At 42.5% G+C, this 237,257-nt stretch overlaps 1 protein-coding gene across 4 annotated transcripts; it reads left to right on the top strand.

The window, feature by feature from the left end:
* The first annotated feature begins 16,075 nt into the window (after positions 1 to 16,075).
* Positions 16,076 to 202,431, top strand: LOC126253067 (para-nitrobenzyl esterase-like). 4 transcript variants are annotated; one of them, XM_049954155.1, is made up of 11 exons: positions 16,076 to 16,213; positions 45,439 to 45,573; positions 47,631 to 47,904; positions 52,841 to 53,026; positions 59,660 to 59,859; positions 176,645 to 176,673; positions 176,900 to 177,021; positions 177,121 to 177,302; positions 191,877 to 192,006; positions 198,297 to 198,429; positions 202,082 to 202,429. In XM_049954155.1, exons 1-11 carry the CDS (start codon positions 16,151 to 16,153, stop codon positions 202,248 to 202,250), a joined length of 1,623 nt encoding a protein of 540 aa, XP_049810112.1. In that variant the 5' UTR covers positions 16,076 to 16,150; the 3' UTR covers positions 202,251 to 202,429. The 4 variants fall into 4 exon arrangements, with proteins under 4 accessions (XP_049810112.1, XP_049810111.1, XP_049810110.1 ...); XM_049954157.1 differs by lacking the exons at positions 16,076 to 16,213; positions 45,439 to 45,573; positions 47,631 to 47,904; positions 52,841 to 53,026; positions 59,660 to 59,859 and adding exons at positions 140,178 to 140,300; positions 145,951 to 146,085; positions 151,708 to 151,981; positions 156,171 to 156,356; positions 160,428 to 160,627 and having other exon boundaries at positions 202,082 to 202,431; XM_049954154.1 differs by lacking the exons at positions 176,645 to 176,673; positions 176,900 to 177,021; positions 177,121 to 177,302; positions 191,877 to 192,006; positions 198,297 to 198,429 and adding exons at positions 86,644 to 86,794; positions 86,905 to 87,086; positions 94,599 to 94,728; positions 101,968 to 102,100 and having other exon boundaries at positions 202,082 to 202,415.
* The last annotated feature ends 34,826 nt before the right edge of the window (positions 202,432 to 237,257 follow it).

Here is a 237,257-nt window from a genome sequence, read left to right on the forward strand (position 1 = left end):
CACAAGCCCCCAACTTATAATCTTTAAGCTGAATTTGTGATTCACGACCAAATGATGATAACCCCTTGTGCAAAGCAAACCCATTCGACGTGACTACAGAACCTTCTTCCACATATTCTTCTATTAAAGATGTCAAGACTTCCTTTGGCCGGTTTGGTAGAACCCTAAATACAACATCAGCACAATCTACTCCAGAAACTACTACTCCAAAAACACAGTCCAACAACCTCGTGCCGCCTAATGATTGCAAAAATTTTATAGTTAATTTACGGATACTCATTTTCTGAAGCGAAATTTTCGCAGTAAGAACAACTGACTCATCCATAACGAACAGCGTGAGATATCAGGACCTTATAAATCACGACTACTTATAAATCGCGAGTACTTTCATTAACAAAAGATGCCTAAAACAAATTACGAGATGAAAACAAAACAATCTACATCGAATTTTTAATACACGCGCGTAACGAGGAAATCCTGAGAAATTATTTAACGTTCATCGACAGCAATCTGCGGCACAAACAAAATAACATCACACATTACGTCATTAGTCAAAGCCGACGGGTGGTATCGGACACTAGAACTGACCCCTCTTATGTGTTTCAGTGTTGATGAGTTGACATCATGTTTCAGTTGCACTTGTCTCATTAGGTAAGCAACGTTGTTCAATTGAAACCTTAATTTGTAAATAAGAATCTAAAATACAAACATTCTTGAAATGAAATGTTATTACAAACACCTCACTACAGACCCATTATCTCTACATACTCGTATAAAAAGCATCATAGCTCATTCCAAACCGCTAAGTATAGAAACTTGAAATTTGGAGAATCTGTGGTCCTTATACTGTAGGCGTACTTTAAGAAGGCATTTTCCGAAATTCCAACCTGGGATGAAAAAGGAGATGAGACTTTTTATGAAACTTTTTTTTATTACGAAAGCATTTTTAAAACTAAAGCTATGAAAATCTGTATTTGGCTTCTCTGTTACAAGTAAAAATATGTATGTCACTGTTTCTGTAAATTCAACCCCTAAGGAGGTGAAAAAGGGTGTGAATCGTTTTAGGAAAATATTTAATTGTGGAAGCATTTTTAAAGCTAAATCTTTGAAAATTAGTGTTTGGCTCCTCGGTTAGAGATGAAAAAATACGCTTTTAACAGTTTTTAGGAAATTTTGCTCCTAAGAAGGTGAAACAGGATCAGCCTGATTCAATAACTCATCATTGCTCAGCCCAAACCGCTGAGGATAAGAACTTGAAGATTGGACATTGTGTGGATCTTACAACTTAGGCATCGTTTAAGAATGGATTGGCCGAAATTCCACTCCTAAGGGGGTGTAATGGGGATGAAAGGTGTTTTGAAAGTGTATTGCTGCCAAGGGAGTTTTGAAACTACAACTGTGAAAACTGTTATTTGATTTCTCAGTCAGACAGTAAAACGTAGGTGTTAGTGCATTTTTGAAAATTCACCCACTAAGGGGTAAAGCAGAGGGTGAAAGTTTTTTTGATAATAGATAATTACTAAAGACCTACCAAGGGATTCTTAAGGCTACATGTATGACCACTGGCCTTTGACTTCTCCATTAGAAATAAAAAGAAATGCTTGAGTGTTTCTGTAAATTCAATCGCTAAGGGAATGCAATAGGGGATGAAATTTTTAAGAAAATGTTTCATTACGTGAAAAAATTTTAACGATAAACTTATGAAAACTGGTATATCTGTTATTTCACGTCTCAGTTACATACAAAGAAATATTTGTTAAGGGATGAAAGTTGCTCTGGAAATATCTACACAGGAATGCAGAAGGCATGAGTAAAGAAAACTTTGGACTGCAGCTAGCAGAATGGCTTATGGCTTTAATGGGCTTCATTAGCTTATATAGCTTAGATGATGTTGCAATTTGGGAATAACATAAAAATTCGATTTAAAAAAAAAAAAGAAAAAAAGAAGAAGAAGCTATGCAGGCTATACAGTCTACACGAGCGAAGCAGCGTATGCTAAGATAGTCGTTCTATAATATTGCATAAGTAATATGTTAATCATAAAATGACTTTCGATGTCATGTACAGTGAGGGTTGTTTCAGGACTGAACTAGATAAAACCGCCACGTATGTCATCTTTTTCATTTACATTGATTACTGGTACATACGACTAGAACGCAAATAATGTGGGGATACATCGTGATATATGGGACCACATCTTGTGAGTAGCAAACCAAAGCTGGTAAACCGTGAGATGCCATCTAAAGTTCAGTTACACGGTCGTCATTGAAAATAGGCACCCATATTGGAGTATGTGTTCCATAAAGATACAGCCACTGTTTTTGCATCAGTTCGAGAATTTTCATACATAACATTTAGTTAAAGCTATCTTTACTTGAATAAAGTAACATTATTAGTCAAAGAAACGTAACGTATTTGAGACTCCGAAAAGTCATTATCCCTCCTGAATAAACATATTACTGAATTAGTGAACATTAAGATCAGATAGAAGCGCTTTCTGATTCCCACACAGCCAGTGTTGGCTGTTGAGTAAGACCACACGAGCACTTGAACATGCTATCATTCGACACCTTGCCGATTTATTGGTTATTTTTCCTTGTATGCTGTTAAACGTAACATTGATGATGCAATCTGAAAGATACAGCACTTTAATCTGTCATGCTACTGCTGCTGTACACCCCATGAATTTTGGCAACAGAGTGGTGAGCACACCCCCAGTTGTGCACATTTTAAGGAGCTTTTGTGCATGCACAACTCACGTGCTGTAATTGCCTTATGGACCAAATGTAAACAGATTTGATAAACGATGTGCACAGTTCATAACGTGCACTGCTAGCCCTTGCCACTCAACTAGAAGTTTCCATCAGTGCCACCAGGTGGTAGCACAGTACAGCAGACTTTTATCCCTATTCGCTCAGCACAAATCCTGCTAGACTATAGCACGCTCCCCAGATATGTTAATTCACTCACTACATGCTGTGGTAAAAACAGATCGAACGCCAGTATATGTTAAAGTTGTTTTGACAGTAAACCTATTTTGTGAGTTTCTGAATGAGTTATAGAATATTATATTATGAATTTTATCATATAGTAATCCATCAGAGGCGCTGAGAATCATAAGCGAATAAAGAACAAAATTGTCGATTGTGAAACTGTAGCATTTATTCATGGTTTTGAAATATGTTGATCTTATGGTGAGTCAGGTTTATGTGTGCTGTAGGCCCACACTGCATATATGAAAATTAACGAACAGCTGTATCACTGGCTCTTCTGATATTCACTTCAATGTGGAATCGACGGCACTGTGCTTTAGACCCTTATGAATATCGCAGCCTCATTTGTGTTCTAGTCAAGGAACTACGTTGGTAGACATTACTACTAGAGTTTAATCATTTTCACAAACGGCACTTTGTGTTTGGTGTTTGTTGTTCCCTGTGCGGGACGTGGCTTTCGTGTGAAGTGTAAACATGAACTGTCTGTTTTAAATGCTAACAGAAAAGTAAAGCTGTGAAGATGGGTCGTAAGTTGTGTTTAGGTAGTTCAGTTGGTAGAGCGCATGCTCATGAAAGACCAAGGTCCCGCGTTCGAGGCTTGGTCCGACACGCAGCTATAACCTGCCACGAAGTTTCATATCAGTGCACACTCTGCTGAAGACTATAAATCTTATTTTGGGGACTGGGGCCTCCGAGAACAGATCCTTAGATTCAGAGAGTGACAATGTGAAATAAGCCTGAATATAAGTGTACACTTAGCAAGGAAGTGTACAGTTAGCACACGCACATTGAGCGTAAGAATATCTGATTTTCATCCAGAAGTAAATTTGTGAACTAATACATGTATTAAATATCTTGTACATTTGTCCGAAAAAATTAAAATGCTCGAAAACTCCTACTTACAGCAAAATGCGATCTGGAGAGTTACGAAAGCTTACACATTATTTCGTTATTGCCATACACCGAATTATGTGCAAAACAACAAAACTCCTCGAAAACTATTCCTTCATTTGTCAGATAAGTCAGGCATATTATTATTATTATTATTAATGTTGTTACATTATTGGGAGTGACTGTAGTTCTATAAAGTTGTTGTTAAGCGTTACTGTTGTTCAGCAGATGCTATTAGTTCTACGCTCTCAAATTTATCTGAATCAAACCGTTTGTGGCACACACAATGTATACTCACGAACCGCCACTGCAACCACCGTCAGTCTGAAAAGTGCGAGGCTGATTTAATTAGTGAGATTTACGCGATATCAGCACAGTAATTAAGGCGGCAGCTTGAACAAACAGCTGTAAACAACATATGTGCAGGCACTATTAAATACTGGATGTATGGCAGAAGTGTGTCAGTGTTGTTGTGTCACAAATTACAATGGAGCAACTTCTTTAAATCAGTGCTTAAGACATCTCAAAAAGATTTGAAGAAGATGAATGTGTGGGCAAAACTCCCAATCAAAAACAGTGACGTTTTCTCGACTTGATTGAAACAGAAAACATGGACAATTACTTTTTGGGAAAGAAACCACGGGCGACAAAAATTGATGATTTGAATAAGAACCTACCACAGAACGGTACAGGGCATAAATAACATAAAGGCTCAATGCTTCGATGATATAGAAGGCATTCATTGTAGTACGACTAATGATTGAAATAACATCCAAGAGAAGCACGTTCGTGACAGCTTCACAAGGTCGTATGAATGTTCTTTACGTTTTAATCAAGTGTGGGGAGAAAGGGGCGTAGCTATGTAGTTCGTAATTTTTAGGATAAATTTTTAGGGTGAATCTGAAACACCATGAAACCACAGAGATGGAGAAGATAAATATAAAGGAGTGTATGATAGCGTCATTGTCCTGTAAAGCTAACATGAAAAAAGTAGGAGTAAAAGCTGGACAATAGTCAAAAATATTGAAACAAATAGTTTTTGTGTATGTCACAATCTAGAAGCATGTGCTTGTCAGAGCTGTTACTACAGATTACGTCTCTGGTACCTTTCAGCCATTTTTGAGAAATGTATATACATTCTTATACTGCCTGTCAGACAAGAATAAATAGCATGTTTTGGAGCTTTCAGTGTAGATTTCTTAAGGTATATGGACCGGTAAAATGGAATCATTATTTGCGTCTTTTAGTATAATTTCAGTAGTCAAATTTTCAGCTCATGTGCAGAAATGGACAGTGCTCTGGTTGAAGAAAACTGACGTGAACCCAGTTTTTAAAGGATGTCTGATTATGCCACATAATTAATGGTGGTGGTATAGCATCTTCCAGGCCCATAAACATCTTAAGAGTACAGTAAAAGAGGTGGTAGGTACAGAAAGAGATCTTAAAGCTAAATTCAGAATATTCGATGGTACATTTGTGTCAGTATTTTGAGTTACTTTCCTAGAATGTTATCTAGGGATTTTATTAAAGAACAAGTGAAGTATAGGTACATATGGAAATTAAAATCTCATTTTAGAGGAGGTGGGAAATTTTTATAAAAGCCAGGACAAGTAAAAGTCAGATATCACTCACATACAATAGAAATACTTCAATATTGTAAGGAATATCATTACAAGTAAAGAAGAAATTAAGTCCTGACAAAAATTAATAGTGCACATAATATGATTTAAACTATATCGGATAATATCAAATGGGAGACAGCACAGCTAGTCAGTGTACAAGTTACCATATTAATTTAAGTAAATGACGATTTTGTGGGTGATAACTTACGAGTGGTGAGTACTTATAAGAGTCACTTCCTACATGTAGCAGCAAAAATAGGATTAAATAGTTCAGTTGAAGAAGCAAGAGAATACATTTAAAAACGGAATCCCACAAAAGTAAAGCAAATAGGAGCAGCAACTACAACTTTATGGAAAATCTTAGAATTTGGATAATTCTAAAAGCATCAGCTAATGTGGTGTTAATGCAATTTCAGATGGAATAGTGAAAAATTGTTTTAAATTAATAAGTAATGTCCTTAGTAACATATGTAACATATCATTGATACAAGAAGGTTTTTTCAGACAGGTTAAAATATACAATGTCTTCATATTAAAGGTGATACAAAACGCTTAAACAGTCGCCATATAGTTTCATTTTCCCAAAGTATTCAAAACGTAACATCCCCAAGAGTAGCCTCACACTTAAGTGCAGACAGTTTACTTAGAATATCACAGTTCGGATTCCAGAAAGGTTGCAGGACTTATATTGCTATTTATATAATCGCTCACCAAGTATTACAAATCTTAAGTAATAAAACATCAACAACTCTATTTCTGTGATTTTTCCAAGATAGTTTTGATCATGTTATACTCTTAGGAAACTCAAATTTTAATAAACTGATGGCTTCAAACCACACTGTACGGAATAATGCTTAACAAACACAATACAAAAAGCTGCTCAGAATCATTCAGTGTTGAAAAGTTAGAAAACTGTAGTGACGAGAAAAACACAAAGAAAGTTCCACAGGGTTCAATAATGGGACCATTCATATTCCTTATGTACATCATTGACTTCCCACTTCACTATCAACAATCAGAATTGGTACTTTTGTAAGTAGAACCAAGATTTTTGTGAGGTAAGTGATTTGTGAAAAGTACAGGTTAATGTTAGTCAGGGCCATTCTCTTGTAGAGATTATTTAAAGTCAGATTGCGTTGCGCTAAAAATATTGTGTGTCAGTTAAAGCACAGTCCTGTATAATTCTTCAAAGGGGACATTTCATACGTCGACCCCTAGCCTAGGATACCTCACTGGAATCTTCTGATTTTTTTCTTGTAGTTTGTGTAATTAGTGTAGATTTTGTTTATTGCTAGCGCGTAATTGTAGAGAGAATCTCCTTTGTAGTTGCAGTCTTTCATTGTTGTACAGTAAAACAGGTGTGGCACGCATGTAGATTTGCACCAAGTATTTCGCAGCTGCAATTAACTAGATATTATTTTCAGTGCTATGTTAATGTGTTCCCCTATTTTTGCTCTTCAAATTGTGTTTTTCTGTGTTGTCGTGTGAAATATTGTGACAATAATGGCCTGTGAAAAACGTAACACTAGGCTCCAAAGTAAATTGAGAAATGACAGCGAAGACGAAAGCAGTGTGTTAGCGCCACCGTGTAATGAATTAACTAATATTCAAAGTAGTAATTTGGTAACTGTGCATAGGGAAATGGAGCGGGTGGCAAACAATGGCGTGGACAGTGAAACAATTAGTGAAGAGGGAAGCATTATCGATCGATCGGTCGGCAACAGCTCGCCCCAGGAATCGGGAATGACAGGACACAATTTTGCAAATACTGTAGATTCAGGTTTTGGGTCCTCACCGTTTTCTCAAATAAGTCAAGACACAATTTCTGCTGGTCAAAATGTGAATGTTGCCGGTGCAAATGCACTGCCGAAAAGCATAGAGGAACAGATTCCAGACACTAATACATTATTATTGCAATTAATGCAACAAATGAAACAAAATCAGAGACAAACACAGCAACAGTTAGACACAATGGAACAAAATCAGAGACAAACACTGCAAAAGCTTCAAAAGTTAGACACAGTGGAACAAAACCAGAGACAAACACAGCAACAGTTAGACGCAATGGAACAAAACCTTCAAAAGTTAGACTTATTGGAGCAAACTCTTGAACAAACACGTGAGGATTTAACTACTAAGTTACATCACATTGAATCGAAATGTCAAAAAGTCTGTAATGACGTAAAAACACACATTTGTGAGCATTTCCAACCCATTTTTTCGCGTCATGAAAATGCACTACAGAATCACGAAGCAGCCCTAAAAGAACTGCAAACTACTGTTCATAAAAATCATGAGACCTTGCAAGCTAAATTTGACTCAGTTGCATCTACCGATTCGGTTACGCAACTTGCAAAAACTCAGGAAAACTTAAAGGACACAGTAGATACTCTGAAACTTGGTTCAGAAAAACACACTGAGGAAATAAGTACACTATCGGATAAAGTAGCCGAACTTTCAGATCAGTTCACTAACTTATCTATAAAGGTAGATGATAATCTGAATGACACAAAACCGTTAGTCTTTAATGACACAGAAGAGTGCGAACAAATTAGGAAATTCAAACAAAATCAGAATCAAATTAATACGCAACACCAAAGAGAAATCCGGGATGTACAAGATCAGCTGACTCAGGTAATACAACAATTACATATTTCAGAGGCCACTCGCGCTCCAATACGGGAAGAGGGACATAGAAATACGGAACAGACACAAAATAACAACACAGGGCACTTCGGAAATTATGAAAGAAATTGGCAAGGTACACCGAATTTTGAGATGGAACCGCCGAAACGACGTAACAATGACCGACATGCGACTTGCCGACATGATGATTTTGACTATAAGCTGTTCATTACTACACGTAAATTCAAAACATTTAAGAATTCTGGCAACGACATTCATCCACAAGCATGGCTCCATCAATTCTCTCATTGTTTTCCTCCAAACTGGTCGTTAGAACACAGATTAGAATTTATGTGTGGCTACTTAGAGAATGAACCAGCTGTAAGAATGCGATCGGTCATTCACGATTGCCACAGTGAAGGAGAATTTTACCATGCCTTCCTCTCAGCATATTGGTCTCAAGCCACACAAGACCGAGTAAAACATGGCATCATAATGATGAGACATTTCGAACAATCTGAATTCTCCAGTCTTGTGAAATATTTTGAAGACATGTTGCACAAGAATCAGTACCTGTCAAACCCATACAGCCCCTCAGAACTCATCCGCATTTGCTTAATCAAATTACCTGAACATTTACGACATATTATTTTAGCAGGACGTTGCAATGAAGACATTGAGGCTTTTCAGGGACTGTTACAAGAACTGGAAATTGACACTGACAAAAGGGGAACGCGGGAACAGGAGCACAACAATTACAGGTCATATCTGTCACAACTCCGCTATGACAGAAATAATACACGACAAGGCTATTCTTATAACGTAAATCGTGACCAAAACAGACACCACCCGTATGACAACCGTTGGCAGAGTAGTAATAATTACAGGGAAAGATCACCTCTCCGCGGTAATGTCCATTACAGAGACAATCAGAGAAACAGACAATATGGGAACCAAAATAATTATTATTACGGGAGACAGAATAACTTTAGACGCAACGGTCCAGCGTGCAGTTACGATTCAGGGAGAAATTCTCCACCACTTAACCGACAAGAAAGACACTACAGGAACTACCAACATGACGACAGACGATGTGATCGTAACGACAGACCTGAATTGCATCAGAACTCACGGGATTTAAACAGGGCAGGGCCCTCTCGTCACGGTGAATTTGTAGAAGTTAGGTCTCCTAATCCCAATAACGACGCGCGCCAACAAAGAGACAGACAATGACTCGCACCGCATGGAGCCGCATGCGCCGGCTGGCTCAGAGAAAAATAACATAGACGCTAACGTTGAGAAAAATTTCAGTATTCTTTACCGACGTATACCGAATGACAATTGCATTCAAGTTCAAACTCTGAGTACTAAGAAGAGCAAAGGTTTACACCACATTTTACACGTAAAACCGTTTATTGAGAGATAATGTGCTTTTTTAACATGAGATTTTAATGCAACGTTTTGGTTTACTTGCAAATACATTATGGATTCAAGGTGCTTTCTGAGAGATACCAGGTGACACAGTGGTTAGTTTATGTGACAGCTACATGATTTTATCACGACGTTACTAATGAGTGACAATTTACAATGTTGCTTTTGCGGTGTATCTGTTTTATATCTGCACAGTTTTCTGAAATCTTCAGGAAAGAAAAACATGTTTTAGTAGTAACTCTTGTGGTATAGCAGCAATGAGACAGCCTTTTTCGTGGCACAACAATACGTTACTGTACAGTACTTTCTTCATCACGCCAATAAGCATAATAACTACGATATCTGTACGCAAAGCATTTCACTTTTGTTTATCATGAGGTAACTACATTGACTTCTGCAGAACTTAGCTTTCGGAGGACGATAACTACGAGACTTCCACAGAGATTATCTTACAACATGACGCACAGTTTAGCGCTACAGTACACGTATTTGAGTGATTAATTTCGCACTTAAAACATTTATTTTTTTAAGATATTTGAAGTGCAATGATACAAGGGTTTTCCGTGATACATTTCATTCCATTGCTGTAATCTGTAACACCTGAGGGTATAATTACATTAATCCTCAGGGGGGTACACGCCTACTTTGTGTACCATGTGTTTGGCAAGCACAAGGAGCCCTAGCTAATATGGTATTTGCTTATACAATTTTACACATCGGTACCATATTTCTCTAACACACAAATTACACAGCTATCTGATCATGTAACTGAGAGATAAACATTTTTTTTACTACATTAGTGACAGATGTTTACGTAATTACACAGTTGAATAACTTCACACGTATGAAATTGCATTTTGTCTGTACTATGTGAACTGTTCATATTTTTTCGGAACCATTGTGATACTATGAGAGCTTTGAATGATGTATTTGGTAAGGGAGCATGATTTTAAAGTACATTTGAGGTAGATGACACTTTTGACATGAGCAGAGAATTTTTTTAGGTTTAGAAACTATTGGAGGAAGCTACGACGATTTTGAGAGTTGACTGAGGTGTTATGATGTTATTTTTACGACGACAATGTGTATTATGCTGTTGAGGTATGTTTATGATCAATAAGCTGATGCTATATAAGGAATGTGATTACGTGTTTATATGTATGTGAATAATGAATAGAAGTTAGGGACTATGGTTTGTGAAAAAGGTTGTTGGAAACCAAGAGTCGTACTTTAAGAGTTATGAAATGTGTGTATATGCGTGAATGTATCACAATGCCGGCGAAAAATGTTTGGACACTGTTATATTTATAGGATTTTGTTTCTACACATTTGTAACACAAATTTTCGACCTGTGAATTTTTTATATGAGACTGTCACTGTAGCGAAAACTGCTGTCGTAAATATTTCGGCATGAAAGGTAAGTGACCGTGACGTAATTCGTTGTGAGCGGCCAGGTGTGCCAGCCGCCAAGAGAAAAAGCCATTAGGTGGTAGAAAAAAAAAGGGAGGCCATTATACTCGCTATTGACATTCCTTTGTAGAAAGCATCGTAAATACGACACGCTAATAATAACTTGGAAACATTCTTACAACTGCACACCTGATTAGGACAAGTGTCTTTCTACGAGAGTTGAGAGAATTTCTACTAACTTATGAAATGTCACATGACTATTGAATGATATTTTTATGCTTTGGTTTGCGTAATTGCTTATTTCATTTAATATCTAGTTTCTAGCTGCACTGCAGCATTGGTTAAAATAAAATTTAATAGATGTACTAATATAAATATTTTATGCCTACAGATCCAGTAAATAATTTTATGATCTATTCAAAAAAACGAAGGAGCATAAAAAGATATTTCCCTTCACAGGAATTGCATATGGAATTTTCTTTTCAACTACTGGGTAAATTTTTGGTAGAATAACTTCTTGTGGTGCACCACTTTAATTACATAGACATTAAGATGTGAATATACATTTCCCTTGTCTGCATTGTTATCTTTAGTGTACTATTTTTTCTGCTTGAGCTATGTCATGTTTAGGTATTTCATTTTCTGCTGCTGTTTGCCAGGCATAGTGTTGTTGAATTTGAATTTGTGTTACTCTGCTAAGCCAGATTTTTTTTTCTTGTTTGCTGCGCATTGCCTCATATTAGTTGTAATGTGGATTGCTTCGTAATTTAGATTTACTGTAGCTTGCTTTGCCAGCTTGAAATTTTTGTCATTGATGTTTGTGTTACTTGATTTGTGCTGCTGCATTGCCTCGTTCCTTAGTTTAGTATCTGAGCTCAGTAGATTTAAGTTAGCTTAAGAGGGGGTAGACTATATAAGAGACTCCGTTGTGATGAATTGGAAGAAATGCATTGAGAAGTCATACGAAAAAAGTACAGAAAGCAGGTATAGGTAGGATTTTCTTGGAAATAAATAATGAGGTAAGAAATATGTGAAATAAATACAGAAAGCATGCTTGGATAGGATTTTTTTGGTGGAAGCAAAGGTTGAAATAAGACGAAAGATCTATGGAATGAAGTTTTGGGTTGGACTGCAGTACCAAAAGTTACACTGAAAACGAACCCTGTCCTTTCCATTGTGTTATCCCGCTATGTGTTTGTGAAACCTTGTGTATTTGTTTTCTTCCTGTCTCTGTGTAGTTTCATAGAATTTTTTTTCTAATACTATTCACTATGATGAGGAATACTGTTATCCTCAAATATAATTGGTATTAATAATATGTTATTTAACTTGTAAATATGCTTAGACATTATTTATTCTGTTTTGTTTTAATGCTCATGTGTGAAGTTGATGTTTCAAAATTTATTCTGATCTTTTATGTATGTACTCATGTCATAATTCCTGTAACACTGACGTATAATTTATTTTGATTCTTTTGTAAAGCCTGTACTACAAATGTTATCTGTATTGTTATGTTCTTTAATGATGTATTTTGTACCTTTGTAATTGTATTCTTATGTTATAAAATTGTAATTGACACCAGGTCATCAAATTAAGTAACTTGTAAGTTCCATTTCACTGCACACATTTCTGTTGGTCATAGTATATGGACAATATGTGAGAAGTAGGGACTGTTAGTGTTTGCACGTGTGTTAATAATTCAGCAAGGGACTGGATAACAGCATTGCTGGTTCTAAGGACAATTCCAAAAACTCTGTGAGTGCACAAGTGGTGGTTATGGACTTGCTATATTATCCGCAAGACTCTTCAATGGTGATTGTGCACCTGCACAGTCACAACAGATGGCTGCTGGCCATCTCTACAAGGACTACAGTGGGTCTGCATCTTTGATGACCCACCAGTACCATTATCTCTACAAGGACTACAGTGAGTCTGCATCTTTGATGATCCATCAATACCATTATTTCTACAAGGACTGCAGTGGGTCTGCACCTCTGGTGGCCCACCAATACCGTAATCTCTACCAGGACTACAGTGGGTCTGCTCTGCGATGACCTACCCACCAATACTCTTCAAAACTTCGACTGACTCCGCTGCGGGTTTGCTCTGTTGTGGCCCATTACCTGTCAGCATGTCAAGAGTCAGCACTGTCTTTCCGTTGGAAGGACAACGCTACTTTTTCAACACTGCATGGAAATCCACTACTCCGTGTGCATTTTCTTTTACTGCTCAGACTTTGAGAAAAACACTGCACTGTGATAAACGATCAGGACTGTCTTTATGGACTGTGAGAAAATTTTAGCTTTTGACCAACATTGTATCAATAAGTGTGTGCATTTGATATCTTTGTTATTGTAATTATGAAAAATTTCTTCAAATCTGTATTGGCCACTGTCCAACACAATTTGTAAAATTTTTTGTGGGGAGCATGGGGGCTATGTAAGTAGGCTGTTTAGGTTTTTTTATTGGTAACGCCACCTCTGTATGAAAATCACTGGCTGTGCTGTGTGCAGTCTGTGGCTGCTTTTCATTGTTGTAATACTCGCCATTGTAGTGTTAGGCAGCTGGCTGAGAATAGCGCGTAGTGTTGGGCAGTTGGAGGTGAGCCGCCAGCAGTGGTGGATGTGGGGAGAGAGATGGCGGAGTTTTGAAATTTGTCATGAACTGCTATATATATTATGACTATTGAGGTAAATACATTGGTTGTTCTCTATTAATATCTTTCATTTGCTAACTATCCCTATCAGTAGTTAGTGCCTTCCATAGTTTGAATCTTTTATTTAGCTGGCAGTTGTGGCGCTAGCTTTATTGCAGTAGTGGGAGTAACCAAGATTTTTGTGAGGTAAGTGATTTGTGAAAAGTACAGGTTAATGTTAGTCAGGGCCATTCTCTTGTAGAGATTATTTAAAGTCAGATTGCGTTGCGCTAAAAATATTGTGCGTCAGTTTAAGCACAGTAGTGTACTATTATTGAAAGGGGACGTTTCACTTTTTCCAGACAATCTCACTAGCAAGAAAGAAACAGAAGACATGGTTAACGATGTTTTATCAAAGAACTATTACGTGGTTCTGTGAAAGTTGTGGGGGAACACACTACATTAACTCCCATAGAACAAATAGTCATGCTGACAACTGTTGCAGGGCATGAACAAGATTAAGTAAGTAGGGCAGAATGCTCCATATTTTTTAGTGTACATATTGATAAAAACTTGAACTATAAGAAACATATTTCCTGCTCTTTTATAACTGCTAGAACTAATCGATATCCAGACATATTTTGCATATGTTCAGTCAGTAATGTCGTATGGAACAGCTCTTTGGTGTAACTCACCACTTAGAAAGAAGGTATGGATTGCACAAAACTGAGTGATAAGAAGAATATGTGCTGTTCAATCATAGTCGTCGTGCAGGTACCTCTTCAAGAAATTAGGCATTCCAAATATACTGTGACAGTGCATGTGTTTCCTAATGAAATTCATCATAAATAATCCATCACTATTTGAGAAGAACTGTGATGTCCATACCTACATCAGTAGAGTGACTAATTACCTCAACTCATTTTAAAGCCCTTGGTTGTTCAGGCATGACTTCAATACGCAATAAGTAAAATTCTTGATAATTTGACATAAAATGCCTGACAAGTTTTAAATCAAACATAAAATCATTCTTCCCGACCACCACCTTCTATTCTGTTTACGAATTTCTATTTAAAATCTGGTAGATTTTATAAAAGAATAGAAATCCCTTGTTTTTAAGTGTAGTTGCATGAATAGGACTAAAAAATAATGTGGTCATTAATGTTAACATTAATCTTGTGTATGTATCCTGTAAACTGACTCTTTCCGCATCTTTCCAATGAAACAATCTTTCAAAGGATCTTGGCAACATGTAACTAACTAACTATATATATCTACTTACTAAATTAAGGTTTCCTACAAACTAAAAGTGTTGAAAATCTTTATACACTATATTACCAATAAAATTTAATAGAATTAGTGAGTTTGTTATGTAGATATTTAGTAAGTAATCAACTCCTACTCTCAGAGCTCCTTACCTTCCTACGAGCGGCCGCAGTATTTAGGAAGGGATTGGGTGACACGTTACTAATCTGAGGTGCAAGTAGTAAAAATTAAGAACAACCTATGAGAATCTGTCTGCACCCCAAGGTCTCGCGGTAGCATTCTCGCTTCCTGAGCATGGGCTCCCAGGTTCGATTCCCGGCGCGGTAAGGAATTTCACCTGCCCCGAGATGAGAGGGTGTTATTGTGTAGTCTTCATCATCATCATTCATCCCCATTACAGTCGTAGGAAGGCAACGGCAAACCACCTCCATTAGGTCCTTGCCTTGTACTTCGGTGTGGGTCTCCCACATCGTTCTCCTATGCTCTGTCAAGAAGCATGGGACTCAGTTTCTTATTCCTATATGAGAATATGCCTTTAAAAGAATATGTATTAACTGTACACATTCGTATAGATTCTTGACATCTGAGTAGTGTTTTGGAGTAGTTGTAATTCTGTAGCTACGTTGTTGTGGTGAAATTAATACTGGAGCACCAATCTGTACTTTATAAGTTGAATACTTTAGAATGTTCTATAAGCAAATCCAGATTACTTTAATACTTAGCTAAGTTTATTGCATAATTTATTGCAACAGTACAAAAACTAAATATCTATTCATGGAGACATGATTACCATGTCTTTGTCTTAAGAAGTTTCTCACCAGTAAAGGTAGGCGCTGAGCTCAAATGAGTCAACAGATCGCATAGCTGTGGACGAACTGAGCGTGTGAAGCATATCAGGGGGAAGATCTGAAGTTGACAAATTCCGTTTCTAACTGAAAAAAATTGTTGACGGGAGAAGGCTAATCATGAGACATTTAAGAAACGCATTGACGGGGTTGAAGTATTTGAAATGAAAAGATTATTAGAGGCGATCTTATAGATTAAAATCTATATCTGTCGTTCCTTTTTTCTGTCGTAATTGCCCTCTTGAACTGTTATCTATACGCTAGGGCTGCTGAGTTAATACATGACACTCAAAATAATCTAATCAAGAGACACCTTTGACCAACATCCTCACAGCATTAGTTGCGCTACGGAGGTTTAGAGGTGTCGCTCCCGCACTGTAGGTAGTTAGTTACAAGCAGAACTGTCTGTCCGTCGTAGCAAACGCAGCCACCATGATATTTCCCAGCTTATCTGTGGGGTCGTTACTACTTCTCATCTTTGCAGTGTTGGCTAAGGTAAAGGCCGCCTTTCCTCCACATCTTCCATAATTAATGCAAATATTTAAAACAGTATATGTCCTATTTAGATGTTAAACCTAGGTTTTATTGAGCAGATTGATAAATTCACTCCATCTACTTGAAATGTTTGATCAAATTTTAAGTATGTGTTTCTGTTCGTGATGTACACTGTTTTCAACGAAATATTAAAAATCGCGATTTGTACTCTCCTAAACTCATGACCTGTTCAGGAAAAATGATTTGTCAATCTATAACGGTCTACTGTAAGGTATATTTTTCTGAATAGTTCGACGTATTACAGTCATGATGCGGAGAATTCTTAACATGAAAGGACCAATAGTCACAAAAATGAAATTAGCCACAAAGTGCATTATTTAATTACTATTATATGGATATTGTAGTATTTGTTTCAGTATTGTGGTCCCGCTTCGTGGTAAGACGTTTGTACTTTCGCTTCATTTGTTGTAGATAAATGTAGTCATGATGTAACTGATTGAAAATAATGATTGTCACATATATGTAAACAATAGTAGTACTATCCTTAACAAGTTTCGGTACTGAAAACGTCTTTCATCTAACCAATCAACGAAACTTTCTGGCAATGTGAGAGTACGACGTCAGCCTCAGGATAAGAATCGTTTACAATATTACTTCCTGGTCAATACCGATAATTCGATTTTCGGCTAGATCTGTCGAACATTGTAAGTGTTTCATGACGATCACCGATACCTTAGGCACTGTCAACAATCCTTACTCTATAACCATACCAAGTTCCCAGTAGTTTACTCTTCCGAGGAATATATCAATAATGACGATCTGTACATTGCCTTTGTCATCTGTCTTGTTAGGGAAGAGACCGAGTGCAGAGATAAGCGCGCTGGACTCGTCTTCGGGAGGACGACGGTACAAACCCACGTTCTGCCATTCAGATTTTAGTTTTTCGTGATTTCCCTAAATCGTTCCAGGCAAACGCCCGGTTACTTTCTTTGACACAATCCGAGCTTGTGTTCGGTCTCCAATGACCTCCATGTCGATGGGAGGGTTAATCGAACATTACTTCCTTTTTGTTAATGAATATTTATTTTAACGAGTTAATGTGACCTAGAAAGTGATGGTTTCAGCTGTCAGATCTTCTCGAGAGGAGCAGAAGTATTGCTTTCTGAGAAATACGAAGTTCGGATTCTGGACCCACTAACGTCCTTGTTTCCACCGCCAGAAGAGACTTTGAACGCTTTATAGACCACCAGATGGTTGAAAAAAAAATACCTAAATGAGAGTGACACAAATTATAATTCTGACAATCCAGTGGTAATGTGTGTGCGAATCTCCAAATCTATCAGATCAAACTGAAACAATAAAAAGACAATTTGTAAGTATTTACGTTGTTCGTTGGCGCCAAGTCAAAGTAAAACTGTCTTGCTCTACAATCTTTTGTCACGAGCACTTGATATTTAAGTTGACAGGACCGTCGAGTTTACTCTTGCGAATGAATCATGCAAGTTTTTTAATGAAAATATTTCGCAAAACTTAACGTAACCTGTATTACCCGTACTTTATCCCGTTACACGAGTCCAGATGCAGGGCAACTGTCTAACGTCTTCTTGGAAAACAAAATTGTTTTCAATATTTCACGTTATTTTTGACAGGGTTCCAGAAATTAGAGAGTTGCCATAATTTACCCTTTATGAGATATAATTTTACGCGAAAAGCTTAACACAATAACACAATAGCACTACAGATGTCGACGTTAGAGATGGGCAAAACTGTTCTTTTCAGAGATCGGATCAGAACTGTTCATTCCCTGAAATGAACTAGCTCTTTTTCATAACTCACCACTCATTCACAATAGAAAATAAATGGGAGGCACATTGACCTTTAAACTTGGTTTATTCCAGCACTATACCTGTATTTTGATGTTATTTGATCCTATTTTGAAGTAACACAGATAATGAGTAATAATTTTGTATTGTTTAGTGAAATTTCCTCAATATGACAAAGTTTTTGATTATTGATTTATTTTGTACTATCGTGGTTTTGGCTTTGTAGCCATTATCATTGTCAAAGGTGAAATAGTCATAAAATATCTGTCAAGTCTGAATGATTGTAATATTGTGACAACAATCATTCACACATGTCAGATATGTAATAAATATTTCACCTTTGCACATGACAATGGCTACAAAGCTAAAGTAGCATGCTGATAACGACACTTTTGAGTTCCCTGCAAAACAAACCTCCACATCTAAATAAGTGATAGTGTGAAATGAAATAATATTGAAACTTAATCAAATGGTTGCATTTTCATTCATAAAGTACAGTACGACTGCAGTCCGCAATGAAGGAAAAATCACTAATAGGTTTATATTACATCCTGAGTCACTTTGAGATAGAAAAGTTATACATTTCATCTGGTGGAAAAAAGAAAAATATTACAATAAAATTCTAAGTATTTTTATCAGGTAGGGAAAGTTTGAAAATAAGACTGATTCATATTATCTAAACAAAATGTAATTTCATAAAAAGTAACATACAAAAACTGTAATATATTTTAGTATGCACAGTCAACACACACAATGAGTATATGTTATAGGAAAAACTAATCAATGTTGTGGTTTATAAATAAAATTTGTTCAATTTTACTCGAAGTGAGTCTGTTCCTTCTGTCGTTGCATATTTGTCCTGCTTTTGAGAAGATACGCTCACAGGGAACTGATGTACCTGGGATGCATAACATTTGCAGGACTAGTTCATACAGTGTTGGGTACAGCAACCTTCTAGTGCCCCACCAGTTTAATGGATCGCTGTTTCTACGCAAATATGCCTCAGACTAATATTTGTCGAGTTCGACAATTGCCGCACATCACTGGTCATGACTTCCTTGGAGCTGATTTATTGTTTTATCGAAGTCCTCCCAAATTGAAGAACTCTCACCTTTTACGGTGGTAACTGGTTCAGATCGTTGATGTGTTTCTTTTTGTTGAGCTAGCAGTGATTTCATTTTTGCTATGACACTCGTGTTGCAGTCATGGAATGTCGACTCATCAGCAAATCCTTGTTTTTTGAACCGGGAGCCCAATATAGTTGCTTGTGCAACCACTTCATTGCTGGAGATGACCCCAAATTGCTCTGACAAGCCTTTCAGCAAATTATTTATTAATGCATGTGTTTCTTCAGGATATTTTTCATTTTTGTCTTTCAAAGACTGTAGTTGCCATGCCATTAATCTTGGAAAGATCATTTTTGACAGTGAGACTGTTTTCTCTGAGGACATCTCTTTGGTTACCTCATCGAAAACTTTCAAAATTCTTATACATTGTTGAATTATGTCCCAGTCAGTGTCTTTCAAGTTTAAAGTAATCAACTTTCCACCCAAATTAGATGGGCAAGAAATGATGGGATCTTTATTCAATAGAAATCTTTCTAACATGTCGTAAGTAGAATTCCATCTCATGGCATGTCTTCTTTCAGTTACAATTTATCTTTTTTCAAATTTTTTTGCACTTCAGCAAATTTGTTTAATGCAAAAGAACTCTTCTTGAAGTACATTACTGTCTTTTTCACAAATTTAACAATTTTCTTTATTAACTTGTGTATCGCATGTTGCACAATGAGATTTAATGTATGTGCAAAACATGGGATATGCGGGAGTTTCAGAAGCATGAAAGCTGCTTTCATGTTTGATGCATTGTCTGTGATCACTTAAGTGGCTTTAAAATTTATATTATATTTTGCAATAACAGCCTTTACCCAATTCGAAATATTTTCTGCGGTGTGTCTTTCTTCGAACTGTGAGCACTCTAGAAGGTATGACTTCAGCTGACTGTTCACATCTATGAAATGTGCTGTGACTGCATAGAAACTTCTGTTATTTATACTTGTCCATCCGTCAGATGTAAGGCAAACTGCCTTTGCAGCGGCCAAATCATTTTTAATTTTTTTAAATAACTCGTGATACAATCTGGGCATTAAAGAGTTTGATAATGTTTTTCGATTAGGTGAATTATAATTTGGGAAAAGCATAGAGATAAATTTTTTAAACTCTGCATCTTCAACTACAGAGAAAGGATGGTACTCTTTGCAAATCATTTTCAAAAGTTGTGTACCTAATGCCATACTTTTGTATAATGTGATTGGCTTCATAATATTAACAAATCTAGTTAAGGGTTGTTGCAAATGATAAACAGTTGGAGTTGAGGGGGTCACAAAAGAAGATTAATCAGGACTTGGTCCAGAACCAGATGACACTGATGGGCTGGATACAGCTTGAGAGTCAGTTTGGCTTTCTGGGAGAATACCTTCATTTTAGGTGGAAGTAGATTCGCAAGAAATCATTTCTTGAATTTCTGCATCCATTGATGGCGATCTTGATCGACTTCTTGACCCACACCGTTCCGCAGGTATTGTTGGATGCTTCGATTTTAGATGTCTCTTCAGGTTTGAATTGGAGCCAGAGGAAATGGAAATTATCTGTTGGCAGTAACGGCATTTTCCTTTTTTCCCATTTTGGTAAAATGGTACCATATGTCGCTCCAAATTCTTCTAGGCGAAGGCGATGTAGCTGACATACTGTCCTCCAGTACTGAAAAGTACATTGGAAATTAAAGTATTTACTCTTCAGATAGACCTCTTCAATAGTAAAAACGTAAAATGACAACAAATGCACATGCATTAATAATTGTAAGCGAAAATTATGGTGGGGCTGGGAAGTTTTAAGGAATTTCAGGGCTCTCTGCGATTTTGGGCCCACCCCTATTTTTTTGTATAATGTAATTTCGACTACACTTTCTATGACTTTAGTGATTATACAGTTTTGATCAAAACGATGGCATGAGGTTTTTGTGAATCTATTTACAGACAGGCCAACAGTATATTAAGTAGTGGCATACCTGCTACTTTGCATGGGCTTAGGGATTGGTAAAAAAACACATTTTAATTCAATGATTTCTTTGTATGGAGTGTAAAGTGTGAAGACCCAGTTGTAAGAATACAACTTGGACTAGATTTAATAAAATCTCAATAAATCTTTTTTTATGTCAACACGATGGTGGTTTTGCCCCAGCTAGATCACAAGTTGGCCTTGCCATGTTAAATGTGCGCATTTATAGTTAAAATAAGGACAAAAATACCTAAAAAATACACTTAAACAAGGAAAATATGCATTTAAAATGGATGAACCTGTATCTAAAACCAGTACAAAATAGAACTGAAAAACAGGAATCTAACAATGTATTAGGTGCGACTTAAAATTACAGTAATATTAAACTAAATCTGATTTGGTTTTAATTGACCCCATTATAAAAAAATTACCATCTATTTTTCCACATCTTTCAGAAAGGCCTTTCTTACGTATGCCAAAGTAGATTTCACAGTAGGAAAAGTGCCCTCTGCGTCATATTACTGATACTGAAAACATTAGGGCTATTTATGCAAACCTGCCCAAGATGAACAGTGTAAATTCCCAACTGTATGTTAATGTGAAGGGTTGAGGGCTGTCACCACGGACTATCTGTGGATCTCCGCCTACGCAGGGCACTTTGTATAGTATTATAGGCAAAAGGCATACCCCTCCGGTGGGAGACATCAAACGTTTCTGGTGCCGGTATTACGGCACAAGCAGCGGCAGCCTGCGAGAGATGGAAATCTGCATTGTTGTCGGTTGACGTGGAGAAGGATTGCACCGGTGTTCATCAAAGCTGTGTGGTTGAAGGGAAAGTAGAGCTATCGGTGAAGGTGCTCTCGACAGCGCTAGTGTGAATGCAGTCATTCTATTAATATTCTAAATCTGAAGACTTTTTTTTCATTTAGCAGGAAACCTGACTTCATTACGTAAGGCCAAATTTTCACAGGGATCATGGTTGGGCCCCTCAAACTGTATCCTCTACAAACCTCTGAATGCAGAGTGTTTCGAAACTGTCCTTTCAACATTAGAATTGGCGTCAGAGCATACAATTAATGATGGTGACGCTAACATAATTTTTCAGTATCTCCACTGTGAAATTCAAGCATAAGCTTTCTCTTCAAATACGATGCCTCTTGCCTACTTCTACTTGGACCTATCCATAATGCAGCAAACAGTTACAGTTTAATACATATATTTGAAACGAAATCTCCAAACAGCGTAATTTATACCTCTCAAACATTAAAATTTGGAGTTCTGCTCCTGACAATTTTGGAGATGTTGGCCCTACTCGCTAAAATATCCAAGAAAGAAACTGCAATTCACTGCAGAGACTTTAAGTGCATCATTGTATCTGGTCTTGCTGCAGGGGCACAAGAGAGAGTTTAGGAGACTACTTCCATTCTGTTACCGGACATAAAATACAAACTTGGATTTACTAAGAAAGTAACTCGACTATAAGATAAATATGGGCTACTGGAGATGGAAACCTTAAGGGAAAACCTATGCCTTGGCTAACGGATGAATTGTAACAGCAGATGAATCTCACGCTACAAATCGAACTTACAAATAGATTACAAGCAAAAAGGACAAGAGTCAATCAACCTGAGAGAAAAGACAACTCAGGCAAGCTAATACATGAATCTACAAGACAAACGTTGACTAAGTGAAGGCAAAGTAAAAGCTACAGCTGATCCCATTGTCCTAAACGAAAATTTCGCAGAGGTAAATAACATTAGTTGTGAAAAATTCTTTCTTAAGCTGGAAACACTATCGATAAAACCGTCATTTGTATCGGGATGGCATCACAGTCCAAATGATCAAGTTTATTATTGACACAATACTACGCTACAACTACTGCTCGTTACTTCCTTAGACCTAAAGGCTTTTGCCTGGACAACGCAGCAGATATACTCGTTTCCATTAGAGTATGATCCTTTCTAATAAAAGTGGCATAAGATAATAATGCCTAGTACATCCATAAAGAAGACATACGTTATAATATATTTGTTAAGTAGCTGTGATGTACTAAGTTTTATGGTTCCCTGACCTGGCCAATCTACTATCCGATTTTTTATTATGGACACATGAGTTTACGCTTTCATTACGAACGAAACAATGAATGTATTGCAAAATGTGTACACCGATATTTTCCTTGTTTTATACTGCGTAAGGCTGTATGCAGCAGTTTGGTCTTAAAGTCAAATTTATGTACTTTTTTCATATTGTAATACGGATTTTGCGATTTTAGGCGTCTTCAGAAGGAAACTTTCCCTTTAGAAATATACAGCTTGCGATGTATTTGTTCCAGGTTAATGAAATTTTAATATGATATAGCCAAATATTGTAAATTGAAATCTCAAGTTTCAACGTTTTCCAATCACCCAAAAGAAGTTCTTTATTTTCGTAAACTAAATTTTTCTCATCACAGGATAAATATATAACTGCAAGCGTGGGTTTGTTTTGAAGGTCTCTTTCATGGTTGTAAGAAGCTGCAACCACTGTGACCATACAGTGGGATACGGATTTTATACAGAGTGATATTGGATAATGATTGTGAGCGTGTTTGTTCGTGAGTTTAATAGTGTGTGCGGTAGGGAAATCAGTTGCTACGTTGCCGCGTTCAGGCGTAACATTGGCAGCACGGAAGGTATTAACGCCTGTGAGCTTGCTTTGTCTGTGGCTGTTTTTCCCAGCCGCCGGGGGTAGGAAACGGTACGTGACAACGCTGCGCGCCGCTGGACACAGCTAACTGCACGGTCAAACACGCACACAACCACTATCAAATATCACTCTGTATAAAGTCCATGCCCCATGCAATGGTTACAGCTTCTTACAACCACGAAAGAGACCTTCAAAACGAACCCACGATTTCTGTTATATATTCATCCTGTGATAAGAAAAAGTTGTTGTTGTTGTGGTCTTCAGTCCTGAGACTGGTTTGATGCAGCTCTCCATGCTACTCTATCCTGTGTAAGCTTCTTCATCTCCCAGTACCTACTGCAACCTACATCCTTCTGAATCTGCTTAGTGTATTCATCTCTTGGTCTCCCTCTACGATTTTTACCCTCCACGCTGCCCTCCAATACTAAATTGGTGATCCCTTGATGCCTCAGAACATGTCCTACCAACCGATCCCTTCTTCTGGTCAAGTTGTGCCACAAACTTCTCTTCTCCCCAATCCTATTCAATACTTCCTCATTAGTTATGTGATCTACCCATCTAATCTTCAGCATTCTTCTGTAGCACCACATTTCGAAAGCTTCTATTCTCTTCTTGTCCAAACTATTTATCGTCCATGTTTCACTTCCATACATGACTACACTCCATACAAATACTTTCAGAAATGACTTCCTGACACTTAAATCTATACTCGATGTTAACAAATCTCTCTTCTTCAGAAACACTTTCCTTGCCATTGTCAGTCTACATTTTATATCCTCTCTACTTCGACCATCATCAGTTACTTTGCCCCCCAAATAGCAAAACTCCTTTACTGCTTTATGTGTCTCATTTCCTACTCTAATTCCCTCAGCATCACCTGACTTAATTCTACTACATTCCATTATCCTCGTTTTGCTTTTGTTGATGTTCATCTTATATCCTCCTTTCAACACACTGTCCATTCCGTTCAACTGCTCTTCCAAGTCCTTTGCTGTCTCTGACAGAATTACAATGTCATCGGCGAACCTCAAAGTTTTTATTTCTTCTCCATGGATTTTAATACCTACTCCGAATTTTTCTTTTGTTTCCTTTACTGCTTGCTCAATATACAGATTGAACAACATCGGGGAGAGGCTACAACCCTGTCTTACTCCCTTCCCAACCACTGCTTCCCTTTACTTTACGAAAATAATAACAACTTTTTTTGGTGATCGGAAAATGTTGTAACTTGAGATTTACATTAACAATATATTTGGCTAGAATGTATTAAAATTTCATTAACCTCGTACAAATACATCGCAAGGCATATATTTTTAAAGTGAACGTTTCCTTCCAAAGACGCCTAAAATCGCAAAATCCGTACTACAATAAGAAAAAAATATATAAATTTGACTGTAAGACCAAAGTGCTGCATATAGCCTTACGCAGAATAAAACATGGAAAATATTGGTGCATCACATTTTGCGATACGTTTATCGGTTTGCTCGAAATTAAAGCGTAAATTCGGGTGTCCATAACAAAAAATCCTATAGTAAGAGGAGTTGTCAGGAACCTAATCTGATCAATTTAAACAAATAAAAATAAAATAAAAACAAATGTAATATACATACCAGTATTACTACGAAGAACAATATCCAGTAGAGAAGAATTCCGATGCAGAGGCGCTGAGTCAAGCAGGTCGAGCCGCGAGCTGCATTACTGTGTGAGTTAAGACTGCAGAGACCAGAGTGACACCTGAGTTGCTTTGCTCAACGCTCTGGCTAGAGTCGAGAATGGTGGGGTGAGCGTTGAGCGGGCGAGTTCCGTGGGTGGGGGGGGAGCGGTGAACGGCCACCAGTCACCCACTCCGAGACAAATCGTCTGTTCTCTTGCGAGCAGGTTGTTGCAAGTAGTTCTTATGTTCTCCGCTAGGAGGCTCTCTGTCCTGTTGCTCGCATCAACTGCCCAGAGTGCAGGGCGTGCGACTGAAAGATCGCCGACGGAGTGTGATGCTAAGTTAAGGTGCGCCAGACACTGCACGCGGCAGAGGAAGCACAGAGACGGCAAGGCAGAAGCAGGGCAGGGCAGAAGCCGGCGCTGGCTGTGTTGTATGGCGTGCAGTGCGCTCTGACCAGCAGAGGCCCCGCTGATCGGCACCGACACTCTCTCTCTCTCTCACTCTCTCTCTCTCTCTGCTGTGGGAAACGTTTGGAGCTACCGTTCTTTTTTCTGAATCACTGATTGTTCACTCCTTTGAAAGATTCAACTCTATGAATCAGTCCAGTAGTGAATCCCCCATCTCTAGTCGACGTTGGTCTTTGTATAATAATGACCCTCTCACTGAGTTATTCACAGCAGTTCACTCTTTGCCTCATGTCTGTATTCATAATGAGTCCTCACCTGTTATACCATTTTCTGCTGCCGTTGATATTATCCCATATTCGTCTGACAGCAAATCCTTAGTTTCGTCCTATTTCAGCTCATTGATCCCCACCACACCTACATTGAGCCTACCCATATATCTTTCCAGGTATTTTTACTTTGTTAATATTTTGTAACTTGTGATATTCCATGCTCTGTCTAGTAAACTGTTATCCCGGCGTCGGTTAGTCCATCTTTTTCTCATGGTCACCTCCCCATTGGCAGTTCCCTTCCAGAGATCCTAAATATTCGTCTAATCCGGAATCTTTTGCCAATGGAGAGATCATCAAGACAATTTTTTTCAGTTACATACCGCATGTCCCGTGGGTACACGCTATGTGCCTTCAGTGCATTGCTTTCCATTATAATCTGCATTCTCATGCCGATGATCATTGTTCATTCTTCAGCCTTTTAATGGTAGTGTCCCACCCTAAAGGCAAGAGAGTGCCTTGAAGCTCTATCCTCTTCTCCGACCTCATTGAAAAGACGACTGGCAGAACAAGGTTGACTTCTGACGCCGGAATTCTTCGACCGGCATTGCCGGTGATTTTTACTGAAAACTTGAGCAGTGTGTGGGTTAGAACCCGAGACGCAAAACGTGCCCATTACTAGTCAAAGACGCCATGCATAGACCACGGGTGTTATGGCAAAGAAGTACTGTCAACCTCGGATCTCGGAGGGATGACTGCCTCAATTTGAACTTATATATAAAATATGTTGGAAGCTGCTAAGTACAGTCACTCTCAAATGCTGTATTGATATATTCCAGTTATTTGCGTGCTGTCTGAAAGAATCAGCATGGGAGAAAGTCAAATACAGAAGTACTAAGGAATGACGACACATGTTTGAAGTTCGCTTCAGTTAAGTTTCTGCTTTTTACAGCAGCTGGTGAGCATCTTCGGCAGATTTTAGGTGATCTTATGTATCTTCCGGGTGAGTTTGTAGGTAATCGCGAAGTTCTGCGTTTGCAAGATCTTTTCCTGTCTGGTGAGCAACGACCTTAACGAAAGGCAGGAAAACATTCGATTTTGCTGGCGCTTCAGCATCGCTACGATTTCTGCGCAGTTGTCTTAACGCTTTTCTTACCTCAGCGAAAGAATAACCATGCTTGAGCAATTCACTTGTGAGACGTTTTAATTTTGAGTCAAGCACCTGTGATTCCCAGTTTTTCCTAACGTCCACTATGGTTCCACTCAATGAAGTATTACAACAGCGGAACCGGATTTTGCCTCGCGATATTGCAAACTGTTTAACTTTTGCCTCACAATTATGTATTTCAAATGGAACGATGAGTTCTGTGAACAGACCGATGATGTCGCTATGGGTAGCTCCTTATTCACACTTATCGAGAAATTCTTTACGACAAAATTCGAGGAGCAGGCATTTGAAACTGCGAAAAAGGAATCGAATATCTGGTTCCGGTATGTGACTGCATGACAGGGAGGAACTGTGGCGTTTTCAAAAACATCTCAACATTATCAATGCGAAGACTCATTTTACCATGGAGAAAGAGGCAGGTGGAAGATTAAATTTCCTTGATGTGCTTGTTTTCACGAAATAAGTTGGTAGCTTGGGTCACACGATTTACCGAAAACAAAAGCACAGAGCGTTACCTGTCGATACACCACCACGAGAAAAGCGAAGCCTCATAAAAACATTTGGCGGATAGAGCAAGGAAAATCTGCAAACTAGATCTGCTTGACGCAGGATTAAAACATCTCACAATTACATCGCTCAAGAATGGTTATTCGTTCTCTGAGGCAAATAGAGTGTTATGACCATCTTGTAGAAATCATAGTTATACTCAAGCAACGGTGAAATCGAAAGTTTTCCTGCCTTTTATTAAGGGCGTTACTAACAGCATAGGAAAAATCTTTTAGAACCGGAACATAGTGCTAATCTACAAACCTACTCGGAAGATATAAGATCACCTAAAATGTGTGAAGGCTGCTCGCCAACCACTGGAAAAAGTGGGAATTTACATGATTTCGTGTAGCTGTGGTGAGGTGTACTTGGGTACTACAAAAAGAATGGTCAAAAAGCGACTAGAAGAGCTCAAGGGCAGTAGTAGAAGAGGTGAGATTTACAGATCACCTGTTGATGGAAAGGAAGAGGGGGATGGAAAGAGGAGGGGGTGAAACTGAATGACATCTTAATTCCAGTGCTGAAGAATATGTGTACCAGTCTTCCACTTTGGGGTGATAGCTATAGCGGACGACGGCAGTGACAAAGGCCAATTGCGCTCTGGTATTCAAAACAAGTGACGTCATGCCACTGCGCGGAACCACGCGGAAGCGGAATTTAGCTACAGTCAGTAGCGAGCCACAGTGTGAATCAGACATTCAAAGAAGCTGTGGTCTCTCCTGGAAAGCTCCTCCACAGTTGGAGACGGAACGCTTGGCTTTAAAGTGAAATCCATTCGATCATATCATAGCGTGGAACATTTATTAACTGTGAGAATTCCGCCCATGAAAGTTTACGTCTTCAATTAGGTCAACTCCACCTTCCATTATTATTGTGAAGAATTTTCCAAAAAATTCTCCAAAATAATATTAAAAAACACTTAAACATTTTGAAAACAAGCGAATGTTCTCCAAGACCACATTAGCTGCAAACAGGTTCCTTTATTAGGCAACATAACCGGCTTCACGTCATTATAAGGGCGTCTCCAGGTGAAAGACTTTTCACTTGATGAAGCTAGAGAGAATGTACGATGTCTCAACGTTCAATATGTAAACCGATTAATTGCGTAAGTTCTTAGAGGTTAATCATCGATTGTGAAAAATCGGAATTTATTGCTGTAAGGTCTTCAGAGGTTAAAACTTAGGTGAAAAAAAAGAGAACAGCAAGAAAAGGTGTGAGGGATCCCTGTAAAACATCACCAATATTTAATGGCTCTGAGAACTATGGAACTTAAGGTCATCAGTCCCCTAGAACTTAGAACTACTTAAACCTAACTAACCTAAGGACATCACACACATCCATGCCCGAGGCAGGATTCGAACCTGCGACCGTAGCGGTCGTGCGGTTCCAGACTGTAGAGACTAGAACCGCTCGGCCACCCCGGCCGGCACCAATATTTATTCAATAACAAAATTTGGCTCTGTGTGCAGGAAAGAAAGCAGTACAGAAACACGTGATAAAGAGATAAAGGAAAGCTTCGAATTAGGCTCGTAACGACTGAACTGTGTTTTCATTTTTCTTGAGAGTGTACTTTCTTCATGATACAACACACTGCCATCATTTGGACTCCATAAAGTAGGATAAGACCTTGTAAGAGGTTCACCACCCTGCTGGAGCTAACGCAATTTCGATGTATTGCTCACAAGCTACCTGCGACAGAAAATATATTTGCTGCAATAGAGTCGCAGGTCAGAGCAGTCTCGGCGGGAGTTGCAGTCGCTCACTGCAACAGTGCAGCTGTATTCTGACGCTGGTGCAGCGCAGTCCGTAGCCATGTATTGTAAGGCAAATTTTATTATTTTTATTGGCATTTTACTTAAATTTAAATAAATTACAGGATCGGGCCTGGTAATGACGTAAGGCAAAATTATTCCTTTTTTTGTTGGCTGGTAAAAATTATATTTTGAATATCATTTACATTATTGATACAGATCTACAATCCATTATATGAAAAATTGAATATTACAAATCTGGGTCAACTGGTGCTGATGAATCACAAAACGGCTGGCACAAATTCATATTAACATCTCAGACAAGTGACTTAACTACGCACATGCCAATAAAAATAATAAAATTTATTATACAATACAAGGCCTTGAACTGCGCCGCACCAGCGACAGCCTACGACTGCACTGTAGCAGCGAGCGACTGCAACAAGTGAAGAGACTGCTCTGACCTGCGGCAATATTTCAGCAAAGATATTTTCTGTCGCAGGCAGCGCGTGAGCAATGCAACGAAATTACATTTGCTAGGGGTTCACCACCCCGCTGGAGCAAATGTAATTTAGATGTATTGCTCACGCGCTGCGGCGACAGAAAATATTTGCTGCAATACAGTTGCAGGTCAGAGAAGTGAGCAATACATCGAAATTACATTTCCTCCAACAGGGTGGTGAACCCCTTACGACCTTTAAACTGCTTCGACATAGGCCACAGCCTCAGAATCGCTGATGTGCAATAAAGCATAGCCTTGAGATCACTCGTTTAAGGTGCCAAGGCTGTGTTATGATAGATTCAGGGTCTAACAACTTGACTATTTATAAACGTAGTCCTAAAATGCAGACCATATTGAAAGAGGAGCACATTTACCACATACAAGATCTCTGTGAGGTGGTTAAAACCATAACTAATGTAGGTCGCCTATAAACTGTCAATTTCCTCTTCTACAGTGCTCCTGTCACAACAGTCCTCTGTAATGAATACCACACAATATGGACTTTCAGTAGCCTGATTCAGGACTCTATCACTGCATGACAGATTAAAAATTTCATTGTACTTCACCACGGTCTCGTAGTAGTTTCGGTGATGTACATGAACTACGGTTTTATTGACCTTGTGGAGATGTTGTTTGTGCCAATTCTACTCCTGTTCTAAATGTGGACTACATTTTACGACTACATTTAGTAGGGAGTTAATTTTTAGACCTTCAGTTTATTATAACACAGCTTTGGTACTTCAGCGGAGCATGAATTCTGACACTTTTAGCTTTCACCTTAAGGCGTATAAACTGCAATTACAGCTATTCGGTGATAAACCATTTAAGAAGTTACGCAGTTATTCGATTTACGACTTGAACGTTGGGACAGCATACAACCTCTTTAACCTAATGAAGTGAAAAGTTATCATCACCTGAAAATCAGTTTATAATGGTGTGAAAACCCTTGTGTTCCCTAATCAAGATACCATATTCTATAGCTAATGCGGCACTGAAGAATTTTCATTCATTACAAAATAATACACTCCTGGAAATGGAAAAAAGAACACATTGACACCGGTGTGTCAGACCCACCATACTTGCTCCGGACACTGCGAGAGGGCTGTACAAGCAATGATCACACGCACGGCACAGCGGACACACCAGGAACCGCGGTGTTGGCCGTCAAATGGCGCTAGCTGCGCAGCATTTGTGCACCGCCGCCGTCAGTGTCAGCCAGTTTGCCGTGGCATACGGAGCTCCATCGCCGTCTTTAACACTGGTAGCATGCCGCGACAGCGTGGACGTGAACCGTATGTGCAGTTGACGGACTTTGAGCGAGGGCGTATAGTGGGCATGCGGGAGGCCGGGTGGACGTACCGCCGAATTGCTCAACACGTGGGACGTGAGGTCTCCACAGTACATCGATGTTGTCGCCAGTGGTCGGCGGAAGGTGCACGTGCCCGTCGACCTGGGACCGGACCGCAGCGACGCACGGATGCACGCCAAGACTGTAGGATCCTACGCAGTGCCGTAGGGGACCACACCGCCACTTCCCAGCAAATTAGGGACACTGTTGCTCCTGGGGTATCGGCGAGGACCATTCGCAACCGTCTCCATGAAGCTGGGCTACGGTCCCGCACACCGTTAGGCCGTCTTCCGCTCACGCCCCAACATCGTGCAGCCCGCCTGCAGTGATGTCGCGACAGGCGTGAATGGAGGGACGAATGGAGACGTGTCGTCTTCAGCGATGAGAGTCGCTTCTGCCTTGGTGCCAATGATGGTCGTATGCGTGTTTGGCGCCGTGCAGGTGAGCGCCACAATCAGGACTGCATACGACCGAGGCACACAGGGCCAACACCCGGCATCATGGTGTGGGGAGCGATCTCCTACACTGGCTGTACACCACTGGTGATCGTCGAGGGGACACTGAATAGTGCACGGTACATCCAAACCGTCATCGAACCCATCATTCTACCATTCCTAGACCGGCAAGGGAACTTGCTGTTCCAACAGGACAATGCACGTCCGCATGTATCCCGTGCACCCAACGTGCTCTAGAAGGTGTAAGTCAACTACCCTGGCCAGCAAGATCTCCGGATCTGTCCCCCATTGAGCATGTTTGGGACTGGATGAAGCGTAGTCTCACGCGGTCTGCACGTGCAGCACGAACGCTGGTCCAACTGAGGCGCCAGGTGGAAATGGCATGGCAAGCCGTTCCACAGGACTACATCCAGCATCTCTACGATCGTCTCCATGGGAGAATAGCAGCCTGCATTGCTGCGAAAGGTGGATATACACTGTACTAGTGCCGACATTGTGCATGCTCTGTTGCCTGTGTCTATGTGCCTGTGGTTCTGTCAGTGTGATCATGTGATGTATCTGACCACAGGAATGTGTCAATAAAGTTTCCCCTTCCTGGGACAATGAATTCACGGTGTTTTAATTTCAATTTCCAGGAGTGTAATATTAAGATTAATTTGGAGAATGATCGGTAATTTCTTTACCATAACATCTACGTCTACATCTACATCTACATGACTACTCTGCAATTCACATTTAAGTACTTGCCAGAGGGTTCGTCGAACCACAATCATACTATCTCTCTACCATTCCACTCCCGAATAGCGCGCCGGAAAAACGAACACCTAAACCTTTCTGTTCGAGCTCTGATTTCTCTGATTTTATTTTGATGATCATTCCTACCTATGTAGGTTGGGCTCAACAAAATATTTTCGCATTCGGAAGAGAAAGTTGGTGACTGAAATTTCGTAAATACACTCCTGGAAATGGAAAAAAGAACACATTGACACCGGTGTGTCAGACCCACCATACTTGCTCCGGACACTGCGAGAGGGCTGTACAAGCAATGATCACACGCACGGCACAGCGGACACACCAGGAACCGCGGTGTTGGCCGTCGAATGGCGCTATCTGCGCAACATTTGTGCACCGCCGCCGTCAGTGTCAGCCAGTTTGCCGTGGCATACGGAGCTCCATCGCAGTCTTTAACACTGGTAGCATGCCGCGACAGCGTGGACGTGAACCGTATGTGCAGTTGACGGACTTTGAGCGAGGGCGTATAGTGGGCATGCGGGAGGCCGGGTGGACGTACCGCCGAATTGCTCAACACGTGGGGCGTGAGGTCTCCACAGTACATCGATGTTGTCGCCAGTGGTCGGCGGAAGGTGCACGTGCCCGTCGACCTGGGACCGGACCGCAGCGACGCACGGATGCACGCCAAGACTGTAGGATCCTACGCAGTGCCGTAGGGGACCACACCGCCACTTCCCAGCAAATTAGGGACACTGTTGCTCCTGGGGTATCGGCGAGGACCATTCGCAACCGTCTCCATGAAGCTGGGCTACGGTCCCGCACACCGTTAGGCCGTCTTCCGCTCACGCCCCAACATCGTGCAGCCCGCCTCCAGTGGTGTCGCGACAGGCGTGAATGGAGGGACGAATGGAGACGTGTCGTCTTCAGCGATGAGAGCCGCTTCTGCCTTGGTACCAATGATGGTCGTATGCGTGTTTGGCGCCGTGCAGGTGAGCGCCACAATCAGGACTGCATACGACCGAGGCACACAGGGCCAACACCCGGCATCATGGTGTGGGGAGCGATCTCCTACACTGGCTGTACACCACTGGTGATCGTCGAGGGGACACTGAATAGTGCACGGTACATCCAAACCGTCATCGAACCCATCATTCTACCATTCCTAGACCGGCAAGGGAACTTGCTGTTCCAACAGGACAATGCACGTCCGCATGTATCCCGTGCACCCAACGTGCTCTAGAAGGTGTAAGTCAACTACCCTGGCCAGCAAGATCTCCGGATCTGTCCCCCATTGAGCATGTTTGGGACTGGATGAAGCGTAGTCTCACGCGGTCTGCACGTGCAGCACGAACGCTGGTCCAACTGAGGCGCCAGGTGGAAATGGCATGGCAAGCCGTTCCACAGGACTACATCCAGCATCTCTACGATCGTCTCCATGGGAGAATAGCAGCCTGCATTGCTGCGAAAGGTGGATATACACTGTACTAGTGCCGACATTGTGCATGCTCTGTTGCCTGTGTCTATGTGCCTGTGGTTCTGTCAGTGTGATCATGTGATGTATCTGACCACAGGAATGTGTCAATAAAGTTTCCCCTTCCTGGGACAATGAATTCACGGTGTTTTAATTTCAATTTCCAGGAGTGTAATATTAAGATTAATTTGGAGAATGATCGGTAATTTCTTTACCATAACATCTACGTCTACATCTACATCTACATGACTACTCTGCAATTCACATTTAAGTACTTGCCAGAGGGTTCGTCGAACCACAATCATACTATCTCTCTACCATTCCACTCCCGAATAGCGCGCCGGAAAAACGAACACCTAAACCTTTCTGTTCGAGCTCTGATTTCTCTGATTTTATTTTGATGATCATTCCTACCTATGTAGGTTGGGCTCAACAAAATATTTTCGCATTCGGAAGAGAAAGTTGGTGACTGAAATTTCGTAAATACACTCCTGGAAATGGAAAAAAGAACACATTGACACCGGTGTGTCAGACCCACCATACTTGCTCCGGACACTGCGAGAGGGCTGTACAAGCAATGATCACACGCACGGCACAGCGGACACACCAGGAACCGCGGTGTTGGCCGTCGAATGGCGCTATCTGCGCAACATTTGTGCACCGCCGCCGTCAGTGTCAGCCAGTTTGCCGTGGCATACGGAGCTCCATCGCAGTCTTTAACACTGGTAGCATGCCGCGACAGCGTGGACGTGAACCGTATGTGCAGTTGACGGACTTTGAGCGAGGGCGTATAGTGGGCATGCGGGAGGCCGGGTGGACGTACCGCCGAATTGCTCAACACGTGGGGCGTGAGGTCTCCACAGTACATCGATGTTGTCGCCAGTGGTCGGCGGAAGGTGCACGTGCCCGTCGACCTGGGACCGGACCGCAGCGACGCACGGATGCACGCCAAGACTGTAGGATCCTACGCAGTGCCGTAGGGGACCACACCGCCACTTCCCAGCAAATTAGGGACACTGTTGCTCCTGGGGTATCGGCGAGGACCATTCGCAACCGTCTCCATGAAGCTGGGCTACGGTCCCGCACACCGTTAGGCCGTCTTCCGCTCACGCCCCAACATCGTGCAGCCCGCCTCCAGTGGTGTCGCGACAGGCGTGAATGGAGGGACGAATGGAGACGTGTCGTCTTCAGCGATGAGAGTCGCTTCTGCCTTGGTACCAATGATGGTCGTATGCGTGTTTGGCGCCGTGCAGGTGAGCGCCACAATCAGGACTGCATACGACCGAGGCACACAGGGCCAACACCCGGCATCATGGTGTGGGGAGCGATCTCCTACACTGGCTGTACACCACTGGTGATCGTCGAGGGGACACTGAATAGTGCACGGTACATCCAAACCGTCATCGAACCCATCATTCTACCATTCCTAGACCGGCAAGGGAACTTGCTGTTCCAACAGGACAATGCACGTCCGCATGTATCCCGTGCACCCAACGTGCTCTAGAAGGTGTAAGTCAACTACCCTGGCCAGCAAGATCTCCGGATCTGTCCCCCATTGAGCATGTTTGGGACTGGATGAAGCGTAGTCTCACGCGGTCTGCACGTGCAGCACGAACGCTGATCCAACTGAGGCGCCAGGTGGAAATGGCATGGCAAGCCGTTCCACAGGACTACATCCAGCATCTCTACGATCGTCTCCATGGGAGAATAGCAGCCTGCATTGCTGCGAAAGGTGGATATACACTGTACTAGTGCCGACATTGTGCATGCTCTGTTGCCTGTGTCTATGTGCCTGTGGTTCTGTCAGTGTGATCATGTGATGTATCTGACCACAGGAATGTGTCAATAAAGTTTCCCCTTCCTGGGACAATGAATTCACGGTGTTTTAATTTCAATTTCCAGGAGTGTAATATTAAGATTAATTTGGAGAATGATCGGTAATTTCTTTACCATAACATCTACGTCTACATCTACATCTACATGACTACTCTGCAATTCACATTTAAGTACTTGCCAGAGGGTTCGTCGAACCACAATCATACTATCTCTCTACCATTCCACTCCCGAATAGCGCGCCGGAAAAACGAACACCTAAACCTTTCTGTTCGAGCTCTGATTTCTCTGATTTTATTTTGATGATCATTCCTACCTATGTAGGTTGGGCTCAACAAAATATTTTCGCATTCGGAAGAGAAAGTTGGTGACTGAAATTTCGTAAATACACTCCTGGAAATGGAAAAAAGAACACATTGACACCGGTGTGTCAGACCCACCATACTTGCTCCGGACACTGCGAGAGGGCTGTACAAGCAATGATCACACGCACGGCACAGCGGACACACCAGGAACCGCGGTGTTGGCCGTCGAATGGCGCTATCTGCGCAACATTTGTGCACCGCCGCCGTCAGTGTCAGCCAGTTTGCCGTGGCATACGGAGCTCCATCGCAGTCTTTAACACTGGTAGCATGCCGCGACAGCGTGGACGTGAACCGTATGTGCAGTTGACGGACTTTGAGCGAGGGCGTATAGTGGGCATGCGGGAGGCCGGGTGGACGTACCGCCGAATTGCTCAACACGTGGGGCGTGAGGTCTCCACAGTACATCGATGTTGTCGCCAGTGGTCGGCGGAAGGTGCACGTGCCCGTCGACCTGGGACCGGACCGCAGCGACGCACGGATGCACGCCAAGACTGTAGGATCCTACGCAGTGCCGTAGGGGACCACACCGCCACTTCCCAGCAAATTAGGGACACTGTTGCTCCTGGGGTATCGGCGAGGACCATTCGCAACCGTCTCCATGAAGCTGGGCTACGGTCCCGCACACCGTTAGGCCGTCTTCCGCTCACGCCCCAACATCGTGCAGCCCGCCTCCAGTGGTGTCGCGACAGGCGTGAATGGAGGGACGAATGGAGACGTGTCGTCTTCAGCGATGAGAGTCGCTTCTGCCTTGGTACCAATGATGGTCGTATGCGTGTTTGGCGCCGTGCAGGTGAGCGCCACAATCAGGACTGCATACGACCGAGGCACACAGGGCCAACACCCGGCATCATGGTGTGGGGAGCGATCTCCTACACTGGCTGTACACCACTGGTGATCGTCGAGGGGACACTGAATAGTGCACGGTACATCCAAACCGTCATCGAACCCATCATTCTACCATTCCTAGACCGGCAAGGGAACTTGCTGTTCCAACAGGACAATGCACGTCCGCATGTATCCCGTGCACCCAACGTGCTCTAGAAGGTGTAAGTCAACTACCCTGGCCAGCAAGATCTCCGGATCTGTCCCCCATTGAGCATGTTTGGGACTGGATGAAGCGTAGTCTCACGCGGTCTGCACGTGCAGCACGAACGCTGATCCAACTGAGGCGCCAGGTGGAAATGGCATGGCAAGCCGTTCCACAGGACTACATCCAGCATCTCTACGATCGTCTCCATGGGAGAATAGCAGCCTGCATTGCTGCGAAAGGTGGATATACACTGTACTAGTGCCGACATTGTGCATGCTCTGTTGCCTGTGTCTATGTGCCTGTGGTTCTGTCAGTGTGATCATGTGATGTATCTGACCACAGGAATGTGTCAATAAAGTTTCCCCTTCCTGGGACAATGAATTCACGGTGTTTTAATTTCAATTTCCAGGAGTGTAATATTAAGATTAATTTGGAGAATGATCGGTAATTTCTTTACCATAACATCTACGTCTACATCTACATCTACATGACTACTCTGCAATTCACATTTAAGTACTTGCCAGAGGGTTCGTCGAACCACAATCATACTATCCCTCTACCATTCCACTCCCGAATAGCGCGCCGGAAAAACGAACACCTAAACCTTTCTGTTCGAGCTCTGATTTCTCTGATTTTATTTTGATGATCATTCCTACCTATGTAGGTTGGGCTCAACAAAATATTTTCGCATTCGGAAGAGAAAGTTGGTGACTGAAATTTCGTAAATACACTCCTGGAAATGGAAAAAAGAACACATTGACACCGGTGTGTCAGACCCACCATATTTGCTCCGGACACTGCGAGAGGGCTGTACAAGCAATGATCACACGCACGGCACAGCGGACACACCAGGAACCGCGGTATTGGCCGTCGAATGGCGCTATCTGCGCAGCATTTGTGCACCGCCGCCGTCAGTGTCAGCCAGTTTGCCGTGGCATACGGAGCTCCATCGCAGTCTTTAACACTGGTAGCATGCCGCGACAGCGTGGACGTGAACCGTATGTGCAGTTGACGGACTTTGAGCGAGGGCGTATAGTGGGCATGCGGGAGGCCGGGTGGACGTACCGCCGAATTGCTCAACACGTGGGGCGTGAGGTCTCCACAGTACATCGATGTTGTCGCCAGTGGTCGGCGGAAGGTGCACGTGCCCGTCGACCTGGGACCGTACCGCAGCGACGCACGGATGCACGCCAAGACCGTAGGATCCTACGCAGTGCCGTAGGGGACCGCACCGCCACTTCCCAGCAAATTAGGGACACTGTTGCTCCTGGGGTATCGGCGAGGACCATTCGCAACCGTCTCCATGAAGCTGGGCTATGGTCCCGCACACCGTTAGGCCGTCTTCCGCTCACGCCCCAACATCGTGCAGCCCGCCTCCAGTGGTGTCGCGACAGGCGTGAATGGAGGGACGAATGGAGACGTGTCGTCTTCAGCGATGAGAGTCGCTTCTGCCTTGGTGCCAATGATGGTCGTATGCGTGTTTGGCGCCGTGCAGGTGAGTGCCACAATCAGGACTGCATACGACCGAGGCACACAGGGCCAACACCCGGCATCATGGTGTGGGGAGCGATCTCCTACACTGGCCGTACACCACTGGTGATCGTCGAGGGGACACTGAATAGTGCACGGTACATCCAAACCGTCATCGAACCCATCGTTCTACCATTCCTAGACCGGCAAGGGAACTTGCTGTTCCAACAGGACAATGCACGTCCGCATGTATCCCGTGCCACCCAACGTGCTCTACAAGGTGTAAGTCAACTACCCTGGCCAGCAAGATCTGTCCCCCATTGAGCATGTTTGGGACTGGATGAAGCGTCGTCTCACGCGGTCTGCACGTGCAGCACGAACACTGGTCCAACTGAGGCGCCAGGTGGAAATGGCATGGCAAGCCGTTCCACAGGACTACATCCAGCATCTCTACGATCGTCTCCATGGGAGAATAGCAGCCTGCATTGCTGCGAAAAGTGGATATACACTGTACTAGTGCCGACATTGTGCATGCTCTGTTGCCTGTGTCTATGTGCCTGTGGTTCTGTCAGTGTGATCATGTGATGTATCTGACCCCAGGAATGTGTCAATAAAGTTTCCCCTTCCTGGGACAATGAATTCACGGTGTTCTTATTTCAATTTCCAGGAGTGTAGATCTCGCCGCGACGAAAAACGTCTTTGCTGTAATGACTTCCATCCCAATTCGCGTATCATATCTGCCACACTCTCTCCCCTACTACGTGATAATACAAATCGAGCTGCCCTTTTGCACCCTTTCGATGTCCTCCGTCAATCCCACCTGGTAAGGATCCCACACCGCGCAGCAATATTCTAACAGAGGACGAACGAGTGTAGTGTAAGCTGTCTCTTTAGTGGACTTGTTGCATATTCTAAGCGTCCTGCCAATGAAACGCAACCTTTGGCTCGCCTTCTCCACAATATTATCTATGTGGCCTTTCCAACTGAAGTTGTTCGTAATTTTAACACCCAGGTACTTAGTCGAATTGACAGCCTTGAGAATTGTACTATTTATCGAGTAATCGAATTCCAACGAATTTCTTTTGGAACTCATGTGGATCACCTCACACTTTTCATTATTTAGCGCCAACTGCCACCTGCCACACCATACAGCAATCTTTTCTAAATCGCTTTGCAACTGATACTGGTCTTCGGATGACCTTACTAGACGGTAAATTACAGCATCATCTGCGAACAACCTAAGAGAACTGCTCAGATTGCCACCCAGGTCATTTATATAGATCAGGAATAGCAGAGGTCCCAGGACGCTTCCCTGGGGAACACCTGATATCACTTCAGTTTTACTCGATGATTTGCCGTCTATTACTACGAACTGCGACCTTCCTGACAGGAAATCACGAATCCAGTCGCACAACAGAGACGATACCCCATAGGCCCGCAGCTTGATTAGAAGTCGCTTGTGAAGAACGATGTCAAAAGCTGTCCGGAAATCTAGAAATACGGAATCAACTTGAGATCCACTGTCGATAGCGGCCATTACTTCGTGCGAATAAAGAGCTAGTTGCGTTGCACAAGAACGATGTTTATTGAAACCATGCTGATTACGTATCAATAGACCGTTCCCTTCGAGGTGATTCATAATGTTTGAATACAGGTCAATGATATAGGTCTGTAGTTAGGTGGATTACTCCTACTACCCTTCTTAAACACTGGTGCGACCTGCGCAATTTTCCAATCTGTAGGTACAGATCTATCGGTGAGCGAGCGGTTGTATATGAGTGCAAAGTAGGGAGATATTGTATCAGCGTAATCTGAAAGGAACCTAATCGGTATACAATCTGGACCTAAAGACTTGCCCGTATCAAGCGATTTAAGTTGCTTAGCAACCCCTGAGGTATCTACTTCTAAGAAACTCATGCTAGCAGTTGTTCGTGTTTCAAATTCTGGAATATTCCATTCATCTTCCCTCGTGAAGGAATTTCGGAAAAATGCGTTCAATAACTCCGCTTTAGCGGCACAGTCGTCGGTAACAGTACCATCGGCACTGCGCAGCGAAGGTATTGACTGCGTCTTGCCGCTTGTGTACTTTACATACGACCAGAATTTTTTCGGATTTTCTACCAAATTTCGAGACAATGTTTCGTTGTGGAACCTATTAAAGGCATCTCGCATTTAAGTCCGTGCCAAATTTCGCGCGTCAGTAAATTTTAGCCAATCTTCGGGATTTCGCGTTCTTCTGAATTTCGCATGCTTTTTCCGTTGCCTCTGCAACAGAGTTCGGACCTGTTTGTGTACCATGGAGGATCAGTTCCATCTCTTACCAATTTATGAGGTATGAATCTCTCAATTGCTGTTGCTACTATATCTTTGAATTTGAGCCACATCTCGTCTACATTTGCACAGTCAGTTCGGAAGGAATGGAGATTGTCTCTTAGGAAGGCTTCTAGTGACACTTTATCCGCTTTCTTAAATAAAATTATTTTGCGTTTGTTTCTGGTGGATTTGGAAGAAACGTTATTGAGCCTAGCTACAACGACCTTGTAATCACTAATCCCTGTATCAGTCATGATGCTCTCTATCAGCTCTGGATTGTTTGTGGCTAAGAGGTCAAATGTGTTTTCGCAACCATTTAGAATTCGCGTGGGTTCGTGGACTAACTGCTCGAAATAATTTTCGGAGAAAGCATTTAGGACAATCTCGGAAGATGTTTTCTGTCTACCGCCGGTTTTGAACAAGTATTTTTGCCAACATATCGAGGGAAGGTTGAAGTCCCCACCAACTATAACCGTATCAGTGGGGTATTTATTTGTTACGAGACTCAAATTCTCTCTGAACTGTTCGGCAACTATATCATCGGAGTCTGGGGGGCGGTAGAAGGAGCCAATTATTAACTTAGTTCGGCTGTTAAGTATAACCTCCACCCATACCAATTCGCACGGAGTATCTACTTCGACTTCACTACAAGATAAACCCCTACAGACAGACACAAACACTCGACCACCAATTCTGCCTAATCTATCTTTCCTGAACACCGTCTGAGACTTCGTAAAAATTTCTGCAGAACTTATTTCAGGCTTTAGCCAGCTTTCTGTGCCTATAACGATTTCAGCTTCTGTGCTTTCTATTAGCGCTTGAAGCTCAGGGACTTTCCCAGCACAACTACAACAATTTACAACTACAATTCCGACTGTTCCTTGATCCAAGCACGTCCTGTATTTGCCATGCACCCTTTGAGATTGCAGCCCACCCCGTACTTTCCCGAGGCCTTCTAACCTAAAAAACCGCCCAGTCCACGCCACAAAGCCTCCGCTACCCGTGTAGCCGCCAGCTGAGTGTAGTGAACTCCTGACCTATTCAGCGGAACCAAAAACCCCACCACCCTATGGCGCAAGTCAAGGAATCTGCAGCCAACACGGTCGCCAAACCGTCTGAGCTTCTGATTCAGATCCTCCACCCGGCTTTGCACCAAAGGTCCGCAGTCGGTTCCGTCAACGATGCTACCTTCATCTCATAAGCAAGACCGGCAGCCTTCACCAAATCAGATATCCGCTGGTATCCAGAGAGAATTTCCTCAGATCCAAATCAGCACACGTCATTAGTGCCGACATGTGCCACCACTTGCAGCTGGTTGCACCCTGTGCTCTTCATGGCATCCGTAAGGACCCTTTCCACATCAGGAATGGCTCCACCCGGAATGCACACGGAGTGCACACTGGATTTCTTCCCCTCCTTAGCTGCCATATCCATAAGGGGCCCCATTACGCGCCTAACATTGGAGCTCCCAACTGCCAATAAGCTGATCCTCTGTGATTTCCCAGAGAATCATCCTCTGAAACAGGGCAGGCAGCTTCATCTGGCTCAGCCAGAGACAGTGCCTGAAACCTATTTGTCAGACGCACCGGGGAGGCTTTCTGATCAGCCTCCGGGGACGTCTTTCGCTGCCTGCCACGCCTTGGAACGACCTCCCAATCAACCACAGGCGAGGGCTCAACCCCACTGCGGACAGCAACCGGGGCAACCACAGCGGCAGACCGATCTGGGGACAGACGGGACGAGGTTGACATCCCCGTGATATCCAAGTCTGGCTCCCCACAGTGGTGCCCATTGGCAACAGCCTGAAGCTGCGCGACCGAAGTCAGCGCCGTTTGCAGCTGTGAGCGAAGGGATGCCAACTCAGCCCTCATCCGAACACAGCAATCACAGTCCATGTCCATTCTAATCGATGTTGAACAACAGTTACTGAAACACGAGTCAGTGCCTAGATAACGCAAGGGAAACACGCAAAGAATGTATTAACTAACCTGTACAAATGCCTTACGACTGCGCTACAATCTGCCTGAATTTACGATTACAGTAACTAAAACTCGAAATTACACCTCCTATACGAAACTCACACGCAATTTAAGTAAGAATCTACGAAGTAAACACTAAAGCACGATGCTACAACTCTCAAATACTATAATACGATAAAAACTTATGAATTAAACAACGCAAGTTCCCAAAAACACGCAAAGAAATTACGAATTAAACTATGGAACAAATAAGTAAGCTAGGGGTAAACGACTTGCTGCTGCAGCTGCTTATCCAACGGCGGCAGGGAGCAACAATGTATAATCTAAACTGTTATTGCCTTACTAAAAAAATCGTACGTTCCTTGCACTGTATCCAGGGAGATATCTGGTGGCTGCACTAGTACATCAAGTCAGTTTGTACGCAAACGTTTAACTTTAGATTATATTAGTGTTAAACAGGTTGTCTGCCTGAGCATTTACGAAAATGTTACACATAAGACTTCATCGATTAATAATTTCAGTGGATCCAAACAGTAAAAAATATTTCGTAAATGGAATATATCCAATGGTATTCAGAGGTTGAGAGTAAAGTGGAGAAAGGAGAACAGGAAGAAAAGAAGTGAGGACTCCCTGTAAAGGGTCACCAACATTTAACCACTACCAAAACTGTGCTCTGTGTATAGTATGGAAAGCATTACAGTAGCACACGTGATAACTGGATAAAGGAAACCATCGAATTAGGCTCATTATGACTCAATCGTTTTTTCACTTTTGTTGATAGCGTAGTCCCTTTGTGATACTTAAAGCGCAATGCCACACAGGCGTCATTTAAGCCCTGTTAAATACGACAATGCTTTTAAACCGCTTCAACACAAATAACCGTCTCAGAATCCTTGATGTACAATAAAGCATAGCCCGAAAGCGTCGGGAAACATTCCGAGGAAATGCAGCTCATCATCTTTGGCCAGTACAACGTCGACCAAACCTAAGGTACAACACGACCGATACCTGAGCTTAATTTTATGACGAAACCCATCAGTATGTGTAAAGTTTGGCTGCCAGCAACTGTGTATCGGAGACTGAAAAGCAATTGACCGCTCATATGTTTTGGTGTTCAGGGGAAGTATCGTCGTTCAGAGATATCGAGATGAAGCACAAGAAACAAATGTGCAACCCTTTCAGATGCATTTGGACCAATCATCTTCATGGACTATAATGTTAATTCGCATCGAGCTGCTGTGATGGATGAATTCACCGTGGGTGAAGATATCCACCACAGTGGTTAGGGAGGTTGAATTTAAGCGTTACACGGCAAATCAGAGATGCAGTCGCAACATATTCACCTGCAACGATGACCTCTTTTTGGGACCTGTTCGAAATTCAAAATGGTTCAAATGGCTCTGAGCACTATGGGACTTAACATCTATGGTCATCAGTCCCCTAGAACGTAGAACTACTTAAACCTAACTAACCTAAGGACAGCACACAACACCCAGTCATCACGAGGCAGAGGAAATCCCTGACCCCGCCGCGAATCGAACACGGGAACTCGGGCGCGGGAAGCGAGAACGCTACCGCACGACCACGAGCTGCGGACAGTACGAAATTGTTTTACAGGGATGAGATCGACAGTCGACAAAGCTCTTGAATCGTCTCAAATGGCTCTGAGCCCTATGGGACTTAACATTTACGGTCGTCAGTCCCCTAGAACTTAGAACTACTTAAACCTAACTAACCTAAGAACAGCACACAACACCCAGTCATCACGAGGCAGAGGAAATCCCTGACCCCGCCGGGAATGGAACCAGGAACCCGGGCGTGGGAAGCGAGAACGCTACCGCACGACCACGAGCTGCGGACTTGAATCGTCTCATAAAGAGGATATACGTTTGGAAAATAGCGTTACATTTTTGTGAAATACGATTACTAAGTTTCAGAAGACCATATTAAATTAAGTCTTGATGTCGCTCTCGTAGGCGAGATGCTTTACCAACAGTCATTTTCTTCTTCTACAACCACATGTACAACCGATTCTGTAAGTGTACTCTACTTTCCTGATCATGCATAAAACTTGTGCACTAGTGTACATAGAGGACAACCAGGCACAGAAAGGTGCGTTTATAGTTCATAAAGAAATGCTAATGACCGCTAGGGAAACAAATCTGGGAAATGTACTGCCATTTGCTGCGTAAATTTAGGGATGGGTAAACCTTGCCAATACAAAGAGCAGAAATTTGCAGAAATGATTATATAGGAAGAATGTTTAGGAGGTGGAAGGCACTCAGATATTGTTAATGAAATTATAAGACTCATATTAATTGACGTTTTGTGTTGAACTAAATAATAATGAATTTTCTAATTTCTTTAGGGAGAAGAAATCTTGGTGACCGTAGAGCAAGGTACACTGCTTGGACAAACAGCCACAAGCCTCTACAACACAACATACACAGCTTTCTTGGGAATACCGTATGCTGAGCCCCCTCTTGGGGTACTGCGATTCCAGGTGAGCTCTGAATTATGAATAGCAGTATTACTCGATGCCAGTGATAATCTGGCATATCAGCGGCACAAACGAGAATATCACTGAAACAGCAGAAAGGTAAGTCAATGATGCGTACAAAATTTTTTGAAACACTAATGAAAGTAACTAATAGAAACACAGGTTTTTCCATTAATTAGTTTGTGATAAAGTTTAACTTTAGAATTCCAGTTCGACTATATTCAGCAGCATACTGACGTATCACTTACAAACCACTTTGTACATGTAGTGCAAACTGAAATTAACCACTTTAAAAGTACTGTCAAAGAAGAACTTGTCTTGCTAAAGAACAATTTCGTACTAGAAATACATAGCACATAATTCATGTCCATGGTCCTATTTCTACAGTGACGTTCATCAAGCTCTTGGTGTTTTAGCACTATTAAAAAACCACTAAATTAGTGTACAGCATGTTGAGAGCTAAAATAATAACAATAATTCATTTACTAAGTTGCATTCCGTGAGAGACGAATATGTAAATGTTGTTTCACTACAATGCAGAACAGGTAAACAATTAATATATGGTAGTATGTCTCTGTTGACGGTAGTCAGCTCCCTGTTATTATTGGAAATAAATACGCTCAATGCAAATAATTTGGCTTCGCTTTTGTTAGGTACAAACGTACTACCTATTGGTGACATACGATAATTTGTGCCGGACCCGGATTCCAACTTGGATTTCCCGCATATCGTGAGTTATTCGCATTCGGCGTATTTATATCGAAGTAAAATAATCAATACAAGCTAATTGCGGTTTGCGAAAGCTCTCTGGTGCAAACTGTACTTTGCTTTAAGACTCTTCCATGAATCTCGTAGAAATAGCACAAACACTGGCCAAATACAATACTGAAACTGGAAATAAATCTTTCTGTCTCAAATTTTATTAAACATCGGGGCAAATGCGGTAACTATGACACAAAGACTCCAATGTAAAAGCTTTGCACAAACAGTAATATGCAACACTGGCAACATATGAGCGGGCCTATAAGTTTCGACTAAGTTGTAAAAGTTTAGTAGTGCAGCCCTTACACATCTTCCGTACAGTACCGATCTCTCCCATGTTTTTGGAGCCGAGAAGAAAGACATTCGTTTAGCCGTCGATTGCTTCGGACGAAGAGCTGCAATCCTGGGTACAATCATGGTTCCACAGACCACCACTAACATATATTTATCCATGAAGGCTTCGACTGTGTTGACTCACTGTGGGAAAAATGTATTAAAATTTATGGTGAGTACTTTTGAAACAATAAACGGTTTTCAGAATGAAATTTTCACTCTGCAGCGGAGTGTGCGCTAACATGAAGCATTCGGTCCGGCACACATTCTTAATCTGCCAGGAAGTTTCAATAAACGGTTTACTCAGTTTTTTCCACCTGTCTCGTTTTAATTTGACTGCCACTTATAAGAAATGTGTATTAGGGAAGTGCCCACGGATTTCAGCTTCTTTCATACAGTATGAACATAAAGAGTGTGAACAACAGTATCTGTCGTAGAGACATACGTACAGTAATTCCTGCGAATGTTCGTCTGTAAAAAGAACATGAAATCTTTATACGTTACAGAAGTGCTGTTCCTTGTTCAAGTGTACTGCTGAGTGTAGGCCTAGTTGCAGGAAGAGTGTAGCATAAAGTTTTCACACTATGAAATAACATGTTTGATGGAATTTGTAAAGAGGGCAACATTATGAAATAGGGTAAGCCGAACGAGGCTGCCCTGTTTTAAGCAGACTGGTCTGCTATTCGGATGTATGGAGGCTCCAGTCTTCCTACGACAGTCCCGACTTCCCTCGTAGTACTGCAGACCAATGTCGGGATGGTTCCTACTATAAAGTCACTACTCTGTCCAGATCTTGTCAGAATATATGTGAATACCTCTCCGTAATATTTAGTTTTTTTTTTTTTTTGACGAGGAAGGGGAGATTGTATTACCATGTCATGACCAGTGTCATAGTATACGTCATGAAAAGATATATGAAAGTACTGCTGTGGTTAATATGACTCAGACTGGCACTGTTGTTCCAGGCTCCAGAGCCTCCACCTAGTTGGGAGGGTATTCGGAATGCCACCCAGTACGGCAGCGACTGTGTGCAGTCTAGCGGCGGCTCGGAGGACTGCCTCTACCTGAACGTGTACGTGCCGGGCGTGCCGCAAGAGGGCGCAGGGCTGCCCGTGCTCTTCTGGGTGCACGGCGGAGGGTTCTTCGCCGGCAGCGGCTCTGACCAGGAGCACGGACCTGACTTTCTCGTCTCCTACGGCGTCATCCTGGTCACCATCAACTACCGACTAGGCCCACTCGGTAATACGACCATTCTCCCCACTGAACAGGCGACGTAATGAAACGTACACCCTTCTGCACCTAACACGCTGTTTTTTTCTTTTCTTTCTCTTTTTTGAGTCATCAGTCTTCTGACTGGTTACATGGAGCCTGCCTCGAATTCCTCTCCTGTGCCGGCGTCCCCATCCGTGAGTAGCACATCCTCAATTATTTGCTGGATGTAATCCAATCTCGGTCTTCCTCTATAGTTTGGCCTTCTACAAAATGGTTCAAATGCCTCTGAGCACTATGGGACTCAACATCTTAGGTCATCAGTCCCCTAGACGTAGAACTACTTAAACCTAAGGACATCACCCACATCCATGCCCGAGGCAGGATACGAACCTGCGACCGTAGCAGCAGCGCGGTTCCGGACTGCAGCGCCTAGAACCGCTTAGCCACCCCGGCCGGCTTGCCTTCTACAGCTCCCTCTAGTACCATGGACGTCATTCACTGATGTCTTAAGAGATGTCTTATCATCCTGCCCCTTCTCCTTGTCAGTGTTTTCCACGTATTCCTTTCCTCTCCGATTCTGTGCAGAACCTCCTCATTGTTTACCTTATCAGACCACCCAATTTTCGACATTCGTCTCTAGCGCCACATCTTAAATGCTTCGATTCTCCTCTGTACGGATTTTCCCAAAGTCCATGTTTCACTACCATACAATTCTGTGCTCCAAACGTACAGTCTCAGAAATTTCTTCCTTAAATGTATTTGATTGTGGTAGACTTCTCGTGACCAGGAATGCCCTTTTTGCAAGTGCTAGTCTGCTTTCTATGTCTTCATTGCTACGTTCATCGGTGGTTATTTTGCTTCCTAGATAACGGAATTCCTTAACATTTTCTGCTCCACAACCATCAGCCCAGATGTTAAGTTTCTCGCAGTTCTTATTTCTGCTACTTCTCATTACTTGCGTCTTTCTTCGATTTACTCTCAGTCCATTTTCCGTATTCATTAGACTGTTCATTCCATTCAGCAAATCCTGTAATTCTTCCTCACTTTCACTAAGGATAGCAATGAAATTAGCGAATCGTATTATTGGTATCCTTTGCCTCGAATTTTATTTCCCTTCTGAACCTTTCTTTTATTTCCATCACTGCTTCTTTGATGTACAGATTGAACAGTAGGGGCGAAAGATTAATTCCTGTCTTACAACCTTTTTAATCCGAGCACTTCGTTCTTGGTCGTTCACTCTTATTATTCCCTCTCGGCTCTTGTAAATGTTGTATGTTGCCCGTCTCTCCCTATTTTTCTCAGAATTTCGAACATCTTGGACCATTCTGCGTCGTCGAACGCTTTTCCAGGAGGACAAATTCTATGAACGTGTCTTGATTTTTCTTTAATTTAGCTTCTATTATCATCCGCAACGTCAGAACTACCTCAATCATGCCTTTACCTTTCCTAAAGCCAGATTGGTCATCATCTAACACATCTTCAGTTTTATTTTCCATTCTTCTATATATTTTTCTTGTAAGTAACTTATATAAATGAGCTGTTAAGCTAATTCTATAATAAGTCTCGCACTTGTCGGCTCTGGCAGTCTTCCGAATTGTGTGGATGATATTTTTCCTCCGGCCGCGGTGGTTTAGCGGTACTAGGCGCTCAGTCCGGAACCGCGCGACTGCTACGGTCGCACGTTCGAATTCTGCCTCGGGCATGGATGTGTGTGATGTCCTTAGGTTAGTTAGATTTAAGTAGTTCTAAGTTCTAGGGGACTGATGACCAGAGATGTTAAGTCCCATAGTGCTCAGGCCATTGAACCATTTGATATTTTTCCGAAATTCAGATGGCATGTCGCCACTCTCACATTCTACACATCAACGTGAATAGTCGTTTTGTTGCTAGTTCCTCCTATAATTTTAGAAATTCTGATGGTATGTTATCTATCCCGCCTTATTTAATTTTAAGTCCTCCATAGCTCTCTTAAATTTTGATTCTAATACTGGATCCCCTGATCCCCTATCTGTTTTATATCGATTCCTGTTTCTTCTCCTGCCACATCTGACAATTCTTTCCTCTCATACAAGCCTTCATGTACTCTTCCCACCTATCCGCCCTCACCTGTGCATTTAACTGGGGAATTCCTTTGGCACTCTCGATGTTACCACTCTCGCTATATCTTGAGTCAGGCCTTCCGATAACCAATTCTTCCTCGATTTCTTTACATTTTTCATGCAGCCATTCCGTCCAGCCCCAGCAACTCCTATTTATTTCATTCTTTAGCGACTGGTATTTGTGTATTCCAGAATTTCTCTGAACACTGTTGTACTTTCTTCTTTTGATTGCGCAACTGAAGTATTTCTCTGTTATCCACAGCTTCATAGTCGACACCTTTTTATTGCAGACTTCCGTAATTATCCTTCCTAGTGATGTCCATTAATCTTAAACTGCAGTGCCTATTAGGATATTCTTTATTGATCTATAGTGTCAGAGTACTTTAGGTATACCTCGTCATTCCTTAGTACCTCCGCATCCCGCTTCTTTGCGCATTGATTCTTCCTGACTAATCTCTTAAACTTTAGCCTACTCTTCATCATTACTACATTGTGGTTTGAGTCCATATACGCTTCGGACTTCGCTTTAAAATCCATTATCTGATTCATGAATCTCTGTATGACCGGCCTCCTCTTGTGATTCTTGAACAGAGCATTCGCTATTATTAGCTGAAATTTATTTCAGAACTCAGTTAGTCTTTTTTCCTCTCTCATTCCTTGTGCCAAGCCTATGTTCTCTTGTAACCTTTTCCTCTACTCCTTCGCCTACAATTGCAATCCAGTGCCCCTTTAAGTACTGTATTATGTAGTCAACTTACTCTATGTAACTGTCGTTACAATAGATTGACTGGTGTACTGTAGCGTCTTCTGTAATTTATAGTTAACCAGCATCGGCATTTCAGCTACACTTCTTGAAAGTTTGACAGTGACCTGCTTCTTTATTTTTAAATTTTCCGAAACTTCTGAATGTGGACAGGTAAACCACAGCTGAATCTACAGCCATACATGAAGAGGAAAGAAGGCACCATTAGGGCATAACGTTCTGTCCATGGCGAAGTCAGCAGAGCCGTGTCTCAAGTTGAAATTGGAGACCTCCGGGAGGGAAATTGGGGATGCGTCTTTTTCGAAGGTGTCTTCCTGGTTTTTAACTTAAGCAATTAAAAGAAATCGCGGAAAGTTTAAATCTGGATTTTTAGAGGGACTGAACCGCAGTTCTCTCGAATGCGAGTCCAGTGTCTTACAATCTAAGGTGTATGAGAGGTCAGGTTTCCTGTACAGAAATTGGCTCATCGATATCATCTGGCGGAAACTCTATGATCAATGCTCCCAGGGTTGCAAAATATGATGCTAGTCATATGTTTGCTTGGGCATACATCTACCAGTTTAATAAACAGTGTTATAATTGTATAAGATTCATTTGCACACACACACACACACACACACACACACACACAAGATTAGAAGTACTAAAATCATTTTTGTATAAGTTATAAAAGTTTGGGAGAAAGGGAAGTCCAGTAGTTAAGCTCTAAAGTACTGGAGAAATTAATGTGGGTGATTGATCGTTGAACTGAAAACTTCTAACATGAAAGGTTAAGCAAGAGATTTCATAAAGTTTTAAAAGCTTTATTGCACTTCTCTCACAGTTAGCTAACACGACGGATCTCCACCTGAATCAGCGTTTTCATTCTCGTGATAATGTGAAATGAACTCGGTTAAAATGTGGCGTACAGTGATTTGCACGCCAAGGCAGTGACAAACTGAGAGAACTTCTCGCCGGAGTATGATTTCACTTTTCAGTGGGCACTGTCCTATTCGGAGGAGGACCACAGTGACCGACAAGGAGTCCCCTGCAGCTGGGTGGTGTGCTTCGCCGACTGCGTCTTGTTATTCCTCACTGCCAGCTACTCCTCCTTGCACCTTCGCAAGGTTCACTGATTCAGGAGTGAGACATGCAGGGGAATGGTGGACTGCGTCACGTTCTGGTGGTTGCAGATCCCTATGGCAGTTTGGTCTGCCTCTTCGGCTCCACATACTGCCGTGTGACATGGTAACTAGTAGAATAACGCATTCTCAACAAGAAGAATCGTCCCCCTTATCTTTTGCATTTTCTTCGCTGCATACATTTGGTGCTATGCTAATAGGGCGCCCACTATTTTGAAGAATTGTCATCAGTCTGCAGCTCGTGGCCTAGTGGCTAGCGTTGCTGCTTTCGTATACGGCGTCCAGGGTTCGATTCCCGGCCAGGTTGGGCATTTTCTCTGCCCGGGGCTGGCTGTTTGTGTTATCCACTTCATTTCATTATCATTATCATCATTCGTGAACTTGGCTATATTGAAATGTGTAAAAATGTCTTTGTGCGAGCGCTGATGACCACGCAGTTGAGCGCCCCACAAGCCAAACATCATCATCATCATCATTATACATTGTTATCAGGATCGAAGATACTTCTGCACTAAATATCTGTATTCCTCTGGAAGGCAAACCCTGAAGTTATTTCCTGGAACATTACCGACAGCCAAGGAAGCTCTCCTTACTTCAAACCACCAATGTGCTATATAAAAATCGAGATGCCTTTTCGAAACCGCTGTAAAATAAAGGCTTCAGAATCAATACTTAAGTACACTCCCTCTTCAGATTTACCACATCTGCTATGTCGGAATCTTTCAGGGAGCGTCGTGTTTAACAGAATCTAAACGATCTGCATTTACATGAACTGGCACCATGTTCAAAAGTATCCAAACGACAATAATTTTGTGGCATGTTCAGATATATCCAGTGATCTGAAATTTGGGTAAATTAATTCCAAGCATTAAATTCACGAATATATTAGTTAGAACGGCGAATTTTGGATGCAATTGCGAAGCATTCGCCAGCTGTCCAACAAAAGCGTCAAGGACTTGTGTATCTTGTCTGTCGTGCAGGTTTTCTGAGCACTGAGGACTCCGTGGTGCCTGGCAATGCTGGGCTCAAGGACCAGCGGCAGGCCCTGCTGTGGGTGCAGCAGAACATCGCCAGGTTCGGCGGGGACCCGCAGTTGGTAACACTGCAGGGGCAGAGCGCTGGCGGCGTCGCCGTGTCCTACCACCTCGTGGCGAACGCGTCGGCGGGTGAGGGACCGCGACTGTAGCTCGCAGACAGCCTGATAAGATTAAGAAATGGATTTGTGTACAAGTTCAAGGCGAGATATCTGTACTCGATATCAGTAAATTTATGTTTGTTACTTACTGTTCACTGTTTGCAGCTGTGCAATTTTAGGTCTGTTAACTACTGAATCGGAAAAATTTTCAATAGGGCACTCATGCACCGGTAGTCTAATGTGTGAATTTAGCTGTTGAGATCCAAACTTTAGTAATCAATTACGAACGTTTCACAAATTCTCCACTACGTTACTATCGTCCTTTCAGTGCTGCTGATGAGATAAGATTATTGATACATGGAAGAACCCTGGAGATACTAACAGGTATCAGATAGATTATATAATGGTAAGACAGAGATTTAGGAACCAGGTTTTAAATTGTAAGACATTTCGAGGGGCAGATGTGGACTCTGACCACAATCTATTAAAACTGAAGAAACTGGAAGAAGGTAGGAATTTAAGGAGATGGGACCTGGATAAACTGAAAGAATCAGAGGTTGGACAGAGTTTCAGGGAGAGCATAAGGGAACAATTGACAGAAATGGGGGAAAGAAATACAGTAGAAGAAGAATGGGTAGCTTTGAGGGATGAAATAGTGAAGGCAGCAGAGGATCAAATAGGTAAAAAGACGAGGGCTAGTAGAAACCCTTGGGTAATAGAAGAAATATTGAATTTAATTGATGAAAGGAGAAAATATAAAAATGCAGTAAATGAAGCAGGCAAAAAGGAATACAAACGTCTCAAAAATGAGATCGACAGGAAGTGCAAAATGGCTAAGAACGGATGGCTAGAGGACAAATGTAAGGATGTAGAGGCCTATCTCACGAGGGGTAAGATAGATACTCTCTACAGGAGAATTAAAGAGACCATTGGAGAAAGGAGAACCACTTGCATGAATATCAAGAGCTTTGATGGAAACTCAGTTCTAAGCAAAGAAGGGAAAGCAGAAAGGTGGAAGGGGTATATAGAAGGTCTATACAAGGACGATGTACTTGAAGACAATATTATGCGAATGGAAGATAATGTAGATGAAATGGGAGATATGATATTGCGTGAAGAGTTTGACAGATCACTGAAAGACCTGAGTCGAAACAAGGCCCCGGGAGTGGACAACATTCCATTAGAACTACTGATGGCCTTGGGAGAGTCAGTCCTGACAAAACTCTACCATCTGGTGAGCAAGATGTATGAGACAGGCGATATACCCGCAGACGTCAAGAAGAATATAATAATTCCAATCCCAAAGAAAGCAGGTGTAGACAGATGTGAAAATAACCGAACTATCAGTTTAATAACTCACAGCTACAAAATATTAACGCGAATTCTTTACAGACGAATGGAAAAACTGGTAGAAGCCGACCTCGGGGAAGATCAGTTAGGATTCCGTAGAAATGTTAGAACACGTGAGGCAATACTGACCCTACGACGTATCTTAGAAACGAGATTAAGGAAAGGCAAACCTACGTTTCTAGCATTTGTAGGCTTAGAGAAAGCTTTTGACAATGTTGACTGGAATACTCTCTTTCAAATTCTGAAAGCGGCAGGAGTAAAATACAGAGAACGAAAGGCGATTTACAATCTGTACAGAAGGCAGATGGCAGTTATAAGAGTCAACGGGTATGAAAGTGAAGCAGTGGTTGGGAAGGGAGTGAGACAGTGTTGTGGCCTATCCCCGATGTTATTCAATCTGTATATTGAGCAAGCAATAAAGGAAACAAAAGAAAAGTTCGGAGTAGGTACTAAAATCCATGGAGAAGAAATAAAAACTTTTGAGGTTCGCTGAGACAGCAAAGGACTTGGAAGAGCAGTTGAACGGAATGGACGGTGTCTTGATAGGAAGGTATAAGATGAACATCAACAAAAGCAAAACGAAGATAATGCAATGTAGTCGAATTAAGTCGGGTGATGGTGAGGGAATTAGAATAGGAAATGAGACACGTAAAGTAGTAAAGAAGTTTTGCTACTTGGGGAGCAAAATAACTGATGATGGTCGAAGTGGAGAGGATATAAAATATAGACTGCCAGTGGCAAGGAAAGCGTTTGTGAAGAAGAAAAATTTGTTAACATCGAGTATATATTTAAGTGTCAGGAAGTCGTTTCTGAAAGTATTTGTATGGAGTGTAGCCATGTATGGAAGTGAAACGTGGACGATAAATAGCTTAGACAAGAAGAGAATAGAAGCTTTCGAAATGTGGTGCTACAGAAGAATGCTGAAGATTAGATGGGTAGATCACATAACTAATGAGGAGGTATTGAATAGTTATGGGGAGAAGAGGAGGTTGTGGCACAACTTGACTAGAAGACAGGATCGGTTGCTAGCACATGTTCTGAGACATCGAGGGATCACCAATTTAGTATTGGAGGTATGCGTGGAGGGTAAAAATCGTAGAGGGAGACCAAGAGATGAATACACTAAGCAGATTCAGAAGGATGTAGGCAGCAGTAGGTACTGGGAAATGAAGAAGCTTGCATAGGATAGAGTGGCATGGAGAGCTGCATCAAACCAGTCTCAGGACTGAAGACCACAACAACAACAACAACAACAACATGGGTTTTTAGGAATCTGAAGGTACTTCGCCTGTCCTGAAGAAAAAAGAAAATAAATAAAAAAGGTGGTTAAGCGTTCCTGTTCCCAGTCGTGATGCTTTCGCAGATGTTGTTAAAAAGTCAATCAACAAGGTTTTGTTTCATTGTCCGTAGTTAAAAAGTGCGCAATACCTATTTTAAACTTTATTGATTAAGCTTGTGTCTTGTTTTTAGTATAAAATATTTGTGAAGTTTTATGTACTTCGTGAAAGATATTTGTAGACCAATTGTTACTATCTATTAATGTATATTAGTTACACAACAAGCCTAAAAAGTTGTATTTTTCTAAATTTCAATAGCATGAAAAGCAAATTTCTATTCCTAGGATTAGCAGCTACCGCCAATCAATATGGACTTCACTAAATCTGTAAATGAACATAACCTATTCTGTTCTTCAGATAAGTAGTTCATTTTATTCGCACAGTTAATGAGTCTATTTTTTGTGTTATAAGTCTACTGATATTTTTTCTGTTTATATTTTTTTTAATTTTTAGATATGATGATGGCTGTAAATCAGATAACCGATTATCAGATTTAATGAAATTTTTTGTGACGGAGATAGTGAAGTTTATAATCTAATGCGATACATAGGTCACTGAAGTCCTTCACAGGTCCTAACGTCCATAATTCCTCTTTTATGTCTAATTTGGATTTCGGTCATCTTGGCTCATTAATTCTGTAGCAGGTGCATTTTATTGCTTAGAAATAATTATTTAAGTTTTAATGCTGTTTAATAGCTATAGAAAGTAGCACTAAAAGATTTCTAAATTCTGTCCATTGAAACAAAAAAAGTATATTTGAAGATAGTTTTAACAGCCAAGATTCCATTCAGTGCTATTTATTCCAGATGACCGGTTTCAACTGTTAAAATTTTCATCTCTTGATCTCCAAAAAAGTTGTTGTTATACGTCCTGTTCCATTATGACTATGTCACACATGCGATGTTGACATTACCAGTGAATAGCATGTAGCACATTCCACACAGGTGTATTACAAATAAAAACAGGTTTGTCATAAGTAGAACAATACACATGTAGCACATTCCACACAGGTGTATTACAAATAAAAACAGGTTTGTCATAAGTAGGACAATACAGATAAAAAGCACCTTAGCCGCATTGTTCTTATTTCTGACAATCCTGTTTTATACTATCCATAATAATGTCAACATGGCGTTTGTAATACAGTAATAATGAAGGAAGACGTATTACAATAAGTTTTCGGGAGTTCAGAACATGACAGTCTTAATTGTTAAAAAGGTCATCAGGAATAAACAATAATGAAAGTGAACCTGGCTATTAAAACTTTCTTTAAAGCAAATTCAGATCTCTAGTACCACTCTCTAATTATGAGAAATTACTATCAAAGAAATATATGAAAAATATTTATGTTACAGTTACTTGGAATTCACTTCCATATTTTACAGTGACGAAAGAGACAGCATTGTGTTCATATTTAGACACAGATATTTTCATTTTCCATTGAAATATTTGTTAGTTCCTGTACATTTGATGTCTTCACATTAAATTGAATGCGCGCAAACGACAATCATTGTGAGTGATACATGACTGCGCATCAACAACTTACAATGTTCTGTAAAAACACTTGCGTACTGAGATAAAAAGACTCGTTAACTCTTTCCAACAACTGAACAGTAGTGCTTATCTGTGGTTGTTTTAAATTTTTAGGTTCCGCAATCCATATGTGTCCTTCTACGAAATGCTTCTCGTGTAAAGAGCAGTTTGCATCCTAATTGTCTGGAAGAGTGTGTATAACGAACTGAGAGACAATTTGTGAATATGCTACCAGTTGAGCGAAGGACAAGAGAACTGCCGTTCCGACGTTGCGGAGCACGGGCTTTCCATGACAAACTGCTTCCAGTACGTGCATTAACTGCCACACAATAGTTGACAGCACTGCTACGCTCTTCGACAAATATTTCCTGTCTGAAACTATAATTGGAAATCTAGAATACTGCTTGATTCCAGAACTTGAAAGGGTGAATTATAGAAATAGGTGTTGAAACAAGTTTCTTTGTGTAAATTTAAGGGAATAGGGACGCAGTTTCTTGACAGCCAATAGAAAACGATTAAAAAAGTAATTTTAACCTAAATCCTAGTTTCGTGCTTTATTTCTAATCTCTTTCCATAAGTCTTCCTTCAGATTCTCTCCGTGTATTTTACTTCAGTAACAAACCATGCCAGTCCGTTTGAAGATTTCTTATTTTACTAAAACGTTAGGAAGACAGACACAGTGTAACTGAATAAAACAGCAACAGAAATTCATTAAACCAATCTGCCGTTTGGTGCAAAATTTGCTGTCTTCTGCGTCCAGTGAGCTGGCATACTGATCAGTATTGTTTTGTATCTACACTCCTGGAAATGGAAAAAAGAACACATTGACACCGGTGTGTCAGACCCACCATACTTGCTCCGGACACTGCGAGAGGGCTGTACAAGCAATGATCACACGCACGGCACAGCGGACACACCAGGAACCGCGGTGTTGGCCGTCGAATGGCGCTAGCTGCGCAGCATTTGTGCACCGCCGCCGTCAGTGTCAGCCAGTTTGCCGTGGCATACGGAGCTCCATCGCCGTCTTTAACACTGGTAGCATGCCGCGACAGCGTGGACGTGAGCCGTATGTGCAGTTGACGGACTTTGAGCTAGGGCGTATAGTGGGCATGCGGGAGGCCGGGTGGACGTACCGCCGAATTGCTCAACACGTGGGGCGTGAGGTCTCCACAGTACATCGATGTTGTCGCCAGTGGTCGGCGGAAGGTGCACGTGCCCGTCGACCTGGGACCGGACCGCAGCGACGCACGGATGCACGCCAAGACCGTAGGATCGTACGCAGTGCCGTAGGGGACCGCACCGCCACTTCCCAGCAAATTAGGGACACTGTTGCTCCTGGGGTATCGGCGAGGACCATTCGCAACCGTCTCCATGAAGCTGGGCTACGGTCCCGCACACCGTTAGGCCGTCTTCCGCTCACGCCCCAACATCGTGCAGCCCGCTTCCAGTGGTGTCGCGACAGGCGTGAATGGAGGGACGAATGGAGACGTGTCGTCTTCAGCGATGAGAGTCACTTCTGCCTTGGTGCCAATGATGGTCGTATGCGTGTTTGGCGCCGTGCAGGTGAGCGCCACAATCAGGACTGCATACGACCGAGGCACACAGGGCCAACACCCGGCATCATGGTGTGGGGAGCGATCTCCTACACTGGCCGTACACCACTGGTGATCGTCGGGGGGACACTGAATAGTGCACGGTACATCCAAACCGTCATCGAACCCATCGTTCTACCATTCCTAGACCGGCAAGGGAACTTGCTGTTCCAACAGGACAATGCACGTCCGCATGTATCCCGTGCCACCCAACGTGCTCTAGAAGGTGTAAGTCAACTACCCTGGCCAGCAAGATCTCCGGATCTGTCCCCCATTGAGCATGTTTGGGACTGGATGAAGCGTCGTCTCACGCGGTCTGCACGTCCAGCACGAACGCTGGTCCAACTGAGGCGCCAGGTGGAAATGGCATGGCAAGCCGTTCCACAGGACTACATCCAGCATCTCTACGATCGTCTCCATGGGAGAATAGCAGCCTGCATTGCCGCGAAAGGTGGATATACACTGTACTAGTGCCGACATTGTGCATGCTCTGTTGCCTGTGTCTATGTGCCTGTGGTTCTGTCAGTGTGATCATGTGATGTATCTGACCCCAGGAATGTGTCAATAAAGTTTCCTCTTCCTGGGACAATGATTTCACGGTGTTCTTATTTCAATTTCCAGGAGTGTGGGAGAGCTGAGTTACGTTTTTAATCGTCTCACTTAACAGTTTTAGATGACTGGCAGAATATTAATATCAGCAGAAATGGTACCATAGCCTTCTGAGTTCTCACTATAGCGAGACCTCAACGACAGGATGTCGATTCCACATATAATTATACCCTATGCTGTAAGAGCAGGCAGTGCACGAGGAGAAATGTGCCCTCGAGTGTGATATTTTCTCTCCCGCTGTAGGCCTCTTCTCGAGGGTCATCGACGAGAGCGGCACTCTGGTGGCCTCGATCTCTGGGACGAGGGACGCCCGCTACCACGCCTTCAGGCTGGGCGCCGCGCTGGGGCTGGAGACGGAGGACTCCCAGGAGCTCGTGGATTACCTGCGCTCTGTCAACGCCTCAGACTTACTGGTGGACGACGCACTTCTCACAACGGACGAGGTACGTGTTTGCCACAATCTGTTATACGCACGCTGAAGACCTATTCCCATTTCAAGCCAAGTACTAGGTGCAAATAATGAAATAAAAAGAACCTTGATTCCTGGACAGTTATGTGTGTGATTTCTCATTTCTTCTAAGTTTACTAGTTCATGATTTTAATCGTACCTAGAATGAAAGAAGAAAGATTAGGGTTTAATGTCCCGTCTACATCGAGGTCAGTAGAGGTGGAGCACAATCTCAGATTGTTTTAAAGCAACCATCCCGGCATCTACCTGGACCGATTTACGGAATTCACTGGAAACCAAAATCAGGATAGTGCGACTCTAATTAGAGTCGTCATCCTCCTGGCTGCGAGCCCAGCCTGCTAACCACTGCGTCACCTCGCTCGGGGTACTGATTGCTGCTATTTTATCGACAACTGAGGTATATATTTCAGAATAAAATTTTCTCGTCAATTAATCAGTTAGGAAATTTATTTCGTTTTACCGAATTCAACAAATTCATTAATCTGTCATATTCAAAGGATTAGTATTGATTTAAGTGATGTCACGTCGTCTTCACAGAAGTATATTGCCATGATATTTCGTATAGTTTACTTATTTTATGTGATAATTATGGACAGCAATGATAATTTCCAGTAAATGAATCACATTTATGTACATTGTGAAGAACTGTTAGCAATGATGTGTTTACAATTATCATTTACAATATGTACATTTTTTGCATGTCATGGCACTGTGTTCTCTGAAGCAGATATTGCCGTCTGATAAATCAATATTAAGGTTCTGGAGATCAAATTAATCTATCGAAACGGGTAAAACTAAATAAACTTCCTGAGTACGCAACTAATGACTGAATATTATTATGAAATTTATTACTTCATTTTCTTGCTTGCATTTTACTTCTTCGTGTTTTCTTTCCGATCTTATTTTGCAGATGTTTCTGTTTGACCCAAAACCACTTCAGCTTCTTACTGTGATTCTTCTTACGTTCATCTGTCTGTGTTCTCTCACATGTAACACTTGCTTCAGCTTCAAAGTTATGCTTCTCGAATAAAGTTTTGAATGCACATTTGTACTGTAGAATCTTGTTTCTAGTGCCAATTTCTGGAAGATCTCGCTTAATTTCATGTAACGAATTGTTTTTAATTTTCATTAAGAGGGCATTGTAGAAAATCCTTATTGAAAATTTAAAAGTATTTTTATCATACCGATAAGAAATAGAAAATCAACATTTTTAAATGAACTGAATAAGGGACGCTAAACAAGTAGCGCACATCACTCCCTTCAATCCTGATAACGATGACGAAGGATCACGGAGTAGATTTCACTACAGACGGGAAGTGTCCAGGAGACATCGTGATCCATCCGTCCGAGAGATCGTGGGGATTGTTCGGATGCGTATCCTAGTCATGTACGCCTAGTTCAGTGGTATCATATATTAGGTCGATAATAGAGGCGAGTATGCAAATCAAGATCATTTAGTTTTTAGCTTAAAAAACTGTAAACTGTTTAAAAAATCCCTCTAAAGAACATAACGTATACTTTATAAGATTGTTTACTTTGTATATTTTATTTAAAAAACAGAATAATAGCTTTTTAAAAAATTTCAATAGTAATTTGCAACTTTTTAAAGTTGATTAAAACGTACTTCTAATACAAAAAAAACTGCACTAAAATATTTGAGAAGACAATCAGTGAACAAACGTCACAGCATCAAATGTTCGAAGAGTGTGTGTGCATTTCCGATCCACGAAACCGAACATTGCGTTTAAAGAACAACTCTTACCATCTGAGCTAGCAAAGTACGTCTCACGACACCCCCTTAGAAATTCAGATCTACCAGCACCTCTCTGGTTCTGCTTTCCATATTTCCCAGGAGCTCTAATGCCTCCTTTGAGGGACTATCACTCATGGAAGGCAAGGTACTGGCCATAGATACAGTCTAAGGGATTACCACCAGAGTGAATCTTTCACTCACCAATGGAAAGTGCGTTTATATGAAACTTATTGGCGGATTAAAAGTGTGTACCAGACTGTGCCACGAACGCAGAACCTCGGCTTTCACGGGTAAAAATCGTGCCAACTTAGCTATGCAGGCACGAACCACTAACTCCCATCGTAGTTCACTTCTGTCAGTACTTCTCTTCTACGAAAGGATGTCGGTTCGTCCCCCCCCCCCCTGCCCCCCTTCTTCACGCGGTACTGAGTTTTAAACTGGCAGAAAGTTTTGAAAGAGAGTGAAAACTACATCCTGCAAAGAATCCTCTAAACTGCGGCTAGCTGATTTCGTCTGCTGCCGTTCGCGTACAACTAAAGTGGTGTATATCCACTCGTTGATCTTGTAAAGCGCGTGTATTGTCACTCCACGGTGCTGCATGTGTTATCATATGACGGGAATCAAATGAAAACCGAAAACCCGCCACAGCAGGGCCACTGAATGATGCTATTCAAAAGTAATTACCACCTACGAAGACATTTATCCTACTGGAAGACGAAACGATTAATTGGCGTTGCGTAGAACGCGATCGGCCGCTGACGACTTCACTACCGTAACCACTCTTGACTTCCTCGTCCGATTGAAACCGACGTCCACGCGCATCTTTCTTCAGGTCGGTGAAGATGTGAACACAATGAAAGATCCGGGTTGTACGGAGAATGTTGCAGTGTTTCCCATCGACAACTTAGAAGTGAGCCATCCATCGATTGGTAGTCGGGGGCGGGAGTTATCCTACAACAAGAATCATTCGCCCGACGGCATTCCTGGGCGTTTTGACTTGATGCCGTGATACAGTCTCTCAGAAGTTTCTTCAAAGAGCTGCACTTTGATTTTGGTTCCACGCTCGAGAAACTCGAAGAGCAAAGGGTCCCTGCAGTTGACGCGGAGGTTATCACGACCTTACCGGAACTTGGTGAACAGCTCAGGATTTCTTTCGCGAGGAAGATGTCGGACGTTTCTACTGTTGTCTTTGCTGTTTGTCTTACGATTGTCGGAATGTTGTCGGACGAAATCATCGCGTTTGCATTAAAGCCTATATCAAACCAGTCTTTAGACTGAAAACCACCACAACAACATCTACATCTACATCTAATTGGTTACTCTGCTGTTCACAATAAAGTGCCTGGCAGAGCATACGATGATCCACCTCCATGCTGTCTCTCTACCGTACCACTCTCGAACGACAAGCGGGAAAAACGAGCACTTAAATGTTTTCGTGCGAGCCCTGATTTCTCTTATTTTATCTTCATGATCATTTCTCCCTATGTAGATGGGTGCCATCAGAATGTTTTCGTAATCGGAGGAGAAAACTGGTGATTGAAATCATGAGAAGAACCCGTCGCAACGAAAAACACCTTTGTTTTAATGATTGCCACTCCGATTCACGTATCATGTCTACTTCGCGATAACACAAAAGGAACTGCCCTTCTTTGCACTTTTTCGATGTCATCCGTCAATCCCGTCTGATGCGGATCAGACACCGTACAGCAATACTCCAGAATAGGACGGACAAGCGTGGTGTAAACAGTATCTTTAGTAGACCTGTTGCCCCTTCTAAGTGATCTGCCATTGAGTCGCGGTCTTTGGTTGGCTCTACCCACAACATTATCTATGTGATCGTTCCAGTTCCAATTTAGGGTATTCGTAATTGTAATTCCTAAGTATTTACTCGAATTTACAGCCTTCAGATTTGTGTGACTTATCGCGTAATCGAAATTTAGCGGATTTCTTTTAGTACTTTTTCTTATTCAGGGTCCATTGCCACTTTTCGCACCATACAGATATCTTATCTAAACCATGTTGCAATTATTTTTGGTAATCTGATGACTTTACAAGACGGTAAATGACAGCATCATCTGCGAACAATGTAAGGCGGCTACTTGGATTGTCTCCTATGTCGTTAATATAGATCAGGAACAAGAGAGAGCTTATGACATTTCCTTGGGGAACGTCGGATATTATTTCTTTTTTACTCGATGACTTTCCGTCTATTACTACGAACTGTGACCTTTTTGACAGGAAATCACGAATCACACGAATCACAATTACAACATTTCTTTACAAATGAATGAAATCTAAACTGATGACTCATAGATTTAAACAGCGTGTGCCCCTCCCTCCATTTTATTAGACAAAACACAACACTATAGTAAGCAACCGAAATAGCTATGTTTGGCGATGCTTCGCTGAGTCGCATCATTATATACCATAACTGATTTTCTTAGTTCAATTTAAATGACGGAAACATGAATTGCGGGCGAAGACTGTCGACACTTCTTTTTTGTATAAAAGAGCCAGTAAGGGTTTGGCCACTAGTTTTTTACGAGTACTCACTCTTCATAATAAGAAACAGATGAAATTTCCAATGCAATTGCAGCCCATCCATGGTGGACAGCTAATAGAATTATGAAAAAGAAGCACAAGACGTATGTACAGAGTCGCACAAATATGTTGTATGTAAGTAGCCTTTACTAATTCGTGTGTTATCGTAAATACAAACCTGGGAATGTGAACTGACCACTTGAATGTGCTACTGAGCTTAAAGCCACATCACTTACATGAAATAGAGAAGAATCATCTGTGTGTGAAAGCCGGTATCATTCATAAGAAAATAAATAAGCAAACAAATAATTTCACATTCAGAAGTCTTGGTCAGTACGCACTGGTTAAAAAAAAGTAACTGATAAGAAAAAAACCTGTAACGTCAACTTGTATAAGAATGTAACCTTAAACACGCGAAAATTTCTGCACTGACATATGGATTTGGTAAAATAGTGAAACTGACAGAACCAACATTGCACAAAGAAAACGAAACAATCACGTATTATGAATCTCACCTGCGAAATAAGGTACTGGCAGAAACAGTAACACAGCTTATGTGAAGAACCCTTATGTAACTTGTTACACAGCATTATCTGACGTCCTACATGTGCTGAAGTAAAATGTAAGTAATGTTATTTTCATAATTTTTGTAACGTACTACTGTCTGATGGCTTATTCGTGCGACTCTGTATATACAGCCTGTGCTTAACGTTTTGTATATTTTTTAGCTCTTGAGGTGTCACTTGATACTGACCGGAAGGCAGAAATTGCAATTGTGAAGTAAAACAATTAATTTTCTACAGTCAACAGCAAACATGACGCGTTTCAAAAAATTCTGCATGTCCATGACAAGTTAATCACAATAATAACTATCCGATATAACGCCTTTAAAATGTTCCTCTGTCCTAGAGTATTAGTCTACAGTCTCCATGTCGGGCAGATACCATTTGTCACCACCATAAGTGAGTAAAGGTAATGACAACTTAATTTCAATCGTAAATTATAGGTTATCCCATCAAAAATTCCTCGTTTGCCATGGAGAAGTTAGGCTACTGTTTCTCAGAATTTTTATCTTGAACATTTGTTAAGCAAAAAAGGAATAAACACTTGACGCGTTTGTGATTAGGTGATAGCATTTACCCTGGGAACCCGCTTAATTTGGAAACAAGACATAAAATGCGTGCAGTCAGTAGTGGTGATATAATATGAAAGATTAAGTAACGTAAATAACGATTTTGAACATCAATTTAGAACACCATAGAGGGGCAGAAGAATCGTGAACATAAGACAGGATATTTGCATGGGAAACACTAGCAAAACTTTTCACTGTCTGATAAGAAAATAATATTTTGTAATATAAAAGTCCATATTTTTTTAGAAGTAACTTCTCATCAGTTCTCTTTCTAGTTTATTAAGTAGTTTTACAACTTTTATAATGAATGCAGCTTAATATTTAAGAATTAAAAATAAATCTAAACTCTGGTAAAACTTGCAACCTTACGTTTTTGTCCATGATGTATTTATTGAATCCTTCACAGCGGTCCACTTTTTAAGTCAGTTCTGATATTTTTCAGATATTCCTCTTATATTCAAAACATTATGTCTGTTCTACTACTAAAAAGAAAGACATCCTATTTTCTGTAACTTATTGCATGTTTTTATATACAATGATTTGAAGTATTACCAGATCGGGAATACTTGATTGAAATTTACTTGTGTTCTACGTGCTTATTTATTTGTCGCGCTTGCGTATATTAAGGGAAAAGGAGAGGCGGTACTGTGTGGTTACAGGAATTTTATGTCTCTTGACGATCTGCTGATGCATAATTTATTGTGCTGTTAGTGGTAGTGTTTTTTGTCCTAAACTGTCAGTTAGCTGCTTGCTCTTTTGTCAATTTGACCTGATTGGCAAGGTTCGTTTTTTGGTTGAACCTTTTTCTGTGCAGAAGATTTCTCTTGGTTTCCAGTTACGTTTCTGATACTAACTGTTTTGAGAACATTCATGCTGCTTTTATGTATGTTAGAATGTAGGAGTGGTTGTGAAAGTGGTCTGCGAATGTTGTGTTGTGTCGTATATCAAAGTTGGTTGTTTTTGTTATGGTTCTTGTGCTTTGGATAAGTATTTGTCTTGGGGCACTCGTATTAATTACGGAACTTTCTGAAACTGTGAATATTTGTTGTGAGAACTGATTTTTTTGTTTCATTTTATATCTTCTTGGTACGTCATTAGAGAATAAGTCAAGGTCGGTCCTTTACTATTCTCATCCAGTTTCGCCACTGAAATTTGCTGTTTTATATGATTTTGAGAAGGTTCTTCATGTAATTTTTTTCCGCAGACCTCGTGTGCATCATCCCTTGTATTGTTGATCTCTCACTTCATGTATAAAGCGACATTTTTAGCATGCATGTTGTTGATGTAGTGTTAAGAAAAATTGATTTCTATGTCTTTCAAATGTCCTTTGTCACCATGCTCCTCCTCTGTTGTAAGTAGATGTTAATCGCTCTGTAGCTGTTCTTTGTTCCTGTTTTTCCTAACAGATAATGCGACCCCCATGTGTGTAGAAACAGGTCCTTGTTATTTAGGATTAGGCGAGTGTTTCAGGAGATATCAAGAGATAATCTTATAGGCTTGTTGTTGGTTGTATCAGTCGGTTGCAACAGACACATAGGCTAGGAGCAATGAGGGTATTTGTCGCCCAGAGATCATTTTGCTGTACAGAAGCTGTTAGCGTCTGTAGCACCATATGGTATGAATAATTACGGTTAATAGCAGTTTGAGTGATTGGAGAATGAGCGTGTCGGTCCGAAGCCGTTAACCACTATAGCTGAATTTTACACAATGCAACAAGGACGTATGAAATAAAAAATTACCCAGTTTCCTTAGATAATATGATGGAGTATTTCGTATACAAAATTCCGCATATGACATCGGGAGTTTTTATTGGTTACAGAGACACAGCTGATACAAAATAATCCAAACAAATATTCACAGAAGGTGTTAAGCAAAGGCAGAGGATCAACTGCAACCCTGATTTTTGCAAACAGTGCCACCTACCGCTTCAGTGAACTTTCGAATTCTCTTGACAACAGCACGTGTACCTATTCTGACGTTGTGCTGACGTTCTTGTATGAGAACAGCAACATTCATTACCGGAACCTTCAAATCGTCTCATGTGATTCCTTTTCTTTTCTCTGCAGACTTCGCCTTTCATCCATCACTAAAGGTAAAAATTGAAAGGGTTAAGGCCAGGAAACGTTATCACTTCTGCTGATCCATCTTCCGGAGAATGTTAGGTTTAGATGACATGACACCTGAGAACTAGAATATGCAAGAGGCCCATTAATGCTGCAATAATATAACCATCCTTGTAGCCAAATAATGCTGGAGGCTCGATGTTTATAGGTCCCCTAACTTTGACTTCAGAACATTTCTGCTCCAATTAGAGAGGGTTCTTGATTAACTTGGTAGTAAGTACCAGAAATTAGTTATATGTGGTGACTTCAGTATTAATTTTGTATATGATTGTGCAAAAAAATGAATGTTGGTAGATCTCCTAATATCATATGATCTGATGCAGACTGTATTTATTTCCAACTAGGGTGCAAAGGAACAGTAGCACAGCCGTAGACAATATTTTTATACATTCTTCATTACTACATGGGCATTCTGTTAGTAAAAGGGTGAAGGGCCTTTCAGACCATGATGTACAAATTTTAACACAAAAAGCCTTTTGTACTCAAACAAATGTCATATATAATTACAAACTATGTAGGAAAGTTAATCCAAAAGCAATAGAGAGTTTTTTTAGATGTCGACAAAGACCAAGAGTGGCAGTATGTTTATAGTGCCGATAACATAGATGACCAATGTAGTGCTTTCCTTAACACATTTCTCATGCTCTTTAAGAGTTGCTTCCCATTAGCACGTTCTAAACGGAGTACTAGCAATAGCAGGCAGCCTGGGTTGCTGATTAGTGGGATAAAGATATCGTGTAGAAAAAAAGCGGGAATTATATCACAACATTAGAAGTAGCCACAATCTAGCTACAGTAGGCCATTACAAACAGTACTGTAAGGTGCTTAAAAATGTTATTAAGAAGGCAAAGAATATGTGGTACGCAAATAGGATAGTTAATTCACAGGATAAAATTAAAACAATATGGTCAGTTCTGAAGGAAGTGTCTGGTAAGCAGCACAAGCTCGGCGACATAAAGTCAGTTCGTAGAAAAAATATTACTGTTACTGATAAATCGGATATATGTGCAGTATTTAGCAATCACTTTCTGAGTATTGCTGGTGAATTAAATAAAAATTTAGTTTCTACAGGGAATCATATAACTTTCTTGGCAAATGCCTTTCCGAGATTGATGTCTGAAATACTCCTCTATGAAAAAGATACGGGCGACATTGTCAAAAATTAAGTCACTGAAGACTAAGGATTCTCATGGTTATGCTGGAGTGCCCAGCAGAATATTGAAGTATTGTGCTGGACATGTTAGTCCTGCATTCAGCCATATTTGTAATTTTTCCTTTGGGAATGGTCAGTTTCCTGAACGATTTAAGTACTCAGTAGTGAAGCCGCTTTATAAAAATGGAGAAAGGAATAATAAAGACAGTTTTAGACCTATTTCTATGCCATCAGTGTTTGCTAAGGTTATTGAAAAGGCTGTGTATGTAAGGATAATTGATCACTTTATATCACACAATCTGCTATCAAATGTACAGTTCGGCTTTAGAAGTCATTTAACAACTGAAAATGCTATATTCTCCTTTCTCTATGAGGATACTGGATGGGTTAAACAAAAGGTTTGAAACACTAGGCATATTTTTTGAATTAACTAAGGCGTTTGATCGTGCTGATCACAAAATATTGCTCCAGAAGTTGGACCATTGCAGAATACGGGAGTAGCTCATAATAGGTTCACCTCTTACTTTAGCAACAGACAGCAAAAGGTCATTATTCACAGTTTTGAAAATGGCTGTAATGTTGTATCTGAGTGGGGTACTGTCAAGTTGGGAGTGTCCCAGGGATCAGTGTTGGTGCCACCCATGTTCCTTATTTATATAAATGATATGCACTATAGTATTATGGAAAACCCTAAAATATTTCTGATGGCTGATGACGCCAGACTGGCAGTAAAGGATGTTGTGTGCAAAATTGGCTGGGTTTCCAACAGTGCAGTTCATGAAATATGTTCGTGACATGTAGAAAATAAACTAACGCGAAATCACAGTAGGACTCAGTTTTACAGTTTCTAAAACACAATTCAACAAAACCTGGCGTTTTAATTTCACATGGGCATGTGATTTGTGAAACTGAACAGTTCAAATTTCTAGGTGTTCAGATAGGTAGTAAACTATCTTGAAAAGCCCACGTTCAGGATCATGTTCACAGACTTAATGCTGCCATTTTTATTATTCCAACGGTATCTGAAGTGAGTGATCGTTCGACACGAAACTTAGTCTACTTCACTTATTTTCATTCGCTTATGACGTATGGTATTATATTTTGGGGTAACTCTTCCCACTGCAAAAGGATATTTTTGGCTCAGAAACGGGTGGTTCGGGCAATAAGTGGTGTGTTCACGAACCTCTTGTCGACCTCTGTTCACGAGTCTGGGTGTTTCGACATTGGCCTCTCAATGTACACTCCTGGAAATTGAAATAAGAACACCGTGAATTCATTGTCCCAGGAAGGGGAAACTTTATTGACACATTCCTGGGGTCAGATACATCACATGATCACACTGACAGAACCACAGGCACATAGACACAGGCAACAGAGCATGCACAATGTCGGCACTAGTACAGTGTATATCCACCTTTCGCAGCAATGCAGGCTGCTATTCTCCCATGGAGACGATCGTAGAGATGCTGGATGTAGTCCTGTGGAACGGCTTGCCATGCCATTTCCACCTGGCGCCTCAGTTGGACCAGCGATCGAGCTGGACGTGCAGACCGCGTGAGACGACGCTTCATCCAGTCCCAAACATGCTCAATGGGGGACAGATCCGGAGATCTTGCTGGCCAGGGTAGTTGACTTACACCTTCTAGAGCACGTTGGGTGGCACGGGATACATGCGGACGTGCATTGTCCTGTTGGAACAGCAAGTTCCCTTGCCGGTCTAGGAATGGTAGAACGATGGGTTCGATGACGGTTTGGATGTACCGTGCACTATTCAGTGTCCCCTCGTCGATGACCAGTGGTGTACGGCCAGTGTAGGAGATCGCTCCCCACACCATGATGCCGGGTGTTGGCCCTGTGTGCCTCGGTCGTATGCAGTCCTGATTGTGGCGCTCACCTGCACGGCGCCAAACACGCATACGACCATCATTGGCACCAAGGCAGAAGCGACTCTCATCGCTGAAGACGACACGTCTCCATTCGTCCCTCCATTCATGCCTGTCGCGACACCACTGGAGGCGGGCTGCACGATGTTGGGGCGTGAGCGGAAGACGGCCTAACGGTGTGCGGGACCGTAGCCCAGCTTCATGGAGACGGTTGCGAATGGTCCTCGCCGATACCCCAGGAGCAACAGTGTCCCTAATTTGCTGGGAAGTGGCGGTGCGGTCCCCTACGGCACTGCGTACGATCCTACGGTCTTGGCGTGCATCCGTGCGTCGCTGCGGTCCGGTCCCAGGTCGACGGGCACGTGCACCTTCCGCCGACCACTGGCGACAATATCGATGTACTGTGGAGACCTCACGCCCCACGTGTTGAGCAATTCGGCGGTACGTCCACCCGGCCTCCCGCATGCCCACTATACGCTCTTGCTCAAAGTCCGTCAACTGCACATACGGTTCACGTCCACGCTGTCGCGGCATGCTACCAGTGTTAAAGACTGCGATGGAGCTCCGTATGCCACGGCAAACTGGCTGACACTGACGGCGGCTGTGCACAAATGCTGCGCAGCTAGCGCCATTCGACGACCAACACCGCGGTTCCTGGTGTGTCCGCTGTGCCGTGCGTGTGATCATTGCTTGTACAGCCCTCTCGCAGTGTCCGGAGCAAGTATGGTGGGTCTGACACACAGGTGTCAATGTGTTCTTTTTTCCATTTCCAGGAGTGTATATACATATTCTTTTCTGTCATTTCTTGTTAACAATATTAGCTTAGTCCCGAGAATAAACAACTTTCACCCAGTTAATACTTGGCAGAAATCAAACCTGCAATTGGATCGGACTTGTGCAGAAAGGTGTGGAGTGTACTGCTGCATCCATTTTCAATAAGCTACCACTAGAATTCTAAAATCTTAGCAGTAACACAAGCGCTTTCAAATCGAAACTGAACAGTTTCCTCATGGATCACTCCCTCAATTCTGTCGAGGAGTTCCCTGAAAAATTAAGCTCATTCTTGTTGTACTGTTGATTGCGTTTACTTAAACCTATGGCTTGACTTTTTTCGGGTTGATAAAAATTTAATTTTTATCTGTTATTACTTTTATGTTGTAATTTCATGTACTGACACGTTCCATGACCTTGGAGATTTGCTCCTCAATTTGGTCCTACGGAACTCGACTTGAAAATAAATAGTCTAGATAATGACGCCGTAACCAACAGCGGTAACACAACAGCCCCAGTCCATTGACTATCAGACCACTCCACATATTTACAGAGAGCTTTCCTGGAGTTTCTGTTGTCAAAGACATTTCAGTTTTCTCAGTTTACCGTTATGTCTTATTGGTACTGTTACGAGTAAATTGCCTTGATCAGTAAACAGTATCTGAAATTAGGCAGCCAAAAATACAAATCGTCGCTCTTCGCTTTCCTCTGCTGTTAATGTTAATGACAGAAGTCGTGCTGACGTAATGTACTCCATATTGTGTAAGTGTAACTTCGATATGCTTAGAAATTCTGCGTTTGCTTGTTGCAGGACTGTATTCTACCTCATGACTAAGTATCCTATTTCATCCACACTCTGTTCATTCGCACGTTCAGATGAGGCATGGCTACTGAGCAGTGCCCCAGTCTCTCACAGTTCAGTGAAAACACAGAACTAACACTCTTGTATCTGAAACTTCCTGGCAGATTAAAACTGTGTGCCCGACCGAGACTCGAACTCGGGACCTCCTTCGCAGGAGAGCTTCTGTAAAGTTTGGAAGGTAGGAGACGAGATACTGGTAGATGTAAAGCTGTGAGGACGGGGAGTGAGTCGTGCTTGGGTAGCACAGATGGCGCAGTCAGCCGGCGGCTGCGCTGGAGGTCGGACGTGCCGTGCTGTGCGCTGCGCTGCGTTAGCTCCGCGTGGTAAGCCTCTGCTCTTGCTGCAGCGCGTCGTTGTCTATAGTGTATTTGTAGCAATGGAAACTCATTAAGAGATGTCTCAACCACAACGAAAAGACACATTGAAATTTACGTTTGATCGCAACTTTGCTCGACCGAAATCATTTGATGTGGAACAGTGGTTAGAAGTTGATGTTAACATAGGAATTGATGATACTGTCGGTATCCATTTTTCGATTATGAACAGTGTGGTTTTTGTCAAACTTGCCAGTTCGGACTTGTGTGAAAGAATAGTTCAATCCTGTGGTGGCGTCATGAAATTTAAACATTCTGACGGCAATGTTGGGGAGGTTATCGTTGCACATGCTGGTCTAGGTATTCGAACCGTACGCGTCTTTGAACTTCCCTTTGAAATAACATGTGATCAGATCAATGCTGTTATTTCTCCATACGGTAAAGTTTTGAGTAATATTGCCGAACGGTGGTCTGCTGCACACAAATTCCCTGTTTTGAATGGTGTGCGCCAATTAAAAGTCGAATTGCAGAAGCACATTCCGTCATTTATAAACGTCTGCGGCTATAGGGCTGTTGTGATGTACGATGATCAACCGAAAACATGTGCTGTTTGCAACTTACCAGGCCACGTTCGTGCTGAATGTCTTCAAAGGCGGGTGGCGCAACTGCCTGCCGGCGATGCCTCTAGACCCTCTGCTATGTCAACACTGCCCCTGTCGTACGTAGCCGTGACGCGCGGTCTTGCAGGTGGTACTGCGCCCCCCCGAAGTTACTACGAATAACGACCCACAAGCGACCGACACGCCGACCGACTCAAGTGTAACATCTGTAGAACACCAACCCCCCTCGGAAGAAGTAGCTGCTCCTGCCGTTGTCACTGTGGAACCGCACAATGATGCAATGGATACGGACGCGGCCTCGGTCGCCTCGAGTCGTGCTCCTCTGCATCCTGACACTTCTTTAGATGTCGAAAGCCTACCAGGTGCAAGGGAAACAGACTTGGCTTCTAGTGGTGCTACTCCGCATCCTGAAGCTTCTTCAGCAACTGACCACCGCCTCTCGGGAGCTATGAAAATAGACCTGGCAACGGCCACTTCTAGTAATGCGACTTCGCAACCTGAGGCTTCTTCACGTATTGACCAAAGTCCACAAAGAGGCGCCTCTCCCAAGAAATCTAAAAAACGGAGGATCGCGCGCCAAGGTGCAGAACAGACTGCACCACAACTGCGTGAACGAGCGAAGCAAATAGGGGGCAAAACACGTCAGTCTGCCTCTGAGAACTTGACATGTAATCAGCAGTCATCTAAAGAAGACCCTTTGGTCCTGGGCAATGTCTCCGGTTCTGTAGGTCTGCATATAGATGGCGTAGCATTTTCTCGACCCGACGATAAAGGTCACCAGAATCAACCTGAGCATAGTGAAACACTGAATGACGAGCCTATGAGAGATCGGTCGACTCCGTGGGCCGACGATGTCGACGAAACTACCGCGGAGGAAACAATTATGGACACCACAGGAACCGTTACAGTCGCCACGATTGCCACCAAACAAGATGACACCATTATGAATGTCAACTCCGCGGCAGATACTGCCCCAGACAAGGAGAAGCCGACTGATCCCTTCCCGAACCATGAAAATTTCTAAACTGAACAGCGTACTGACTTGTGTCCGTATGTCTATCAGATCAGATTTCTTGATGTTTTTTCGATGTGACTTGTTGTTCGAGGTTTTCCTAAAGATACTCCCGTTTTGGCGAACGTAGTTCCGTTGCAGGCCTATAAGATCGCCACGCTGAATATCAACAAAATATGTAGCGTCTTTAATTTACAAACTTTAAAAGATTTCCTATATGCTTCTGATGTGGACATATTGTTGTTACAAGATGTAGCAAACATCAAACTTGACTTCATACAAGGGTATAATGCTATAGTCAATCCTGGAATCGGATGTGACTTGGGTACTGCATTTATTTTAAAAGAGGGCATCATAATTAAAGACATAGAAAAACTGCCTAACGGCAGAGGTATTGCCGGCACCTTCCAGACCGCGAGGATCATTAATGTCTATAACCCATCTGGTTCTACCAATCGTCGCCAAAGAGCACATTTTTTAAGGAAGGAATTGTTCCACTGTTTGGTGTACGCTGCAACCATACCATCCTTCGAGGCGACTTTAACAGTGTCATTCATGCCAAAGACCAAACTCCGAACTTAAACAAATCGCCAGAACTGGAACGGATCGTAACCGACCTCCGTTTAACTGATTCGTGGGAGCGCAAGCATGGAGCTGCACCCGGCTTTACTCACCTCACTAATCATTCAGCAAGCCGGTTAGATCGGATATACGTCTCACCCAATCTGAAACACCGCATCCTGCAATCTGAAGCTTGGCCAACCGTTTTTTCAGACCACGCTGCATATATCTGCACATTAAATATGGAACGACAAGGTACATGTCGATATAAAGGGCTGTGGAAACTTAATGTTTCACACTTAAAAGACCCTGCCTGTCACTAAGCCTTTCTCACCACGTGGAGAGCCTGCGAGACCAAACTCGCCTCCTACACCTCGACCATGGATTGGTGGCTTAAATGCGCCAAACCTGGGATCCGTCGATGTTTCATCAACTACTACCGGGAGAAGAGCTTTTGGCATAAAAGAACAATAGAATTTTACTTTCACTGTCTCCGAGAACTCTACCTGCAAGGTGCATCAGCTATTGGGAACTATGAACGAATTAAAGAAGTCCAGGCAAAAATACTGACGTTACGGCGACAACAGCTTGAAGGTTACCAAATAAGGTCAAGAGCAGAGACTACAGCACAAAAAGAAGCTACTTCGGTCTATCACGTGATTCGTGAAACTAACAGAGGATTCCGAAAAATACTGACGGAGCTTAAAACTGAGAATGGAACCACCTTGACAATGCATAACGAAATAAAAGCGGCAATTCTAACCCATTTCGACAACTTGTGTCCAGCTAAGGTAGTAGACGAACAAGCACAGGATGATTTACTGGCCAATCTGCAAGGAAGAGTTAGTACCGCGTCCGCGGACGCTCTAATTGCAGAGGCAACCGAAGACGATGTATAGTATGCTGTTTATCAAAGTGCAAAAAATAAATCCCCTGGAGCCGACGGAATACCAGCAGAGTTTTATCAAGTCTTTTGGGACCATATCAAACATAGAATTACAGGCATCTGTAATGAACTTCTGACACTCAGTCAGGAGATACCAAAAGATTTTCGAGAAGGGATTATAGTGTTAACCACAAAATACTCGGCTGGCAAGAAAATTGGAAACTTGAGACCAATCACACTGCTGAACAGTGGTTATAAAATTTTTACGCGGCTCTTAGCCCACAGACTTAAACATTTAATGACTAGTGTTACCGGACCGTATCAGTCTAGTGTGGGCAAGGGTAGAAAAATTCAACAGACACTGTCCAACTACCGCGACATAATTTCCATAGCGGAAGTGTGCCGACTACAATGTACCATCGTGTCGTTAGATTTTGATAAAGCCTTCGACAGGATCAGCCACTCTTACCTCCTGAAAACGATGGATGCAATGGGCTTTCCGCCGAGATTCGTTGACGTCATACGGCGTTTGGTAACGAATAATACCTCAAGGAAAATTATCAATGCACAGCCTAGCCGGCCAATAGAGATCGCAAGTTCCGTCAGGCAAGGTTGTCCGTTGTCCGTGGCACTTTTTGCCTTGGCCATAGAACCCTCACTCGCTACCTTGACTCAACGGTTACAAGGATTACAAATACGAGGAAACAAAATAATTTGTCAAGTTTATGCGGATGATGTTGGATTTCTTGTTATGAATATGGCAGAAATCGAGACGGCGATGCAAATAATTGATAAATACGAAAAAGCGTCGGCCGCAAAGTTGAACAAAACCAAGTCCGGCATATTCAATATCGGACGTGGCATTGGCATGCGCACACAAGGTCAGTTATGCGAGCTCACAGCCTTAAAGTGTCTAGGCGTTGATTTCCGAAAAAATATACGTCAAACTATTGCGACCAACTACAGACAAGTATTAACTACCATACGTGCTAGTGTACGGACACACACTATTATGCAACTAAATGAAATTTAGCGAGTGTCTCTCGCGAACGTCTCCATTACATCCAAAGTCAGTTATACCGCACAGGTTCTACCAATGCCCGCCGTCATCGCCAAACAACTTATGTCGGCAATAGGCTATTTTGTGAGCCGTGGTCACATATTTAAAATCCAATATGACACTCTGACACTCGCCACTAAAAACGGAGGCTTAAACTTAACGGATGTTGCAAAAAAGTCCCATGCTCTGTACATCTGCAATACGTTTCGGCAATGGAGACAACCAAGCAGTTGTCTCGCTGCACACTTGCTGACCGAAATAGCTCCAGATGACCTCTCACCACTTATTAACGTGCAGCATATACCGAGCGCACTTTACCATTTGCGATGGTTTTTAGTAGAATATAGCTGTCTACATTCGCGAATTCCGGAAAACGATATGAACAACGTAAAAGAAATATACAGCAAATTGATGGAAGAGAAGAAGAAAAACAAAATAGAAAACAAATACCCATGTTATAACTGGAAAGCGATATGGGACAATATTTATAACCGTACCATAGCTACTGATCTGAAAGCAACATGGTACTTCGCTGTAAACAGGAAATTTGCAACTAACTCTAAACTTCATACGATCGACCTCGCAGACTCGCCACTTTGTGAAACGTGTAATTTAATTGATAACGAAGAACATCGGTTCGTGTGTGACAGGGTTCAAGATATATGGCTGTACGTACGACGAAAGTTGGCGGTTACCCTCCGAACGTCACCTAACGCAATATCACCTGCGGACTTTTTGGCACCGGATGATGCACCCTTTCCTACCACGAAAAGAAACGCAGTCAACTGGCTGAAAGCAGCCTCGCAGACCTTCACGAAAGAAGAGAAAAGCAAAGAGGATTTTTGGATCTATCTGCTAACTGAGCATCACAAGTTACTGCAAACTAGTAAATATAAAGAAAATTATGCTAAATTTTTAATCAAGACCTTAATGTAACAGAAGCAACAAGAAATATTTCGTACTCAGAGGAAACAAAGCAAGAGCTGGTCAATATACTGCCTTAATTTACAATCACAGTGATGAAGATAGTTTGTTTTACTTTTCACTGACATTGATATTATTTGAGGTTTACATTTATTAAACATTTTGATAAAGCCAGTATAAATAGCTACTTCACACCGAGGATGGTTTTATTTTCTTATCAGTGAGGAGCGGAAGATTGGAATTTTCTTTTACATTATTTCATTATCGTAGGAGGCCTATTTGGTTCAAGAATACAAAAGAAAGTGAAGACGAATAAAACTGTTTCTGTTTCGTACATGGTGAAGACAGCATTCATTTTCACATTGTCATTAAACCCGAAGAAGTGGTAATTCATTTTTTGGGAGATAACGAGATTAAAGTCGCCCCATCATTTTATGGTTTTGTACATGGCGTGAAAGGCCGACGTCGAAGAAGGCGAATTATGGCGAGCGCAAGGATGGGCTAAAAAGAAAAAAAAAAAAAAGAAAAAGAAAAAGATGGTAGAGCACTTGCCCGCGAAAGGCAAAGGTCCCGAGTTCGAGTCTCGGTCGGGCACACAGTTTTAATCTGCCAGGAAGTTTCATATCAGCGCACACTCCGCTGCAGAGTGAAAATCTCATTCTGGACTCTTGTATCTGTTACTCTGTGGTTAGGATATCGTCTACCGTATTCTCTACAGCCGCCAGTGGCAGCGTTTCCATCACAAAATCCATACACAAACAAATAATAAGTATACTTAGCTCTGTGAATGCATGCAGCATTTTTTAAAAAATCAGTTATCTAATCTCAAGCATATACTCATTACTCTAACGTCATAATGAAACACAATCGATATATAGACTCGTAAGAGTTCGAGTACCAATAAGCGAAATTAGAATTTTATTAATACCTTCAGCTGCTAACGGGCGTTGATATATATCAACGGGGACAGGTGAAAATGTGTGCCCCGACCGGGACTCGAACGCGAGATCTCCTGCTTGCATGGTAGACATTCTATCCATCTGAGCCACCGAGGGCATAGAGCATAGCACGACTACAGGGACTATCCCGCGCATGCCTCCCGCGAAACCCACGTTGTCACCTTGTATGTCCACACACTTCATTCGTAGTGTCCCACCCCAACACACTCATTACTCGTGGAAGACATTCTTACCAAGTCCCATAAGAGTTCGGGGAATATGTGTGCATACGCACAGAAGAAGAAGATCTTGGCCGGTGTTGCCAGCACTGTATACTTATATGGATATGATGTCTGTTCTTTCGGACATGTCCGAAAGAACAGACACCATATCCATATAAGTACAGTAATCGAAATGGAAACTTCTATCTTTCGAACAAATAAAACTAGAAGATATGTTATACGATATGTTTTATTCGAATTAGTCTATACTACCACCTCTGAAATTATTTACTAAGCTTCTTCAAAGACCCTTTATCACAACAAAAATACCTGGTAATGCTGAGGTCAGTGGCTACATTGGTTCCATAGATGGTACTACCACCACTGAAAATAACATTAGTTCATCGTAAGTTTTAGAAGCGCTATTCTTCCATGTGTTTCAATATTTTCTTCAGTTTTCAGTTTTTCTGATGGGGATATCATAAACGGGTTACCACAGCAAGGAAAGTTTCGCGCTATGTGGAATGTTTACATTTTACTTTGTCAGCTGCATTAGGTTGGTGACATTTCGGTCTTGTGTATGTGTGAGGGGATATATTGTGTGTTTCTTTGTATAACCTGAGTTATGAGCTGGGTGCCTGCGTAGTTAAAGGACCTGACAGTGACATACAGTTGTTTATCTGTGGTTGACAAGTGAGTGAGTGACTTCTACACGAGGTGGACAAAAATAGGGAAATGCGAAAAACACAATACATCGACGTGCCCATCACGCTGTAGGAGACCCTTTAGCATTCGTGACAGCGTCCAGTCGTCTCGGAATGGATAAATATAGGCCGTGTATGACTTAGGTCTTCCCCCATGAACCATGGACCTTGCCGTTGGTGGGGAGGCTTGCGTGCCTCAGCGATACAGATGGCCGTACCGTAGGTGCAACCACAACGGAGGGGTATCTGTTGAGAGGCCAGACAAACATGTGGCTCCTGAAGAGGGGCTGCAGCCTTTTCAGTAGTTGCAGGGGCAACAGTCTGGATGATTGACTGATCTGGCCTTGTAACATTAACCAAAACGGCCTTGCTGTGCTGGTACTGCGAACGGCTGAAAGCAAGGGGAAACTACAGCCATAATTTTTCCCGAGGACATGCAGCTTTACTGTATGATTAAATGATGATGGCGTCCTCTTGGGTAAAATATTCCGGAGGAATAATAGTCCCGCATTCGGATCTCCGGGCGGGGACTACTCAAGAGGACGTCGTTATCAGGAGAAAGAAAACTGCCATTCTACGGATCGGAGCGTGGAATGTCAGATCCCTTAATCGGGCAGGTAGGTTAGAAAATTTAAAAAGGGAAATGGATAGGTTAGGTTAGATATAGTGGGAATTAGTGAAGTTCGGTGGCAGGAGGAACAAGACTTCTGGTCAGGTGATTACAGGGTTATAAATACAAAATCAAATAGGGGTAATGCAGGAGTAGGTTTAATAATGAATAAAAAATAGGAGTGTGGGTTAGCTACTACAAACAGCATAGTGAACGCATTATTGTGGCCAAGAAAGACACAAAGCCCATGCCTACTACAGTAGTACAAGTTTATATGCCAACTAGCTCTGCAGATGATGAAGAAATTGATGAAATGTATGACGAGATAAAAGAAATTATTCAGGTAGTGAAGGGAGACGAAAATTTAATAGTCATGGGTGACTGGAATTCGTCAGTGGGAAAAGGGAGAGAATGAAACATAGTAGGTGAATATGGATTGGGGGGAAGAAATGAAAGAGGAAGCCGCCTTGTAGAATTTTGCACAGAGCATAACTTAATCATAGCTAACACTTGGTTCAAGAATCATAAAAGAAGGTTGTATACCTGGAAGAATCCTGGAGATACTAATAGGTATCAGATAGATTATATAATGGTAAGACAGAGATTTAGGAACCAGGTTTTAAATTGTAAGACATTTCCAGGGGCAGATGTGGATTCTGACCTCAATCTATTGGTTATGAACTACAGATTGAAACTGAAGAAACTGCAAAAAGGTGGGAATTTAAGGAGATGGGACCTGGATAAACTGAAAGAACCAGAGGTTGTAGAGAGTTTCAGGGAGAGCATAAGGGAACAAATGACGGGAATGGGGGAAGGAAATACAGTAGAAGAAGAATGGGTGGCTCTGAGGGATGAAGTAGTGAAGGCAGCAGAGTATCAAGTAGGTAAAAAGACGAGGGCTAATAGAAATCCTTGGGTAACATAAGAAATATTGAATTTAATTGATGAAAGGAGAAACTATAAAAATGCAGTAAATGAAGCAGACAAAAGGGAATACAAACGTCTCAAAAATGAGATCGACGGAAAGTGCAAAATGGCTAAGCAGGGATGGCTAGAGGACAAATGTAAGGATGTAGAGGCTTGTCTCACTAGGGGTAAGATAGATACGGCCTACAGGAAAATTAAAGAGACCTTTGGAGAGAAGAAAACCACTTGTATGAATATCAAGAGCTCAGATGGCAACCCAGTTCTAAGCAAAGAAGGGAAGGCAGAAAGGTGGAAGGAGTATATAGTGGGTTTATACAAGGGCGATGTACTTGAGGACAATATTATGGAAATGGAAGAGGATGTAGATGAAGATGAAATGGGAGATAAGATACTGCGTGAAGAGTTTGACAGAGCACTGAAAGACCTGAGTCGAAACAAGGCCCCGGGAGTAGACAACATTCCTTTAGAACTACTGATGCCCTTGGGAGAGCCAGTCCTGACAAAACTCTACCATCTGGTGAGCAAGATGTATGAGACAGGCGAATTACCCACAGACTTCAAGAAGAATATAATAATTCCAATACCAAAGAAAGCAGGTGTTGACAGATGTGAAAATTACCGAACTATCAGTTTAATAAGTCACAGCTGCAAAATACTAACACGAATTCTTTACAGACGAATGGAAAAACTGGTGGAAGCGGACCTCGGGGAAGATCAGTTTGGATTCCGTAGAAATGTTGGAACACGTGAGGCAATACTAACCTTACGACTTATCTTAGAAGCAAGATTAAGGAAAGGCAAACCTACGTTTCTAGCATTTGTAGACTTAGAGAAAGCTTTTGACAACGTTAACTGGAATACTCTCTTTCAAATTCTGAAGGTGGCAGGGGTAAAATACAGGGAGCGAAAGGCTATTTACAATTTGTACAGAAACCAGATGGCAGTTATAAGAGTCGAGGGGCATGAAAGGGAAGCAGTGGTTGGGAAAGGAGTGAGGCAGGGTTGTAGCCTCTCCCCGATGTTATTCAATCTGTATATTGAGCAAGCAGTAAAGGAAACAAAAGAAAAATTCGGAGTAGGTATTAAAATTCATGGAAAAGAAGTAAAAAGTTTGAGGTTCGCCGATGACATTGTAATTCTGTCAGAGACAGCAAAGGACTTGGAAGAGCAGTTGAACGGAATGGACAGTGTCTTGAAAGGAGGATATAAGATGAACATCAACAAAAGCAAAACGAGGATAATGGAATGTAGTCAATTTAAATCGCGTGATGCTGAGGGGATTAGATTAGGAAATGAGACACTTAAAGTAGTAAAGGAGTTTTGCTATTTGGGGAGTAAAATAACTGATGATGGTCGAAGTAGAGAGGATATAAAATGTAGAAAGGAAATCGTTTCTGAAGAAGAGAAATTTGTTAACATCGAGTATAGATTTAAGTGTCAGGAAGTCGTTTCTGAAAGTATTTGTATGGAGTGTAGCCATGTATGGAAGTGAAACATGGACGATAACCAGTTCGGACAAGAAGAGAATAGAAGCTTTCGAAATATGGTGCTACAGAATAATACTGAAGATAAGGTTGGTAGATCACGTAACTAATGAGGAGGTATTGAATAGGATTGGGGAGAAGAGAAGTTTGTGGCACAACTTGACTAGAAGAAGGGATCGGTTGGTAGGACATGATCACAAATTTAGCATTGGAGGGCAGCGTGGAGGGTAAAAATCGTAGAAGGAGACCAAGAGATCAATACACTAAGCAGATTCAGAAGGATGTAAGTTGCAGTAGGAACTGGGAGATGAAGAAGCTTGCACAGGATAGAGTAGCATGGAGAGCTGCATCAAACCAGTCTCAGGACTGAAGACCACAACAACAACAACATGACTTAGGTAATCTTATAACATTGTTCTGGAAAATAGTGGCGAGTTCAGGTGACGATAATGGAAGTGGATAGCGATCACGCGACCTGCTCTCCAAAGTAGATCACAAAGAATCAGTAGTACTAAGATCTGATGACTGTGTGGTGACTGTGCTGGCCAGGATAGATGCGACAGTTGAGTCTTGTGCTCACAAAACCGCATCTTGACGATGCGACATTTGTGAACAGATGTCCTGTCGTTCTGGTGCACAGCATCAGTGTGGGAGAACAAATATCGTACAGTGAGATGGACTTGAGCAGCCTAAAGGATCACATAAACTTTCGCTGTAATGACACTTTGCACAGTGGCAATGGGGCCCAAGAAATACCGCGATATGCTTGCCCAAATCGTCACTGAACCTCCACCATTTCCGATGTTGGGACCTAAATTCGGCTAAATATTGAAAACAGTGTGAAAGAAGACTTATTCTGCTAAATGACCTTCCTCCATTGCTCCATGACTGAGTTTCTATGGCTTCGACAAAATGTTTTCCTGGTGAGTAATTTTGAATTTCCAGTTCGCCACGCAATTCTCTGCATCTGTAGCTCCTTTTGTGTTATTTTGGTGCTGACAGGATTCGCGAGTGCGACATTCATTTCCTTAGTAACTTTCGAAAGTATGGTCCCCTTATTTTCCGTCACAATACTCTTCAATGACCGCCTGTCACAGTCACTCAGCACACAGTTTCGTCCTCGTAGTGACTTATCGGATGATGCTTTTCCGCTTTTCCTGTATACGGTATAAATCATCGGGTACCTCGGTGACGGAAACAGCCAGCACAAGAGCACGTACAATTTGCCCACACTCGAATTCGAAACTAGTAGCGAATTGTGCAAAATAAATGACAGCTGAAGATTTCACCACGAATTTTAACGAATCCACTTAGCTCTCACACAATGCACTCACAACTACGTGCCACACTGTTCTGACAACGACTGAGTCTTCCAACGTGCTGAGGGTACTGCGCAGTTGCTGTTCGTGGTCAAATACAACAGTGTATGGCTCTGAGCACTATGGGACTCAACTGCTGCGGTCATAAGTCCCCTAGAACTTAGAACTACTTAAACCAAACTAACCTAAGGACATCACACACATCCACGCCCGAGGCAGGATTCGAACCTGCGACCGTAGCGGTCGTGCGGTTCCAGACTGTAGCGCCTAGAACCGCTCGGCCGCCCCAGCCGGACAACAGTGTATCCTGCAGGCTTGACCAGCCTCTGAATTTATGTTCATGCACACATTTCTCACGGTGTTACCATACTTTTGTCCAATCCATGTATGTGTCAAGTTGTGTTTCCCTCTACCATTTATTGTACGTTAGACCACATCCTGCTGGTTAGGGAGTGCAAAAACACTTTTATTTATCTGATCGAACTGTCCACGGCTAAATTGCCGGTTCATAATGTGCAACGGGCACAATATTTCAGTGATCAGACGTACAGACATCGACAGGTATGCTGATGATTTGAACTTCTGAGGGCTCGTGGCCGACCTATATCCCTCCCTCCCGCGAGCTGTTCCCTCCGCGGTCCGAACCGGCTAGCGTCGACATCTGTGGTGCCGCTAACGTAGGTGCCCTGTCCACCCTGGTCACCAGATGGTTTTGTTTGCTGAGAGTCTTCTTAATTAAACTCAGCGCTGGTTCGCAGGCCTTGCTAAAGTTAGAGCCACAATCTCGGTTGATGAAATTGTCTCTCGACCGATCTGCTATCGCCTCTATAACGGTGTTGTCCCAGTATTAGCATGTCTGTGCCAAGATCCTGGTACGTTCGTGCTCCATCGCGTGATTCTGAGAGAAACAGTGCCTTGCGACCGCTGACTTGTTGAAATTCGCCAGCCGACTGTACCTCTGGGGATCCCGGCAACGATCCTCGACCGTGTCCATTGTCTGTCCGATATATGTCTTCCGACAATGACACGGAATCAGGTACACTCCGGCCTTTCGCAAACCGAATCGTCTTTGACGCTTTCCAATAATGCTCTCGTTCTATTGGGCGGACAAAATGGAACTTTTACTCAGTGCTTTTTCAATATGTGTCCGATATTTCCCGATAGTGCGCCAGTGTACGATACAAAGGTAGTGGCTGCCTCTTTCTCCGTGACTTCTTCTATCTCCACAGGTTGTATTGTTGTGGTGGGTCTGAGAACGCGCCTAATCTGCTGTTCTGGGTATCCCTTTCTTTCCAAAATACAGTTCTGACATGTTCCAGCTCATGGGGCAAACTCTCTGGAATTGAGATGGTCTGCGAAACTCTCAGTTTCTAGACCCCATTTCTCTGCTAAGGGTGGTCGCAACTGGTTACACATAAAAACTGATTAGTGTGCGTTTTCTTCCGACAAACACTATGGCCCAGGATTCCAAGACCTGTTCTCTTGCCCATGGAGAAATGGAAATGAGAGTACGACATTGTGGGCATGGAGTCTCCCATTCGGCCGCTGAGGGCAAGTACTCACCGCATTCGAAGCCACATTGGGCGACTTGCGCGTCGGAAATAGGGATGAAATGATAATGAGGGCAACACTACACTGCGTCCTTGACCGGAGAAAAATCTCCAGCTCCAGCCGGGAATCGAACCCGGGTCCTTTGGCGTGGCATTCCGCCGCTCTGACCACTGAGCTAACGGGGGCGGACTCTCTTGCCCATGACGTCCAGGTAATCGGCCTTCTGCTTCGGTCTTCATAGTGAATTTAATGTTGGGATGTATGGAGTTCATAGCTGTTAGGAAACCAAAGAGTTTGTCTCGTCCATGGGTCCATATGACCAATGTGTCATCCACATAACGGAAAAAACACATCTGGATGACACGAGGAACTCCTCTTCGAAGTACTCCATGTACAAATTCATCTGTTTTAGGCTAGAAACTCCCAGTTTTGTGATATAAAATTTCCAGTCCGTTAGCGTCAACTGAAGTTTTTCGTTTATTGTTCATGTTGGTGCAATGCGCTCCTAATTTTAAATTTCCTGCCAGATTAAAACCATGGGCCGCATCATTATTTGAAACTGGGACCTTCACCCTATCCTGTATCGGCTGAGCTACAGTATACAAGCACGTCTCACGACCTGGCTTGACTGTTTTACTTATGACAGTAGCTTGTGACACTAGCACTCCCGGTGGAAATGTTATTGTGGGAACAACGGCTTTGCCATAGCCTAGGAGATTGCTTCCGGAATGAAATTTTACTCTTTAGCGAAGTGTTCGATGATCTGAAACTTCTGCGGAATTTCCAGTACCAGGTTCGAGTCCTGGTCGAAAACAGCTCTAAGAGAAGTCCCTGGCGTCATCCAAATGGAAACAGGTGTGTTTTTCCGTTATGTGGGTGACACTTTCGTGACCTGGGCCCATGGAAGAGACAAACTCCCAGAAAGTTTCAAATCAGCGCACACTTCGTTGCAGAGCGTAACTTTATTGTGACCTTCAAAAATCGTCTTCCAGTGTTTCAATGTATCCTAATTTCAATTTATTTGTCTGCTAATTTCTTGTTTACATATACTATAACTTCTTTCGTTACTTTGTTGAGCATATTAACTAGTTAACTTCGTGTCTACAGAGATCCTTTCTTTTTTATACCGTGCCACAACTTTATTTGAGTTATATAGGGTTCATTGTAAATTTCATTTATTTGTATCATACCTCGGAAGTGAAGCAGCTTCTTCTGTGCTAAATTTTTGCGTTCGAGAAATTACATGACCCTTATATGGTGTGTCTGTTGTTGGGTTAAGCAGCAGAAATAAAATTCAGCTTATAATTACCATCTCTTTATAACAAATCACAACGTAATTGTATCCTTAGTTCTGCTCTAATCGCTCGACGCTATGCTGAGATAAGTAGTAATTTTTGCTCTGTTTGCAGGAGAAGTTGTATATGTCAAACATCGTATGGTCGCCCAACATAGAACCTCCGACACAGAGCGCGTTTCTGACGGAATCTCCCATTTCAATTTTGAACGAGGGCCGTTTTCTGAAATTGCCCCTCATGATCGGTGTCACTTCCGCTGAACTCGGTGAGTGTGAAATGATTATGCGTTCGCACAAATGGAGGATATACAGAAAATTTTGAGCTTTTTACTTCCTGAAGCAAACGCCTATTAGATCGTACTCTCTGTGTCTTAAGGTTTCAGCATCCTCAGCCAATCAGCGGTGATCATCAACTTGAACGAGCAGTTTGAGCAAGTTGTGGGTCCCTGTCTTCACCTACCGACAACCGAAGAGCAGGCGGAAGCTGCCTTGAGGATTAGAAATTTTTATTTTGGCAACGAAAGCATTTCTCCAGAAAACCCAGAGCCATTAGTGCAGGTAAGTCAATACCTGTTTGCTTTGTTCCTACTGTGTGATAACTGTAACACGGTGACAATAAAATTAACGATTTTGTTGCCGAACATCCAACCCTTTAAGAGAAGCTAAACGTCTTTCCCAAGATCGCTAATAACAACCACATTCTCGAAAACCGGTTTCGGTAATAAATGTTACCATCTTCAGATCTCAATAGACAGGTTATTGCATATTTCTTAACGTGTCTGTTGAGATCTGAACATCGCAGTGCCGATTACCGAAACCGGATATCGAGAACGACGGTTGTTATTAGCAATTTAGGAAAAGAAGTTTAGCTTCTATAATCTGTTATCACAGCTCGCCTCTTGCCGCTCAAAATGAGTAAACTAAAAGAAAACCCGAGAGGTAGGTTCTCTTTCTAAGTGCTATAATAATTACATAACATATACAAGATAGTTATAACCTTTCGCTACTTGAGCCAGCGAATATGAAAAATTATTTACCTTATGGGTACCCATCTTTGTAGGAATGATATTCATACTCTATGCTGTAGAATTTGCATTGTCGGTAGTGATAGTGGATTGACTCTCCGTTAGACGCCGATATTGATACGGCGACGTAGGGTTGAAACACAAGCATCAGTGCGCCTTGCAGCAGCAGTCAGTCAACAAAGATGAGCAGCGCTTAGCTCACAAAGCTGTTTTATCAAAACAACGGCCATAGCGCAGCTGCTCTTCGTAAGTATCGGCGCATTAAAGGAATACAGAGTCGTTCTCTTCCTGCGCCGGTGTTGAAGAACGATTCGGAAGTTCGAGCAATTGGTGATTTGAGAATTGTTCATGAGAAAGGCGACTGAAAACTGCACCACAAATTGTTGATGAAGATTGCAATGACTGAGAATTCTGGACGAAATGTGCGATCTTCAAGTAGTACACGTGATGTGTCACGACAGCTGAACTTTCCACGGTCCACGGTTGCTTCGGGAAACAGTAGAGCAGTCTCTAGTGCGGCTCCAGGCTCTCGTGGACGGAGATGGTCGTCACATTGAACAACCTTTGTAACCTGCAGTGCAAACGTGATATACACTCCTGGAAATGGAAAAAAGAACACATTGACACCGGTGTGTCAGACCCACCATACTTGCTCCGGACACTGCAAGAGGGCTGTACAAGCAATGATCACACGCACGGCACAGCGGACACACCAGGAACCGCGGTGTTGGCCGTCGAATGGCGCTAGCTGCGCAGCATTTGTGCACCGCCGCCGTCAGTGTCAGCCAGTTTGCCGTGGCATACGGAGCTCCATCGCAGTCTTTAACACTGGTAGCATGCCGCGACAGCGTGGACGTGAACCGTATGTGCAGTTGACGGACTTTGAGCGAGGGCGTATAGTGGGCATGCGGGAGGCCGGGTGGACGTACCGCCGAATTGCTCAACACGTGGGGCGTGAGGTCTCCACAGTACATCGATGTTGTCGCCAGTGGCCGGCGGACGGTGCACGTGCCCGTCGACCTGGGACCGGACCGCAGCAACGCACGGATGCACGCCAAGACCGTAGGATCCTACGCAGTGCCGTAGGGGACCGCACCGCCACTTCCCAGCAAATTAGGGACACTGTTGCTCCTGGGGTATCGGCGAGGACCATTCGCAACCGTCTCCATGAAGCTGGGCTACGGTCCCGCACACCGTTAGGCCGCCTTCCGCTCACGCCCCAACATCGTGCAGCCCGCCTCCAGTGGTGTCGCGACAGGCGTGAATGGAGGGACGAAGGGAGACGTGTCGTCTTCAGCGATGAGAGTCGCTTCTGCCATGGTGCCAATGATGGTCGTATGCGTGTTTGGCGCCGTGCAGGTGAGCGCCACAATCAGGACTGCATACGACCGAGGCACACAGGGCCAACACCCGGCATCATGGTGTGGGGAGCGATCTCCTACACTGGCCGTACACCACTGGTGATCGTCGAGGGGACACTGAATAGTGCACGGTACATCCAAACCGTCATCGAACCCATCGTTCTACCATTCCTAGACCGGCAAGGGAACTTGCTGTTCCAACAGGACAATGCACGTCCGCATGTATCCCGTGCCACCCAACGTGCTCTAGAAGGTGTAAGTCAACTATCCTGGCCAGCAAGATCTCCGGATCTGTCCCCCATTGAGCATGTTTGGGACTGGATGAAGCGTCGTCTCACGCGGTCTGCACGTCCAGCACGAACGCTGGTCCAACTGAGGTGCCAGGTGGAAATGGCATGGCAAGCCGTTCCACAGGACTACATCCAGCATCTCTACGATCGTCTCCATGGGAGAATAGCAGCCTGCATTGCTGCGAAAGGTGGATATACACTGTACTAGTGCCGACATTGTGCATGCTCTGTTGCCTGTGTCTATGTGCCTGTGGTTCTGTCAGTGTGATCATGTGACGTATCTGACCCCAGGAATGTGTCAATAAAGTTTCCCCTTCCTGGGACAATGAATTCACGGTGTTCTTATTTCAATGTCCAGGAGTTTATATATATAAGGCTGCTTCCCCTCTATATATATATATATATATATATATATATATATATATATATATATATATATATATATATATATAGGGGCAGCAGCCTTCTCAGTAGTTGCAAGGGCAGCAGTCTGGAAGATTGACTGATCTGGCCTTGTAACATTAACCAGCCTTGCTGTGCTGGTACTGCGAACGGCTGAACGCAATGGGAAACTACGGCCGTAATTTTTCCCGAGGGCATTCAGCTTTACTGTATGATTAAATGATGATGGCGTCCTCTTGGGTAAAATATTCCGGAGGTAAAATAGTCCCGCATTCGGATCTCCGCGCGGGGACTACTCACGAGGACGTCGTTATCAGGAGAAAGAAAACTGGCGTTCTACGGATCGGAGCGTGGAATGTCAGGTCCCTTAATCGGGCAGGTAGGTTAGAAAATTTGAAAAGGGAAATGGATAGGTTAAAGTTAGAAATAATGGGAATTAGTGAAGTTAGGTGGCAGGAGGAACAAGACTTCTGGTCAGGTGACTACAGGGTTATAAACACAAAGTCAAATAGGGGTAATGTAGGAGTAGGTTTAATAATGAATAGGAAAATAGGAACGCGGGTAAGCTACTACAACCCGCTTAGTGAACGCATTATTGTGGCCAAGATAGATACGAAGCCCACACCTACTACAGTAGTACAAGTTTATATGCCAACTAGTTCTGCAGATGACGAAGAAATTGAAGAAATGTATGATGAAATAAAAGAAATTATTCAGATAGTGAAGGGAGACGAAAATTTTATAGTCATGGGTGACTGGAATTCGAGTGTAGGAAAAGGGAGAGAAGGAAACGTAGTAGGTGAATATGGATTGGGGCTAAGAAATGAAAGAGGAAGCCGCCTGGTAGAATTTTGCACAGAGCACAACTTAATCATAGCTAACACTTGGTTCAAGAATCATAAAAGAAGGTTGTATACCTGGAAGAATCCTGGAGATACTAATAGGTATCAGATAGGTTATATAATGGTAAGACAGAGATTTAGGAACCAGGTTTTAAATTGTAAGACATTTCCAGGGGCAGATGTGGATTCTGACCTCAATCTATTGGTTATGAACTACAGATTGAAACTGAAGAAACTGCAAAAAGGTGGGAATTTAAGGAGATGGGACCTGGATAAACTGAAAGAACCAGAGGTTGTAGAGAGTTTCAGGGAGAGCATAAGGGAACAAATGACAGGAATGGGGGAAGGAAATACAGTAGAAGAGAATGGGTGGCTCTGAGGGATGAAGTAGTGAAGGCAGCAGAGTATCAAGTAGGTAAAAAGACGAGGGCTAGTGGAAATCCTAGGGTAACAGAAGAAATATTGAATTTAATTGATGAAAGGAGAAAATATAAAAATGCAGTAAATGAAGCAGGCAAAGAGGAATACAAACGTCTCAAAAATGAGATCGACAGGAAGTGCAAAATGGCTAAGCAGGGATGGCTAGAGGACAAATGTAAGGATGTAGAGGCTTATCTCACAAGGGGTAAGATAGATACGGCCTACAGGAAAATTAAAGAGACCTTTGGAGATAAGAGAACCACTCGTATGAACATCAAGAGCTCAGATGGAAACCCAGTTCTAAGCAAAGAAGGGAAAGCAGAAAGGTGGAAGGAGTATATAGAGGGTCTATACAAGGGCGATGTACTTGAGGACAATATTATGGAGATGGAAGAGATGTAGATGAAGATGAAATGGGAGATACGATACTGCGTGAAGAGTTTGACAGAGCACTGAAATAACTGAGTCGAAACAAGGCCCCCGGAGTAGACAACATTCCATTGGAACTACTGACGGCTTTGGGAGAGCCAGTCCTGACAAAACTCACCATCTGGTGAGCAAGATGTATGAAACAGGCGAAATACGCTCAGACTTCAAGAAGAATATAATAATTCCAATACCAAAGAAAGCAGATGTTGACAGATGTATGAATTACCGACCAATCAGTTTAATAAGCCACAGCTGCAAAATACTAACACGAATTCTTTACAGACGAATGGAAAAACTAGTAGAAGCCGACCTCGGGGAAGATCAGTTTGGATTCCGTAGAAATACTGGAACACGTGAGGCAATACTGACCTTACGACTTATCTTAGAAGAAAGATTAAGGAAAGGCAAACCTACGTTTCTAGCATTTGTAGACTTAGAGAAAGCTTTTGACAATGTTGACTGGAATACTCTTTTTCAAATTCGAAAGGTGGCAGTGGTAAAATACAGGGAGCGAAAGGCTATTTACAATTTGTACAGAAACCAGATGGCAGTTATAAGAGTCGAGGGACGTTAGAGGGAAGCAGTGGTTGGGAAGGGAGTAAGACAGGGTTGTAGCCTCTCCCCGATGTTATTCAATCTGTATATTGAGCAAGCAGTAAAGGAAACAAAAGAAAAATTCGGAGTAGGTATTAAAATCCATGGAGAAGAAATAAAAACTTTGAGGTTCGCCGATGACATTGTAATTCTTTCAGAGACAGCAAAGGACTTGGAAGAGCAGTTGAACGGAATGGATGGTGTCTTGAAGGGAGGATATAAGATGAACATCAACAAAAGCAAAACAAGGATAATGGAATGTAGTCGAATTAAGTGGGGTGATGTTGAGACACCTAAGGTAGTAAAGGAGTTTTGCTATTTGGGGAGTAAAATAACTGATGATGGTCGAAGTAGAGAGGATATAAAATGTAGACTGGCAATGGCAAGGAAAGCGTTTCTGAAGAAGAGAAATTTGTGAACATCGAGTATAGATTTAAGTGTCAGGAAGTCATTTCTGAAAGTATTTGTATGGAGTGTAGCCATGTATGGAAGTGAAACATGGACGATAAATAGTTTGGACAAGAAGAGAATAGAAGCTTTCGAAATGTGGTGCTACAGAAGAATGCTGAAGATTAGATGGGTAGATCACATAACTAATGAGGAAGTATTGAATAGGATTGGGGAAAAGAGAAGTTTGTGGCACAACTTGACCAGAAGACGGGATCGGTTGGTAGGACATGTTCTGAGGCATCAAGGGATCACCAATTTAGTATTGGAGGGCAGCGTGGAGGGTAAAAATCGTAGGGGGAGACCAAGAGATGAATACACTAAGCAGATTCAGAAGGATGTCGGTTGCAGTAGGTACTGGGAGATGAAGAAGCTTGCACAGGATAGAGTAGCATGGAGAGCTGCATCAAACCAGTCTCAGGACTGAAGACCACAACAACAACATATATATATATATATATATATATATATATATATATATATATATATATATATATATATATATATACATGCAGAGAGGCTTCCATATATATATATATATATATATATATATATATATATATATATGGAAGCCTCTCTGCATGTACACTAGCTATTTGTCACATGGTGTGCTGGAGTGCTGACAAGCATAACGTAAAGTTTGAATGCGTAATATCAATGACTTTTTACCTGACTTACGTCACCCATTTTTTTCAGGCACCATGCAGTATCACACTATCACAGCTAGGTAACTGGTAACTGGTGGCTCTGCTCCAGAAATTTCAAGCTGAACATCATAATCATCTTTCTCAGCATTTCTGTGTTATTAGACTGAACTTTAGCTACATGTCGGGAACCGCAACTATTTAGTACAGTCACATGGCACCATTCACATTACAGTCTCCAAAGGAGGTTCACCACAGATTTTTCCACATTAGGTACAGTAACCAGTCATTCAGTATGTAAGAGTGATGTAGGGCTCTGTTGCTAGCTCATGCTTTAAACCCCGCCTTTACGGATTTTTGAGTCCCTTTTTTTTTTTTTTTTTTTTTCCTCTGAAGCTCGAATCCCTCAACGCAGCTGCTGAGGTTTTAGTTTTGTCATCAATTGCCTGCACTGCCACTACCATTGTGCCTCAATTATCACGCAGATTAGAAGGACTGTTACTGAAAATACCAGTGACATGAAGTGGACCTGAACCTAGAGTTATGGTCTGGGGTACGATTTCGTATGGCAGAAGGAGCAGCACTCTCGTGGTTATCCCACGCACATCGGCTGCAAATTTATACCTCAGTCTTGTGATTCAACAAGTTGTGCCAGAGCTCGAACCGAAAGATTTAGTTCCTTTTTCCCAAGCACCATTCGAGAGTGGCATGGTAGAGAAGTAGTACGAAAATGGTTCGATGAATCCTCTGCCAGGCACTTAAGTGTGAATTGCAGAGTAATCATGTTGATGTATATGTAGACATTCACGAACAGCATTCAGGGATGTTTTCCAACAGTATAACGCTCGGCCACACAGCGATATCGTAACCCAAGATGCTCTACTAAGTGTCAGCATGTTGCGTTGGCCTACTCGCACCAATCGTGCACGTGTCGGCATAATCGGACGATAAATCCAGCCCCCTCCACGAACAACAGTAACCGTCCCTGAATTGATCGACCAACTGCCTCAGGCATGGAACTCCATTCCCCAAGCTTACACCCAGAACCTGCGCAACACAACGTAAGCACGTGTGCATGCTTGCATTTAACATTCTGTCGGTTACACAGGTTACTAATGTGCCAGCATTTCGTATTTGCAATGGATTATCTCTCGCTTACATTAATCTATGTTGCAACGTTAATCACTTAAATGCTTCCCAAAATTTTATTACTCTACGTTAATTATTTTTTGGTGGTGCGATTTTTTCCCGTCAGTGTATATAGTAAACTTCAAATTGCCCATTTACTCTCTGCCAGAGAACCAAACAACTTAGTCTTGTTAGACAAGTTAAATATACAAAACGATAAAGCAACAGGTATATTTTTTGTCGAATATTGTTTTAAACGCAAGATTGTTTTAAGTTGGTAGCAATTGCGAAATGCAACAGATGTTGCATACAGTTGATCCTTCTACATCTACATCTACATCTACATCTACATCTACATCTACATGACTACTCTGCAATTCACATTTAAGTGCTTCTAATTGGTTTACTTACTTATTATTTCTTAAACTTAGCACCATTTGGAAAACATTTCTGTACAATTTCGTAACAAGATTGTGTTCCTGAAACAGCTAAACGAAGACATCACCTTCTTCGAGCCGACCGATTCCCTCGTCAGAAAACTGACCCAGCTGACTGACGTGCCAGTATATTACTACAAATTCGACTATCCTGGGCCTAACGTCCCTACAAATGAATGGGGTAAGTGACTGACACTTGGCATGATATCTTACTGATCACGTTTAAATTACGTCTCTATTCAAAGAATATGGGTCTTCATTTCGTCCGTAAATAGGTAACATAAATATTTGTGACTCTAGCTAAAACATGTTTTTGCATGAAGTCAGACGTACCCATAGTTGTAAGTCACTTCTTTATGCTTCATGTCCAAGAAGGTGAGGTTGTTTAGCGAAAAGACTTTTACCCATTTAAGAAGGAATCCAACCATCACGTTGTCAGATTTAATTTGAGGCGGGAAATGTTTTGTTTAAATTTTGTTGTACTCGGAGACAGAGACTTGAACTTTTTCTCTCTGTTGAGACAGCTTTTAACGTGTTGCAGTGCTTAAGACTCTGGAATTGTATTCGCGAGCTGTTGAAATTCCCTCTGGGACATTTTCTTGAATCGGTTAAGGCGAATTCCGGGTTCGATCCTCGGAAGAGGACACATCCGATTTCTTCCCCATCCTCGTGTCATCTATGGTTTTGCAACGTCTATGCTCTAACATTCCTTCTTTCGTTCTTCCATTTATCTTCCTTTACTTCCCACTTTGTAGAAAAATCATTTAATTATCACCTAACGTCAGTAGTAATTTCGAGCAACCAAAGGGAACTAATGCAAAGTCAGTCAGTATGGGTTGTGAGATATCTGGCTTACTGATTTGCTGTCTCTTTTAGGAAAAATTTTTATCTGCGAGGAGATTTCTATGTAATGTAAAGGTCGCTCACTCTCACCATGGAAGCCCCTACTATTTTGCCAGCTTGAAGGATGAGGAATATGTGTGAGTCGCTTTTACTTCTTTTTTTCCTCTTTTGGGTCATTACTCTTCTGGTTGGTTTGATGCGGCACGATTTCCTCTACCTCAGAGATGCAATTGAAACCTGAATCCTCAGAATTTTGCTGGATGTATTCAAGCCTCTCTTCCACTACAGTTTTTACTCTCTACAGCTCGCCCTAGTTCGATGGAAGTTATTCCCCGATGTCTTAACAGATGCCCTGTCATTCTGAACCCTTTTCTTGTCAGAGTTTCCCATATATTCACTTCCTCTGCGATTCTGCAAACAACCACCCCATTCCTTACCTTATCGGTCCGCCTCATTTTCAACACTGGTCTGCAACACCACACCTCAAACGCTTCATTTCTCTTTAGTTACGGTTTTCCGACAGTCCATATTTCTTACCTCACAGTGCTATGCCCTAAACGTACATTCTCAGAATTTTTTTCCTTAAATTAAGGCCTTTGTTTGATACAAATAGACTTCTCTTGGCCAGGTATATCCTTTTTGCCAGTGCTAATCTGCTTTTGAAGTGTCCTCTTTGCTCCGTCAATCATGGGTTATTTCGCTGCCTAGGTAGCAAAATTTCTTAACTTCATCTACTTCGTGATCATCTATCATAATGCCAAATTTTACGCTGTTCTCAGTTCTGCTACTTCTCATTACTTTCACCTTCATCGATTTACTCTCAGTCCACATCCTGTACGCATTACGCTGTACATTCCATTCAGCAGGTCCTGTAATTCTTCTTCATTTTCACTGAGGATAGCACTGTCTCCAGCGAATCTTATCATTGATATCTTTCCATCCTGAATTTTAATTCCAGTCTTGAAAATTTCTTCTATTTCCAGCATTGCTTCTTCAATGTATAGATTGAACAGTAGGGACGAAAGATCACATCCCTATTTTACACCTCTTTTAATCCGAAGACAACGTTCTTGGTCTTCGACTCTTATAATTCCCTTTTAGTTCTACAGCTTATTCAGGTTTTCCCGAAAGTTTCGTACATCTTGCACCATTTGACATTGTCATACGCTTCTTCCAGGTCGACACATCCTATGAACGTGTGTTGACTTTTCTTTAGTCTTCTTCCATTATCAACGTCAACGTCAGAACTGCCTCTCTGATCGTCATCTAACACGTCCTCAATTTTCTTTTCCTTTCTTCTGAATGTTAATCTTTTCAGCAACTTGGATACATGACCTGTTAGGCTGATTGTGAAATAATACCCGTACTCATCTGCTCTTTAAGTCTTCAGAATTGTGTGTATGATATTTTTACGAAAGTTAGATGGTGTTTAGCTGGACTCATACATTCTACATACTAAGGTGAGTAGTCGTTTTGTTACCACTTCTCGCTACGATTTTAAATATTCTGATGGAATACTATCTAAAACTTCTACCTCATTTGATGTAAAGACCTCCGAAGCTCTATTAAATTCTGATTTTAATAGTGGATCCCATATTGCTTCTATATCGACCCATGTTTCTTCTTCTATCACATCAGACAAGTCTTCCCCCTCGCATATGTTTTCAGTGTACTCTTTCCACGTATCCGCTTTCTCCTCTCCATTTAACAGCAAAATTCCTATTGCACTCTCAATGCTACAACCCTTGTTTTTAATTCCTCCGCAGGTTGTTCAGACTTTCCTACATGCGGAAACAGTCCTTCCGACCATCATTCCGTTTTCGATATCTTCACGTTTTTCGTGCAGCCATTTCCCCTTATCTTCCCTGGACTTCTTATTTATTTCATTCTTAAGTGAATTGTATTTCTGTATTCCTGAGTTACCCGGAACACTTTTGTACTTCCTCAATTCCTCGATCAACTGAAGTATTTTTTGTGATGCCAATGGCTTCTACCCAGTTCCCTTCTTCGTACTTACATTTTCTGTTGTAACCGCGACCGGAATGGTCGCGGGGTGGCCGAGAAAGCGCGGCGGGACCAAACGGAGAGCGGCCCGCGAACAAACAAACGGAAAGGAGGGACACGAAACAACGAGGGACGATCGAGAGAGACCTTAACGACGACAACATGCAAGAAGCAACGGAGTGACAGACACAACCAAACGAATCCAAGGCGTCCACTAGTAATGAAAACAAAGAACGGTAAACACGCTATCTGTTGTCGAGGCGATATGTCAAGCCTCACGCAACGATTAGACTCGCTGGCTGAGCGAGAGGCAGGCGCTCTATGGGGGGCGCCGCTATTGGCCGGTGGAACCACGTGTTCCACTGTGGCGCCCTCACACTGAATGCCGGCCGGGAGGCGCGCGCAGCCACAGCTTACGGCGCGATGGTGCAGAGACCTCTAGGGGGTCTTCGACGTCCATGACGACTGGCGCGGATTCAAATTCAGCGGCGCGCGGTACCAGATTTTCTTTCCAGTTTCTGTGATTGCCCTTCTTGGAAATGTCCATTGCTGTCTACATGCTGAGTTATTCTTTATAGCAATATCTATATCCTAAGGGAACTTCAAGCATATCTGTTCATTCCTTAGTACTTCTGTGTCCCACTTTTTTGCATATTGATTCTTCTTGACTAGCTCCTTAAACTACAGCCAACTCCCCATCACTCCTAAATTGTGATTTGAGTCTATATCTGCTCTCCAGTACACCTGACAATCCGGTATCCTACTCCGGAATCTTTGCCTTACCATGACGAAATCTAACTGAAATCTTCCCGTATCTCGCGGCCTTTTCTAGGTATGCCTCCTCCTCTTGTGATTCTTGAACAGAGTATTCGCTATTATTCGCTAATATTTATTGCAGAACTCAGTCTGTCTCTTCTCATTCGTAGTATCAATCCCATATTCTTCTGTAACCCTTTCTTTTACTCCCTCCCCTACAACCGCATTCCATCCCCCTATGACTAATAGACTTTCCTCTCCCTTGATTTAGTACATTAACCGTTCAGTACTGTCATATACGTTTATACTGCTTCATCTTCAGTTTGCAACGTCGGCATTTATACCTGAACTATTATTGTAGGCGTTGATTTGCTGTCAGATCTAGTGAGAGCAACCCTATTGCTGAACTGTTCACAGACACACTCTATCCGACCTTCCTATTCACAACTGACTCTACTCCAATTATTCCATTTTCTGCTGCTGTTGACATTAGCCTGTACTGATCCGACGAGAAATCCTTGTCTTCCTTGCATTTCACTTCAGTGCCCACACTACATCTCTGTAAACAACGGCCGGAAAGCTCTGGCAGTCGTTAAATTTCTCGGCGACAGAAACCCGCTCCTTGGTCGCGTAGCCAAGCGAGAACCACTGTGTGAAAGTTCTCATCGTTGTAAAATCTCTTTCGGCCCCAGACATTCATTCACGGATATGGCTTGGTGAAAGGTCTGGATTTCCCGAGTAGCGTCACCCACGCCAGTGCGTCGTTGGTCAAATTGTTGGCACGATGGCCCTATGGCCGGACGCGACATTGGATTTGATCCATATTCAGCCAAAATTTCACAGACAAATTTTGTGCTATTCTGCACAAGAATCGTACTGCCAGCGTACTTCAATTTGGAGGTCTTTTCAGTTGCCGCGTCATTCCCATGACACACTGTGAAGCAGCTCTTATCCGTACCACAGCAAAATGGCGTCCGCAAGAAACCAGGAACATGTACTCTCTTCTGCCAGAGCGCCACTCTTGTTGGACAATGGTATTGGCGTGTGACGTGTTGTGCAACATTTCTTGATACCCCAACGAATAGTTTCTATTTTTAGTCTTATTAAAAAGGAAATATAAGACCGATATTGTCTTTGCTTAAGGGCACAAAGTTAACGTTGTACTAATTTCGTTTATCGAGATTACAAATGTAAAAGCCAAAATTGCGAAAATTCTAACGCATGTTAAAATCAAAAGTTGTGGAAAGTACTTCAGATTGTAAATGTCTGGTATTTTAATATATGTGAGGCTTGTTGCTGCAACACTTAATTCATAATACCGTAACTATGAAGCATTAATCAGTCGGCAAAGCAGTCATTGACTCTGTACTTTACCAAAGTCTGCGCCCTCACTGATAACTTTGACTGACACGTAAACAAGATCTTTCAGATTTTTTTTATTGTCAAGGCATGTAGTCGTCTCTGCAGGATATTCTTCCATAGCACTTTAACATACACTCCTGGAAATTGAAATAAGAACACCGTGAATTCATTGTCCCAGGAAGGGGAAACTTTATTGACACATTCCTGGGGTCAGATACATCACATGATCACACTGACAGAACCACAGGCACATAGCATGCACAATGTCGGCACTAGTACAGTGTATATCCACCTTTCGCGGCAATGCAGGCTGCTATTCTCCCATGGAGACGATCGTAGAGATGCTGGATGTAGTCCTGTGGAACGGCTTGCCATGCCATTTCCACCTGGCACCTCAGTTGGACCAGCGTTCGTGCTGGACGTGCAGACCGCGTGAGACGACGCTTCATCCAGTCCCAAACATGCTCAATGGGGGACAGATCCGGAGATCTTGCTGGCCAGGGTAGTTGACTTACACCTTCTAGAGCACGTTGGGTGGCACGGGATACATGCGGACGTGCATTGTCCTGTTGGAACAGCAAGTTCCCTTGCCGGTCTAGGAATGGTAGAACGATGGGTTCGATGACGGTTTGGATGTACCGTGCACTATTCAGTGTCCCCTCGACGATCACCAGTGGTGTACGGCCAGTGTAGGAGATCGCTCCCCACACCATGATGCCGGGTGTTGGCCCTGTGTGCCTCGGTCGTATGCAGTCCTGATTGTGGCGCTCACCTGCACGGCGCCAAACACGCATACGACCATCATTGGCACCAAGGCAGAAGCGACTCTCATCGCTGAAGACGACACGTCTCCATTCGTCCCTCCATTCACGCCTGTCGCGACACCACTGGAGGCGGGCTGCACGATGTTGGGGCGTGAGCGGAAGACGGCCTAACGGTGTGCGGGACCGTAGCCCAGCTTCATGGAGACGGTTGCGAATGGTCCTCGCCGATACCCCAGGAGCAACAGTGTCCCTAATTTGCTGGGAAGTGGCGGTGCGGTCCCCTACGTCACTGCGTAGGATCCTACGGTCTTGGCGTGCATCCGTGCGTCGCTGCGGTCCGGTCCCAGGTCGACCACTGGCGACAACATCGATGTACTGTGGAGACCTCACGCCCCACGTGTTGAGCAATTCGGCGGTACGTCCACCCGGCCTCCCGCATGCCCACTATACGCCCTCGCTCAAAGTCCGTCAACTGCATATACGGTTCACGTCCACGCTGTCGCGGCATGCTACCAGTGTTAAAGACTGCGATGGAGCTCCGTATGCCACGGCAAACTGGCTGACACGGACGGCGGCGGTGTACAAATGCTGCGCAGCTAGCGCCATTCGACGGCCAACACCGCGGTTCCTGGTGTGTCCGCTGTGCCGTGCGTGTGATCATTGCTTGTACAGCCCTCTCGCAGTGTCCGGAGCAAGTAAGGTGGGTCTGACACACCGGTGTCAATGTGTTCTTTTTTCCATTTCCAGGAGTGTATTAATGCCCGTAAAACAAAAATGTCAGGAAATTAATTTTTTTATGAGTGTCTATGTCATGTTGTACACTCATACTCTTTTAGGAAAGACGTTATGAATTAAGTCCAAAAAGTTGCTTCTATTTTGAGATGTTTATTTAATCACGACAGGCCTGTTTCAGCACTATTGCAATCATCAGTTGATCTGAACGTAATGGTTTTATTATATACTATTTTATAGGGCAGATGGTAGCCTACTTGTCATATATGACATTGACAACGATACATTTATGGAATTTTTAACTTACCTATAACGTTGCTGGTTAGTCACTCAAACGTTTTTCTTACGTCTTTTAAAGTTATTTTATGACCTAGCTTTCATAGGCTGTATTTGTTGGAAGTTATAGCCTGAATTTTATTTGTTGTGTGTGACAATTTTTTGTTTGACGTTTAACCAACGATGTTATAAGGTTACATCAGAAAAGTTACTTATCGATTTCCCTTGGTTACCGTGTTGTTTATTTTTATCTGTTAATGTGTTATTGGTTTGACTTAGCTTATGTCTTTGGTTGTTTATCCGTTTTCATGATCGATGATTCGAATAAAACTTTCTATATACTGTTTGTGTTTTAGATCTATTTGCTCGTTGATTATTTGCTGTGGATATTTGTGTGCATGTGTGTAGATTTCGACCTCTTCCAGAATATTGAGTAAGCGACCTTTATGTGTTATATGCAAAATTTTGATTACTTTTTCTACATTGTCTGTGTTATGTTGTTCTATCTGTAGGTGTTGAAAGAAGGACGATGGGTTGCGTTCATTGTTTCTAGTGTGTTCCCTGCATCTGATATTAAAGTTCCGGCCTGTTTGACCTATATAGAACTTATCACAATCTTTACAATGAATTTTGTGTATACCTGTTTTAGCAAAGTTAAGAGTATAGTGAACCTAACTTTTCAGGCGTCATACATGGCGGAGAACTGCCGTCTCTCTTTGTGCGGAAGGATACTGAGTATAATTTGGATCCTGAGTCCGAGGAGGACCGAGTACGGAGAAACGTGTTACGTCTCTGGACCAACTTTGCAAAATACGGGTACGTGTCTATGAAATAAGTGTAAGGTAAAGATTGTTCTACACTGTCGCACTTGTATTACATTCCTGGGGTCGTAAAACGTTAATTCTGTTCTTGCACAATGTTCATGTCTGGAGTTGGTGTTTTAATTTTTCCGTGGTTTGCCGCAGCCACACAAGAACGGTGATCATTCACTCAGTAACGACGGGCTTCTTTCCAACACCTTTCCTACTAAATAATGCTAAATTTCAAAAGATTTTACTCTTTAATCACATTACTCGCGGGAGGATTTAATGAATAGGTTTTGTGTTATGAAGTTAATTATTCTGATTTTGTTTTACAGTTTTATTTTTTATTATAAAACTGCTGTGTATGTGAGCTCACTTTAAAATACCCGAAAGTTCGCTTGTAGATCGTCACATGACAGTCTACCATTGACGGGAATCATGGTATTGATGTAGTGTGTGTGTGTGTGCGCCAGTGGATTACGTGTAATCAGTGGAGCAAGAGAAGACAGAACGACGGAAAGGAGCCGCCTTGTCTGATTGGGCTATGAAAATTCCGTCAGTGAAATTGTCTTATTTCTCGGTGTCTGCAACTAACGATGCAGCAATGGCAGATTTGTAAACCGTAGTGATAATAATCGTCCCAAGATATAACTGGCAACGAGAGGAGTCGAGTGTCACGCCTTGTCAGTGACAAGTAGTTTTCAACTCTATGGTGCCGTCAGTGAATGGAGATCGATCTCAACCAGTTACCGAGCGCATATTGCGAAGGGGGCGGACAAGAATGGACAGTGAGAGTCGGTACCACGCAAAAGGCCATCGCTCATACTAGCACGTAAAGCTACACGTCACCAGCTCGCCAAACAACACAGGAACTGCACAGAAGCTGTACAGTAGCTGGCTTCACGCGTGTAGCGTGGCCTGCTGTGTCTTTTTGAAAGATGCATGCCGTCGAGTGCACCAGCGGCCCAGTGAGACGTTAGAGGCGCAATGCGCGAGGGTGCACTTCAGGCCAGAGGTGGTTCTGTGATATTCTGGTAGAGCGTTTCGTTCATCGACTTGAGCCCATTCATTCAGGTTGCTGTCTATACGCACCGGAATGTTTATTTCAATCATTCTCGAGGATCAAGTTTCATGATGAATACGCTGTGGTCACTTCCGATTTCCAAAACAACAACAGGCGTGTTCACAGGGCTACTACACTTTAGTTCCTTTTCTGACTAACACCCAGGTACTCTATTGCATCTCCAGTGATACGCTGAATTATCGGTCCTTAGATCGAGCGGAAATATTCGGGACTACTTCGATCAGCGGGCGAAACGCAACATATTTAAAAGAAATATCTTGAGACAAATTCTTGGGCCACTGGAAAAGAATGGTGTCCCTAGAAGGAGATTCAGCTATGAATTACATATTATTTGTCATGAACCACGCGTAAGGACAAAAAACTGAAAAGCCTGAATTGGCTTGGTCATGTAGAGAGCTAATGACACAATGGTTAAGGAGATGTTAATGCAATGCCTAAAGGAACTACAATGGTTGCAAGTCTTGCGTCGCCCGAAGAATAAGGTCCTAACAAGGCTGGTACCTCACGACTAGATCACAAAGTACACGCTATCGTTGCCTGACGCGGCAACGAACGAGAAACGTCGCCATAAACACGCCCTCCAGAGGTTTCATACGCCACCGCTGCTGGAAGATTACTTACGTCACAGGGTAGTGCGGCTCAGCCGCAGACTGAAATCATAGTTTACGAAGACGACAGCATAGTCTTTCTTCATACAGAAAAGCGCTAGTTATATTAGAAGTCAGGACTGTAACGAAATTTGTAGTCAGTAGTATAATGAGTTGAGTTTATCTTTCTCAAATGTATGAAATATTTGCACATTCCTGTGGACGTGGATTGTTTCCAAGTTACGTATTTCAGATTATTCGGAGTTTAATAAAGTGAACTAATACTTTTCGAGAGTTGCAGTATCCACTCGACCTCCTCCAGAAGTAACTGGCCTTGCTAGGACCCACTATATAGCCGAAGCGAATGTTTCCAGTGGTCTGTGTTCGGCACCACAGGCGACTAAAATTATAGTTGCAGAAAAGTATCAGAGAGAACTAAGAAATAACGCAATTCGGATTTGGAGAGGAAATAATTGAATAGTCTTCTAAAGAAGACCAGGGCTCACAAATGGATGCAGTAACACTGATGATAATGATCATGACAGAAATCAAGATCCTCGAAGTCTAATGGTAGTGCTACATCAAATTGTCAGTGAATGGCTTCAACTGGATATGGCGTAGACTAAGGGACTTGAGGAATTCCAACCTCGCGGAATTCAGGCCATTAGCTGGAGGAGGTATTACCGTTATGTCACCAGCGGCTAGCTAATTCTTGTTTGTCCTGACGTGCCATTTAGTTTTTCTGTAATTCTGGTGGTTTCCTGTAATTCGTATTCTGTACGGAAAACTTGTGGCTGCTAGCTGCCATTGCACAACACCTGAAATGTTTTTACAGAAAATACACTGTACAGTCTCATTAAGTACGGTAACCACCAACCAAATGTCTGAATAACCACCTTTTGCAGAGCGGACATGCAGGAAAAGAATTGAGGTTCTGGTAGGTACCGAAAGGGATGTGGAGCCGTGACGACTCCAGTGCTGTGGCCACCTGCTCTAGGTTTGTCAGTTGAGGATCCATGGCACTACCAGCTCAGTCGGGTAATCCCACATGTACTCTACTGGATGTAAATCAGGGGAGTTTTATGGCCAGGGGATAAACTGCACTTCGAACCACGCACGTACAGTGAAAGCTGGGAGACATGTTAAATTGTCCTGCTGGTGGACGCCATCGTGCCGAGAAGGAACAAACTGCATGTAGTGGGTGGAAATGGTCCCCAAGGATAGATGCATACTTTGGCTGGACCACGAGGCCTTCCAGAATGACGTGATCACCCAGGGAGTACCACAAAAACGTTCACCAGACCATAACATTCGCTCCTCCGGCCTTCAGTCTTCTGACGAATGATGCAACCTGTTTGCTTTCGGACGTTTAACGCCGTACATGCCAACAGCCATCTGTCCGACGCAGCATTAAACTTGAATCACCTGAAAAGGGCCCCTGTCAGCACTCGGGGACGTCCAGTTGCGGTATAATCCACCAAATTCCAACATTCGACGCCGATGTACACTGGTCAGCAATGGTATATGAATCACGCACCTGCTGCGGAGAGTTATAGACAGCAACGTTCGCTGAACAGTCGTTGAGGAGACACTATTGGTAGCTCCTTGGTTCATCTGGACGGTCAGTTGCTCAACATTGCACGTGAGTTAGCCCGTAACACATCTCCGCAGCTTCCGTTCACTTTTGTCATCTATGGCCCGTGGTGCACCACAACTGCCTCGGTGCCCGGTTTGGCTAGCGTCGTTTTATTATACACGATACACTCTAACCACGGCGGCACATGAACAATTTACAAACCTAGCCGTTCTGGAAATCCTACCACCCTAGACCCGCAAGCCAATGATCACGCCCTTTTGGACGGCAGATAAATCGCTCTATGACAACGACTGCACTCTTATCCGCGTCCCGCCGACACACTTTTTATGCCCTCTATTGCTAGTGCTGCCACCTGCCGTCTTCGAGTGGTTATAGCACGTCGACATCGATACATCTGGTGGTCATATTAACGTGACTGATCCGTGTATGTTTCTGTAAGAAACGCTATTGGCACAAGTGTAAATAAATTTAACACTACAACATTAATTTCGCAGAAACAGCAGGAAATATTTAATGTAAAACCTAACGTCAGCTTGGTGTGTATGTAAGAAGTGAAGACCGGAGTTATTAGACTCAAGGTAAACGTCGAGGAAGCACAGCATGTCACTGAATGTTATGTCTGTACTCCTCCAGGAACCCTACACCCGAGGCGGATCCCGTGGTCTGGGAGCCATACGACCTAACCAGCCGCAGCTACCTGCTGATGCAGGCCAACTTCTCGCTTGCCCACAACAAGGACAGCGAACGGATGGATTTCTGGAACCAGAATGTGCCGCTGTTGCCGTACCCTGGCACATACTAGTGGGAGAGGTGTTCAACTACAGGAAACAGAAAGTTACACAATGTATCGAACAAACCATGTAACGTACTACGCAGTTCGAAATGTCCAAGAGTATATCTTTGGCTTCAATTTGCTGGACACGTTCTATTTTCAGTTTTCATTGTTTCCAAAAATGTTTAAAGGTATCACACAGTGGAATATCACTAATGTTATAAACAAACGTATTAATTAATTCCACGGTCCACTGTAATGAATATATAGACGTATCGATACCTACTTTCATCATATATATATTACCTGTAATTGTCCATCATAAAGTGAGAAGCGATTTTCACAGTGGAAATACTAAGCTGTCCGCGAAAGTACGTACATGAAGTAAGAAGACGGAAACGGGAATAAACTACATTTTAACCTTCAAATATAGCTCTTTTGTTAACTTCACGACAGCGGACTGCAATGATCTTCGTCACTGTTGCCCACCGAATGCCTGAAATACCTTTGCAGCAGTGGTTCCCCACCTTTCTGAGACCGTTACCCCTAAGCCCTAACTGTAATGAGACATTCACTGGTACCTCCCTCCCTCCTCCCATCATCTTAACATTAGCGTCTAGCTATAGGATGGGAAACAATTTTCTTTGGACAGTTTCCGTAGGCGTTTTATTAACCTGCGAAGTAATCTGGCTGTGAGGCATTTGGTACTGCTTGCTTATAACACCATTTCCTTCCTTTTTCCACCAATAATAATTATGATACTGTGCAGGCCCCACAGCCATGTACTTGTAGTAGCAATCACATTTTACTGTTGTGTTTTCCTGTCGTTTATCTGTTACGAAGTGAATAATGAAACAGTTTGTGATCCTCTCCGGGAACTACCTACAACCAGAATAAAGCATTTTCATGAGATATTTAAGCGTTTACTTGCATCGTATGTATGTCTCAGTTTTAATGTGGCCGATGAGCGCTACAAAGTATTATATAGTGGGTGAACTATGTGAGGAAGATGTTGTACGTACTTACAGTCTTATGGAAAGTGACACTAGTAATTATCTTTTAAAAGTAATTTAGCCTGGTGACTGAAACACAGGGGAACACTTTTGTTTTTACCACTCACAAAATTACATTCTACCACTTATGAGGGTAATTACCCCGAGTTGGGTACCGCTGGTCTACAGAATCTTGTAAGATTAATAATTGCCGACATCACCCTTCACATCGAGTATTTTCTAAAACAGTTAATGTAAATAATAAGGGTTTACATTCGTTCCCTGCATTTATGGTCCCTGTTTAACGTATCGCGGAGTTTCATGCAGAAAGTTTTCAGGTTTTGGTTTGGTGTATTCAAATTAACGTGGAAAAAGTCGTCGATTATATCTAAAAAATAACTGCAAGACAAATGTATTTCTCATTAAGGTTAAACCGATATCTGGTACAGTGATAACGTGTTCTTGCAGATGAGACAGAAGAGATTAGCGCTAGTGAACACAGATGCCCTTGAAACATCTCAGGCAAAAGTAATAGTGTTGACATATTTGACTCTGCTACAAAATTTATTTACGAGCCTTTGGGGACAATTTTCACATCAAAAATTTTCGTCGATCAAGAGTAACCGCTTGGAAAGACGACCGATATGTGGCCTTGACTGCACGATGCAATATAGCTACGTCACCAAAGCATTTTTGTACAGCATACGAAACACGAAATTCCATTTCTCGACAAGCTATGTGTATGAAGCTAAGAATACTTGGTTTGTACGTTAAATGCACCAAAATGTGGAAGAACGAGATGAGATTTTAACGTCTCCTAGACAGGTAAGTTATCAGAGGCGTATCACAAACTTAAGCGAGCAGTGATGCGGAATAAAATCAGTCGTTTTCACTTCAGAACAATGGTCATTGCATTACCTTAAATAATTTAGACATACCAGGGGAACCTAGATCAGGAAGGTAAGACAGACGCAGGGACACGTTTACAAAGGAATCGGACTGGTTCCTGGATCTATACAAGGACTTCGTCATCACAGATGAATCGCGCGTCATCTGGAAGTACGGTTTTCTCTTCCGGTAATCTAGAAGGTTATGTCTCCGGACCCGGAACAGGTATCCTGTATTGCGAGATATTTTCCCGCTGTGGGAGGACTGGAACTGGAGGCACTCAGATTCCTGATGCCACCCCAGGATCTGATTGAATGAGATGTATCTGCTGCGAGATCTGACAAGCTGATAAGGGCCGGAGCGCTGTGTTGACACCATGCCCTCCATACTGCGTCCAAATGACGTCATTGGCAGACGGTACATGGTGGGTCGTCGGTATTGAATGGAGATAATTTCATAAATACAACCGATTTCACAACAGGAGTTTATTTTCAGGAGCACTTGTATGACAGGCATCTTCGTTGGAACTTACATCGATGTTGTTTGCATGGAGTAGTTGCTTATCTCTGTTAACCTCTTAGTCATGACGTGGTAACATCTGGTGATCTCACGACCTAACAGGATATTTACGCTTCTTCGTATGTGATTGGGGTTTTCTGCTTCATTTCCTGTATTTTCTTGGTACAAGGGATGATGAACATTCGCGGCTCTAGAGAACATGAGTCCCAGTGCAGTTTACACAAACGGAGGTGACAGACATTGTGTTCCAGGTACATATGACGCTTTCCCATATTCTGACAATAATGACGACGATTATTATCTTGGTTTGTGGAGCGCTCAATAGTGTGGTTATCAGCGGCCGTAGCAATTCCCAATACTGACACTATCCAGTCTCGCCAGTTGCCTGAATGACGAGAAATGATGAGGACAACACATACACCCAGTCGCCGGGAGGAGAAAAATACCGATCCATCCGGAATCGAACCCGAGACCACGTGAGCCCACATTCAGCAGAAGTATCTCCTGACGTTGTCAACTTATAGTGGTGACCATTTAGTGCTAGAATCTGAAATACAGTAGTCGGCGGTACTGGTACGCAAGGTCGAAAATGAGCACAAGTTCGTCGAAATTGAGTTTTGACGCACATCTAAACAGTACTTTATATTTATTTGCATTAATTTTAAAACCTGATCTGATTAGGGCCATCTGGTCCTCTTTAACATTAGACCAGGATTTCACACATAGAGTACTTCTTCACATCAAAGTTACTTAAGAAATAACAGTGTTAATGTGACTAATACCATCAAAATTACTTGAGCGTCTATAATAATAAAGTGCATCAATACTTTTGACTATGAACCCATAAAGTTAATGGCAGTACTTTTACTGCCACTGCTGATGCACCTAATAGTGATAACAGTAATGTTAATAATATTGAAATAACAGCAATAATGATAGTGGCAGAGAATACCTTCTCGGAAGTTCGAGCGCGATCTGTCACAGAGGGTTAGGTTTCAACTTTAAAGTGAATGTCACAGTAGAGTGAGGTACAGTTTTTAAGCTGAAGGCTCTGGACCTCGTACGTACGGGGTGAGAAGGATTTACATTTTTATTTATTTAATACGATACAATTACGCAGGGGAGCGACAAAAATACGGAAACAGTGAGAGAAATACATGGTTAAATATTAATGCAGATCCTAGACAAGCCTGCAGGTTGCGCTGTTGTATTTAACCACGAACGGCAGCTTCAAATTATCCTCAGTATGTTGCTAATGTCAGTCGTGTTCAGAACAGTGTTCTGCGTAATTTTGAGTGCATTATGTTGGAGGTAAATGAAATCGAAAGTGGGCAAATTATTCGTGCTCGTATATAAAAAAAAAAATGGTTCAAATGGCTCTGAGCACTATGGGACTTAACATCTGAGGTCATCAGTCCCCTAGAACTTAGAACTACTTAAACCTAACTAACCTAAGGACATCACACACATCCATGCCCGAGGCAGGATTCGAACCTGCGACCGTAGCGGTCGCGCGGTTCCAGACTGTCACGCCTAGATCCGCTCCGCCACCCCGGCCGGCGTGCTCGTATAGTGAGTGCTTCCGTAAGCAAGAGAGACGAAGTGTTTGGCTGTGGGACTGGAATAACAGTTTCAAGACGCACCGTATCGAAGATCTATACCACATACACCAAAAGCGGAGAAACGTGGTCCACTAGGTTACAGCGTGGACGACAGTGTGTGTTGAGTGATTGTGAGAGACTATCACAGAAGACAATTATGGCGACAAATAAGAGGACAACAGTTGCAAAAATCAGTACATAATGGAATGTCGCAGTCGCGAACCACGTCTGCACTAAAGCAAAGCGAGAGGATCTCCATGAACAGGGAATTGCAGTGTAAGCTGGAATTTCAAAACCATTCACCAGAGAGGGATATGCCCGCAACAGCGGTACGTGCTGTGAAGGCCGTAAAATTTAGACAATAGAGCAATTGAAGAAAGACCCTTTGGTCGAATTAGTTTTTTTTTTCACACTTATGGCCAAGTTTACGTCGTAATAGTGAAACATAGCAGGAGTGGAGCGATGGTTTGTGTAACCATATCGTGGTATACCATGGGACCCTTCGTTACTCAGTAAGCATAATGTGACCATTTTGGCTGATCAGGCGAGTCCCATGGTACAATGTTTGTTTCCCAGTGGTGGCGAAGAATTCCAAGACGGGAGGTCCACTGCAGACACAACCTGCATCGTCCAGAACTGGTTTTGTGAACACGAGAATGATAGCATCTGCCCTGGATACCAGTTCCAAATCTTTATATTACTGAGCCTTTTTGGTCTACTTTGGAGAGTGGCTGCGTGATCGCTATCCTCCTCCGTCATTGTTACCGAAACATGTCACCATCTTGCAGGAAGAATGGCGCAAAATTGCCTTAAAAACAGTAAAAGACCTGTATTTATCCATCCTGTGACGATTGGTACCTGTTTTGAATGTCAATCGGTTTCCTACATCTACAGACACTACCTGATTTGCGGGAAGAATGTTAAAAGATTCCCTTGAAAACCATACAAGAGCTGTACTCATTCATTCTGAGACCACTGGAATCTCTTTTTAACGCCAACGTGCTCAACATTTCACATTTAAGTGCTGGCAGAGGGTTCATCCAGGCACTTTCAATATTTTTGTATCTCCTGACGTTGTCAACTTATAGTGGTGACCATTTAGTGCTAGAATCTGAAATACAGTAGTCGGCGCATGTGAGAAACGAACACTTCATCTTTACATGTAAGCTGTGATTAATCTTATTTTATTAAAATGTTCAGTTCTCCCTGCGTAGGTGGATGTCAAAAAATTCTTTCGCATTCGCATGAGAACGTTGGAGACCGAAATTTCGTGAAAAGATCTCACTGCAACGAAAAACGCCTTAGTTTTAATGATTGCCACCCCAACTCGCGTATCGTATCCGTGACGCTCTCTCCCCTATTTCGTGATAATACAAAACAAGCTGCCTTTCTTTGAACTTTTTAGACGTCCCCTGCCAATCCTATCTCGTAAGATTCACATATCGCACAGAAACCATGGATGTGTGTGGGCTGAGCTCGCACTGTCGAAACGTCAGTGCCCACGGCCGCAAAGCAATTGACTGATGGCATGATGACGTTGATGCACACACAAAATGCCATTGGCCACAGGGAAGGTGAAGGGAGGACAGATCTGGGGAAGGGGGGTGGAATTCCGGGAAATAGGGGAGCGCGAGGGAATTCCAGGAATGCAGACGCTGATATCAATTCTTCTCTGACCAGAAAATACTCTGTTACCCTATTATTGCTATCCATCGTGATCTCACACCGTATTAAGTACCACGTCTCAACTTTGTAATGTCCAGGAGAGCATCATTAATTGGGATGTCTTCAGTGTAATTATTACCTTTCAGTAAAAGTCGCATTTCTTTGAGTTACATTTTGTACTGTACTGCAGCAGTTCTTTCTATTTATGATCTAGATTTCATCTAGCTGTTTTACTTGGCAGTGTCACATCATGTGAAAGTTACTGTTGTCCTTACGTTTTGCTCACCAGTGAAGTTCCTGAAGTGCAGCTGAGCTCAGTCTGTCACGACCTGGACCCTTTAGACTAAAGCATATCTCATTAAATGTAGTAAACTGAGTTCCTCCCCCCTATTGGTTAGTGGGAAATGCCGGGCGCACCACTGCACCTTGGCGTGCGGCTGTCTGCCTCAGTCAGCTGCACCACGAAGATTCCAAGACATTCAATAAGGAACACACTGAAAGCAAGCCTGGAGGTCTCCCCTTGTGAATCAGGCAGGTGCAGGCATCACGTGCCCTCTAGTGGAGCACTATGATACTCGTCGCTGAGTAATAACGCAAAGATGTGATAAGAGAAAATTCTATCTATGCAAGCAAATAAAAGGCTCCACGCTGTAGCAGCGAAATAAGTGGAGAATTCGTGTTTTAGTTTGCTTAGTCCCCTGCTAAACGTTACTGGCTGGTCGCTGCTTTGGCAGTTCAGAGAAGGTGTCCTTTCGGCACACGCTATCTGATTGTTCGCTGAACTCATGGTCGGCAGCAGCTCATTGTTTAACGCGCCCGTCGCAGTGACCCAAGCGCCACGTGAGCACCAGCACAGCCTATCCATTGTAATGTCGCTCCAGACTATGAAGTCGGTGTTATTTATGCCCTCCAGTCCGGAAACTAGACACGACGGATTCAGCTCCAACGCTCAACCCGAAGAACACCAGAACCTCTTCTCGCACCTGGACGAAGTTTTCGGCCAATGAAACTGAGGGTAAGGGCACCAATGCAGGACTCGGCATCAACTTCCGTTGTGCATTGCAGTTCGGCGGTCCTCACACATCAATTAGTGGTTATAGGGATTTTCTCTGATTTCTCCATCGCACACGTATCACACTCACTGTATTCACTTCGCTAGCCTGTAGCGTTTACTCTTATCACGGCTCAGCCATTTTTTTCACTATTATCAGGCCTTACTATTTTTGTATCACTTCACACGTGAGAGTATTTTACTCGTCCATCGCGTTTCACATCACATACATATATACATAAATGGTTCTCCTTCAATAATAAAGTTTCACATAAAATTGACAATACTACATACATTTTACATAGACACAGACATTGACAATAATAAGCTTGACAAGTAAGTTTACAATTCACATTTCATATATGGACTCCATGACATGCACTATCTTACGCACTAATATGTAAATCAGAAGGAATCTTACATTTTTCTGAATATTTATATGTTATTTTCTTGTCTTCCAAGACAGACCTGCGCAGTTTTACCTTCACGAATACACATTCAAAATACGTTCCAGCATCGCTCACTACATGGAAAAAAGAGAATTAGTTGTGGTCTGCTTTACAGGTCAAGCTACTTCTAGGATTGCTACTTCTAGTGCGTCGTTAGTGTACTTATTCTATCCTTGGCATTTTATAAATCTTCATGCTGTATCTTATATTTAACAAGTGCTCGCTTGTGAGCGACTATGGGCAATATTTTATCCCTTGACAATCGTGACTTCATCACTGCTGGTTAATCGTCGTAATATTTCACATTCATCTACACATATTTCAAGCCCTATTTTTGCCTGATTGGTACTACGACATACATATGTTTACATTCGTAACGTGTGACCGGTAATTTTACTGTATTTTTGTCATGTGTAATTCCACTACTAATTCATTCCCGCTAAAGAAGAAGGTGCTTATGCTAAATGTACTACTTTCGCTTCTGCGTGTGTCAAGAACTGTGTAGAAAATGTTGTTTTACTGCATTTTGTGTTCATCTCTCGTACGAATTGTATATCATGTTTCCATTTATATTCACCTTATAGTTGCTCAAGCTGTAACAGTTAGTCGCTAAGGAAGTATTTTCGTTCTAAGTTATTTTTCATTCTGATGTATATGTAGCCAATTACTGTTTGGTGTACGTTAAATGTACCGTGTTCCTTTGTTACTATTGATCTCACTGTTTCTTCTTTACTCTTCACTGCTTCTTCGAGATGTTCGTTCTCACAATTACTTACCGTAAATATGTCATCATACTTTGCTTTCCACACTCATACAATCATTCATTCCTTTTTTACGTGACCTTCGTTGCCCTTTCCTAGGTATCCCTGTAATACCCATCTTCATATTCATCGCTGTATAACCATATAATTATTCATTAAAAATTATCCACATAAATCTCCATTTACACCCATGTATTACCTGTGGGGTTCCCACACTAGCACCACCGTAAATAAACTCATGTTACTGTAATACACTTTCATTCTCTTCCTTGTTTCACTCCATGTATGCTACGTCACCACAAACGTAGATTAACTAATTAATACATCCACTTGAATCTAAAATCTTTCACTCTCTATTTACTAGTACATCAAGCAGCGAAATTTCATTTATTTCTCCATATTGCGTTTTAAACATGCGGTAGTTACGTCAGTTATTTTGTTTAAGTTAACGTATTTACGTTGTGCACGTAGTGGTTGGTTTTTGTATTCACTTAGCTTATATTCCACGTCTTATACGATTCATGTTTGCAGTTTTTTTGCTGCTTATGCTTTTTCTATAAGGTACCATGTAATTAATAGCAACTAACGTAAGTGAGTTCTATAATAGCAAATTTACAGGCATGTAATCTCCCTGTACCTTAAGCTCACTACTTCTAATGTTGTCTTTAAAGAAGTGTAGTTCTATAAGTGCACAACTGCTCCACTCGCTGAATCTTGTACCATATGTTATTTTATAGTTTACATCTCAGTCACACTCTTTTCCTGTGTGTATACTTCCTTCTATCTTTCTCATCGTCGCTTATTTGTGTGCTGTATGTAAGTCGTTTAGTTCTCACGTTCTTTGCTAATCGCTTTTTAAGTGTACATGTTGTTATTTCTCTTTCAGACTTATTTTAATCCTGTTGTATATAGTCGGATAGGTCATTCCCTGTGTATATTCTCCTCTACTTTGAATCTTTATACTTATTTCTAACTATGTACATTCAATAGCCTATGATAAGTTTTCAAATTCTGCATATTCTACGCTCCTTACAGTTTACTTGCGTCGATGCCCTCCTTTTCTTAAAACTACGTATGATTAACCTAATGATATACTCTTAACATTAGTGCCCTTTACGGTATAATCCACGACTTGGGAGTAAATGTCTCTATTCGTTTTGTTTGTGTAACTGATTTACGTTAGAGTAATAAGCTGATATGCACTCCAATTCGTATCACTTCTGTTTTGTCAAGTTGGCTGCAGACCGTAGATGCCAATTCGCTTAAACTCTAAAATGGTTTCCTCCGCGGTCCGCAGTGTATCTTTGCACATCTTAAAGGGGACACTGAACTTAACTTTGCATTTTGCATATTCTACCCCTACAATTAGCTGTTAACCGCTTTGAAATATAGTTAGTTCTTTTTGTTTATACCGTGTTTCCTTTGCATCTGTAGATATTTAAGTCTTAAGAAAGTACAATATCAAAATACAAGGAAAATTTTATTCACTAGGTTCCATCTCATTCTTTGCATGTTGGATAGCAGAAGGAAACTGAACATTTCTTATTGGCTAAACAGGATAGTAGAAGGGATAGAGGGTACCAGAAATATGAGTACTGTACCATCTAGCTGGAGAGGAACTGAGCACCAATCGGTTTATTCATCACAGCGCGACAAACCTCCTACCTTCATGTGTTTTATTGATAAAACAGATGGGGAAAGACCGATACTTGAATTTTCATTTTATAAATTTTCGCAAATCTTTATGTGATACATGCCTTTTATTTTACCATTTTTTATGTTTCCTATCAAGTACCACCTAGGATGTGGCTTTTCAACAATTATATATGGACCAACATTTAACAATTGCCATTTTTTATTCAATTCTTTTAACTTCGATGATTTTGGATGAGTTCTTAGTAGTACCTCCTGTCCAATCTGGAATTCTGTTATGTTTTTCAATTTACTATCGTAAATTTCTTTCCTTATTTGAGCTTGCTCTTCCAATGTTATTAGTGCTCGTCGTACTTTCTCATCTAAGGCTACGTCTTTGTGCTCTAATTCAGGTATCGATTTTGTCCATTCACCTAGTTCCACCTTTTCAAACATATGTTTGGCCGGTGTGTACCATGTTGATATGTGATGTAGGTGATTTACTATATTCTGAAACGGACCCAGGTATTCTATCTATTTATTTTGTTTCTGTGGTATATATGTGCGGATAAATCTATTAAAATCACGAAAGCATCGTTCGACGGGACTTGCTTCCGGATGGAACTTGGATACTAAAATATGACGTATGTTTTGTGATTTCAAAAATGATTTCCATTGGTCATTTGCAAAATTTGATGCGTTATCAGTTAGTACTGCGCCGGGTTTCCCAACGCATGGTATGTAGTCTTCCAGATTCCGTCTTATAATTGGTCCAGACCTAACTGTTTTGACTGCTTACAGCTGGAGATACTTACTAAAAACGTCATACAGGGCTACGATGTATTTGGCCCCACCGCGGGCTTGGGGATAAGGTTCGGCGGTGTCCATCGATGCAAGATCCGTTGGTAGCTTTGGTATTATTGGGTGTCGTACGCTAGGACATGTTCTATTCTGATACTTGACGTTTTGACAAACCGTACAGTGTCTGATAACTTGCTATATACGGCGCTTCATATTACAGAAATAACAATACGTAGAAATTTTGGGAGCACACTTTAGCACCCCATAGCGTCCCCATGTGCGGTGCGTGTCTTAAATAAAGTTGTCCACATATTCCTGAGGTATGCACAGAAACCACTTATCCATTCGTCGATCTCTTCTATGAAAAATCAAACTAATATGTACATTGTAATACTGCTCTAAATGTTCGTGTATTCTAGCCTGCAAATGTTTTATTACCTTGCTCCATCTCGGGTCTTCTTCCTGCAAGCGTTGCATGTTTTATACTATGGTTTAAGAGTTCCATCATTTAATAAAAGTCTCCTGAAGTCTGACGTTTGTACTTCTAACGTTTGGAAATTTGTGGGGCTATGGGGTAACCGTGATAGTGCATCTGCCAAAACATTCTGTTCCCCTTTTGTGTACACTGTTTCAAAATCAAACTCTTGAACATAATGCATCACCTTCCTATTCCCTAATATAACAACTTACACGTAAGAAGAAAGGACAAAGCTTGATGATCACAGTAAACGTTATTACGTTTTCCCGAAAGGTAATATAGAAATTTGCGAAACGCCCATACTACCGCTTACGCCTCTGACTTAGTTACATAATAAGATCTTTCACATTTCGTGAGGGTCCTACTAGCAAGACTGATTATATTGACTTCATCGTTACCATCTTTTGTTATTATTTGAAACAGACACGCACCGAGCCCCTGATGATAAGCATTGGTGCTTAAACAGAAGTCCAACTCCTTATCTGGGTGTTTAAGGATAGGTGCGTTAATCAGCGCCCGCTTAATCTGCTGAAAATCATTTTCGCCTTCTTTAGTCCACAACCAACTGCGGTTTTTACGCAGTAAGTTTAACAGTGAATTACTGTTCAACAATTGTTGTGAGAGAAATTTCCTGAAAAACGAGGCTAGTCCCAGAAAACCAATTAATTGTTTGTTTGTGTAGGGTATTGGGAAATTGATTATTGCATCTAATTTACTGGAGTCAGGTAGAATTCTTACTAGTGAAATGATGTGCCCTAGGAATTTTATTTTGTCTTTTCCGAATTCAGACTTTTTAAAGTTAACTGTGACATCATATTCACAAATTTTTGAAAACCCTTTTCCAAAATACTTACATTTTCATTCCATGTTTGGGTCGCAATTAGTAGATCATCAACGTAGAGTGTAACCTAGCTAAGCAGTTCCGGTCCAAGTACTCTGTCTAATGCTTCAATAAATACACTAACGCTCATGTTTAAACCGAAAGATAGCACCCTAAAACTGGTAGCTCCTTCCGGCATTTACGAAAGCTTTATATTTTCTACTCTTTTCAGGTAATAAAATTTGCCAGTATGAAGGCTTAAAATCGAAGGATGTTAAGTACCTAACGCGATGAAACTTTAATAACTGCTCTTCTGAATTCTCTTGCCTTGTTCTTATAGGAACGATGATTTTGTTTATTTCTCTCGCGTCTAACACCAACCGCACCGTTCCGTTTTACCAAGTGCGAGAATCGGACTGCAGTAAGGTGAGTGTGATGTTTCAACAACCTTCCATTAAATCATACGCTCTATTTCTTGTTCTCTGCCACTTTCTTTGCCTAAAGAATGCCATTAGACGATCTACAACAGGTTTCACGCTGGTACACTTCCATTTTATATTCATATCCCTTAATAACACTGGGTTGTTTACGAAAAATACTATGATATTTAAAGAGTAATTTTGTCAATTCACTTCGCTGTTAATTCTTAAGACAAGTGAATTTACTTATTTAACTGTCTATTGTTTGCTCATCGACAATCTCCCCGCCAGCATCATCAAATTCCATTTCATTTGCCATTAAGATTTGAGGGTGGGTAAGTTTGACATTAATGTCAGGTGTCTGCTTAGTCTGATTTTTCATTGTAGTTCTTATTAAGTCTACTGTCAGTTTGCGCTCTCCTACGTGAAACTGACATTCCCCGTTACCGATGTCTATTTTTACCCCATATCTTCTGAAAACCTCCATACCAAGTATATAGTTCAGTATCAGTTTGTCTACTAACAAGAAACTATACTGCAAAATTACACCACATATGCTAACGGGTATGCTGGCCTTTAATTTTATAACTTTAGATTTACTTCCCATCACATTTACGATCTTACTGTTCTCTATGGGTAGCGTGGGTACACTTACTTCCTGCGCTATCTCTTTAAACAAGCTGGTTGACATCAGGCTTGTTGAAGCGCCAGTATCCTAAACAACTGGTATATAGATATTTCCCACCTTTACCTTCATTGTTGCTTGAGGAATTTCACTTACCTCACGTATTGTTTCTTTCTCTTCAATGAACAAATCTTCTTTCATATCTGCTTCTTTATCATACCCTAAAAATAGATTCCGGATGTGCTGTAGGTGTAAGTTTGTTTCAGTGTCTACATCCTCTTTTCCATTTCTGTTCGTGTCAGTGTTTATTTCGCCAATATTATTATTGTGGCACACTGACAGTTCATTACTTTCTTCCTCTAGTTATCTTGAGGACGGTAAATGATGAAATCAGCACTACCATAATTAAATGGTGCTACTCAGAACTTTGCAACATACTGAGTTACTTACGTAATGAATACCTCCACAGTGGTACTTTTCCAGATAGGCTTAAATATGCTATTGTCAAGCCATTACACAAAAAGAGACAAATCATCAGTGTAAAACTTCCGTTCCATTTCATTATTGGCAATGTTTTCAAAATTGTTTGAAAGGACTATGTATAATAGCCTTCATAAACACTTAGTACAGAAAAATGTTCTCATTGACAATCAGTTTGGATTTTGGAAAGGATTGTCAACTGATCAAGCTATATTCACTTTTACAGATGATATATTAGAATTAATAAATGGAAAGTTATTACCACTTGGAATATTCTGTGATCTGGCTAAAGCTCTTGATTGTGTTAAGCATGTTATCCTTATATAAAATTTAAAATATTATGAGATAACAGGAGTAGCAGGCTCATGGTTCTCATCCTGTCTTTTTATTAGAAAACAGTGTGTGTCTATATCAGGCTTACCACATAACAATAGTCATTCCAAATATGAAACCATCAGACAAGGGGTGCCCCAGGGCTCTATTTTAGGTCCCTTGTTGTTCCTATTATATATTAATGACCTTCCACATGCAGTGTCACAAAATGCAAATTTTGTCTTATTGGCAGATGATACAAGTATTGTTATAAAAACAGTACATGTGATCTCACTAAGCAATCAGCTACTGAAATATTTGTAAGTATCAATGGGTGGTTCGCAGCAAATAGATTGTCACGAAATTGTGACAAGATCCAGTACGTACAGTTTCGTACCTCACAAAGAATAGCTGACCCTATAAGTATAATGTATTAAAACAATGAAATTAAAGCTGTAGACAGTCTCAAAATTTTAGGGCTACAAATTGATCACTACCTAAATCGAAAAATTCACACTCTAGACTTAATGAAGCGTCTTAGTTCAGCTATATTTGCAGTACGCATGATAGCAGAAATAGGAGAGTTAAAAACTAGGAAGTTAGTTTATTCGGCCTAATTAATTGTTGAACCATCTTATGGGGAAACTCCTCTCACAAAGAGAACATTTTCAAAATTCAGAATCGAGTAATTAGGATTATATCTGGTGTCAGTCCTAGATCATCATGCAGAGACCTCTTTAAGAAACTTCGTATTTTAACTACTACTTTTCAGTACATATACACAAAGATATCCTTTGCCATTTCCAAAATGTCTCTTTTTACACAAAATAGCGCAAAACATGATTATAGTACCAGAACAAAAAACAATCTGTATAAGGACTAAAAATCTTAACATTAGTACAAAAAGGAGTCAAATACGCGGGTAATCACATATTCAATAACTTATCAGAGCATATCACGTGATAAAGATCGGTTTTGGACTGTATTAAAGAACTTCCTGTTGGCCAATTCCTTCTACTCTATCGTCGAATATCTTCACCAGGATTGTAGCTTATAACTTTGTCTGCATTAGAATTGTACAATATACATATATCTGAGTAAAGAAGTATCTAAAAAAACTTTGATTCTTTCCACATCCCAGAGACTCCTCTCCAAGGGATCCATGGGAAACGATAAATGTAATGTAATGTATTGTTTCATTTTTCGCCGTCACTTCTGCTATGTTCACCATATGTTCGCGTGCTCGCCAGTTCGTGTCCCGGTTGTTTCGGTTTCATTGTACGGTCTGCCGGTTCTCTCTCGGATCCCTGTGTTCCAGATTCCGGTCCTGGTAATTTGCATTTCCTTGTCGCCTAGTATCAAAGTTTTCTCTCGAATTTCTCCTATCTCAGCCATTGCCATACCAATGGGGCTGATATTTATTTTCGTACCTCCGGTCACCCTGTGGCTCATAGGTAAACCGATTGTACGGATTTCCGTTGTGGCGCGGCTGTGCATAAGGATGCAATTTATTCATTCACATGCACACCACCATTATAGTTTCCGAAGCCGTTTCCGTTACCGTAGTTGTTCCTCCTATTTGGGTTGTGTTCATTAGCGTTACAATAACTAGGCATGGCTTGCCCATCGTCATGAGCACTGAGGGAAAATACTCGAGATCGTATTCGGGAATGGTTGCTCATTTTTCCCTAAAATTTGCAGGCAACTTGTTCTTTAAGAGCGTGCGGGATTAGCCTAGCGGTCTATAGCGCTGCAGGCATGCACTGTGCGGCTGGTCCCGGCGGAGGTTCGAGTCTTCCCTCGGGCATGGGTGATTTAGGCTAAGTGGAGTGTAAGCTTAGAGACTGATGACATTAGCAGTTAAGTCCCATAACATTTCCCACACATTTTATTTTTTATGTTTTAAGATTTTCAAAACATCGACATGAGATATCGGATTATTCCAGTAGCGGGTCTTGTTTAGATATGTTTCAAAATAGTTTCTTAGCCCCCCGAAGTTTGGATGATATGATAATGGGTTAAGTAGCTCTCGTCTTAATCTCTCCTGGATAGCTGTTGACCAGTATATATCTAAAAATGAATTCTAAAATTGATCATGTGTCTCACAAAGTTCCGACATCTCTGTAGCCCACGAAATGGCGTCCCTTCTATGTGTCCTACCACATATTTGACCTTTTGAGCTTCTGTCCAGTATGTTCCAAAAGGCTCGGACAATCGCTACCGGGTGCGTTCGCTTTGTTTCTTTTGAAAATGCAGGAAACCATTAACAACGCTGTTCAGCAGGACGGAACAGCATTTACATGCGGTGATGACATATCTGTCTCATAAAAATTTTGCTCGTTCCTCGCGTCGCGCGTCGGCATGCGGCCGCGCGGCGTGGGTTGGGCATTATTGTCACATCACTGATTTCTCTCACCGGCAGACGGCTGTTTATAGCTCCGCTTACCGCCCCCGGCAATGATATGACCATACTCTGTGTTTTAACTATTTCGTCCATTAATCTTTGTTCTACCTGTCTGATATCATGTTCTACGCGTTTTAACATTTCTTCTTCCTTGTCTCCCATTACTTCCTCTACCGCTTCCACATAAGTACGCTGCTGGCGAACGCATTTTCCCGCGAACGTTGTTTTTTCATCTTTTGTATTACCCTTTACTGTTTCGTAAAGTTGCACAATGTCAGAGTTGATTCTTTTATGTTCTAACTTAAGTAATCCTATCTCCACTGTGATTTTCTCCTCATTTTATAGTAAGTCGACACAGAAAGAATGCAGCTTCGCTACTTCTGATTGAATATTAATTATGTTAACCGGCGTATTCTTTTGCATTATCTGTAAATTATCCAGAGTTTCTCTGATTCCGGATAGCTGCTGTCCATACGTGCGTGTGTGTGTTTCAGATTTTTCTTCCACTGTGCCATTTAATTTGTCACTCATATCATACTGAAGTGTATACTTGTTCGCTAATTTTGTTATCCACTTCCATAGAGATTTGCTAAATCTGCTGTGTGAAGTTCGTATCCCGATTCAGTTCTGTGCCCAAATTTTTTACCTGACCTGAAATGTGTATCATGTTTGTATTTACGTTAACGATCTCGGACTTTACTGTGGTCATGTCTGCTTTCATATTGCTCATGTCTAAATTCTACATCTTTGAATTGATTGTGTTCATGTCTGCTTGTACTGTTTCTAAACTTGACATTTTTGAATTTACTGTGTTCAAATTAGTCTCCAAACGCGACATTTTTGAATTTATGTCTGTTTTCATTGTGTTTATATCTTTTAGTATAGTTTCTGTTAACGCTCGAAATAGGGCTTGCATATCTTCCCTAGTCACTTCTGGCCTACGCCTGTCAGCATCTGCATCTGTACTACGCGTACTACTTTCATTTCCTTTGCCTTGAGATGTCATTAATTTCTTCTATTGTAATCAATGTATTGCTTGTAAGGAAATGTTTCGTATTCACTGGCGTCGAATGCAACAATGGCATGTCGCACCCAGCATCCAAATAATCACCGCTTGACGCCTCCAAACCACTCACTGTTACGTTTTGCAAATGTAAGCCTACTACATTGGCATTTTGATTTTAAGATGACATTTCCTTATTGCTTTGTCCATCCATTACAGAAATCCTTACGCCTCTGCAGTTACCAAAATTAATATTTTCTCTGTTTGGGTTTTACTTCCGTGCTATTTCTCGCGCGACAGACTGCATATACAACTATATGTAATTGTGATTTCAATTGTTGTTCACTCTATATGCATCTCATAATGATAAAGAAATGTCAATCTCTCTACTTGATTGCAATTGCGTGAACCTCTGAAGCTTTTGGTTGTGGATTTTAGGACACAGTTGCTCGGATTTTCTAATAGGTCTACTAGGAACGCATTTTCTACATGCATTCCGCGTCCTGCCTTATTGTTGTCGTGTAACTGGTACTTCCCTGTATTGTACTTTGTTGTCCACTCTTCGTCCTTCTAATTCATTTATTAATTTCTTTTCCTTTCTGGTAGTTTTTTCCGGTGTTACATCATCTTCTCTGTCATGTCATCAGCGTACATGGAATATAAAGAAATTATTAACTTACATGTATATTCATTCTCTTAACAATACTGGTACTCACAGTTCTGCCCACTACTTACCGTGTCTATCACTTGTTGCCACTTTATAATGTATTAAAAAATATTATCCATAGTTAAAAAATGTTTCGGTACTCGGACAAGCACAATAAGCTGGACAATGCCTGTAAATTGCTTCATATTAGTTCATATTAGTTATGTATGGACGAAATAGTCTTTCTCTTGCCTTCGATTTATGTTTGCCAATTAATAATAGTACGTCCGATTGCCGTATCCACGTACACAATCTTGACTGTGTCCATGATGTAGTAGTCGGATCTTAGTGATAACTCCGAAGTACACAGGTAGGCTTCTTCAGTTCTTCTATATTACAGTACTACTTTGAATAATAACTCAATTTTTCACTAACGAAATACGAGTGTATTATTTCTTCCACACACATCAAAAATACAGACTTTATAATTATTCTCACAACCAAAATGGCTACCGCCGATTACGCTCTAAGATAACTTGCGTTTACCATTCGTTCATTAGCGAAGAGCGAGTCCTTCCTCCTATCGAGGAACAGGAAAAGAAAAGTCTTATGTTTTCTAACATTTGAAAAAGAAAACTACATGACGGTAGGCGCAGGCTCTACATTGGGCTACCGCTTCATCTTTTCTCTTTGCCTTTAAAGAAAACGAAAACATAAAAACAGGAAATGCAAAAGTTACATCGCACCAGGAATCCAGTTTCTTTATGCCTTTTGGTGATCTCTTTAGCATTGTGTGTCTTAATCTGGAGGTTTCTGGATGGCTCAAGTGTTAATCTGGTACTTGAAATCACGATTAGTTACTATCAAGTGTTTGATACTACTGATTGTAATTTCGGTTCGTTGAAGGCCTCTTGGGTCCTCCTGGGGTGAGACATTGGATTTGACCTGTATGTAAAGTTGTGTGTGCTCAGCCTAAAGACACGCACGTGTGGGTCATATGTGTGTGCGTGCTCGTATTTCCGCACTCTTTCACTCCGTGTTGAGGAGACTTTCGGGTTATACGTGTAAGGTTTAACTGGCCATCTACAATTTAGTGCGTATCCCAGATGGAGTGTCTATTAGCCCCTAGGAAGCCCCAGTAAAACAATATCTTGAATTTTTAAAATTTTGTTTGAATTATTATGTAATAATTCTTTTAAATGACAGTGTAAGTGGCTTTTTATTATTGCTGGGTTATCATTATTTATATGGAACAAGCCTATGGACAGTAAGTGAAGTTCAACTGTTGCTCCAGTTTTACATTTCGGTAGCTCTGGGCAGCTCGGCATTATTTTATCTATATGAAAGCAGAATAACCAGTGGAGAAGAATGCATTTTAATGTTTTTTATTCAATATTTGTTAGACTTATGATCAAGCCCTGTTGAGGGATTAGCCCACAGCTGTGATCTAGTTGGGACACAGAGTGCGCCGCAGCTTTGTTTATTTAATTAACTGTCTGTTGTGGGTTCACCATAGTGTTGCACAGTTGGCGTTTGTGAATATTATTTGTGTTTTATGTATAAAGATAATTTCTTTTCAAATCGTGAATTTTAATGAAAAATCTTAACTATCTGTATATATTTCGCAAGAATCTTGGTAACTGTCAGTTGACTCATGATTTAATTGTTATTGAATAAAAATACTTGTCTGGGAATGATGAATGACACATCAAGCTGGGCCACCCATCCATCTGTTTTCCTTAGAAGGAAGTAGTAGTTTTACGAAGACTCTACTGTACTTTAATTGATTTTTGAATAATTAGGTGCTCCAGAGTCTGAATTCACCGTAATATGCGTATAGTCACCAGGAACTGGGGTCGATTTTGAAGCGGCGTCGCTGATACTTCTAATAAAAGGGCGCTGAATTCCTCTCCGACCCACATTTAAATGCAGTGATAGTGAAATTTGTCTAATTCGGTTAGTGATACGTTCACAAATGTAACGTAAGATCGCATAGTAACCTAATTGATGCAGCAACGGCGACCAGTACAGAGCGAGTACTGTGGTGGAATGGACACAGCACGATATGGACAATGGACCATAAACATTTATCACTTGTTACAGTATCATAAGCATATATCAGCTGTGAGTATACCACATCTGTCATGAGTCGTACATTAGTCTCAGGAATCGCGATGTTGACACTGCTGTTCTTACATACACTGTCAAATTTGTTCGTACATCGCCCAATCATCTGTCAAAAGCCTGAATAACCATCTTTTGCCGTGCGGACCACTGCGAGACGTACAGTAAGAGTGTCACTGAGGTTGTGGAAGGTACGTACAGGTATGTGGAGTAACGCCGACTCTAGTGCAGTGGGCAGCTACACTAGGTTTCTCGGCTGAAGATCCACGACGCGAACAGCCCGATCGAGGTGGCCCCAAAGAGTCTCGATTGGGCTGAATTCTGCGGAGTTTGGTGAAGAGTACGGTAAACTCATGCGGGTGCTCTTCAACACACGCACATAAACTTCAACATGTGTGACCTGTTGGATTTTCCTGCCTGTAGGTGCCATCGTGCCAGGAAAAACAAACTGCATTTAGGGGTGGACGCTGTCCCCCAAGGATAGGTGCATACTGGTTTTGATCCATTATCCTTCGGGAATAGCGAGATTACCTGGGGAATGCCTTCCGGCCATGCAGGGTGTTTGCCTTCAGATGTTTCGCCCCGTGCACGTCAATGGTCACCCACCTGATGTGGTATAAAAAGTGATTCATCTCTAGCCACTCAGTGGACGTCCAGTTCTGGTGTATGCTTGGAAATTCCAGACTTCGTTGCTGATGAACAGCGGTCAGCATGAGTGCAGAGGCCCATACGCAGCATCTTATTCTGAACGTACATTGAGCAGATGATGGTAATAGCCGATTGGTTCATCTGCGTGGTCAGTTGTTCAACAGTTGCACGGTTATTCGCCCGTACACATCTTTGCAACCCTTATGTGTATGGCCCATGGTACACCACAGTCACCTCTGCGCCGGTTTTGGATAGCACCATTTTGTCCTTAAGTTGTGCTTTACGCATGGCGCCACGCGAAAAGTTTACTACTCAGCCGTTTCGGAAATGCTTCCACACTTGACCAAAAAGCCAATGATCATGCCCTTTTGTACATCATTGTATGGCAACATGAAATACACGGTGACAAGTACCCTGGAAAGATGGGACCACTGAGTATATACATGTGTTTTCGTCTCTTTCTAATACGAGTTTAAAACTTGTTGATATGTAGGTTCAATATTTTCAGTATGTAATAATGATGAGGAAGGACATACGATATTCTACGTGAGTCGTCCATCTCATTGCTCAATTGAAGATACCTACAATGAAGGTATCAGTAATTCTATACTTTACTGTTTGCCCTTGTGCAGTGCTCCAGTGCTCAGTGTACATGTTCATACAGCAATTTGTGAATGTTTTTTTTATCACTGATGTCACTAGGGCTAGTCTTTAATAGTCTTTTATTTTAAGTTTTTAGCAGCTTGCCTATTCATTTCTGTCATGTAATTCAGTCTCTTGGGTGTGGTTTCTCAGTTATGCTCCGTCTGGATTGGGTGTGTCCTTTGTGAGTTATCAGTCATCTGACGCGTTTGACGCTGCCCGCCATATATTCCTCTTCTGTAGCAACGTTTTCATCTCAGATCAGCACTTGCAACATATATCCTACATTATTTGCTGGATGTATTCAAATCTCTGCCTTCCTTTAAAGTTCTTACCTACAAATCTCTCTCTAGAATCATGGAAGTTATTCTCTGATGCCTTAACAGATGTCCTGTCATCGTACCCCTTCTTCTTCTCAGTGTTTTCTATATATCACTTTCCTCTCGGATTCTGCGCTAAACCTTCATACCTTACTAGTCTACCTAATTTTCAACATTCGTCTGTGGCACGACATATCAGATGCTTTGATTCTCCTCTGTTCCGGTTTCCCCATAGTCCATGTTTCAATACCTAACAATGCTGTGCTCCAAATGTACGTTTTCAGAAATTTCTTCTTCAATGAAGACATATGTTCGACACCATTACACTTCTCTTGGCCAGGAATGCTCTCTTTTTTTGCCAATGCTAGGCTGCTTGTGATGTTGTCCTTGTTCCGTCCGGGATCGATTATTTTGCTACCGAGGTAGCAGAAAGCCTTTTTCCTCTTCTTTTTTTTTAATTCGTGATTGTCGATCATGATGTTAAATGTTTCGCTGATCTCATTTCTGCTGTCTCTCAGTACTTTCGTCATTCTTTGATTTACTCTCAACTCGTATTCTGTACTCATTAGTCTGTTCATTCCATTCAGCAGAACCTGTAATTCTTATTCACTTTCACTGAGGATAGTAAAGTCATCAGAGAATGGTATCATTGATATCCTTGCACCTTGAACTTTAATTCCACACCGAAAATTTCTATTATTTCCAACACTGCTTCTTCGATGTGTAGATGGTACACATGGGGCGAAAGAGTACTTCCGTGTCTTACACCCTTTTAAATTCGAGCACATGGTTCTTGGCCTTCCACTCTTATTATTCCCTCTTGGCCCTTGTTCGTATTGAATGTTACTCGTCTCTCCCTATAGCTTACCCCTATTTTCCTCAGAATTTTGAACATCCTGCACAATATTACGTTGTCGAACGCTTTCTTCAGGGCGACAACTCATATGAACGAGTCTTCATTTTCATTTAGCCTTCCCTCCATTATCAATCTCAACGTCAGAATTGCCTCTTTGGCGCCTTTGACTTTCCTAAAGCCAAATTGATCGTCATCTAACACATCCTCAATATTCTTTCTATTCTTCTGTAGCTGTTGTTGTCAGTACCTTGGAGGCATCAGCTGCTAAACTGATTATGCGGTAAATGACGCACCTATCGGTTCCTGCGGTATCCAGAATTGTGTGCATGATATTTTTCCGAAAGTCAGGTGGTATATCGCGAGACTCATACATTCTACACACAAACGTGAAAAGCTGTTTTGCTGCCACTTTCCCCAACGATTCTGATGGAATGTTGTTTAACCCATCTGCTTACCTGATCTTATGTCTTCCAAATCTCTTTTAATTTCTGGTTCTAATAATGGATCACCTATGTCTTCAACATCGACTCTCTTCTCTTATTCTCCCGTGTCATCAGTCAAGTCTTTACCTTCAAGAGGCCTTCAAAACAAATTTTACAGCTATCAGCTGTCGCTGTCAACTGTCCACCCTTGCTTTCGATTTCAGCGAAGGTCGCTTTAATTTCTCTGTGTGCTGAGTCAGTCCTTCCCACAATCATTTCTTTTTTGATTTCTTCACATTTTTGAACGAGCCATTTTGCCTTAGTTTCCCTGCACTTTCTCTTTATCTCATTGGTAAGTGACTTGTATTTTTTTATTCCCCATATTCCCTCAACATTTTTGGACTTCCTTCTTTCATCGATCAGCTGAAGTATTTCTTCTTTTACTCATGGTTTCTTCACAGCTACCTTCTTTGTACGTATGTCTATTACATTACCATCTTCCTTTATGTACCCGTTCAGTATCCTAATGTACTTTCTCTATCTCTCCATCTCCGGCTTGCGACGCCAGCATCTATACCTAAACTATCGTTATTGGTGTTGTTTTATTGTTGATTCTGCTGCGAATAACCCTGTCTCTGAACTGTTCATCTTCTTATTCGTAACGAGACCTACTCCAGCTATACCATTTTTTGCTGCAGTTGATATTACCCAATGCTCATCTAACCAGAAATCCTTCTCGTTTTTCCATTTCACTGACTCCCCACTATATCTAAACTGAGCCTTTGTATTTCCCTTTTCAGATTTTCTGGCTTCTCTACCACGTTCAAATTTCCGACAACCCACACCCCGATTTGTAGAACGTTATCATTTCTTTGGGTATTGAATATTTTTCTCTCGGCTGTCCCTTACTGATGATCCGAATATGGATTATTCCGGAATCTTTTGCCAATCATCACGACGTTTTTTTCAATTGTAGGCCATATGTTCTGTGGATGCACATTATGTGTCTTTAATGTCCTTGCATCCTCATGATGTTGATCATTGCTGATTCTTTCGTCTTTAGGGGCAGTCCCCCCCCCCGTCTGTGCCGAGAGAGTGCCCTCCACTCCTGTCTGCTGCTCCACCCTCTCTGACAAACCCATTGGCAGAATAAGTGTGGCTCCTTATGCAGGAAACCTTCGGCCACCAATGTTGATGACTTTTATTCAAAATTTAAGCTGTGACAAGGTTCCAACCAGGGACCGAGGACGGTTTGATTACTAATCAAAGACGCTACCCCTGGGCCCCTAGACGAAGGGTTAGTGTACGGTTCTGGATGAAAAGCAAGTGCGTGAGGAGTGTATTTAGTGTGTGGGTGCAGAAGGAAATCTGGTTGCTGCTACAAGCTACAGTGTTGGCCAAAAGGAACAGGCTTCGCACTTTTGGGCTGGAACGACGTTGGGACACATGCAGCGAATGTTTGCCTATCGAAGTTGGAGGGCTTCAAACGATACATATCGAAGATGCGATGGTAAATCGATTATGGAAGACTCGTGGTACACATTATGATGAATTATTTGTAATCTTAATTTTTATCAGTTTTGCGTTGTTTCTTCAGTTCGAGTACATTACACTCCCACCGTAATTGTTTGTGATTTCATTGGGAAATCGACACAGTTTCTCTTCATAGGAAGTGTAATGTGTGCTGCTTCTCAAGTTTCTTCTGCGGACTGCGTCACATGTAAAACTCTAATTCCATGCATATCCAGTATAGACAAATGTTTGACTTTTTGCCGGAAGTATGGACTTCTGCCGGACGGTCGTTGTAATTTCATTGCGGACTTTGCGGAAAGTGAACCAGCATCAGGAAAAATAAGTGGTTCGAGTTCTCTAAATTATCGTTTCAGACGAGCGTAATTCTTGTGTCGTTCTGGATTCGAGATTATACGTTGGAAGCCACAGCATCAGAAACTGAGTTATCGGCAGATACCGTATGTGAGTACTTCGGGTTTTGCCGAGAAGTGTGCTACATGATAGTGACAAATGACAGTGAGCCAATTGGCGGACCGAATAAAATAGTAAAAGTAGACGATTCTCATATTGCTAGACGAAAGAATCAAAGAGGACGACCTTCCAAAAGTGAACTAGATCATATTTGGGTTTTTGGTGGGATAGAGTCACGCAAGTGTTTCGTTGTGAGGGTATTGTCCCGAGACAAGTTGACTTTAGTTGGTCTCATAAACAATTTCGTATTGCCTGGAACAAAAGTCATCGCAGACGGGTTTCAGTCGTACCAGACTCTCAAAGCTGAAGGGTTCGAGCAAGAATTCGTGAATCACTCTGTGGAGTTTGTCTCTTCAGATAACGCCAGTGCCCATACCCAGAATATAGAACGGCTGTGGAAGTCCGTCAAGTCTACCATAAAAAGAGAAGGGCGTCCAGGCCAGAGGGACGAACTGTATTTGTTCCAGTACCTGTACTTTCACAACTTGCGTTTGCAGGGGAAAGTCGAAGCATGCGACACACTGCCGATATTTCTGTGAGATATTGGCAGAGTTTACCCTGGGTACGGGAAAAAAGGAATTGTCCCTGCAGCTTATACATCACGCGGACTGTCACAAGACGATAACACCGACGACGAGTAAGGTAAGTCGTCTCCCTTCAATTTACAAGTGCTTCTCTATCGCTTTTCTTTTGTCATTCTGTAGATACACCTTCAAACATACTCGTAACTCGCACCACGAGACTTCCATAATCGATTTACTATCGCATCTTCGATATGTATCGTTTTGAGCCCTCCAGCTTCGATAGGCAATCATCCTTGGAAATTACCACTGTGGCAGTACCAATATCTGTGGAATCCTCGGGAAACGCTGATATACCTGTACCTTTCGATATCAGTGGTCTGGCAGATTCGTCCTCACCCTTTGACGGTAAATGGTTGGTTCGTGTAACTTTGAGCAGAAACTGAATTTGCGTATTAGTTGATCTGCTCTCCTGTTGTACCTTAACAACAGGTGTGAAGTACTGCTCAGTGACAGTACGAGTATGTATCAGCCATCAAAGGACGCTGTTGAACCTACACTCATTTTCCAGAAAAGTCCGGACAAACTCTGAGGAGTGTGTGTTGGTTGTTGGTCGTTTTAAGTTAGGCTGGCAATTATCCTCTCAGGGAAATTCCGTGCTTGTCGGGAAGGTAGGCCATGTAAATGATGAATCATTTGGCGAATGCCGTCTGTCACGTGGGTTCTGAGTTCGTGCTCTGTTTCTTTACACTTCTGAAGGAATTTGTGAAGATAGCTAACATCTCACAGGTGTTGAAAGAATGTCACACTACTTTCAGTATCTTGCACAGAACCTAGGGCAACTGAGGAGAAGGCTGAAACTAGAAGCGCAGCGTACTCTGCGATGGTCTTGGATACGGATTTCTTGACCTTTGAAATACAGTGGAGAACTATAGAGGTCTCCTTTAAAGGTCACAGGAGTACTATACACAGGAAATGGCTACTAGTGCAACAGTCAGTGTGGCGTTTACATAGCCTCAGAAGCCACATGATGGATTATGTTGTGTGATTGAGGAAATATTAATAAAAAAGAGTAACGTTCACTGTTCCAGGACATAAAGATACAATGTTAAAGTGCTCTTCATTATTTAGATGCAGTAAGTGTCCATAGTAGGGGGTCAAACTAGTTTTGGGATGCCATGAGGATTTCTTCAAAGTCCCGACTGAACGATCTGGCACTGCATTCTTGTCTGATGTGTTAGATGTTCTGCTTAGGCGAGCCGCAGTCACATGCTAGCGAAGACAACCGTCCCCATTTCAAGAGTGATTCAGCACATCTTCCATGCCCAGTTCTTAGTCAGTTCAGAGTTGACCAGATCTTGCGGGGCTGATCAAACCCAGGAACTACCTCAGTAATACAGAGCATTAGGTGGCCAGTTGTTGGGGCATTTTGGAGCCATTCTCTTCTCCAAGAGTCGATGTCAGCCCCAGTGAGGCTGTCGATAGCAAGAGGAGGATGTCTTGAACGAAGCCTCTTGATACTCGATGTGTACCGGTAGTTCAGAGTTTGCTTGGATCTTGTTGTATTCCCTGACCAAGGCTGCTTCTCGTCGTATTTCTGGGGGTGGTATATGACTCTGGACAGGTAGCCACAAGTTAGATGTAGACCTAACGGTTCCTGAAATAATGCGCATGGTGTTGTTAAGTTCCACATCGATTTTGTTCACGTGACTACTTATAAGCCATACTGGTCCACGGTACTCCACCGCGGAGTATTCCAGGCTCAGCTCAGACGTCCTCAGAGTCGTCACGGTTGATCCCCGGGTGGTTCCGCAGAGTTTATGGATGAGGTTATTTCTTGTTCTCACCTTGGTAGCTGCTTTTGTAAGGTGTGATTTAAATGACAAGGTTCTGTCTAAAGTGACCCCTAGGTACCTTGGCTCCTTGTTGTGGTTGAGGCTTGTGTCGTCAAGGTATACTTCCAGAGATCTGTCGGCTTCTCTGTTATTGAAGTGGAAGCAAGTTACAACTGTCTTCGTGGTGTTAGGCCTAAGCCTCCATTTACGGAAGTATGCTGCCAGGGCAGACAGTTGGAAACACTTCGTACGTTCTTCAAAAATTGCTTTCGGGGAATACTAGAATTATGCGTGTGTCTTTCTATATTTTACAGCATATGAAATATCTGTTTGTTACGTAATGAAACATCTTCTTTTTAAAACGTTATTTAAACTGGTTTCTTGCTTGCGTTAAGTAAAACAACGTGAACGTTTTTCATTTCCTACACGTCAGTATTCAAGTGACCTGTTGTACATCTCCAGTTTGCAACAAGAGATCTTATTATTAATGAATTAAAATTATTATTAAAAAGTTTACTATCAAAAATTGTGAAAATTTATATCTTACAATGACGATCGTATTTCGGCAGACTGGAACAGTCTTTGACACTTGAGTGATGCTATACATGGAAATAAAGTTACAAAAAGAATGTCTCTTATACCTAGGTCTTCCGGTCATTATTCTGTCGCAAAGAATAACGTTGATAAATACTGTTTTGTAGACAAGCACACAAGATGCTGGCATGGACTGATGAACAAAACACTATGGCCACTGCCTACCACGAGACAGAATGCCACCTGGTGGTGTTGTGGCCACGTGATGCGGTAAGGAAAGAACTTACGTGGAGCAGAGACGAAAGGAGAATCATTATAGCAACCTCAAGAGCCGCAAACTGCGGAAATCCCATGGCATATACAACTTTGGCAAAAAGAACATCAGCGGTTTATGTAGTTGCGATATGCAATTAGTCGCTTTTTGAATTTGTAGACATACGTGATTAACGGCTGGCGCCTTGACACATGGCAACATAACGGGGTTGGAGGACGACGGACAAAGGCCGTCGCGTTTTCTCCTTCTACCCCAATATGCGGTAACGACTGAATCTGAAGCATGCGAATCCAGACAATGGAACTGTTCATTCCTTGACCGGATACAGCTTGTACCCAGCATATCTGATCCGCTTGGGTTTTAGACAGAGTGCTACATGGACATTTGTGGCATATGGGTCTCCTGAATACGTAGAATTACATTACAGCACCCCTACACACGTGCGATCTGCAACCGAATACAGTAATATCAAAGATATGTTACGAGACTCAGACAAATGGTTTGCTCTAGGGAACATCACTCATAAGATTTCAAGAACATTGCATGATGACTACAGACCAAGAAATTCGTATGACATGTCGAACAGGCAGACAACAAACACGACAAGAAGATCCTTGGGAGAACACAAACTCGGCCACAGACACAAAAGCTGATGAAGACACAGACACACAAAATGACACAAATACAGCAACATTATACATTCTCATAACATAAGGAGTACCTTAAAAAGGTAAATAAAAACTAGTAAGAAAAGCACAGTGATTCGTCCATGTTTGTAAACTGCACTTTAAATATGATAACTAAATAATGTACAGGAAAATGACTAATGAAAAGAATGAGGCAATCTTTATTTCTATCTAATATGCCATAAGGGGAGGCGGGGCTCAAATTTTAAGTTCCGAGGCTTCCCTACAGCCTATGGCAATAGTTAAGGGAAACAGCATAATGCACACAAACTTGCAACATAACAGCATACGTACAACATGCAGAACTAAGTCTACATATATCAACAAAAATAGTGCAATGAGTATGACTCACATGTAATAACTAGGACTAGTTCTCAGACAGTAGAAACAAATACGCACAATCATGAAGCATTTCTTTTAGTAATGCAAGAAGACACCATTTAGTATGCTATTTCAGATGGTACGGAATAAATGTTTCCGCCAAGGCCCTCCCACCTGAAATAGCAACAACACGAACCTTAATGTTTATGTTTCATATCAGTTTAACAGTACACCAAAATCTGAAGATAGTCCCTTTCCTGTCTTTCTTCCAAGTCAATAACATTTATTATTTTAACATTCCGTTTTCTGAACTAATTTAATTTTCTTTGTAACTTGTTTCTAGTACTAACGCTTTCATTGCTCAAACAAATTTTGGTAGTAATGTGGAACAATGTTGCTACTATTACAGATAAAATTGTAAAACGCACGATTTCCTTTTTAAAATATCAGGAGCAGGTCTTTAAATATTGAAAGAATGTAATAAAATGAAATACAATATTAGTTTTCGAGTACCTGCAGAGACATCACTGCCGGCCGCTGTGGCCGAGCGGCTCTAGGCCCTTCCGTCTGGAACCCCGAGTCTGCTACGGTCGCAGGTTCGAATCATGCCTCGGGCATGGATCTGTGTGATGTCCTCTGGTTAGTTAGGTTTAAGTAGTTCTAAGTCTAGGGGACTGATGACCTCAGATGTTAAGTCCCATAGTGCTTGCAGCCATTTTCTTAGAGCCATCATCAGATATGGACGTTGCAGGAATATTTTTTTCTGGGCCTTTTACAGTTAGAGGCAAATGTCGTGATGTTCGTTGAAGTAACGGAAATTTTGATATGCGTCTCGAAAATTGAAAAAAAAAAAAAAAACAGAACACCAAGAAGGCGTTTTGCGACATGAACGAAAGTTGGTAGGCGTGTTTATACAGCTGAAAGAAGATGTCTATTCAGTTATGGCACCTGTTGCATAGGAGTGGCGGCAGTAGCGTCATATAAGGCCGGAAATCACATTTGCTTTAAACACACGCTGATAGCGAGCGTTAGCTGCCTTTGAGACTGGCGTGGTGAGTTGATGTTGGTCAAGAATGGCTATACAGCGAGAAAGCACCTCACTGGGTTTGAAAGAGTGTTTTAACAGGGCTTAGAGAAGCTGGATGTTCCTTCTGTGATACTGCAGAAGGACCTGGCAGCAATGTAACCATAGTATGTGACTTCTGGCAGCGGTGATCACAAGGATGTACAGTCGGAAGAAGACCGGGCTTCTGACGGCCACGTGGCACTAGCACGAGAGAAGAGATGTTCGGCGTATGGCTCTGTGGCTTCGTACTGCATCTGCAACAGCAAATTAAGCAGCAGGAAAACTCAGAGGCAGTTGCCCTACAACGTGCTTTCCACTGATCCCAAAACACCGTCATTTGTGACTTCGTTAGTGTCAAGCGGGAACTAATAGAAGGACGCGGCAGGTTGTTGTGTTTTCTGATGAAAGCTGGTTCTACTCCGGCGCCAATTACGGCCGTGTGTGGGTTAAGAGGATGCCAACTGAGTGCCTGCAACCAGCCTGTCTGCATGCTAGACGTACTGGACCTGCGACTGGAATTATGGTCTGTGTTGCGACTTCGTATGATAGCAGGTGTGGTACCCGCCGCACCCTGACTGCAAATTTCTACGACTGTCTGTGATTTGACCTGTTATGTTGCCATTCATGAACAGCACGCTAAGGAGTGTTTTCCAACAGGATAATTCCCGCCCACATACCAATGTTGTAACCCCAAATTGTCTGCAATGTGTGGACATGTTACCTTCACCTGCTCGAGTACCAGATCTGTCCCCAATCGAGTACATGTGGGACATATCAGACGACGACTCCAGCGTCATCCACAAACAGCGTTAACTGTCCGTGTATTGATCGACCAAGAGCCACAGGTATGGAACTCCATCCCACAAACTGACAGCCGGCATCTCTGTAACAAAATTCATTTACGTTTGCATGTTTGCATTAACATTCAAATGTCTATTAATTATCAGCATCTCACATTTGCAACGGCTTATCTCGCGGTTACATGTACTTATGATGTTGCAATGTTAATCACTTAAATTTCTTACCTAGACAATATATTCCAGAAATTTCATTAGTTACATCAATAATTTTTATGCACTTTTTGCGTCATTTTATATATGAAACGAAAAGATCTTCCTGGGGGTCTTACAGTGCCCTTACTTGGACATGTTCATACTTTTCGACTACGTAATTTTTTTGTTTACTGTGAAACGAAGTGTACCTAAATACTGTGTGTGTGTGTGTGTGTGTGTGTGTGCGCGCGCGCGCGCTGCCTAAAATGTGCATTATCGTAATAAACTTGTAATCGGTATCCCGAGACAGTGCAGTTTAAGGATCCGAAAATATAAAAACCTTTCGTTTTGTAAATATTTCGTTAACTTAACTTTAAGTTTCCGTTAGTTCCGGGAGCACTACCATCCTAATTGTACGTTGTGCAGATAATGATATTCCTAAAGACATTTATCAGATGTTGAGCATATTGTGCCTCGAAAACTAGCTAATGGTACAATAAATCGTCTTAAATTCAAAGAGCTACCGGTTTCCATCTACATAAACCACCAAATTTAATCACAGTTGCTATTCCCAATCCACAAAGGATATGATGAAAGGGAAGACAGTTACGACGTGGCGCCTGGAAACGAGCATCTCGAGAAGAGCGAACCTCGTCTACTCTTGGTGTTCGACTATCGTGAGTACTACGGTTGAAAGATGGGAAACAGTATTCGCCATTGTGTATGGCCACGCCACGACACAGAACGTGGAGCTCATAAGTTTACCCGCACTGTTTCGCAGGACACGCGTTGATCTGTGGTAGGTGTCACTACAAAATACGAAGGTGGTGCAAGCACAATTGTTTCGGAGCACGTCGTTTAGTGCACACTGCGGAACATGGGGCTCCGCCACCAGTGACCCTTATGTTTTCCATGTTGAACCCCTGACACAGCCAATTTCAACTGGACTTATCTCAGTAGGTGAGTAATGTTGGTCACTTGGAACTTGCACCTTTATATAAGAATCCACATTACGAAAAATTTCTTGAAATCCTATTTTATCACAAAGACTTTATTACAGAGCAAATATTAACGACAAAATGACTTTACAGTTAAGACAAATGCTCTGACCAAAGAAATTCGTAATATCAAAAAAAAAAAAAATTAATGTGGAGTAACGACATTTTTGGACTACATTTGTCGAGGAAACATATTTAAATGCCTAACACTGCAGGAATACAGGTTAATGTAAGAGCGAGATACGCCCCTGAAAATGTGCAATGCTGGTAGATTATTAATCGGTGGTCCCGACATTTTGTAGAATGAAAGTATGCAAACGCGCATGCACTGCGTAGATCAGGTGCCGGCTGTCGGTTTTGGGGTTGGAGATCCTTGCCTGTCCTTAGAGACAATAACAGGAGATAGTAACGACGTTAATTGCGGAATTATAAAGTGGATCTCTGAACCGGACCTTCCTGGATTTGGAGAAAATACGCTATATTCTGTTCTGTAGATAAAATAGAATTATACCAACTCTTGATTTATGTAAGACATGAACAAGATTCAGTAAGTAGGGTACAACGCTCCACATTTTTGACTCTACATGTTGATAAAAACATGTTCCTGAGCTCAAACAATGAAATTCAGCTCACTTTGCTCTTTGTCTAATTGATAGTTTTGGAAACAAGCGAATCAAAATCGTGACATATTTTGCATACTTCCACTCAATAACGTTTTATGGATTAGTTTTCTGATGTAACTCCACACTTAGAAAGAAAGTAATGATTGGTCAGAACCGAATAGTTTTCTTGTGTAACTCACCACTTAGAAAGAAAGTACTGATTGCACAAGTCCGAACTGTAAGAATAAGATGTGGTGTTAAACAATGTAGATTCCACTTCAAGGAGTTAGGGATATAAGCTGTACCATTACAGTACATACCTTTGCTCATGAAATTCGTCATAAATAATCAGTCACTATGTAAGAAGAGCAGTGATGTCCATACCTTTAACAGTAGATTAAATAATGGCATTTATTACCTAACATTAAAGCTGTCAGTGGATCAGAAATAAATTCAGTATGCTAAAATTTTTGTTCATTTGCCCTACAACTTAAATGTCTGACAAGCAGCAAAACAAGTTTTAAATACAACCTAAAATCATTTCTCCTGGCCATCTACTTCTATTCCGAGGACGAATTTATATTTAAAAACTGGTACACTGTAGGAAAGAGCATAATACATTTGTTTTCAAGTGTAGCTCTATGAGTGGGGCTAAAAATTTGATGATCATTGTAGTTAACATTATTCTTGTATACATATCCAGTAAACTGACTCGTTCCGCATCATTTCTCTAAAATAATCGTTGAAATGATCTACGCAACATTAACTAACTATCTAACTCTAATTACTAAATTAAGGTTTCCAGCGAACTAGAAGTCATGAAAATCATAACGGCCTACAGTGCCAATAAAATTTAATAGAATTAGAGAGCTTGTCCTCTAGACATATATTAAAATAATCTACTCCAACTCTTGGACCTGCTTCCATTCCTAAGAGTGTCGCAACGTTTAGGAAGGGACAAGGTGACAAGTAACTAATTAGGGCTGCAAGTGGTAAAAATTCGGAACAATCTGTGAAGACCTGCCTTCAGTATATTATATGATAACTGTACATAGTCTTATAGATTCTTCAAATCCGAATAGTGTTTCGGAGCTATTATAATTATGTAGCTACTGTGTTTTGGCGGAATTATCATTGGAGTCCCCAATCAGCATCACTCGAATACTTTAGAAAGCGCTATAAGCAAATCCATTTCACGGGTTACGTTAATTCTTATCTTAGTTTACTGCGTGTCGTATAGAAACATAAAAAATACTTACTATTAATATTATGGCGACATGATTATGATCTCCTCGTCTTTGTGTGTTTTTTACCTGTGAGGTTGGCCGTGAGCTCAAATGAGGCAGAACACCACAGAACTGTTGAGAAACAGAGCGAATCAAGGATATCAGGGGAAAATCTGAGGTTACAAAGACCCATTTCCCGTAACGTAAAAAAATTGACAGTAGTACGCTGATCATGAAAATCTTAAGAAAAGAAGATTATTAGAGATGACCTTCTAGAGTAAAGTTTGTATCTGTCATTCCCTTTTTCTCTCTTAATTGCCCTCTCGAACTGTTAGGTATCTGCCAGAGCTGCTGAGTTAACATACGACACTCAAAATAATCTAATCAAGAGAGGCCTTTGAGCAACTTCATGACAATATCAGGTGCGCTATGGAGGTTTAGAGGCGTCAGTCCGGCACTGTAGGTAGTTAGCTTCAAGCGGTACTGTCTATCCGTCGTAGCTAACGCAGCCGCTATGAACTTTCCCAGCTCACCACTCGTGTCATTACTGGTTACCATCTTTGCAGCCTTGGTCAAGGTAAAGGCCACTCTTCCTCCATATTCATTCACGCCTTAAGGTATTACACAGAACTACACGGCGCTCGAGAACTTCATCTACTTTAAATAGCCTTTGATGAAATTTTAAGCATGCGCTTTTGTTCATGATGCGCATAGATGTTAAAAATCTGGATCAGTATATTTTTTAAGTCATAAGGGCTTTAGAAAAAATTACTCTGTAGTGTGTATTGTTCAACTTTGGGCTATATTTCCTAGAAAATTCTGGGACGTTTTACTGTTATGACAACGAGCGTTATTAATATAGAAGGAGCAATTATAGCAACAATGAAATGAGCCGTAATGCATATCGTCAAATACTGTTATATGGGTCTTACTGAATTTATTGCTGTATCGTGGTTCTTATTTGCGACGAGAAGTTAGTGCTTTCGTTTGATTTCTTGTAGATAAATGAAGTCATGAAATAATTGATTGAAAATAATGAGTGTATCACACCTACATAAGCAATAGTACTATCCATGAGATACTGAAAACGCCGTTTGTTTCAGGAGTCAACGAAATATTCTGGCAATATGAGTCATCCTCAAAACAAGAATTGGTAATCTCGATAATTCTATTTTGGTTACACTTTCCGAGCACTGAAGATTTTTGTGACTTTCACTGACATCACATCACTTTCCATTATCGGAACGATCGGTGATATTGGTGTATAACATCAGCACATCATTAGTGTATGACCAAACTAAGTTCCCAGTGGTTTAATCCTCGGGGATTGTTATCTTTATCATCTATCTTGTTAGCGAAGATTCTTTTATCCAGTTGAAATGATCTAGAAAGTGATGGTTTCAGCTGCCGGAACTCATTATGGGCCACCAAGATTGTCTCAAAACCAATAAATGCCCAACTGACAGCGACGCGCACTATAAACTCTATGGCAAAAGACTGAAATCGGTAGATGTTGTGTACATGTACAGACAAACGAATGATTAACATTTCAGAAAAATAATGGATGATTTATTTAAGCTTCACAATCTCAGCGAGTCAGTAATGCGTTGGTCCTCCTCTGGCCATTATGCAAGATATTATTTGGCTTGGCACTGACTGATAGTTGTTGATGTCCTCCTGCGGGATATCGAGCCAAATTCTGTCCAAAATCCAGAGCTGACTGGAGAGCCTTGCCCTTAATTCACCAAACGTTGTCAATTCGGGAGAGATCCGGAACCTTGCTGGCCATGGTAGGGTTTGGCAGTGCGTATAGAATGGTCAAAATGTGTTAAATGTAGTGAAACTGGATGAGCACGGATAGTGTCGGTTCTTCATCATCTGTCTGATTAACTTTGTCATTCGACGTAGTGTATAATACAATCCTGAGACGCGGTATGTCTTGATACATTTCCCATTAATGATAGCTTTCATCTGAACACCATGTAGGTAGTTTGGTACCATTCAACGGTCGTTTGTCTTCGCACAATAATGCTTTCTAGAGAAGTCAATAGCTAGCTGACAACCAAAAGTTGAACGAAATGAAAATTAACATTAGGAAGGCAATGATGATGATGTTGTTTGGTTTGTGGGCCTCGCAACAGCCCGGTCATCAGCGCCCATACAAAGTCACAATCTTTTCACAGTCCAATCGAGCCACTTTCACGAATGATGATGTTGATAACAACACAAACGCCAAGCCCCAGGGCAGAGAAAATTCCCAATCCGGCAGGAAATCGAACCCGGGACCCCGTGATCCAGAGGCAGCAAAGCTAGCCTGTTGGTACTTTTGTGGGGGGGATCAGGTCATGGGCTGGCGGAGGCAGGGTGGGCAGTGTTCGCAACCCGAGGCCTGGTCACAGTGTCTCCACCCTCCTTTTTCTGGGGATGTGGTCCAAGGTATGAAAGGGATTTTTTTATTTATTTATTTTTAATTATTTGTTTAGTATTTTTTAATTTTTATGTGAGGTGTTTTGTGTGGCTATTGATTTTCATTACCTTTCATAGGCGCTAAGCACAACATACAGAACCTAAAGGTGCCATTCAACACATCCAAACGTAAAAACGGCTGCTAACGCCGTCTAGACTCAAAGAGTTCACTAGAAAAAGAAAGAAAAGAAAACGGTAGCTATGCAGCGGTCCTTTTGGCCTGTATCCTGGTCGGCTTCTCGCTAAGTTAGAAACGATATATGGTCCCCTGAATACATCAGGCACGAATGTTAGTTCCTGAATGTTGAGCTGTCTCTTCATTTCACTTCTCATACCCGGAACACCCCAACTATCTGGAGATTCCGTGAATAACGAACCCAAGTAATTGGAAAAAAATGTTCTATGTTTCACGTGTAGCCGCAAGATATCATGTGGCTCTGGCAGTATGTACCAGAAGTCTATGATGTACCTGTCATCGGTGCGATACAAATAATACGTCGCCATCACCTTTATCCAGTTTACAGCGTTTGTCCTGGCGGTAAGAAAGTATACTTAGTACGGGAACAGTAGGTCGTCGGCTTTGATCGCCGTGTGCGGCGTGCGCAGTAAAAGGGCCAGCACTTTCCTCGTTAGAAGTCAACAGTCGATTTCCGTGCAACAAACTAAACGGTGCTCGTAGGAGTCGACGACCGGCAGTGAGAGCTTATCGGCGTGTCGACCAGATGAACAGAGTACAGTCGTTGACGTTTCGGGAATTTGCCGTTCACCGCTATATACCACAACGCACGTACCTATGTAGGGAGAGAGGGAAGATGCTGCTCTCCATATTCTCTGCCACTGCATCGCCGGGTACTTCCGTTCGGCCACACTGCAAGATTGTTGCTGATGGAAGCTTCGATATGGCTTTCGTTGTGGACAGCCTGGTCTCCGGCAAACTGGCCTGAAAGTAACTGTAATCGACGAAGTAGTCCAGAATGTGTGCTAGCGGTGCCCTTATGTGGCCAACATCGACTGGTGGACGGAGTGAATGTGGAGCCACTTCGTTGATCACAGCGCCCATTGAGGGGACATGCTCTGTTCTCCAATAGCGTTGCGTCGTACTAAGAAATAGCGCACGCGCCCTGTTCCTCACATTTACGAGTAAAATGCCTCCTCCTTTCCGTGGCAGCGCAAGGTATCGTAGCGGATTTTGAAGAGGAGCTCATCACTTATGAAATGTTCGAAGGTCGACTGTAGTATTGACACGATCGTTGTGGACAATGGCAGTATATGTAGCAAGTGATTTATTTTCGGTGCCAAATAGACGTTGGCATAACATGCGTGCTGGAACGTATCTATGGCGCGCATAGCATGTTGTGGTATTAATGCGCGAACTGTCGCAGTAGCCGACGATAATTATCCGCTGTTGTACGTCGTATGTCTCTATGGAATACCACTCCCAACCTTGGGCATTCCTGTCCCTGGTGGCAGCCCTATGTCCACGACTATACATCGGTCTTTCGTATGTTGATGACACTACCCGCCACCGCTCCATATTGCTGAAACCATTCCACCGCCTCCTGAGTTTCGTCTCCTGACTAGATCAAAAGAACGAGGTCGTCGGCGTATGAGCGGCATTGGAAATATGCGGTCCGTAGTTGGACGTCTTCAAGTCGTTGTCGGAGGCTGCGTAGTGCAGGTTCAAGAGTGACTGCAAATAAGATGGCCGAAAGAGGGCAACCTTGCCGCACTGAGGATTGGATCGTGAAATTTTCTCAGCTAACACCGTTCACCAAGACTCTCGATTTGGCGCCATTAATCAAGATCGTGTCCACAAACATGAGGGGGATTCCCACTTGTTCCATGACCCCTCGAAGGAACACGTGGTCCACTCGGTCGAAAGCGTAAAGGACATAAACTGGTGTACATTTACACTAATGTTGGCAAATTGGTCTCACTCAGTTTGTTTGCGAATGCCCTTATTATTAGGTGTCTGTTCATCAGAGCGAAGAATTATCTGATTTGGCCTATTTGTTAGATCGTAGACAGACAAGCTGTTAGCCTTGGGATGTGTCAGCCTCTGTACTATCTGATATTTATCCTTTTTCTCTAATCTACTAAGTTTCAAGAGACAGTTCCAGTTTATATTGTTAGTCGTACCTCCCACCGATCACATTAACTGTTTCACTGCTTAAATGCGATCATATTGAATACTTCACTGTTTAAATGCTCGCAAAATTTTTAATTTTGTGAATACAAAAACTGGAACTAGTGAAGAAAAGCTGAAACTATTATGTTAACAGCGAACTAAATAATGGGAAAGAAAATATGTTGGCAACCATTTCGTAGCCTGCGAACACTTACAGAAGATGATGACGATTATATTTGTCTCTAACGACATTGAGAGGTATCTGCTTGAAAATGATGCATAAACACCCTTAATCATAATGTTAGAACCCGATTAACCTGATATTCAAATATTCGAAGACAGTACAGTTCAGAAATTACCAGGTTTTACACCGAAATAAATTGCAGTTGTTGCCCATACTTTCGAGATTTGCTTAACACATTAACTATATAATTGTAGGTCGATAAATTTTGTGTAGTAGATACTTTACTAAGTTATTATAAGTAATTTTTCTCATCTCCGCAATTGTATGACGTTAGTTCGTAAGGAAATGGGCACCTTTAGATTATATTAGCATGAAATAGACTGTCTGTCTGTGTAATTTTTTAACAAAATGTTACGTATAAGGCTTCATCGATTAATAATTTCAGTGAACTAAAATCTAACATGTAATATGCTCGCTGGCCGGTGTGGCCGTGCGGTTCTAGGCGCTTCAGTCTGGAACCGCGTGACCGCTACGGTCGCAGGTTCGAATCCTGCCTCGGGCATGGATGTGTGTGATCTCCTTAGGTTAGTTAGGTTTAAGTAGTTCTAAGTTCTAGGGGACTTCTGACCTCAGCAGTTGAGTCCCATAGTGCTCAGAGCCATTTGAACCATTCTTTTTTGTAAAGTCCCATAGTGCGCAGACCCATTTAAACCATATGGAATATGCTCACTAGACTTCAGAGGTTAATAATAATGTTGAGAAAATGAGAACAGGAAGGAAAGATATGAGGAATGATTGTAAAAGGTCAGCAGTATTTTCCCACCAAGAGAATTATTCTCTGTTTATAGGAAGGAAAAGCTCCCACCATCAAAAAACATGTGATAATGGTATAAAGGAAATCCTCGAATTCGGATCATAATGGTTGAATTGTGTTTGCACTTTTCTTCAGAGTATAGACCCTTTGTCATAATTACAAAAATGGTTGAAATGGCTATGAGCACTATGGGACTTAACTGCTGAATTCATCAGTCCCCTAGAACTTAGAACTACTTAATCCTAACTAACCTAAGTAAAACACACACATGCCCGAGGCAGGATTCGAGCCTAGCGGTCGCGCGGTTCCAGACTGAAGCGCGTAGAACCGCTCGGTCACACTGGCTGGCTGTAATAATTACAGCGCAACGCTACAAAGACATGATTTAGACCCTATTAAACAGGATAAAACCTTAAAACTTCTTTGCATTGGCAGCTTTGGACTAACACTTTCCATATGAATTTACAAACGCGACCACCGTGGCAATTCATAGAACTAACTTTTACAGAAATAATTATGTAGGAAGAATGTTTATCAGGAGAGGCACTCTGCTATTGTCAGTGAAATTATTAGTTGCATAGCAAGTCTGATATTTTGTCATGAACTAAATAATAAGCTCTTTCTTATTTATTTAGGGAGAAGAAGTCTTGGTGACCGTGGAGCAGGGTACACTGCTCGGGCAAACAGCCACAAGCCTCTACAACACAACATACACAGCCTTCTTGGGAATCCCGTATGCCGAGCCCCCTCTTGGGATACTGCGATTTCAGGTGAGCTCTGAAATATGAATGGCAATATCGTACCACGCCAGTTATAACTCGACATCTCAGAAAAATCCGAAATATCAGTGGCATACACAACAATATAACTTGAACGGCCGAAAGTTAAATGAATAAAATGTTGAAAAATTTTGGAAAACTAATAAAAGTGATCAATGAAACAACAGTTTTTCCATTAATTATTTGTGTCGCAGTTTAAATATGGAATTTCAGTTTCTGTTCAGGTACACTCAGCAACACACTTACGTATGACTTACAGAGCACTGTAGTCTCGTTTTTAGATTACTGGAATGAAATATCTGTCTTTTAACAACCCTCTAGGAAACTTTTTAACTTTCACATTTCGTGATATCGTGGTGTCGTAGTGCTAAAGAAAACGACCATTGAATTACTGTACACCACGGTGTGAGCCAAAATAATGATAATTCATTCATTAAATTACGTTCCTTGCGATGCGAATATTTAAATTGTCTTTCAGTACAATGAAGAATAGTTAAATAATTAATACATGCCAGTTGCAGTTTGCTGAAGCTTGTTGACTGTAAGAGTGTCCTATGAATTTCGTAGAAATAGCATAGAGACTGGCCAACATACAATACTGATGCTGGAATTGCTATTACTCTCTCAAATTTTGTTAAATATCGAGCCAAATATGGTAACTATGACAGAGCTAACGTATCATAAACGAAGAATTCATTGCAAAACTTTGCACGAATCATAATGTAAAAAGGGTTTTGTTACTCGATTAGTCACTGCAGCTTTATTATCGGATTAGGATACAAAGCCTGTTGAAGTAACAGCGAACATCGAGTGAAAATAGAAGGATTACGTATTCCATTATCGGGAATGCTTGAAACAAATGTTGAAAAATGTAAGTTGTGAGCACACCCAATACCAGTAAAAATCTCTCGGTGTACATGCCGCGTCAATTCAGGATAAAACTCCGAGCTTCCGACCACTACCTCCATGGTCGTCGTCAGGGCTAAAACTGACTGTCGTGAACTATTTTTTTCCTTTATTGAATTTCAATTCCCCCCGAAGGGGGCGGGCCGGCAGCAGCTTAGTATGCCGCTCTTCAGCCGACAGATTTTGTGACAAAGATCAAGAGTACAAATAATAAAAAACAGGCGATAAAATCGGAGACTTAGAGAGTAACAAGGCGAAAAGAAATCGTGGAACTTAAAACAACAACAGAGGGATGAAGATGCTAAGAAAAATACATACGAAGCAGACAGGGAAAACAATAGACAATTAAAAAACACGGCGACAGTCTGGATTCTGTTCACGAAAGACATAAAATTCACACCGAGCGACAGCATGGTTTCTGTTCGCAACACGAGAAAGACAAACAACACTGAATAGTCACTGGAACACTGCACTAAAAAGTCGGCAAATGTGACACAACAGTCGAGAGCAGGTGGGGGGAGACGGGACAGAAGATGGGAAAACAAAAAAGGGGGGAAAGGAAAGTAAAAGCGAAGGGGGGAACCGGGAAAGGAGCTGATGGAGGATGAGGACCCAGAAGAGGGGTGGAGGGCAGACGCGACAGGGAGTGGGGGAGGCAGAGGAGGGGAATACAAAAGGACTGGGGGGGAGAAGGGAGGTAGGGAGAGGTTTAGTGGGGAGAAAACAGGACGGAAGGTGGGGGGGAAGAGGGAGCCCAGGGAAAGGACAGAGGAAAGGAGGGGGAGTGAGGATCAGAGTTGATAGGAAAGATAAATGGAGGGAGAGAGGGCATCATCCGGGAGGGTCGTGAACTAGCGAGGAACCCTCTTTTATATGCAAAGGACGGCTTCTGATTGGCTGGAATACGTCAGCGATATGGCGCGTAGTGAAGTGGTGCCCTCTACTTCCATAGAGGTAGTTGCTATCCCGCGTTGCTTGCAGCGCCATCCCTTGAATCAGGAGGTAAAGTGCGAGAAGTTTTTCTCTGCGATTTTTCTTTATCCAGTGCACTCTTCCAAGTGTTGCTAAGTGCATAGCCGTTGTCTCTATTAAAGTTATTATCGCTAAGTCTAATTTCGACTGCTTCCCGGATCACAGAGTCCCAGTAATTCGCTGCGTGGGCTATTACTCTGGTTTCTTCAAATAAAATCTTATTCTTGTTAAGCAGGCTATGTTCAGCCACCGCTGATTTATCCAAATACCTGTATTTCAGGTGGCGTTGGTGCTCGATGCAGCGGTCGGCAACGGTTCTTACAGATTGGCCCACGTAATTCTTGCCGCATTCGCAAGGAATAGTATAAATTCGCGGCACTCTTAAGCCGAGACTATCTTTGACTGGTCTCAACATTTCCTTAATTTTCCTAGGTGGTTGGAAAACTGGTTTTATTCCTTGCCTCTTCAGGACTTTGGCTATCTTGCTCGTTGTAGCACCGCAAAAAGGAAGCCGCGCTATGTGTTGGTCCTCTTCTTGTATGTGGCCGGCATCGTGTCTTACTTTCTTGGACAATACTGATTTAATTTCACCGGCGGAATAACCATTCCTCTTGAAAACAGTCGTCAAATGGTTAATCTCGGGACCAAGGTGGTCCTTGTCGGAAATAGTCCTGGCTCTGTGTACTAAAGTGTTCAGCATAGCTCTCTTCTGAGACGGATGATGGAAGCTATGGCTATGCAGATATAAGTCTGTATGGGTTGGCTTCCTGTACACAGAATGGCCCAGTCGTCCATCCGGCTTTCGCTCTACCAACACATCTAAAAAAGGTAACTTCCCTTCCTTCTCTACCTCCAATGTAAATTTTATGTTTGGATGTACACCATTCAGATGTTCGACGAACTGCTGCAGCGTGTCGCTGCCGTGTGGCCAGATTAAAAAAGTATCGTCGACGTATCTGTAGAAGCATGATGGGCGGAGGTGAGCACTGCTCAGGGCTCGTTCTTCGAAGTCCTCCATGAAAAAATTCGCTATTGCTGGTGACAGTGGCGAACCCATGGCTGTTCCATCCGTCATTTCATAATAATCTCCACTGTATAAAAAATAAGTGGTCGTCAAGGTATGCCGGAACAACTTCAAAATTTCTGAGGAGAAATGAGCAGGCACCAGTTGTAATGTGTCATCCACAGGTACTTTGGTGAACAGAGAAACAACGTCGAGGCTGACCATGATATCACTTGGGCCTATCTTCATTTGTTTTATGATATCAAGAAACATTTTTGAATTTTTAATATGATGTGGGCAGTGACCAACTATAGGCGCCAACAATTTAGTTAAGTGCTTTGCAAGCTTGTACGTAGGAGAGCCAATAGCGCTAACAATCTGTCTCAACGGGACGTTCTCCTTATGAACCTTTGGCAAACCGTACAGTCTTGGTGGCCTAGGTGCTCTCGGCCGTAAGTTCTTCACCAATTCGTCGGAGAGGCCAGAGTTTTTTAGTAGCTTCCATGTCTTCCTGCTAAGCGCCGATGTGGGATCCCGTCGGAGAATCCGGTATGTGCTGTCCTCCCGTAATAATCCAACTTTCTTGTGGTAATCTGTAGCATTGAGGATTACCGTGGCGTTCCCCTTGTCAGCAGGTAAAACAACTAGATCTTCATCCTTCTGTAACAATTTCAGTCCTTGTCTCTCCTCTCTGCTGACGTTTGACTTAGGCGGCTTGGATGTCGCTAAAATCCGGCTAGTAGCAAGCCTTACGTCATCCGCTGCTTCTTGAGGAAGATGACGAACTGCTTGTTCCACTCCACTAATGATCTCAACCACCGGTAACTTATGTGGGGCTGGGGCAACGTTCAATCCTTTACTGAGAGCCGAGATGGTAGCTTCATCAAGTTCCTTGTCAGAGAAGTTGATAACAGTGCGGTGAATGCCGTTGGACCCAGTAGTTCCTTGATCACGATTAAGCCGCTCAAATTTATCGGCCTGTTTCGCCGTAGTCCTGCTTAAATTGGCTCGTTGGTGTGCCGCCAAAGTCATATCCACCCATTCCCAGTCCAATGGTGAGAGGACTCCGGCCAGAAATAAATGGCAACTAAATAACAGGCGAGCGTTCATGTCTAGTTCATACCTGGAATGACGTATCCTCTCTTTCACAATAGCATGGCTAGTCTTTCGTAAAATTCTGTTTACTGCAGCGCTTCTGATGTGGTGTTTGACGACTGCAAACTTCGGTACTACCTCCTTGTCACGACAGCGTTGTAAAAAAGCCAGATTGCTCAGCAACTGAGACTGCTTCAGGCGCAGCTTCTCCAGGTGACGAACGCTGCGCGCTATATCCTCCCCGTAGAGGAGGAGGCATGTACACCGAGAGATTTTTACTAAAGAAATACGTCGCGAAAGACTTCGTAGCCACACCTAATATTCCTGTCTTGCAAAAAAGTAGTTAGGATACAAGGAGATGTCAGTAAGAACGAGATTGATGGGAAAATAGTAAATCATGTTTATTTCTTCAAAATTAATTGCCCTAACTATTAACAGATTTATCACAGTGTGAGACAAGGTGGTGAAAGCCTTCATGGAAAAATGTATGCGGTTGCGTATGGAACCATGATTGTGCCCAGGCGTGCACCTTTTCGTCCGAAACAAAGCGACGGCCAGGTATTCAAAAACTTGGAACTCACATGGGCCCAATCGGGCTATACGAAGGATGTGGAACGGATTTCTACGGACACTTCGGCAGCGTACTCGGCACAGCTATGACAACACGTGCGCGGGCCCACATGCGTCGCCCACGCTGCAAAGATCGCTGGGAGACCCTTACATATCCTCCATACAGTCCCACTATTTCCATGTCTTTGGAGCCTTGAAGAAAGACATTCGTGGCCGTCGATTTGTTTCGGACGAAGCGGGTGCGCACATGGATATAGTCAAGTTTCCGTAGACAACCGAGAAGATTTTTCAGTGAAGACATTGAAAGTGTTTTTCTCGCAGTAAGATAAATATATTATAAGTCGCGGCAGTTACTTTTGAAATAATAAGCTAATTACTTATTTTTCCGTGTCTCTCATTTTCGTTTGACTGTCCCTTACAAGAACTGGGTATTAGGGAAGAACCTACGGATTTCAGCCACTTTTACATTGTATCAACGTGAAGACAGAAGGTAATACAAGAATAACAGCATCTGGCCTAGAGACATACATAAAGACACTCCTCCAGATGTTACTCTGTCAACACAAGTGAAATCTTAATACGTTGGAAAAGGAAATAGTTTCTTGTTCAAGTATTTTGCTGAGTACAGGCATAGATGTAGGAGGGTATGAAATTGCGTGGACAGTGTCGCCATGCATTTGTGCCATGAAATAACGTGTTTGCAAGAATGTGTTAACAGGACAATTTTTTTCACTAGGTATAAACAGAACGAGGCTACACTATTTTAAGCATTGTGTACGGAAGGATGGAGGCTACAATTTCTGTACGGTAGTAATGATTTAGATTTGGCATGATTTCCCTGCAGTACCGCTGGGAAATGCTGGATGATTCTTACCGTGAGGTCAAACCTGCCATTGCGTTCAAGCCTTGTCGAAGTAGACCTAAAAGTACGTAAATACTTGTACATACGATTTATATTTATATTGGTCTGGGATTGTAATACCGAGGCACGACCAGTGTAAGCCATGGAAAGATAAATGAAAGTACTGCTGTGGTTAATATTACTCAGACTGGCTGTGTTGTTCCAGGCTCCACAGCGTCTAACTAGTTGGGAGGGTATTCGGAATGCCACCCAGTACGGCAGCGACTGTGTGCAGTCTAGCGGCGGCTCTGAGGACTGCCTCTACCTGAACGTGTACGTGCCGGGCGTGCCGCAAGAGGGCGCAGGGCTGCCCGTGCTCTTCTGGGTGCACGGCGGAGGATTTTCCGTAGGCAGCGGCTCTGACCAGGAGCACGGACCTGACTTTCTCGTCTCCTACGGCGTCATCTTGGTCACCATCAACTACCGACTAGGTCCACTAGGTAATACGACCATTCTCCCCACTGAACAGGTGACGTAACGAAACAAACAACTTATGACCTTTAAAATGCCAGTGGGTACAATGCAGCGCGGCATTCGTCCTTCATAAGGTAGGGAGTAAATTTCTCGGCTTGGCACAAATTGTGGCTGCTATAAACAAAATGTAATTTTTCGTTACGTTATTGTTACGCTATAATATAAAGGTCAACTTCTGTGGAATAGTTCAGCTCATACGATAAAGTAATTTCTTTGAAATATATTGGATACAATACTGCAACCTCTCCAGTGATTTACGGTTGATTATCAACTAAATTTGAGCCACGCTTAGTGAAGGACTGATTGCAATCTGCTCCTTCATTTTCAGATTTTCCAAAACATCTAAATGAGAGCAGGGAAACCACAGCTTAAAGCGGAACCATAGATGAAGAAAGAAGAAGGCAACATTAGTGTTTAAAGTCCCGTCGATGACGAGGATAGCAGGGACTAATCATAAGTTCAAGGTGGCGAAAGTACCACCTTGGCATTTGATTTACGCGACTAAAGTAAACGGTGGAAAACTGAAATCAGCACAGCCAGATGAAGATTTGAACCACCGTCCTCTGGAATGCGAGTCCAAAGACTCGCCATTGCCCCAGTTCGCTCGGTGCAATCAATCGTAGACGTATATATTCTGAAATTAGGCTATGTAGTGTTGGACATAGGTGATTAGAACGTGTGAAGTACTTGTCGTCAGGGACAGATAAGAACAACAATATGATATATTTAAAATTAAAATTATCTATGACGTAAGATTAGCGAAAGGGATGGTTGCAGGATCTGCTGGAAGCTGACAAAAGGTAGATGCTAATAAAATGAATATTTGTTACTGTGTGTGATACACGCATGAACCAGTTCAAAATATGGTTCAAATGGCTCTGAGCACTATGGGACTTAACATCTATGGTCATCAGTCTCCTAGAACTTAGAACTACTTAAACCTAACTAACCTAAGGACATCACACAACACCCAGTCATCACGAGGCAGAGAAAATCCCTGACCCCGCCGGGAATCGAACCCGGGAACCCGTGCGTGGGAAGCGAGAACGCTACCGCACGACCACGAGCTGCGGACGAACCAGTTCAAAATAGAAACGAAACGTCAATCGAAGGTGTACGGCAAGTCAGTTTAGCTGTACCGAAGATGATATAATCGATATCATCTGGCAGTAAAGTTATGTTCAATGTTCCTAGAGGTGCAAAATATGATGATGGGAAAGCATTTCTTTGAGCGTACGACATCCGCCTGCTTGCCTTCGGTAGAAAAGTAATTGTGGGATTGCTGTTGTTAAGAGTGATACGATTCAAACAGTATTGAAATGGAGTCCGATGCTTCTTTACAGAGCGTAGGGGATCGATGCGGGAGAGCCGCACCGCCTTACTAGGCAAGGTCCTAATGTTGGTGGTTTGCCGTAGCCTTCCTCCGACCGTAATGGGGATGAATGATGATGATGAAGACGACACAACAACACCCAGTCATCTCGAGGCAGGAAAAATCCGTGACCCCGCCGGGAATCGAACCCGGGACCCCGTGCTCGGGAAGCGAGAACGCTACCGCGAGACCACGAGGGGCGAACGCTACCGCGAGACCACGAGGGGCGGACGAATCAGTTCAAAATAGAAACGAAACGTCAATCGAAGGTGTACGGCAAGTCAGTTTAGCTGTACCGAAGATGATATAATCGATATCATCTGGCAGTAAAGTTATGTTCAACGTTCCTAGAGGTACAAAATATGATGATGGGGAAGCATTTCTTTGAGCGTACGACATCCGCCTGCTTGCCTTCGGTAGAAAAGTAATTGTGAGATTGCCGGCCGAAGTGGCCGCGCGGTTCTGGCGCTGCAGTCTGGAACCGCGAGACCGCTACGGTCGCAGGTTCGAATCCTGCCTCGGGCATGGATGTGTGTGATATCCTTAGGTTAGTTAGGTTTAACTAGTTCTAAGTTCTAGGGGACTAATGACCTCAGCAGTTGAGTCCCATAGAGCTCAGAACCATTTTTTAATTGTGAGATTGCTGTTGTTAAGAGTGATACGATTCAAACAGCATTACAGCTCCATAAAATCCATGTCAATTTACACAGACACACAGACACACACATACACACACACACACACACACACACACACACACACACACACACAAAGAAGTTCAATGGTAAAATCCAAAATACTGGAATGAATTACTGTGGATAATTGATCACTGGACTAAAAAAGGATGATATAGTCACGTGGAAATACATTAAAATCTACTGCATAAAACTTTCAAATGGAGACTACACAAAATCTTAAATGCCTTACCCCACTTCGTCTCGACGTCTTTACTCTCGTCCAAATATGAAACGAATTCGGTTAAAATGTGGCGTTCAGTGATTTTCACGGCACAAGAATCACAAACTGAGTGCGCGTCTCACCGGCGTATAATTTCACTTTTCAGTGGACAGTGTCCTATCCAGAGGAGGACCGAGGTGATCGATAAGAGGTATGCTGCAGCTAGGTGGCCGAATTCCGAGACTGCAGTTTATTTTTTCCTCACTGCCAGCTACTCATCCTTCCACCTTTGCATTGTTCTCTGACTAAGCAATCAGGCGACAACGCCCAGGGGAATGGCGCATTGTGTCATGCTGTGGTTCTACAAACCTCCATGGCTATTTCGTTAGCTTCTTTGGCACCCCAAATTCGTGGGCTTTGAAGACCAGCAGAATAAGCACTTCTCAAGAAGAAGAAGAAGAAAGAGGAGGACGAGGAGGACGAGGAGGAGAATATGAGGAAGTACTGTGCCCTTCATATTTTGCGTAATTTTCTCCCCTGCATACGATGTGCGATCAAAAAGTTACAGGAATTTTTGTTTTCCTAAAATAAGTTTTATTTATTTATCAACAACCCTTTTGACAATAACCACTGCAGATATAACAACTTGTGCCAGTTTTTTTTCTAATTTTGCTAGCTCTTTAGGGAGCCCATTTGGAACTCACTTTTCGTTATGGTGTTCAGCGCCTTCCTCGGTTCTGTTTTTATCTCATAAAAGGTGGAAAAACGACGTCTTTTCATGGTTTTCTTCAGCCTCGGGAATAACACGAAGTTGTACTGGGGATGTCAGCCAATACAGTGGCTGAGGCAAGAACAGGGTTTTCATGTTTACCAAAAAAAATCACGAACTAGCATTGAGGTGTGAGGGGAAGCATTACTTTGATGCGATTTCCATTAGTGGTTTTGCCACAATTCTGATCGGTTTCTTCGGATTGCCTCACGCAAATGGCGCATAATTTCTACGAAATGTTTGTTATTGACCGCAAAATTATAATCGAAGAACTCATGATGCCCTATCTCATTGTAATCGAAGAAAACAGCGAGAATAATCTTCACATGCGACCGAACTCACAAATTTCTTTCGGTCTTGACTCCGCAGGTAGTTTCCGTTGCTACGACTGGCCCTTGTTGTCTATGCCATACCCATATACACACGTTTCGTAAATTAAATATTCATAACAGCTGAAAATTCAAATATACATCAAGAGCACTTGTACTAACAACATAAAAAAATTGAAAATCGGGTATATTTAAAAAATTCACATTACGTTTTGGACAAACCTCGTACGTTAGGTACAATGCTTATTAGGCGCCAACGGATTCGAAGTAGGTGAAAAATTTTTTTGTTTCGAAAGCACCTCACTTGCCGTAATGTATTCCTTTGGAAGAACAATCCTGAAGCTATGATCTGGATATGTGGCTGAACACCCAAGGGGGCCCCCTTGCTTCGAACCTCCAGTGTTGTCTATATTAAACTTGTGACGGTTTTGAAAAATGTTGTAAAATATCGACGTAAAAATTAATTCTAAGGCGCATTCTCCCTAAAAACTGACCGTATCTAAAATGTGAGAGTCTTTCAAGGAGCAATGTGTTCAAAAGTTTCCAAACGATCTGAATTTGCGTTAACTGGTCCTATGTTTAAAGTATCCGAACGACCTAAATTTTGAAAAAAGTTCAAAAGGATCCAGTGATTTGAATTTTGGGTAAACTGACGCCATGTTCGAGAGCTAATACCAAATCTTCACGAACATATAAGTTAGAGCCCTAAATTTTGGATGAAATAGAGAAATATTCACCAGCTATCCAACAAGAGCGTCAAAACCACGTGTATCTTGTCTGTCGTGCAGGTTTTCTGAGCACTGAGGACTCCGTGGTGCCTGGCAATGCTGGGCTCAAGGACCAGCGGCAGGCCCTGCTGTGGGTGCAGCAGAACATCGCCAGGTTCGGCGGGGACCCGCAGTTGGTAACACTGCAGGGGCAGAGCGCTGGCGGCGTCGCCGTGTCCTACCACCTCGTGGCGAACGCGTCGGCAGGTGAGGGAAAGCGACTGTAGCTCGCAGACAGCCTGGACTCGTCCACAGATTCAGTAACAGATATATGTACTTGTTTACAATATATTTATTATGTTACTTGCAAATCATTGTTTTCAGTTGAAGTGTTTTCGGTCTGTAGGCGCCCCGATGGTCCCGATAGCCTACAGTGTACTGGAGGCCGAGCGGAGACCTCTCCAGTTGTCAGGATGCTAGGAAATGACTGTGGACGCGTCAGAAACGCCAAAGAAACATTATTAATTCATGAAACCTTTATTCCTGCCGAGTACAATGTGGCCCACATAACACAGGCTGGCTCTCGGCATAGGCAACGAAACTTTGACAATATTCCATGTTTCCAACTCTTTACTATTCGGCGACACTACAGATCTGTGAACTTTTGAATTGTAAAAGTTAATTCAACAAGGAACTCATCCATCCGTCGTGTAGTGTGTGAATCTACATATTTGGAATCAAACAAAATAATCAATTCGTTTCTCTCACTCTCCACGGTAACCGCCTACTCTATGCGCTGGTGCGATTGGACTAAGGAATGTGGAATTTAAACAGCGCACCGCTGATTGTGTTTATGATATGGAAAGGTTACATATAGACACGTAAAAAATGTTTAGCATCACCAGGTTCCCAGAACTCCTGAAGATAGTCATTGACTGTGGATATTGTATCACAGACACATTCCCTTTGACTGTTCAGAGATGTCACTAGACCCATCCAAAGATGTAAACAACCATGCATTAGAAACGTCTATTAGACGGAGAGGGCCTGACAGCCGATCAGTTCCAGTCATTCCACCAGGACGGGGTTACACGGCTCATGTTGTCTGTAGTTAACTATGCCTAGACTGTCAATACCGCGGTTCGATCGCGTCCGCATTGCTACTTTGTGCCAGGAAGCGCTCCCAACAAAAAAAGTGTCCAGGCGTCTCGGAGTGAACCAAAGCGATGTTATTCGGACATGGAGGAGATACAGAGAAACAGGAACTGTCGATGACATACTTCACACAGGCCGCCCAAGGGCTATTACTGCAGTGGACGGCCGATACCTCCGGATTATGGCTCGGAGGAACCCTGAGAGCAACGCCACCATGTTGAATAATATCTTTAGTGCAGCCACAGGACTGTGTGCAATAGGCTGCATGCTCCGCAAATTCGCTCCCGACGTCCATGGCGACGTCCATCTTTGCAAGCACGACACCATGCAGCGCGGTACAGACGTGCGCAACAACATGCTGAATGGACCTCTCAGGATTGGCATCACGTTCTCTTAACCGATGAGTGTCGCATATGCCTTCAACCAGACAATCGTCGGAGACGTTTTTGGAGGCAACCTGGTCGGGCTGAACGCCTTAGACACACCATCCAGCGAATGCAGCAAGGTGGAGGTTCGCTGCTCTTTTGGGGGTGGCATTATGTGGTGCCAACGTACGCTGCTGGTGGTCATGCAAGGCGGCGCTGTACGATACGTGAATGCCATCCTCCGACTGATAATGCAACCATATCGGTAGCATATTGGCGGAGCATTCATCTTCATGGACGACAATTCGCAGCCACATCATCCACATCTCGTGAATGACTTCCTTCAGGATAACGACATCGCTCGACTAGAGTGGCCAGTTGTTTTCCAGACATGAACCCTATCGAACATGCCTTGGATGGACGACGTGACCCATTAGCCACTCTGAGGGATCTACGCCGAATCCCCGTTGCAGAGTGGGACAATCTGCACCAACAGTGCCTTGATGAACTTGGGGATAATATGCCACGACGAATACAGGCACGCATCACCGCAAGAGGGCGTGCTACTGGGTATTAGAGGTACCAGCGCGTGCAGCAGTCTAGACCACCACACCTGAAGGTCTCGCTGTATGGTGGTATAACATGCAATATGTGGTTTTCATGAGCAATAAAAAGGGCAGATATGATCTTTATGTTGATCTCTATTCCAATTTTCTGCACAGGTTACGGAACTCTCGGAAACCAGGTGATGCAAAACTTTTGTTGATGCGTTTATATTTGGGAAACTGTAGTCAGTTTATCTTGGGAAAAAAAGAAAAGAAAACGCTCAAGGGCTCTTCTTTACATAGATGTTGAAAATAGTCAAGTAACATGATCTCCTGTTGCACTGTCCATACTTAAAATGCGCACAACTTTGTTTTTAAATCTTGTTCAATATGGCGCTATCTTGTTTTATGTGTATAGACTTTGTTAACTTTTATGTTCTTCATGAAAACAACAAATGAACCAGCATTACATGTGATATTTTTAGATTAAATTTTACGTTCTATGAATGCATACTAGTTGCACAATAAGTCTAAAAGTTGCTCTTTGGTAAATTCCAATAGAATCCATATCAAAATTTGGTCTCTAAAATGAGAAGCTACCACCGAACATTGTTAACATTCCTAAATCTGTAAATATGCACTGCCTACTCTTGTTCTTCTCTGTACTAAGCGGCTGCGTTTCGATGCTTTCATTTTGTTAGTTCATTTTATTTGCACAATTAATAAGTCCATGTTTTGTTTCATACGTCTACTAATATGTTTCTGTTCTTGTTTTTCATTTTTAAATGTGATGAAAATTTGTAAATCAGAAAACAGATTTTATAATCTATTTCGATACATAGGTCACCAAAGCCCTTCACAGGTCCAAACAGCCTTACGTCCTCTTTTATGCCTAACGAGGACTTGGATCATCTTGGGTCACCAGTTCTGTAGCTGCTACATTTGATTGCTTAGTAATTGTTATTTATGTTTTAATGAGATTCAGTAGCTAAGAAGACGTCACTAAAAGATTTCTAACCTTTGTTCATTGAAACTGAAAAACATATTTGAAGAAAGTTTTAATAACCAAGATTCCATTCAATGACTGGTTTCAACAATTAAGACTGTCATCTTCCGATCCTCAACAAACTTGGTCTGCTACGTCTTGTTCCTCTATGACTGTATCACACACACACACACACACAATGTCGACATTAGTGTGGATAGATAGTATGTAGCACGTTCCATACAGGTTTGTTAAAATAAAATCAGGTTTATCACAAATAAAAAAATGCCGTTAAAAAGCACGTATTGTTCTTGTTTGCGATAAACTTATATTAAACTGTCAACTACAATATCGACATGGCATTTGTCATACAGGTATAATGGAGCAATGCATATTACAACAGGTTTTTTGAAGATCAGAAAATGACAGTCTTAACTGTAGAGACTCGTCGTCAGGAATACACAATAATGAATGCGATACTGGCCAGTAAAACGTTTCTTAAAGTAAATGTAGATATCTCATACCATTCTCTGATTAAGATAAATTCCGTAGAAAAATATTAGAGATGTTTATGTTACAGTTACTTGGAGATTCACTTCCATATTTCACAATGACGAAAGAGACAGCATTCGTGCATATTTAGAGGTACATATATTTTCATTTTCCATTAGGTACTGGTTATTTCCTGTACATTTGATGGTTCCTCATTACTTTAAGTGCGTTCCAACGAAAATCATTGTGAATGATACCCGACTGCACATCTAAAGTCGGACAGTCTTCTGTAATATCACATGCAAACTGAGAAGAAAGTGAAAAATTCCGTTCACATTCGCTCCATTTCCTTTAGATCAGTAACTAAACTGGCCAGTTCCTGATGACGATTTCTTATCCAGCAGAAACATTAAGAAGACGAAGTGAACCTGAATAAAACAGCAAGAGAAATTTATTAAACCAACGTGCCGTTTGGTGCAAAGTTTGCTGTCTTCTGTGTCCAGTGAGCTGGCATACTGATCGGTATTGTTTTGTATCTAGGAGAGCTGAGTTACGTTTTCAATTGTCTCACTTAACAGTTTTAGATGACTGGCAGAATATTAATATCAGCAGAAATGGTACCATAGCCTTCTGAGTTCTCACTATAGCGAGACCTCAACGACAGGATGTCGATTCCACATATAATTACCGCTTCTGGGTATCGCAAGATATCTGTGCGTCTACCCTACGCCGTAAGAGCAGGCAGTGCACGAGGAGAAATGTGCCCTCGAGTGTGATATTTTCTCTCCCGCTGTAGGCCTCTTCTCGAGGGTCATCGACGAGAGCGGCACTCTGGTGGCCTCGATCTCTGGGACGAGGGACGCCCGCTACCACGCCTTCAGGCTGGGCGCCGCGCTGGGGCTGGAGACGGAGGACTCCCAGGAGCTCGTGGATTACCTGCGCTCTGTCAACGCCTCAGACTTACTGGTGGACGACGCACTTCTCACAACGGACGAGGTACGTGTTTGCCACAATCTGTTATACGCACGCTGAAGACCTATTCCCATTTCAAGCCAAGTACTAGGTGCAAATAATGAAATAAAAAGAACCTTGATTCCTGGACAGTTATGTGTGTGATTTCTCATTTCTTCTAAGTTTACTAGTTCATGATTTTATTCGTAGCTGAAATGAAAGAAGAAAGATTAGGGTTTAACGTCCCGTCTACATAGAAGTCACTAGAGGCGGAGCACAAGCTCAAATTATTTCAAAGGAACCATTTATCTGGAGTGGTTTAGGGAACTGACGGAAATTCACCCGAGTGCGACTCCAGCCTGCTAATCACTGTGCCACCTCGCTCGGTTTACTGGTGGCTGCTATTTAACCGACAGTTGAGGTATTATTTCAGAATAAAATTCAGTCACTCAATTGGGGAATCTATTTCGCTTTACCGGGTTCAACAGATTAATTAATCTGTCATCTTCAGCAGATTAATATTGGTTTAATGTATGTCAAGTGGTTTTCACAGAATTATAATCTCATGACATGCCGTAAAGTTTACATCATTTGTCATAATTATAAAAACTGACTGATCACTTTTATGTACATAGAGAAAATGTGCTAGCAGCAATGTGTCTCCAATTATCACATATAATATGTACATTTCTGACGTGCCATGGCATTATTCAGTGAAGAAGATACTGCCGCCTACTAAACCAATATTAAGCTTTTGGAGATCAATCTAATCCTCTGAAACGGGCAAAGCTAAATAAATTTCCTCATTACCCAGCTAATGGCTGAATATTATTCTGAAATTTATTCCTTCACTTTCTTGCTTGCATTTTACTTCTTCGTGTTTTCTTTTCGACCTTATTTTGCAGATGTTTCTGCTTGACCCAAAACCACTTCAGCTTCTAACTTTGGTTCTTCTTATGTTCATCTGCCCGTGTTCTCTTACATGTAACACTTGATTTAGCTTCAAAGTTATGCTTGTCGAATAAAGTTTTGAATGCAGCTCTGTCCTGCAGAATCTTGCTTGTAATTCCAATTTCTGGAAGATCTTGCTTAAATTCTAATTCTAATTTCACTGACAGAACAAGGAAGAAAATCCTTATTGAAAATGTAAACCTGTTTTCCTCATACCAACGTAAATCTGTTTTTATCATACCGACAAGAAAGAGAAAAGCAACATTTTTAGATGATGCACGTGCACTCATTAACAACTGAATTTGGGACACTTACCGAGTGTACACCACTCCCTTCAATCCTGATAACGACGGCGAAGTATCAAGGAGCAGATCTCACGACACACGGAAAGCGTTCAAGAGACATCGTGATCAATCCCTTCGTGAGACTGTGGTGATTGTTTGGATGTGTATCCTAATCGTATACGTCTCAATCGGTGGTATCATACATTAGATCAATAATACAGGAGAGTATCCAAATAAAGACGGTCATTTAGTTTTTAGCTTAAAAATACTGTAAAATGTCAAGTTATCGTTTAAAGCACGTAATGAATACTACACTCCTGGAAATGGAAAAGAGAACACATTGACACCGGTGTGTCAGACCCACCATACTTGCTCCGGACACTGCGAGAGGGCTGTACAAGCAATGATCACACGCACGGCACAGCGGACACACCAGGACCCGCGGTGTTGGCCGTCGAATGGCGCTAGCTGCGCAGCATTTGTGCACCGCCGCCGTCAGTGTCAGCCAGTTTGCCGTGGCATACGGAGCTCCATCGCAGTCTTTAACACTGGTAGCATGCCGCGACAGCGTGGACGTGAACCGTATGTGCAGTTGACGGACTTTGAGCGAGGGCGTACAGTGGGCATGCGGGAGGCCGGGTGGACGTACCGCCGAATTGCTCAACACGTGGGGCGTGAGGTCTCCACAGTACATCGATGTTGTCGCCAGTGGTCGGCGGAAGGTGCACGTGCCCGTCGACCTGGGACCGGACCGCAGCGACGCACGGATGCACGCCAAGACCGTAGGATCGTACGCAGTGCCGTAGGGGACCGCACCGCCACTTCCCAGCAAATTAGGGACACTGTTGCTCCTGGGGTATCGGCGAGGACCATTCGCAACCGTCTCCATGAAGCTGGGCTACGGTCCCGCACACCGTTAGGCCGTCTTCCGCTCACGCCCCAACATCGTGCAGCCCGCCTCCAGTGGTGTCGCGACAGGCGTGAATGGAGGGACGAATGGAGACTTGTCGTCTTCAGCGATGAGAGTCGCTTCTGCCTTGGTGCCAATGATGGTCGTATGCGTGTTTGGCGCCGTGCAGGTGAGCGCCACAATCAGGACTGCATACGACCGAGGCACACAGAGCCAACACCCGGCATCATGGTGTGGGGAGCGATCTCCTACACTGGCCGTACACCACTGGTGATCGTCGAGGGGACACTGAATAGTGCACGGTACATCCAAACCGTCATCGAACCCATCGTTCTACCATTCCTAGACCGGCAAGGGAACTTGCTGTTCCAACAGGACAATGCACGTCCGCATGTATCCCGTGCCACCCAACGTGCTCTAGAAGGTGTAAGTCAACTACCCTGGCCAGCAAGATCTCCGGATCTGTCCCCCATTGAGCATGTTTGGGACTGGATGAAGCGTCGTCTCACGCGGTCTGCACGTCCAGCACGAACGCTGGTCCAACTGAGGCGCCAGGTGGAAATGGCATGGCAAGCCGTTCCACAGGACTACATCCAGCATCTCTACGATCGTCTCCATGGGAGAATAGCAGCCTGCATTGCTGCGAAAGGTGGATATACACTGTACTAGTGCCGACATTGTACATGCTCTGTTGCCTGTGTCTATGTGCCTGTGGTTCTGTCAGTGTGATCATGTGATGTATCTGACCCCAGGAATGTGTCAATAAAGTTTCCCCTTCCTGGGACAATGAATTCACGGTGTTCTTATTTCAATTTCCAGGAGTGTATATACAGTCACCGGTTCTAAAATATCCGCATTGGATAAGATTAATAATCCTTTTTTCCGTTATTGTTATTTCATACCCCTCGCTCTATATGGGCGTGGTGTGCGCTGCCAGCGGTAAAATATCTCGCTCTTCAGCCTAGAGCGTTTGCAAAAATTGATAAAGAAATGACGAAATGTGTGTATGGATGAAAAAATTACAAGATTTTTACATGCAATGTAGAGGTGATTACAAATATAAAGAGTGGTTTTCATGACTTAAATTTTTAAAAGGAAAATAAAAAATCTGACAGGTGGACATACAAAATAGAAAAACCGACAAATTATGATTTAGAAATTAAAATGCGTGACAAATTCCGTAAAAATGAAGCACTAAACTGTCACTAAAGAGCTGAAAGGCCTACGCTAGGGGAAGAATTCGGGGGGAGATTAAACACTTGAATGATGGTGCGTATAAGTTCAGAAGCCTCTGGATGGTATCCGTTGACAGGCAGTAAGATGGATACGGAGAGAGACGAAAGGAAGAATGAGTCGTGGGTGGGCGAGGCCCTGGAGTCAGAACAGGAAAGGAGGTAGTGAAATGAAGAAGGAAACAGGGGGGAAACCCTGACATGAATGGAGATAGGGGGAATGCTATAGCTGAAAAGACGGATAAATATCGAAGCGGACTTCATTATCCTGGAAAGGGAGTCGGTTGAAGTTGCGTTCGGACAGGGTATGGAGAGTGCATAGGTGTAGGGACTGTGGGACGTGTTTGTAAGGTCGCGACAGCATGCCAGGTTGTTGATATGAGTGGAGAAAGTGCGTTTATTACAATCTAGTTTGCCGGTACTGTCAGAGGTGCAGAGGTGTTCGATGTGGGGAAGGAAGAGAGGATAGAGGATCCATGTGGAGGAAGGTACACATGTCGTCACAGCTTAGTCTTTTCAGTATAGGACTACAATAACATCAAATATGCTCGAAGCTGTGTACGTAGTGAAATGATGTAAATTACGTAAATTGTCACCAGTGTCTAGATCCTTTACACAAATCGCTATAAAGCGATGTTCTAACACACTGTTCACATATTAACTGAGGCCGCTGGGGCGAAAATACATATTTTATGTGCACTTGTCAGAGATAGTGCAGTCCAGCGATAACAATTATAAGTTTCATGTCATGACACCATTTTACATCTCGTGACAGCTATGTGATAGTATAGCCTTAAGAGGCAAGGAAACAGAATTGAAAGATTTATTTATAACAGAATGATGTGAAAATACGTATGTTATCTGTCCCAAGGGCCTTACATTGTTTTGGGTGCTCATGTAGAACATGGCAACAGTAATCTTACATATGTTTGTTTGCATCTACAATGAAACATTAAAAAAAAATTACTGAGAGCACAATTTGCTTGTCCGGAAACGATACATAACATAGATAACGAGTTAGAATGCCAGTGTAGAACACCATAGAGAGGCAGAATAGTCGTGAACGCAAGACAAGATAACGAATGACAATATTTGCGTGGGAAACACTAGCAAAACTTTTCGCTGTCTTTTAAGAAAATAATATTCTGTACACAACTGTCCATGTTTTTTTCTACTTCCAGGTTATTACATAGTCTTACTGTTATTGATAATGGATAGAACTTACGGAATGCAAAATAAATCTAACTTCTGGTAAAAACTTGTGCTCATACGTTCTTGTCGTTGATGTGTCTGTTGAAATCTTCCAAACGGTACACTTTTTAAGTCTATTCTGATATTTTGCAGATATATTTCTTAAATTCCAATAATTGTATCTCTTCTACTATTTTTGTAACTTACTGCATGTACTTCTATAAAACGATTTGAAGTGTTACCAAATCGGGAATGGTTGATTGAATTTTACTTCTGTCCTACATGCTTGTTCATTTATTGTGCTCTGTTGTGTATTAATGGAAAAGGAGAGACATGGACTGTGTCGTTATAGGAATTTTCGGTGTCCTGACGATCTGCTGATATTCAGTCGTTCTTTTAGTATTAGAATGTCGATTGTTTAAAATGTTGTTTCTTCTGAAATGTCAGTTGGTTGCTAGATCTTTTCTCAGTCTGACCAGATGGAGTGGCGAAGATCGTTTTTTGGCTGACCCTTTTGCTATGCAAAGGAAATGTCTCGATTTCCAATTACGTTTCTGACGGTATCTATTTTGAGAACATTCACGCTTGTTTTTATGTTTGATACAATGTAGGAACGGTTGTGAAGGTGGTTTGGGTGGGCAGTGTTGTGTTGTATATCAAGGTTTGTTATTTTTATTATGATTCTTGTTTGTTTGGTTAAATGTTTGTCTTTGGTCACTCATAGTAATTACGAAATTTTGTTTTCTGAAACTGCGATTATTTGTTGTTGTGAGAAGTGATTTTTTTTCTTTCACTTCACATATTATTGCTGCGTCATTAGAGAATAAGTCAACCTCTGACCTTTACTACTCTTATCTACTTTCACCATGGGCATTTACAGTTAATGGAATTTTGCGACCCCGTATACATCATCTCTTGTATTGTTGGTCTCTGGCTCTGAGACTAAAGCGCCTTTCCTGCTTGCTTGCTGTTGATGTAGTGTAAAGAAAAGTTGATTTTTATGTCTTGGAAATGTTTTTTTGTCAACGTGTTCTTTCTCTGTTGTAAGTAGTGTTAATGGCTACAGCTCTGATCTCTTTTTGTTTCTAGTTCCAGTTTATGTTTCAGACTGATATTACGATGCCCATATGTGTATCGACAGGTCGTTGTTATTTAGGATTGTGTTAGTGATTTTTTGAGGTTCTAAATACTTTTTCTTTCAATAGGAATAGTAACTATTTCAAGAGGTAGTTGGTTGTGTCAGTTGGTTGTAACAGACACACAAGGTGGGATTCATGAGGGTACTTGTTGCCCAGTGTATATTTTACTGTATAGAAGCTGTTTGTGCCTTTGGAAGCATGCTGTATGAATGGCAACGGTTAATAGCAAGGTGTGTATTTTGAGAATAGACATATCAGTCCGATACCGGTAAACACTAGAGCTGAATTTTATGTCAGTGCAAGTGAGACGGCCGAAATAAAAAAATTGTCCAGTTTCCCCAGATAATATTATGGACGAAATCATATAAAAAATGCGCATAAGACGTTGTCATTTTTTATTGGTTAAGAGACACAGCTGTTAGAATATAACCCAAACAAATATACACAGGTGGTCTTAAGCAAAGGCAGGTGATCAAGTTCGACATTGATTTTTACAAACACTGCCACCTGCGACTGCAGCGATCTTCTGATTTCTTTTGACAATATCACTTGTCTTTCTTCTGCGGTTATCTTGACGTTCTTGTATGAGAGCAGCAACATTCATAATATGAATGATCAGTTCTTCTCGTGTGATTACTCTTTTCTCTGCTGACCTCGCCTTTAACCCATCCCTACAGATAAAAAATCTAAAGAGGTAAGGCCAGGAAACGTCATCATTACTGCTGATCCATCTTCCGGGGAATGTCAGATGATCTGACACCTGACGACTAGAATGTGCAAAGGGGCCCCGTCATGCTGCAATAACATAACCATCGCTGTAGCCCAAGGAACGTCTTCCAATAGAGCTGAAAGCACGTTTTCAAAAAAGCCTTGATAGCGCCGCCTTCTAATTCACAGTGATAACGCAACAGCCCAATCAACTAATTGTCCATCACACCATTCCACATATTTACAGAGGAGTGTTCCTGTAAATTTCTCTCCTCAAAGACATTTGAGTTTTATCAGATTACCATTCTGTGTTATTGACACCTTCATGAGGAAAGTACCTTCACCAGTGAAGAGTATCAGTAGGACTACTCAGCGACTTGCAATTAGGCAACCATAAACTACAAACTGTCTGTCTTCGACTCCTTCTGCTGTGAGCGATTCCATGCGGACGTAATTACGCCATGTTCTTGTATGCCTAACGTCGATACGTGCAGAAATTCTATGTGCTCTTGTTGCAGGACTATGTTCTACCAAAGAAGTAGTGTATCCTACTTCTTCTACACCCAGTTCATTCGTTCGTTTAGATGAGGCATTTCTGCTGGGCACTGCCCCACTCTCTCGCAGTTTCCATTAGTGAAAACACAGAGTAAACACTCTTGAACCTGTCACTCCGTGGTTAGGATATCGTCTACCATATTCTCTACAAGTAACATTGGCAGCATTTCCACACACAAACACCATGTCAGCATCCTTGTCGTTGTTGTTGTGGTCTTCAGTCCTGAGACTGGTTTGATACAGCTCTCTGTGCTACTCTATCCGGTGCGAGCTTCTTCATCTCCCAGTACCTACTGCAACCTACATCCTTCTGAATCTGCTTAGTGTATTCATCTCTTGGTCTCCCTCTACGATTTTTACCCTCCACGCTGCCCTCCAGTACTAAATTGGTGATCCATGGATGCCTCAGAACATGTCCTACCAACCAATCCCTTCTTCTAGTCAAGTTGTGCCACAAACTTCTCTTCTCCCCAATCCTATTCATTACCTCCTCATTAGTTATGTGATCTACCAATATAATCTTCAGCATTCCTCTGTAGCACCACATTTTTAAAGCTTCTATTCTCTTCTTGTCCAAACTATTTATCGTCCATGTTTCACTTCCATACATGGCTACACTCCATACAAATACTTTCAGAAACAACTTCCTGACACTTAAATCTATACTCGATGTTAACAAATTTCTCTTCTTCAGAAACGTTTTCCTTGCCATTGCCAGTCTACATTTTATATTCTCTCTACTTCGACTATCATCAGTTATTTTGCTCCCCAAATAGCAAAACTCCTTTACTACTTTAATGTCTCACTTCCTAATCTAATTCCCTCACCATCACCCGACTTAACTCGACTAAATTCCATTATCCTTCTTTTGCTTTTGTTGATGTTCATCTTATATCCTCCTTTCAAGACACTGTCCATTCTGTTCAACTGCTCTTCCAAGTCCTTTGCTGTCCCTGACAGAATTACAATGTCATCGGCGAACCTCAACATTTTTATTTCTTCTCCATGGATTTTAATACCTACTCCGAATTTTTCTTTTGTTTTCTTTACTGATTGCTCAATATACAGATTGAATAACATCGGGGAAAGGCTACAACCCTGCCTCACTCCCATCCCAACCACTGCTTCCCTTTCATGTCCCTCAACTCTTATAACTGCCATCTGGTTTCTGTACAAATTGTAAATAGCCTTTCGCTCCCTGTGTTTTACCCCTGCCACCTTTAGAATTTGAAAGAGAGCATTCTAGCCAACAGAAATATGGAAACATCGAAAACACGATACATCACCATGACTAACATTGTTTAGGCAACCGATAGCCATTCAAAACAGCTTCCAGACGTCTCGGAATGGGTAATGTATTTACGTCTGTATGCTTCTCAAGGTAATCCTGTACCATTTTCCTGGAAAATAGTCGCAAATTCAGGTAACGAAGATGGAGGTGGATAGCGACCACGCATTCTTTTCTTCAAGGCAGATCACAAAGGATCAGTAGTACTAAGATGTGGTGACTGAGGTGGCCAGCGAGGTGAGACAACTGATCCTCGTGCTCACAAAACCAGACCTTCAAGATGCGAGCTGTGTGAACACAGGCCCTCTTGTTTTGGTATACATCGGCATACGAGAACAAACAATGTGCAATGGGATGAACCTGATCAGCATAAACGGTGAATTAAATTTAGACAGTAATCCAACCTTGCAGAATAGCAATGGGGCCCAAGAAATACCACGATATGACTGCCCAAATCATCACCGAACCCCAGCCTTTTTTCGCCCTTGGAACGTAAGCTCGGCCGCAAATTGGGAACAGTATGAAAGAAGACTCATCCTACCAAATGACCTTCCTCCATTGCTCCATAATCCAGTTTTTATGCCTTCAGCACTACGTTTTCCGGTTAAATGCAACTGAATCGCTGGTGTGGGTTTTGGAATTACCAGCTTACCTCGCAGTTCCTTGCTGATGGAATGCCCTTCGTTCTGTTTTGGTGTTGGTAAGGGTCGCTTGTACGGCATTCAGTCGCCCAGTGACTTTTGCAACTATCATCCCCTGTTTTTCACCAGAATCGTCTAACATGACTGTCTGTCACGATCACTCAACACACACTATCATCAGCGATTTGACATAGCGGATGACTTTTTTGCTATCTCCCTGTACACGGCAAAAATTTTCGATATCGTGCCTCCTGAAACACCAAACTCTTCGGATACCTTGGCTACGGAAGCACCGACCATACGAGCATCAACGGTTTGCCCACACTCTAATTCACTTAGATCCTACATAATGTGCTCACATCTGCACAGAACACTGTTCTGGCCAAGACTGCAGCCGCTGGTGAAGTATCAGTGAAGCAGTAGTGCAGTAGCGAGTCGCATATTTAGCTTTTATATTTGTTTTTTATTTTGATTCTTAATTTCTTTCCGAGTGTTTGTGTGCTTGCATATTTAATTACATAAAATCGTATTCTCGTATCTGACAGGAGTAATACTGCTTATTGATAGCTGTAGAGTATAAATTCGCCGAGTCGTTAGATATTAGCAGTAGGATGGATAGGATGTGCGCGTGCTGTGTGCGGGCGCAGGAGGAGCTGGCCGCGGTTCACGAGCAGCTGTGCGTGCTGTTGGCCACGGTCAGCCGCCTCCAGCCTGCGACCTCGAGGTGCAGCGACGGTGGAGGGCTGGCGCGTCGCTTGAGACACCCCAGGTGTCGCTTGCTGCGTCCGCTGACTCAGCCGCCGAGGCACCTTCTAGTGTAGCCGGCGCGTTTGGGCCGCCCTCACTTCAGGGTGAGTGGCGGACTGCAACGCGTTCGCGTCGCTCGAGGCGGAGGGTCAATGTGGAGGCTGGCCTCCTGGCCTCGCCCGTTCATTCTGTCAGTGGGCAGGTGGGCGCTCCTTAAGCAGGGCCCGAGCAGGCACACGGGGGCATTAGCAAGGCCCGCGCGGGCACACGGGGGCAAAGGCTTGCTGATTATTGGGAGCTCCAATGTTAGGCGGGTTATGGAGCCTCTTAGGGAAACAGCGTACAGGGCCGGAAAGAAATCCAACGTGCACTCGGTTTGTCTGCCGGGGGGGCCTCATCCAAGATGTGCAGGCTGCCTTGCCTGCGGCTATCGAGTGTACAGGGTGCAGTCGTCTGCAAGTAGTTGCCGACGTCGGCACCAATGACGCCTGTCGCTTGGGTTCTGAGGCGATCCTCAGTTCGTACAGGCGGCTGGCTGATTTGGTGAAGACCGCTGGCCTCGCACGCGGGGTGCAATCACAGCTATTTGCAGCATCGTTCCCAGAGTGGATCGAGAGCCTTTGGTTTGGAGCCGAGGGTCTCAACCAGAGGCTTCGTCTGTGAGGGTGTCGGCTGCAGATTTCTAGACTTGCGCTATTGGGTGGGGAATTGTAGGACGCCCCTAGATAGGTCAGGGGTGCTCTACACAAAGGAAGTGGCTACTCGGGTAGCAGAGTACTTGTGGCGTGCATATGGGTTTTTTTAGGCTAGACAGTAGTGCGAGGTGTCCTGATGAAGACTCACCAGTCGATGTGCAGCCAGGGAAATCAGGACTCGCTCAGTGTAAAGACACTTAATCTATCAAGATATTAGCAGTAAATTTTAAGTGTGTTCGGAATAAAGTTCCTGAATTTACCGTCCTCCAGGAAGCTTGTAGCGCGCAAGTTATTCTCGGGACTGAGACCTGGCTGTACCCTGAGATAGGAAGTTCTGAAATATTTAGTGAGGGTTAAAACGTGTATCGGAAAGACAGATTAGACACCGTAGGAGGTGGTGTCCTCATTGCAGTTGACAAAAATATTGCGTCTACGGAGGTCGAAGTAGAGTGTGATTGTGAATTTATCTGGACAAGTTTAACAGGGCTAGGGGAAATAAAGTTAATTGTGGGGTGTTATTACCGGCCACCAGGTTCCACCGTGACAGTTCTAGAATCATTCAAAGGGAGTATACATTCTGTATCTCAGAAGTACCCGAATCATGCTATATTAGTCGGAGGCGACTTCAACCTACCTGTTATAGACTGAGATGTCTATGGATTCATTACAGATGATACAGACAAGCTGTCTTGTGAATTACTTTTGAACACATTATCCGAAAACTGTCTTGAGCAGCTAAATCGACAGCCAACGCATAATAGAAGTATTTTAGATCTGGTAGCCACGAACAGACCAGACCTCATCGACGGTGTCAGAGTTGAGACAGGGATTAGTGATCATGATGTTTCCATAAAGACTATAGTTACGAAAGTTAAAAAGTCGGTCAAGAAGGCTAGGAGAGTATTCTTACTAGAAAGAGCAGATAAGCAGTTGTTAGCATCCCACGTAGTAAATGAATCGACTTGATTTAATTCCGGTACGATGGACGTGGAAGAATTATAGGCAAATTTTAAACACATTGTAAATCACGCATTGTACAAGTATGTGCCAAAAAAGTGGGTTACAGACGGAAAAGACCCACCGTGGTTTAACAGCACAATTCGGAGAATGCTCAGGAAGCAAAGGCAGTTGCACTCGCGGTACAAGAAAGTTCGGTAGAATAGGGACAGGCAAAAGTTAGTAGAGATCCGTGCTGCTGTAAAAAGAGCGATGTGCGAAGCATTCAACCACTACCACCGCCATACATTAGCAAAAGATCTAGCTGAAAACCCAAGGAAATTCTGGTCTTTACGTAAAATCGGTAAGCGGGTCGAAGGCTTCCATCCAGTCACTCACTGATCAGTCTGGCCTGGCAATGGAAGACAGCAAAACGAAAGCTGAAATTTTAAAATTAGCATTTGAGAAATCTTTCACGCACGAGGATCGTACAAACATACCGCCGTTTGAGTCTTGTACAGATTCCCGTATGGAGGACATAGTGATAGACAACCCTGGGGTTGTGAAGCAGCTGAATGGGTTGAAGATAAATAAATCGCCGGGTCCTGATGGGATTCCAATTCGGTTTTACAGAGAGTACTCTACTGCATTGGCTCCTTACTTAGCTTGCATTTATCTCGAATCTCTTGCCCAACGTAAAGTCCCGAGCGACTGGAAAAAAGGGCAGGTGACGACTGTATATAAGAAGGGTAGAAGGACGGATCCTCGAAATTACAGACCAACATCCTTAACATCGGTTTGTTGCAGGATTCTCGAACATATTCTGAGTTCGAATATAATGATTTCCTTGAGAGAGAGAAGTTGCTGTCCATGCATCAGCACGGCTTTAGAAAGCATCGCTCCTGCGAAACCCAACTCGCCCTTTTTTCACATGATATCTTGCGAACCATGGATGAAGGGTATCATACGGATGCCAGATCCCTTGACTTCTGGTAAGCGTTTGACTCGGTGCCCCACTGCAGACTCCTAAGGTACGAGCATATGGGATTGGTTCCCAAGTATGTGAGTGGCTCGAAGACTTCTTAAGTGATAGAAACCAGTATGTTGTCCTCGATGGTGAGTGTTCATCGGAGGTTATGGTATCATCTGGAGTGCCCCAGGGAAGTGTGCTAGGTCCGCTGTTGTTTTCTATCTATACTCCTGGAAATTGAAATAAGAACACCGTGAATTCATTGTCCCAGGAAGGGGAAACTTTATTGACACATTCCTGGGGTCAGATACATCACATGATCACACTGACAGAACCACAGGCACATAGACACAGGCAACAGAGCATGCACAATGGCGGCACTAGTACAGTGTATATCCACCTTTCGCAGCAATGCAGGCTGCTATTCTCCCATGGAGACGATCGTAGAGATGCTGGATGTAGTCCTGTGGAACGGCTTGCCATGCCATTTCCACCTGGCGCCTCAGTTGGACCAGCGTTCGTGCTGGACGTGCAGACCGCGTGAGACGACGCTTCATCCAGTCCCAAACATGCTCAATGGGGGACAGATCCGGAGATCTTGCTGGCCAGGGTAGTTGACTTACACCTTCTAGAGCACGTTGGGTGGCACGGGATACATGCGGACGTGCATTGTCCTGTTGGAACAGCAAGTTCCCTTGCCGGTCTAGGAATGGTAGAACGATGGGTTCGATGACGGTTTGGATGTACCGTGCACTATTCAGTGTCCCCTCGACGATCACCAGTGGTGTACGGCCAGTGTAGGAGATCGCTCCCCACACCATGATGCCGGGTGTTGGCTCTGTGTGCCTCGGTCGTATGCAGTCCTGATTGTGGCGCTCACCTGCACGGCGCCAAACACGCATACGACCATCATTGGCACCAAGGCAGAAGCGACTCTCATCGCTGAAGACGACAAGTCTCCATTCGTCCCTCCATTCACGCCTGTCGCGACACCACTGGAGGCGGGCTGCACGATGTTGGGGCGTGAGCGGAAGACGGCCTAACGGTGTGCGGGACCGTAGCCCAGCTTCATGGAGACGGTTGCGAATGGTCCTCGCCGATACCCCAGGAGCAACAGTGTCCCTAATTTGCTGGGAAGTGGCGGTGCGGTCCCCTACGGCACTGCGTACGATCCTACGGTCTTGGCGTGCATCCGTGCGTCGCTGCGGTCCGGTCCCAGGTCGACGGGCACGTGCACCTTCCGCCGACCACTGGCGACAACATCGATGTACTGTGGAGACCTCACGCCCCACGTGTTGAGCAATTCGGCGGTACGTCCACCCGGCCTCCCGCATGCCCACTGTACGCCCTCGCTCAAAGTCCGTCAACTGCACATACGGTTCACGTCCACGCTGTCGCGGCATGCTACCAGTGTTAAAGACTGCGATGGAGCTCCGTATGCCACGGCAAACTGGCTGACACTGACGGCGGCGGTGCACAAATGCTGCGCAGCTAGCGCCATTCGACGGCCAACACCGCGGGTCCTGGTGTGTCCGCTGTGCCGTGCGTGTGATCATTGCTTGTACAGCCCTCTCGCAGTGTCCGGAGCAAGTATGGTGGGTCTGACACACCGGTGTCAATGTGTTCTTTTTTCCATTTCCAGGAGTGTACATAAATGATCTTTTGGATAGGGTGGATAGCAATGTGCGGCTGTTTGCTGATGATGCTGTGGTGTACGGGAAGGTGTCGTCGTTGAGTGACTGTAGGAGGATACAAGATGACTTGGACAGGATTTGTGATTGGTGTAAAGAATGGTAGCTAACTCTAAATATAGATAAATGTAAATTAATGCAGATGAATAGGAAAAAGAATTCTGTAATGTTTGAATACTCCATTAGTAGTGTAGCGCTTAACACAGTCACGTCGATTAAATATTTGGGCGTAACATTGCAGAGCGATATGAAGCGTGAGATGCATGTAACAGCAGTTGTGGGGAAGGCGGATAGTCGTCTTCGGTTCATTGGTAGAATTTTGGGAAGATGTGGTTTATCTGTAAAGGAGATCGCTCATAAAACTCTAATGCGACCTATTCTTGAGTGCTGCTCGAGCGTTTGGGATCCCTATCAGGTCGGATTGAGGGAGGACATAGAAGCAATTCAGAGGCGGGCTGCTAGATTTGTTACTGGTAGGTTTGATCATCACGCGAATGTTACGGAAATGCTTCAGGAGTTCAGGTGGGAGTCTCTAGAGTTAAGGAGGAGTTCCTTTCGTGAATCGCTAGTGAGGAAATTTAGAGAACCGGCATTTGAGGCTGACTGCAGTACAATTTTACTGCCTCCAACTTACATTTCGCGGAAAGACCCCAAAGATAAGAGAGATTAGGTCTCGTACAGAGGCATATAGGCAGTCATTTTTCCCTCGTTCTGTTTGGGAGTGGAACAAGGAGCGAAGATGCTAGTTGTGGTACGAGGTACCCTCCGCTACGCACCGTATGATGGATTGCGGAGTATGTATGTAGCTGTATATGTAGATGTAGATACTAGACAGGTGTTTTATGGTCAAATGCAATAACGTGTTCTGCAAGCTTAACTAATTTCTCTACTTTTAAACACGAGTTTCTCTCGGTACTGTGGTCCAGTCCCAGTACGTGTAAAGTTATGGTCTCTTCTGGCGTTTACTGTACGTTGGACTATATCCTTCTAGTTGGGGAGCGTGACATTGTACACCCGTTTTAAGCAATTAATTCTGTTTCGCGATACAAACTTCTCTGTCATTCAGCATCCACTGTCGTTTTCTCGTTCACTATCGTTTTCAGTTGTAATGCGGCCATAATTCGAAACTTTGTCACATTAAAATCATGGGTACCGTCCGTACTTGAATTAGAGACAAGTGCCATTTATGGCCAAGTGCTCTATAGAGCCGCTCTTACAGTTTTACTACCACAAGTACCTTGTGGGGCTAGCTCTACTCTTAGAAAGGTTACTGTGGAGAAACGGCTAACCACAGTCTGCGGTATTGTTTGCAGAATGAATTTTCACTCTTTAGCAGAGTGTTCACTGATTTGAAACTTTTGTGAACTGTCCAGGCCCGGTTCGAGTCCTGCTCCAGCACAGTTTTAATCTGGCAAATGGTTCAAATGGCTCTGAGCACTATGGGACTCAACTGCTGAGGTCATTAGTCCCCTAGAACTTAGAACTAGTTAAACCTAACTAACCTAAGGACATCACAAACATCCATGCCCGAGGCAGGATTCGAACCTGCGACCGTAGCGGTCTTGCGGTTCCAGACTGCAGCGCCTTTAACCGCACGGCCACTTCGGCCGGCTTTTAATCTGGCAGAAAACTTCAAATCAGCGTACACTCAGCTGTGGAGTAAACATTCATTCTAACCCTTACAAATTGTTCTCCAGTTTTTCTAAGTTTTTTCAAGTTATTTGTCTTTTAGTTTTATGTTTTACTTATAGAATTATGTTTGACATTACTTTGTTGACAAGCTGAATTGATTAACCAAGTGTTTACAGAGGTCCCTTCTTTCTTATATTGCACCACAATTTTATCTCAATATTACTAACGTTTCATTGTAAATTTAAGTTATTTTACCTGTGATACCATACTACAGAAGAGAAGTTCCTTATGTGGTAAGTTTTTTCGTTCCAGGAACTAAATAACCAATGTATATCACGTCGTTTGGTGGGTTAAGAATCAGAGATGCAAATCGGTTTATGACATAGATCCCTTCATAAAAATTCACAACATAATGATATCCTTAGTGCAATTTCAGTCACTTGAAGTTATGCTGAGAAAAAGAGTAACATAGATCTTTGGATTTATTTGCAGGAGAAGCTGTATATGTCAACCATCGTATGGACTCCAAATAGCCCGCTTCTCGTGGTCGTGCGGTAGCGTTCTCGCTTCCCACGCCCGGGTTCCCGGGTTCGATTCCCGGCGGAGTCAGGGATTTTCTCTGCCTCGTGATGGCTGGGTGTTGTGTGCTGTCCTTAGGTTAGTTAGGTTTAAGTAGTTCTAAGTTCTAGGGGACTGATGACCATAGATGTTAAGTCCCATAGTGCTCAGAGCCATTTGAACCATTTAGACTCCAAATATAGAACCACCAACAGAGAGCGCTTTCCTGACGGAATCTCTCATTTCAATTTTGAACGAAGGCCGTTTTGCGAAAGTGCCTCTCATGATCGGTGTCACTTCTGCTGAACTTGGTAAGTGTGAAATGATTATGCATTAGTACAAACGGAGCACATGCACAAAATTTACTTCCTGAAGTGAGCGCTTACTGGACTTTACTCTTCTGTCTTCAGGTTTCAGCATTCTCAGCCAGTCAGAGGTGATCACCAACCTGAACGAAAAATTTGAGCAAGTCGTGGGCCCCCGTCTTCACCTATCGACAACCGAAGAGCAGACAGAAGCTGCCTCGAGAATTAGAAATTTTTATTTTGTCAACGAAACTATCTCTGCAGAAAATCCAGAGCCATTAGTGCAGGTGGGTCAATACTTAAGTGATCTTTTTCTACTGTGCGATAACTGTAACAAAACGATGACACGAAAATTAACGATCTGGTTGTAGAAAACCTGAGAGGTTGGTTGTCTTTTTAAATGCTACTATACGGGTACCCAGCTTTATAGGAATGATGTTCAGACCGTGTGCTGCGCCATTTGCGCTGTTAGTAGTGTTAGTGTCGTGACTCTCTGTCAGTCGCCGGTACGGGCACGGCGACGCAGGATTGAAATACAAGCATCAGCGTCCATTACAAGCGCAAACCTTTTAACATGAGTCTGAGCAAGGTCAACAGGGCTTTAATCGTAAAGCTGTTCGCAACAGCGCTGCTGGTCTTAGCGAGTATCAAGCACTAAGTTTGAGGCATTAAAGGAATGCAAAGGGGTGCTTTTTGCGCACCACAGCTGAAGAACATGATCCCAAAATTCGAATAACTGGCTACCTGGGAATTGTTCATGAGAGACGCCGACGGACAATTACGCCACAAATTGATGAAAAAGTTACTGCTGCCAGGGCTGGGAATGGTAAACGCAATGTGCGATCTTCAAGCAGCTGAACTTTCCACGCTCCACCATTCCCGGGCAGCAGTAGAGCAAAGTGTAGTGCGGTTCCAGGTTGTAGTTGATGCAGATGGTCGTCACACTGAGCAGCGTGTGTAGCCTTAAACGAAAACGCGGTGAAACGCACCCAGTAAGAATGAATAAAAGGGTGAGCGGATGTGGAGGGTCGCGGAGGAAGGGGGGGGGGGGGGGTGCAGAAGTTGTGTGGTACTTAATCTTGTGGCTGTTATACTTGGAAACAGTGGTCACAGAGTTGGAAGCACTGAGCTCTACAGGAGCAATACAATAAAAGACGTAGATTATTAAAACATTTGTTTCTTAAATAAGACAAGGCACCAAGATGGTTAATTGCAGTGAACGGCACAAACAGAGCTCTTGCTTTAGGAAGGACAGTTTCAATTAAATGGGTTTCACGAGTACCTTTCACTCCAATAAGTTCTAGACAATTTTACTTTTCGAAAATTTGAAGACGTCTAATTCCAAAGAGTCGTGTCAGTGTTAACTGCATGTACCCTTGTTAATTATTTTGTTACAATTCGGGATCACAACGTTCATGACTGACCAGTGATACAGTTAATTAATTGATAGAAAACCACATAGCCTTGAGTACGCAACTGTGACTCTCAATAAAACAGTTAGGTTAAATACTTAAAGCAAGTAACACAGCCTCAAGCAAGCTTCCATTATTAACTAACAGCTAATAGGCAAATATATTTAGACCGACGGTAGTCGTAACTTACCAAGTAAAGAACAATTAGTTTAAAAACTTAAAAGCAAAATAACACATCATTAACAAAGTGACCATTACTGCCCAGCAGCAAATTTACTTACTATACGAGACGTGATTTACTAAAAGAACCCCAAAGAACAACTGGCGATATGAGTATATGAATAAGCACATATTTCATAAGCACAGACGGCCGTAACTGACGAGTAAAAGAAACAATTCGATTAAATATTTAAAACAAATAGCACTGCATCAAAGAAGAACCGATTATTGCCCAGCAGCTAGCTTACTGACGCAATAACAGGTGTTATACGGAGGGAACGCCCAAGAACAACTGATAGTAAGAGTTATGAATAATCAAATACTGTTCAGACACCAGCGGGACTAACTGACCAGTACAAGAACAATAAAATCCAATCTTACAAGAAATGTAACCTAGTATGAGCCAAGCGGTATACATACGTGGCACGCCAAACTTTCAGTAAGCTTACAAACAGTGAAAGCCGATATTTTAGGCCCCATTTTCCAGTTGAAGATGGCTCCCCATACTGTAAGTAATTCACAGAGAGCACAGAAAAAAAGATTCTGCGTAATTTACATTGCTCATCTGCCACAAGCCAACCTTAACGAACGCCACTGTGTACACAACTGCGTGTAACATAGACACTCCGAGTCACATCAGTATCTTCCAAAATTTCGATACTAACTTACGCATGGGAAAACAGAGCACACGCTCGTCTTCGAGCTTCCCTTCCCTTCACAACCCAAAGCAGATGTAAGTCTTAAACACGGAGCAAGGTTGCGACGATCTGGGAGACAGTCAAAGAACTTCTTTGTAAAGTTCGGGAATGCTCACCCTAGTTCCACAGGCAAGGAGTATTCCAAACTAGAGATCAGACCTTATCACACCGCGGTGCGACAACCACGATCCCCGCGCCGACAGACTTCCTCGGTGTGCAGCATACGTCTTCCGCTGACAGCGGCCACCCGTCTCTCCTCGCGCTGTCCTCCTTCGACCGTGTACACAACACCAATTTCCGAAGCTAGCCACCCGCAACGTGCCCTCGGTTCACTACAGCCGCCTACCTCTGTCCATCACGTCTGACTTCAGACTTTATACTTACTGTTTGCGAGTCGTACCCTTTTGCCTGGAGCCACGTATCAATATATTTGCTTGTCTCAATCAACACCGGGCAGAATCGATGGGCACTTACGCAGTTAACAAGTGTTACCCTCTTCTGTGCAAACAGAAATGTTTCCATTCAACGAGTTATTCGTTATTTCTCTTCCGCTTGTTCTTATAAATGTTTCCACAAAGTTTCATTGTCCTACGATCACCCACTTATAATCACCCTGTAGAACGAAAATGATAATTGAGGTATACAAAGGCGTGAGGACGAATACCTTTGATGCAGGTTTTGTGGTCGCTAAAGGACTGAAACACGCTACAATGTGCTTCGAACCAATCAACGGATGGATGTCCATATTAAGGGGAAAATTTTTCAGCATAACAATTATAGACGTACCAGCACCCACAGAGGAGGCAAATGAACAACAGAGGGATGAGCTTTATAGCAAGGTAGAGCAGTTGTATGATCAGGCTCCCAAACATGGTGTTAAGATCTTAATAGGAGACTTGAATGCAAAAATAGGAAAAGAAGAGGCATTTCAGCTAACTATAGGAAGACATAACTTCCATGAAATATTGGTATTTCAATGACAATGGAATTAGGGTTATAGATTTTGCTGTAAGTAAGACATGACTGTCAGAATTACATGTTTTCCACGCAAAAAGATACACAAAGAAACATGGATGTCACCAGATGGACAAACTATATTGATTGACCGGAGGCACGGATCAGACGTAATGGATGTTAGGAGCCAACGTGGACTGCAGTTCAGACTATCACAGAGTGAGAATTAAGTGCGGGCAAAGGATATCACTATTCGTAACATAAAGGTCACAAATAGAAGAGTCTTGACATTAAGAAATTAAAGTCAGAAGAAATACGGAGAGCATATCAGACGAAAATAGAAGAGGAGATTAAGAACGATACCAACACATCAAATGAACATAAAGAAATAATGAGGAAAAAATGTAAGACTGCAATCCTCGAGGCAGCTGGCGAGGTTTTGGGACATGTACGGGCTCAATGGAAGGCAGGTTGGTTTGATGAAGAATTTATGAGAAGAATTGAGGAGCGTAACATAACACGAATGAAATTATTTCAAAGAAGAACTAGAGAAAATCTGAATGACTAGAATAAGAAGTTCCTTGTAGCTAAGAGGGTTTGCAGAAAGAAGAAAAGAGCACTAGTAAAGAAAAAAATGGCAGAAATTGAATAGCTAGTAGAAGAGAAAAGTACCAAAAGATTAAAGATGGAAAGGCTGGGTTTCAGGCCAGAACAAATATATGTAGAAATAAAGAAGGGGATTTGATAGGGGGGAGTAATAAAATACTCGACGGATGGGCAAAATACTTCGAAGAGTTACTGAACCCAGAAGTAGAAAGATTAGGAGAACTGTTGGAAATAACTTATTATGGACCAAACACCAGAACCCACAATGGAGGAAGTGATATAAGCCATTAAGGCTTTAGAAAATAATAGGGCACCTGGAGAAGATCAGATCCAGGCTGAACTTCTCAAATATGGTGGAAAGCAATACATAAAGTAATACTGAACATATGGCAGGAGGAGAGCATGCCAATGGAGTGTAAAACGACTATTATGTGACCCATATACAAAAAAAGGAGATAAATTAAACTGCCAGAATTACCGAGGAATATCCCTGCTAAGTACTACATACGCTAACTAGGAGGCTTACTCCCTATATGGAAGAGAGAATTGGAGACTATCAGAGTGGCTTTAGAAGAAATAGATCGACAACTGACCAAATATTCACATTACCCATACGACTTGAAAAATAAACATACATCAGCTTTATAACGATTTTAAACAAGCCTATGGTAGCATCTCAAGAGTGACATTGCGGAATGTGATGGAAGAGGCAAAGTTCGTTAAACTTTCTATGATGACCCTCAGAAAAACCAACTTTAAAGTAAAAATACAGGGCGAATTCCCCAGAGAACAGGGAGTGAAGAAGGGACTGAGACAAGGTGACAATATCTCCTCACTGCTATTCAACCTCTGCCTGGAAAAAGTCATGATAGAGATAAATAGAGGAACCATTTGTAATCGTTCACAGCTGTACCTAAAATACGTAGATGATCTCGCATTACTTGGGCGAAACACCATTGTGCTGGCTGATGCCTATCAACAACTGGAGAGAGGTGCAAGGGAACTTGGCCTGTTAGTCAATGTCGAAAAGACCAAATATATGGCAAAGACCAACCAGCGAAACCTACCAAATCTCAGGATAGCCTACAATAAGTTTGAAAGGGTGAGAGACTTCAAGTACATCGGATCGATTATCACAGAAACAAATTACGTCAGCAGCGAGGTGAAAGGTAGAATAGCAGCAGGCAACAGATGCTACTTTGCCATACTACCCATGCTTAGGAGCTCACTTCAATCACGAAAATATAAAATCCTCATTTACAAAACGATTGTAGGGCCAGTTGTTATGTGTGGTGCCGAGACATGGACCATGACTGCAAATGAGGAATGGATCCTTAGCATTTTGGAGAGAAAGTTTCTGCGTAAAATATGCGGCCCAATATACGATCAAGAAGGTTCACGCATCCGTACGAATGCAGAATTAGAACAACTCTTTGATAAACCTGAAATTGTCACTATCATTAAAATAAGAAGACTGCGATGGGCAGAACACGTGGTCAGCATGGAGGAAGATAGAACATGTAAGAAGATTTTTGATGGCAAGGCTCGAGGCAGACGGCGGAAGGGACGTCCCAGAAAAAAATGGGTGGACGGAATTGAAGAAGGCATGAAAAAGGTTGGGTGCCAGAGAATGGAAAGTCATGGACAGGATAGAATAGCAGGATATTGTGATGCAGGCCAAGGCCTTCCAAGGGCTGTAAATCCTAGTAGTACTAAGTGGTAGTAGTAGCAGTAGTGAAGGGTAGTCACGTGGTTTTAATTTTCATTTACACTGTTTCAGCACGATAGGATCATGAAACATGTCGATGTTGTTTGTTCTCCTCCACATTCGCACTCTTCAGTACGACATATTCCCCAGATTTTTTCAGTTTCGGCACTTCGTTGACAGGGAACCAGCAAATTCGTTTTCAAATCTGGTATACTGAGTTCGATTTTGAGCCGGTAAGAGGCACATGTGGATTGTGGAATTCTTTCTGCAGATATTTATAAAGCATGTGTTGCCACTTTGATGTTTATTATAAAAATCAGGCACAGCCAGTGCAACTTCGCTGGGTAAGGCCTGAAAATGAACCTGTAAGGTTTGAAACTAGTCGCCTAATGTAAATACTGCAACTGTTGGCAAAATGATCAATAAACACTTTAAGATACTTTCCAGCGATAGTTACCTCGGCGGAGACCTTATCTGCAGCAGTTTACGTCTTGGCTGTGTAGAAAACGTTCCACCTCGAAAATCACCACGCTGTTCTTCTCGAAATACGTGTCTCGCAGTGGCTCCTTGATCCGGCGAAAGAGGAAGACGTTACATGGTGCCGTACTAGTTGAATATGGGGTTTAACGCAAAATTTGATAGCCCAAAGCTGCTGTGTATGTGATCGTGGTCTGTGCAGAAAGAGGTGAAGCGTTATTGTGGAACGGAAGCAAATCTATATCAACGTCATGCGACGCTTCGTCATGTCAGTCTCCTGGAACCTATCAGGAGAAGTCAGTATTAAATTCCTGTGACGGTACGCCCCTTACGAGCGTAATCTGTCAGCGGCACACTGTGGCAACAAAAAAACTTCAGCATCGTCTGGCTCGATGACGGTTAGGTCTTCAGCTATCTCGGCGGTGCTGAACCCGCATTTTCCCACGGCTGCGACATTCCTCCTGTCACTTCGGTTCGCTGGTCTGTTTGAACCGGTGCAGCGGTCACAGAACCCATCAGACGGCGACCTGTGTCACGTGCAAAATGCCACGGAAGGTGCTGAAAACTGCCATTTTCCCCACTATCGCCTTGATTGTGTTGTCCCAGGCGTCAACCGCCAGAGCCCTCACTTCTCTAGCGATTTTCTCAAAGGGATGGATTACCACTTCGTCATTCAGTCTTGTTTGGTCACACCTCGTTTCCTTAATGCAGTCATCATTAATTCATTCATTCACCTGTGAGGTTTGAAACAGAACTCTGTTACAACTTACATCCATTCAACGTTCAGTTATTGCAGCATTAAGGACTAATTTTCATCTAAAAACATACGTAAAGCTCAGACAGTATCAGAACAATCTGCACAGCTGTTGTTTACTTGAAGTCCACATCAGATTTTATATTTCTGATGGAAGCTCAGAATGCGTACACTGGCTTTTTGTCACATGATGTGCTGAGAAACATAATGTAAAATGTGATGTAATGTGAATGACTTTTTACCGGGTCAAGGTCTCTCAATTTTTTCACGCACCATTATAATATTACAGCTTGCTTGATGAGGAACCTAGGTAACTGTTGACTGCTCCTGACGTTTGAAGCTAAATTAATATCTACAGAGGATGATTGTCATATTTCTCAGCATTTCAGTGTTATTACAATGTACATTAACCAGAAGTCAGGAACTTTAGATATTAATTATAATCGTATGTTGACCTTCACACTACAACCTCTAAAGAGAGTTCACCACGAAGTATGCCACCTTAGATACAACAACCAGTTGTTCTGTATGTAACATTTACTTAGTACCCTGTGCCTAGTGCATGCTTTAAAATGTACTTAGGACGGATTCAGTCTTTCCTCAGAGCTTTATGTGCCCCATCCTTTTGTTCCATGGAAGCTCCAATCTCCTACTGCAAATGCACAGTTTGTAACTTTGTCATCAACTGCCTAGACTGGCACAAAAAATGTGCAACTATTATAATGCGATTTAAAAGAATTAATACCGGAAATACTAGTGAGATACGCATTCCCTAAATATCAAAATAATGTTAGCCTGAAAATAAAAAAGAATCAGCAGTGCTTGGAAGTTTCACGCAGTCAAAGATGGCACTGTTACAGCTGCATGGATGACAATTAAGCCAGTAGATGATGAATCCCATTGATCAATACTTAGAAGAAAAGCTAAAGCATCATAAATGTCATCAACGGCAATAAATTTCGGATCATCGAAGTTTCTGTGTTACAAACAGTAGTTACAACAACACGTATTCTTGGCAACTGGTCTCATCGCAGGCATCTAAGTCACCTTACCAATTGTGTATTATAATACTGCATTATTGCTGTACACTTCCAACAGCCCAACATCGACTTTTTCACTCTTATTCTCCTACAAATTCACAAAACGAATCACTGTACAGCACTCTACTTTGTACCTGGACTGTACCGCTTTTTATTGGGTCCTCTACGCTATGGTACGGCACAGTAACACGGAGATTTCAGAGTGTACCAAGTTTATAGACACGTACCTCCAAACAAGCACAAGCACTCCGTCTTCAGGCCACAAGTGGCCCATCTGGACCATTCGACCGCCGTGTCATCCTCAGGCGAGGATGCGGATAGGAGGGGCGTGTGGTCAGCACACCGCTCTCCCGGTCGTTATGATGGTTTTCTTTGACCGGAGCCGCTACTATTCGGTCGAGTAGCTCCTCAATTGGCATCACGAGGCTGAGTGCACCTAGAAAAATGGCAACAGCGCATGGCGGCTGGATGGTCACCCATCCAAGCGCCGGCCACGCCCGGCAGTGCTTAACTTCGGTGATCTCACGGGAACCGGTGCATCCACTGACGCAGGCCGTTACCACCTCCAAAAAAACTGAAAATTAATTATGTAACTTCCTTTTTTCTACGATATAGTAATTGTAACTTTACGATTATCCCTTATGTGAAGTACACTACTGGCCATTAAAATTGCTACAGCAAGAAGAAATGCAAATGATAGACGGGTATTTATCGGACAAATATATTATACTAGCACTGACATGGGATCACATTTTCACGCAGTTTGGGTGCATAGATCCTGAGAAATCAGTACCCAGAACAACCACCTCTGACCGTAATAACGGCCTTGATACGCCTGGGCATTGAGTCAAACACAGCTTGGATCGCGTGTACAGGTACAGCTGCTCATGCAGCTTCAACACGATACCACAGTTCATCAAGAGTAGTGACTGGCGTATTTTGACGAGCCAGTTGCTCAGCCACCATTGACCAGACGTTTTCAGTTGGTGAGAGATCTGGAGAATGTGCTGGCCAGGGCAGCAGTCGAACATTTTCTGTATCCAGAAAGGCCCGTACAGGACCTGCAACATGCGGTCGTGCATTATCCTGCTGAAATGTAGGGTTTCGTAGGGATCGAATGCGGGGTAGAGCCACGGGTCATAACACATCTGAAATGCAACGTCCACTGTTCAAAGTGCCGTCAATGCGAACAAGAGGTGACCGAGACGTGTAACCAATGGACCCCATACCATACGCCAATATGGCGATGACAAATACACGCTTCCAATGTGCGTTCACCACGATGTCGCCAAACGTGGATGCGACCATCATAATGCTGTAAACAGAACTTGGATTCATCCGAAAAAATGACGTTTTGGCATTCGTGCACCCAGGTTCGTCGTTGAGTACACCATCGCAGGCGCTCCTGTCTGTGATTCAGCGTCAAGGGTAACCGCAGCCATGGTCTCCGAACTAAAAGTCTATGCCGCTGCAAACGTCGTCGAACTGTTCGTGCAGATGGTTGTTGTTTTGCAAACGTCCCCATCTGTTGACTCAGGGATCGAGACGTGGCTGCACGACCCGTTACAGCCATGCGGATATGATGCCTGTCATCTCGACTGCTAGTGAGACGAGGCCGTTGGGATCCAGCACGACTTTACGTATTACCCTCCTGAACCCACCGATTCCATATTCTGCTAAGTCATTGGATCTCGACCACCGCGAGCAGCAATGTCGCGATACGATAAACCGCAATCGCGATAGGCTACAATCCGACCTTTATGAAAGTCGTAAACGTGATGGTACGCATTTCTCGTGCTTACAGGAGGCATCACAACAACGTTTCACCAGGCAACGCCGGTCAACTGCTGTTTGTGTATGAGAATTCGGTTGGAAACTTTCCTCATATCAGCGCGTTGTAGGTGTCGCCGTCGGCGCCAACCTTGTGTGAATGTTCTGAAAAGCTAATCATTTGCATATCACAGAATCGTCTTCCTGTCGGTTAAATTTCGCGTCTGTAGCACGTCATCTTCGTGGTGTAGCAATTTTAATGGCCAATAGTGTAATTACGAAGCGACTGAACATACTAAAAAGGTAACTCCATCATATATAGAAAATACGCCAGGAAGTAGCTTTATTTACATAAATTCAAATCGTTACCTCAGTGACAGCAGCCGCCCCAGCCAATAGTTTCATTAACGGAAAGTCCCAAAGTGACAGTGACGAGCTGCCGTGCAATATTGACCAAAAGAAAGTGACGAACAACGAATACGGTCACCTGGACGTTTGAGCAGTAGATAGCAAACAGTTTTACATATTGACAACAAGGGACAGAATGTCACTGTGGTGCGACTGTAAGTCCTACGACACAGAATATTAGCGTTCAATGTGACTATTAAGATACCTAGTAGGTTGCCATATGTGATCCCGTCTACACTGCGCTAACAATGCGCTACTGTTACACCAGCTCTGACTAACTGTAAGGGTATCTCGGAATTGGTCCCCCTAGTTACAGCCACGGTATCCAAATCGCGCACATCAGCGATAGTTATTTCTGAAGCAAGTTAATACTCTTTGCTGCACTGGATTTCTTGTTCACCTTAGTGTATATTGTATGCATTAATCTTCCAACTGAACCATTCGGCGCTGTGAAAATGAATCATAGTACTGACAAGCTTTACTCCGTCTATGAACTCTCCAGAAGCTGTCTTTTTTATCCAGTAAGACCAGCTGTCCTGCAACAGAAGATAGAGAGGAAAATGAGTACGAAGGAAGACTTGTGGTATTAGTAAGTTGCTGCTGCAGTCAGTTTGCAGTTGGTGTGAAGATAGATCAACTGAAAGAGTACACTTTACGTGTCATACGTGCCGTGGATAGAATCCAGATAAAAAAAAAAAAAATCACAGTTAAACATCGATCTAATGAACTGAGATATTAGTCGCAGTGACTACATTGATCCAAAGAGACAGCTTACTGTCAAGCATGAAACAAAAACGAAAGACATAAGTGGAAATCCATCCATTTACAAAATACAGGTAAACGCGCAACAAAAAAGTAAATATAGGTTACACACATTTGTGTGATGGGAGAGATCTGTCAATTTAACGGACAGAAATTTCTTCTGAAACCAAGATCGCTAAATATTATTTACTCCAGAACGACCGGTTTCGAAAGCAACTTAGTGTCATCTTCTGATCTACAAACAGAACAAAGGATAAGTGATAGTACAAGTCGAATTTTAACATATGCCAAAAGAACAGTTTTACAGAAACAGTAGTATATAATAAAATAAATTTCATACCTTTGGAAATTTAAAGTGCATACATATGAATCGCGGAGCGATAACACATTACACTCGTAATGAGCAGTAAGCACATTGGCTTTTCAGTAATAGGAAGATCAAAATATAAAATACAACAGTTTTCACGGGTTTCCCGCTGGATGACGTACGAATTCCACGATATTTTCTCGGAGCAACTCTCCGACAGCTTCAGGTGGTCCAATCATGCTGTGGCTATGTACGACGGACGGTATCGCTACGTCGACGCCCCTGTATGTAGAACGCGCGCGCGAGGAATGCGCAGGGGCGGAGATGACGTATGCCCAGTTATTTGCCAATGGATGGCGCCATACTCCAACGCCCTCTGCCACAAATTACAGAGGGTCCCTCCTGCGCGTGCACTGTACACTATGTTTACTAAGAGTGCGGCCAGATCTTACTCACTAAAAAACCGTAATAGACCAATGTTATGACGAACCTGTTATGGAAAAATCTGGATTTTCTCGTCGTGATTTAATAGTAGCCAATGCAAGCTTCCAGATTGTTCTCAGTTGAATCCTGCATCCCCACTGATGAGATTTTCAGCTGAACGAATATGTATTGATTATTTAATGATGCAATCCCAGAAAGATGATGCCAGGGATAAAACTTCAGTCCTTTCGTAAATCATGCAATCTCCTATATTCAGACAGTGTTCTGCAATTGCCGACTTCTCCGGTTGGCGTAGGAGTGTATGACACTGATGTTCATCACAGCGTTCTTGTACTGTGCGACATATCTGGGATATATATGCCGCCCCACAAAGATAGGGAATTCTATACAAACCACTTTTAGTCGCGCCAAGATCATCCTTAACCAAACCCAACAGGTTTCTGCTTTTCGCAGATGGCTGAGCGACACACCATATGCCACATCTTTCGTGGACTCTTTGGATTCTTGACGCATGGCACCAAATTACGGGAAAAAGGCCAAAGTGGTGAGCGTCTCCCTATCTTTACTCTGCTCCATAGAGTGAACTCGCTTGAGTCTGAATGCCTTACGTATCTGTCACTCAGAATAACCGTCCGCAGCTCGTGGTTTCGCGGTCGCGGTCTCGCTTCCTGATCATGGGTTCCCGGGTTCGATTCTCGGTCGGGTCTGCGGTTTTCACCTGTCTTGAGATGACTGAGAGTTTGTGTTATCCTCATCATTTCATCATCATTTACGAAAGTGGCGAGGTTGGACTCAGCAACGGTTGGGAATTTGTACGGGCGCTGATAACCACGCAGTTGAACGCCCCACAAACAAACCATCATCATCAGAGTAACCGTTTTGTCGGAACACTGTCTTCAAATGTTGTATCTCAGTCGACAGGCTTTCAGGATCCGATACCACATGCACTCTATTAACTGAACGCGCATGATCCACCATCGCATTGAGCCGGGTGATAGCAGCTTGTGGCCTGCAAATACTGATTTGTATGCGTTGGTTTGCGGTAGACAATATGTCCCAAGGTTCCATCTGCTTTCCTTCGTAGCAAAACATCAAGAAAAGTAAAAGTACCATCTTTTGTGACTTCCGATGTGAAATTTATATGCGGATGGGGCGAATTTGAATGTTGAAGAAACCTAGGCAGAGTATCAAGTCCATGTGGCCACACCAAAAATATATCTTCGACATACCGCCGAAAAAAAAAAAGAGGTTTGAGAGTGACTGACTGTAATGATTTTTCTCCAGTCCTCCATAAAATAATTGCCCATCACAAAGAGACAGAGAGCTACCCATGGCGACACCGTCCACTTGTTCAGAATATTGGTCATGGAAAAAGATGTTATGAACATCAGCGTCACACACGCCTACGCCAACCGGAGAAGTCGGCAATTGCAGAACACTATCTGAATACAGTACAGGCCATGATTTACGAAAAGACGAAAGTTTTATCCCCAGCGTCATCTTTCTGGGACTTCTTGGCGCGCGTGTTCTATATACAGGGGCGTCGATATGGCGATACCGTCCGTCGTACCTAGCCACCAGCATGATTGGACCACCTGAAACTGTCGGAGAGCGACTCCGAGAAAATACGAGTATTATGGAATTTGTACAACGTTATCCGGCGGCAAACCCGTCGATACTGTTTACAACATAGCGCTAAGTTATTCGCTGTAATAAGGCTGTTTTGTGGCTGATATTGCTTTGGTCTTAGTACCACTGTATCCACATAGACATTATTGTATACTTGCGTTTCCTATTTAAATGTAACTAATTTGTGATATGGCAGTGTACTTCTAGAATTTCCCATATATTTACTGTTTGCACACCTGTTCTTTAAATGTATCTAATTATCACCCGGTGTCTGCGATTCCGCAGCCTGTAGTTTTTAAAATTAACTTTTTTTTTTAATAATTTTGTATGGGCATTTACATCTGCCATTAACTGTCAATTGCAAGATTATCATCTTTGATCTTTTGTTTCACGAATGTTCGTCTAAATAATTTTCTTTTAAATTTACAGACGATACTGTAAATTCTTTGCATTAAGCAACCTTGTAATTATTGATGTTATAGGTCGCACTTCTAGTTACATCACTATGACAATGACAGTCAACAGTATGACAATAGCCATGTTAAGTAAAACAGAACGAGGTAAATAGGAGCTCACAAATACAGTCACTTATCATTTGATGAGCCTTTCAACCCTAACAACCCTATTTCGCACTCGTATTTGTGGTGTTGATACAATAATACTAACTTCACTGTGATTAATAAAATTATAAACAGCCGACTAGTTGCAATGGATAAAGAATTTTTTACCTAGGTTTCAACAAATTTAAATTTGTCTTCTTCAGAAGGTGGCAATTTTACATTAGTATGGACTGATGTATCATCGCCATTTTTACAAATGTCTACACAGATCCATTTGTCAAAATTAAAATATAGCCCTAAAAATAGGGTTTTTCACGTAAATATAAATTAGTACATGGATGTTGCAGAGCTCACAACCGACTATTCTTGACATAAGTTTCATACCTTTCTAATGTAAGCTATGATGTTCATTGTCCTTAGGCCACCTTCTGAAGAAGACAAATTTAAATTTGTTGAAACCTAGGTAAAGAATTCTTTATCAATTACAACTGGTCGGTTGTTTATAATTTTATTACGTGGAACCGTTGCTGTTGTGCAGCTATGTTTAAAATACTGAAATTCAAGTGTAATTATCAACATTAATCTTTTAGCTATTTTTGATCGGAATAATGCTTCTCTAACGACTCAGTAAAACAATCTCTTACCCAAATCACCAATGAACTCTGTTGAATTATTCACGTTTCCCGTGTTGTTCTCCCGGTCACCATTAATCTTCTGTTTCAAATCAAATACTGTTTCACGTGATCAACTCAAAATTCTGCCTCCACTCGAGTAAATTACATAATGAGTACATGAAAACTCACTCAAGCTTGAAGTAAGGAATAAAAAAAGTCGCTTATTGTCAATACCAAAGTGCCCAGTTACTGTGTACATGGTTCCTAGAGAACATATGTTAAAGTTATAAAACTATAAAGCAGATGTTACACTTTTTTGTCGAATGCTCTTCTAAACAAGAGATTATTTCAGGATGGTTGAAATTGCAGAACCAAGAGACGTTACATGCAACTGATTTTTCACTTCTACACGTTTTACTTACTAATTATTTCGTTAACGTAGCAGCATTTTTTAAATATTTGAGTACCATTTCGTAACAAGATTGCCTTATTGCATCAGCTGAACGAAGACATCACCTTCTTCGAGCCGACTGATTCCTTGGTCAGAAAACTGACCCAGTTAACTGACGTACCAGTGTATTACTACGAATTCGACTATCATGGGCCTAACGTTCCTACAAATGAATGGGGTAAGTGGTTGACTACCTACATGTTTTCAGTGATAATTTAACGCATGGCATTATATCTTAATGTTGACACTTAAATTATTTTTCTGTTCATAAAATATGCCTTTTTATTTTATCCATAGTAACATGTTGTTGAAGCAATAAAAATGTTTGTGAATGTAGATGAAACATCTATTTCAGAATAGAGCCACACGTACCCATAGCTACGCGTCACTTCTGTGTACTACCTGTCCAAGTTGGTGACGTGGTTTAACGAAAAGACATTTATCCATTTACGAGAGTAGGTAGCCCCACACGTTATCAGATTTTGTCTGAGGCAGAAAATGTTTTGCTTACAAATTGCTGTATTCTGACACAGAGATTGTAACATTTTTCAGTCATCGTTTAATGTGGTGGAGTGCTTAAGCCTCTGGAATCGTGATTCGATGAGTTTAAAATCCGTCTCGGACAAGCAGGAGTACCATAGTTCTCCTGAATCGATTACGACGAATTACATTTCGATCCTCGGAAGAGGACAGGACCGATTTCTTCCCCATTCTTGTGACATCCATGGTTTTGGACCGTCTATAATCCGACATTACTTCTTTCTTTCGTCTATTTTTCTTCTATTAATTTCCACTTTCTGCAAAACTTAGATTCACATCTGACGTCAGCAACAGTTTCGAGCAAACTAAGGGAACTAACGCTAAGTCAGGCAGTAGGGCTTACGAAACGTAAGAGTTACTGATTTGCTGTCTCTTTTAGGAAAAATGTTCATCCACGAGGAGACTTCTCAAAGTAATGTAAGGGTCATCCACTTGCGGGCTGGAAGCCCCTAGTGTTTTGTTAGGGTGATAACCGAGGAGCATTTCTGGCGTCACTAGACGCAATAAAACAGAATTAAATATTACTTCACTTTTTTCTCTGCGTACAACTCGTTGCCGCATATTTGTCGGAATTTGGTGTCTTGGCACTTCGCTGCATCATCCCTGTGCTCAGGTCAGTAACTTTTAGTAGTCTTATGGCGGAGGCGACGGTGGCCACAGCGCGAGTACGTGGTGTATCACATGCCGCTCTTGCAATAGTTTGTTCTTTCTAGGTCACTGCCCGAGTTCTTCCATCAATTGGACCACTATGTCTGATGCTGTGAGATCGTGATGAATGCTGATCCCAACCGCAGGTTCGGTAGGCCGTCTACCCCAAGCGACGGTAGAGTTGGAGCAGTTTGTTCCCCGGGCTGGCGAGACGATACTAGGCCCCTGGACCATCCATCAGCGGCAGCTGGTACTCGACGCTGACTTCTATCATCCGTCGTAACGGATCAGTGGTCATCTTGTAAGGTGGCAAGAGTATGACCGATATACGAACAATCTCGTTCACAAGGTGTCACAACACAATAATACGAGAATCGATAGCGAAAGATGTGAACGCCATCGATTGCCTCTACCACAGCGAGTTGGAGTATTTTTGGTGTTAAGGAGACTTTTATCGTTATAACCGAATCGGTTCCGCTTTTTACGAGTTGTCAGCGATCTATCTTCCTGCTACATTGCTTTATTTTATTTTACTTTTTTTCGGTCATCAGTCTTCTGACTGGATTGATGCGGCCCGCCACGAATTCCTCTCCTGTGCCAACCGCTTTATCTCAGAGTTGCACTTGCAACCTACGTTCTCAATCATTTGTTGGATGTATTCCAATCTCTGTCTCCCTCTACAGTTTTTGTCCTCTGCAGCCCCCTCTAATACCATGGAACTAATTCCATGACATATTAACAGGTGTCCTATCATCTTGTCCCTTTTTCTTGTCAGTGTTTTCCACTTATTTCTTCCTTCTTCGATTCTGTGCGATATCTCTTCATTCCTTACCTTATTAGTCCACTTAATTTTCAACATTCGCCTGTTGCGCCACATCTCAAATGCTTAGATCCTCTTCTGCGCCGATTTTTTCCACAGTCACTACTCCACTACCAACAATGCTGTACTCCAAACGTACATTCTCAGAAATTTCATCCTCAGATTAAGGCCTATGTTTGACACTAGTAGACTTCTGTTGGCCAGTAATGCCCTTTTTTCCCGTGCTAGTATGCTTATGACGTCCTTCTTGCTCCGTCCATCATTCATTATTTTGCTGCCTAGGTAGCAGAATTACTTAAGTTCATCTACTTCGTAACAATCAATCCTGATGTTAAGTTTCTCGCTGTCCTCATTTCTGCTACTTGTCATTACTTTCGTCTTTCTTCGATTTACTTTCAATCAATATTCTGTACTCATTAGACTGTTCATTCCATTCAGCAGATCATTAATTCTGCCTTGCTTTCATTCAGGACAGTAATTTCATCAGCGAGTCGTATCATACGTATACTTTCACCTTGAATTTTAATTCATATCCTGAATATTTCTTTTATTTCTATCATTGGTTCTTCAATGTACAGGTTGAACAGTAGGGGGCAATGACTACTTCCCCATCAACCCATTTTAATATGAGCACTTGGTCGTAACTGTTATCATTCCCTCGTGGCTTTTGTACGTATTATTTATTAGCCGTGTCTTTCTACAGCTGACGCCTATTTTTCTCAGAATTTCGAAAATCTTGCACCATTTTACATCGTCGAACGATTTTTCCAGGTCGACAAATCCTATGAACGTGTCTTGATATTTTGTAATTTTGCTGCCGCAACTCAAAATTGCTTCTCTAGTGCTTTTACCTTTTCTAAAGCCAAACTGATCGTCATTTAGCACATCCTCAATTTTCTTTTTGATTCTTCTGTATATGATTCTTATCAGAAAATTGGATGCATGGGCTGTTAAGCTGATTGAGTGATAATTCTCGCACTTGTCAGCTTTTGCAGTCTTCGGAATTGTGTGGATGATATTTTTCCGAAAGTCAGATGGTATGTCGTCAGACTCATACACAATACACACCAACGTAAGTTTGTTTCCCTTTTCCCCAACGATTTTAGAAATTCTGATGGAATGTTATCTATTCCTTCTGCCTTATTTAATCTTAAGTCTTCCGGAGCTCTCTTAAATTGTGATTCTAATACTGGGTCTCCTGTGTCTTCCAAATCGACTCCTGCTTCTTCCTCTATCACATCAGACAAATCTTCCCCCTCATAGATGACTTTGGTGTATTCTTTCCACCTATCCGCTCTCTCTCCTACATTTAACAGTGGGATCCCGGTTGCACTCTTATTGTTACCACCCTTGCTTTTATTGGCACCGAAGGTTGATCTCACTTTTCTGTCTGCTGAGTCAGTCCTTTCGACAATCCTTTCTTTTTTGATTTCTTCACGTTTTTCATGGAGCCATTTTGCCTTAGCTTCCATTCACTTCGTATTAATTTCATTTTTCAGCGACTTGTATTTCTGTGTTCCCGAATGTCCCGGAACATGTTGTACTTCCTTTTTTCATCGATGATATGAGGTATTTCATATGTTAACCACGGTTTCCTCACAGTTACCTTCCTTGTACCGGTATTTTTCTTTACAAATTCTGTGACTGCTCTTTTTAGAGATGTCCATTCCTCTTCAACTGTACTGCCTACTGAGCTATTCCTTATTGCTGTATCTATAGCCTTAGAGAACTTCAAGCGAGTCTTGTTACCCCTTTGTACTTCCGTATCCCACTTTTTTGGGTATTGATTCTTCGTAACTATCTTGAACTTCAGTCTACTCTTCATCACTACTACTTTGTGATATGAGTCTATATCTGCTCCTGGGTACACCTTTCAATCCAGTATCTGATTTCTGCATCTCTGTGTGACCCTGATGTAATCTAACTGTAATCTTCCCATGTCACCCGTCTTTTTCAAGTATGTCTCCTCCTGTTGTGATTCTTGGGCAGTTTATTCGCTAGCTGAAATTTATTACAGAACACAATTAGTCTCCGTTCTGTCTCATTTCTTGTCCCTTGCCCATATTCTCCTGAAACCTTTTCTTCTACTCCTTCCCCTACAGCTGTATACCAGTTCCCCGTGACTATTAGATTTTCTTCTCCCTTTATGTACTGTATTACTTTTTCAATGTCCTTATACAGTTTCTCTATCGCTTCGTCTTCATCTTGCGACGTCGGCATGTGTATATGAAGTATCGTTGTCGTGTTGGTTTGCTGTCGATTTTGACAAGAACAACTCTATCATTGAACACTTCACTGCAACACACTCTTTACCCTACCTTTCTATTCATAACAAGTCCTACTCCGTTAGACGATTTTCTGCTGTAGCTGATATTACCGTATACTTATAAGACTACAAATTGTTGTCCCTTTCCATGTCACTATAGTATATATAGATTGAGCCTTTGTATTTCTTTTTTCTGATTTCCTAGCTTCCCTGCCGCAATCATGCTTCTGAAGTTCAAAGCCTCGACTCTTAGAACGTTATCATTTCGTTGACTACTCAATCTTTTTTTCATGGTTGCCTCCCCCTTGGCAGCCCCTCCCGGAGATTCGTATGGGGGGACTATTCCGGAATCTTGTGCGACTGCAGAGATCATCACGATATTTTTTTTAAATTACAAACCGCATGTCCTTTGGGAAAATGACATGTGTCTTTAATGCAGTGGTTTCCATTGCCTTCTGCATCCTCACGACCTTGACCATTGCTGATCCTTCGTCTTTAGCGGCAGTTTCCCACCTCAAGGTCCGGAGAGTGCCCTGAGCCTCTATGCGCTCCTCCGCTCTTTGGAAAAGGCCGTTGGCAGAATGAGAGTGACTTCTTATGCCGGACGTCTGCGGCCACCAATGCTGATTATTAATCGAAGTTTAAGTGCAGATGGGTTTCGAACCCGTGACTGAGGACGTTTTGATTACTAATCAAAGACGCTACCCCTAGACTACAAGTTTCGTATTTGCTTAACCTCTTTATTTCTGGCTTGCAACTGCTTTGTCAAACCACTGATATGCATTACTGTGTCCTCTTTAGCGTTTGCTACATAATGTTACGAGAATAACGCAGGCATATTGAACAGCACTCCTCCAACCATTGTCCTCTGAGCTTGCGCAGAGTCACCCATAGAGGAGTTGATGCCGCACAACAAAAACCCACTAACTGTGTCGAAATGTTTACACCTATCGGCTGCCTCGTATTGATATTTCTGTGTGGTTGAGCAGTGCTGTTCCATTCGAACGTAGTGAATTTCACTCTGCTATTTATATGACTCTCCTATTCCCTTACTTTCTTGATCCGTTACCGTAAGGTACACATTATTACAGAGTTCAAATAACTTTTATTAACTGCTGTACTACGATTCAAAGTGTCTCGGATATATGGCACCATTTTTCAACAAACGCGCTGTAAGAAACGCCCGGGACGTTCTGACAATCGTTGAATTCCTCGACGGTAGAAATCCCCTCCTTGGTCTCAGAGCCAAGTGAGAATCGCTGAACGTTCTCATCGTTGCAAAATCTGTTTCCGCTACATGTATTCATTCAGCATGGGGAAAAGATGGAAACCGCATGGCGCGAGATCAGTATTGCCCTATCAGCATGTCCCATGTCAGTGTGTCCTTGGTCAAATTGTTCGCATCATGGACCCATGGCTGGGCGCGACATTGCATTTGGTCCATGTTCTGAAAGAAATTAACTAAGAAATTGAGAGCTATTTAAATTTTCTGTTAGCATGAATCGTACTGCCAGCGCACTTCAACTTTGGAGTTTGTTTCCAGTTGCTGTGCCATTTTAATCACAGACTGTGAAGCACTTGTTATCGGCATCACAGCAGAACGATGTCCGCAAGAACAATGTGATACTCTAGTTGCACAGTGGTATTAGCATGGGAAGACATGTGTAACAGTTTCTGAAACCCCTTCGAATAACTTGTTTGTTCAGTCTTAGCGAAATGGAAATCTTTGCGCAACGGCATGTAATTTATGAAGAACTAATTATCGAGATTACAAGTGTGAAAGCTAAAATAATGAAAGCACTTCATCTTTCAAAAGTCTGGTGTTTTAATATACGTGGTACTTTACTTCTTGCTGTAACATGTAATTCATAATAGTTTAATTATGATGAATTAATCAGTCAGCTAAGCAGTCCTTGACATCATACTTTACTCTGTTCTAGGCTCGGTGCTTAACCAAAGATCGTGCCCCCGTCGATAACATTCACCATCACTTAAATGAGGAGTTATTTCAGAATATTTTGCTGTTGAAAGATGTAATCGTATCTGCATAATATTCATCCACATTACTTTAATATAATTGTGTCAGTAAAAGGCAGAACCGGAACACAGACTTTTTTTATAAGTGGCTACGTGTCATGTTGCATGCTCATATTGTTTTAGCAAAGTTCAGAGTGTGATCAACATAACTTTTCAGGCGTCATACACAGCGGAGAATTGCCATCTCTTTTTGTGCGGAAGGATACTGAGTATAATTTGGATCCCGAGTCCGAGGAGGACCGAGTACGCAGAAATGTTTTGCGCCTTTGGACCAACTTTGCAAAATTTGGGTATGTGTCCATAAAATAAGTGTAAGCTAAGAAATATTATCTTATTCTCGCACTACTGTTACTTTCTTGAGATTGTTGATGTTATATCTGTTCTAAAACAATATTAACGTCTGGAATTTCCGGTTTAAGCTTTCTATTGTTTGCCCAAAGCGCTTCAGACAAAGCTGTCATTATTCACTCAATCTTTCTCACTAAAGTAATCATAAGTTTCAAAAGTGCCAAAGTTTAAAGACGTTAATCCCAGAAGACTATAATGCACTGTCGAGTCACATTAATGTGACCACCTTTCACATTAATGTAACCACCTTTCAAAGCCCACAATAAGCCCGTTTTGCAGCGTGGACCGATCCGAGACGAGCCGGATCGCATTCATTAAGATTCTGGAAAGTAGCGAGAAAGATATGGAGCCATTTGGACTCCAGTGCCATGGCCAGCTGCGCTGTAGAGCTCGGTTGAGGACCTTTGCCACGGGGACAGCCCGATCGAGGTGGTCCTACTGATAATCAATTCGGTTTAAATCCAGGGAGTTTTGTGACCTAATCCTGCTGCTCTTTGAATCACACACGTCCACTTCAAGCCGTATGACACGTTTGTAGTTTTCATGGCACCGACGAAAAACTAACTGCACGGGGGGGGGGGGGGGGGGTCCTCAAGGCTAGATGTATATTTGTGTTGATCTATTTGGCCTTTCAGCATGACAAAGTCACCAAGAAAATGCTCGAAAACATTAAAAAGACCGTAACGCTCACTCTGGAAGTGAAACATGGACAATAAATAGTTTGGACAAGAAGAGAATAGAAGCTTTCGAAATGTGGTGCCACAGAAGAATGTTGAAGATTACGTGGGTAGATCACGTAACTAATGAGGGGGTATTGAATAGGATTGGGGAGATGAGAAGTCTGTGGTACAACTTGACTAGAAGAAGGGATCGGTTGGTAGGACATGTCCTGAGGCATCAAGGGATCACAAATTTAGTATTGGAGGGCAGCGTGGAGGGTAAAAATCGTAGAGGAAGACCAAGAGATGAATACACTAAGCAGATTCAGAAGGATGTAGGTTGCAGTAGGCACTGGGAGATGAAGGAGCTTGCACACGATAGATTAGCATGGAGAGCTGCATCAAACCAGTCTCAGGACTGAAGACCACAACAACAACAACGCTCACTCCTCCGGCCTGGACCCTTCCGAGTGGTTGGTTCCTGTCTGTTTGAGCATAAGATGTTATTCGTCTGAAAATGCCGCTACTCGCCACTCAGTGGACATCTAGTTGCGGTACGGGCGTGTAAATTCTATCCTTCATGCCGATGACCAGTAGTCAGTGTAAGTTCTATCCTTCGGTGCCGATGAAAAGTAGTCAGCATTGGTGCATGAACAGGGGCCTACCATGGAGGCCCATACGCAGCAGTCGTCTAGTGGCTAGCGTTGCTACCTCTGGATCTAGGGGTCCCTGGTTCGATTCCTGGCCGGGTTGGAGATTTTATCTGCATGGGGTCTGGGTGGTTGTGTTACCCTCAATATTTCATCATCATTCGTGACAGTGGCTATATTCTGATCATGTAAAAAAACTGGACTACGTAAAACTTGGGATTTTCTACGGGCGCTGATAACCGCGCAGTTGAGCGCCTCACAAATCAAACATCATCCATACGCATCAACGTTCGCTAAATACTCGTTGAGGAGACACTGTTGGTAGCCTCTTGCTTCATCTGGGCTGTCAGTGGCTCAACAGTTGCACGTCTGTTGACCAATATACATCTCTGAAGTTATCGTTCAGCCCTGTCATCTCGGGCCAGTGGTGTACAAGAATAGCCTCAACGCAAATTTTGGGTAGCATCATTTCGCCATGCACGGCATACTTGTAGCACGGCGGCACGCGAACTACACTCCTGGAAATTGAAATAAGAACACCGTGAATTCATTGTCCCAGGAAGGGGAAACTTTATTGACACATTCCTGGGGTCAGATACATCACATGATCACACTGACAGAACCACAGGCACATAGACACAGGCAACAGAGCATGCACAATGTCGGCACTAGTACAGTGTATATCCACCTTTCGCAGCAATGCAGGCTGCTATTCTCCCATGGAGACGATCCTAGAGATGCTGGATGTAGTCCTGTGGAACGGCTTGCCATACCATTTCCACCTGGCGCCTCAGTTGGACCAGCGTTCGTGCTGGACGTGCAGACCGTGTGAGACGACGCTTCATCCAGTCCCCAAACATGCTCAATGGGAAACAGATCCGGAGATCTTGCTGGCCAGGGTAGTTGACTTACACCTTCTAGAGCACGTTGGGTGGCACGGGATACATGCGGACGTGCATTGTCCTGTTGGAACAGCAAGTTCCCTTGCCGGTCTAGGAATGGTAGAACGATGGGTTCGATGACGGTTTGGATGTACCGTGCACTATTCAGTGTCCCCTCGACGATCACCAGTGGTGTACGGCCAGTGTAGGAGATCGCTCCCCACACCATGATGCCGGGTGTTGGCCCTGTGTGCCTCGGTCGTATGCAGTCCTGATTGTGGCGCTCACCTGCACGGCGCCAAACACGCATACGACCATCATTGGCACCAAGGCAGAAGCGACTCTCATCGCTGAAGACGACACCTCTCCATTCGTCCCTCCATTCACGCCTGTCGCGATACCACTGGAGGCGGGCTGCACGATGTTGGGGCGTGAGCGGAAGACGGCCTAACGGTGTGCGGGACCGTAGCCCAGCTTCATAGAGACGGTTGCGAATGGTCGTCGCCGATACCCCAGGAGCAACAGTGTCCCTAATGTACTGGGAAGTGGCGGTGCGGTCCCCTACGGCACTGCGTAGGATCCTACGGTCTTGGCGTGCATCTGTGCGTCGCTGCGGTCCGGTCCCAGGTCGACGGGCACGTGCACCTTCCACCGACCACTGGCGACAACATCGATGTACTGTGGAGACCTCACGCCCCACGTGTTGAGCAATTCGGCGGTACGTCCACCCGGCCTCCCGCATGCCCACTATACGCCCTCGCTCAACGTCCGTCAACTGCACATACGGTTCACGTCCACGCTGTCGCGGCATGCTACCAGTGTTAAAGACTGCGATGGAGCTCCGTATGCCACGGCAAACTGGCTGACACTGACGGCGGCGGTGCACAAATGCTGCGCAGCTAGCGCCATTCGACGGCCAACACCGCGGTTCCTGGTGTGTCCGCTGTGCCGTGCGTGTGATCATTGCTTGTACAGCCCTCTCGCAGTGTCCGGAGCAAGTATGGTGGGTCTGACACACCGGTGTCAATGTGTTCTTTTTTCCATTTCCAGGAGTGTATTTACAAACTTAGCCGCTTTGGAAATGTTTTCACCATTGACCCGAAAGCCAATGCTTATGCCCTTTTGGACTGACATGGCGCCTCAAACTGCGCAGCCACTGCGCGCGGCTCACTGTAACACTATTGGCACAAGTGTGAACGAATTAAAACTACAACATCGATTTCGTAGAAATAGCAGGAAATATTTAATGTGAAACACGACTTTCCCTTGGTGCGTAAGAAGTGAAGACAGGAAATATTAGACCCAATGTAAGCTTTGAAAAAGCATAAGAAACCAGCGTGCAGCTGACACTCCTGTTTTGTACTCTTCCAGGAACGACTGACACTTCTGTTCGTACTCTTCCAGGAACCCTACGCCCGAGGCGGATCCCGTGGTCTGGGAGCCGTATGACCTGACCAGCCGCAGCTACCTGCTGATGCAGGCCAACTTCACGCTCGCCCACAATAAGGACAGCGAACGCATGGACTTCTGGAACCAAAATGTGCCGCTTCTGCCGTACCCTGGCACATTCTAGTGGGAGATGTGTTCAACGAGTACAGGCCACACGGCGTTACGCAGTGCACCATAGAACATACTGTGATGCGTTTAATAATACTCCCATTAGTCATTCTTTCCAAAAATTTCTGTAGATATCACACAGCTGAATTTCATTTTCATCATTGCCGTGTTATGTACCTGTAATGCTACTACGTACGCTCTAACGTATCGTTCAGAATGCAAATACGAACCTGTCCTTGAAAATATATATACGAAATGAAAATGTGGATGCAAAAATAAACTCAATTTCAACCTGCATGTATACTTCTCTTTGTTACCATCAAGACAACAGGGTGCAAGGTTCTTCGTCATTGTTGCCTAACAACTGCCTTAAATTCCTCTACAACGTCGTCGAAGTTTATTGTCTGTCTACCGCATCACCAATCACACGATCTATTTTCCAACCAGAGGATTGTGTACATTCCTTCTCTTGGCATTCCTTTCAATAACTCTAATTGTTTGAAGTATTGTGGTGTTTCATGCAGAAAGTTTTCAAGTATTGGTTTTGAACATTTTAATTAACATGAAAAAGGTCGTCGAATGTGTGTAAACAATCAAAGACGAATTAATTTCTCATTACAGTTAAACTGTAATCTCATACAGCGAGAACGTGGTTGTATAGCTTGGAGGAGCGAGTTTAACACTTTAGGACACAGGGTGCCTTGAAACATTTCAGGCACAAGTCACAGTGTTTTCAGCTTTGATTGTGCTGCGGACATTTTTCAGATCGAAAATCTTCGTCTATCAAGAGCAACTTGGAAACCAAGACAAATATCTGGCACTGACTGCACTTTGTATGTCAACACGACTGTCGCATTCTCGACAAACTGTTTGCAGGGAAGTTAGAGTAGTTGGTTTGTGTGTTAAATACATAACAATGGTGAAGAAAGGAGACGAGACGTATCGTCATGTAGACAGGGAAGTCATTAGAGGCAGATAACAAGTTCGGGTCGGAAAATAATGAGGAATAAAATCGGTCGTATTCAATTCAGAAGAATGGTCGTGGCATTACTTTAAGCAATTTAGAGGTAAGAGGGAAAGTTAAATCAGGATGGTCAGACGGAGATTTGGACATTCCTCCTCCCGCCAACGATTGTCCCACTGGCAGCAGTGCAGATGTAGACACGTTTACCAACGAGACTCGATGGTTAATACATACATATAAGGACGTAATTATCACAGATAAATACGCGTTAGGGTGCAGTATAATTAACTCTTTGGAATGTGTAGGAGGCTGTGTCTCTGGAACTAGTAAAAGATCCCTGTACTGCCAGGGATTTTTCCTTTGTAGGAGGATTGTATCGGGGTGAGTTCAGACTCATCGTGACAATTGAAGAGCTGCTTGATGTAGCCGCTCCAAGGTGTGAAAATCTGAGAAAGACCAAAACAGCGGTGTGTTGACATCATGCCCTCTATACTGCATCCGAATAAAGTCATTGGCAGACGATACACGGTGTACGGTCGGTACTGAATGGAGATACACTGAAGAGCCAAAGAAACTGGCACACCATCCTAGGGCCCCCACGAGCACGCAGAAGTACCGCAACACAACGTGGTATGGACTCGATTAATGTCTGAAGTAGTGCTGGAGGGAACTGAAACCATAAATCCTACTGGAATGTCTACAAATCCGTAAGAGAGCGAGGGGGTGAAGATCTCTTCCGAACAGCAAGTTCAAGGCATCCCAGATATGCTCAATAATGTTGATATCTGGGGACTTTGGTGGCCAGCGGGAGTGTTTAAACTCCGAAGAGTGTTCCTGGAGCCATTCTAGATGTTTAGAGTGTCGGAATTGCTGAAGTTCGTCGGAAAGCACAATGGGCATGAATAGATGCTGTTCATCAGAAACGATGCTTACTTGCGTGTCACCTGTCACAGTCGCGTGTATACGTATCAGGGGCCCCATATCAGCCCAAGTGCACACGCCCCAACCCATTACAGAGCCTCCACTAGCTTGAACGGTCACCTGCTACATGGAGGATCCATGGATTCATGAGGTTGTCTCCATATCCGTACACGTCCATCAGCTCGATACAATTTGAAACGGGACTCGTCCGAACAGGCAACTTGTTTCCAGTCATCAACAGTCCAATGTCGATGTTGGCGGGCCTAGGCGAGGCCTAAAGTTTTGTGTCGTGCAGTCATTAACGGAACACGAGTTGGCCTTCGGCTCAGAAAACCCATATCGCTGATGTTTCGCTGAATGGTTCACATGCTTGTACTTGTTCATGGCCCAGCACTGAAATCTTCAGCAGTTTGCGGGAAGGTTGCAGTTTTGTCACACTGAACGATTCTCTTCAGTCGTCAATGGTCCCGTTCTTGCAGGATCTTTTTGGAGCCGCAGCGATGTCGGAGATTTAATATTTTACGGGATTCCTGATATTCGTGGTACACTCGCGAAATGGCCGAACGGGAAAATCCCCACTTCATCGCCAACTGGAAGACGCTGTGTTCCATCGTTCGTGTGCCAACTATAACACCAAGTTCGAACTCATTTAAATCTTGATAACCTGCCATTGTAGCAACAGTAACCGATCTAACAACTGCGCCAGACACTTGTTGTCTTACATAGGCGTTGCCGACCGCAGCGCTGTATTCTGCCTGTTTACATACCTCTGTATTTGAATAAGCATGCCTATACCCGTTTCTTTCGTGCTTCAGTGTAATTTCATATAAACAACCAACTTCACCAAAAGACTTCATTTTCTCGTGTACTTGCATATTGGGCATCTTTGTTGGAACTTCCAGTTTTTTTTTGAATGGTAAAGTATTAAATTTTTAGTCATGATAGCAAATAGGTGACATTATTTGTTTGTAACGGTGATCTCATAAAAGAACAAGCTTTTTAGCCTTCGTCGTATGGGACTGCGCTTTTGAGCTTGTTTATCTGTGTATTTTCTTGAAGGAATGATAAACATTCGCAACTGTAGACAGTATGAGTCTCATTGGTAACGAACGCGGTTTTCGAGGTTCATATGCCGCTTTCCCACATTTAGCAGAAGTAGCTTTCTTACGCTGACCCTATAGTGCTGGCATCTGAAACCCCCTAGTGTGTTTTGCACAAAGTCTCCCATGTTTTGGCGTGTTCTGGTAAGACTGCTGATTGAAGGAGCGTACAATTGCGGCAATTTTCTTTCCCAGTCACTCGCATCATTCTGTTTACTCTGCAAAGAAGACGTTCTTTTTCTATTTCCGCTTTCGCTGAAGCATGCAAAAAGCTTACATTTATTGAGGACTTGCCGCACTCGCCAGTCCGCAGTTCGGAACCTCGTATTACGTTACTCGTGTTCAACCTAATTCTCATTACCGTGGGGCGGTCTACACTGAACACGAACAGAGACGCTTGTGACTGATCCACTGCTACGGACAAGGTAAGCAATACACGTGCCCCTCCCTCCTACGGTCACCTGACCCCCGTCCCCCCTCCCTATCCCCATCCGTCCAAGGACGTTTCCTGTAGTAGGAGAAGCAGGCGAACTCGACGACGTGTTTGCAACACGTAGCACTTCTGTCTCATCGGCGTGATTCACAGCAGCAATATTAAACCAGTAGGTGGCTGCTAGAGGAGCTTCCAGGCTATGGCGGACTGAGCCCAAGACTCCCATGAAGTTCCTACAACGGCTGCAGTCCTGGGTTTATCTACTGGTGAAAGTGGTGCTTATGATGGTATCAAGACAGACTTCATTTCCTTTAAGCTAGTTCAGTTCCTGTGAACAAAGAAGCACTGAAAGCAGTGATGTAGATAGTGTAGAGATAAGTAAACGTTAACGATCCTCAAACCAAGAACGATGTACACCAGCTACTGCAGAAAGTGGTGCGTTCAAAATGGTTCAAATGGCTCTGAGCACTATGGGACTCAACTGCTGAGGTCATTAGTCCCCTAGAACTTAGAACTAGTTAAACCTAACTAACCTAAGGACATCACAAACATCCATGCCCGAGGCAGGATTCGAACCTGCGACCGTAGCGGCCTTGCGGTTCCAGACTGCAGCGCCTTTAACCGCACGGCCACTTCGGCCGGCGTGGTGCGAAGTGTTTGTTGTGTTAAATGTTCATCAAATATTACGTTAGCGTTTTCTTACACATATGATACGGAAAAATGTGTTTGCAAACAGTCATCCACTGAAATTTTCTGTATACCAGCAGCTTTGCCAATCCAATATTGTTATGTTTCCCGAATCTGTATTGCAAGTTCCTGTAGTTATACTCAGTAGAACACTGCAGAGATAGTGGGAGATCCACTAATTACGTGAGATCAAACTGGGGGCGATAGGGGGCGGGGGTCCGGCAAAATCTCATCAAATCTCATTTGAAAGGGGAATCAATGAAAATTTCACGTCAACTCTGAATTCAGAGAATATAAATTATTATAACCAATAACATTTTGTTTTATAAAATTGATTCAGAACGTAGACAATTTTAAGTGTCCACCAGTCTTTATGACTCGTATCTACTAAATTTAATGCCTTACACATGCGCATGCCTGGGATTCCCCGATTTGGAACAAGTGCCCAACCAGTGTCAGATTTCATGCTGTGAGTTTACTGCTCAGCCGGTCGACATCACTGCCTATCAGTCAGTGAATAAGTCCTGATATCCTGCAGTGCATATAAAACCGATTTTATTGTGAGGAACATGAATTTGTGTCAAAACTTTCACAATGCATGTCTTAAGAGTCATGCCGACAGGTCGAAACAAACCCGCGAGCAATAAGTTCATCGTTTATGGAAGGAAGCTAAGCTGGAAGTTCACTAACACGAATTCTCTTACTGGTAGACTGAATACTATGTAATCATACGATTCAAAGGAAGGTACAAATAACGCTGTCTTTTATCTGCAAAGTAAGTAAATTATCAATGACGTTTAATCTTAATGTACAAAAGAAATATCCTGACTGACTCATCATTTTTCAGACCAAACCGCTTAGAACGTAAATTTGAAATATGGAGAGGATGTTGATATTACACTGCTGGCATCTTTAGAAATGAATTTTTCGTAATTACACGCCTGAGGAGGCGAAATGGGTGATGAAAACTTTTAGAAAGTTAGTCGCTAGTTAGGTAATTTTGAAGCTATAACTACGAAAACGGGAACTTCATTCTCGTCCGGAAAAAATACAAAGAAAAAAAATGCTTGGCAATTTTGTAGTTTCATCCCGAAAGGGGTGAAATAGTGGATGAACTTTCTTTTTTTAGAGGTAATCGTTATTAAAGAAGTTCTAAAGCATTTCAAAACTACTTCTATGAAAATTTGTATTTGACTTCTCAGATACAAATCGAAAAAGATTTAGTGTTTTTAGAAATTCAATCCCTAACAGGGTGAAATAGGGGAGGAAATGCTTTATGAAAATATTTCGTTAAGAAAGCATTTTTGAAGCTAAATCTGTGAAAATTTGTGTTTTTGGAAATTCAACCCCTAAGGCGGTGAAATAAGGAATGAAAATTGTTGTGAAAATATTTCGTTGTATGAAAACATAGTGTGTGTTGATGTTATAGTGCAGGCTTCTTTAAAGAAGGTAATTTTTCTAAATTCCATCTTTAAGCGAGTGAAATAGATGGTGAAAGCTTCTTTTTTGAAAACTATCAGTAATACGACAATTTTGAAGCTAGAACTACGAAAATTATTATTTCGTTCTTGGTCAGAAATAAAACCGTAACTGTTCAGCTTGTTTGGAAATTCAAAACTTACGGGAGTGAAATAGTGGATTAAAGCTTTTTTTTAAATAAATCATTATTAAAGAACTCTAAAGGAATTTGAAAGCCACATAAACGCAAACTGGTATTTGACTACATGTCTCAATGTTTTTGAAAATTTATCTCCTAAGGGGATGATATAAGGGATGAAAAGTCTTATGAAAATATTTCATAATGAAAGCAGGGTCGCTTTTCGGTCAGTAGTACATTCAGAAATGACTGTGCTCCTATGGTCGTAATTATAGTGAAAAGTTTAGGTGTTGGAATTTGTGAACTAAATCAAACAAAGCTATTTAACGGTGTTGTGGGTTGGCAGGAGAGCCAACACCTTAATAATAAAGGAAGCCGAAAGGCACGCGTTTTAGTTCACGCAGGCTGGCGTAAGGTCTGGAACAGGACAAGGAAATTAGAATTTAGGAAAACGGACGTAGCTGGTGGAATACTTAACTTTAATCCGTTAATGGTGAACGTCGGTCTGACGGTACATGCATTACAAGATCAATAGCAACTGATAATGACGCCTTGCTAGGTCGTAGCAAATGACGTAGCTGAAGGCTATGCTAACTGTCGTCTCGGCAAATGAGAGCGTATTTTGTCAGTGAACCATCGCTAGCAAAGTCGGTTGTACAACTGGGGCGAGTGCTAGGAAGTCTCTCTACACCTGCCGTGTGGCGGCGCTCCGTCTGCAATCACTGATAGTGGCGACACGCGGGTCCGACGTATACTAACGGACCGCGGCCGATTTAAAGGCTACCACCTTCCAAGTGTGGTGTCTGGCGGTGACACCACAAACAGTCATCAGGACAAATCGCCTGTGTTAAAATTGCGTGGGAAAAGGAACAGATCCAGAATGCATTAGTTTTACAGTAGACCTAATGAACCTATATTTTGTACAGTGCTGAGCATGATTAGGCATGAAGGAATGGTGGTGGTGACAGGCCGTCAGACTCAGTGCAAACACTGTTAACAGTTACATAGAACTTTATTGATGTTCGTAGGATTTCTGGTCAGATGAACATAGGGTAATATCAAAAGCAGAAAAAAATGGCGTAACAGGAGAAGGATTCGTTATGAACAGGAAGATATGGCGGAGAGAGAGAGAGAGAGTTGCTCTAAACAGCTCAGTGATAGGGTTGTTCTCATCAGGATCCACAGAAAAACCAACACTGACAACAATAGTTCAGATATGTATGTCGACGTCGCAAGCCCAAGCTGAAGAGATAGAGCAAGTTAGTATGGGAGGATACTGAATGGGTAATACAGTACATATAGGGATATGAAAACCAAATAGTGATGGTGGGTTAGAACGTGGTTGTAGATGAAGGAGTGGAAGTAGTAGGAGAATATAGGCTTCTTAGTAGGAATGAGAGAGGGGAAAGTCTAATTGAGTTCTCTAACAAATTTCAGCTGTTAATAGCGAACACTCTGCTCAAGAATCACAACAGGAAAAGGCAGGGAGTTACAGAGAGATATCAAGAGATTACATCAGTAGTAGGGCTAAGCAGACGTCACTCTACCCTCCATTGTTGCCGAATTTATTCAAGATGGCAAATCCAAGATGGCAGCAATAGATATGGCAGCGTCGCAATGACCTCATGGTGGGATGTTCAAATTTTAGCAGGAAGATATGTCAATTGGGCTACCTCCACTCCCCTCCCCTCCCTCCTCCTCACCCCACCTACAGAAAATGGTGGGAAGTTCAAATTCCATCAGGAAATGCAACACAACATGGCTACCTCTACTAATCTAAGAAAATCATGGGAGAAAATGGTACTTTGGCTACCTCCAATAGCCTAAGTCATCTGACCACCACTTCTTCCTAGGAATTGGTGGGAAAAGGACTCAGCCTACACTGGATAGGATGGGCATATGTCTTTATTTAAACAGTCCTTATTTAAACAATTAGAGGCTGTGCCTTCATCCACTGAGTTCACAACAAGGTCCTGAGTCCAACTGACCTAGTACACAGTACCACCACGAGAGGGCGCCATCGGACCTCCTGTGACATAATCCAAGATGGCGGTCTGGAGAGGGAAAAAACGGCCAGAAAAGGACTGAGTCTATGCTGGATAGGATGGACATAAGTCTTTAATGGCAGGCAGTCTTTATTTAAACAGAGAAAGTACCTCCATTCAGTGTGTCCACCATGAGATTCAGAGTCCAACTGACAGAGTACACAGTACTGCCACCAGAGTATGCTGTTTTCCATCCTTTAAGATAATGCAATATGGCGGTATGGAGGGGGAAAAATGGCGGGAATACGCTTCAGCCTGCGCTGTGGTGCTGAAGAGAGGAAGGAGTGTACATTATTTAATCTTGGAACAATTTATTTAGGGTCGAATTTCATGTAGTTTATTTATTATACTGATACGAAACACTCTCCCTGACATGCATAGGGCGACAGAAAATCATCTGCAAACCTGCAAACTATTCATAAATAATGCAGTACACTATTGTTCAGACACGTAAACAACTCGTAAATTATCGGAGTAACGCATGTTAAACGCTCTGCAGACACGCTCACTAATTCTAAACTGTGCAAATAATCCACTACACAGCACACAGGCAAGCAAACAACTCGTAAATTATCGAAATAATTCAGTACACAGCCTACAGAGCAGCAAACTACTTGTAAATCACTGAAATAATGCAGTATACTGCATACCGACCTGTAAACTAATCGTAGACCACCAAAATAATGTAGTACACTGATGTACAGACACGTAAGCAACTCGCAAATTACCGAAATAGTGCAGTACACAATATACAGACCTGCAGACTACTCGTAAATCACCGAAATAATGCAGTACACTGAAGGCAGGAACGAAAACAACTCGCAAATTATCAAAATAAACTATGTAAAACGCTCTGCAGACAAGCTCACTACCTGTGAATTGTTCAAATAATCCATATCTCAGCCAACAGATCTGCTCACAAAATAATGCAACAGACAGGCAAAAAATTCGTAAAAAAAGGCTCCAATGTGCACACGCACCACACTCTGCCTACTGTCCACTGGACTGCACATGGTGGTACCGCACACACTCTCTGCAGTGAGGATGCACCGGCAGCCCCCATGAAGTGAGAAGACAGCTGTCAGCTGCTGAGCCATGCAGCCATGCTCAGGTGTCCGGGTTTCTTTTTTTTTTTTTTTTTTTTTCATCAGTCTACTGACTGGTTTGATGCGGCCCCCCACGAATTCCTTTCCTGTGCTAACCTCTTCATCTCAGAGTAGCACTTGCAACCTACATCCTCAATTATTTGCTTGACGTATTCCAATCTCTGTCTTCCTCTACAGTTTTTGCCCTCTACAGCTCCCTCTAGTACCATGGAAGTCATTCCCTCATGTCTTAGCAGATGTCCTATCATCCTGTCCCCTCTCCTTATCAGTGTTTTCCACATATTCCTTTCCTCTCCGATTCTGCGTAGAACCTCCTCATTCCTTACCTTATCAGTCCACCTAATTTTCAACATTCGTCTATAGCACCACATCTCAAATGTTCGATTCTCTTCTGTTCCGGTTTTCCCACAGTCCATGTTTCACTACCATACAATGCTGAACTCCAGACGTACATCCTCAGAAATTTCTTCCTCAAATTAAGGCCGGTATTTGATATTAGTAGACTTCTCTTGGCCAGAAATGCCTTTTTTGCCATAGCGAGTCTGCTTTTGATCTCCTCCTTACTCCGTCCATCATTGGTTATTTTACTGCCTAGGTAGCAGAATTCCTTAACTTCATTGACTTCATGACCATCAATCCTGATGTTACGTTTCTCGCTGTTCTCATTTCTACTACTTCTCATTACCTCCGTCTTTCTCCGATTTACTCTCAAACTATACTGTGTACTCATTAGACTGTTCATTCCATTCAGCAGATCATTTAATTCTTCTTCACTTTCACTCAGGATATCAATGTCATCAGCGAATTGTATCATTGATATCCTTTCACCTTGTATTTTAATCCCACTCCTGAACCTTTCTTTTATTTCCATCAATGCTTCCTCGATGTACAGATTGAAGAGTAGGGGCGAAAGGATACAGCCTTGTCTTACACCCTTCTTAATACGAGCACTTCGTTCTTGATCGTCCACTCTTATTATTCCCTCTTCGTTCTTGTACATATTGTATATGACCCGTCTCTCCCCATAGCTTACCTCTACTTTTTTCAGAATCTCGAACAGCTTGCACCATTTTATGTTGTCGAACGCTTTTTCCAGGTCGACAAATCCTATGAATGTGTCTTGATTTTTCTTTATTCTTGCTTCCATTATTAGCCGTAACGTCAGAATTGCCACTCTCGTCCCTTTACTTTTCCTAAAGCCAAACTGATCGTCACCTTGCGCATTCTCAATTTTCTTTTCCATTCTTCTGTATATTATGCAAACAGATTTCGAAGCACTGACCTACAGGAGAGAAAAATGGCGCGAATTTTCGGTATCTTACAGCTACTGGTCTGGAGATGTCCTAATACTGTACCAGCAGATGAGTGACAGCAATCCTGCCTGAGATGGATGGTCTACTTCAATTTGTCTTAGAACACTCGGTTTCTCAGAACTTTCCATAGATATCTTGCCTTCATCCTGTTCAAATCAATTTGTAGACAATCCTATGTCCCAGCACATTGGATGTCTTGTGAATGAATGGAACATAATTGATTCTTATTGCATTTACCCGCAGAATTAATGATGCCACATGTGTGGAAGCGCCGTCTCTTCTTCCTGCAGACAAGACTTTCAGCAGCAAAAACTATTTTGCACAGATCACCATACTGCACCGACAATTAAACCCTGCAAAGTGACCTACAGATTGTCAAATACGGAAAGACTCTTACTCAATTACACTCGTCTGCCACTGAGGATAGGAACTTGAATGTTAGAGCGTGAAACCGATCTCCAACTTAGCAATATATCACCATGTACTGTGTCGATGTAGTAAACACACAATGTGTCTCCTGCACCACCCAAAATCGCTCCTGATGCATCATTCATGTAGCCATCAGCCACCAGAAACTTAGACATAAACCGTGAAGACAGACAGCATAAGGACATGCACTATAGGTATACTCCTCACTGTACTAGATATTTCCCGCAAGGTTGGGTTATCATCCACTCCCAATACATCACCAGAGCGCCCTCAGTGGAATGAAGTCACTCTCAGAACTGTTGTGCTAAGACTGGCTCGTTTCCCCTAGCCACAAACGCATTACTGTTTCTGGTTCAGACATGCTTGCTTGCTTTTCAAGAACATATGTAATTTCGCATGGTTTGCCAGAATGTCATACCATTTTCGCGATGCTTCTTGATATCACACACATAGTAATATCGCTTGCATAGCAGTATTGCTCACACATCATAATTCCGAAGATATATACTTGAAATTATTTCCTAGAAAGTCGAAATTTTAGCGAGGTGGAGCATGCTGTAAACCACTGAGTAACTAGAAACTTACCCTTCTGTGGAGAACTTTATGTGAAAAGTCGAAGAAAAAATAGAGGAAACTGATATTTACACTTGTGAATACTGCTGCTGGTGATATAACACATTGCAATTCATCCCTGTAATTTACAAAGTCAGCTAAGATGTTCCTCATGTCTAGAGAACCAGCAAATGTGTCATCCACCTGTCTTTCACTTGCAAGATGCACACACCACAATCGATGTTCCCGCAACTAAATAAAAGTGCGTGCAGAAGTACTCAACCAGACAGTTTACATGGGAGGGGATACTGGTCCAGCACAAACACATGTACATACTGAACCTTCTCAAATTTCCATGCGATCACGATAGCTGCCCAACACATACTAAGTATTAGTTTGCTATTTGGCCATCTAGAGCACGACATGGTTAAGTCAGCCACATGCCTACACCCCCAACAGGCCTCTCCATTTGGACAGACTCTGCCATTAATGGGTGACGTGAATCATTCTCGCCACAGGCCACCACCACCACACCACACACCCCTAGACAGAATTATCCTGGGAAATCGGTCGCAAACATATTTGATCGCTATACTTACAATTAAATTTTACGATTGCAGCCTCAATTGAACAACATATGACAACAAGAAAATTATCAGAAATACCCTCTTCTGACGGCTGTGGCACTGGAAATAGAAATATCTCTACCATTCTTATGACCTGGCATACTCTTCCCTTTGCTATCACAGTATTCCACGTCAGATCCATATCTTCCTTACGACTGGACATAGTCATTTCCTTTGCACATTCCAGAACAGAAACACATACTTTATAAGACTGATCCTCAAGGTGAGCCTATTACGCATCCTCTACTACTAAGTATAATACTTCGTCAATAAATGATTACTGACGATACGAAATATTACTGAGAGGAAATCAGCCGTGGGTGTCTCATAAGTTTTCTTGCGAGTGGTACCACTGTGTCTTAGAGAGGCATAATCGTCTTACAAACCGCCAGATGTTAAAAAACCCAATCGCAACAATTACTGTATGTTACTGTCACAAACGGTCTTGGTTCTACAGGTGCACACAATTATCCCTGTTAAAACTGGCTTTATAAATGAAGGTACGGCGTTACCTCCAAACGACATGGTTTTTTTTTTCAGACAAATACCTCGACACCGAATATAGACAGTGATCATCGGAGTGTATATTATCAGACCAGCAGTGTGGTTACACATCGCCAACGGTGCACCCTCATAATAAAATTACCTTATTTTGAAAGTGATTTGGCTAAGGAGTTTGGCATTAAACCAGTATCTGCAACTCCCTCATGCCACCGCTAGATATTTCTCCAGTATTTTTAATGCATTCTGTCTAGATGCCATGTCAGAGGTTCTGCGATATATCCACTGAGTTATAGGCCATGGCTGACTGAGAAGGATCACAAACGGTAGTAAATGGTGTGCTGATTGAGTACGTAAGAAATGCACACTAGCTTTTCAGATCTCTAGTGCTACACTTTCGGTAGAAATGCTGTCTTTGATTTGGAATCAAGTCTTTCTATTCAACCAGAGACTTGCATTGTATCTGATGGAGAAGTCCTTTAATGATTACTCATATTTCTTGCTTCTTGTATCTCAAAATTAGTCACCTTTCTCGAACCTCTCCGCTGCAGAAAAATTCCATCATGGTTTTAGTTAGTCGTTATGCATCTTGCAACTGCCCCTCAGACTCGGCGCTACCGTCCCTACAGCTTTGGACATGTGATCGTTCCAATGTAAGTCAGAACTGAGTAGAAGTCGAAGAAAGCTATATTTACAAGGTTCTACAACCCATGTAGAAACAGGCAAAAGCTGAGTTACTTCAACAGGGCTGTGTTTTGACCATTAAATACAAACGAGAACTGGGAAAAACATGAGGACTTGGCTACTGCACTGTGGTGCATCCCCAAACTACATACAAGTACTACAGATCCGTGCCCATCAGTGTCCATTCACGTCTATCACCCGCAACATGTAATTTTTGTTATTCTGTACCCTCCAACAGAGAAAAATTACTAACTATAAAAGCTCCACTAAATTCACCCCATAGAGAACTCGATAAGACTTTTACCGCATCTCTCTCCTCCTATATATCAAAAACAAATACCGCATGTATGCCGGCATAGAGCACATGTGATGATCATATTAAATATACAGGTATCGATCAACCGCACAGACCAGTTTAAAGTTACATCATATGGATTGTAGGAGGATGATCGAATCCCTCAGACTATACTGTAAGTCGCAAGAGACACTCCCTTTGACCATGTGTCATTGTTTGAAACATTGTTTTTTTCTGCTGTAACGCTCTTTGTACTCTGCTATATATTTTGTTTTTTTCGCCATGACTTCGAGGTCTGTCAGGTTCTAAACTGATATTAACACGTTCTGATCCATTGTCCCTTGCAGAAAACTAGACGTCACATCCAAATGCACAAAATATCTCCAGACGCGCCCATGTCGAGGAGGTTAGCACCACGTATTGGTGCATAATTACAGATTTGAAAGTGTTGTGATGCAATAGCAGATGGTTAAGAAGAACAAGAAAAGGGTGATTTTTATGCATGATGGAGCTCCAGATGGACAGAGTTCAAAGCATTTTATGTAAATCAGCTATGCACTCAATTTCAATGTATTGTTCTAGAGTTTGGGATCAGTACCAGGAGGGTATTGGTAAGAGAGAACGTAAACACACGCACTCCCAAGGCTACACAGTTCCGCACTTAAAACAGGCTATAATGTTAGATCGCTTAAGTTCCTGACCTATCAGTCATGTGGAATATAGTGCTGTTAATATTCCAATGTAAGAAATATATCTAAAGTGCGTGACATACATCCTTTTTGCAGTTTTCTCTACGGTAAACTATGGTAACAACTGTAAAACGAAGAAACTACGTCCTTAAAACATTGGTTCAGTGTAATATGTGCACAATGTAGCTCTCCAGAGATATACAGCGTCCACTGTTCACATCCGATTGCGGTTCGGAAATTATACTACGCTCGCCCATCAGTCCTATATAAAATGATAGTAGCAGAGAATAACTCTTACAAGGAAACAGATAAATGCATAGCAGCGACGTCCGACATATCAAATTACACGTTATGCCGCCACTAGCTCTGTAAACACCCGACATCTGTCAAGTAGATATGTACATGGGGACTGCAGTGTCTCACAAACACCTATCGCTAACTTAGAATCATCTTAGTTATGAAACTGAAGTCTCGATTTTATACCCAAGATGCGGCAAGGGAATGGAGTACATCGCATAGATCTAAGTTCGTTTAGAGGATGTGTCGAAACAAGATTATCACATTTATTCACACATGATATGGAAGTCCTCTGCTGACAGAGAGGTTTGCTGTTAACGATCGCCAGTAGACAGAGTGCTCTAAGTCAAAAATGGAACACGTTGTTGTATATGAGTCGAATGCAGGCTATGTTACATGACTGATGCATCCTGACAGATCAGCGGAAAAAATGGTCAAATGACCTGCGCCAAAATTTCCCTCCTTCTCTAGAATGCATCATCAGCTGCCATTAAATTGTATCTAGTTACATCCACATCTCAATCGATCACCCCATCCACTCTGTTATCCTTTAACGCAGATGCATGTAAGTTTAGAGGCAGATGGTTTCCTATTTTCCTTGAAAGCGTCAGATACAGTAGTCAACTCGCGTGTATCACTGTTACCTCAGTAGACATACAGTAGAATGCTGCCTCAATGGGAAAAAAGTACCTGTTTCCTTGGTTCCCTTCAATTCCATGTCGATGTTTTCTCGGATTCCTCTTGCTGTCACTTCCTTTCCCCATGTACAAGAACTGCTCTGCGCCATCTAGAAAACATGCAATTACTTCCTCAATTTCCCCGCATTTCAGCGTATTTTCCCTCAATTTACACATATTTTCTATCATTTTTCGCCATTCTATTGATTTTTAAATCACTTCTACCCATCCGATCATGACATAACCTCTCGTTCCATGTTCTAAATTGCTCGTAAATGTAGTACATCTGCCAACACCTAGTGCAAATTCACTATTTTTCTAATCAGGAAGCAAAGTATAGCACTGAAATCGATTGTATCCAGTCGCCTCCACCTACATACTCCAAATTTGCAATGCATTTGCTCTGTTTTCTGGAAAAAAACCGCCATTCGGAGGTAGCCCAAGTGCCCTTTTTTCCCGACATCTTCTTAGGTTACTAGAGGTAGCCGTGGTGTGTAGCTTTTCCTGATGTAATTTGAACTTCCCACCATTTTCTGGGAGTGGGGAGGGGAGGTGAGGGGGGAGGGGTGGGCATAGGTTAGTGGAGGTGCGAAACCATATCTATCGCCGCCATCTCGGATCCGCAATCTTGAATAAATCAGGCAACAATGGAGAGTTGGTGATTCCTGCTTTGCCCTACTACTTACATCATTATCAGGCAGAGATTTCGAAATCAGGTACTGGATTTTAAGGTGTACTCAGAAGCAGATGACTCAGATCACAATTTAGCAGTGATGAACCGTAACTGAAACTAATGAGACTAATCAGGAACAATCAGTGCACAAAGAAGTGGGATAAGGAAGCACTACAGAATAAAGAGATATGCCTGAAGTTCTCTGAGGCTATGGATGTTGCAATGAGGAGTAGTTCAGCTGAAGAGGAATGGACAGTCATAAGAAAAGCAATCACAGAAGTGGGAGAAGTAAAATATCTACGAAGAAGGTAGCTGCGAAGAAATCACGGATAACGGAAGAAATTTATCTGTGATCGATGGAGAAAGGGACTACAGAAATGTTGGAGGAAAATCAGGAATACAAAAATGCAACTCACTTAGCAATGAGATAAACAGGAAGTGCAGGAAACTAAGCCAAAATTTCTGTATGAAAAATGGGAAGAAATCGAAAAATAAAGGATTGTTGGAAGGACTGACTCAGTATATAGAAAAGTCAAAACAACCTTTGAGGAAATTAAAGGCAAGGGTGGTAACATTAAGAGTGCAACGGGGATTACATTGCTAAATGCAGAGGAGAGACCGTATAGCTGTAAAGAGTACATTGAAGGCCTTTATGAGGTGGAAGACTTGTCTGATGACGCAACGAAGATGACGCGAAGAAAATGACGCGAAGAAGATGACGTGAACAAGAAGAATCACGAGCCAATACAGAAGAGATAGGGATCAATTATTAGAATCAGAATTTGAAAGAGCGCTATAAGACTTAAGATCGAATAAGGCATATGGGTTAGACAACATCCGATCAGAATTTCTCAAATCAATGGGGGAGCTGGCAACAAAACGAACATTCATGTTGGTGTTTAGAATGTATGAGTCTGGCGAAGTACTTTCCGGCTTTCGGGAAAATCATCATCCACACAATTACAAAGATTGCAAGAGAAGCGAGAAAATTATCGTACAATAAGCTCAACAGCTTATGGATCCCAGGTGTTGACAAGAATAACATACCGAATGGCAAAGAAAACTGACGATGTGCTGTATGTCAATCAGTTTGGCCTTAGGAGGCATAGAGGTACGAGAAGAAATTCTGAAGTTTAGGTTGATAATGGAAGCAAGACTGAAGAAAAATTAGGACACGTTCAGAGGATTTCTCGGTCTGGAAAAGCATAGGACAAAGTCAAATGGTGCTAAATTGTAGAAATTCAGAGAAATATAGGGGTAAGGTATAGTTAAAGAAGAGTAGTATATAACATGTACAAGAACCAAGGGGGAAAATGAAGAGTGGGAAACCACGAACGAAGTGTTAAGACGCAGTAAGTTTAGGACGCAGTATTTGGTTCCAACTGTTCAACCTTCACTTCGAAAAAGCTATGTCATACACGAAACGAAAGGTTCAAGAGTGGAATTAAAATTCGAGGTGAAAGGATATTAATGACACTATCCGCTGATGACTTTGCTATCCTGACTGGAACTAAAGAAAGATTACATTACCTCCTGAGTGGGATGAACAATCTAATGAGTACAGAAATTGGATCGAGAGTAAATAGAAAAAGACGAAAGTAGTGAGAAGTAACAGAAATGAGAACAGCGATAAATTTAGCTTCAGGATTGATGGTCGTGAAGTAGATGAAGTTCAGGAATTCTGCTACCTAGGTAACAAAATAACCAATGAGCGACGGAACAAAGAAGGCATCAAAAGCTGTGTAGTACAGGCAAAAATGGCATTCCTGGGCAAAAGAAAGCTACTAGTTTCAAACATACTTTGAGGAAGATATCTCTGAGACTGTACGTTTGGTAGTGGAACTTCAATTGTTGGAAAATTGGCAAAGAAGAGAATTGAAGCAGCTGAGATGTGGTGGTACTGATGAATGTTGAAAATTAGCTCGTATAATAAGGTAGGAATGAAGAGGTTCTCCAGAGAATCGGCGAGGAAAGGAATATGTGGATAATACTGACAAGAAGAAGAGAAAAGATGGTAGGGCATCTCTTAACACATGAGGGAATGCCTTCCATGGTACTAGGAAATCTGTAGAGGACAAAAACTGTAGATGAAATCAGAAATGGGAATACATCCAGCAAATAGTTGAGGACGTAGGTTGGAAATGCTATTCTGAGATGAAGACTTTGGCACAAAATATGTATTCTAGGCGGGCCATATCAAACCATTCAGAAGCTGCTAACTCAAAAAATCTTAGAGTGGTGAGGCAGTAACGACTCACCTCACTGACCCTGGCTGTGGCCGTTGAGTGGGCGGCGGCTTCCACCTGGTGATGCACCCGGCCGTAGTAGCACCGTGTGGAGTCTGCAGCGTGCTCCTTGCCCAGGCGTCGTGAAGGCGCGGCAACCCCTCACCCTGCTTGCGTCACCGCAAGAGATCACAAAGACGGCATTATGCAGAGTGCGACTTGCTGCCCGCGGACGGTTGTCGGCTGGCGTTTGGAGTTTTGCCGTCGAGTCCCGCTAGGTACTCAACGATGGAGTCGGTAGGTACTGACAGGTCAGCAGAGCTCAAAAACTAAGTCCCGTGAATGACTTAGCCCAGACAGCAGGTACAGATGGTCTCGAACCGTTGGCTACAGCAGCGTTCTGGCGTCACTGTGAAACTGCTGCCTTCTGTAACGTCCTTCGGATCTTCGATCTTGGCTAACACTCAGCGGTAGAGCAATGAGATTGTTATTTCTTATGTATGGGTATCGACGTTACAAAAAGAACATTGATGAAGGGAACTCGCGACTTGTGCGAGATATTTACTTCGCCAAATGTCGTAATTAAATCACTTATAATCGATGGTTTATCAGTTGCTATTTAAATATTAATGATAAGTTCAAAGTAGTTCCAGTGACACCAAATTACCTACAGACTGGTTGTAATCTAAAATATATAATCAGTCGTAACAGTGTTCTGAATTCCTAACGTCACGGAGTTTCTATATAAGCGCCGAGCGCCTCAGTCAAATAATATCGCCGCACGTTATCTCTATAAATAATATTGTAAAACTTGAATGATAAATGCGTGAATTGACACGATATGCTGGTTTATTACACAATATTAGTCACTTCCTAACAGAGCCGTGAGGAAGAAGCTTTCCGAGGTGTTGGGGGGAATTACAAATTAGATGCTTCGTAACTATCGCCAAGTTCCATTGTCCATTAGTTATTACGAATGAAATTGTCTATCTGTGTTTTCCTAAATAGTGTAAACTTCAGGTTATTTAATTAAAAGTCACTTCTGTCTAATATATGCAAGTCCTCTATCTGAATTCTAAATAACGTAATATTTGAAGTCAGAGTATGGTTTCACTGCGTCATAGTAGAAGGTAATAATCAATTCTGAAAACAAAACAATCTAACCGCCCTTACATATATGAGCATTCAAAAGTATGACCTGCTTCGGCTAACTCTCGTAACGTAGTGACAATGGATTGAATTATCCTTAGCCATTACTCACGAATCTCAAAGAGTACTGACACGGAGTATTCTTTGGGAACGTTGGTTCTACTTTGCGAATTTTAATTATAATGATTTTGCGATTTACTATGATTTTCAATTTTGAGTTTGATTTTACTGGAAGCCTATCTTCCTTTCGTATGTTAATAAATTACTAAGTATTAGATTTTTTATTCAATTACTGGTTAATATCCAAATTATAGTGTTAACTGGAAATTTGTTGGCTTGTTCATGTTTCATGGAATTTGGGATTTGTTTTGGGGAAATCTTTGGGAATTTTGGAGCTAATTTTTGATTTTCATTTCTCGTCCGAGGAAGTGGCATTACACTTCCGGCGATGGCAAGTAATCCGTTCCGTAAAATACAGACTCATTTATATACCTCCGGCGCCCACCCTTTCACTAAAACCTGGTGCCTACTCTCGTTTCCAGAATACGAAACTTGCCACGGTATGATGACACCACACTATTGGCTTCACCGTTACGGTTGATCAGCGTCGTTTACCGCTGAGCTCGGCTATCCTCGCTGTGCAGCTCACTGGCCCGGATGTTACTGTAACCCGTATGTCGCCACACTTGCGGCTTCCGACCCGTAGCGGTTAATGCAACACTGGTGCTTCCATGCTGCTGTTCTATATTGTTGTTGTTGTTGTGGTCTTCAGTCCTGAGACTGGTTTGATGCAGCTCTCCATGCTACCCTATCCTGTGCAAGCTTCTTCATCTCCCAGTACCTACTGCAACCCACATCCTTCTGAATCTGCGTAGTGTATTCATCTCTTGGTCTCCATCTGCGATTTTTACCCTCCACGCTGTCCTCCAATGCTAAATTTGTGATCCCTTGATGCCTCAGAACATGTCCTACTAACCGGTCCCTTCTTTTTGTCAAGTTGTGCCACATACTCTTCTTCTCCCCAATTCTATTCAATACTTCATCATTAGTTTTGTGGTCTACCCACCTAATCTTCAGCATTCTTCTGTAGCACCACATTTCGAAAGCTTCTATTCTCTTCTTATCCAAACTATTTATCTTCCATGTTTCACTTCCATACATGGCTACACTATATACAAATGCTTTCAGAAATGACTTCCTGACACTTAAATCTATGCTCGATGTTAACAAATTTCTCTTCTTCAGAAACGCTTTCCTTGCCATTGCCAGTCTACATTTTATATCTTCTCTACTTCGACCATCATCAGTTATTTTGCTCCCCAAATAGCAAAATTCAAAGTTTTTATTTCTTCTCCCTGGATTTTAATACCTACTCCGAAATTTTCTTTTGTTTCCTTTACTGCTTGCTCAATATACAGATTGAATAACATGGGGGTAGGTACAACCCTGTCTCACTCCCTTCCCAACCACTGCTTCCCTTTCATGCCCCTCAACTCTTATAACTGGCATCTGGTTTCCGTACAAATTGTAAATAGCCCTCCGCTCCCTGTATTTTACCCCTGCCACCTTCAGAATTTGAAAGAGAGTATTCCAGTCAACATTGTCAAAAGCTTTCTCTAAGTCTACAAATGCTAGAAACGTAGGTTTGCCTTTCCTTAATCTTTCTTCTAAGATACTTCGTAAGGTCAGTATTGCCTCACGTGTTCCAGTATTTCTACGGAATCCAAACTGATCTTCCCCGAGGTCGGCTTCTACTAGTTTTTCCATTCGTCTGTAATCAATTCGCGTTAGTATTTTGCAGCTGTGACTTATTAAGCTGATAGTTCGGTAGTTTTCACATCTGTCAACACCCGCTTCCTTTGGGATTGGAATTATTATATTCTTCTTGAAGTCTGAGGGTATTTCGCCTGTCTCATACATCCTGCTCACCAGATGGTAGAGTTTTGTCAGGACTGGCTCTCCCAAGGCCATCAGTAGTTCTAATGGAATATTGTCTACTCCGGGGGCCTTGTTTCGACTCAGGTCTTTCAGTGCTCTGTCAAACTCTTCTTTCAGTATCGTATCTCCGATTTCATCGTCATCTACATCCTCTTCCATTTCCATAATACTGTCCTCAAGTTCATCGCCCTTGTATAGGCCCTCTATATACTCCTTCCACCTTTCTGCTTTCCCTTCTCTGCTTAGAACTGGGTTTCCATCTGAGTTCTTGATATTCATACAATTGGTTCTCTTTTATCCAAAGGTCTCTTTAATTTTCCTGTAGGCAGTATCTATCTTCCCCTAGTGAGATAAGCCCCTACAACCTTACCGAGCGAGGTGGCGCAGTGGTTAGACACTGGACTCGCATTCGGGAGGACGACGGTTCAATCCTGCGTCCGGCCATCCTGATTTAGGTTTTCCGTGATTTCCCTAAATCGCTCCAGGCAAATGCCGGGATGGTTCCTTTCAAAGGGCACGGCCGACTTCCTTCCCCGTCCTTCCCTAATCCGACGAGACCGATGACCTCGCTGTCTGGTCTCCTTCCCCAAAAAAACAACAAAAAACAACAACAACCCCTACATCCTTACATTTGCACTTCCTGTCGATCTCATTTTTGAGACGTCTGTATTCCTTTTTGCCTGCTTTATTTACTGCATTTTTATATTTTCTCCTTTCGTCAATTGAGTTCAATACTCCATCTGTTACCCAAGGAGTTCTACTATCCCTCGTCATTTTACCTATTTGACCCACTGCTGCCTTCACTACTTCATCCTTCAGAGCTATCCACTCTTCTTCTACTGTACTTCTTTCCCCCATTCCTGTCAATTGTTCCCTTTTGCTCTCCCTGAAACTCTGTACAATCTCCGGGTCTTTCAGTTTATCCAGGTCCCATCTACTTAAATTCCCACCTTTTTGCAATTTCTTCAGTTTTAATCTACAGTTCATAACCAGTAGATTGTGGTCAGAGACCACATATGCCCCTGGAAATGTCTTACCTGGTTCCTAAATCTCTGTCTTACAATTATATAATCTATCTGATACCTTCTAGTATCTCCAGGATTCTTCCATGCATACAACCTTCTTTCATAATTCTTGAACCAAGTGTTAGCTATGGTTAAGTTATGCTCTGTGCAAATCTCTACCAGGCGGCTTCCTCTTCCATTCCTTAGCCCCAATCCATATTCACCTACTATGTTTCCTTCTCTCCCTTTTCGTACTCTCGAATTCCAGTCACCTATGACTATCAAATTTTCGTCTCCCTTCACTACCTGAATAATTTATTTTATCTCATCATACATTTCTTCAATTTCTTCATCATGTGCAGAGCTAGTTGGCATATAAACTTGTACTACTGTAGTAGGGGTGGGCTTCGTGTCTATCTTGGCCACAATAATGCCTTCACTGTGCTGTTTGTAGTAGGTTACCCGCACTCCTATTTTTTTATTCATTATTAAACCTACTCCTGCATTACCCCTATTTGATTTTGTGTTTATAACCCTGTAGTCTTGTTCCTCCTGCCACCGAACTTCACTAATTCACACTATATCTAACTTTAACCTATCCATTTCCCTTTTTAAATTTTCTAATCTACCTGCCTGGTTAAGGGATCTGACATTCCACGCCCAGAGATCCGAATGCGGGACTATTTTACCTCCGGAATATTTTACCCAAGAGGGCGCCATCATCATTTATCCATACAGTAAAGCTGCATGCCCTCGGGAAAAATTACGGCCGTACTTCTATGTTAAAGATTCAAAAATGGTTCAAATGGCTCTGAGCACTATGGGACTTAACATCTGAGGTCATCAGTCCCCTAGAACTTAGAACTACTTAAACCTAACTAACCTAAGGACATCACACACATCCATGCCCGAGGCAGGATTCGAACCTGCGATCGTAGCGGTCGCGTGGTTCCAGACTGAAGCGCCTAGAACCGCTCGGCCACAATGGCCGGCTGTTAAAGATTAATAATGTCTCGAGGAAAGACTGGGTTGCAGAATTATAGCATATAAAATAATTTTTTGTGATTGTTTGGGAAGTTTGTGGTAGTTCCTATGGAACAATACTGCTGAGGTCATCGGTCCCTAGGCTTACACACTAATTAATCTAACTGAAACTAATTTTCGCTAAGGAAAACACACACACCCATGCCCGAGGGCGGACTAGAACCTCCAATGGGTGGAGCCGCGAAAACCGTGGTAAGGCGCCTTAGACCAGGAGGCTACACCGCGCGGCTTTTTGTAATTACTACAAAAATTAATCGTTATTGATGATAAAATAGGCAGCTCGTTTAAATGCGTTCCATGTACGGGAATATCCGTTTGTGATGACTTAATTCAGTACAACATGTACCATATACAGGGTGTCCCAGCTATCTTGTCCACCCAAAATATCTCTGGAACAATAACAGCTATTGGAAAACGATTTTCACCGGTATCAATATAGGGCTGGGGCCCATGAATGCATATATTTTGAAACATTCTAAAACGAAAGCATATGCGTTTTTAACACAAACTTATGTTTTTTAAATAGACTTTTTTTTTCATGAACCCACAGCATGACAAAGCACATACACAATGGCGTTTATTGCATCGCAATATTCCCATTACATCCCGAGATATTAAGACGCGAAGTTGACGCTTGAAACATCCGACATGCGCTGCTAGCGCACGTCCTGAGGCTCAGGCGGTAAGCCCATGCTGCCCGTAATCGCGATGTGAGTGACATGCGTAATCACACTTCCATACTTATTAAGAGGTCCGAAACGAATAATACGGTCTGCTGCCATCCTGCATTAACGTCGTACATTACAGCAGGTATTTATCCTATAAGCTAGGGGTGATGCGGTTCTGTAACATATCTGTGTACCGCAACGTTAGTCACAAAGTTAACTTCGCTTATCGTTAATCCGTTACTAAAAAGGTAATGCCGTTCAACGTTAAAACTTTACTTTACTGTAGATCTAGCGCAAGTGACAGTTAATCATTCACTCGTAATAGTAAAATTCATGTTGATGGTTTTAGTGAAACGAGCAAGTGCACTAAAAGTTTTACCGTTGTGTAGGTAAAAATGTTTTGATTTGGGAAGTTCAGATAGGATATAGAAGATGAATGTAAACATGTTTAACCAATTAGTTTTATTATCACATAATTATCAATGTTATGTTTATCTAATGCGTTAAATGACAACTTGTCGCAAACAAATGTTTCTTAACATCACTGGGTAAAATGTCCCTTTGTAGAAACTTCCACTGTGATACCAGCACTACATACTAAACATAGCGTTCACATCTCATGCTCAAAGTGATGCCCATTGGCTTGCATACATAGGGTCACTCTGCTGATGAAGGATGCCCTACTTCGTGCTATTGTTTCCTCTTTGATGGCTGTACAAGCATCAATAATGCGTTGCTTCATGTCCTCTGGTGTTGTTGGTTCATGTTGGTAAACAGCATCCTTCACTGCTCCCCAAAGAAAATAATCCAGCGGTGTAAGGTCCGGAGATCGGGTAGGCCACCTAACTGGGCCACCTCGTCCAATCCACCTACCAGGGAACTTACGGTTCAGAAGTCGTCGTGCTCGTAAGGCGTTATGTGCAGGGCATCCGTCATACTGATACCACATGACCATTCTCTGGTTCAGAGGTAAGGTGTCCAAGAGAACAGGAAGATTGTGTCGTATAAATCTGGAGTATTGTCTGCCATTTTGGATGCCATTTATAAAGAAAGGCCCGATAATGGTATCTCCTGACGGAGGCATTTTGGATTGTCTGCGGACCAATAATGCCCGAGGCAGGATTCGAACCTGCGACCGTAGCAATCGCGCGGTTCCGGACTGAGCGCCTAGAACCGATTGAACATGGTAAGGATGAAATTTATGACGTTTAAGAATACGCTGTACACTTGATTTCGACACACTAACTTCACGTTCAATTTGACGTGTGCTGATTTGAGGATTCACAGCTATGGTAGGGAGCACAGCAACTTCAGCACGTTCATCTGTGCGTGTTCTAGGACGATGTCGAGGTCTTGGATTTAAGCTTCCCGTTTCACGTAGACGAGATGTGAGACGACCAAACATCCGGAGCGAAGGCGATGGCTTATCAGGGAATCGTCTTCTGTATAGTCGTTCTGCCTGAACAGCATTTCGCCCACCTACAACAGGGTACAGTACAGGTATGTAGTGTAGGGTAGAAAACAGACATATTAACTTAATAATCATAATGTTCGCTAACAGTGCTATCAACAAACAACCAATCTCATAACGTATTTCCCGTCAACGTACATTCTCCATAGATCAGCAGCATTTCTACCATATCTTCATGTGTGTACATTATACTGTACAATATAAGTTCCACAACACAACGTATATTCACAATGTGTACTACCTCCGTGCCGTCACTAGATTACTCTGATGCACGACTACACTGGCAAGCGGTGTACTGCACGCCAAAGCAACAACAAATGGGATGCTCGGCGGGTGGTGGAGTACAGGAGTTTGCATGGGTCGCAAATCATAAACAAGGCGAAGTGGTAACTGTGGCAGTAGTGGGAACTACGGTGGACACTTGACTAGGTAGAGTCAGGCCCTGCGCGACAAGGCACAATGGGTCATATAACGCATTAGATAAACCTTATTTTGGGTGTGCAGGATAAATAAGACAACCTGACGGGTGTACACCGATCGGTACTGGTTCATATTGTGTACGTAGATACGTAAAACGTGCAAGAGGGAAACCATTATGTGCTTATGAGAGTTGGTGGCAGCAGACCGTATTATTTGTTTCGGACCTCTTGATAAGTATTGAGGTGTGATTACACATGTCAATCACATCGCGATTACGGGCAGCATGGGGTTCACGCCTGAACATGGGAATATTGCGATGCAATCCACGCCATTGTGTATGTGCTTTGTCATGCTATGGATTGCTGAAGAAAAAATATAGGAGGTCCATTTAAAAAAACATAAGTTTGTGTTAAAAAACACATATACTTTCGTTTTAGAATGTTTCCAAATGTGTACATTCATGGGCCCCAGCCCTACATTGATACCGGTAAAAGTCGTTTTCCAATAGCTGTTATTGTTCCAGAGATATTTTGGGTGGACAAGATAGCTGGGACACCCTGTATTTGATTTGTCTCTTTCTTTATTTAACTCGCTATATGAAATTAAATAAAACCCGTTGGAACACTTTCATTATACATAGACTGGCAGACATGTAAAGGTCCACCAACTCGTTTATAGTGAGGAGATTTACACATGAGTAATAGGTGTAACGACATACAAATTCGATTGAAAAACTAAGTGTAGTCCATGCAGTCTACGTGAACGAAGCAGCAGGCTAAGTTAGACTGGTATGATTTGCGTAATAGTTTCCGTTTCTTACCATGTATGATTCAGTTGCCACACTGACAAAACAACAATTCAGTATGAATTCATCCTGGGAGTTGTGATGGAAGATAGGACCTTTCCATTGTATCTATTGTTCAGTGAAGAGGCTACGTTCCATTTACGTTAAAAGTGGACCACCACATCAAAAGAAAATTCGAAACCCAACTTCCACATATCATAGTGCGCCACGAGAGATACTCTACAAAGCTTCGGGTGTTTAGCGCATTTTGCCGTGAACACAGCTAGGAAACTTCTTTTTTGTGCACAAAATAGTTTGCAGGAGTCACGAGCCTCGATCTGGCTTCTCCCAAAATTGCGATAACGTTCATTCATTTGAAACTGAATACTTGGTATTCTTATGTGTAGTGTGAAATTCATCCCAAATTATTATCTTCCTTCATATAGAAGTCATACTCCGAGGGAAATTGACTATTTATAAAAAGAGCTATATAAAACGACCAATACATAACAATCTTTATAAAACGAGAGAGTCACTAATACTCCCCATGGTTGATTATGGTGATGCTATTCTCCAAGGTTTTTCGTAAGAGGTTTCATGCGGGCACGAACTGGCACTGAATGGCTCTTACAGTACAATTATGACATACGCCATTTCGACCATATCATACCTGCATTCGAGCAGCGAGCATTGTTACGCTCCTTAAAGAGTAGAGTCTTTGAAACCCTGTGTTTGCACTACCGTCTTCTCGGTCGTTGCACCCCCTCTTGCTTATCTTCAACGCTTACACTATTACCTGAATGGCTCACCTGAAACACTCATTCACAACAAAGTAAAACTCTCTCTGTGCCGTTGCGTAGCACTGCAGTTTTGCCTAATTGTTTTCTGTTCCAGGAGCCCGACCTTGGAACATTCTTCCTCAAAGTATCTCAAAAATTGAACCAAATTTAAATTTCAGAATACAGTTAACGGCCCTTCTTCTATCACAATAGTTATCTCTGCTACAGAGAAGTCTCTTCCATATGATAGCCTATAGCTCACCCTCTTCATCTCCCCCCGCCCACAACTTAGCCGTTCCCCTCGCGGATATATCACTAGAAGATCAGTTCTTTATGGACCCAGCACAACTGTGAATAACTGCTCCGCGGGGTCTTTTTGTTCGTCTTTCTCTGTCTGCCTGTCAGTCCGATTACTACGCAGGTTTGGCATGTTTCAGATTTTTTTTAATGACATGTGCAAAATACCGTTTAACACACTTTCTAAATAAAACAAATTTTTATTAAAATTGTTTACTCAGTGTTTAAAACGTTACGTTGTAATGTATTTTTTCTCGACTACGGGGAAGCGACGGAGCGTTTATAGTGTGATTTTAGCACTCAATGTATGTTTGTATGTGGCTATGTTCATCTGTGTTCATCAAGTGTGAAAATCGCGACTGCTGGAGACCATTGGGGAGTGCGCGCTCACGGACGTCTCATGTCTCCTCCTTATCTGAGCCTCCAAGTTGTGAACAAACAATGCGAGTACCTGAGGAACACGATGAGACGTCGTTTGCACCGTTCCTTCTTCGAAAATCTCTTATGGATTATCTACATATACATCTATACTCTGTACACTAGTGCGAGGCGCATGGTGAAAGGTGCATTCCATTGTACAAGTTATTAGGGTTTCTTCCACATCCATTCACATATACAGTGCGGAAAGAATGGTTGTTCGAATGCCTCAGAAATTATTCTAGATTTATCCTCACAACCCCTTTGTGAGCGATACGTAGGGTACTGTAGTATATTTCTGGAGTTATCATTTAAAGCCGGTTCTTGAAACTTTGACAGTAGACTTTCTCGGATAGTTTACGTCTGTCTTTAAGAGTCTTTCAGTTCAGTTCCATCAGTATCTCTGTGGCACTCTCCCACCGATCGACAAACCTGTGTCCATTCGTGCCGCTCTTCTCTAAAAATGCCCAAATGTGTGTGAAATATTATGGGACTTAACTGCTAAGGTCATCAGTCCCTGAGCTTACACACTACATAACCTAAATTATTCTAAGGACAAACACACACACCCATGCCCGAGGGAGGGCTCGAACCTCCTTCGGGATCAGCCGCAAAGTCCATGACTGCAGCGCCTCAGACCGCTCGGCTAATCCCGCGCGGCCACTCTTCTCTGTATACGTTAAATACCTCCTGTTAGTACTATTTGGTACGGGTCCCACATTTCAGCAATGTTCTAGAACCGGTCACACAAGTAATTTTTAAGCAGTCTCCTTTGTAGACTGATTCCACTTCCCCAGTATTCTCCCAATTCTCCCAATACACCGAAGTCTACCACCTACTTTGACCACGACTGAGCCTATGTGATTCTTTGATTTCATATCCCTAAAAAGTGTTGCACGCAGGTATTTCTATAAGTTGGCTTATCCCAGTGCTAAATCACTGGTGTTACAATCATACGATAAAACGTTTTTTCGTTGTATGAATAGCACAGTTTTACATTTCTGAACATTTAAAGCACGGTCACAATCTTTGCACCACTTTGAAATATTATCAAGATCTGACTGAATATTTATGGAACTTCTTTCCGATAGTATTTCATTATAGATGACTGCATCTTCTGCAAAATCTGAGGTCACTATTAATATTGCCTGCAAGGTGATTAGTATGCGCGATCAGCAAGGGTACTAATAAAATTGCAGGCAATATTAATAGTGACCTCAGACTTTTGCAGAAGATGCATTTATCTATGCGTGTTCAGCAAGGGGCCGGCCGTTGGACGAGCGGTTCTAGGCGCTTCGGTCTGGAACCGCGCGACCGCTACGGTCGCAGGTTCGAATCCTGCCTCGGGCATGGATGTGTGTGATGTCCTTAGGATCGTTAGGTTTAAGTAGTTCTAAATTCTAGGGGACTGATCACCTCAGATGTTAAGTCCTATAGCGCTCAGAGAAATTTGAACCATTTGAATCATCAACAAGGGTCCCAAGCCACTTCTGTGATGCACACCTGAAGTAACTTCTACATCTGACGATCACTCTCCATCCAAGATAACATGCTGCGTCCTCCCTACCAAGATGTTCTCATTACAGTCACAAATTTCACTTGATACCCCATATGATCGTACTTTTGACAATAAGCGTAGGTGCGGTACTAAGTCAAATGCTTTTTGGAAATCAAGAAATACTGCATCTCTCTGACTTCCTTGATCCAAAACTTTCAGTACTTTGTTTGAGATAAGTGCGAGTTGGGTTTCACATGACTGATGTTTTCGAAATCCGTGTTCGTAGGCGCTGAGAAGATCATTCTGTTCAAGACACCTCATTACGTTTCAGCTCAGGATATGTTCAAAGATTCTACAACAAACAGACATTTAGTATATTCGACGGTAGTTTTGCGGATCACTTCTACTCCCCTTCTTGTAGCGTGCTTTTTTCCAAGGTTTTTGTTCGAGGAACCTACGATAGATTACAGTTAGAAGACGGGCTAACTCAACTGCAGACTAATTATAGAATCTGATAGGGATTCCCCCGGGTCCTGCACGTTTGTTCAGTTTTAACTATTTCGCCTGTTTCTCTGCACCGCTGACTGTAATACTTATTTTATTCCCCTTCTCAGTGTGTCAGGCTTCTGACTGGTTTGATGCGGACCGCCACAAGTTCCTCACCTGTGCTAACCTCTTAACCTCAGAGTAGCATTTGCAACCTACATCCTCAATTATTTGCTGAATATATTCCAATCTCTGTCTTCCTCTACAGTTTATGCCCTCTACAGCTCCCTCTAGTACCATGGAAGTCATTCCCTCACGGCTTAACACATGTCCTAGCGTATTTCTCCTTATCAGTGTTTTCCACATATTCCTTTCCTCTCCGATTCTGCGTAGAACTTCATTATTCCTTACCTTATCGGTCCACCTACTTTTCAACGTTCGTCTGTAACACCGCATCTCAAAAGCTTCAATTCTCTTCTGTTCCGGTTTTCCGGTAGTCCATCTTTCACTACCATACAATGCTGTACTCCAGACGCATATTTTCGGAACTTTCTTCCTGAAATTAAGGCCGATATTTATTACTAGTAGAGTTCTCTTGGCCCAGAATGCCCTTTTTGACATTGCTAGTCTGCTTTTGATGTCCTCCTTGCTCTGTCCGTCATTGGTTATTTTACTGCCTAGGTATCAGAATTCCTTAAATTCATTTACTTCGTGACCATCAACCCTGACGTTAAGTTTCTTGCTCTTCTCTTCTCTACTACTTCTCATCGTCTTTACTCTTTACTCTCAATCCAAACTCTGTACCATTAGACTATTCATTCTGTTGAGTAGATCATGTAGTTGTTCTTCACTTTCACTCAGCATAGCAGTGTCATCAGCGAATTGTATCACCGATATCCTTTCACCTTGAATTTTGTTTCCACTCCTGAATCTTTCTTTTATTTCCATCCTTGCTTCCTCGAGCTACAGATTGAACAGTGGGGGCGAAAGTATACATCTTTGTTTTACACCCTTTTTAATACAAGCACTACGTTCTTGGTCTTCCACTCTTATTATTCCCTCTTGGCTGTTGTACATATTGTATATGACTCGTATCTCCCTATAGCTTACCCCTACTTTTATCAGAATTTCGAAACTCTTGCACCACTTTACATTGTCGAAGGTTTTTTCCACGTCAACAAATCCCTTGAACGCGTCTTTATATTTCGTTAGTCTTGCTTCCATTATTAACAATAACATTATAATTACCTGTCTCGAGCCTTTACCTTTCCTAAAGCCAAACTGATCCTCATTTAGCGCATCCTCAATTTTCCTTTCCATTCTTCTGCATATTACTCTTGTAAGCAACTTGGATGCATGAGCTGTTAAGCTGATTGTGCGGCAACTGTGGCACTTTTCACCTCTTGCCGTCTTCGGAATTGCGTGGATGATGCTTTTCCAAAAGTCAGATGGTATGTCGCCAGACTCATACATTCTACACATCAACGTGAATAGTCGTTACGTTGCCACTTCCTCCTATGATTTTAGAAATTCTGATGGAATACCATCTATTCCTTCTGCCTTATTTGATCTTAAGTCTTCCAAAGCTCTTTTAAATTCTGATTCCAATACTGTATCTCCTATCTCTTCTAAATCGACTCCTGTTTCTTGTTCTGTAACATTAGACAAGTCTTCCCCCTCACAGAGGCTTTCAATGTATTCTTTCCCCCTATCCGCACTCTCCTCTGTATTAAACAGTGGAACTCCCGTTGCACTCTTAATATTAATTTCGGCGTAGCTTCCCTGCACTTCCTATTTATTTCATTCCTCAGCGACTTGTTTTTCTCTGTTCCTGAGTTTCCTGGAACATTTTTGTACGTCTTCCTTTTATCGATCTATTGAAGTATTTATTTAGTTACCCATGGTTTCTTCGCATTTACCTTCTTTGTACCAATGTTCTCCTTCCCAACTTCTGTGATTGTCCTATTCAGTGATGTCCATTCCTCGTCAACTGCACTGCGTACTGAGCTACTCCTTATTGCTGTATCTATAGCCTTAGGGAACTTCAACCGTATCTCGTCATTCCTTATTAATTCCCTATCCCACTTCTTTGCGTATTGATAGTTTCTGACTAATGCCTTAGAAACTTCAGGCTACTCTTCATCAGTACTATATTTTGGTCTGAGTCTATGACTGTTCCTTGGTATGCCTTACAATCCAGTATCTGACTTCGGAATCTCTGTCTGACCATGACCTAATGTAACTGAAATCTTCCCGTATCACGCGACCGCCGGCAAATGTTGCCGAGCGGTTCTAGGCGCTTCAGTCTGGAACCGCGTGACCGCTACGGTCGCAGGTTCGCATCCTGCCTCGGGCATGCATGTGTGTGATGTCCTTAGGTTAGTTAGGTTTAAGCAGTTCTAAGTTCTAGGGGACTTATGACCTCAGATATCAAGTCACATAGTGCTCAGAGACATTTGAACCATCACGCGGCCTTTTTCCAAGCATACCTCCTCCTCTTGTGATTCTTGAACAGAGTATTCGCTATTAATAGCTGAAACTTGTTATAGGACTCAGTCTTTCTCCTCTTTCAGTCCTTGTCTCAAGCCCATATTCTCCTGTAACCTTTTCTTCTACTCCTTCCCCTACAACTGCATTCCAGTCTCCAATGACTATTAGATTTTCACATCCCTTTAAATACTGTATTACCGTTTTAAAATCCTCATACACTTTCTCTATCTCTTTATCTTCTGCCACGAGGGGTAGCCCAGCGGTCTAAGGCGCCTTGTCACGGTCCGTGCGGCTTCCCCGTCGGAGGTTCGAGTCCTCCCTCGGGCGTGGGTGTGTGTGTTGTCCATAGCCTAAGTAAGTTTAAGTTAGATGAAGTAGTGTGTCCCATAAGACCTTACCACAGTTCGGTCCCATAAGACCTTACCACAAATTTCCAATTTTCTTCGTCTTCTGCTTGCGACGTCGGCATGGATACCTGAACTATCGTTGTCGGTGTTGGTTTGCTGTCGATTCTAGTAAGAACAATCTTATCACTTAACTGTTCACAGTAACACATTCTCTGCCCTACCCTCCTATTCATAACGAATCCTTCTCCCGTTACATCATTTTCTGCTACTGTTGATATTACCCTACACTCATCTAACCAGAAATTCTTGTCCACTTCACTTCACTGACCCCTACTATATCTAGATAGAGCCATTGCATTTTCTTTTTCAGACTTTCTAGTTTCCCTACCACGTTCAGTCTTCTGAATTCCACGCCCCGACTCGTAGAACGTTGATTGTTGAATCTTTTTCTCGTGGCAAGCCTCCCCCCCCCCCTTACAATTGGCACTCCCCTCCCGGAGATTCGAATGGGGGACTATTCCGGAATCTTTTGTCAATGGAGAGATCATCATGACACCTCTTCAGTTACAGGCCACATGTCCTGTGAATACACGTTACGTGTCTTTAATGCAGTGGTTTCCATTGCCTTCTGCATCCTCATGCATCATTGCTGATTCTTCCGCCTTTAGGGGCAGTTTCCCACCTGTAGGACAAGAGAGTGCCTTGAACCTCTGTGCGCTTCTCCGCCTTCTTTGACAAGGCCGTTGGCAGAATGAGGAGTTACTTTTTATATGGGAAGTCTTCTGCCGCCAATGCTGATTATTAATCAAAATTTAAGGAGCGGCGAGATTCGAACCCGGGACCGAAGATGGTTTGATAATGAATCAAAGATGCTACCCCCTAGAACACGGGAGGATTAAATTCGGGCATTTGTGCTGGGTTGTCGTTTGTAAAGGAACAAACATGCGGGCTATTTGCAAATGCCGTACTTTTGATACTGCCCATCTCTTTTGATGAATGATGATACTGTCCATAAAAGATGTTCCAAGCATCACGACATCTACCTTACTTCACGTGTTGAAACACAAGTCGGCGATGTGACTGAAGTCGTGGTTCGACCAAAGTGTGTGGCCGCCTGTCGGGCCGATGAGCTGCTGAGCTCCACAGACGATAGGCTGGCGCAGCCGCCTGAAGAGTATGTATCTAACTACTGTCTTCCTGTACTACCAAAACAAGTGGCAGTCATGTATCCAATCACTACAAAAGAAGAAACACATGAATGTCCATGCGATGAGTGAAGAATGGAGAACCCACTACCACTCACCAAATATCACTGATGTTGGAGGGTGTATTCAAAACGAAAAAAAAAATGACGTCCCTTAAAACTACTCATTGTAGGAAATGTTACGCTTGCTTAAATCTGCTTAACATCGAACATTGTATGTGAATTAATCAACGATTCACTGAGTTTCAGTAGCTAAGATACAAAAGTTATTCGTACCTATATTGAAACACTAGGATCGATAGACTAATTACTAATGAAGTGAAACGTTCCCATCTTCCGTGCCTCCGACCTTCCGTAACGAGGCGCAGTGTGACACTGTTGGCTGCAGCCAGAATCCCCGTACTACCTGCTACGCTCAGCAGAAAAATTAAGGGACGATACAGCGCCGCAAATTTAAATGGAAACGCTTACTATCGGACTTGGAGTAATTGTCTGTTCTATTACAGTTTCAAATGAAGGTAAGTTAGGGTCACCAGTCTCGCCGCAACCCGCAAGATAGGGTTAAACTTCTCACCATTCCAACGCCAATAACCGAAAGGCCCTTTAGTAGTTCAACCATTTTCAGGAAGGTTCCAAGATCCGATTACCATGCTGGAATATGAACAGCGCCAACAGTTTATACCATCTCTTACTGCTCACTAGCAACACGCGCAGGTAGTTCAAAAAGTTTTGCACAGTAGTCTCTAATTTTTTTTTTCCCAGGAGGAGAATGAAATTTTTTGTTTGTAATAGCCACAACAACAAAATAGTAATACATTTCAATGTGAACAGGGAGAGAATTATAAACAACCATCACTCAGAAAACTACACGTAAACAAATGAAATTTATTGACATAAAATAACCCTAGCTTAGTGTGTCACTTCTATCCTACACTATGTACAGTTACTCAACAGGCTCACGCTGTGCTGTAAGGTAATTATTTTTACCATCCAGGGCTTTCAGCCAAGCAGAATCATGACCAGAATGTAGGCCTTTTCACTGGCCGTTTTGTGCTCCTGAAAATAAGGCTTTGGTATGCTGGTGCTTCCTGACCTTGATTTTTACGACCTTTTCTGCAGCAGACGACGGAAAACAACAGTCATCATGGGAAATCAAAAACCCTTTAAGGGAACCATGGAAACTCATTTATGAAGATTAGAGAATGAGCGACCC

Source organism: Schistocerca nitens, chromosome 4 (genome assembly GCF_023898315.1).
Source record: "Schistocerca nitens isolate TAMUIC-IGC-003100 chromosome 4, iqSchNite1.1, whole genome shotgun sequence".
Taxonomy (NCBI): domain Eukaryota; kingdom Metazoa; phylum Arthropoda; class Insecta; order Orthoptera; family Acrididae; genus Schistocerca; species Schistocerca nitens.

Bases quoted from the DNA above. Each gene is read 5' to 3' on its own strand.
- LOC126253067 (XM_049954155.1), top strand. From the start codon at position 16,151: ATGATATTTCCCAGCTTATCTGTGGGGTCGTTACTACTTCTCATCTTT. The intron at 47,905-52,840 runs GTAATACGACCA...TCTGTCGTGCAG, and splicing joins CTACCGACTAGGCCCACTCG to GTTTTCTGAGCACTGAGGAC. The intron at 177,022-177,120 runs GTAAGTGTGAAA...TTCTGTCTTCAG, and splicing joins TGTCACTTCTGCTGAACTTG to GTTTCAGCATTCTCAGCCAG.